General features: G+C 50.9%; 1 protein-coding gene across 4 annotated transcripts; it reads left to right on the top strand.

Moving 5' to 3' along the window:
- Window positions 1-120,215: 120,215 nt before the first annotated feature.
- On the top strand, window positions 120,216-272,211 carry SLC24A4 (solute carrier family 24 member 4). Of its 4 annotated transcripts, none has more exons than XM_066343786.1 (17): window positions 120,216-120,970; window positions 123,012-123,122; window positions 218,033-218,109; window positions 222,479-222,553; window positions 223,531-223,615; window positions 224,134-224,237; window positions 225,429-225,503; window positions 228,249-228,274; window positions 230,103-230,156; window positions 231,742-231,827; window positions 235,499-235,668; window positions 241,235-241,436; window positions 257,824-257,990; window positions 263,711-263,825; window positions 267,841-267,953; window positions 268,407-268,472; window positions 269,992-272,211. In XM_066343786.1, exons 1-17 carry the CDS (start codon window positions 120,841-120,843, stop codon window positions 270,142-270,144), a joined length of 1,809 nt encoding a protein of 602 aa, XP_066199883.1. In that variant the 5' UTR covers window positions 120,216-120,840; the 3' UTR covers window positions 270,145-272,211. The 4 variants fall into 4 exon arrangements, with proteins under 4 accessions (XP_066199883.1, XP_066199882.1, XP_066199884.1 ...); XM_066343785.1 differs by having other exon boundaries at window positions 231,742-231,884; XM_066343787.1 differs by lacking the exons at window positions 120,216-120,970; window positions 123,012-123,122 and adding an exon at window positions 191,103-191,303 and having other exon boundaries at window positions 231,742-231,884.
- The last annotated feature ends 3,014 nt before the right edge of the window (window positions 272,212-275,225 follow it).

Raw genomic sequence — 275,225 nt, 5'->3', positions numbered from 1 at the left:
AAATCCCTATGCACACTGCACATATCTTATTTTAAAGTAAAAAAACAAAACGGGAACAAATACAATATTTAAAATAAAGAACAAGTAAATTTAAATCAACAAACTGACCAGTATTTCAATGGGAACTATGCTCCTCTCACCACCAGTGAAAGAGGTGCCCCTTCCGGAAGTGCGGTGGGGGCCGGATAAATGGCCTCAGGGGGCCGCATGCGGCCCGCGGGCCGTAGTTTGGGGACCCCTGTTCTAGGGTGTGGATAGGCCACAGTTCGTTTATCCGGTCATCAGTTGATGGACGTTTGGGTTCTTTGCACTTTTTGGCTATTGCGAATAATGCTATGCTGCTGTGAACATCCATGTACAAGTTTTTTGTATGGGTATGTTTTAAGTTTTCTTGGGTGTATACTGTCAAAGAGGAGAACTGCTGGGTCATACGGTAACTGTTTAACCTTTTGAGAAACGTCCAGACTTCTTCAGAGTGCTGTCCCATTTTACAACCCCGCCAGCAGTGGAGGATGACCATTCCAGTTTTCCACGTCCTCAGCAACACTTGCCGCCACCGTCTTTTTTATTCTGTCAGTCCTCGTGTGTGTGCGACCGCGTCTCCTGGTTCTGACTCGCATTTCCCCCGTGACTGGTGATGGGGGGTGTCTTTTCTGTACGTGCTGGCCATTTGGATATCGTTTTTGGAGAAATGGCTGTTCAGATCCTGTGCCTATTTTTTAATTGGGTTTTTATCTTCTTGTTGAATTATGAGTTTCTTATATAGTCTGGACACTAAATCTCTATGAGATACGTGATTTGCAAATATTTTCTCCCATTCTGTGTGTTTGTCTACTTTCTTGATAGTGTCGTTTGAAGCATAAAAGTTTTTGATTTTGATTAAGCCTAATCTCTTTTTTCCCCCTTTGGTTCCATTTGCTATTGATGTCATTTCTTAGAAACCATTCCTTCATCCAGGGTCACAAAGATTCCTGTTTTTGTTTTTTCCTAAGAGTCTTATAGTTTTAGCTCTTATATTTAAGTCTGATCCATTTTGAGTTTATTTTTATATGTGGTGCGAGGTAGGGTCCAGTTTTATTCTTTTGCATGCAGATATCTAGTCCCAGTATCATTTGTTGGAAAAAACCTATTTCATCAAATTTTCTTTGCTGCCTTTGTTGAAAAATCTGTGGCCCATAAATGTATGTGTTTGTTCTTAAATAGACTCTAAATTCTATTTTATGAATCCTTATACCAGCACCATATTATCTTGATTCCTGCAGCTTTAAGTTCTGAAATTGGCAAGTGTGAGTCCTCCAACTTTGTTCCCTTTCAAGATTGTTTGGACTATTCTGGCTTCCCTGCATTTCCATACGAATTTTAGATCAGCTAATGAATTTCTGGGAAAAAAAAAAGACATAGGGGGGAAAGTGGTTGAAATTTATAGCTTGAAATCTCACAATGTTGTGGCTGAGAGGGACTAGACAATTTCTGTAGTTTAACACTATTTTAGTATTGAATGAAGGGGCCTGGGGAAGAGAAGGGATTTGTTGGAGAGCCAAATAGCTGGTTAGAGACAGAACTGAAACTGGAACCTAGCCTTACAGAGCCCATTCATTCAGCACTAAATGAATGACTCTAGGGTCCTTGCAGAGTTCAGGCACTCAGTACTAAAACAGGTGTGTGGAACTAGATGAGCTCTACAGTCCCGCTCACCCATAACATTTCCAGCTATAAAGTTCAACTACTTTTTCTGCCCTGCTCTTTTCCGTGCCTTAGTTTACGTTCACGTTGCTTAGGAATGACGTGCTCAGTTCACCTTGTCTAAGAGTGGCACCTGGCAAACCTTTGCCTAGGACAATAGCATGCTGAGAGAAAGAGATTGATGTTCCTTCTAGATCACGGGTCCCCAAACTTTTTACACAGGGGACCAGTTCACTGTCCCTCAGACCGTTGGAGGGCCAGACTATAAAAAAAACTATGAACAAATCCCTATGCACACTGCACATATCTTATTTTAAAGTAAAAACAAAACAAAACGGGAACAAATACAATATTTAAAATAAAGAACAAGTAAATTTAAATCAACAAACTGACCAGTATTTCAATGGGAACTATGGGCCTGCTTTTGGCTAATGAGATAGTCAATGTCCAGTTCCATATTTGTCACTGCTAGCAGTAACAAGTGATATGCACTTCCGGAGCCGTGAGGCGTGCGTTCAGCGTCACCGGAAGTAGTACTGTACGTGAGCAACACTACGCTTTGCGGCGTCGCCATATACAGTACTCCAGCATCCGCATCCTGTGCTCCTCTCACTGACCACCAATGAAAGAGGTGCCCTTTCCAGAAGTGCGGCAAGGTTTGGATAAATGGCCTCAGGGGGCCGCAGTTTGGGGACCCCTTTTCTAGATGGTGGCCAGTAAGGGGGGAGGGAAAGGGCAAATGTCACCCTTTTTTTGGTTGTACAGTTCTGGAGTTTTATCAGAAGATTGTCTTTAAATATTGATGAACTGATTACCACTTAAGTCAAAGGATGTAAATAGGGGTTGTAATTTGGTGATTGAGAGGTTGGTTATTGGTTGGCTGGTTTTGGTGGCAGAGGTCCCCTTTTATACCCACCATTGGATCACTGCAGAGTGAATGTATATATAATGGAAGATGCAGTGGAACTAGAGAAGGAGCATTCAGATCTGCCTACCTGGGTGAGCATCGAGGAAAGGTTTACTCCTTTCTTTCTTTGGGTTTTCTCTCACTTTAACCACCTCATTTGTGTTTATGGGAAAATGTCACAAAGTACTAAAATAAGCAAAAAAAACCCAGGACGTGGCTGAAATTGAGAGTACCATTGCTTCTCTCTCCTCTTCTCCCCACCATATCACACACGTGCACACACAGTTCTATTTTATGGTTTCTTCATTTTGTTACAAGGCCTGTTTCATTTTAGGTCTTGACATCAAAATGTGATTTCAAGGCACAAAACGAGTTTGGAGAGTTTTGCATCTCTCGGCACTGTGGTCGAAGAGAACCAAAAGTGTCATGTGCTGCTTCTGTGAAATGTTAGTGGGTTCCATGGATTCCACTGAGATCCTGAGTGATGATCACAAGTGGAGGACACGTAAGGCGCGTGAGGACGTCCTGCGTTGTTTCTGGGGTCTTTCTCGTGTTCAAATCCAATTTATCATGTGTTTCCTGTTTTCTCCTGGCGCAATTGTTATACTTTTAATAAAGGTACTACTAAATTGTATATTCGAAACTAGTGAAGTCCTTTAAACACATCTCTGTGGGAAGTGCTACTCCGGTCCATGTTTCATTTCTTATCACATTCATCTACCAAGCATATGAGAAATGTCAATTCTAAAAAGCATTGTGGCATCGTGGTCTTGGTCCAACATGACATGACCACTTGATTCTAAATGATAAAAAAAAGATTAAAACCCCCTTTTCTACAGACAGACTTTTTTTTTTTTTTTTAACAGAGACAGAGAGAGTTAGAGGGATAGATACGGACAGACAGCAGACAGAAATGGAGAGAGATGAGAAACATCAATCATCAGTTTTTCCTTGCGACACCTTAGTTGTTGATTGATTGCTTTCTCATATGTGCCTTGACCGTGGACCTTCAGCAGACCGAGTAACCCCTTGCTCAAGCCAGTGACCTTGGGTCCAAGCTGGTGAGCTTTGCTCAAACCAGGTGAGCCCGCGCTCAAACCAGGTGACCTCAGGGTCTCGAACCTGGGTCCTCCGCATCCCAGTTCGACGCTCTATCCACTGTGCCACTGCCTGGTCAGGCTACAGACAGACATTTGTTGACATTTTGGAAGAGTGCTGGCTGGTTACTTTGTAGAATTACCCCTACTCTGGGTTTGTCTGATATTTTCTCGTGATTAGATTCAGGTTATAAGTTTTTGACAAATCCCACAGAAGTGCTGCTGTGCTCTTCTCTCTGTCCACCTGGAGGCACAGGTCAGTGTTCCCCAGTCCTGGTGAGTTCATTGTTAACAGTGGGTTATGTCTGCAAGGTTTCTTCTCACTGGGGAGTTAATAAGTACTTTGTATTAATGAGCTACTGTGAGACTATCAATATCCTGTTCTTTTTTCTTTCTTTTTTTTCTTTTTTTCCCATTTTTCTGAAGCTGGAAACAGGGAGAGACAGTCAGACAGACTCCCGCATGCGCCCGACCGGGATCCACCCGGCATGCCCACCAGGGGGCGATGCTCTGCCCATCCTGGGCGTCGCCATGTTGTGACCAGAGCCACTCTAGCGCCTGAGGCAGAGGCCACAGAGCCATCCCCAGCGCCCGGGCCATCTTTGCTCCAATGGAACCTTGGCTGCGGGAGGGGAAGAGAGAGACAGAGAGGAAAGCGCGGCGGAGGGGTGGAGAAGCAAATGGGCGCTTCTGTGTTCCCTGGCTGGGAATCGAACCTGGGTCCTCCGCATGCTAGGCCGACACTCTACCGCTGAGCCAACCGGCCAGGGCAATATCCTGTTCTTTATAGATGTTTGTCCTCTAGATTTAGTGTCTCTTCATGACTACTTGTAGCAATTACTGTCAGATGGTGATTTCCTAATTACACTGTAGCCTCTACATTTCATTGGCATTGGAGTGGAATCACTTTCTCTTCTCCCCATCTATTCATTGTTCATTTTAGTGTGGCACGTGGATTCTGTTTTCTAACTCAAACTCACAACTGTTTTGACGCTCCAGCTGTCCTGGTCTTGGCTAGTGGGAGCGCTTTCAGCCTGGCTTCTGTGTTCTCTTGACATCTCAGGTTTTTGTTTTGTCTTTAGCTGTGGTAAAAAGCACATAATGGTAAATTTGCCATCGTAACTATATTTTTAATGGTACAGTTCATTAACGTTAAGTATATTCACATTGTTGTGCAGCAGGTCTCTCAAACGTTTTCACCTCGCAGAACTGAACTGGATACCTGCTAGACACTAATTTTCCTTCCCGTCTCCCCCCAGCCCTCGGTGATCACCCCTCTGCTTTCTGTTGCTATGGTTTGACAGCTTCAGATACTTCATGAGTGAAATTATACAGCCTCCGTTCTTTAGTGACCGCTCGTTTCACTTGCCATCATGTCCTTGAGGTTTGTCGGTGCTGTAGCATGTGACAGGATTCCCTTTATTCGAGGCTGCGTAATATCCTGCCATCTGGCCAGCCCACATGTCCTGATCCATTCATTTACTGATGTGCATTTGGGGCGCTCGCACCACTGGGCTGTGTGAAGTGTGCCGCGATGACCGTGAGTGTGCAGATGCCCCTTTGAGGTCCTGCACGCGGTTCTTTTGGATATCTGTACCCAGTGGGATTGTGGAGTCATGTGCTAATTCTAGTTGTAACTTTTCGAGGACCAGCCAGCTGTTTCCGTAGGGGCTGCACACCCCGTGGCTCTTTGAGCACTTCCTTACCCTCAGGCACCAGCACGTGGTCCAGGCGGAGATCGGCCATTTTGCCAGAGTCCTGGTTCACCTTAGTGGAGAACAGGGTGGAACCAAGGTCAGGGGGCTAGGTTGTGTCCATGGCCGCTGTGCTCTCATTGCTACTGGGTCCTCTTGGTGGACAGTTGGGAAGCACGTACATCTGTGCTTGTCTCCCTCTCCACCCATCTGTAAACACTGAAAGCCACAAGTGTACACGGATCTCCAATGCCACGTCTACTCCACGAGGCTCATCCTAGTCTTCCCCTTTTCAATTCCGTACTTCCTTTAGAGTACAAATGGGGCTCCCATAGTCTCAGTACACTCACTTATTTGTGCACGCCCTGTGATTAATGTCCTGACCACGGGGCTGGCAGCTTTGCTCCAAGCCCCCTGCCCGGGGTTGCTGCAAGGACCGAGCTTCCTCCCATCCCTCAGCCCGCGGCAGCCCTGCCAGCTGAGCCCCACGGCAGGGACTGGAAGGAAGGCATCCTTGGCTTATATGGCAGTACCACAGTACGTGTTCCCTTCCAATGTACCTGGTGGCCTAGCAGTAGAGAACTAACCACAGCTTCTGAAGGCTTCTACTTTGAATGGGACTGTATAGTCTGGGTATTTGTCTTGGTTATTTTGTTACCATATTGCTCTCAGTACTTTCTTTCCTTTTTATTTATTTTTTTGACACAGAGAGAAAGGGACAGATAGAGACAGACAGACAGGAAGGGAGAGAGATGAGAAGCATCAATTCTTCATTGCGGCTCCTTAGTTGTTCATTGATTACTTCTCATATGTGCCTTGACCGGGGAGAGGGGGGGGCTCCAGCTGAGCCATTGACCCCTTGCTCAAGCCAACAACCATGGGGTCATGTCTATGATCCCATGCTCAAGCTACTGAGCCCACGCTCAAGCCGGATGAGCCTGCACTCAAGCCAGCGACCTTGGGGTTTTGATCCTGGGTCCCCTGCGTCCCAGTCTGACGCTCTATCCACTGTGCCACTGCCTGGTCAGGCTGTACTTTCTATTTTATAGGTTAAGCCAGACAAAGCTATGACTGCAGTGGAGTAGGGTTAGTGGAGGAGAGTATAAAAAGGAAGGAGGGGGCCCTGGCCGGTTGGCTCAGTGGTAGAGCATCAGCCTAGCGTGTGATTCCCGGCCAGGGCACACAGGAGAAGTGCCCATCTGCTTCTCCACCCCTCCCCCTCTCCTTTCTTTCTGTTTCTCTCTTCCCTCCCGCAGCCAAGGCTCCATTGGAGTATAGTTTGCCTGGGCACTAGAATGGCTCCAGTTGTAGCAGAGCAATGTCCCAGATGGGCAGAGCATCACCTCTTGGTGGGCATGCTGGGTGGATCCGGTTGGACACATTCAGGAATCTGTCTGACTGCCTCCCAGCTTCTAACTACGGAAAAATATATTAAAAAAAAAAAGGAGGGGAACCCAGTCTTGGGGGGAGTAACAGGTATAGCAGGAGGCTACCCCACAGTAGTGATCGCCTCTGAGCTCAAACACATTCCCAGTTAAAAAGTCTTACGTTCTGTGTTAACATGATTTTATAACCATACTTGCAAAACCCTTTACCTGTCAGTACATCATTTGGATCATCCACCGCCTTCAGCCTTAGTTTTCGGAGTGTCAGGACCAGGTTCCCCATGAGCACTGGGGTGTTCTTTCATTAAACAGGTAGTTACTCTTCAGTCTTAACAATTTCTAGTGGGAGGGATTGTACCATTTATTTTTATTTTTATTTATTTATTTATTCATTTTTTAGAGAGGAGAGACAGAGAGAGACAGAGAGAGACGGGGGGAGGAGCTGGAAGCATCAACTCCCATATGTGCCTTGACCAGGCAAGCCCAGGGTTTCGAACCGGCGACCTCAGCATTTCCAGGTCGACGCTTTATCCACTGCGCCACCACAGATCAGGCGGGATTGTACCATTTGCCCCTGGACAAATGATTTTTTAGTAAGCTCAGGATGGACTCCAGTTATGTAACAAATATGGGAACCTGTGTAATTATTAGAACTTATTTCTACCTGTGGGAACGTGGAGTCTATGGCCATAATTATTATTTGCATTTTAGAGGTTTGGTTCATCTAATGGGAATAATGCTCAAGTGCTTTTATTACTAAAGAACAATCGAGCCCCTAACGATAGTAGCTGACACTGAGTAGTTTCTATGTATCAGATACTGTACCAAGTACTTCACATGCATTGTCTGCTTTAACCATAATGACTGGGCAGAGCGGGCCCTTTGTCACCCCATTCTACTGATGAGGTGACAGAAGCTTCTGGTCTGTTTAGTTCTTCACTTTCCACATATAACAGACACTGCAGTGGATCCTGGTTTTGGTATGTTAGCAGAGTTCTTTAGTTTTGAGCAAAAGAAACTGTCTCTGGCTAACTTAGGAAAAATGGAGTTTGTTGAGACACTAACCCCAGGTAGCTCTGGGGATCAAGGCTGCAGAGTCTTCCAAGGTACCAGAAAGGAAATGAATCAGTTACAGTTGGGGTTCCTCAACATACAAAGTCATGAGGGGAGCCCGTCATTGGCCTGGCTTTTGTTATGTGCTGACTGGCTAGAGAGGTGGGTGCCTTGAATCTTACCAAGATTAGACAAGATTAGACACAGTTCACCACAAGAGTTTGAGGGGCTCGCAACCAGATGGAGGACTGGATACTGGGAGACAGACACAACACCAAATACCCACTCGACAGAAGATGCAGGAAAGAGCACAGACCTGGAGTCAAGGGCTTCAAGTGCCGAAGCCGCCACTTTGTGTGGATGGGAACCACTTCTCTTATAGCCGCCCTTCAAATACGTGGTACACTAACGGTGCCGCTTCCTGGCCTCGCATGGGGGTTAAACGATAGGAACCGTGCAAAGTGCTTGGAGTGTGGCGCATTGTAATCTCCTCAAAACATGTTAACAGTTATTTAGGACCCCTTTCACATACATCGCTTTATTCATTCTTTATTTTTTTAAAAATTTCCATTGATTTGAGAGAGGGAGAGAGAAAGGGAGGGGGGAAGGGGAGAGAGAAGAAAGCATGTACTCATTTTCCACTTAGTTCCATTTAGTTGTGAACTCATTGGTTGCTTTTTTTTTTTTTTTGTATTTTTCTGAAGTCGGAAACGGGGAGGCAGTCAGACAGACTCCCGCATGCGCCCAACCGGGATCCACCTGGCACACCCACCAGGGGGCGATGCTCTGCCCATCTGGGCCATTGCTCTGTTGCAACCAGAGCCATTCTAGCGCCCGAGGCAGAGGCCATGGAGCCATCCCCAGTGCCCGGACCAACTTTACTCCAATTTGAGCCTTGGCTGTGGGAGGGGAAGAGAGAGACAGAGAGGAAGGAGAGGGGGAGGGGTGGAGAAGCAGATGGGCACTTCTCCTGTGTGCCCTGGCCGGGAATCGAACCCAGGACTCCTGCACGCCAGGCCAACACTCTACCACTGAGCTCTACCACTGGGCTTTCATTGGTTGCTTCTTGTATGTGTCCTGACCAGGGATTGAACCTGTGACCTTGGCACTCAGGTACAATGCTGTATCTTCTGAGCCAGTGGTCGGCAAACTCATTAGTCAACAGAGCCAAATATCAACAGTACAACGATTGACATTTCTTTTGAGAGCCAAATTTTTTAAACTTAAACTATATAGGTAGGTACATTCCTTATCGAAGTAGCGCCCACACGTGGTATTTTGTGGAAGAGCCACATTCAAGGGGCCAAAGAGCCGCCGCGTGTGGTTCGCGAGCCACAGTTTGCCGACCACTGTTCTGACCCATCTGGCCAGGGTTTCATTTATTTTTTTTAATTTATTTTTTCTTTTTTTATCCAGTGAGAGGCAGAGAGACCTCCACATGCACCCCGACGGAGATCACCTGGCAACCCCTGTCTGGGACTTATGCTCTGTCCATTTGGAGCCACTGCTCCATTGCTTGGCAACTGAGCTATTTTAGTGCCTGAGGCAAGGCCATGGAGCCAGCCTCAGTACCCAGGGCCCACTTGCTCACTCAAGCTATGGCTGCAGGAGAGGATGAGTGGGAAGGAGAGAGAGAGAGAGGGAGGAGGATAGGGGAGAAGCAGATGGTCACCTCTCCTGTGTGCCCTGACCGGAAGTCCTGAACCCCGGACTTCCACATGCTGGGCCAGTCCTCTACCACTGAGCCAACTGGCTAGGACCCTCATTTACTCTTTATTACAATTCTAAAGGCTAGGTTTCATCTCTGGCTTTATAAATAGAGAAACTGGCCCTACGGGTCTGAGTGGCTTATTCAAAGTCACACGGCTGGTCAGCAGTGAATCAGGGGCTCTCAGCATGCCACTTGATCCACAAAAGGGCGTTTTTTAGCTTCTAGATAAGAATTCGTAGTTTCTCATGTCTTTTCAAATGTACTACTCATAATTTTTTCTAACAGGGGGACTTAGACCATATGACCTAATATAGGCCTAAGACAGTTTTATCTTAAGACATTTTCTAGGACAGTTTAAATGCAGCAGACTTTCTGGTTTGGTCAAAGTGGTAACAATTTAGAGATATTGAATCTTTTCTTGTCCCTACTGCTGATTTGCTATTTTTGTAGAATTGTAGGAAACCAGTGTCCCTTGGTTGAAAATGAGAACATGCACAGGCTGCATGAAGGTCTGGGACCATCCTTACCCAGGAATGCTCGTAGATTGATTCCAAAAAGCCATCTAACGCTTCCCCATAGAATCTTTGTGGATTAGGGGTAGAGGTCAGGAGTGGGTCAGGCTTTAGTCCACTGGGTTTCTAACCCCTCCAAAGGCTCTTCCACAGGTGGCTCGCTGATGGACGTGTGTTACTCTGAATGAGCAGCCTCTACTTTACATTTTTATAAACTTTCTAGTCGAGGATATTGGTGGCAGGTTAAGAAAATATGCAAATGTGCCTGACCAGGCGGTGGCGCAGTGGATAGAGCATTGGACTGGGATGCCGAGGACCCAGGTTCGAGACCCTGAGGTTGCCAGCTTGAGCGCGGGCTCATCTGGCTTGAGCAAAATAAAAAATGCTCACCAGCTTAGACCCAAGGTCGCTGGCTCAAGCAAGGGGTTACTCGGTCTGCTGAAGGCCTGTGGTCAAGGCACATATGAGAAAGCAATCAATGAACAACTAAGGTGTCGCAACGAAAAACTGATGATTGATGCTTCTCATCTCTCTCCGTTCCTGTCTGTCCCTATCTATCCCTCTCTCTGATTCTCTCTCTCTGTCCCTGTAAAGAAAAAAAAAAATAGTTGGTATTTAAAAAAAAATGCAAATGACCTGCCACCAGGAAAAGTAGCTCCTATATGAGAAGACAGAATTGGAATCTGCAGGGTCCTGACAAGTCCTGGACAGTGGGCAAAAGGTAGGAAGTTGAAATTTCAGCTGTCTTTCTAAACCAATGACACAAGTATATCACGGAGAGAAAACCCCTAGAATTCTAGGTTTAAAAGAAAAGCATTTTACTGGATTTTAAACACGGCTACCAAAAGAGGGTAAGGACCGGGCCACGTCACTGATAGACTAATGGACTCTGATTCCGAGCAGACTGTTCACAGTAAAGATGGTGATGGTTCTGTTTCATTTTGGGGTAAACCCACTATGGTTATTCAGTAACCATATTTCTCCTTGCACACTTTTTTTAAAATTTTACCTCTAATAAGTAATACCCATTATAGAAAATTGAGAGGGTATGAAAAAACATAAAGAGAAGGAGAAAGACATATACTAAATGTAGTACTTTTATCATTTTGGTCTATTTCCTCCTTTTTTCAATGAAATATTTATGTAATTGATAGGTAAACAATTTCTCATTGTGTCTTTACAGGAAAATGTTCCATGTTTATAAACATCGCTTAATGGCTACAAACACCTCATCATATAGGTGTATTATTATTTATTTAGCTTTTTCTAATTGTTGGATGGTTTTTAATTTTCTTTCTTTTTTTTTTTTAATATTTATTGATTGATTTTAGCAAGAGAGGAAGGGAGAGAAAGAGAGAGAGAGAGAGAGACAGGAACATCGATCTGTTCCTGGATGTGCCCTGACCAGGGATTGAACCTGCAACCTCTGCGCTTTGGGATGATGCTCTAACCCAGGGGTCCCCAAACTACGGCCCGCGGGCCACATGTGGCCCCCTGAGGCCATTTATCTGGCACTTGCCACACTTCGGAAGGTGAACCTCTTTCATTGGTGGTCAGTGAGAGGAGCACAGGATGCGGGTGCTCTTGGAGTACCGTATGTGGCGGTGCCGCAAAGCACAGCATCAGCTCATGTACAGTACTACTTCTGGTGACGCGGGACGCACGCGTCACCGCTCTGGAAGGGCGTCATATCACTTGTTAGGGCTAGCAGTGACAAATATGGAACTGGACATTGACCATCTCATTAGCCAAAAGCAGGCCCATAGTTCCCATTGAAATACTGGTCAGTTTGTTGATTTAAATTTACTTGTTCTTTATTTTAAATATTGTATTTGTTCCCGTTTTGTTTTTTTACTTTAAAATAAGATATGTGCAGTGTGCATAGGGATTTGTTCATATTTTTTTTATAGTCCGGCCCTCCAACGGTCTGAGGGACAGTGAACTGGCCCCCTGTGTAAAAAGTTTGGGGACCCTTGCTCTAACCAACTGAGCTATCCAGCCAGGGCTAATTTTCTTTTTTAAGATATTTTATTTTGAGAGTATGTTTATTAAAGCCAGGGACAGTGCAACAAGGGCGGCCTCGGATAGAAGAAGGGGGGCGAGACAGGCGAGGCGGGGCTGCTTTGGCTCCCCGAGAAAGGGGACCTTGGGGAGTGCAGGGGTCAGCCCGGGAGCAGCTGCCGCTGCCATTGCGGGTCTGCTGGGGCCCTGAGGGTCTAGGAGCTGCAGGCCTGTGGGGGAGGGGGGGGGAGGAGGGCGAGGAAGGAGAAGGCACAGGCGTGCTCCCAGCAGGGAGAGCGCGCCCTGATTTCTTTCTGTAATGTGAAATGCAGACAGATTTATCCATAGTCACACATCATGGCTATATTAATGCCTGTGCATAACTGTGAACAGCCCAAATACTGCTTTGTAAGGACATTTGTGTCTGAGCTAGATCCAGAGGAAAGGAACCAGCTGTTGACTGGCCTGGAAACCACAGCAAGTAAGAACTAAGGCCCCTGGTTGGTGTGTGCAATAGGGCTTATTTTTGGAAAAGAGGCTACTTGACAAATCACTGTAAGCAGACAAGAGGCTGTCAGGGAAGGCGCTGTGGTCTACAGGTTCCCAGTAGCGACCGGGCTTTGTGTGCTCCACATGCAGTAAACCTTTCTGTGGAGAGGAGGGAAACCTTCAATAGTCAGCAACAACATGAGAGCATCAATAACCGACCAACCCAGCTCCCAGACATAACTGTTCCGAGGCTGCGTCCAGAGCCGGCGTGTCGTGTGTGGATTACCCACATCGTTCTGTCTTTTGTTGCCTCTTTTTCTAAGGTTTCTCTCTCAAAACTTGTGAGACCACATTTGACCCTGACCGTCCATCCCAGTGGAGCCAGAACAAATTTTTAAAAGGATTTGTTAGAACTGTTACTCTTGGCTAGACACTCGTTGCTAGTAATTAATAGAATATACTTCACAGCGGGAAAAAGCAAGGCTTTGTGGCAACTGTACAAAACTCACCTGGCAACATCGGCCTCCAGCAGCCGTCCCAAGGAGCACCGACTGCTTAAATCTTAGGTCTTCTTCGGTGACTTGCGTGTCCCAGAAAGTAAGGCCAAAGCATATTTTGCTCCCAAGTGCTCAGGAAAAGTGACTTTCCATGGCGATCCAGAAAGTCAAGGGAGGACAACAGCAATGAATTATAAGCCATAACAATAGAGCATGTCACACACTATTTAATACCGTGGGGAGGGAAGGGGTCAGTGTTTCCAGTTAGCTGCTCAATGAGGCGCGCTCCTATCGAACACTGACCTATGCATCACACGCTTGCAGGGCACGACTTTGAGTGGTCCTCACAGCAGCCTATGCTACACCTAGCAAGTTAGCCGCCCTTTGCAGATGAAGAAGTCAAGTCTCGGGCTAAGAACCGCGCTGTCAATCATGGGTACGTAGGAGCTGTAGCCAGGGTACGAATCCAGGTTTCTGTGTATTCCAAAGACTACGCTTGGATTAAAGAGTCCAAGACTGACTGTGATTGTGGACCTATCCTAATGTGACAACAGGAATTTCAGGGAAGAGGAAGGAGTCAGTGGTATGGATTGACAGGGTGTGAAGACATTTATGAAACAAGACAGACATTTTTTCTATCACAGGTGAAAACCTCCATGTTTCTCTGTCCATGACCTTGAAACTTCAGGGCTTCAACGTGCTTTCGTCACCAGTTAAAGCTGGCGTGTAACCCAGAATCGCGGTGGTTCTCTGTTCTGAATGCTTCTGCGCAAGACGCTGCTCCCTGTCCCACTTTAGGGAGCGTGTTTCTGCTGCTGGCATTGCTGCTCTAGACAGATTCAACGTTTGGAGACCTCCCCCTTTGAAACAAAGTAGGGAAAGGACTAGTGTCAAATGCAAATTCAGAAACCAAGGAAAACCGATGAACTCAGCCAGGAAAGATGGACAGAGTGATCAGAGGGTCTGTGGAATTGCTCACCTCCACTCCTGATTCCCTTTCTGGCTGTGACTAGCTGTGAAGGCAACCACAGGAAGGGGCTAGGGAACCTGGCACTTGGTTTGCTATGCCCGGACCCTGCGTGAGGCGCTTCATTCCTGCACCTTCTGCAACAGCAAATCTGATGAACAGAACACCATGAATGGGGAACAGTGAGTTGGATAGAGTCTATCCAGACAGTGGAGTATTTTGCATCTATTTCAAAAAATAATTTTGATTGACAGAGTGATGCTATATACCAACTGCAAAAGATTTTGTTATATTAAAACGACAAAAACTAAGTGGCAGAGTAATCTGTAAGATATGATTACATTAAAAATAGAAACCACATATGTAAATAGCTGAGGGAAGACTTTAACCCAGGTCTACATTAAAGATGAAAATTTTCCATTTTCAGTTTATGACTTTTACTAGTTCCTTTCGCCTCAATGAGTACTTAGTCTGAAAGGACACTGTTACGGATGTCACCTGAAAATGCCCAGGTCCCCTTTCCTCAGAAACCCTTGGTGCCTGTGTGTACTGGAGCTACAGAGAGTCAGTAGGGGCAGTGGTGGGGAGAGGGAAGGGGGATGAAGGAGCAGGGCAGTAGAGAAGGCATTTCCCAGAGCGTCGCTGCCCTTGGCTTTCCTTGGCCTCCCATTGCTAACCTCGCAAAGAATAGACCCCTGCTCTGAAGACATCACAATGTACTGTGTTCTATGCCCATCTCATTTCCAATATATAAAAATTGTAAAGTCTGGACGAGTTCTGATATTTAGTATGGTTTCCTGTGAGATGTGTAAGAACATGTCCACTTAGTTTGGCACTAGTATTTTGGATCTTATACCCAGCTTAGTCACCCAAAGTGGATGGAAACCATGGGGAATGGCCCTGGGCTTGGCATGTGGAAGACCCGGGTTCGATTCCCAGTCAGGGCACACAGGAGAAGCGCCCATGTGCTTCTCCACCCCTCCCCCTCTCCTTCCTCTCTGTCTCTCTCTTCCCCTCCCGCAGCCAAGGCTCCATTGGAGCAAAGTTGGCCCGGGCGCGGAGGATGGCTCCATGGCCTCCACCTCAGGCGCTAGAATGGCCTCAGATGGGAAGAGCATCGCTCCCTGGTGGGCATGCCGGGTGGACCCCAGTTGGGTGCATGTGGGTGTCTATCTGCCTCCGCTTCTCACTTCGGAAACATCCCCCCCCCCAAAAAAAAGAAGAAGAAAGAAAGAAAACCATGGAGAGTGACAACAAATGGTGTCTCAGTGTAGGAAGAACACTGGAGATTTACAAAGCTTGAGACTGCTCCATTCCTAACACCTTGGCCACCTCTCTGGTCCTCAGTTTATTTACCTATAACATGGACCTGAGGTTGGGGTTAGTCTGGATAATTTATAAGACCCTTTTCTACACAGTGATCCTATCACCCAGGTCAAATATATCGCAGTACTCAAGGTCTGGCATCTCTCTTTTAGATCCAAGACTCTGGAGAACAGGTGATAAAGGCAAGACCTGGTAAATGAGTGCCTTTCTGGGTCCCCACAGCTCTCATCACTACCACGATAGCCCAGCGGGCAGGAAACGAACACGTATTACACTAATTCAGCCCCTGCCTCAGCAAAGGGATGGGCTGCTCACATAGTTACAGCACTTCCAGCGAACCTCCTTTGTTGGTGGATTTACTATAGATCTGAATGGGTGGGGGGAGTCTCTTGTACAGATGGCTCTGCCCCGAAGGCGTCTTCATACTGAAGCCACGTTTTGTCCATAATAAATTGGTTTGATTAGTTTTCAGTGGTGCTCCACGTCAAGGCTTCAGCCTAACATCTAACCTTGAAAAGGGTAATTAGTTGGAGTTATGCAAAACTCTCTATCCTCCAGGTTTTTGAAAACTCAAGCAGGGCTTCAGAAAACATCCACTCCCCCTTCGTCTGCGAAACAACCCAAGCGAATGAGATACCGTACTCCTTAGAAAGGAGGGACGTCCTCTGAAGGGTGATGGAAGTGGTATGTGTTTAATGCTCTGGATAATCTAACTTCCTGGTCTCAGTCTGAAGCGGGTGATAGAATCCAGAAGAGACATAAAAACTTAAGGGAAATAGAAGCATATGTATCCATGCATTTACCTCTAGCTCTAGCTCGCCCAGATCTCTATGCGCAGAAAGAGTGAGTATTCCAAAGAATGAAGAGAGAAACAGGAGAGCTTCCTTTATTGTGTGGAACTAGAAAGAACACCATTCGGAGACATTGTTTTCTAAAAGAAACAAAAACAAAAAACATACACTGTAAAGCAACTTGAAAGATGTTTTGATTAGAAAAATAACCCGAAGACCAGTTCGTACCCTATGAAGTTGTTCTCATCCACTGTGGAACAGCCTGTGGCTTCTGGAATAACCTGTGATCAGAACATTTAGAAAGGGGAATAGAAATGGGTAATGTCGATCGCAATGCCTTCTTAGTCTCTTGACAGCTAACCCTCAAGTCACCCCCAAAATGTGCCTAGCGCAAGTCAGACTCCTTCACTGAAGACACTGCCTGCAGTGCTGGACTAGTCCCTCTGGCAGAGAAAGGAACTGATGCACAGCCCCTGGCGTTGAATAGTTGAACGAAGAACACAGGCACAGCAGTCTCTTAAAGAGATCAGAACTGTGTCGATTAGATAGATGCCCAAAAACCGGGTGGTGGAGAGAAGGAGGGGTGTGGGGGAGCAGTTTGAGTGCCTCTTCCTGGCTGGGTAGCTGAGTGGGCGGGGCTGACCGCAGATAGAAATGGCGGCTGGGGGCTAGATGGCTTTCCCTTTGCCTCCCAGCAAATCTAAAGGAAGAACAGGAGGAGGCTGACCGTTGACTTACTGTGTACCCGAGAAAACATTCTGAATGAAAGGTCTTGCTTTGCAGGGGTGGTGATAGGAGATGAGCTAACGGGTCGGATGGGTACAAGCGGGATTTCTGACCATGAGCGTGAGTTTAGAGCTGAACGGCAGACGGGCTGAGTTCAGGAATAAATTCAACCACTGTAAGGCGTGTCAGTGGGTTTCTGTCACCAGTGTGCAGGCAGACCACGGGATCTGGAGTCTGAAGTCTGGCTGATAGGACCCAGGACTGTGTCTCTCTACTTCGATTTTCTCAACTGTATAATGAGAATGGTGAATGGCATAGACATCCATGCGTAGTATTGCCTACCCAGCAACCATTCCGATAACAGCACCTGCCTTGCCTGTCAGAGGTCCATCCCTTCCTGGCTCTCCCATCATTGGACTGGAAGGGGAATGGCTACACCCCCAGCCACGGGGATTGGCTCAGGGCTGGGAATGTGATTCACACCAGGCTACAGAGGCCCAGGACTAGACTTATTGGACCCTGGGGGAAAGAGCCTTGTTTCCACTGGGGTGCTAAGGTGGCAGGATCTAACCCTGGGATCTAACGTCTTTGCCTCTGCCACTCCTTGGGGACAGCCTACGTGAGAATGAAGTCAAACATGGAAACTGTGTGTGTGTCTGTGCGTGCACTCGCACGCAAGAGAATGAGAAAGCTCACACCAGCAGGTGTGCGAGCTGATATTGTCTGAGGTTCTTGGAGTGCACCCCTTTGGCTTCGTGTGTGTGTGTGTGTGTGTGTGTGTGTGTGTGTGTGTGTGTGTGTGTAGAGAGAGAGAGAGAGAGAGAGGCAGAGGGGGACATATAGGGACAGACAGGAAGGGAGAGATGAGAAGCGTCAGTTCTTCATTATGGCACCTTAGTTGTTCATTGATTGCTTTCTCATATGTGCCTTGACTGGGGGGCTACAGCAGACCGAGTGACCTCACGCTCAAGCCGGCACCCTCAAGGTTTTGAACCTGGCTTCTCCGCGTCCCAGTCCAACGCTCGATCGACTGCGCCACCTCCTGGTCAGGCCCCTTTGACCTCTTATATGAACCAATGAATTTCCTTTTGGGTTTATATTTTTAAGCCAGTTCAAGCTGGTTTTTCTAAGCTGTGCAATAAAAGAGTTCTGACTGGAGAGCACCCACCCCATAGGAAGGACCAAATGAGTGGGAGAGCCATGTAAATTTCTGTTTTCCTCCTTCTCTAACCCGACCTTCTCAGTCTGCACACTCGAGAGGACACTTGCCCCTCTCACCTCGCAGGGTGGGAGGTCAAATAGGGTGGGCAAGTCACCTGCACACAACCGTATCGCTAAATGATTCCCAGTCCACTGATATCTCAGATCAAGATTCTTCGGGAAATCTGGAGTGGAAATGTTGCCAAATACGAGTTTTTTGTTTGTTTTAAAAATATGAGACCAATTCCTTTTTAAAGTTGTTTTTCCTTTTCTCTTCATCAAGAGAAGCCCTAACCGGACCCCTCTCTCTGTGGAGCACGCCTGCCTCCTCCCGCCCCCGTGGTTGCTGTTTCCTGTCTCTCTCTCCTAAGCTCCCAGGGCCCTTCTTTTCCTCTGTGACTGGTTTCCTGAGCCCGTTTCTTCCACAGCTCACTTCTTCCGCCGCTGTGACTTTATAAAGGAAGGAGCAGAAGGAGGAAGAGGAGAACTACTCACCAGGCCCTATCAAGAGGAGAGCAAATCGAGTTTGGCTTTCTGAACATTTCCTAGTGACGGGAAAATGATGAGAATATTGGAAGGAGGTTCAGTTAGAACTTGCTGATGCTTGATCTGGAAAAGTCTTTCAACACTGAATCCAGGAGACAGACTGTCATTGGATCCATATATGCAGGCAGGGGGCAGGGCCTGGGGGGCTTGGTTAGACCCCCACTGGCGTCTCCTTGGGGCCTCATTGGCTGCTGTCCTCTCCTCTGCTCCCTGCTCCGCCCCCCTCTGCTCTTGTCCCTCCATCTCTGAAGGACCCTGCGGGAAGCCAGGGATTTTATGTCACAGCCGGGACATTTTCTCTTTAGAGTTAACTCACTGAAGAAAAAGGACGGTGTTCCTGAACTCACCCTTCCCACCCCTCCAACTCAGTCTTCCGCAGGTCTTGCAGAGAGAAGGAGTTGCCAACCTTACGCTTCCAGTAACAGTGTTAACGCGCTCATCTGGTCCTTCTGTCTCCAACATTCCAGCTACTGCTCTTCAAATCACAGCCCAGAAAACAAATGTGTATCCTTCCAAATATGCGGCCACCATCCTGGAACTGCAAGGAAACGCAGGTTTTGTTTCTTTTCAGACTGAAACAAACTCAAGGCTCATCAATTCTGTTGCTACTATGCCCATACATGCCCAATTCATACATGCAAATTTAAGTGTAAAGCAATTTCCCATTTTCCCAACTAAAAGATTTAAAACATCCCCAAACAAAATCAGCCAGCCAAACAAACGACTGAGCAAGCAACCAACCAAGCAACCCAACCAACAGAAGCCAATGTTTTGGGCCAACTGGAACATATAAACTTCTAGGGAAATCAAATAAACAAGTGTTGATACTATTTAATTTTTTAAATGTGCACTAACATATCTATAGGTCACATGTTATATAAAGAACATATTAATTTAGAAATTTGCTTTTTCCCCACTTTTGTGTTTTATGGAGCAATTTTATCCAAGCTCTGCTGATGGTGTGCAGACATCTGTGTCCTCACCCCCCCGAGGTCTCTCACAGTTCACCACCTGGGTCTGCATTGCTACCAGACACGCACTGTCTCCTGAAACTGTGCACAATGCCGTCACTAGAAGCACAGAGGACAGTTTCTCCTGTGGGCCCACATTCGTGAGTGCTACATCATGGTTTAAGCTTAGGGCTTAAAATAACTTGATTATCTTAGAGTTCTGGAGCTCACAAGTCCAACAGGGTCTCCCTGGGCTAGCGTCAGGGTGTGGGCCCGGCTGAGTCCCTTCTGGGAGCTCAAGGGGAACATGCTTTTTCTTGCCTTTCCCAGGTTCTAGGGGCAGCTGCTGCATTCCCTGGCCACATGACATCACTCCGACCAACGCTTCTGCTGTCACAACTTCTCTGACCTCCTGCCTCCCTCTTACAAGGACCCTGTGATGACACTGGGCCCACCCAGACAAACCAGGCTAACTTCCCCATCCTTAGTTACACCTGCAACGGCCCTTTCGCCATCTAAGACACCACAGTCACAGGTCTGGGGGTTAGAGTGTGGACATCTCAGTGGGCGGTTGTTCTGCCCAACGCAGAGAGGGCTTGTAGGGGCTACAGGCCCTCAGGGGAGTCTCCCTGGGTTGGGTTGAATTGGATCTGAAAGCCCAGGATGGGTGAGGAGAGGTACCCAGGGTGCCTGAGCTTGGTCCGGTCCAGCTAGGTGCCTGGTCCCACTAAATGCATTGCTTTTAGTGGTCCTTAGAAAGTTACTGCATTTTTAAACAACTTCTCACACAATTGCAAGGTCCTTCCCCATACGGACTAATTCCGTTGGATCTGTGTGCAATGTCTTTGGCCCCTTTTTACTGTTTTTATCAGGGGATTATCAAGATCTTTATAAACGCCCTGGCCGGTTGGCTCAGCGGTAGAGCGTCGGCTAGCGTGCGGAGGACCCGGGTTCGATTCCCGGCCAGGGCACACAGGAGAAGTGCCCATTTGCTTCTCCACCCCTCCACCGTGCTTTCCTCTCTGTCTCTCTCTTCCCCTCCCGCAGCCAAGGCTCCATTGGAGCAAAGATGGCCCGGGCGCTGGGGATGGCTCTGTGGCCTCTGCCTCAGGCGCTAGAGTGGCTCTGGTCGCAACATGGCGACGCCCAGGATGGGCAGAGCATCGCCCCCTGGTGGGCAGAGCGTCGCCCCTAGTGGGCGTGCCGGGTGGATCCCGGTCGGGCGCATGCAGGAGTCTGTCTGACTGTCTCTCCCTGTTTCCAGCTTCAGAAAAATGAAAAAAAAAAAAAAAAAAAAAGATCTTTATAAACATTCCCAATTAACATTGTCTGATTTTTTTTTTCAGACTGATGTATCTTTTCAAAAACAGTATTTTAATGTTCAAACTAACAAGAAAGATTCCTTAATAGGCTAGAGTTTGTGAGGACCCGGACGTAAGGTGGCTCCTGGGGGATATTTCAGGGAGCGGGAATCTTGACATATACTCGTGTACGTATAGTAATGGCTCAGTCGCCGGGAGCACTTGTACTTTGCATTATATTTACCTGCCAATCACGAATTCAACAGTTGCTGTGTGCTAGGTCAAGGGATCATTGATGATTATTTATATGCCAGACACGGAAGGTATTGACCTGCTCCCACGCCCCACCCACACAGGAAAGGACTCTCTCCTGTGCGGGCAACTTCTGGGCCTGGGAGGTGGGTGTGCTAATTGTGATGACGGATAGAACTGCAGGATTTTTTAAGGGCAAAGAAAACATAGATTGAGTTATTTTTGAAAGGGCAGGAATCGGTGTGCACAAGAAAAAAGAGTAGATCCTGAAATGGGAGGAACTGAAAGCAAGTACAACTGGCCATTGTGGGCCAGCCTCGGTCCCTCGTACCCTCTCCTCCTTCCTCTTCCCCCTCCTCCTCCTCCTCCTCCCCTCCTCCTCCTCCTCCTCCCCTCCTCCTCCTCCTCCTCCTCTCCCCCTTCTCCTCCTCCTCTTCCCCCTCCTCCTCCTTCCTCTTCCTCCTCCTCCTCCTCCCCTCCTCCTCCTCCTTTCTTCTCCTCCTCCTCCTCCCCCTCCTCCTCCTCCTTCTTCCTCCTCCTCCTCCTCCCTCTCCTCCTCCTTCTCCTCCTTCACCTCCCTCTCCTCCCTCTCCCCTTCCTCCTCGTCCTTCCTCCTCCTCCTCCTCCTCTCCCCCTTCTCCTCCTCCTCCTTCCTCTTCCTCCTCCTCCTCCTCTTCCCCCTCCTCCTCTTCCTTCCTCCTCCCCCTCCTCCTCTTCCTTCCTCCTCCTCCTCCTCCTCTTTCTTCCTCCTCCTCCTCCTCCTCCTCCTCCACCATTTCCCCCCCCGTCAAGTTTTGGGGATTCACAGGAGAGGAAAAAAGGGAGGGAGAGATAAAACTTGTATCACAAAAAACAAGCAAGAGAGGAGTTTAATCCCTTTGTGGACTCTTTCAAGGGAATAGAGTAATTAAAGATTTCAATTGCTTTCCAGTTTGTTCCGCGGTTCCTTCTGAATGCGCTCACGTGCAGAGATGGGCTCACACAGCAGCCGGGGTTTGTGTGTTTATCTTTGTAATATTTGGAAATTTAAATACATAGAGTGCTTCGCAGTGTTCAGAGGGCACTATTATTCTGGCATCTCAGAAGTGGTTCCCTCTCCTGTTAAAGGGGCGCAGGGCAGAGACCACCCAGTTGAGAAGTAGGAGGGTTGCGATGCGGGGTCTCGACGCTGCTGCTTCTCTCCCTCACTGGGGCTCGGTGGGTCCTGGTGTTCACCCCCGACCCTCCAGTGTCCCTCCCTCACCACGCCCACCGCGCAGCGACAACCCTGCTCTCTGCTCTGACTTCATGGCAGTCAGAGCGTCCCGAGGGGCCACGAGGCAGCGTGCGATCCGCTATAACAGTGACCGGCCCATGTGTGTCTCAGGCCACAGGCCCGCCCTCCCTCTCCCTCTCCTTACTCAGCCCTCAGGGGGCTGGGCCACACAGCGCAAAATACGGAGGGTGTGTCTGGACAGGTCTCGAAAGCCACTGGTCCTCATTTCCATACGACCTTGCGTGCATCACCTAGCCAAACTCCTGGTTTCCTAATTGTATCATATTTCATGGATTCCAACAGGCACATTTCCTCACACGTTAACACCTCTGGAGTTGAGCTGAGGCTTAAAATTGTTTGCATGTCAAAGTTTGATAGCAGCATCCCCCTTCCTTAAGGGTATATCAAATGACAGTGCAACTTAGCGTTGTTGATGAAAAACAGTAACATTTATTTCTGTGGGCTTTGGGGTGGGCTGGAAGTCACATGTTTGTGACAGAAGAAGAACTCACCTGTTACTTTAGCCTCGTGCCTTCAACCAGGAGGGTCCTGGTCACCAGGCAAAGGCTGTGGCCTACTTGAACTTGTGGAAGCAGCCTGAGGCCCCGCACTCACCAAAGGATCCCGCAGCGAGACCAGGCCTGTGTGTGGCACGGGGCACGCAGGAAGCAGCCTGAGGCCCCGCCCTCATCGAAGGATCCCGCAGCGAGACCAGGCCTGTGTGTGGCACGGGGACACGCAGGCTTGAGGGGGCACCCCTGCCCCCAGCCCTGACTCTGCGGGTGCCGGGGGCGGGAGCATGTGGTGTGTCCCCAGCAGCAGGACGCAGGGAGCCCACGGGTTTCTAACCGGCCACAGCAGGGAGCCTGAAGGTCAGACCTGTTCCTGCCCCCTCTCGCTCGGTGTCAGGACCCTTCCCCTAGAACAGTGTCACAGGGCCCGCCTCGGTGGCATCGTGGCCAAGGCCTGCTCCGGCCTAACAGCCTCCTGGGCTACCCCAGGGAACCTTAGTCCATGGGCTCTGAAGCAAGACTGCAAGGTGAGCCTGGACATGTCTGTGCCTCAATTTCCCCATCTGTAATTCTGGATTTATAACATTTCTACTTTATATCATTGTGAGGATTAAGTGAGGTTATTGCTGTAGAACACAAAGAACAATGTCTGGTGACTAAGGCCTCAGTGAACGCTACTATTCATAGTATTTAAGCTACCTGAATAACGGATTGTGTGGGCGTTATGTAATTTACCCTCAGAAGTACAGTTAGTTTTCTCGTCCCCACATCCTGGGAGGAAACCCTCCGCCCTTCGACAGCCTACGCACCATCCACGCTGCCCGTTTCTTTCATTGTTCGTTCATTCTCTCATCACTCATTCGTTCATTCAGTTCCGTCCCCCTGCAGGGACCAGTTGGTCTCTTTCTCTGCTGTTGTTGCCTTCAGACCGGGTGGGAATCCCCCATCTGTCTTTCCTTCCCAGCCTCCTCCCTTCCGATGTGAAAGGTGTCTCAAGAACATTAGAACCAGGTGGGTCTGACAGGTCACCTGGCCCAGCACTCTCATCTTACCGGTGAGGAAATGGGAGGTGGCTGGCCCAGGCCACAGTGAGTGACGGGGCAGGGAGCCTCACAGACCCCCTCATTCCCAGCTGCCACCTGCCCATTCTCTGCAAAACAGGTGCAGCTGGTCAGAGGTCCCCAGGAGAGGTGGCGGGGGGTGGCGGGGGGCAGGCAACACCTGCCCCAGGTCAGGGGTCCCTCCTCAGGTGGCTCCCTAGCTTGTGAGGGACTCTCCCTCCTGTCAGTGCTCACCCTCGGCTAAAGGTGGCACCCGTCCTTTGCAGACGGCAGCTACAGATGAGCCACCGGTTGGAAGGTGGCCCTAATCCTGCTCTCCCCTGCGCTAATTCCCTGCAAATAATCTTCCCAGGCTGGCCTTAGCCTACTTACCCGGGGCTGCAAGGCACAGGAGGTAAGCCACCCGGCTTAACAAGAGAGTGGCCGGGCTCTGAGCCCACAGTGTGTCCCAGGCACGAACCCCCTGCCAGGGCGGCTGCTGGTACTGCCGTTCCACAGGCCAGGAGTCCCAGGCCTCACAACCCTGGGGTTGGAATTCTGACTTTGCAGCTTGACTATGGGAAGATGAGGCCTCTACCGTGAGGCCTAAATTATTTACGAGACCAAGTTTGTCACTTTTCTGGAGCTGTGCTAATGACTGAGCGCCTGCCCGCCTGGCTGCAGCCCCTCAGGGGAATGCCTGGTTCGTTTCCCTGAAGTGACAGTTGGAGCGGGCCTGCTCACCACCATCATAGAGGCTTATGTGCAAACAAGCACCACGGAGCCCACGTTGGCCTGGCTCCCATGCGCACCCATGCGTGTACACACACACACACTCACACAGGCAGGCCAGCTTGTGGGAGGTGTTTGGTGGCTCCAAGTTTCCATGGGATGGCTGGGCCACCGGCAGCAGAAAAACCGACTCAATGTGTCAGAGACTTGAGGAGATGTCCATTTGTTCCACACCAAACAAAGCACTTACTATGTGCTAGGCACTCTTGCAAGATGCTCGTTGATCTTAGTTCTCACAGCAACCCTCTGATGCCAAAGCTCTAGTGTCCTGTATGGTGGCTGTTAAATGTCACGCCACTTGCAGCCCTTAGAAGTGGACATGGCCTCTCCCTGGAAAGACACCAGCTGGAATATCAAGACACCAGGCGTGCAGGGCACAGAGGCACCAGAGCCTCAAGCAAAGTTCTGTTAAAACTCTTAAGACCTCCGAGAAATTCGATAAATTAAGTGAGAGCCCTCTTTCTGGATGTCACTGTCCTGAGCTAACCAAATTAAATGAGAGCCCACCTGGGATGTCACTGTCCTGAGCTAACCATCATCAACAATTTTGTATTCATCTTTCAAGCCCCTGTTTATGCGTGTTCACATATACACACATGACCTTACATAAAAGGGACCACACGTACATGCTGTTTTATCACGAGCATGCTGCTGCCACCCCTTGTAGCAGAACCACTCCCCACACGCCTCGCTCATGGCCCGCAGGACCGACTGGACTTGGCCGCAAAGTGTCTGGCGTAGGTGCGATCATATGTTGGCTGGAGTGACGTCATCTGAATGCTCCCCTGGGTTGACTGTCCAAATCGGCTCATTCCTGTGACCAGCAGTTGATGCTGCCTGTCACCAGGGAGCCCAGCAGGGCTGTTGACGGGAGCACCTACACCTGACCTCCTTCATGTGCCCGGACTGCTCAGAGCAAGAAGACCGGGTTCTGAGAAGGAGCAATCCAGGAGGCGGAGAGCCAGAACAACCAGGTGGAACCGTGACGTTTCTAGGAGCTAGCTTCAGAGCCCAGAGCCCCCCTCTGCTACATTGTATCAGTCTCGCAAGTCAGCAAGGCAAGCCTGGGCTCCACGTCAGGAGAATCAGCAAGGAATTCACGGCCATCTTTAATTCACCACATTTATTAAACAGTAAACATCCTGAGCACCTGCTACATGCCCGGGGCTGTTGTGGATGCTGCGGACACAAGTTCTCACTCTTGGGGACTTATTTTCTAGCTTGAGTACTCAGACAACAGACAAGCAAGCAAATAAATAAAGCTAAACAAAAATAAGATTGAATTAATTAATTCAATAAATTAAATGAGACCCCTCTTTCTGGATGTCACTGTCCTGAGCTAACCATCATTAAATGAGATGCAAAGACATCTACTCCCTTCTTTATATTATAATGGATTGTTCAGGCTCTTTACAATGAGTACATGTCATTTATATAATTACATATAACAAGCAAGGTTACTTGTGGATGGAGTGGGAGAAAAGTAATACATTAAGCAAAGGGTTTTATAAGCACAGCAGACAGTCTTGAACAGTGTGGTGGCTATTTTCTTTAGGTGGGAGCATTAAAAGGACTTAAATTTTCACCCCAGGCTTCTATCCAGGCTCAAGATACTCTGTTAAGGAACTTGTCCAGCGTCGTCAGGCTAGTACCTCAGTCCGGGCCCCTCGGCAACAGGAACCAGCTCTGGCTGATTTAAGCAGAGAAGAGATTTACTAAAAGGTCATTGGGTATCTATTCATAACAAAAACTCTCAGTGAACTAGGAATAAGTGTGAACTTCTTCACCTTAACAAAGAGCATCTACAAAAGCCTACAGCTAATGTTATTCTTAGTGGTGAGAGACTGTCCACTTTCCCCAAAGGACTGGGGGAAAGGCAAGGACGTCGGCGTGCTCACCGCTCCAGTCGACAGCCTGGCCAGCGTGGTGAGGCCAGAAGGAGAAATGCAGGGCACAAGGGAAGAAATGAAACTGTGCGCGATATGATTGCCTACACAGAAATGTCCAAAGTATTCACAGAGGCACTAGTAGACCCAGATGAGTTTAGCTAGAATGCAGGATAAAAGGTAAATATGCTACAATTTATTTAATTGAATCTTTATATGCTAATAATGCAGAAATGAAAAAAAATTTTAAAAGATACCATTTACAGTAGCACCAAGATCATGAAATATTAAAGGATAAATAATCTGTAATATTTGTAAGCTGAAAACTATAAGTATCTATCAGATAAATAAAAGAAGACAAATGAATGAGATATACCGTGTTCCTGGATCAAAAGACTCGATATTGCTAAGACACCAATAGTCCCTAAACTGATCGCCAGATTCAACACCATCCCAATCAAAACCCCAGCAGGCTTCAGTGGAGAAACTGACAAGCTGATTCTACTATTGATACGGGAAAATAAAGGTCTTAAATTGGCCAAAACAATTTTTAAAAAGAACAATATGATAGGACTCATATTACCTGATGTCAAAGCTTACTATAGTAATCAATACAGTGTGGTATTGATTAAAGGTAGACACGTAGATTAATAGGACAGAAAACAGAACCCAGATGTTGACCCATATGTAAATCAATTTTTGACATAGGTTTTATAGCAATTCAATAGAGAAAGGGTAGTCTTTTCAACAAATGGCCCTATTGAACATCTACATGCAAAATCAAAACAGAAAATCCTTAATCTATACCATATGTGAAAATTAATTTGATATGTTATAGATATTTGCACCCCCCCCCCATCATTACAGCGTTATTTTACAATAGCCAAGACATGGAAACAACCTAAGTGTCCGTCAATCAATGAATGGGTAAAAAAAAAACCTCTCTCTCTCTCTCTCTCTCTCTCTCACACACACACACACACACACACACACACACACACACACACACAAAGAAGAGAACCCTGACACTTGTGACAACATGGATGGATCTTGAGAGCATTATGCTAAGTGAAATAAGTCAGACAGAGAAAGACAAGTACCGTAAGATCTCACTTATATGTGTAATCTAAAAATATTGAGCTCATAAAAACAGAGTAGAATGATTGTTGCCGGGCTGAGGGGCGAGGGAAGTGGGGAGATTTTGGTCAAAGGGTACAAGCTGTCAGTTATATGCTGGATGAGGCCCAGGGATCTCAGGTACAGCATGGTGACTATAGTGAATGATACCAGACGGTATACTTGAAAGTTGCTGTCAGCCTAGAGCTTTCATGTTGTCCCCATAACAACGACGCCAACAAAATGGTAATTACATAAAGTGAAGAATGTGTTAACTAACCTGACTGTAGTAAACGTTTCCCAAACTGTACAAGTATCAAGTCATCACATCGTATCCCTTAAACTTACTCAATGCTATGTGTCAACTCTATCTCAATAAAGCAGGAAAAAATACTCTGATAAATCTGAAAAAAGAGGAGGACATTGGCAGGGCCAGAGAACCTGGTTTTGAGGTATGTGGCCGTGAAAAATGGTCGGAGTCATACTGGACACTGTACTTAGCCAGTGGCAGTGAGTGTGCATGAGTGTCCAGTCAGGAGAACAGGAAGCCCCTGGATGTCCAAGCAGAGAGGAACTTGACCCATGGGCTGAACTGCTGAATTGGGGGCAGGTGCCTTAATTAACAACAAGGGAGGCAGGGAGTGGGAGCACCTGGCATTTTCAGCTTCTATAGTTGGAGATAAGCTTCACCTTTTTGGGTAAAGGATTCACCACAAAATATAAAGTTTCAGAGCTAGAGGCCAAAAAAGAAAAAAAAAGAAGACATAGTCCATTCTAACTGGTAAGTATGAAATTGGGTTTCCAATTTTCATAAACCAGCACCAAACTCTCGGTCACTACAGGGCAGGTCTTGAGGTAGTGCCCGAACACTGCCCCCAAGACCCAGAACCGTCTGGTCTAGGATGGGTTAAAAGCATGGACCACAACCACAAGCTATGCATAGGTATCCTCTCCACCGATGGTAGTCAACCTGGTCCCTACCGCCCACTAGGGGGCGCTCCAGCTTTCATGGTGGGCGGTGGTGGAGCAACCAAAGTATAATTAAAAAGATAGATTTAACTATAGTAAGTTGTTTTATAAAAATTTGTTTTGCCAAACTTAGTGAAAATCCGACATAAAGTACTTGGTAAGTAATTATTATTATATGCTTTAACTTGCTGTCACTCTGCTTTATAAATTTTATAAAGTTACTTCCCTACTTTATAAGTCATCATTACTGTGGAACTGGTGGGCGGTTAGAAAACTTTAATACTAACAGAGATACAGAAGTGGGCGGTGGGTATAAAAAGGTTGACTACCCCTGCTCTCCACCGTACCCTCTCCACCGTGAGAGTGGGGAGCGCTGGGCTGCCCCTGCTCTCCACCGTACCCTCTCCACCGTACCCTCTCCACCGTGAGAGTGGGGAGCTCTGGGCTGCCCCTGCTCTCCACCGTACCCTCTCCACCGTACCCTCTCCACCGTGAGAGTGGGGAGCGCTGGGCTGCCCCTGCTCTCCACCGTACCCTCTCCACCCTGAGAGTGGGGAGCGCTGGGCTGCCCCTGCTCTCCACCGTACCCTCTCCACCGTACCCTCTCCACCGTGAGAGTGGGGAGCTCTGGGCTGCCCCTGCTCTCCACCGTACCCTCTCCACCGTACCCTCTCCACCGTACCCTCTCCACCGTACCCTCTCCACCGTGAGAGTGGGGAGCGCTGGGCTGCCCGAGGGCTTCAGCTGCTCCTCTCAGCCCTGCCTGCGCCGAGAGCCCATCTGGGCCCCTTGGTACCACGTGCGTGTGTCTTCCGCTGGGAATGTCCCTTTTTGGCTTGGGAGCAGCGAGTTCCCCAGAACAGGAGGAGGAGCAGGAGGGCGCCCCCTCTCCAGGCCTGGTGGGAGGCTGGAGCTTTGAGCAGCCTCAGTGTCTGGAGGGACAGGAAGGGGGAGGGGGAGGTGCCGGCGTGCTGAGGAGGAAGAGTGGAGGCCAAGTTGAGGGTTTTGAAATAAAAGCTCTCTCCTCCCCCTCTGTCCATTTCTGCTGTCCCCAGAGAAGGTCCGGCTCGGCTTGAGGCAGCCCGGGCACTCACCTGCCTTGGTCTCAGCCTCCGCTGACCCTCCCGAGTGGCTCAGCCCTGTCCTCTCGCTGCCTCCAGCGACATGGGCATCTCTCTCTAGTTCTCACTAACCCTCTGCAATCCAGCCTCAAAACACCCACACACCTACCAAACAGCACCCGCAGGCCTTCTATTCAAACAGAAAATAACACAGCTGAGAGAAAGGCATGGACTCCCTAACCCAAAACAACAAAGCCGTGAAGGTCACCTTGGGAAAAGGAAACACACAGGAAGGGCAGAGGGGGAGAGGAAAGAAAGAGGCAGGGAACCTCTGGGGTGCACTCCCGCCCACCATGCCCCACCCGCCTTCCTGCCTTCCACCGAGGCCAGACAGCCAGACGCACTTGCCATCCTGCTTTGCAGCAGCAGAAGGGGCAGGTGCGCCAGTCTTGGCGACGGGACCAACGAGAGGGGGTGTCTTCTGGATAATAACAGGAGACGCGCGGGTAGAAACGCTCTTCTCTTCCAGGCAGATGTTGCCGCCTCTACTGGTGATGTCGGACATGTGGCAGCCGTCCACAGGGACACGCCTCGGGCTAAGCTGTTATTCCGGGGAAGGCTGAGCAGAAAGACGGAACAGAGCCCGGGTCCCCGGAGACCTTGCTGAGCACCAGCCCTGGGCAGGTGTTCTCATTATGTGAGATGATGCAGCCCCTTCTCGTTTAATCCGCCTGTAGCTGGGTGTGTGGGTCTGCACAGTGGAACGCATTCAGACGGACACAAATAAGCAGCCTTGGCCAAATTCCCCAGCGTGTAGGGCAGTGCTAGGAGCTTTCTAAGGTAATTACTGTGTGATCCCCATTTCCCATTTGAGAAAACTGAGACTTGTGTGCACAGGGTCACATATGAAGTGCCAGAGGCAAGACTCAGCTAAAAACAAAAGACAGTGACTGAGCACGTGCTGCATGTCCCTAGGGCCGGCAGGCAGTGCAGCAGAGACGAATCCAGCTGTCACGGAGGTCCCATCCCAGGACAGGAGGCTGGCGGTCAACCCGCAGACAAATAAACAAGGTAGTTGCAGGGTAGCGATACTTGCTAACAAGGTAATAGGGCGATGTGGTGAGAAGTAAGGGAGGCTTCTGGTGTGTGTTGGAAGGGAGGGGACATTCTAGGTGGGGTGACTGGGGGAGGCTTCGTTCAGGAGCCACATCTGAACTAGGCCCTGATGGGCACTAAGGGGCTGCTGCCCACCATGTGTCACCATGTGAAGGGCTTTCCAGGCAGAGGGAACAGCTGGAGCAAGGTCCCTGAGGCAGCGAAGAGAGGAGGCCCTTGTGTCCAGAGCGCAGGAAACGGTGGGAATTGCAGAGGTAGCTAAGTTTGGGGACAGGCAGGAGCTAGGTTCTGGGCCTCGGGGGCCATGGGAAAAGGTCTGGACATCACGCTGTGATGAGTTCTCACTGAAAGCTCTCAGCAGAGGAGAGACATCTGATTTACGTTTTCCATAGGCCTGTCCGGACGCCGTGTGGGAATTGGGCTGTAAGGAGTCAGTGGAGGCCGCGTGACCGGCTGGGAGGCCGTGGGTGTGGCCCTAGGGGAAGAGGTAGTGGTGGCTCGGAACTGGGGGTGTCCTGGAGAGGGGCGGACTGATTCCCAGCAGGGTCCCGAGGCACCGGCCCGCAGGCCTTGCCAGCGGGTTGGGTGCGCAGGAAACGGGACAGGGAGGAGCGCAGGTGGATCCCTAGGGTCGGGGCTCGGGCACCCCGGTGGGTGGCGATGGCTCGTAGCGAGGAAGAGGTTTGGGGGAAATCAGGAATTTTGCTCTCTTCCCACTCCGCTCCGTTGCCTCCCTGAGGTTAACCACATACGAAGCTTCCACTTGGAGCTATTACTGCCCTTGGGCAGATCTGAGTCGGGAGTGATGAGGGGCCCAGAGAAGCATGAACGGACTCCAGGGAAGCAAAGCTCTAAGAGGAGCCGTAGAGGAACAAGCCGAGAATCCGTGCGCCTGCAGCTGTGCTTGGCCGCCTCTTAGCAAGTACGAGCGGAGCCCAGACGACTAACGTAAGGCTTTTCCGGGGTAGGAGGTCCTCACGGGGCTCCTGGGAGGAAGTGGACACGGGGTCGGAGTCTTAGGTGCCCCTTGGCAGGGCCGCACATGGCTGAGAACCATGGAGGGAGCGACGGGCACAGCAGAAGGGCATCAGTGCCGCTTGGTGCCCAGTGCGAGCCTAGGTGAGGGCAGCTCCCTGTGGGTGGAGCACAGGGGCTTTGCGGGGCGGGGACCCCCCAGGGGGCAGCACTGTGAGAGGCACCCTGGCACACCCATCTGCACCCTCCTTGCGTGTGCCAGCAAGAATGGCTTCGGGGCAGCAGGCCCCGGGGCACCCAGGAGTGGAAGAAGCCAAGAGGACCGCTCCTGAGTACGCAGGAGACGCCTCTGCCGGGAGGCGGAGGCGTACTGAGGTGGGGGGTGAGGGCGGAGGGGAGGGTAGCAGTGGAGAGGCCCCTCACATGGGACTGTGTTCCAACGGACTAAGGAAACTGTGGGCACCACTGGCCTCAAACCTGAGGTCTGCGACTTCCCTAAGGAAATGAGGACCCCTAACAGGCAAACTGCAGCTCTCAGGGTTCTTCTGCATTATTTTTGTGATCTTTGGGGTTGAGGGACATTGAGAGAGACCTTCTTCTAAATCAGGGGTCTCAAACTCAACTCAGCATGTGGGCCGCAGAGCAAGATCACAGCCGTTCGGCGGGCCGCACTAGGTCTACAAAAGGCAACTGTTACGCAACACTTTTCAGTGTCACAAAACAACCAGAAACTGTAGTTCGCATCACAACTGTTGTTAACTAAGCTAATATCTAGCTAGGATGCTAGAGAAATGAAAAATACAAGTAGGCCCCTAGGCTTACTTAATTTTATCCAAAATATTTTGAACTTCGTGGATTAGTCTGCGGGCCGCGAGTTCTAAAGGATCAGAACAGTGTGTGGAACCCAACACTGGCGGTGCTCCCAGGTCTCCGGCATGCCAGGAACCCCCGGGGCCCTGTTCGGTGCTCTCCGAGGTCCTACGGGCCCATCACCAGAACGGGTGCCCCATGCTCCTGTACCCCCTGGTGTGAGGGGGGGTGGGCGAGGGCCCCTCGGGCCCCCCCCCCATGGGCCGCCATTTCTCCTTCCCTTGCTTTCCTCTGGCAACATCTTCCCTTCCTTCTGTCCTCTTACACCGACCGCAGAGAACACAGACACGCCATGGCTAACTGAAGCCATGTCGCTTGCAAGGAGACCCGGAATACCCTGTGATATCCTTCCCTCTGTCTCTGGGGACCGGAGAAACATGACACAGTCATCTCTTGAAGGTGCTGTCCCACCTGTGGAAGGCACCAGAAACACCCACCACCCACCACAGTCGACACCTGTGCTGTACTGACCCCGAGTTCCCAACTCACGTCCGTGAAGCCTGAGACAAGTCCAAGAACCCAACCTTTCCATCCCCTTTGGGAGCATTTGCTGCCTTCGGGGCTCCAGCGAGTGCAAAGCCTGACCTCCGTCGGCTTTTACAAGATCTCAGACACAACATGCCTGCTAACACAAGGTTATTTTGCATGTATAGATTTTTTTTTTTTTACAGGGACAGAAAGAGAGTCAGAGAGAGGGATAGATAGGACAGACAGACAGGAACAGAGAAAGAGATGAGAAGCATCAATCATCAGTTTTTTGTTTTGACACCTTAGTTGTTCATTGATTGCTTTCTCATATGTGCCTTGACCGCGGGCCTTCAGCAGACCGAGTAACCCCTTGCTTGAGCCAGCGACCTTGGGTCCAAGCCGGTGAGCTTTTTGCTCAAACTAGATGAACCCGCGCTCAAGTTGGCGAACTCGGGGTCTCGAACCTGGGTCCTCCCAGTCCGACACTCTATCCACTGTGCCACTGCCTGGTCAGGCTAGATTTTCTTTTTGGCTTACATCTCTCTACATTCCAGAAGTCTGAGGGAAAGTTGCAAGACAACGTCTAGTGAATTCCACACTCATTAGTTCTGAGAGGGAACGCAGAGAGACTCCCTCGCACCTCTGCAGACGTGGTCCCGTCACGTTCTGATGAAGCGACTTCCAGGGTGAGTTCATGCCAAGCTCGCACCGAACCGGGAGAGGCTGGCTCAAAAACTGAGGTGTCAGAGCTGGAAGGAAGCTGACTCCAGCGGTTGCCAAGGGCCCCCGGGCAGAAATGCTGAATGTATAAACTGTATCATTGTTTAAGAATGAGCCAACCCAGAAACTGGCTTCAAACAGCCTCACACAGCAGCAGGAAGCAGTCAGGAGAGCCTCACCAGGGATCATGACCCACGGAAGGGGCTCGCTTGCTGTCGGGCCAGCCCCAGGAAATAGCGGATCGCAGGCACTCGGGGATGGCAACGCAGGGCATATAGAGGGTCTGGGCAGCAGCGGGCCAGAGGCCAGGTCAGGGAAAGAAAATACAGGCAAGGAATGAGGGCGAAGACTGTGCTTGTGTGCCCAGAGGGTGCCTGACAGATTGCAGTCCCGCAATAAATACTTGTTGAGTGAGTGAATGAATGAATGAATGAATGCCTAACCCATGTCAGCGATTGTTTTAGGTCCTGGAGATAGATCCACAAACAAATAAAACTGTTACACATTCCCCTTTAAAGTCTATTCTAGAGGCAGGGGAAACAGACAAGAAGCAAACCAAATACAGACATGGTTTGTAACATGCGTTTGTGTGTTACCCTTTGGTTAACAGAGACGTCCTCTCAAAATACACGCTGAAATTGTTCACAATAGCGAACATCTGGAAACAGCTCAAGTGTCCGTCAGAGGACGAGTGGATTAAAAAGCTTTGGTACATATATACTATGGAATACTACTCAGCCATAAGAAATGATGACATCGGATCATTTACAATAACATGGATGGACCTTGACAACATTATACGGAGTGAAATAAGTAAATCAGAAAAAATACTAAGATGAATCCATACATAGAAGGGACATAAAAATGAGACTCAGAGACATGAACAAGAATGTGATGGCAACAGGGGTGAGGGGTGGGGGGGAGGGGGGAGGGGGTGAAGAAGGAGAGAGGGGTTGGGGGAGGGGAGGGGCACAAAGAAAACCAGATAGAAGGTGACAGAAGACCATTTAACTTTGGGGGAGGGGCATACAGCAAAATCAAATCAAATGTCAAAATAATCTAGAGATGTTTTCTCTCAACATATGTACCCTGATTTATCAATGTCACTGCATTAAATTTAATAAATAAATATTTAAAAAAATACATGCTGAAGTCCTCACCCTTCGTACCTTATTCAGAAAGTAACCTTATTTGGAATAGGTTTGTGCAGATGCCGTCAGGTTAAGGTGGAGTAGGGCAGTCCTTCATCCGGTATGACCGTCCACCTCATAGAAAGAGGAAAGATGGTGTGGAGAGCAACACACAGGGAGCCTGGGTGGGCGACAGGGGCGGAGACTGGCACCGTGCTTCTGCGAACCGAGGACCACCTGGGATGGACAGCCGTCACCATAAACGAGGAAGAAGCGAGGAAGGGGTCTACCCAGACTCTCAGAGAGAGCGCGTGGCCCCGCGGACACCTTGAACTTCAGACTTCTGGCCTCCAGGACTGTGAGAGAGCACATGTCTAAGTCGTCGGATCGCGGTCCTTTGTTACTGCAGCCCTAGCAAATGGGGGCCGTTTCTCTTCCTGTTCCAATGCTCGAGCTGGCGTTTTCGGGCTGCTGTGCTACGCAGGCTGTGACGCCGGCTTCCCAAGGGGGTTCTTTCCCCGGGTGCCTGTGACAATTTCACAGCCAGACTGGCCAGAAAGAACCTGAGCCCTTGCTTGGCAAATCCTGGCCCTACCTGGCTTGCTGGGGACAACAGTTGTCAATGGCTGGCTCGCTGGCCAGGTGCTGGCTGAGACGAAGGCAGAAGAGTATTTAATTCCCTGATACCCCACGAGGCCTCAGGTGAGGGGTGTTGCGAGCCTGGCATGGAGCTGGCATCCAATAAATACTTCAGGAGCGAACTGTTCAACTAGCTGGTATAGCGGGTTGAACGGTGGCCTCCGGACAGATACGTCCACCTACACGTCCTGCGAGTCTGTGACTGTGGCCTTATTTGGGAAGAGGGTCTTTGTGGATGTGATGAAGCTCGGGATTGACATGACCCCATCCTGGACTCGGCGGGTGGGATCTCCATCCAATGACAAGCATCCTCATGAGAGACAGGAGGGGACAAGAAATAAACACAAGGGAGAGGAGGTGACGTGAAGGTGGAGGCCGAGGCTGGAGGGATGTGGCCGTGAGCCAGTGAAGCCTGGGGCTGCTGACAGCCACCCAAAACTGGGGGAGCTGCTGGAGGGAGTGTGGTCCTGCCAGCGCCCCGGCTTCAGACCTCTGGCCTCCAGAACCGCAAGAAAATGAATTCCTGTCGCTCTGAGCCGCCCCGTTTGTGGGACTTTGTTTTGACGGCCTCAAGAAACCAACAGAGTTGGTCATTTCAAGTCAAGGGAAAGCCAGTTCTGATGGTGACGGAAGCCACTAGGGACTAAAGAAAGCCTCCGGGTGGCACTGAGTCATTGGCTGTACCCGGGAGGGTCCAGCTCTAAGAGGGGCCCGGGCAAGTTAGAGCTGCTGAACCCAAACTAGAACTCAGACAGAAACGTCATTAGGCACGCCTGGGTGTTGGTGTTCCTTTGGTCTGTTTATTCGATGTTGTTATTTGTCCAGTACTAGTGAGCATCCCTGATGAAAACTTCCTCTCTATAATCAACAGGTCCCCACTGAGAGAAATGTCCTGCTTACAGGTCCTTCTCAGCGGGACACGCTCTTTATAGGCAGTTCCCGTGCCTCCCGGGGGGTCCCATTGTCAGGGGCAGGGCCCCTCTCAGCCACCAGCAGGTTCGTGTACTTCAGTCTCCCGGACAGCTGGTTGGGCGCCTGTGGCCCGGGAAGGTTCCTCACCTCCCTGCCCCGCGGCTCCTCCCGGAGACAGAGGGAGCAGCACCACCTGGCTTCTGAGACGTTTGGAACGAGATGGTTCAGACCAGGGCCTGGCCTTCCGCCCCGGTTCCTCGCCAGCTGGCCCGGCCAGCCCGCCCAAACGCTCACCGCCCAAGTCCACGCGTGAGGGCCCAGCCTCCGCCTCGGCCTTCCTCACTCACATCTGCTTTTTTGGACTGAGGGTTCTTCTGAGCAAATGGAAGCACAAGCCGGCTACAAAGAAGAGATGAAGAAACTGGGGGCGCTGCGTTAGCCTAGAAAGGAGAAGGCACAGGGCCTGTGAACGCAGCCTCGGGGGTGGGGAAGGGACCCCACAGATGACTGACTGGGCCTAGGCTGGGAGGCTCCTGACCCAGAGGGGCAGAGTCAAGAGACAGATTTGAGCCTCGTTTGTAAAGACGAACACGGTTGACTGGCAGAATGTGGTGCGTGTACCTGGACTGTCTTCCCGCCCTCTGCCCATTTCTGGGACAAGCACCCAGCCCAAAGCCTTCCCAGACGCTGACCAACCCGCCTTGGATGCCAGGAGTGAGGGTCACCACCTGACTTAGGGCCAACCAGCTCATTGGCTGGACAGTGCCCAATCAGGTGCTCTCCCTTGAGAATTTGTACTAAGAAACAGATTCCTCGGCTCGGGTGGGTGCTTGCAGGAGATGTTGCCAGTGCCTCACACATCACACATGTCTCCTCCACCTTCATCTCCCCACCCCCACGGAAGCAACGGGGCGTGCTCGCACTCTCCATCCGACGCCTTTCGTCTGGCAGTGGGAGTAGGCTTAGCCCATGCACAAGGCAAGCCAGTGGCCCCTTGGTGCACCAGCCTGTTGTGCCAATGGCCTGTACCAACACCCGAGCTGTGGCACGTGAAATGCTAGAAGCTACCGGGCTGCCAGTTGATAGCATCAGTGGGAAATTTGGGAAATTGTAGGTTAGGAGCATGGGAAACAGGAGTGGGAAGTAGATGCTGAGTTGTTCTATCCTGGAGCCGATAGGGAGGAGTCCGCGTGCCCTTTCTAGAGTAGTGTTGTCATTTACCAGAGGGCGTAACTCGACTTACCGTATTGCTCAGTAATGCCTTTGACGTTTTTCAAGAAACCCTGCCGGCCACAATGAGCTCAAAAACATTTGCATGCATATTTAATGAACACTTGAGCGCACGTTTCTGTTCCTCCAGAAAGTTGATGATGAACATGTACCCAGCACAAAATGCTGATGTTTACTAAGATGCCCCGGGGGCCATCGTCATGGACCGCAAGAGAGCCAGAAGACTCTGCTCTGCTGAGGAAGCATCAAATCCACGCAAAGGTAGTGGTTATTTTTAGGAAACGATGCCCAAAGAGGATGACAGCCTGCACAGCTATAGAAAAGTGCATTTACACACCACTCTGTGAACCAGGACTTTTTATTTCTATAAATGATTATTCTTTTTTTTTCTTTTTTCTTTTTTTATCCAGTGAGAGGAGGAGAGGCAAGAGAGACAGGACTTCTGCATGTGCCTCAACTGGGCCCCACCAGGCAAGCCCACTAGGGGGCGATGCTCTACCTATCTGGGGTGTTTCTCTATTGCTCAGCAACTGAGCTCTTCTCAGTGCCTGAGGCAGAGGCCATGGAGAGCCATCTTCAGCACCCAGGGCCAACTCACTCCAACCGAGCCATGGCTGCAGGAGGGGAACAGAAAGAGAGATAGAGAGAAGTGAGAGGGGAAGGGGTAGAGAAGCAGATGGGTGCTTTTCCTTTGTGCCCTGACCAGGAATCGATTCCAGGACATCTACACACCAGGCTGATGCTCTACCACTGAGCCAACCAGCCAGGTCCTCAAATGTTCTTTAAAATTTACCTTCCCATCTTTCGGGCAAAGGACTTAAATAGACATAATCTTCAAAGAAGATATACAAATGGCTATAAGGCATGTGAAAAGATGTTCAGTTGTCACTTTGATAAAAATCAAAACCACAATGAGATATCACCTCGTACCCATTGTTATCAAAACCCAGAAATCACATGTGTTGGCGAGGATGTGGAGAAACAAGAACCCTTTGCACTGCTGATGGGAATGGAAAATGGTGTACCGTTCCTCAAAAAGTTAAGCATAGAATTACCACATGATCCAGCAATTCCACTTTTAGGTATAAATCCCAGAGAGTTGAAATCCCGGACTCGAACACATGTTTATGTTCACGGTAGCATTATTCAAGATAGCCGAAAGGTGGGAACAAACTAAATGTTCATCAACAGATGAACAAAATGGAATATTATTTAGCTTAAAAGAGAATGAAATTCTGTCACACGCTACAATGTGGATAGACCTTGAGGATGTTATACCAAGTGAAATTAGCCAGACACACACAAAAAACTAAATATTGGCTGATTCTTCTCACATGAGTATCTGGAATAGTGCAGTTCAGAGAGAAAGAATAGAATAATGTAGAGCAGAAAAGAATACTGGTTACCAGCAGCTGGAGGGAGAGAGAGATGGGAATTTATGGTTAATGGGGACAGAGTGTCAGTTGGGGAAAATGAAAAGTTCTAGCGATGGATGGTGGTGATGGTTGTGTGATGATGTTAATGTACTTAACATGAAACTGTACACATAAAAATGGTTAAAATGGTAAATTCATGTTATGTATATTTTACCGCAATAAAAAATTAATCTTGCTCATCTTTGATTCCAAGTTTTCTTGTATATGTACAGAGAGAAGTGGTAACCTGATGCGTGGGCACCATTGGCAGAACAATTTTGCAAACAGTTCGATGATGCCAATTTGATCTGATGTTTTAAGTAGAGCAGTTAACTCCAAGGAGGATTTTTTCCCCTCAACCAATTCACGGAATCAAAATAAAGCTTTAGGAAGTTTATTCTGGCGAAGGTAAAACATCCAAAATTAACGTAAACATTACTGTAAATTTAGTTAAACTATCTGGCATTGATGATAAAATTCTTGTGGTCTCAATACAAATATATATTTTGGTGAAACACAATTTCATGATAAAAATGAAATGTTTATTAAATTAAACTTCTGTGAAACTATTTTTTCTTTCTTTTCTTAAACTGATGTTTAGAGAGAGGACGGGGGGAGGGGACATCAATTTATTGTCTCACTTATTTATGCATTCATTATTCGCTTCCCTTATGTGCCCTGATCGGGGATCAAACCCACAACCTTTGGCGTACCAACTAGCTCTAACCAACTGAGCGACCTGACCAGGGCTGGAACTATCTTCAGTGGACAAATCAGTGCAAGAGTCTGGGTCCCTGAGTGATGGTGCCAAAGGATTTGTGCCCGTATATACTGCATGTAACACATATTACTAGGTAGGGCTTTATGCACCAAACCATATCGACTGTACTCTGGGGGATTAAAAATATTTTCCAGGGAAAATTTTGTCTCCACTGGCATTTCACCTAATGTGCTGGCTTCAGAACATGCTCTGAGCAACAGTACAGCACCAGGCTAGTGGAGGCAAGCAGAGAGCAGCAGCCTGCGTGATCTCCGAGAGCTGAGGTTCACCAGAGTGAGAGCGCTAGGCTGGGGAGTTCTGCAAACTTCTGCTGCTGCAGACTTGGGCCACTTCACAGCCAGAACCGGCCATTGCTCTCTGTAATTCCCGAAGTCCAGCTCTTCAGCGTGTCCTGAGTTACCCCGATTCCTGAAACGAATTCTGTGCCTAGCAACTAAAGAGGCGGACAGCACGGAGTCCAAGAAGCAGGCTAAGTTGGAAAAAGGCCCTTGCCCCAGGAGAGAAGCGACTGGTGGCTGGCAGGCATCCTGATGTCTGCAGTGGCTGTTGGGTGCCCAAGGGAAGGTGAGCAGACTGCTTACAGCACTGGCAGGGCCCTACTAAGTTTTAAACGTATAAATGTACATTAATATCAGAATCTGTTACACCGGAGAAGGAGGGCAGTAATTAAGATGGGAACTACACTACGAACTCAAGCAAGCAGATAACTTGACTTCTCCATGCCTTAGTCTTCTCCTCTGCAAAATGGGAATCCTTCTAACGTAAGTGGTGGTCGTGAGAATAAGATGGTATAGATTCACAGAGAAATGCATCGAAGAGTACACAGTGTAGTTCAAAATTCAAGGGTTTTACCCAAGTTGATTTACACAGGAGCTTACTTAGACACACACCTAGTGGCAAGACAGGGCTTTCAGTATTTAAGGATGAGGTGGACCAGGCCTTCCTGTCTCGTGCAGGGTTGGCCAGTCTGTTTGGGATGCATACAGAACCCCTGTTCTGAATTTGTCATTTAATAGAAAACGGAGACTTGCTAGAAGGGGTTAACGCAAATGAGAAAAATTAATTATCAACCTCTCATTATAATTGCCTTTGTTTCTCAGAATTAATGAATCCTAGGTCATAAAAATAATACAATGATCTCAGAGTTTAAAATGTGGGTATTAGTTAGTGCAAAGACTACATCTCGAGTGTTCCTTCATTGTCGACCTGGCTGGGAAGACGAAGGGCCTGGGTTTCAGGTGGCGTATTTGGGATCGAGAGAGTTTGGTCTGTGTGCTCCAGGCTCTGCCTCCCAAGATAACATTCAATTCAACACAGTAGATATTAATGACGGAGTTGCTATCTTTTGCTCCAGAGCTGGAGGGACACAGGTGAATGAGCGGTTTCCTCACCCTCACGTTGCACATATGCTCCTGGAGGTCAGCCCCAGACTTCCCTGGGGTTGGAAGATGTGTGGCCCAAACCTGCAGATGTCCACACCCAGCATGCTTCAGAACGCATCCTGGCCAGGGGGTTCCATGGAGTGAGCACCAGCAGAGGTGGGCATGCCTCAAATAGCTACAGAACTCTCGGGTCCTCCACCCCCAACCCCCCTTTATTTTAAGTTTTTTAATATTTTAAGTAGAATACCCAAAGCTATTCTACCCTCTGTTCCCTTAAGGATCTCTCGAATCAAGAGTCTGCTATTTAAAATGACAGCCACTCAACACGTTCGAAGGGCAGACATCTGAAATTAGAACAGCCAAAGATCAGGAAAGCAGAAGCTGATATTTGGTGTGTTTTCACGTTGGGGTTGCGTTTTAAGAAGTTATGCTCATCTGCATGGTGGTTGAAGATTTTTTTTTTGACAACCATCCAAGCCCCAAACCAATTTTCAGCGTGAGTACTCTCCATGATTCTGCTCCAGATACTGAACAGATGGCTAGATCTGAGCACCAGAAACCTCGCCCGGCTCAGAAATACAATAAGCAGGACTCACCCCAAAGTATAAGCACGCGATTTTTAAAGAATTTTATCCCTCTAAGGATCACAAAATACTTGCCCTGAGCCGTCTGCGGGTGCGAGTGTCTTTAGGGACTTGGCAGTCTCCCCTCGGCCAGATGACAGGCCAGCCAATCCCACGGGTTCGCGCCCAGAGTCTGGTTCCCAGAGGGGTCTCGGAGCGCAGGCTGGACAGGCTGAGGGTTCGGTTTTGTCCTTTGCGGAGGGAAAGAGGGGTCTGCATTTCTGCTGTTAGCCCCGAGAGGCAGAGAACTTCAGAGAGAGGCGACAGCTTCTGCTTGGGCCACTGACCCCTCTTTATTTTCCATTTTCAGAACTTTTTCATCCTCCCCAGACTGAAATTCTGTTCCCATTAAACAGTAGCTCTCCATTCTTCCCCCACCCCCATCCCTGGCAACCAACATTCTAAAATTTGTTTCTATGATTTTAATTACGAGGTCCCTCATATCAGTGGACCCTACAGGATTTGTCCTTTTCGTGACTGGCTTGTTTTACTTAGCATGACATCCTCTCGGCTCACCCGTGTTGTAGCATGTGACAGGATTTCCTCCCTTTTCCAGGCTGCGTAGTATTCCAATGTGTGTCTATATCACAGTTTGTTTCTCCACTCATCCACCGAGGGACAAACATTTGGATTGTTCCCCCGTTTTTGGAAAAGTCTGCTATGAGCATGAGTGTACAAATACCTGTGTGAGTCCCTGCTTTCTGTTCTGTTGGTATACATGCCCAGAAGTGGGGTTTCTAGATCATACGGTAATTTTATGTTGATTTTTTTGAGGAATTGCCATAATGTTTTTCACACTGACCACACCATTTTGCATTCCCACCAGCAGAACACAAGGGTTCCAATTTCTTCACATTCTCAACAATATTTGTTTTATATCTATATATCTATATATCCCTATTTTTATAGGTATAAGGTAGTATCTCACTATCATTTGTAATTTTTTATTATTTTATTTCATTTTTAAATTTAAGTATAGTTGGTATACAATATTATACTGGCGATACATCTTCAGGCGTACCATATAGTGATTCGACACTTCTTGTTTCACCGTTGCTTTAATTTGCATTTCCCCAACGATCAGTGAGGCTGAGCATGCACATAGTAACAGGCCCTCTGTATGTCTTCTTTGGAGTACTTTCAAGTACTTCGCCTGTTTTTTAAATTGAGCTTTTTTTTTTTCCTTGTTGACTCAACACCTCTTTTTATATGTGTCACAAAATGGGTCATAGAAAGACTACACTTATCCAAAGCCACCGAGCTGGATGGTGGCTGAGTCCGAGTCAGACCTAGGGGTCCTGCTTTATTCCTTCCTGAGGAGGAAACTGAGGTGCGGAGGCAAGGAGACCCACCCTACTACTCAGGGCGGCAGCCGATAGGGCACAGCCCACAGTTCACCAGTGGCAGATCCACTGGCAACACCAGGACTGAATCCTGCCTCTGTCCCCGAAATCTGTGTGGTGAAGTACTAACCCCCCACTAGGTGACTGCATTTGGAGACAGGCACTTTAAGGAAGTAATTAAAGTAAAAAGGTCATATGGGTGGGCCTTCATGTAACAGAACTGGCGTCCTTGTAAGAAGGAGATGGAACAGCAGGCTCTCCTTGTGTCTCTCCGTGCACACACAGGAGCCTAGATGAGGACAGAGTGGGAAGACGGCTGTCTGGCCTCACTGTAAACCCTGCCAGGACCCTGATTTCAGACGTCTCACCTCCAGAACGGTGGGAAAATGAGCTTCTGTTGTTGAGAAGGCGCAGTCTGTGGTGTCCTGTTACGGTAGCCCTGCTGGCTAACACACCCGGACTCAGAGTCACCAGAGGGAGAAGACCCAGAGAGAAGAGCCAGGGTGGGTGCGGGTGGTTCAATTGGCCGGCTGGGTCTCACAACGGGTGCAGCCACATCAAACTTTTCTGGCATCTTATAGACTTCACCCTGCTGTCCGAGGAATCTCCTGGCAGAGCACGGTTTCCTGAGGTGGAGATAAAGAGCCTCCCTAAGCCTGCTAAAACAATCCCGAAGGCCTCCTGGGTACCAAATGGCTCTCACCAAAAAGGATTCTGATGACTTACAGGCCCAGACATGTGCATATTAGATTTCCCGCCAAGTGCATATGCTTTTACCGCCCATACTGAACTTGAATTTCCCTTCTACCCTACTCTCCCCTGTGGTCCCTGCTGTGGGTGTTTTTTTCCCCCTTCAGCCATTTCTGATGTCTATGTCAGCCTTCCCCCTCCCTGTCCACCAGATTACCTGCCAGATCCCTCTCAGGCCACCTTATTTCTATAAGATCTAGTTATACAGTGGTACCTTGACACACGAGCACTTTAAATCACAAGCAATTTGAGAGACGGGCAATCACTCGTGGGATTTTTTGCTTTAAGTCACAAGCGGATATTTGAATGATGAGCTTCCGCCGCCCCCCACAGGATGGGCTGCCGAACGTTCTGAAAGAGAGGAGGAAACAAACTTGCATGGAAAGGTTTTTGTTGAAACAACTTCTATGAGAAAGCGAGGAAAGTGTGATGAAAAAGCCAAAAGTCAGTGAAGAAAATGATGATGATTAAGCAAAGTAAAAAAAAATCACAATTAAGTTTAGCAATAAAGTTACATATTATACATAGTGTGTAAGTTCAATTTTGCAATTAAATGTAGCATTAAGTGTGTAGAGAGTAAGTTATGTTAAGCAATAGCGCATGAAATGAAAAGCTCCTCTGCCAGTCTCCTCCCCCTCTGCCAGCATCTTCGCCTGACCTTGAAGGTAAATACACTTCATAAACCAGTTTACTTCTTTACACTCTCTTATTATGTATGTGTGTGTGTGTGTGTGTGTGTGTGCATATATATATATATGTATTTGTTATTTACAAAGTATATTTTCTTATTTAAAAGCATATAAAACAAAAAATTTGTGTGGTTTTTGGGGGCTGGAACAGGTTAATTGCATTCCCATTAATTTAAATGGGGAAATTAAATTTGAGACATGAGCAAATTGAGTTACGAGCTCAGCCATGAAACGAATTAAACTCGTGTGTCAAGGTACCACTGTACTTCAGATGGTCTTGACCTTAAGACAGAAGGGATCTAGCCGACAAGGGCCAATGGGAAGAGGCAGAAGCTATGAGCAGCTGTGGATAAGGCATTGGCAGGGGGGGAGCAGGGTGGCCACTGGGCTGCTCTTAAGGATGGGCCTAGTGTGGAACCTAGAATGCCAAGTTGGGAAACTGAGGCAAACCTTACCCAGTACGAATGGATTATTTGCCCACCATGGTTGGACCAGACTGGTGTCTGCGGATGATTAATCTTCAGAGCTACTGACTTCCTCCTCTCTGCCTCTCATTCTTTGCTCTTTTTTCTCTATTTTGTTTCCTGAGCTCACCTCGCCCCACCCAGTCAGTCTCTCTGTTCCATGCTAAGTAATCTTTCATTGCTCTTGGCTTCATGTGCTCACTGGATACTCTCTCGGGGTAACATCCGAGTCCCGGGCTTCTCTCAGGTCAAGGGCAGGATCCCAGCAGGCGTTAGGGGTCATCTGAGGCTCACCCATCTCAGAGAGAACTCCGTCCCATGCCCCAGAGGCTCTGCAGGTGGTACCTGTCGTCAGGGGGTGGGAGGGTTGGGAGTTCTAGATGGAAGGTCTAAGGAAGTGGTAAAGTTGGAATTTCCACTCAGAAATCAAGACTCCAAACTTAGTGCTCGCTCTACTCCAGCACTTCTCAGAGTCTAAGGTGTCTCTGAATCTTCTCAAGTCATAGAATCGTAGTTTCTGCATTGATAACAAGTTCTCATGTGATATGGATGCTGTTGTTCATGTTCTTCAAATAGCAAAGCGCTCCTGCCTCACATTAAGGGAGGGATATGTGTACCGGAATTGCAGTTACCACAGAAGGCTGGAACATTCTGAGTGCCATGGGCCTGAGCCACAGACCCCTTCCTCCCCCGCATCTCATCAGGCTTGGCTCTGTAGCCCCGAGGTTCCCAACCCGAGTGTGCGGTGGCGTACTCCCAGATGTCCTGATTCGATAGGTCTGGGCTGGGGCCCACAACTCTGCAGTTCTCCTAAGTTTCCAAGTGCTGCTGCTGCTGCTGGTCTGGGGACCAGACTTGGAAACCACTGTTGCCGAGTCACTGCACGCCAGAGTATCACGTGGGCCCTCTAACGGAGCGTCAGACGTCCTTGGGTTCGAACCTGACTCTGCCCCTTTGGAACAGTGTGACAGTGGGTAAGTCACTCCTCTTCTCGGAGATCCAGGTTTCCCACCTACGGAACAGTGATGATGCAGGTACCTCACTGCGCCGGGCTGCTGAGCGGGCGAGAGGGAACGTCTGCACGCGCCTCGGGCTGCTGAGCGGGCGAGAGGGAACGTCTGCACGCGCCTCGGGCTGCTGAGCGGGCGAGAGGGAACGTCTGCACGCGCCTCGGGCTGCTGAGCGGGCGAGAGGGAACGTCTGCACGCGCCTTCACGTGCGTTTGTCCGTAACCAAGTTCCCAGTCTGCGTCCCGGGCTGTCTGCTGCTGCCACCGTAGATAAAGGGTTGTTTCAGTCAATTGGTCAGTTGCTTGACTTACCCTTTCCACGGAATTGAGTAAATTAACCAAAGGCATTAGTGTATTTTTTTTTTCCCCAGGACACTGTTTGGGAAGGTGAGGTCAAGAAGACCTATCTCTGAAACATCTGGGGTGGGGTTCCTTACACTTGAACTGTATACAGCTTCCTTGGGGATCTTGTTCAAATGCCCATTTTTATACAGCAGGTCTGGAATAATGTGTGAGAATTTGCAATTCTAACAAGTCCCCAGGTCATGCTGATACGTTCCTGGGCAGAACCCTAGCCAAGTAGTAGGAATAGGTTCACTACCATAGGAGCTGTGGTCCCGACTACACTTTGAGTAGCAAGAGTTCTAGAATGTTAACACGTAGATTCTTTGGCCCTGCCCAGACCTACTCGATACAATTTCCTCAGGTGACCCTTTGGTAAATTGAAGTTTGAAAGCTGTGAGGCCAACCTTAGTCTTTTGTCTTTTAGATTTCAGCTATAGGCCAAATGGTGGGAGAGGTCACCACCTCACCCCAACCTGGCCCCTTGTCGTGGGGACGCGGAGGGACACAGAGGGGCCTCCGAGGCCCACTGCTGCCACACACTGACTGGGCGATGCTGGGAAATTCACTTCACTTACAGCTCATTCTTCTGAAATAGCTGCTCACCTGTGGAATGGGAAGAAAAACAGTATCTGTCCATCATGAGTCTGGATTGACCCACTGGTTCTGGAAGCAATTTGGAAATTGTAAATTTGAAAATGCAAGGGATTATTACAAAAACAAAACAAAACAAAACAGAAAAGCTTAGGGAAAAAACTTTCTGTGTCAATTTATGAAAAACTAATTTGATGTCAGCCTTGGCCCTAGGCACAGTAGGATAAATGCAGGGAATAATAAAAACAGTAATATATATTGGTGTTGGTTCTAACTTAATCCATCCATAAATTTACAAAACTTTTGAGTTTTGACCACCTCCAAAGAAAGCCAACCGGGTAAACAAAAGTTGTTTAAATTGTTAAATATACATTAGCACGAGCAACAGCTGATGAGTAATATATAAAAGCACTAGGCTTGCCTGACCTGTGGTGGCGCAGTGGATAGAGCGTTGACCTGGAGCACTGAGGTTGCTGGTTCGAGACCCTGGGCTTGCCTGGTCAAGGTACATACAACAAGTAATCAATGAACAACTAAAGTGAAGCAACTATAAGTTGAAACTTCTTGTCCTCCCCTCTCCTCTCTCTGTAAAATCAATAAATAAAATCTTTAAAAATTTTTTTAAAAAGCGCTAGTTCTCTCCAATTTAAGAATCAGTAGGATTTTAAAAGCAAGGGAGTTGTTTCAAATTTAGCTCGTTTCACAGCACCACTGATGCAACCCATGAAGTGAACATTGCGTGAGTTCCTGAGCTAGCGCACAGGTCCATTTACCTCTCAACATAGCTGAAGTCCAGCAGTAATAAAAGGCGATAGCAATAATGTGTGAAGAGCGTTATGGCTTACAAAGCATTTCTATATTCACTAATTTTTACTTCCCATTTTAACGATGAAGAAACTGAGGCTTAGAGAGTTTAAGAGAGTGAAGATTAGAGAAGCAGTGAGTAACAGGGCAAGAGCTTGCCTCTGGTCTGCTGATTTTAAAACCGTGCATAACTCTGGCCTTCTAGAAGCAGTCCCGGTCAGCAGAGTTCTGAGGGCTCTATGTTGGGTCACCACACGCATACCTATTTCTGCAGCCACCAGATCTGGGACTCACCTGCACCTGCCTTATCTCCCACATCCCAGTGGGGGGGCGTTCATCAAGACAGGCCAAGGGTAGAAGTATTTGTTATTCAAGAGAGAGAAACTGCCTTAGTGGTTTTTGAGGGCTACATTTTGTCTCTTAGGCACCTAGTGATACTTGTATTTCAAGGGGTCTGTCTGTAATGGGAAGCAAAGTTACTGTTTCTAGTTTAAGCCAGAAAACAAATGTGTTGCTTAGGATTCATTCTGGCTGCTAATGACTGAGACTTGAAATAACATCCGCCACTGTAAGTTGCAGGATTGTTTCTTTTCTCGCCTAAACTCGGAAGGTAGGCAATACAGGGTTGGTATGGTAGTTTTGCCAGCTCCTATGCAAAGTGCTTGGCATGTAGACTAATTATACTGTAGCTATTCTAACAATACACGGTCTGGCATGGTTCTGAACACGTAGGGTTCAATAAAAATTAGTCAGCACTCTATTTCCTTATACTGTAGGTGGTCAACTCCTTCCCCCTGTTAGGTCCGGGCTGTGACACAGCAGGTGGAGCCAGGTGGGGCAAACTCTTCGTCATCAGCTATGAACGGATATGCCCCTAGAGGTCCCTTTCCACTTTTCAGTCTTGCTTCCCTTTTAGGACCGTGACCAGCAAGATGCCAGGCTCGGGGCAGCCGCCATCAATCAATGATTTGGGTTCAGACTGGGACTCAGGAACACCATGTCAGCTAGAACCATCTGCTCATTATGGCCTCTGACTCATCCGAAACGGTCCCTGGGTTTCCTGGGTTACCCACTCCCCTCCTCCACCCCCCGCTGGCCCGAATCCTGGCAACAGTTGACGCAGAGGTCTTCATTATTATTAGACTCATGGATGGTTAGGATGACTTTTGCTTTTATGTTTTTAAAGCAGGAAATCAGCTCTCAGCCAAGTCTAGGAATTCATCTTGTTAAATGAGTTGAACTAAGGAAAAGGAGAACAAAAAACATTCCCAAAGAAATGAAATGAACAGGCCAAGTCAAGAGACGGGCTTCCTTCCATGTCAGTAAAATGCGGGAGGTCATCATACCGTACCCCTGCTCTGCCACCTCCCCCCCGCCCCATGACCCAGGCCCCCAGGCAGGAAGAGGAGTCCGGGCTTTATTTCCCACCAAGGACACCTGACCATCTGGGGATCAGACTCAATGGGGCAACTCAGGCAAGTGTCAGGCTGGCCAGAGTCTGCGGCTCTTCTTCCCTGGTGCCTCCGGCCTCAGAGGGGCTTTGCTCCGAGAAGTTTCTGAGCAGCCGGAGGAAGGCGGTGGTCTGGGCAGGGAGGCCCAGAGGGGGCTCGGGAAAGCTCCCCAGCCAGCCTTCCTAAGGAAACTGCTCCCGGGGGGGGGGGGTTGTTGTTTCCCCGCCCCCGCCCCCGCCACAAGGTCCTTGCTTAACCGTGGGGTCCCCTTCTTCAGTTCTGCGGAGGTAACCTCGGTCCCCCCCGTCCTGTGAGCCCAGCTTCCTTCCTCTGAGTGACTGGGAGGGAGGTCGAGGCCCCGAGGGAGCAAGGTTTTCTGCCAGTAACCCAAACGCAAACACTTTTTGAAGTAAATCCACCCCTGTTGGAAAATTCTAGCAAACCGTCAGATTCTGTGCTACGCACACATCTTCTATAAAGGTGAAAATTAAATGACACTTTGGGAGACAGGGCCTTGGGGTGTCTTGCACCACAGCCCGGGTGAGCTTATGAGTTCCTTTTTGTTATATAAAATCCTCGTTCGTCAAGATTGATTTTTCCTGCCCTTGGTTCTCCATTCAAATGTTCAACGCAAATCCAGTTACAGATGACAATATCTTTTTGAAACTGTGATGGTGAGAGACCCTTGGGAACATTTCATCTGTAAGGGATGGTAAATGGACTATCATGGTAAGATCGTCTTTACTACCAGCTTATAATGTATAAACTGTCACTGACAATCTATTTAATTTGTGTATCAGTCATCGATGGCTGCATAACACAACACCCCCCCCCCCCAAAGTAGCGGCTTAAAACAACATTTATCATCTCAGAGTTTCTGTAGGTGGAAGTGAGGAGAGGCTTAGCTCAGGGCTTCCAGCTCACGGTCTCTCGGGGTTTCAGTTAAGCTGCCGGCCGGGGCTGTAGCCATCTGAAGGCTCGACTGAGGCGAGGGATCTGCTTCCACGCTCACGTCCACGGTTGTTGGCAGTCCTCCGTGCCTCACCAAGTGGGCCTCTCCACAGTGCTGCCTCGGGATGTGACATTGGCTTCCCCAGAGTGGGTCATGGGTCATCTGAGAGAGACTGAGGCCCACGGCAGACTCCACACTCTTTCCATAACCCAATCCTGAAAGTGGTAACCCTTAAGAGCTGCCATATTTTTTGTTAAGAGCAAGTCACTCCATCCAGCCCACACTCCAGGGAAGGGGCGGAAACCAGGAGGCAGTGACCACTGAGGGCCACGTCAAAGGCTGCCGTCTATAGTTTCTACCTTTTTCTATTTTCTTTTTATTTATTTATTTATTTAAAAAATTTTATTTTTCTTAAGTGAGAAGTAGGGAGGCAATGAGACAGACTCCCTCATGTGCCCGGACCAGGATCCACTAGGCAAGCTCCCAAAAGGGCAACGCTTTGCCTATCTGGGTACTGCTTTGTTGTTCGACAACTGAGTTATTTTAGTGCCTGAGGTGAGGCCATGGAGCCATCCTCAGCACCTAGGGCCAAATTGCTCCAAACATCCCTGCAGGAATGGGGGGGGAGAGAGATTGAGAGAGAGGAAGGGGAGAGAGAGGGGTGGAGAAGCAGATTGTTGCTTCTTCTGTGTGCCCTGACTGGGAATTGAACTCGAGACATCCATATACCAGGCCGACGCTCTACCACTGAGCCAACCGGCCAGGGCCTCTTTATCTATTTTTAAAGTGTCACAAATACCTCAGGGATGTCTTTGGCTTAATTGTTACCCCCGTGTTCCTACACTTTTTTTCTTTAAGGCTAGAAGTTCCTCAACCACAAACTCTCCTTCAGGGGAGTTCTCAGGAGCCTAAGTCTTGGTGTTGGAGAGGAAATTCCATCCACTGGTTACGGAGTCTTTATCTTCCATGATTTGGGGACAAACATTCCACAAAGAGGATTTTTCAGACTGCTGAGGGTTTTTTCCTGGAAGCACCCAATTTCTTTCCACACTGTACAGAAGACCCATGCTTTTCTGACATATACTGTACTTCCCAAGACCATTGAGAACACCTAGATCAGGAAAGAAAGATGTGTACGCACGGCTGGGTTACTCAGGAACCGGAAGCTCATGATGTCGCCTGTTTCTCGTCAAGTTCCCCATCTATTTGCTAAAATCTCTTACGTGCTTAACAATTTTTTGCTGGTTAGAGAAACTGCTGAAAGCGATTCAAGAATCAATTTCTCTCATTTCTAAAGGACTTGACTATGTCCTAGCGAAGCACCATCATTGAATTAAACCTTTTATTAAAAAAAAAAGTTTGATGTTCTATTCCAAGCTAAACTGTCATTCGAGTACATAGGCAACGAAGACTTCCTGTGTGTTCAAATGGTGGGATATTAAAAGATAAACCTAGGCCCACCAAGACATGACTGGAAAAGCTGCCATAACGGGCCGGTGGAGAGCCTTGGACTGATAGCCCCGTGGGCCGAGACAGAACACGGGCGGTACCTGCGAGGAAAGAGTAGATTCTCACTGGTCTAGAAATGATGCAACTGACAAAAATTCAGGTGCGAAGGGGGGACGAAGTTAGGGTAAGGTGGAAAGGTGCTGTGGCACAAACGAAACACTTCATCCTGTAGCTCACTCCAAACGTCTATTTCCTGCAAGAGAAGCACCCCTTCCTTCGCTGTCCTCTCTTTCCCTTCGCTTCTGTTACAGCTCTCGACAGGAGCTTCCCCTGGAGGCTGGCTCTCCGACGCAGTGGGCGCGGTCGACGTGCGGGGAGGAGCCGGGGCGGCGGTCTCGGCTTCACCGCTTACTGGATAGATGACTTTAAGCAAGTTGCTGGACCTCCCTGGCTTCAGTTTCCTGGTCTGTAAAATGGGGCTTACTGTGGTTCTACTCACAAGGCTGCTTTGACGATTAAACGGAACAGTCCTCATAAAGCTTTTAAGAAAAATGCCTGGAACATAGCAGGTGCTCAATAAACAGAGGTGAGGAGCACCGGGAATGGGGATCATGGCCAATAACAAGGCCATGTTGGAGGCGGACTCTGGCCATTGACAGGTGTTCTCACGGGGGGGGGGGGGCGGTATTGTGTCCAAATTTTGTCCCAACTAAAGAGAAAATCACTGCATATCCAACCTCGAGGGTTGCTCGTGAATACAGTTGATGCCAGGTATCTCCTCTGCGGGGTACTGCCTGCTGCAGCAAAGAGAGCCAGGAGCCTGAAGTGACCTTTAATTGGGATTGCCATTCCTCATCAGGAACCAGGACCGCCTCGCAGGAGAGTCCTCCCACATCTCAGAGGTGTGTGTTTGGGGCGGCTAGCCCTGGAACCGAAGGCCTGGACGCTGTGGTGCTCTGAGTGTGGACGGTTGCGTTTCAGTTTTCTGCCTTCTCTCCCTGTGCCAGCGGCTGCTTGCTGTGACTGCCAGCGAGCCCGCTCCCAGCAGCGCCCACCCCCTGCTTCCACGCTGGGAAACCCGAGGGCAAGCTTATGAGCGTTTCCGGTAAACGGCAAGGCTTTGAGTGAGACCCCGAGGGCTGGGCCATGAGCAGAGCCCCGGTGGAGGCTGTGTACTCTGGAAAAGACAGCAGTGGGCAAGGAGTCGACCCGGTCCAAACCACCAATTTTTTTTTTTTTAAAGTTTTAATTAAAAAAAATTATTGTACAATACATTTGGCTCTTTTTCCTTTTAGGGTACAGTTCTCTAAATTTGAACACATATATAGATCTGGTTAACCACCCCCATAGCCAGGATGCAGAACAGTTTTAAGGCCCCAGAAGACACCCTCTCCCTCACCCAGAACAACCACTGACCTGTTCTCCGTCACTGCCGTTCTGGTTTCTTTGAGAATGTCGTGTAGATGAAATCACACAGCGTGCGACCCCTCGAGACTGGCCTCCCTCCTTCAGCATCACGTCTGTGAGGTTCACCCACCTTGTTGCGTCTGTCAAGCGTTCACTCCTTTCTACCACTGAGTAGAATTCCATTAGGTTGTGTGACTGACTCTCCCCCTGGCGAGGGCCCTGGGGTTTCCCAGCGTTGGGCGATCACAAGCAAAGCAGCTGTTCCCGTTTGTGTCCAGGTTTTTGTGTGAACATTGGTTTTCATTTCTCTAAGGTACATATCCAGGAGTGAAGCTGCTGGGTCGCATGGAAAGCACATGTTTGGTTTTATGAGGAACTGCTAAAGCATTTCCCAGAGTGGCTGTGGTCTTTTGCATTCGCACCGGAAATGTTCCAGTTGTCCTGCATCCTTGTCAGCCCTTGGTATTGTCTGTCTCTTTAAAATTATAGCCATCCAACGAACTAAAAAAAATAATCCCCTTCACGATTGCAACAAAAAAAATAAAATACCTAGGAATAAACATAACAAAGAATGTAAAGGACCTATATAATGAAAATTACAAAGCATTGTTAAGGGAAATCGAAAAAGATACAATGAGATGGAAAAATATTCCTTGTTCTTGGATAGGAAGAATAAATATAATCAAAATGGCCATATTACCCAAAGCAATATACAAATTTAATGCAATTCCCATCAAAATCCCTATGAGATTTTTTAAAGAAATGGAACAAAAAATCATCAGATTTATATGGAACTATAAAAAACCCCGAATAGCCAAAACAATCCTAAGGAAAAAGAATGAAGCTGGGGGCATTACAATACCTGACTTTAAACTATATTATAGGGCCACAATAATCAAAACAGCATGGTATTGGCAGAAAAATAGACACTCAGACCAATGGAACAGAATAGAAAGCCCAGAAATAAAACCACATATATATGGTCAAATAATCTTTGATAAAGGGGCCAACAACACACAATGGAGAAAAGAAAGCCTCTTCAACAAATGGTGTTGGGAAAACTGGAAAGCCACATGCAAAAGAATGAAACTCGACTACAGCCTGTCCCCGTGTACTAAAATTAATTCAAAATGGATCAAAGACCTAAATATAAGACCTGAAACAATAAAGTACATAGAAGAAGACATAGGTACTAAACTCATGGACCTGGGTTTTAAAGAACATTTTATGAACTTGACTCCAATGGCAAGAGAAGTGAAGGCAAAGATAAATGAATGGGACTACATCAGAATAAAAAGTTTTTGCTCAGCAAGAGAAACTGATATAAAAATAAACAGACAGCCAACTAAATGGGAAATGATATTTTCAAACAACAGCTCAGATAAGGGCCTAATTTCCAAAATTTACAAAGAACTCATAAAACTCAACAACAAACAAACAAACAATCCAATAAAAAAATGGGAAGAAGACATGAATAGACACTTCTCCCAGGAAGAGATACAAATGGCCAACAGATATATGAAAAAATGCTCAGCTTCATTAGTTATTAGGGAAATGCAAATCAAAACTACAATGAGATACCACCTCACCCCTGTTAGATTAGCTATGATCAACAAGACGGGTAATAGCAAATGTTGGAGAGGCTGTGGAGAAAAAGGAACCCTCATTCACTGTTGGTGGGACTGTAAAGTAGTACAACCATTATGGAGGAAAGTATGGTGGTTCCTCAAAAAACTGCAAATAGAACTACCTTATGACCCAGCAATCCCTCTACTGGGTATATACCCCAAAACCTCAGAAACATTGATACGTGAAGACACATGTAGCCCCATGTTCATTGCAGCACTGTTCACAGTGGCCAAGACATGGAAACAACCAAAAAGCCCTTCAATAGAAGACTGGATAAAGAAGATGTGGCACATATACACTATGGAATACTACTCAGCCATAAGAAACGATGACATCAGATCATTTACAGCAAAATGGTGGGATCTTGATAACATTATAAGGAGTGAAATAAGTAAATCAGAAAAAAACAAGAACTACATGATTCCATACATTGGTGGAACATAAAAATGAGACTAAGAGACATGGACAAGAGTGTGGTGGTTACCAGGGGTGGGGGGAGGGAGGACAGGGGGAGAGTTAGGGGGAGGGGGAGGGGCACAGAGAACTAGATAGAGGGTGGCGAAGGACAATCTGACTTTGGGCGAGGGGTATGCAACATAATTTAATGACAAAATAACCTAGACATGTTTTCTTTGAATATATGTACCCTGATTTATTAATGTCATCTCATTACCATTAATAAAAATTTATTAAAAAAAAAAAAAAAATTATAGCCATCCTACCGACTGAATTGGAACGTCACTGTGGTTTTGATTTGCATTTTCCTAATGGCTAAGGATGTAGACCATTTCTTATGGGTTTATTTTTTGTTTGTTTGTTGTTGCCATTTTTATATCCTCCTTGTTGTAGTGCCTATTCGAGTCCTTTGTCATTTTTTAAAGGCTGATTTTCTTATTGTTGAGTTTTAAGACTTTTTTTTTTAATATCTTTTGATGTCAGTTCTTGGTTAGATCTGAAATCCGTGAATGCTTAAGCAAATTATGGAAGTAGCTGAGCCTTCCCGGTGGGAAACGTGGTTTTCTCCACCTGCTTCCCAGTGCTGCTCTGAGGGTCAGACAGAGGCAAACGAAACACTGGAAACTGGGAAGGGACCATCACTGCCGTTTGGATGACCCAGGTTCTTCTGCGAATGGTCTACGGCTAATGAGTATTTCTTTATTTGTATTCTATTATAATATAATATCTCTTTATTTGTATAATCTGTCAAGTTTGTACTTGACCAATTAAGAAATTTCAAGTTAAAGGGGAAATGTGTGAAGAAATGTGGGTTTTCTTTTTGGCTGACAAGCTGAGCTCTTGTTTCAGCCGTAACCTGGAGCACGATTTCTCCTCCGAGGGCCCTTGAAGTCTCAGCCAGGAAGGTGCTAGAGTCAGATGGTGGCTGAGCAGCCAGAGTTAGAAGCTCCTCTGCATACACTCTGCCCCTGGTGACCACGGGCAGAGCCCCCGTCCTCCTGTTGACATGTCACAACTGAGGAGTAAAGAGAGATGAGCTAGGAAGAATGTGCCTCCTTCCCAAGTGAAAGGACCTACCCCCCGCCCCAGCCGCCAGTTTCCATTGCTTTGCAGGGTCTCTTGTGAGTGAGCCCAAGCTTGAGGGTGGCTAGGAGGAGGCCGCGGAGGCGGTATGTGTATACCTGTATCCTAGGAGTGCTTGCCCATGTTCTAGTGTGATCACCCACATCCCATGGCATTCACTGTATCCAGGTAGTGCTTACCTGTGTTCCACCAGTGGGCATAGTGACGGCCTGCCACTGGCCATCTGACCCTCCCACAGCACGTACTAGAACTTCAGCTTGAAGAACTAACTTCAGCTCCCGGGTCATCCTTGAGAGTAATTCATCCTGTTACCAATGGGTTCTGAAATAGGCACGACCTGATTCTGCCAGAGAGACAGAAGGGGTGGTTTGCTGAAGGTCCTTGGAAGAATGTTCTATCTTTTGTGGAGGGGTGAGAGGCTGGGTCCATTCCTTTTGTCTCTGTCTGTTGGTCTGCCTCTCTGTCTTTGTTCTCCTGTTCTTTGCCCGGGTGCTAGTTGCCATGACCACGGGGGCCCAGACTTGGAATGAGATCAGTGCTGAGGGTGGATGAACAGAGCTCTGGAAAGAACCCAAGTCCTTCATTCTGTCCTTGAGCCACAAAACTGCCCAGCCCTGAAGCCACCCCGTCTGGGTGTCTTCTCATGAAGCGGACGATCTTCTCAGTTTAATTCCATTTGAGTTGGGTCCCCTCTTACATGCAGCCCCAAACATGCTAACTGCTATAAGCTGCCCCCTTCACCAGTCCTAGGAGTCCTGCTGGCTAGTTAGACTGTAGGGTGGTAGGGAGGTTCTGGGGGCAGAGGAGAAAGGAAGACTGTGGAAAAGACAGGGGCCTCTTTTCTCTTCCAGGTTCTGCTGTCAAGACAGTTTTATGAACCAAGTCTTCATTTTCTTCCTTTTTCGCAGGGTAGCATTAAAAATAACCTAAACCTTATTAACTTGGGTTAAACAGGGGAGAGCCTGAAATACGGCATCTATTCAAGGGAATGCAGTTTCATTGTTTCAAAGTGCACAGTAACTCAACACCGGGGAGAGGTCCTGCCGGCCTGCTTTGGGGAAGACACAATTAACATATTGTTGCTATGCCAACATTAATCATTTCTTTGGGGATTTTTCTCCACATATATTGCATTGTGGCTGAGTCAATAGTGTAAACGCGGTAACAGAGGCGGTGGCGGGGGGCGGGGGGTTAACCTGTTTCAGGGAACAGAGTGTTTTCAAGGACTCAGCAGTGCCTTTGGCAGAACAACCCGCCGCTAATTGTGCATCCAGGAAAGCAGGCTCAGCCGCGCCAGCCCTGTGCTGCCCGAATGTACACAAATGTTCGATCTGAGGAATCCTGAAGATCGATGGCCTACGGCACATGCCCTGGCGGCCGCGCGCGCACCAGGACTCGCATTCACCGGCGGCTCCAAAGCAACGCAGAGACACGTCAGGGGGACCTGCCAGCGGCCTGTGCATCGTCGGGGGACTTCTCATTGTAGGGGATGCGGTTGCGTTTGGGCTCTTTTAGTAACCACTGGTTACCAAGGCAGCGTGTGCGCGTAGACAGAGAGAAGGGGAGAGAGAGATACTGAGAGGGAGAGGGAGAGGGAGAGGGAGAGAGGATGGGGAGGGGAGAGAGAGAGAGAGAACGATATTGAGCGCCGGCTGGCAGGATGGCCACTCGGTTTGTGGTGACTTCTCACAAGCCCTCAGAGCCCCGACAGGACTGTGCCCCCAGTGCTGACCCCACACCCCTTTCCCCCTGACCTCTCGGATTGTTACCTGGAACCTTGAAGACAGGAGCACACCGGGCTAGTTTCCTTCGCAGATTAAGGCTTGCTCATTTTTAAAAGAGGAACAGCCATCTAATATTGGCGCATATTGAAGATGCAGGTTGGGGAGGGTCCGTTTAAGAAATGGGAAATGACCGTGGAGGAGAGGGGTGCTTCAGCCCGTGTCAGGTGTTAGAAGCTACCTGAGTCAGGATTTCCTCCTCCTTCCTTCCCCAGGTGTGACCCGAACACCCACTGTGTGTCTGTCAGGCACTGTGCAGAGTGGATATGAGGGTGAATGAAACGCAGATCCTGCCCTTGACGGGCTCACGGTACCACAGGAGACACACGCGCACACATAGCTCTCAGGTGTGCTGAGACGTAGCCGGGACCTGAAGGTCAAGGAGGCGTCTCGAGCCCTGGAAGGAGGGCAGACAGCACCGCAGAGGCACGGCAGTGGATCGCGGGTGGTTTGTTGGGGACCAGCGACAACCCCAGCCTGGCCGCAAGGGTTCTTCACTACAGAATCAGGACTCCTTGGAAGGTAGCTGATTCCACCGGGGCCGGAGAAAATCAGCATGGAAAGCTCTGGGTCATCTAATTGTGGCCAGAAAGGATGCCAAGAGTCTCCTGCAGATTCTCACAGGGACAAGCCTGACAGTTGGACCATCTAATGATGTGGTTAATTGGATCAAACTCATGAGAGGCCATGAGTTTATAATGATACGCAAATGAGAAAAGCTAGTCTAACGTTGAACAAAAGCACAGTTGAATGATTTGGGGTGGACGACTAGAGGGCATATTGACCTTCATTCTGATAGGCCAGGGAGAGCGAATATCCGTGAGGAGTTTGTGGCTGGATCAGGGCCGAGGGTGTGTGAGCCTCTCATTCACTCTTGGTCCTTCCCTGCCTCTGCTCTTCCTCACGCAGGGGCCACCCCTGCAGGTGGCGTTACTCAGGCTCCCGGCTGGGTGTGGCCTGGGACGTGGGAGAAGAGGAGAAGCCAGGTCACGCCCCCCACCACCACATTGCCAGCATCACCTCCCCAGACCCCTAGGTCCCAGAAGCACCTCTCCTGCTTTGTCCCACCAGCCAGAAGGTGCTAGCAGTGGCCTCTCCTTAGTCTCTGGTTACCTCACCATCCCCCATTTGGCCTCTCAGCTGCATAATCAATGCCCTTCGGTAAGTTCCCTCCGTGTAAATTACAGAAACGACCTCTGTTTTCCTGATCAGTATTCGATAGCCTGTGTCATTGCTGCTATCTGCATAAACAGAGAAAAACAAACACCAGGAAGTGCGAGTAAACCAAATAATCCCTGAACAAACAGACACAGTAGCAAGGGCAGGAAGGGTCGATGAGCATCGTTATCACACAGAGCGCAGGGGGCGGGGACCCAGAGCTGACTGGCACGGGCGGGCACGCTCAAGGAGCAAGGAGAGAGAAGCTTCCACAGGGTGCTCATTTGATCCTTCGCACGTTTGATCCTTCAAAGAGGACATGAAATTTCTAGATGTTCTTTCATGAATTGTAATCAAATTCCAATAAGAATTATGTCAGTTTCAAATAATGTCAGACCAGGTCAATGCATCCTAATAGGGCAAGGGGTTAGATGATACTAACTAAGAGATGTTTCAAGGCAGAATCTGTTCTGGAAGAGACACTGAGAGTGGCAGGTATGGTCAGCATCCTGTTCCTCTCCCCCTGGCCCACGCCATCCCCTCACCTGTCACTGGACAGCCGGGCCGTGAGCCCTGCCACTCTGCCTGAGGGCTGTCCCTGGCCACGGGTCCCTGCCTGGTCCCTGTGGGACAGCCTGCAAGTGTCCACCTCCAGAGTGGCCCTCAGCTAGTGTCTGATGAGAATGGGGGGTAAATATTCCAGCATCTCAGCCTCTCTTTTGGGGTAACTGAGGTGTGACTTACACCGTCTCCTGGATTTGCGGTCAGGACTGTGCCGGGTCATCCACAGCGGTAGCCTGCTTGCCTCTCTGATTCCTCCCCTCCCAGTCTCAAGTTCCCAGACGCCCCTGAGAATCGTGGAGAATCCCTTCCACTCACATCCTTGTCTCAGACCAAATACATTCATCTGGAATAACTTTAGATTTAGAGAAAAGTTACAAAGATAATACGGAGACTTCTCATACACCTCTCACCCAGTTTCTTCCAAAGAAAAAGACTTTTTCAAACAGCTTTATTGATTATACAATTGATATACAAAGAACTACACATGTTTAACGTGTACAGTTTGAGGTGACTGGACATATGCCAACAGCTGAGATACCATGACCACAATCAAGGCGATACACATATCCAACACCTTTCAAAGTGTCTTTGGGCCTCCCCCCCTTTTTTTTTTTTGAACACTTAATATGAGATCTACTCTCTAAACAAATTTTGCATGTGCATGATTCAGGTTGTTACCGGAAGGCACTATCTTACACAGCAGATCTCCAGAACTCGTTCATCATAACTGAAACTCTTTACCCATATACATCACCTGGTGTCATTTGACATTTGTCAACACAAAGAGACTAACATTGGCAGGTGACTAATCAACGAACTCCAGATTTTTTTCAAATTTCATCAGTTCTAGGATCCCATTCAGGACGTCACGTTGCATCCACTCAGCGTGCCTCCTTAGTCCCCTCTGGCCTGTGACAGTTCCTTAGTCTTTATTTTGCATGGCCGTGAGAGCTGTGAGAGGTACTGGCGAAGTCTCCTATGGGAGGTCCGTCGGTTCTGGTTGGCCTGCTGTTTTTCTCACGGTTAGACGAGAGTGATGGGCTAGAGGAAGGAAGACCCCAGAGAAGAAATAAAATTTTAAAACTTAAAAAAAAAATTCATATAAAAGATGCCTAAAATTTTCAAGTCATCACAAATAAAGGTTTTTTTGTTTGTTTGTTTTTGTTTTTTAACCAGAAGGAACCGAGCCTGGATACGCGGGACTCGTGTTTGACTTGTCTTCCATTGTACATCCAGGTACCACCACTCAGTCAAGAATCAACTAGCCAATAGCCCAATTCTATGTCCTCAGCTTGATTGGGACAGTGTCCTCTGTCTTTGCTCTGATAAGACTAACGACTCCCCGGAAAAGGAGCAAAATGTTACTAAAATCCTATAATGGTATAAAAAATGCAATGAAGAATAAATAAATGTAGCAATAATCCTGAGAAGGTAATATATCAAGCGCAAAATAGTGAACTAAGGCCATGGTGTGTCTGTTTCATGGTGGACGTAAGAGAGTGTGGTCATGAGTTGAATGACCATTGCGTTTCTGAATGTTTGGTCTACCTTTGAGGTATTTGAAGTATGCAAAAGAATCCAATGCTTTGTTTATAACTGCATTTCAAGTTGCTTAAGAACATTTAATTCATCATATTTATAATTGAGAAAAATTGGTTTTCTGAGTTCTGTTAATTAGATATAAGTGTAACAAATTACACATTAAGGGAAGTCCACACAGTTATGGGGGTTTCTTTCCCCCACAGAAAATCTCCTTGGGCGTTAAATCATCTATCAGTGGGTTACAATTGGATAAGAGTTCCCCCACCATCTTTAGAGCTGTTAGTTTTCAGGCCACCAGAACTAAGGCACTCTCATAGATGCTTTTAGGCAGTTCACATCTTCCATCTTGGTTTATCTTCACAAGGACCTGGACGTACTATCTTTATTTGACAATGAGGAAACTAACTGTGTGATTTAAAATGCCTTTGGCTGCAAGAAAGACTACTGGACCAAAAATGTCTTCAACAGCATTAGGTTTATTATTGCCTTGGGAAGTATTCCTGTAAGCTTCAGGGCTGGTTAATCCAGGGACTCCATAATACCAAGTCTCCTTTTCTCTGTGATTCTCTTGACTGCTTCTCATGGTCACAAGGTAGCTGCAGTAGTTCCGGGCATCAATAGTGTCCTCAGGGAAGGCAGTCTCTCCTGTGAGGCTTTTGGTACCAGGGAAGAAATTCCCCCTCAGCAGATCCTTGGTGACTACTTCTCATTGGTCAGGACTGAGTTCTGTATTCAGGTCTAAGCCAATTGCCAACAGAGGGATACAGTTACATGACTGACTTGGACCAGTCAACCTTCACCCCTGGGGCTGGGAAGGTCAACCCCCTGCCAAATGGGTAGGAAAGATGGGCACAGGCATCAGTGACTGGGAGAAGGTGTGGAGCGGGCATGGCTTGCCTTCCTGCCAAGCCAGGACTGGAATCTCATGTCCACCTTATTCTTTTGCCATTTCCCATTAGACCCCTCTGAGTCCTTGGAATGAGGTCACATCTTTAAATGGTCTTCAGCTTGCAAGGAGCCTCCAGGGACTTCCAGGCATGTCTCCTTCTGTTTGGCCAGTGAAGATGTATTTAAATTTCTCAGAATGATGCACTGTCTTGCTTCTTCACAAAGACTGTCACGGCTCCTGAGGCTCCAAGGTCCAATTAGCCCACACCTTTTATTGCCCAGATGGAGACCCTGGGGCAAGGGCAGGAAACGGGGTTCACGGTCACAAAGTGAGGCGGCTGGTTTTCTTTCTGCTCAGCTTTTCAAGACCCACTGGTACCTGGTACCTTCCCTTTCAGAGGGGTCAGAAAAAGCACTGGGTTTGAAATGAAAAGATTTGGGTCCAAGTCCCTTTGTGACCTTGGGCAGTGCCCCTCTGAGTCCAATAATGGGGTGATAATGGTTATATTACTTACTTTATGAAGCTGCTTTATACTCAGGGGCTATAATATGTGAATCTTGTTTATAAGCCACAGAGGACTGCCCAAGACTGAGGTCCTGTAGGGCGGTGTGTGACAGAGAGCACAGCGGTCTTCCGTAGGAAGGAGTGATTTGTTCCCATGCACGTCTCTCGACAGCCTGAGAGCTCCCGGAAGCAGGCTCTGTCTTATTCATCTATTAATCTCCGGGCCCCCTAGTGCTTGATTTGAAATCCAGCAAACACTTACCCGAATAATGATTATTCTACTAAAACCTCCAGCGTTTATTGTGTGCCGGGGTGCTGTTCTTATGTATTAATTCATTTAATTCTTACTGCATTCCCACGAGGTACGTATTGCTGTTATGAAATTACACATCACGGGTCCCCAGTAAGTACCTACTGACGCAGTTGATGGCAGCAAGTGTCCGACTTGAGCACACACAGGAATTGCCCGGGGGGTTTTGATCTTGTTAAAATATATCAATACATCCTGAATCAGCAGGGCTGGGGCGGGGCCTGGGACGCTGCGTCTCCCACAGGCTCCCGTGGGATGCTGCCGACAGCAGACCGTGCTGTACTAAGTATCAAAGATCTAGAATCATTTCACATATCGTCCAATAGAAACATCGAGTCCCTTGCAGGGTAGGGACAGGGGCAGGACACAGTGGAAAAAATAACTCAGTCTTATTTGGTAGCAAGAGGATTACAGATTCTCGGGATAGACATTCTTCAAGGGGATGATGAAGTGAGCCAACCAGAGGCAGCTTGTAGAGTCTCGCTGGAACAGTCTGTGCTCACAGTTTCCAGGAAAGGAATAGGGCAGACACTTTCCAATATTAGGAACAGAGCTGCAGGGGCTGGGGCCACACGTCTGACCTTAACGGAGAGCCCGGCTACCGGATGCGGAGTCACCCGGAAACTGCCCTCTATCCGGGGAGGGCTGTGAGACCCCGAGGCAGCCACGGGCACAGTTGGAACTGAGACCAGCGTCCTTAGTAGGTGGAGGGATGTTCAAGGGCAGTGGGAGGAAGTGCACCTATGAAACAAGGCCCCGGAGGCAGACGAGGCTGGGCTCAAATCCAGTGTCACTCTTGGCTGGCTGTTCCACCTGGGGCAAGTTACTTATCCTTGCCGCTCTGTTTTCTCAGGGAGCAGAGAGGTAATAGTAGGTTGGACGTGGAAACGGAACTTCCTGGAGGATTTAAAACAGAGAGACTTGACTGCAGGGAACCAGTCACACAGGAGATGGCAAGCTCGGAAGCCACTGGGGTAAGGTGAGGCCATCCAAAGATTAGCAGGAAGACCCTTGTGGGCTGGAAGGCCCCAAAGGTCGGGTCACCAGGTTGGGGCTGGAATCATAGAGAACACAGCCCTTGCCAGGATGCTACCTGAGCAAGGAGGGAGGGGGAGAAATAGCCCTTTTCCTGCACCATCCAATCTCCTATACTTGCCCCCTTGGCTGAACCTAGTGCTGGCCCTCACTTCCTAATGTGACACTACACTGTGTCACCACACCATGTCGAGTCATCCTCTGGAACTATGCAAACTTATCGCAGTATCATTGACTATATTCCCCTTCACCTTTTGATGCTGTTAATTAGGCACATTTATATATATTAAAGGTCATCATGTCTTCTTAGAAACTGATCCCCTTATCATTATGTAATATAATCAGTTTAGTAGCCATTGTTTGGTGGTGGTGGGGAGGGGGGGATGGCGCACTCAGTTCCTACCAGCTGAACTGAACCTTATAAAGAAATTCCTGGAATCATATTTCAACCAATGGGATAGAGCTGCCCAGCCAATTGGAGATATACAGCATATCCTCTTTTGCATCTTTTTTTTTTTTTTTTTGTATTTTTCTGAAGCTGGAAAGGGGGAGGAAGTCAGACAGACTCCCGCATGCGCCCGACCGGGATCCACCCGGCATGCCCACCAGGGGGTGATGCTCTGCCCATCTGGGGCGTCGCTCTGTGTCACAACCAGAGCCATTCTAGCGCCTGAGGCAGAGGCCACAGAGCCATTCTCAGCGCCTGGGCCAACTTTGCTCCAGTGGAGCCTTGGCTGCGGGAGGGGAAGAGAGAGACAGAGAGGAAGGAGGGGGAGGGGTGGAGAAGTAGATGGGCGCCTCTCCTGTGTGCCCTGGTCGGGAATCGAAATCGGAACTCCTGCACGCCAGGCCAAGGCTCTACCACTGAGCCAACTGGCCAGGGCCCCTCTTTTGCATCTTTACTGATCAGAGTAGCTTCATATAACCAATCAGGGTATGAGATTCTGACCAATCAGGATGGTGTTATGTGGACCAAGCAAACTGCACAAATTTGGATTCCTCATTTGCATAAAGAGGACCAATCAAAGACCAGGAAGGGCATTTTATATAAGCTGAGTGTACTTTCGGTTTCCACTGAAGGCTCCGTTTTCCCAATTTGCAATCTGTTCACTTGAATAAAGTCTCTCCTTTTACTGCACCCTAGACTGGGGACTTATGGTAGGATTAGATTGGTGGCAATGGCATTTTGTTGACATATTTATAGTGAGTTTCTGGTAGACAACGAATAGTTGGATTTTGTTTTGGACCCAATCTGACAATCTCTGTCTTTTAATTGGAGTATTTAGATCATCGATGTTCAAAGTGATTACTAATATAATTGGATTAATATCTACCATATTTGTTGCTGTTTTCTATTTATTGTCCTTTGTTTATATTTTTGTCTTCTACTCTTTCAGCTTTTTATTGAGCATTTTATATAATTCCATTTTCTCTCCTTTCCTAGAATATCAGTGTACTTTTTAAAAAAATATTTTTTAGTTGATTGCCATAGAGTTTGTATGTAATATACATTTATAACTAATTCAAGTCCATTTTCAAATAACACTATACTGCTTCACAGGTAGTGTGCGTACATTATAATAAAATAATCCTAAATTTCCACCACTTGTCCTTGTATCATTGTTGTTATTCATTTCACTTATACATAAGCATATTTAAATATGTATATATATAAGCATACATAATTGGATACATTGTTGCTGTTATTTTAAACAATTGTTATCTGTTAAACCAATTGAGAATAAGAAAAATAAAGGTTTTCATCTTCAGTTATTTCTTCTCCAGTGTTTTTCCTTCCTTTGTATAGATCCATGTTTCTGACCTATATAATTTTCCTTCTCTTTAAAGGATTTCGTTTAACATTTCTTGCAAGGCAATTCTAGTGGTGACAGATTGCCACAATTTTTATTTATCAAAGTCTTTATTTCTCTTTAATTTCTGAAGAACAGAACTCCAGGCTTTTTTCTCTCGACACTGAAGCGTTCACTTCATTCTCTTCTTGCTGTGTGATTTCCGAGTTGTATGTAATTCTTGTCTTTGTTCTTTTGAAGTAAATTATTTTCCCTTTGGCTTTTTTCAGGATTTTTTTTTTATCTTTGATTTTTCTGTAGTTTAAAAATAATATGCCTAGGTTTAAGTGGGGTGTTTTGTTTTGTTTTGGTTTGGTTTTTGCATTTATCCTGCCTGGTGTTCTCTGAGCTTTCTGATCTGCGGTTTGGTTTCTGACATTAGTTTGGCGAAACCCTCAGTCATGATTGTTTCAAATATTTCTTCTTTCCCTCTTTCTCCTCCTTCTGGTTTTCCTATTATAGTCTTTTGTCGTGGTCTCATAATGACAGATAATCTGTTCTTTTTTATTTTTTCCAGTCTTGGTCACTTTGCTTTTTAGCTTTGGAGGTATCTATTGCTATCTCCCCAGGCTTGGAGAATTTTCCCCTCAGCTCTATCCGGTCTGTTAATAAGAGCATCAAAGGCGTTCTTCATTTCTGTTACAATGATTTTACTTCTGGCGTTTCTTTTGGGTTTTTTCTTAGACTGCCTGCCTGTTTGCTCACATTGCCCGGCTGCTCTGACATGCTGTCTACTTATCAGTTAGAGCCCTTAGCATGTTGATAATTGCTGTTTTAAATTCCTGGTTTGATCATGCCAACATCGCTGCCATATCTGAATCTGGTTTTGGTGTTTGCTCTATTTCTTCAAACTGTGTTTTTAGCACATCTTGTTAGGTGGTGCTAGGTGTATGTGTGTTGGTCGTGGAAGTGTTCTGTAGGCTTATCATTAGATCCCAGCCTTTCAGTGAGCCCGCACCTTTACATTGTGAACTTCACACATGCTTCTCAGTTTTATCTCCCGCCCCCTTAGGTGGGATAGAACAGGGCTCTAGTTGAGTGTTTCCCTTCTCCCGGACGGACGGACGGAAGACTAGAGCTACACAAAGCGTGGCGGACTCCCTAGGACAGGGTAGCCCTGGGGTTTTTCTCTCCCGGACTTGTCCACACTGAACCTGCAGCGGCTTGTTAATTATAGCTGAGGTTTCACCCCCCAGCACTGGATCCCTCAGACCTTGCAGCGTGTGGGTTTCTGCCCTGATGACTTGTGAATCTCTGTGTTTATCTGCTGGTCTCTCCAACCTGGGGCTGGGCAGTGGTTTTCCCTGTGACCTCACTTCTGTAAGGAGAGCTGTTGATGTGTCAGTTAGTTCATCTGTTTACTTGTTGATAGGATGGAGAGGTGACTTCCAAGCTTCTTACGTGTCAGGCCAGAAACTCGAAGCCTTCCTCCTCTAGTTTTTTAATTGAGAACTTATTATTCTATCAATATTTTATCTCTCCTCTGAGCGTACCAGTTTCAACTCTCAGTTAGTTTTAGGGGTTGTCCTAGAGCAGGGGTCCCCAAACTACGGCCCGCGGGCCACATGCAGCCCCCTGAGGCCATTTATCCAGCCCCCGCTGCACTTCCGAAAGGGGCACCTCTTTCATTGGTGGTCAGTGAGAGGAGCACATTGACCATCATTAGCCAAAAGCAGGCCCATAGTTCCCATTGAAATACTGGTCAGTTAGTTGATTTAAATTTACTTGTTCTTTATTTTAAATATTGTATTTGTTCCCATTTTTTTTTTTACTTTAAAATAAGATATGTGCAGTGTGCATAGGGATTTGTTCATAGTTTTTGTTATAGTCCGGCCCTCCAACGGTCTGAGGCACAGTAAACTGGCCCCTGTGTAAAAGGTTTGGGGACCCCTGTCCTAGAGTTTACAAAACACATTTTTAATTAATGTAAGTCCACTTTTCAATGTAAGTTCAGCTTTACGCTTTCCATGTAGTGCAGGTCCCTTCCCCATGTTCTCCCTCCCATCCCTTGTGACATTGTCATCATTCATTTCACTTATTCAAATGCTGTAATCATTCACTGCATCTTTATTTTAAACAAAGGTATATTTTAGATCAATAAAGAATAAGAAAAGTAAGATATTTTATTTTACCTTTATTTATTCCTTCTCTGACATTATTCCTTTCTTTATGTAAATAAATATCTAACCCATATTATTTTCTTTCTACCCGTAGAGGTTTTTTATTTGCTATTTATTTGCAGAGCAGGTCTGCTGGTGATGAATTCCCTCTGTTTTTCTTTGAGAAACTCCTTGTCTCTTTCACTTTTGAAGATGAATAATTTTGCTAAATATAGACTTCTAAGTTGGTGGGTTTTTTCTTTCAACATTTCAAACATTCCTGCCCATTCCCTTCTTGCTTGCACTGTCTGTGTTGAGAACTCCGCTGTAACTCTTGCCTTTGTTCCTCCGTAGGCGAGGCGTGCTCCCCACTCTGTTCGCTTTCCAGACTTGCTCTTTGACTTGGCTGTTCTATAGTTTGAATGCGATGTGTCAAGGTATAGGATTGCTTTGTCTGTTTACTTGTTTGTTTGTTTCTTCTGCTTCATTTTCTTTTTCTCGTCCTTCTGCTGTTCTAACGATGCATGTGCTATATACCTTTCGATGTTGTCTCACTGTTCTTAGATGTTTGGTTCTATTTTCTGTCATGTTATTTTTTCTCTTGGCATTTTAGTTTGGGAAATTTCTGTTGACCTGTCTCCAGGCTCACTGATTCTTTCCTTGACCAGGCTTAGTCTCCTTTTGATTCGGTCCTAGAGTCTCCGTTTCTCTGCTTACCGTACCCATTTGCTCTTCTCTGTCTTTCCGTGACAGCCCTCAATGTATCAGTCATATTTGTCTTCACGCTCTGTCTTATATCCGGCATGTGTATTATATCTGAGGCTGCTTCTGACGATGGCTTCGTCTCTCCAGACTCTTCTCTCCTGCCTTCTGCCCTGCTTTGTCACTCCCTGTTGAAAGTCACAAATGTCTTGGGTAATAGGAGCTGAGGTAAACAGGCCTGTAGTATGAGAGTTTATGTTAATCTTCTTGGGGCTTGTGTTTAGTGTTCGCCGCATCTCTAGGTTCCAGAGTCTTCAAACTCCTCTAGTGGGTTTGTTTTGGCTTCTGCTTGAACTGGGTTTCCCTAAGCACTGCTTCTCAGAGTGAGTCCGCGTCCGGAAGCTCTTTCCACTGCAGTCCACTGTTATCGTATGGGCGCTCCCTCGGTATGGTGGCTTTGTTGCTTGTTAGCTTTGTGACTTTGGGCATGTCTCTTCACTGAGCCCAGATCTATACAATAATAAAAGCAACATCCCCTTGTAGGGCAGTGCTGAGGATGAAATGAATTGTACTGGTATAGACTAGAATTCTTGGCTGAATTGTGGGCCGATTTGGCTCTACATCATTCATTGCCATTGACTCAGTAGGATGGTAACCCGGAGTGTGGCTCTGGCTCCTTAGGCCACACAGTTAGAATCAGAACTCCTCTCTCCTCCCCCTCAGTGGCTCAGTTGTATCAGTGCCGCAATGGCCGAGTTTCTTAAAAATAAAGGCGGGGTGCTTTCTGGGTACCCCGATGCTTCACGCAGCCCCTAATGACATATTTAAGTACAGGACCTGCCGGAACCTTCTCCCTCTCGAGAAAATAATAACCTTCCTAATTGCACAATGACCCAAGATATATTATCCCAAGTAAATAATACTTTGTTCAGAAGCATCCTAATTAGGTATTTACCTCAGAGATTGCAACGGCTTCACCCTGATCCCTGGGGAAGAATTAAGCATCATATCTAGACCGACAGGACTGAAAAACAAGCCAGCCTCACAAAAATAAACCTGCCAATGATTTTCCATGAGAAGACTGATCCCGGGGCCCGGGGAGAGGAGCGTGGGCCGACGGCGGGGCCAGCTGGCCTCCCTGCCCGGGTGCAGACAGCCTCCACGGGGACAGCCATGGGCAGGCTGCCAGGTGCCAGGCAGCCCCCCGCTCTGCCTCCCCACAATCAGAGGTCGGGGCTCTGCAGGGCAGTGTCTCATGTCCAGCCACCAAGTGCTGACCTGTGAGCCGGGGCTCCGATCATCAGGGGCCATGTGTTTGGTGCGAGGGAAGGGATCCTCTCTGTGTCCTTTTCACAGTGCTCGTGTCCTGTGTCACTGGCAGTCCCTGGGGGAACCAGGGAGCCTGGGACAGCCTGGCCTGAGGGTGGAGGGTGACCGCTCCCTGCCTTCTCCCCTTTTCTTCCTTTTCTTCTCTCTCTACCTCTGTCGCTCTGTCCTTCATCTCCCTTCCTCTCCTCTTCTTCCCGTACCTCCTTCCTTTCTGCCCTGCAAGCCCCTTCTCTCCATCTTCCTTTTCTCCACTCTGTCTGACCCTTCCTCCACCTTTCCTTACACTCCCCTGCTCCTCGGAAACTCTAGGAAGTCCCACCTGTCCTCCCCCCTCCATGGCCGTGTCCCATGGCTGGGGGTGGTGCCTGGGCAGGCCCTCTGGTGCTGGCAACATCGCGAGCACTTGGGACGTCATCCTCAGCCTCTTGCCAGGAACCGACAGGAGATACTCCTCCAACCTTGTCCTTTCCCCCCCCCTCCTTTTCCAAGTGAGAGGAGGGGAGACAAAGAGACTCCTGCATGCTCCCCAACCTGGTCCACCTGGCAACCCCTGTCTGAGGCCGATACTCTTCCTATCTGCTGCCATGCTCTCAACCAAGCTATTTTTAGTGCCTGGGGTGAATACTCCACAGAGCCATTCTCAGTGTCCAGGCCGATGCACTCGAAACAATCGAGCCATGGCTGCAGGAGGAGAAGAAAGAGGGAGAGACAGAGGAGGGTGGAGGAGGAGTGGAAAAGCAGATGGTCACTTCTCCTGTGTGCCCTAACTGGCATCGAACTCAGGACATCCACATGTGGGGACAACACTCTTCCACTGAGCCAGCCGGCCAGGGCCTCATCTTTCTGTCTGCAGGCACCATCCTCTGAACCTCAGGATCAAAGTCATGAAGCCCTGCAGGCCGGAGATTTCTTCACGACTGCGGCGAAGTCACAGGGGCTGCCCTTGAGAGCTAGCACCCTGTACACGCAGAGGTGGGGGCGCCGGGACTCCTGAGCACACTGGACGCCCAGCGGTCACAGTCAGTGGCGGGGCCTGGAGCATGGTGAGGCTCTCCTTCCCATCTCGGCTTGTTCTGCAGGGCCCAGAGGGCACGCCTGGGCCCCCTCGTCCTCAGGGCCCCTGTCTCCCAGCGCTCTGTCAGCGTGGGCCGGGTGGAAGGAACCTGAGAGGTCGTCCCGTCTGGAACACTCAGCCTGGGTCTGTGGACTGGAGGTTTGTTTGTATTGGTCTGCTCAGGCCGCTGTGGCAGAGAACCAGTCTGGGAAGCTTAAACAACAGAAATGTATTTTCTCACCGTTCCGGAGGCTGAAGTCTAAGATCAAGGGGTGGCAGGGTTGGTTTTTCCCGAGGTTTCTCTCCGTGGTTTGCAGGTGGCTGTCTTTTGTCCCGTGCTGCCCTCTGTGTGCGTCTGTGTCCTGATCTCTTCTTAGGAAAGCAGCACTCATACTGGACTCGGGCCCGTCCCAATGACCTCATTTTAAAGTAACTAACTCTTTCAAGACCCTATTTCCCAATACATCACCTGAGGCACTGGGGGTTAGGGCTTGAGCATATGAATTTGAGGGGACACAATTCAGGTCAAAACAGTTTGTGGATAAAACTGGGGGGAACTGGAAAGGGAAAAACTACATTTTTATTTTCACTAACCTCTCACTGAAACGTAGCATTTCCTTTCTACGTGACAAGTGTGGGTAATAAAGCACAGTCGCATTAGCAGCACCTGCAACATTGTCTCCAATAAAAATCACAAGTACTTTTTTTTTTTTTTCGTTTTTCCAAAGCTGGAAAGGGGGAGGCAGTCAGACAGACTCCCGCATGCGCCCAACCGGGATCCACCCAGCACACCCACCAGGGGGCGACGCTCTGCCCATCTGGGGCGTCGCTCTGTTGCATCCAGAGCCATCCTAGCGCCTGAGGCAGAGGCCACAGAGCCATCCTCAGCACCTGGGCCAACCCTGCTCCAATGGAGCCTCGGCTGCGGGAAAGGGAAGAGAGAGACAGAGAGGAAGGAGAGGGGGAGGGGTGGAGAAGCAGATGGGTGCTTCTCCTGTGTGCCCTGGATGGGAATCGAACCCAGGACTTCCACACGCCAGGCCGACGCTCTACCACTGAGCCAACCGGCCAGAGCCAAAATCACAAGTACTTTGACATCAAATTATGGTTGTCACAGGTATCCTGACATGTTGTTTATGCTCATAAGCTCCCTAAATTATGGTTGTTAGATCCACTGCAGGGTCTTCTGCTTTATTGCATTTAGTAGGAAATACATATGTTACTATACAAGAAGGGTGTTTTTTCAATATGTTGATAATTTTATGACAATATAATTGATTACCCTTGTAAATTCCATTTTATTTATGCACTTCAAAACATTACTCTGAGAAAGAGTCCACAAGCCTCATGAAACTGCCACAGGGAGCCCAGGTACACAAAAGGACTCTGGTTCAAACCTTCACTCTTACAAGGGCGGAAAACGGGACCCAGAGAGAGGAATCCACTCATCTGTGGTCACACAGCTGGCGAGTGGAAGGGCCGCAGGTAGAGCTCAGGTTGTAGGATTCCTAGTCCATTGCTTGGTCCACTCTATTACATTTGCTAGTTGCTCCTCTGATGAAGACTGGTATAAAATCATTAGCCATGATAAATTTTCACAGTACCTTCAGATCACTAGTATACCCTGTATGTCTGCCAGATATGTTGTCTTTAGGGCCACCTCTTCCTTTAATAGCCAACTAGCTTAGTCCCCTTCCTGAGAGATGGGAGAGAGGCCAGCTTTTAACTGCTTTCCCTTCTGACTTATTAGGGAGATCTTGGAGGAATGCTTTTACAAATGGGCACTGGTTTTCTCTGATCATGCCGTCTAGTAGGGCAACCTTGGGGTTTCGAACCCAGGTCCTCAGCATCCCAGGCCGACACTCTACCCACTGCTCCACCATCTGGTCAGGCCCCTCAAGTCATCTCTTATTGTCACATTATTGGCCCATCTAGGCTGCTTTCTATTTGCCACCCTGCGTGGTTCTCTAAGGCCCAGCTAAAGCCAGGACGTCACTTGCTTGGCAGTTTCTCTGCAGACTAGGGAACTATACTGTGGGAAGTGAACAACTTCGTATCTGAGTGGCTCTCAAGGCTCCCGGTGGCCTGGGACCGTAGCCCAGTGGTCGTCAAACTGTGGCTTGTGAGCCACATGCGTCTCTTTGGCCCCTTGAGTGTGGCTCTTCCACAAAATACCACGTGCGGGCGCTACCTTGATAAGGAATATACCTACCTATATAGTTTAAGTTTAAAAAATGTGGTTTTCAAAAGAAAGTTCAATCATTGTACTGTTGATATTTGGCTCTGTGGACTAATGAGTTTGCCGACCACTGCCCTAGCCCACGGGCTGGCTTGCTCTCTTTGGCCCCCAGCCTGCTGGTGCCTGGTGTGGGTCAGTGTGTAGCCCGTGCTGAGGGTGCCCACCTACTCTTTCCCCCACCAGAGGATTCTGACCACAGCCCTCTGCCCTTGCGGTCCAGATAGATGGCTACCATCCTTCCCTCTTGCCACTGAATATCCTGATGTGTTTCAAAAGTGCTCCCTGCAGTGAAGATTGGCTCTAACATTATTACACAGCGCAGCTTAGCTTCTAATTCTCACACTCCCCAACCTGACTTCACCTCTGCACAGTGAGAAGATTCATTGACGTGGTTTTCTCAAAAGAGTCAGAGCTTCCGTCCCTCCACTGGTAACTTCTGCCTGCAGAAGCAAGGCAGCGTTAAAATGGCAGTTTCTCCTGCCCTGACCCCTAGAACAGTAGCACATGTGTTCGCATCATTGTTGCAGGCATTCATTTATTCACTCAAGACTCATTTATTGAGACCTGCCACATGCTGGGCACTGGGCTGGGATACATAGACACAAGTATAAACAAGATCAACACTGGCTCTCTAACAGTCCTTTGCCTGTAAGGAAGATAAACCTTCAATAGCAACCATCAGGGTGTAGTCTACCAGCTGCTGGGTGAACCCAGTGAGGACATGGTCATTTCTGCCCAGGTGATGGGGTGGAGGGTAAGGAGGAGAAGAGAGTCGCCACCTGCAACTCTCAAAGTGTGGTGTCTAGATCAGCATCAACTGGGAACCTGCTGGAAACGCAAATTGTCAGCCCTACCCAGACCTCTGGAGCTGGGACCTAGCAGTCTGCATGCTAAGAAGCTATACAGAGAATTTTAGCACCGCTCGTGTTTGAGAGCCATCTGCTGCCGTGGATGGTGCTGGTACGTCCCCAGCACCCCTTACTGGTTGGTGCGAGCATCCCCAGCGGCTGCCAGTGTTGGCTGGTAACAACCTCTTGCAGCTGCCCCTTCCCTGCAGACCTGCCCTCTGCTGGGAAGCAGCCTCACCTGGGAGGTTATCTCCATCCTCCAGCCCCGCAGATAAGAGCCAGCGATGGACACAGGCTACAAAGGCCCGCTGCCTTTGCCCCGGTTCTGTGTCAGCGGCCAGCTCCGGGGTGCAGCGCACAAGCCAGAGCTCCGCGTGGGCTGGAGCATGTCCCCTGCTGAGTCCGTGTTCTTGTTCCGCTTGTCCCCACCCACCCTGCTTCCCTCACACCCTTCCCTTGAGACCACCCCAGGAAATCACTTGAACGAGAAACCCTGCCTCGGTTCTGCTTCCAGGGACCAAAGTCAAAGAGAGGCTTCACTGAGGAAGGAAAACTTGAACAGAATTGAAGGCGTAAATAAAAGCCTTCAGTCAAAAAAGCAGAGAACCCCCCGGGCAGAAGGAACCGAGTGTGCAAAGGCACGGAGGTGGGAGCGTATGGTGGGCTGTCTACCTGGTCATTTGACATGGTTGGAATGCGGGGTGTCTGGGAACAGAATCCAAAAGCTTTTTACGTCTACGAAGGAGCGTCCCCTGGGCAGTGGGATGCCACTGACAGATGGAGTAGGACGGAGCACGGTTCGATTTGCATTTTGGACAAATGACTCTGACAACAGTTCAGAGATGGATTAGAGAGAGCAGAGGGGCTGTTTAGAAGGAAGTTTCAGCAGTCCAGTCGTAAACAGTGAGGCTTTCGACGGAGGAGAGTCGAGAGGAGCAGAGCTTTTGCTGAGAGAGGCAGAAGGTAGACCTGCCACGTGAGGGCTCGCCCTGCTCTGAGCTGATGCCCAGAGACCTCCATCAGACACTCCCGAGAGGAGGGTCGGGGAGAAGCACAGGTTCTGCGAGGAGCCGGGCGTTGCGCACTGGACACATTGAGGGCTGGCATCTGTGGGACGTGTGGGAGGCTGACGGTGTCCGCTTGGTGTAGAGGTGACGCTGGAGTGTCAAGTCGGACCCTAGAAGAACCGAGATGAGCACCAAGAGGAGGACAAGGAGCTGGAAATACAGGAGCCTAACTTTGGGAAGAACGTGCTGTCACGGGCGTCAAGTCTCGGAGTAGAGAGTCGAGGGAGAGTGGTCCTTTGAGTCACGTGCCCTGTGCTGCGGACACTGCCCACTGCATGTGGTCACCACCCACTTTAGTCGTTTTTCAGCAGCTTGGGCAGTGGGGTGCAGGGGACACCAGCGGCTGGGGAGCTAATGAGGTCGAGGAAGGGTAGAAGTACAGGAGCGATTCCATGAAGCCCGGCAGGGTGGGAAGGAGACAGCCAGGCACCCCGCCGACCCCTTACCGCTGCCAAGGGCCTCCCTTAGGATGGGCAGCACGCCATGGTCGGGCAGGTCTGCCGGCCACAGCTGGCTTCAGGTGCATCCAACCGAACATAGTGACCTAAACACAGGAGATTCTAACAGGGACCTCGACTTCATGCCCCCAGCCCTAACCACCTGAGCCACCTGCCAGTGCAAAGGGCGACGACATAGAAGCTGGTGCACAGCTATGCGTATATAACACGTCCCCAAATTCTCACCCTCACACCTCAGCCGGCCTCAGCAGATCGATCCGTACCTCCCCGGACAGGAGGGTGAGAACTGAGCCCGGCGGACGTGATCTGAGCATGCATTTCTCGCTGGTGGACACCAAGTGTACTCTTCCAGGCAGTTTTTGGCGAGGCTTTACAGAGACGGTCTAATCAATCACTTCTGATCTGCGGATGTGTATTGGAGCCATCGATCATGATGAACTCTCTTGACGTTAATGCGAATGTCAGCAATGCCTCCAAAGGCTTCTCTCTGCAACCTCGCTTTAAATAGCCAAATTATTATTTTTGACATGTTATTCAAGCTGGGATTTTTTTTTCTTTTTTACCCTCTATTGCTTCATGTCTGGGAACTCCTCACCTTGAAAGCACTCCTCCTTCCGGTCCGCCCGAAGAGACTCGATTCGCCACAGGTTTGGGGACTGGAGCTAAGCCGAGATGCCTTGCTGCAGACTAATTAGGGGTTGGGCTTAATTAGAGGTGCTCTAAAAATTTTGCAAAGGTTGCAGCATGCCTCTCCTGGTGCTGAATATTGATCTCCTTCCCGAGGCGGGGAATGCCGTGTGCGTGGGCCTCCCTGGGGATCAGACAGGTGGCTGGGGTCCCCCCTGAACTCTTGAGGGCGTAGTGCAGTAATCTTGGTGAGGCTGTGAAGTAGGACTTCTAAAATCACAAAAAGTACATAAAATTATCTCCGGTGATTATTCTCTTTGACCAAGAAGATCTGTGACTCAGAAGAGCCAATGCATGTGTCCCAGCGCAGTCCCCTGACACAAGGATTCCCTGAGGATGGGTGAGATTAAAGCACGAGGCAGAGAGATGAGGGGCGAGTGAGTGAGTGGAGGGGAGTTTCGGGGTGCAGGAGGGTGGGGAGGAGAGAGCAGGAGAGCAAATGGGGCCCCAGGTGAGGGTGCAGAGCAGAGACCGCCCCCGCGCCAGCCTGGTGGAGTCTAGTTTCAGTCTCCAGCACCATAGTTTTGTCCGGTCAGCCTTGACTCTGACCTTGAGTTCAAAGACTCCTCCCCGACAGGCCTCAGTTATGCAGCCGGTCTGACAGGTTCGGGGATTACTCGGTCCCTGCTACCTTTCTATTTTTGGCTCAATTCTTCCAGGAGTAACTGGGCAAAGCAGTTCTGTGCGGGGAGAATGGGACCCGGGGTCTCAACTGACCGATCACACCATCTTGTCTACAAGATCAGCAGACGGCAGAAGCCACAATGTGGACAGCAGGGTTGGGGGTGACAGTGCTTATTGAGTTTCCTCGTTGGCCCTGTCTCCCATCCTCCCTGCTGCTTCCACGGGAGCAGAACCCGGCTGAGGGGCGAACGGATGGCTGACGGAAGGGAGGAACGTAGTCTCACAGCACCTCTCCCTCTTGGACACACACAGCTCCAGTTTTCTCGGAAGGCCACGAGAGACCAGAGGTGCCCGGGCCGCAGTTCACACCGACGTGAAACGGAACTCCCGCAGGGCCCCCCGGTGGCGCTGGTTTTGTGGTGAGTGAGGCCTGATGGAGTGACCTCAGGAAGGGAACGTGTGTCCAGGGTCTTCTGCAGACGATCACCTGGCCCAGGGACCACCTCCCCCACCCTCCAGCCCCTGTCCTCCCTTTTCCTCCTTGCAGACCAGGGTCTGTGAACAGATGGCCATTGGTGACCCATGTGGAAAATCATTTCAGTTCTAGATACCAGGAGATCTGGGTTCTGGTCCTACCCTCGCCCGGGTGACCTGAGGAAAGCCTCTGTGGGCCCCAGTGTCTCCGTCCTTGGGACGACAGGGTGATTAGACGGCCTCCCCAGTGTCTCCGTCCTCGGGACGACAGGGTGATTAGACGGCCTCCCCAGTGTCTCCATCCCTGGGACGACAGGGTGATTAGACGGCCTCCCCAGTGTCTCCGTCCTCGGGACGACAGGGTGATTAGACGGCCTCCCCAGGGTGATCAGACGGCCTCCCCAGTGTCTCCGTCCTCGGGACGACAGGGTGATCAGACGGCCTCCCCAGTGTCTCCGTCCTCGGGACGACAGGGTGATCAGACGGCCTCCCCAGTGTCTCCGTCCTCGGGACGACAGGGTGATCAGACGGCCTCCCCAGTGTCTCCGTCCTCGGGACGACAGGGTGATCAGACGGCCTCCCCAGTGTCTCCGTCCTCGGGACGACAGGGTGATTAGACGGCCTCCCCAGTGTCTCCGTCCTCGGGACGACAGGGTGATCAGACGGCCTCCCCAGTGTCTCCGTCCTCGGGACGACAGGGTGATCAGACGGCCTCCCCAGTGTCTCCGTCCTCGGGACGACAGGGTGATCAGACGGCCTCCCCAGTGTCTCCATCCCTGGGACGACAGGGTGATCAGACGGCCTCCCCAGTGTCTCCGTCCTCGGGACGACAGGGTGATCAGACGGCCTCCCCAGTGTCTCCGTCCTCGGGACGACAGGGTGATTAGACGGCCTCCCCAGTGTCTCCATCCCTGGGACGACAGGGTGATCAGACGGCCTCCCCAGTGTCTCCGTCCTTGGGACGACAGGGTGATCAGACGGCCTCCCCAGTGTCTCCGTCCTCGGGACGACAGGGTGATCAGACGGCCTCCCCAGTGTCTCCGTCCTCGGGACGACAGGGTGATTAGACGGCCTCCCCAGTGTCTCCGTCCTCGGGACGACAGGGTGATTAGACGGCCTCCCCAGTGTCTCCGTCCTCGGGACGACAGGGTGATTAGACGGCCTCCCCAGTGTCTCCATCCCTGGGACGACAGGGTGATTAGACGGCCTCCCCAGTGTCTCCGTCCTCGGGACGACAGGGTGATTAGACGGCCTCCCCAGTGTCTCCGTCCTCGGGACGACAGGGTGATTAGACGGCCTCCCCAGTGTCTCCGTCCTCGGGACGACAGGGTGATTAGACGGCCTCCCCAGTGTCTCCGTCCTTGGGACGACAGGGTGATCAGACGGCCTCCCCAGTGTCTCCGTCCTCGGGACGACAGGGTGATCAGACGGCCTCCCCAGTGTCTCCGTCCTCGGGACGACAGGGTGATTAGACGGCCTCCCCAGTGTCTCCGTCCTCGGGACGACAGGGTGATTAGACGGCCTCCCCAGTGTCTCCGTCCTCGGGACGACAGGGTGATCAGACGGCCTCCCCAGTGTCTCCGTCCTCGGGACGACAGGGTGATCAGACGGCCTCCCCAGTGTCTCCGTCCTCGGGACGACAGGGTGATCAGACGGCCTCCCCCGTGTCTCCGTCCTCGGGACGACAGGGTGATCAGACGGCCTCCCCCGTGTCTCCGTCCTCGGGACGACAGGGTGATCAGACGGCCTCCCCAGTGTCTCCGTCCTCGGGACGACAGGGTGATCAGACGGCCTCCCCCGTGTCTCCGTCCTCGGGACGACAGGGTGATCAGACGGCCTCCCCAGTGTCTCCGTCCTCGGGACGACAGGGTGATCAGACGGCCTCCCCAGTGTCTCCGTCCTCGGGACGACAGGGTGATTAGACGGCCTCCCCCGTGTCTCCGTCCCTGGGACGACAGGGTGATTAGACGGCCTCCCCCGTGTCTCCGTCCTCGGGACGACAGGGTGATCAGATGGCCTCTGTGGCCCCTTCCGCTCTGCCTCGGGCCAGGCCTCCCACCTGCCCTGGTGTTTGGTGGGTCACTTGTTCCTCAGCAGCTCCCTCAGGGACAGATCTGCGCCCAACAGTAGTTGGTGGTTTGACAAACACTGGTGGGGGTGGAGGAGCGTTCTTTCAGTGAAGGCTCTCTGACGATGTGTTGCTTCTTGCAACACCTCCACCCTCAACCCTCTTTCTGCTGCTGATAATCAAGAGGAGAGCGGAATTCCAAATTAAGAAAAGCGTAGGCTGGCCTGACCAGGCAGTGTCGCAGTGGATAGAGCATCGGACTGGGAGGCGGAGGTCCCAGGTTTGAAAACAAGACTGATCTTTTGGGGATGAATCTGAAAGACTTTTCCCAACTTACTATTTTACCTACCAGGAAAAAAAAAAAATTCATTAGGAAATTATCTTGAAGAACCCCGTGTGAGGGATGAGAAGGACCTTCCTCTGTTGCCGGCAGTGATGCTGGTAGGTGGCCTGATTTACTATGACTCATAGCAAGAAGGAGTGTTACTGCAGTCCAACCTACCGCTGGCCTCTGGTTTTTATTACCAGGGAAAGCTGATTACATGTATAAAAATTCTAGTGTCTAATCACGACCCCAGGGGTGGGTGAGTTCAGAGAAGCAATCCTATGGACTTAGGAAGAAATTTTAGGAGAAAGTTTCCTAAAATTTGGGGTGCGTGCGGTGCAGGACCAACTCGTACGCCGCTCGGCAGAAGGCGGCCGTGCAGTCATAACTACCAATAGGAGAATTTACATAAAGCCCCCGACACACCCCGTCGGTACCAGTGTCCCTGGCTGGCTCCCAGGTTTGATGTTTAGAAGCCTTAGACTCCAGATCCACCTCAGCTCCTTGCTTGCTTGGAAACCTTAAAGAAATCAGTTCCCCTTCTCTGAAACTTGATATCCTCATCAACAAAGTGGAGGTAACTGTACCGACTTCTGCAGGCGGTTGTAAGACCCACTGCTCCTCGGGCGCAGTTCTGGTCACGTTCCCACTTAAAAATATCCGTTGGCCTCTCATCGCCTTGCTGTGTTGACCAATCTGGGAGCCACCGGCCACTGTGAGATGCACGGAGGTGGCCCTCCTTGCTGAGGCCAGATTTAGGGGAGACCTCCTTTCCCCAGCAGTGCTCCCCATGCCCCTCAGCCCAGTGGAAACTAACAGAGAGAGACAGGACGCTGCCTCTCCCGGGGCCTCCAGACCAAGGTGACAGTGCTGGAGGGCGGGTGAACGAAGTGGCCGGTCGAGGAGCCCAGTGGGAAGCCAGCTCCTGAGGGCTGTGTGCTTTGGGGAGAAGTGTCCGTGGGGTGTGGGGATGAAAGGGGCTGGGATAGGTGGGGGCTCGGGTCACTTTGCTGTGGGACCCCTTACTTAAGTATAAAAAAGAAGGTGTTTTGCTTAGAAAGGCAACTCAGAGCTGTCCCAGCCCAGTGGGGATCAAGGGGCCCAGAGTTCCTGCAGCTAGGAATGGGGTGCCAGAGGCAGGAGGGGTGACATCTGGGGAGTCTGGCCGTCACGGGCACCTGATTTTCTGCTCCACCCTTTGGACAGGCAGAAAGATAAGGACAAAACTTCTGCTTTCCAGACATGAGTCAGCACACCTGGTGATTCTAAGAACCCCCAGACGATGACTGAGTTTCCCTTCAGCCCGGCGGACGAAGCCTCAAGTCAGAAATTTGGGTAATGACTGTAATTTGGATTATTAATTGGCCTGACTTGGTCTCATCTGGACTATGCAGATCTCACTAGTGCCTGAGATACTGCGGGAGGCGGGTCTATGTTTCCCCGCTGACCCACTTGCGGGAGACTCCTGCGTTTACCCGGCAGGATGCGCATGACTTCATCTGGTTCGTAGAGTAAAATGCAGTGTCAATATTTTCAGCCCTGTGCCGTGTGGAGAACAGTACACAGTAGACAGGAAGCCACGAGACTGGCTTGTGGTAATCCCAAGGCAGTGTAAGCAGGGGGCGGGCCGTCAGACGACACGATCTCCAATATCCCATCTGTACTAGTCCGCTGGGGCTGCCGTAACAGAGAGCCGCAGGCTGGGGGGTCCACACGACAGAAAAGCTTTGTCTCATAGTCCCGGAGGCCAGAAGTCCAAGGTGAAGGTGCCAGCAGGCTTGCTTCCTTCTGAGGTTTCTCTCCTTAGCTTGTAGATAGCCACCTTCTTCCTCCTTGTGTCTTCACATGTTCTTCCCTGTCTGTGTGTCTGTGTCTTAGTCCCCTCTCTTGTAAGGACACTGGTCATTTTAGATTAGGGCCCATCCAAAGGAGGTCACTTTTACTTAATTACTTCTTTACAGTCACATTCTGAGATACAGGGGATTCAGACTTCAACATATGAATTCGTGGGGGGGCACAATTCAGCCCATAACTTCATCCGATCCCAAGATTCAGAGATTCTGAAATCCCTCTCTGCTCCTAACTCTCCATGAGCCGAGGTGTGCCATTCTCTCTCCGGACCTCGGTTTGCCCATCTGCTCTGCCGCACACATTGGGAGGCACAATCAGTTCATGGACAAGAAAGGGCTTTGTCAACCGCCTAGCGGTGGTCCTAGGAGGAACAGCACCATCCCTAAAGGGTGTTTTGGAAATCTGTGGGTTTGTGCTTTGGGTTGTCACAACAGTTGCGGGACACCACAGCCTTTATGGGATGGGAGCCGAGGAGAAGTCCCGCTTTGTGAGGGATGGTCCCAATCCATTAACTGTCCTCTGTCACTCACGACTTTCCCACATTCTCCATGCTTTTGTGTAAGTGAAAAAAACAACAACCTAGAATCATCAGAACTTAGCACCTAATTCTGCTCTACACATAAACTCAAAATAATTCTTTTTGTAAAGTTTAAATGTACATTTTATTTTATTAAGTGAGAGGGTGAGAGGTGGGGAGGCAGAGATACAGACTCCCACGTGTGCCCGACTGAGATCTACCTGGCAAGCCCACTAGGAGGTGATGCTCTGCCCATCTGGGGCCACTGCTCTGTTGTTCAGCAACTGAGCTATTTTAGCACCTGAGGTGAGGCCATGGAGCCATCCTCAGCACCTGGGGCCAAGTTACCAGAACCATTTGAGTCATGGCTGTGGGAGGAGGCAGGAGGGAGAGAGAGAAAAGAGGGAGGGGTAGAAAAGCAGATGGTGGCTTCTCCTGTGTGCTCTGACCAGGATTTGAACCCAGGACTTCCACTTACCAGGCCGACACTTCCACTGAGCCAACCGTCCAGGGCTAAAGGTGTACTTTTCACGAAGGCACTGCCGAGCAAATCAAGGGAAGGTTGTAACTTATCTTGTTCAGAACTTTATCAAAAATTATTCACCACTTTAGAAAACTCATGTTTTCTACAACACACACTTAGAAAACAGGTCTCTAATGCAACTGCTCATGGCACTTTGTCATCAGCACCACATATGCCAGTTTGCACGTGTAGCTGTCTCTCCACTCTAGTTAGAGACGCAGTTGTCTACTTCACAGGTTTCCAAGCATAGCTCTGAACTAGATTATCCTAGTTTCCTTATTTCCTTTCTGTCCCAGCCAGGGCATTATGTACTGTTTGAAATGATGAGTTGGGTAGCTATATTATCTGTGAGTTTCATTTGAAGACATTGAAGGGAGTGGAGAATGTATTAAGTGAGGCGATACCATAGGAGATAGGAAATTCTCTAAGGCACCATTTGCGCGCCAACCTTTGCTGGGCTGGCCACCGTGGCAGTTTGGGGACTTCACAGCTCTGTGGCCTCCTGGCACAGTGGCACCTGGTGCAGCCCAGGGTGATCTGGCTGCAGTGGTGCGTCCTCACGAGGAAGGGAACTTCTTTGGTTTTGTCACTTCCCCTGCCTCTGACATCAGCCTTGGCCACTATTCACTACTTTGGACAACAGGGTTGGTCACTGCTGAGGCCTCTGGGCTTCAGTCACCCTGTTGCCCGGCACAGGGAGCCTGTGGGTGTGGGGATCATGGATAAAAGAACAACTCTGCTGTGCCAAGCAGATGGCAATAGCTTGAGAAGCCAGGTCACCTGGAGGCCCAGGCTGGGACAGAGCTAGGGGGACTGGGTTGTCACCTGCGACAGACATCACTGGGCAGGGTGGGGCATCGGTACAGTCTGCACCTTGTGGCAGGCCCACTCGCTGCCCTCGCCACTTGTTTGGGTTCAGCGTCATGCCAGGCCTGGGCACCAGCCCCACCCCAGCGTTGGGGCCTCGGGCTTACTTAGTGGTACAACACAGAAATGAACTCTGGCTCCCCGGGGACGGCCACCCTCCCTGGCACTGCCAGGGAGCAAGCAGATCTTGCCCCAACCTGCCTTCCTGGCCCAGGTTATGTTTTCCTGGCTTTATGCCCCGGGTGACAGGGACAGTCCACAAGAGAGCGCTCCTCGGCATTATGCCGGAAGCGGTCCTGCGGGCATCCCTCCGGGACCCGTTCTGTGTTTCCTGTACCTCTGTGACGGTCCCCGCTCCCTCCTCCTCCTCCAGGTCATGGCTGCAGCCCTCCAGCTGAGAATCCCCAAACACAGAGCATGCCCTTCCTGGCACCCCACCCCCAGCCCGTGGCCGGTCCTCAGCTTCCACAGAAAGAGTGCTCAATGTGCAGCCCGCCGGCCCCAGCGCGTGTCAAGTGCAGGCTCAGACCCCGCCCTGGACCTCCAGAATCACAGTTTCTCCGGGCATGGCCCTGGAATCAGCATCTTAGCGTGAGCTCCTTCAGTGATTCTGTGTCCTTTCAATTTGGGGAACTCTGACCTACAGGATAAAGGCCAGATGTCTTTATGGTCCCTGTGACTGGCACAGCTGGGCTCTGGTGTACCCATCCAGCCTCATTTTCCACAACCAGACTCACATTGAACTTGTCATTGGTCACATGCATCGTGGGCCCTGCCCTTTCCCAGTTCTCTGCACTGTTCTGTCTTCTGCCTAGAACTCTTCCTTGCAATCTCCTACACGTCTGTTAAGACAAAATCTAACCGCAGCCCCTCTGAAAGCCTTCTCTGGCTCCCTCCTGATTAAGGACCTGTCTCCAGCACGCAATGTCGTACCGTGATTATAGCATCTTCTGGCTTAGCCCGGTCAGTCCTCTTCCCTTTAACCCCCCTGGAAACCCTATCCTCCACCCTACATTGTCAGCCCCTGCAGGCAGGATGAACGTCTTCCGTGTCTTTAAAACCCCAGCAACTAACCCCATTCCTGCTCCACAGTGGGTGCTCACTAAATATGTAAATAACTTTAAGTGGTCTCTTGGACTAATTTCCTATCTCTTCTTAATTGGGGTTCTGCCTTGGGCTTCTGGGCTTCATTTAAACGTTGGTCATTAAAATGCAGTCCCTTTGTTTCCTCGGCGTGGTTCATATTTAGCCAAAGAGATTTATTTCTCCAATAAATCCTACTCCCCAGACAGCCACAAGCATTGGCTGCTCCTGCTGAGAAATGGGAGGAAGTCTCAGGATGCACCTAGAACTGCGATGCTGGTGAATTCAGAAAAAAAGGACTAAGGAGCCTTCTTCAAGCTTCCCTGACGGTCGTTGATCAAGGTGGCTTCCCTGGCACCGGTCTCCTGAGTTTTCAGGGTGAAGTGAGATCTTTAGGGAGAAGAAAACCTCAGAATTCTTTTCTTTGATCTATTGACTGCTTTAATTTTTAATATGAAACAAGTCATCTCAGGTCCGTGTTCTGCAAGGGTGGCTAACGCATCAGGGAGCGAAGAGGGGACAGCGGTGCTGTTAGCAAACCCAAGAGGCTCCAAACTCCAGAAATGCAGGCTAGGGACATTCCGGTGACCTACAACTGCTGGAGAATTCCTGCCTGAGGTTGTGAATTTGGGTACAAATTCAGTCTTAAGAGGTGGGGTGGAACCCATCTGATGTCTCCGGCATAGATCTCTTCCTTTCTGTTTTATTTTTTCTGGTTGAGAATTTTGTATCTCTAAGAACACCTGTTGCTAAACTGTTTCCATAGATGCATCCCAACTGATCTGGTGGAGAGGCTGTTGTACTCTCTGCCAATGCATCTTCAGTAGAATTAAGAGATTTTGAAGGAGGGAAAGATGGCCAACCCCAAGCAGACTGGCTGGGTGCTGAACTGGACACCAGTAATAAGGTCTTGCTCCTTGAATTCAGAAACTTCAGGAGGAGAAGGAACTGTGAAGGTCACCTTGTCTAACCCTTCCTCTTTGGGCTTGACATTCCCAGCAAATGATGATGGTCTAGCCCTTGAACCATCACTTCCAGTGCCCGAGAACTCCTTACCTTCTCGGGCAGCCCTCTCCACTTTCAGACTGCTCTGCTGGCCAGCATCCTCCAGTGCGAAGTTGCCATCCCCATCTCTGTAACTTCTAGGGGGTGGCCTCGCTGTGCCTGCTTGTGTCATATGGAGAGAGTCTTCAAAGATTTGAGGTTTTCCCTGGTGCAGGCTAACCACTCCTGGTTCCTGTACACTGCCTCTGTGGGTCATGGGAACCCACATTCCTTGGACCCCCTTTTCCACATAATGGAGGCATTCTGAGAGTGGGCAATTTAGGGAGAGCTCCCTGGTAGTATAGTTTACTTACTTCTCCCCGGGATGGGCACACAACTGCCATCCACAGCCATCTACATCTAAGTGGTGTCTGTCACTACCTCACTACTTGGCATATAGGGGAACTCAAGAAGTATTTATTGGGTGGATATAAGGATAGGTAGATCAATGAATGAATTAACAGTTGGGTGGTTGAATAAATAAACAGATAAATGGATGAATGAAATTATGACTCAGTAAGCAAAGGAAGCCAAATTGGAAATATTTAGACCAGTCAATCAATGCGTGGAGCCTCTTCTATATCGATATTGTACTGGGTAGAGGAAAAAAGTACCGGGGGCAAAAATAAGGTGTTTACAACAAAGGAAAGATAAAATCTCTGCGCTAATGTGGAACGAAGCTGGACCCAACCCCATGAAAACAGTCTTCTCCCTCTCTCAATCTGACGTTTGTTGGCCTCGGTCACATAACAAGTCACCAGCAGCATAAATGTCGCTGCTAGAAATTTTATCCTGTGATTTAAGGGTAAAAAAAGTTAGAGCTAGAAGAGATATTAGTGATCAATTCCTCTTTTTTACAGTGAGGGCTGGAGACGGAATGTCTTATCCGAAGTCACACAGGGAGTGAGTGCGGTGGCCATTTTGGAATCCCTGCCTTCGTTCCTAGGACAGCACCTCTCCCCACTGTGCTTTCTTTGCTTAAAGAATGTTTTAATTCACATTTCTTGTGTATGTGCTGCAAAATGCCTGCTTTGCATTGACCTTGCAGAACTTGGATGGCTTTTGATTTCCTAGACATCATTCATTCATCATTCACTCATTCACCCACTCTCCATCCAGCCACACTGGGGGAATATTTGTTATGCATCAAGCCCTGTGCTAGGCTTTGGGGGTAGAAGATTGAGACATGGCCTCTACTATGGAAGAATCTAGCAGGGGAGAAAGACCCATAAACAAACAAACAAAAAAAAGGCAGTGGACTCCAGCTATAAAACAGATGTTAGTGTCTAGCTAGAGGAAGGAATAGCGTTTGCTTGGGGACTCAGGGAGGGCCTCTCTGGTTTGATAACTAAATGGGTCTTGAAGTAGCAGCAGCAGTTTGCTGATGGATAAGTTGGGGAAGGCAGTGGAAGCTTGGGAAGAGCCAGCAGGAGCTGCAGCTCCGGGTGGAGGAGGCGGTGCGGAGGGCAGTGCACTGGTGGGCCAAGGCCACGCTCCACAGGGAGCCCCGAGGCCCCAGGGCGATGTAGGAGGGCTTTAGCAATTCCATGACTGTTGGCTCCTGTGTCCTGATAAAACACTGGCCAGTGAGAGCCTAAAAATGAGTCCATCTGAGGGAGAGTTCTTGCAAAACCTCCTCATAACATAGTAGTTAGAGAACGAACCCCAAGTCTTCTAACTCATTGTGGGAAATGGAATGTTTTGCAGAACTTATTTAGATCGTTTGGCTTTCACTTTGATCATTCATATGGAGGATGAACGATGCTCCGTGTGTATACTACAATTAACCTCAGAGCTACTCTCCCTGGTTTTCATGTAAGGGTCGCGGTTCTGTTTGCTGGAAGGCTGTGCAGCGTTGAAGAGTATGTCTGATTTAAATTTAAAGGTGGGCCAGACATGACCTGTGATCCATTTTTGGTGGCCGTTGTGCGCTTGGGTTGCAGAGACATTAAGGAGAGCTTGTAAACTACCTACCAGAGCACTTAAGAGTCTAATACATAAGAAACACAATACTGCTGTCAGAGCCTTGATGGAGGTGAGAGGAAGCCAGCGAAGTCATTTGTGTAATAAATCCCATTACTTCTTTTTTTTTTTTTCAGACAGGCTAAAAATAGAATCCCCAGATAAATATTATCTCAGCGGTAGAAAGGAGAAAATGATGATTTGGAAAGGATTGCTTGTTGACCTGAATGGACAGCATAGAAATTAGAACCAGAAGTTACTGCCGTGTTTTCTAGGGAGCCGTCCTATTCGATATGACAGAACTTCCAAAGGGATAGTTGGGGAAACAAATGTTGCTGTGTCTCCAAGAAACAAATCAAAGTGGACGTGGCAAAGGCCCAGGGAAGTAGGAATTTAGTCCCTACTTGGATGATATCTCCTGGATGTTCATGGTCTGACCTCTTCATCATGATCATTGATGCCCATCACTCCCAGGGTCTCAGTTCTGATGTCTCAAACCATCTGGCTTCCTCTCCCGTCATGCATCTACTCTTCTGATGACCACCAGTGACCTTCTTGTTGGTTCTGTCAGTGGACACTTGTCTTATTTTATCTCCAGCTGTATGTGGCACTGTTATTGACCCTGCCTTCCTTGAAATGTGCCCTTCTTAGCTTTCAAGATACCTGCATCTCATGCTTTGTTCCACTTCTCACCCCCACGTTCTCCGAGTCTGTGCTGGCTCTTCTCCACTTGTGCTTGAATGTCGATGTCCCTCCAGGGACTGACCTTCACTCTCTTCTCTTCTCACCCCGCACGCTGTGAGCAACTTCGAGAGTCCCAAGTTTCTGTCTTCACCCTATCTATGTCTTAGCGTCGTGTTCCCAAGTTCTTTCTAGACCGGTGCTGTTCAATACAGTTGTTGCTAGTTACATGTGGCTATTTAAATTAAAAACATTACAATGAAACATTTGGTTCTTCATTTGCATAGGCCACATCTGAAGGGCTTGAGAGCTGGGTGTGGCTACGTGTTGGACAGGGCAGCTGAGAATACTGTCGTCCCCCAGGAAGTTCTGTTGGACAGCGCCATTCTAGATGCGCTGCCTGCATATTCCACAGCACCCCAGGCTGCTCGCGCCTCAGATCATCAGAAGAATATTGATGCGTGTGGAAAAGGTGACAAAGAGAAATAAGGGAGTTGGGAAAAAAAGGAACCTTATAGTTGTAAGTGATGTAAAACCCATTTCAATGGTATTAAATAAGAAAGGAGGTTTATTGAGCCGTATAACTAAATGGCTCAGAAGAAGGGTGAGTTTTGCACGAGGCTTTATCTAGCAACTCAGCAATGTGATCAAGGCCATCCCATGACTATATCTATGGTGTTGACTTTATCTAAAGGTAACACCAGCAGCTTCCAAAAGCAACAGGCTTCTTCTCTCCCATTCAAAGCGGGATAGAGAAACATTTTCTTTGCTTCGGATGACACTCTAACCAACTGAGCTATCCGGCCAGGGCAAGAAACAATTTTCATTGAAAGGCTTGAGATGCACTCTGGTTGGACCAGTCCAGGCTACATGCTGTGTCTGAACCAGTCGCAGGGAAAGCATTGAGTGGCTTAGTCCCATGTCCGTCCTTGGAGCTGGAAGCATTAGGGGGAAGCTTTTCCTGACTTGCAGTGTCCTAAGGCAGAAACTGGAAGTCACAGAGAGAGAGCGGGCCCGGGGTGCTGGGGAAGAGCCTACAGATGTCCGATGGAGAGGGGAGGGCATGACTGTAAAGGAGATGGAAAAGCAGAGTTTGCGTTGAATGTCCTTTCCCTTCAAGTTTTGGAATCAGGACTTGGAGGCGCTGGGCCACTGGAAGGAAGCCGAGCAGCAGCTGCACCAGGACCGTGGCTCTTCCGTGTCACCCACCATCGACGCGGGGCAGGACGGGGCTCCTTCCGCTCCATGCAGTGCCTGTGGGGACCTTCTGCTCCTCAGCCGAGGAACGATGAAGTTTTCTGGGGCAGTCCAGCGGATGAGCGAATGGGGTTGTCCTTTCAAAGCCCAAAATAGAGCGGGGAGTATGTGCATTGTCCATCTATGGTGAGCTTTATTTTTTCCCTCAAACTGGGGAAAGAAATACAAAGAATCAAGGAAGGGGATGACAGCAGCAAGAGAACACTGGGCCACTGTCCCCCAGGGCAGGCTGGTCCCCGGGGCAAAGCCAGACTGTTCCTACAGCAGCACAAGGAATTCTGAGAGTCACCCACACTGGAATAGACAGGCTTTCTATAATTTTTACATTTTTTACATTTGTTTTCCAATAGTCCATGTTACTTGTAAGGAAAGCACAATATTTTTTTTTTTTTTTTTAAGTTCTGGCAAAAATGCAGTTCATGTCACGGGACAGAAGTTAATAAAGCCATGTCATTTTAGCAAGAGTAAAGGAAGCCAACCCCAAATGGATCAGACCGAAGCTGCTTTCTTAATAACTACGTGTACCGAGCTCCTGAAGTGTGGAGCGACAGCAGCCCCACAAAGTCCATGAACAAATAGTTGCTTTACTCAGAGAGCCTCATAAACCCCACCTCATTCTGTGTGTGCGTCGCCCCTGGAGGGTCTCCAATGGAGGAGGGGTTCCCGCTTTCAGTAAGTGATGTGCTGCTGGGAAAAATTGTTTGGTGCCTGTTGAAATTTCCTCTTTGCCCAAATGCAGGAAAATATTTTTCTCAGAAGTTGCTTGAGATTTTTTTTTTTTTTTTTTTTTTTTTAATTTTTCTGAAGCTGGAAACAGGGAGTGACAGTCAGACAGACTCCCGCATGCGCCCGACCGGGATCCACCCGGCACACCCACCAGGGGCGGTGCTCTGCCCCCCAGGGGGCGATGCTCTGCCCATCCTGGGCGTCGCCATATTGCGACCAGAGCCACTCTAGCGCCTGAGGCAGAGGCCACAGAGCCATGCCCAGCGCCCGGGCCATCTTTGCTCCAATGGAGCCTTGGCTGCGGGAGGGGAAGAGAGAGACAGAGAGGAAAGCGCGGCGGAGGGGTGGAGAAGCAAATGGGCGCTTCTCCTATGTGCCCTGGCCGGGAATCGAACCCGGGTCCTCCGCACGCTAGGCCGACGCTAGGCCGACGCTCTACCGCTGAGCCAACCGGCCAGGGCGAGATTTTTTTTTTTTAAAGCTGAAACATTAGAGACGCGTCTATTGTGGGAAGCCTCCCCCCCCCCCCCGATGATTATTTAGGAAATGCTGAGAGGTGGTGGGATAGAGGGACGGCTACTGTTATGGGTTAAATTGTATCCCCATAAAGCTACATTGAAATCGAACCCCCAGAACTGGTGAATGAGATCGTGTCGGCAAATTAGGTGTGTGCAGATGGCATCCAGTCCAGATGAAGTCGTGCCAACTTGGGGTGAGCCCTGATCCCACCGGTGTCTTTAGAAGAGATCCTTTGGACACAGAGACAGACCCAGAGAGGCGAGCATGCGACAACAGAGGCAGAGATCGGAGTGATGCAGTGTCCAACCAAAGAACAGGATTGCCTGCAACTAGCTGGAAGCTAGGACGAGAGAGAAAGGACTCTTCCTTAGACCCCTCTGACGGCACGGGTTTCTGCGAAAATCTTGATCTTGGATACCTGGCTTCAGAAACCAGGAGGGAATCAGTTTCTGTTGCTTTAAGTCGCCAGTCTGAGGTACCCGGCGTGGCAGCTCAAGCAAACTCACTCAGCCTCGTGGGCCCTGACGTCTTCCTCAGACAGAGCAAGACCCAGTCCCTTCCCTCCCTGGCTCTGCAGAGAAACACAGGTCCTAAATTGCCAGACTGACTTCCAGTGACCTCGCAAATACCCAACTCTGCTGCTCAGACCACCTGCCAACCGCTGTGTTATTTTTCTGACCCCAACACTGAAGAACCTTCAACTTCTTCACCATCCAGACAACATAATTTGGAAAGGAGGATATTTGGATAGAAAAACAATGCAGGATCTGGTTTTCTGGGAATGAATTAACCCCTGAGCCCAAGAAAATCTACATGTTCTGGTAGAAGGGCATGGGCTCCACGACTCGATTCTGAAATGTAATGACTAGGGTCTGGGACAAGACACTTAAACTCAGTGAACCTCAGGCTCCCCATCTGTCAAGTGGGGTGACAATTCTTGCCCTGCCCATTTCTTAGTGTCTTTTGGGGATCAGATGAGAGCGAAGGTGAGAGAATCAGTCTGAAACAAAAACTGCACACCAGTCTAAGGCAGTGGTCCCCAACCTTTTTTGGGCCACGGACCGATTTAATGTCAGAAAATATTTTCACGGACCGGCCTTTAGGGTGGGACGGATAAACGTATCACGTGACCGAGACAAGCGTCAAGAGTGAGTCTTAGGCTGATGTCACAGAAGGAATCCGGTCATTTTTTAAAAATAAAACATCGTTCAGACTTAAATATAAATAAAATGGAAATAATGTAAGTTATTTATTCTTTCTCTGCGGACCGGTACCAAATGGCCCACAGACTGGTACCGGTCTGCAGCTCGGGGGTTGGGGACCACTAATCTAAGGTACTGATTTCACCTGGGTGGCCACGAGACCCCCAGAGGGAGAGATGACTGGGATTCAACAACGGGATGTTTCTCAGGCAGAGCTCGGAGGGAAGGGATCTGCTCAAGGTCAGCCAGGACAACCGAGAAAGCCACCCACTAGCCTCTGGGGCTCCCACACTGCCCTCTGCCCTATTCCTGTCTTCTCACGGACACACCTCCCACACCTCCCATTTCTCCTCTAAATGACTTCTTATCATTTAGGAGGTTGCTGCCTCTACTTCTCCCTCTCTCAATTCCTGCCCCTTTCTCTGTCCTTCCCTTCCCCCATCCTCTCTCTCTCTTCCTTTCAAACCCCATCTTTCCTTTGAAAAGTTTCAAGTAGAATGAATTCCGCATTCTCTGACAAGTATTCACATAAAGAGCTCACTATGCACTTCAACCGGAATTATCTCCTTTGAAGAATCTCTACTTTAATCTCCTCCCAGGCAGGGTTTTGTGTTGTTAGAACAAAATGACACACTATTCTTCAAACTAAAAGCCTTATTAAGTGGCATTGAGAAAATCTTTGCAAATTCCTCTTTTTACCTTCCTCATTAAGTGGAGGCTTAATTAATTGGGTGAGTTTGAATAATTTTTAAATAGCATTTGGTTATTAGGACTAATCAAATATTCCAGAGTAATATTCTCAACTTTTGTGTGTGTGTGTGTGGGGGGGAGCACAATTATCATCTCTAATATTGTTGTGATAAAAAAAAAACACTACATCTTGGCCGAGTGAAAATTTTTCCATGTAATTAATGCATGTCTCAGTGGGTTTGGAACCAAACGCACCTGAGCCACCAGCCTTTCATGGCAGATACGGTCACAGCAGGTGACCGCCACCCAGCAGAGCCTCTCTTTCATCTGAGGTCTCTTGTAATACAATGAAAAGCCTGATTGTTTTCAGGGGACCTGTTTAAAGACCCGATCACAGGTACGGGGTGAGCCGTGTCTTCTCACCGTGGAGAGATAATCACCACCCTCTCGGCCTGGAACCCTTCCATCTCTTACTAACTGCGGGACTTCAGAAAAGTGTGGGGGTCGCTGGGTTCTCAACAGGGGGCGTGAGAATAGGAACGCCTGCCCTTTCTGTGTCAACCATGTAAGAAAATGAGTATGAGCAGCCTTGAAACCAAATTGCAAAGCTCCATACAAACGGGTAGGGTTCTTCTCAGTGCGGTAATTATCTCAGAACTGACAGCAGTGAGGGTCATCCCCTGCAATCCTGCCTTTTTTGCCTTTTTTTTTTTTTAAGTTGAACTTCAATGGCCCCCAGCTCAACCCTCTGTCAGTAGCTGGCCTTGACGTTCTGATCCAATGGAACTCTTCCGTCCTCCTGGCCTCCCCCTACGCCCCCCCACTGACTGGCAGCACCGCCAAAGAAAGGAGGCCCCCCTCAGCAAACCTAGTCCTTCAGTCCCTCCGTGCTCCTGCTGCCCCTGTGGCAGCTCTGGTCCTGCTCACTGAAGGCAAAGCCCTAGAGACCGGGTGAGAGGTAGCCCGCCCTCAGCCCTGGCACCCGGCTGCCGCCCCAGCTGGGAACGGAAACCTACCTGCCATCCAAGTCACGGCCACCTCCTGCACTGGGACTTCTCAGGGACGGTGGTGACTACTCTTCTCCACTTCCGCCTTTTGCCAGGAAGGACAGAACAAAACAAAGTTCACCCTCAGGACACGTACCTCACTCTTAGCAAATGGATCCTCTTTTCTAAGAGCTGAGGACACAAGGGGGACTGGGCTTGGTTCTGGGATGGAGGATGGTCTGGGGCTTGGACATGACCTTCCCTGCGGGGATGGATGGAAAGACCAGTCCTCAGGGCGCTCTGCCCACCGATGAAAGCCCCTCACTCTTCTCCATTGGCACCTGGAGTCGTGGAGCTGGTGGGGGGAGAAGCGACAGGGACACAGTGACCCTGGAGGGTTGGGGTGATTGCTCTGCAGGACCCTTCACTCCCGTGTCCATCTGTCCCCCTGGTGGGGGGAGAAGTGACAGGGACACAGGGACCCTGGAGGGCTGGGGTGATTGCTCTGCAGGCAGTGCCGCAGGAGAGCCAGGACCCTTCACTCCCGTGTCCGTCTGTCCCCCCTGGTGGGAGGAGAAGCGACAGGGACACAGGGACCCTGGAGGGCTGGGGTGATTGCTCTGCAGGCAGTGCCGCAGGAGAGCCAGGACCCTTCACTCCCGTGTCCGTCTGTCCCCCCTGGTGGGAGGAGAAGCGACAGGGACACAGGGACCCTGGAGGGCTGGGGTGATTGCTCTGCAGGCAGTGCCACAGGAGAGCCAGGACCCTCCGCTCCCGTGTCCATCTGTCCCCCTGGTGCAACCTTGCAGAAAGGGGAGGAGCCCTTCCCCTCTATGGGCAGCTCTGGTCCAGCCCTTTCCCCCAGCGCAGTTCTAGACTGCGAGTTCTGTCACTAAATCCATCGAATCAAGACAACGTATGGGTCACACTGGGCCCTGCTCAAGGGAGCAGGGATCGAACCCGGGCTTAACAATCCAGGAAACATAAGGTTTTCTGTGGGCTCCTTAGAACAGTGGTCCCTGGTACCGGTCCATGGGCCATTTGGTACCAGTCCGCAGAGAAAGAATAAATAACTTACATTATTTCCGTTTTATTTATATTTAAGTCTGAACGATGTTTTATTTTTAAAAAATGACCAGATTCCCTGTATTACATTCGTCTAAGACTCACTCTTGACGCTTGTCTTGGTCACATGATACATTGATCTGTCCCACCCTAAAGGCCGGTCCGTGAAAATATTTTCTGACATTAAACCAGTCCATGGCCCAAAAAAGGTTGGGGACCACTGCTTTAGAGCACTTACCCTGTCCTTCCAGATTCCCAAGACAGAAACCTGGGGGTCATCCCGACCCCTCCCTCTTCTCCCACTATTCCCGGCCTCTTCAGTCAGCGACTCCAGTTCATTTGTGTCCGAGATTTCTTCCGAGTCCGTGCCCTGGTGCCTGGCCCCTCTCTCAGGCCTGAGTCTACGCCTGGCTTCCTTCCTCTCCTTCTCCTTCCCAATCTGCCCTCTTCGACCCATCTTCCCACACAAACTGCACAGCAGTCTCTTCAAAAGTGAAGTGGTTACGGGGGGCGGGGGGGGAGTAAAGAGGGACAAATATACGGTGGCGGAAAGTAATTTGACTGGGTGATGAGCACACAACAACACAATCAACAGTTCAAATGCTATAGAGATGTTCACCTGAAACCTACGTACTCTTATTGATCAATGTCACCCAATGAAATGTATTTTCTAGATAAAAAAAAATACTTAAATTTTTTTTAAAAAATAAAAGCAAATCTGACCGCGTCACTCACCTGCTCCAGACTCTCTGAGCAGCTTGCATTGTCTCCAGGAAATACCCAAACTCAGTTGCCAGACCCCCCGGGTGGCTGGCTTCCCCAGGGCCACGCAAGCCACCGCCCCTCACAGCCTCTGCTGCCATGTTACTGTCATTCCTCAGCTCAGGGCTCGCCTTATCTTTTCTCTGTGTAACATTTCTGAAATTCAGACATATCTAACATTGACACATATGCTTCAGTGTTTTGGTTTTCTCCCTGAGAAGGTGTTACTAAGTCCGCGGCACATGGTAGGATCAGCAGTGACCTGGAGCCAGCACGCCAAGTGGTGGAGGTGACGGTCCGTTTGGTGTGTCCGGCCAGAGAGGGAGAGAGACGTTATACCTGGGACTTTGGATTTCAGTGAAGCTCCCGAAAAGCAATAGGGAAAGGTCAAAAAGGTGTTTTGGCAAAATCTTCCTGGGAGTCCTGTACAAAATGGATTGAAAAACAATGAGAGTGGAAGGGGGGCAGGAGGGAGAACTAGACCTTAGAAACAGAAATCTCTAGAGGATGCTCCCCAGATGGATGTTCAAGTGATGACCGATCCATGAACAGTTAGTGAGGGAGAAATGGGGGCAAACGTTTTCCAGAAGGGGCCAGATAGTAACTATTCTAAGATCTTCAGGCCATCTGTCTCTGTCACAACGACACAACTTGGCCAGTGTAGCTGTGTGAAAGCAGCCACCGATGATTTGTAAATGAAAGGGTGTGGCTGTGTTCTCATAAAACTTTATTTATAAAAATAGATGGTGTTGCCTGACCAGATGGTGGTGCAGTGAATAGAGCGTTGGACTGGGATGCAGAGAACTCAGGTTCAAGACCCCAAGGTTGCCAGCTTGAGCGTGGGCTCATCTGGCTTGAGCAAGGCTCACCAGCTTGAGCCCAAGGTTGCTGGCTCAAGCAAGAGGTCACTCGGTCTGCTGTAGCCTCACGGTCAAGGCACATATGAGAAAACTATCAATGAACAACTAAGGTGCCACAACAAAGAATTGATACTTCTCATCTCTCTCCCTTCCTGTCTGTCTGTCCCTATCTGTCCCTCTCTCTGACGCTGTCTCTGTCACACACACACACACACAAAATAGATGGTGTTCTAATAAATTATGAATGTGTTCTAACAGAACTTGATTTATAATCAATATGGCCTATGAGCCATAGTTTACCAGCCTCTGGTCATGGCAGAGTGATACCCAGTATTTTCTTAACCAGGATTCTGCAGTAGCTAGAACCTAGAATTTGTTTCTTCTTCTTTTTTTTTTTTTTTTGTATTTTTCTGAAGTTGGAAATGGGGAGGCAGTCAGGCAGACTCCCGCATGCGCCCGACCGGGATCCACCCGGCATGCCCACCAGGGGACAATGCTCTGCCCATCTGGGACGTTGCTCTGTTGCAACCAGAGCCATTCTAGTGCCTGAGGCAGAGGCCACAGAGCCATCCTCAGCGCCCGGGCCAACTTTGCTCCAATGGAGCCTTGGCTGCGGGAGGGGAAGAGAGAGACAGAGAGGAAGGAGAGGGGGAGGGGTGGAGAAGCAGATGGGCGCTTCTCCTGTGTGCCCTGGCCAGGAATCAAACCCGGGACTCCTGCATACCAGGCCGACGCTCTACCACTGAGCCAACCGGCCAGGGCCTAGAACCTAGAATTTGTGCAGTAAATATTAGTCAGGGTCCTTGACTGAAATTTTGATGGTAAGGGGCCTATTAATAAACATGAGAATGGCATAAGGGAACTAATAAGGGGTGTTGAGCCTCCCTGGGGACCCACTACAGCAGGAAGCCATCATCACCCCAGTGCCTGAAGGGGCAAGGGGAGGAAGTAGTGTTTCTGGAGCCCAAGTAAGAGCTGTGGCTTGGGACAGGAGCCACCTGGCAGAAGCTGTGGTCGTAGTGGGACACAACCACCATGTACCCAAGTCAGGAAGAGAGGCAGGAGGGGAACAGATACTCTGACCTCCAGGGTTGATATGCGCCTCATCACTTATCCACACCTCCATTTTGCCTCATCCTCCTGCCTCCAGAGACTGATGGCTCTCAAACTAATGAATGTCTTTTTTAAAAATCATTTAAAAATTTTCAATTACAGTTGATGAACAATATTATATTAGTTTCAGGTCTTTTCCCCAGTGATTAGACATTATATAACTTACTAAGTGATCACCCTGATATATCTCATACCCAGCTGATACTATACATAGCTATTAGAATATTATTAACTATATTCCCTATGCTACACTTTACATCCCATGTCTATTTTGTAACAACCAATTTGTAGTTCTTAAGCCCTTCATCATTTTCACCCATCCCCCGCCCCTACCGTCTGGCAATGGTCAAAATGTTCTCTGCATCTATGAGTCTGTTTCTGTTCTGCTTGTTCATTTATTTTGTTTTTTAGATTTAATTATTGATAGGTATGTATTTATAGCCGTTTCACTGTTCATTTTTTTTTAAATCTTTTTTTCTTCTTTTTCTTGAAGAAGACCCTTTAACATTTCATATAATCCAGGTTGGGTGGTGATAAATTCCTTTAGCTTTTTCTTGTCTGAGACACTCTTTATATGTCCTTCTATTTTAAATGATAGCTTTGCTAAGTAGAGTAAGCTTGGTTGTAGGTCCTTGCTTTTTTCATTTTGAATATTTCTTGACAATCCCTTCTGGCCTGAAAACTTTCTGTTGAGAAATCAGCTAACAGTCTTATGAGAGCTCCCTTGTAGGCTAACTAACTGCTTTTCTCTTACTGCTTTTAAGATTCTCTCTGTCTTTAACCTAGGTAACATATGAAAGATACACTAACTGAAATAAAAAATAATTTGTAGGAAATCAACAATAGAGTAGATGAAGCCAAGAATCAAATCAGTGATTTGAAACATAAGGAAGCAAAAAACACCCAATCAAAACAGCAAAAAAGAAAAAAGAATCCAAAAAAACAAAGACATTGTAAGGAGCCTTCGGGACAACTTTAAGCATACCAACATTCACACCATGGGGGTGCTGGAAGGAGAAGAGAAAGAGTAGGAAATCAGAAACCTATTTGAAAAAAAATAATGACAGCCTGACCTGTGGTGGCACAGTGGATAGAGCATCAACCTGGAATGCTGAGGTCACCGGTTTGAAACCCCAGGCTTACCCGGTCAAGGCACATACAACAAGCAATCAATGAACAACTAAAGTGAAGCAACTAAGAGTCGATACTTCTCATTCATCCCCCCCATCTTTCTCCTCTCTCTGTTAAAATCAATACATAAAATCTTTAAAATAAAATAATGAGAGAAAACTTCCCTAACTTTGTGAAGGAAATAGACATACAAATTCAGGAAGTGCAGAGAGTCCCAAACAAGATGAACCCAAAGAGGCCCACACCAAGACACATCACAATTAAAATGCAAAAGGTCAGTAAATATCTTTAAGATATTCTCAAAAGCCTGTTCCATAGCCCTGCTGGAGTAATTGAGTGCAATGTCCAGTCCTTTCTATCCGACAAGCATTTCCCCAACCTAAACCTCACATTTAATTGGTATTCTATCGTCCAGCTGTGACATTCATGGATGCCAGGCACAGTTTTAGAGACCATGGATAATTTAGTAATTAAGGTAATAAAGACTCCAGGAACTCAAAATATAGTAGAAGAGATTGACCTGCTTAACTAGCCAGAATAGGGACTCAAACACACTACAGGAGAGGTATGAACTAAAGGCCAGAAGAACACAGAGGAAGGAGGATCCAATTCTGACTGGTCCAAAGGAAGGCTTTGCAGAGGGTGACATTTGGACAGGACCTTGAAGGATGAAGTAGCATTTTTCCAGGAAGAAGAAACAGTTCACCCTAAACAGAAGCACAGGGTGAAAGGGTTGTGTTCTGGAAAAGCAAGGGGCTGGGAGAGAGAAATCTGGCACCAACTGAGTGGGGGCCTGGTGGGCAGTAGCTGAGATAAGATTAGAAAGGCAAGTGGGGGCCAGACCGTGAAAGGCTTGGCATACCCTGCCAAGACAACCGGGTCTGATTCTGAAGGTGCAGAGGCCTGAACAGAGAAAACAATTGGTGCCTAGACCTTGAATACTAAACTTCCATTCTAATATTTGAAAACACACTAAGACTCGGTCCCCTTGACCTCTATGCTCTGACATTGACTTCCACTACAACTCCAGCTATGTCTCAGCACACTTTCAACTAAAACTGTTCTTCCAAACAGTCAAATATGACTTTCGGATCTCACTGATCTATTCCTACTTATTACCAACTGCAGTTGGACGATTTGCATGATGAAAAGTGGGAAGATGAAATTGTCTTCTCCTTGGAGAGATAATCTGTGCACCTGCCATTTGGAAATTATTCCAAGTTCATGCTTCATGAGAAAAGTTACAAATTGCTCCCTGGAACGGAGCTAATGTACCCATCCGCAAGCAACCTCCCTCGTGTCTCGGTGTGTTATTAGCTGGAACGTGTCCTTGGGGTGGCCTTGGGAAAGCGAACAAAGAGCCAGGGATCAAGGTCACCATTAGGGCATTTGCTCATTCACGTATTAACTCTTTATTAACAACAAATGAAGTGCCCAGCACCAGGCAACACGTATGAGTAAATCCACTTACGTGTATTGAAAAACACATCTTCCCCCCACTAGAATGCAAGCTCCGTGGGCAGGGACTTGGCTTATCTGATTCACTGCTCTGTTGCCAGCCTCTGTTGCTCTGATCCTATTCTAACAGGATCCAGCATCTAGTGTATGCGTGAGTGTCAACCAATATTTACCAAATGAACGAATAAAGGAATGGAAGCATTCACGTTGTAATGGGAAAAATACTGGGAACCTGGGTTTCAATCCTAGAATCTGATCGTGAGCAAGCCAGTGTCTTTATCTATAAAAATAAGACTTGCTTAACCTTCTAAAAGTTAAGGTTTGATCCTCATACTGTTGAGTGTGTGCAGGTCTGTGTCATGTCCTCATGTATCTTTACCTTTCTGAATGGGAGAAACGAATCTGAAAAATATTATAAAATGTCACGCATTCTAAAATGTCACCTCCAACTCCACAGGCCCCCAGATAATACTAATTGATAACAGAAACAGGGACTGTTGGGAACCCAATAGAAGAGACAGTAAAATGTAGAATGAGTAATTGCTTCTTTTTTTTTTTTTTTTTTCATTGTTGGCATGGTTTTCAAGAGCCAGAGGAAGAACAGAAGTCCTAGCAGCTCTCACGCTGCCACAGATGTCCTGTGCCAGTCGATGGAACTTTCTCCAGCCCCCTCATTACGCAGTCAGCAAAGTGAAGCGATCAGCAGACAGCTCGGCTGTCCACCCCCTCTCCCCTTTGCTTTTTGGTCAAGTGAGTCCTGACAATGGTCAGCAAGCCCGCTCTTCCTGGGCAGTTAAAGCGGTTCAGATAATAGGCCCACAGACGTCAGTCCTGTATTCACCCGCTGACAATGGCTCAGTTCTGCACTGCGGCATTATTCGAAAGCCCACTCTGTAACAAACGCGCCTTGAAACACGTACAAATACATCCTCCCACCTCCAACCCAGCTGGAGACTTGGAAAGATAAGCGAAACCAAGCTGGGCTATAATGAGAAGGGGATTTTCCCGAGCACGAGCCAGAGGCTGGCAGAATCTTCATCAGCCAACCCAAACGCCAGGTGAGTTTTAGATTCAGGACAGAACCTGGACGCCACGTCCTGCCTGCCTCGCAGAGTTCCAGTTGATATGGTTTCTCCCAGGCTTGGTCACAAACCTAGGCAGAGAGGGTGTGCGACCTGAGATGTTTCACAATATCTTGTTCAGATGAAAATATCGTCCTTCTTCCCCCTGGCAAATTTGTTTCACGCCTGAAGTGTCCAACTTAGGCCATTCTTGAAGATTATTAGAGGCCCTGGGTCCCTAATACTTCTCTGTAAATTATAGAAGCAGTAGACATGCTTGTCATTGTCGTCATCTTCATCATCAACATCATCATCATCATCATCATCATCATCATCAGGTGTGCTTGGACCACTGTTTACAGCTTTTGCTGTTTTGTCACTTGACCGTTGTAATACCTCTATGGAGGCACATGAGGCAGAGACTCCCACATTTACACATAAGGAACGGGAGACTCGCGTGGGTGAAGGGACAAGCTCAGGGTCATCGGCAAACACGTTTCGGAATCAAAGGCTTCTGGTTGAGACTGACTCAAAGCTCATCCAGTCTTAGTCGTCTCTTCTACAGCATCCTGGAGGGACAGTTGCTTTTCTGTCTCGCTAGATCAGCGGTTCTCAACCTGTGGGTCGCGACCCCGGCGGGGGTCGAACGACCAAAACACAGGGGTCGCCTAAAGCAATGAGAATACATTCCGAATCATAACTGTAGCAAAATTACAGTTATGAAGTAGCCACCAAAATTATTTTTTGGTTTGGGGTCACCGCAACATGAGGAACTGTATTGCGGGGTCACAGCATTAGAAAGGTTGAGAACCACTGCGCTAGATTCTTCTAGGAATGAGCCTACTTCCTCACAGGAGAACTGCTCCACCCCACTGTTGGTGACCCCTCGATGTTCTTTCTTTTTTTTTTTTTTTCATTTTTCTGAAGCTGGAAACGGGGAGAGACAGTCAGACAGACTCCCGCATGCGCCCGACCGGGATCCACCCGGCACGCCCACCAGGGGGCGATAATCCGCCCATCCTGGGCGTCGCCATGCTGCGACCAGAGCCACTCCAGCGCCTGAGGCAGAGGCCACAGAGCCATCCCCACCACCCGGGCCATCCTTGCTCCAATGGAGCCTTGGCTGCGAGAGGGGAAGAGAGAGACAGAGAGGAAAGCCTGGCGGAGGGGTGGAGAAGCAAATGGGCGCCCCTCCCATGTGCCCTGGCCGGGAATCGAACCCAGGTTCTCCGCACGCCAGGCCGACGCTCCACCGCTGAGCCAACCGGCCAGGGCCTCGATGTTCTTTCTATTACAGAACCCACGTCTTCCTCCCTGTGTCTTACAGCCAGTGCTCGGATCTACGTTGGCTACGTGAAACAGGTCGAGTCCTTCTGTAGGACCATCTTCCATATGTTTGCGGGTAATTTCTATGCCTTTTACTTCCAGGCTTTCTTCTTTGAGCCAAATAATTCCCCAGAGTTTTAAGATACCAACACTATTATTGTTACTCGTCGTGAGATGTGTTTTACTTTACATTGTTAGACTTCCATTTAAGACGGGACCATCAGAACTTAACATGATATCCTACCCGTGGTCTGAGAAACAGAGCAGCGGTGGTCCTGTCACCTCCCTGGATCAGGACCTTGTGCTTGTATTAATGCCACCAGAGCCTGCACAGATTCTTTTATCTACCTTTCACCTAGAATAATGGCACATAGGGAAGGTAGGATTTGATAAAAAAGGATCCTGAAATAATGAGACACGTGAGCTTTTTGGGGAGGAAATCGAGAGCCTGCCGTGCCGCAGTGGAGAGGTGACACTGGGGATGGGATGGTGCCGACCGTGGGCGCTGGCTGCTGGACAGGGCGGTCAGAGCCAGCGCAGGAAAAGAGGACCTCGCCCCAGCGTGCAGACACTTTCTCTGCCCTCCCTGGCAAGGCCCCGAGTTCAGAAACCGCGTTTGCTGACTGAGCTGCTTCAACCCTCCATCTTGTGGTTGCCAAGGTGACTGAAGACCTGTAGAGTAGAAGAAATTGCTAGTGGTCCACCCAAATCTGTCCTCCCCTGCCATTAGCTACCGGGTCATAGCCGGCCAGGTGGCCACATAAGTAGAGGTGACAGTTCCCAGTCCTCCTTGCTGACAGGCGTGGCCGCGTGGTGTGCTCACCAGTGGACTATGAGCAGGGCTCCTCCATGTTGCCCTCTGCCTCTCCCTCCCCCACCAGCTGAGACACAGGAAGTGGCAGGGACCTGACTTCAACCTTTCCAAGGAGGACAGAACCCAGGGCAGTTGTTCTCACACTTGAGCTCATCAGAATCACCCGGAGGGCTTGGTAAAACACAGATGGCTGGGCCCTCCCCCAGGGCTTTCTGGGGTCAGCCCAAGAATTACACGTCTAGCAAGTGGTTTCCAACAGGTGATGCTGCTGCTGGTGGTTGTCTGTGAGCCGCACCTTAGGCATTTCTGCCGGGAGGGTGTGCCCACGTTCTGGGCAGCAGATGGAGACAGCCAGGACCGGACCTCAGGCCCGGGGACGGAGAATGCCTCTGAGGAAAACCTAAACCCAGCAGGGTGGGGCTCCTGTCCAGGTGGCAGGGAGCGGTGGGCGCCATGTTGTGGTCGCAGCCATGGAGGGTGCTGTCTGCGTCCCTGAGCCCCGGAAGCAGGATCTGCCAGGGACTCAAGATTTTTTTCCTTTCAAGTCTCTGAATCTGGGCTCTCAGGCTCATTTGACGGGACCAATGGGACTCTCATCTGGGACTCAGGGTGCTGGCCACCCCCAATCTGGGTGGGGAGGCGCTGGCCCTCTGTCCACCCAGAAGAACCTCAGTGGTCAACCCCTATTCTGTCCACCCGGGGTGTCCCATGCCCGTCCAGCAGCAAGTCCCCGTGCTGGCGGAGGGGACCTGTGGGACCAGCCGGGAGCAGGGGTCTATTGAATGCTTCCTGTGTCCCCAGGCATCGAGCCAGCTGCTCTCTGCACTATCTCTCGTTTTGATTCGGTCATTTGTTTAATTTATATCTGGATTCATCTCAAAAGGATTTTAAGGTAAATTTGTTTTCCAAGCCTCAGAAAAACCCGGTGAGGTAAGGATTAGTGTTTCCATTTTGAAGACCTTGAGCTGCCGCTTAGAGAGGGAACACGGCACAGTGAGTGGGCGCCACCCACAGCAGAGCCGGGCTGGGACCCGGTCCCGCGGACTCAAACTCGTGGTCTCTTTCTCCCCCTAAGAGGCTTTTTAAAGAGAACGCTGAAGCATTTTTTTTTTTTTTTTGTATTTTTCTGAAGCTAGAAACCGGGAGAGACAGTCAGACAGACTCCTGCATGCACCCGACCGGGATCCACCGGGCACGCCCACCAGGGGGCGACGCTCTGCCCATCTGGGGCGCCGCTCTGCCACGACCAGAGCCACTCTAGCGCCTGAGGCAGAGGCCACAGAGCCATCCCCAGCACCCGGGTCATCTTTGCTCCAATGGAGCCTCGGCTGTGGGAGGGGAAGAGAGAGACAGAGAGGAAGGAGAGGGGGAGGGGTGGAGAAGCAGATGGGCACCTCTCCTGTGTGCCCTGGCCGGGAATCGAACCCAGGACTTCTACATGCCAGGCCGACGCTCTACCACTGAGCCAACCGGCCAGGGCCTGAAACATTTGATACACATGAACGAACTTATGTAATGTCTACGTGGGTTATAATGGCTGACAATGAACGTCCCTGTAGAACCCCCTCTCTCGGGCCTCTGTAGACCCCACTTGCCAGGGACCTGCCAGGAACCACGATGGCCTGAGAGCTTTATGGTTTTTGTCCTGTGACCCTCACATGCCCCGGGAAGCAGGCCTGTCCCCCTCAGCATGCAGATGGAGAAACCAAGCTGCTGGGCTCTCCCAGCCAGGTCAAGTGACAGTGTGGAGACTGCAGTTCACAGAGCCCAGGGCTTCCACATCTCCTGCTTGTCACACCCTCTGGGGACATTCTTGGCAGTGTGGATCCCTGAGCTCTATCCCTGCCCTTGTAGGTCAGAATTTTCGGAGTTGTGACTCAGGAAGAACTGTTGCCAAGTCCCCAGTAGACTCTGATACAGCTGACCCACAGCCCAGGTTTAGGGGACTGGAGTTTCCCAACGCCACACCACGTCACCACACCAAGTGGCTGAAGACAGGGGACAAAGCTACAGGACTGCAGGGAGCTACTTGAGTCGACCTACTCATGATTCCCAGTGACCTACTCAGGGACCCTCCCAACACAAACATACAGACCCTTCCTCCAGGCAGAGGGCACACTATCTCAAAGATTGTCATCGTCACATATGACCATCAGTTAATAAGTGAGTATTGAGGGTTTCTAGTATCTGGTGCTTATAAGATAAAATGAGTCTGCCGCTAGAGTGTACCGAGGACTCGAATTCAGCATTCTAGTAAGAAATCTGCCTGCCACCCGGCTCTTGGCAACAGAGATGGCTGGGAATCCTGTGACTTTGGAGAGGGACCCACACTGCCAGCGTCCCACCAGTGTTGCCTTGGTTGGCCGTGCTGTTCCACGTCACCGGTGTCCACGGCGTTGGCGGCAGGCCGTCTGGTTAACCCTGCAGTGTGCGGTGATGCCTAGTTGCATCGGTCATTTGGGGAACCTGTAAGTTTCCAATAACTAGACGCTGATGTTATAGATGTGAGGGTCCACTTGCAAACCGTCCACATCCCTGCCGCGAGGGCCGATGTGAACCCGCACAACCGCCTCCCTCAGATTAGCTTGGATGGAGGCATTGCTGTCATCACATGGTCCCTTTACCACTGCTGATGAAGAGGCGTCCGGCAGGTGGACCACGCGATCTTTTATTCGGTGGGTCGCCAGTCAGCAAAGTCTGAGGACCACTGGCCCAAAGGCATCAACTATTAGCGTTGGGAGGGACCTCGGCCCCAAAGTCGGGGATCCTCAGAATTTGCCCCGGTTCCTTTAACACAGGAGACCCAAGAGACCGTTTCTCCAGTTTCTAAACTGAAGGGTGGGCACATGGACAGTGGCCGCCTGCCCAGTAACGTGGCATTTCCTTTACGGCAGCCCAAGAGCGCAGCTTATGCGTGTTAATACTGGATTATTTCTCTTCGTAGTTAGCTGCCTCCTCACTTCGCTGTTTCCATGGCAACACTTCTCAAACACCACTTCATACTCTGAATACACAATGTAAACAATCTGCAGTTGAACATTTCCCAATTTAGGGGCTTGAAGCCGCAGCCAGCAGGCTCGCCGTTAGGAAGAAAAGAGAGCCTCCCATCCGGGGAAGCTACGGAGAAGTGGGGAGCTGAGGGAGTCACCGCGAGGGGTGCCTGAGCCAGGCCTGTGGTGGGGCTGGGGCTCAAAAGATCCCTCACTGAGTCCTCTGTCCCTTCTTTAGTGGGCAGTGGGTATATGAGGGGCTCAGGGTGACATTTATTGTTCCAAACCGCCTGACTTGAGCTTTCTTGTGGCAATACGGTTTGTGCCTCTCGTCTTGGAAATTGCCTCTTCTAGGCTTGCGGGCTGCAGGGCGTCCCCTGAGGCCACCCAAGCTGGTGCCCAGCCTCCTCCTCAGGAGAGGCATTGAGGCATCTGGGCATGGCTGCCCAGAGGAAGGAGACCGCCGGTAGGCACAGGCAGGGCCTTAGTGGCTCTGATGGGGCCGTTCTCTCTGTTAAGGAAAATAGGAGGGCCTGAGGAGACACTTCTCCAAAGAGGACATACAGATGGCCAGCCGACAAACGAAAAGCTGCTCACTATCACTAATCACCAGGGAAATGCAAAGCAAACCCACAGTGAGACGCCACCTCACACCTGTCAGAATGGCTATCATCAAGAAGTCAACAAATAGCAAGTGCTGGTGAGGATGTGGAGAAAGGGGAACCCTCCTGCACAGCTGGTGGGAATGCAGATTGGTGCAGCCACTGTGGAAAACAGCATGGAGATTCCTCAGAAAATTAAAAATGGAGCCTATGACCCAGAAACTCCACTTCTGAGTACTATCTAAAGAAAACAAAAAACTAATTCAAAAAGATATATGTGTTCATTGAAGCATTATTTATAATAGCCAAAATATGAAGGCAACTTAGGTGTCCATCAACAGATGAATGGATAAAGATGCCATGATACACACACACACACACACACACACACACACACACACACACAGAGGAATATTACTGAGCAATAGAAAAGAATGAAATTTCGCTATTTGTGACCACACGGATGGACCTAGAGGGTACTACGCTAAGTGAAACAGCAGACAGAGAAAGGCAAATACCATATGATTTTAATATACCACATTGCTTATAGGTGGAATATTAAAATAAATAAATAAAATAAACAAGGCAAAACAGAACAGACCCACAGATCAAGAGAGCAAGCCAATGGTTGCCAAAGGGAAGGGGTGGTGGGGGAATGGGTAAAATTTGAAAGAAGTGTCACCCTTGAATACTTGGAAAACAGAGCAAAACAGGAAGCAAAGTACCACAGGCCCGGTGGCTCGTCAGCCACAGGAATGTATTCCTCGTCACTCTGGAGGCGGAGGGCTGACATCAGGGGGCCGGGATGCTTGAGCTCCGCTGAGGGCCTCATCCAGTTGCAGGCTGGGACTCCTCACTGTGTCCCCACGTGGCAGACCGCAGAGAGAGGAAGCAAGCTCTCTGTGACTCTTCTAAGGGCACCGACCCCCCTCGTGAGGCTCTGCCCTCATGACCTCATTTCATCCTTCCCGGAGGACTTACCTCCTAATACGTTATGGGGCAGGGCTTCAACATACAAATCCGTGTGTGTGTGTGTGAGAACACACTAGGTGAGGCTTTGCTTCCGGATGGGATCCAGGGCTGTGGGGACGAGGGACAGAAATGATGGGAGAGTGGACAGGAGATGGGGAGAACGAGAGAGGTCAGCAGTGACTTCATTTCAGGCAGGCCACGGCGCTCCTCATCTCCTCCCTGGTTCTGCTGTGAGTGCTTCTAAAAAGCATCACGTGGTTCTTAGTTATAGGACTTGGCTACTGAATATTAATGCTTTGTGGCGGGGAGAAAATTACTGCTGCCTTGGAAAGGCTCCATCTCTTCCAGGTTACGGGGGCTTCATTTATTAAATTGTTGCTCAAGGGCATAGATGTCCCCTCGAGGCCAGATACTTCCTCTCTCTTTCACGAAGACATCAGGGCTACCCCTTGGGCTCCCAGCATGCAAACCGAAGAGCGATACTGAGAAGCTGAGAAATGGTTGCTGGATATCCCTCGCTAACCCCATCCATGAGGTGACCAAGAGAAGCTGCTGGTGGCACCGAAAGGCGAGAAGTTCTGATCCACAGAGAGAGCCCATGAGGTGTGAATTCAAACGTAGGGTTCTAAAGGCGACACTTCTGGCTGTCTGCTAACTGCCTTTTGATCACCGGCCTTTGAAACAGAATCTCAAACATAAATTTGTGCATTATTATTTATCAGCAGCCCAAGGGATTAGAATTCTCTGGGCTTGAACGGCCCCTACTGCTCACAGGCAGGGCGGCGCGGGGCAGGGCGGGTTCAGCAGTTGGTGGAGGAGAGAGCGTTGCTGTGTGTTGATCGCAAAGGCTCTTTTCTTTCTTTCCTTGGCTATCTGCTGAAATGTCTGTGTTTTTCTACCCGAAATATCTCCACCCTGCAGGTAAGAACTTGCTGAAGGGTTTGCTTTCAGAACCTGGTTAAAAAAAGGGAGACAGAAAGGAGAGGCCCCAAAGCTACCCAATGACACGCATCAGAAATCCTTTAACTTAATTTAAAACAGTGAATCATGCAGACCCATCAACATTGCATAACAGCCATTAAAGTATTAGTATTATTTTGGGGGGCACTTTATTATGCAACCCCATGGCAAATCTCCTCCGGGGCCTTTTTTTTTTTTTTTTTAATTCCCCAAAAGAGTTGCAGTTCGCTAATTGATTTTCACGTGGGCTGAGTCTGTGTGGATCCTGGCCGCCTATTCAGCTTTCTGCCTCAGCGCAGGATGGCGGGCCATGTGCACATTTGTATCTAGCGTGAGAGCTGTGTTCGGTATTTAAAAAACCCCAGTTGTACACAAAGGCAGAGCCCTCCGTCCTTCCATCCAGCACGTGTTGGCTTGTCTGCACAGGAGGCTGGGCTCTGCACCTGGAACCAGAGCTCCAGTCTGGCTTCGTCTCTCCCGGTCTCAGTTTCCCCATCTATAAAAGGAAGGCTCATTCTTGAGGCGGGGCGGATAGGAGCAGGGATCCTGGACCCAGACTGCCTGGCTTTGAATGTTAGTAAGCTTTGCTACTTACTAGCTGTGGGGCTTTGGGCAAGTTACTTAACCACTCAGAGCCTTAGGTCTTTCCTCTGTCAACTGATGGTTATAATGATACTTAACTCACAGAGTCATTGGGAGGATTAAATGGGCCAATAGATATAAAGTGCTTTTTAAGTATTTTTTTTTAATTTATTTATTACAGAGACAGAGAGTGAGTCAGAGAGAGGGATAGACAGGGACGAAGAGAGATGAGAAGCATCAATCATTAGTTTCTCATTGCGTGTTGCAACACCTTAGTTGTTCATTGAATGCTCTCTCATATGTGCCTTGACCATGGGCCTTCAGCAGACCGAGTAGCCCCTTGTTGGAGCCAGCGACCTTGGGTTCAAGCCAGTGGGCTTTTGCTCAAACCAGATGAGCCCACGCTCAAGCTGGCGACCTCGGGGTCTCGAACCTGGGTTCTTTGCATCCCAGTCCGATGTTCTATCCACTGCGCCACCGCCTGGTCAGGCTATAAAGTGCTTTGAACACTGCCTGGCCCAGATCGAAGAGAGATAATACGCTAGGTTGTTGTGATTGTTTTTGTTGGGGCCCCGGCAGGAAGTCTGCAAGTGCGTAGTGGGGACCATTCACCAGGCCATTTTCCGTCACCCTGGGCACGCAGCTGGACCTCATTGCAAGGCTGCTGTGCAGCCACGGTCATGGGGCTGAGTTCTAACCCATGGACTGTGGGTGGAAGTGAAGTGAGCACAACCAGATCTGACCCATATAAACCTTCCACTGGGGGTTCTCCAGGTCTTTCCCCCTCTGCTGTTTCAGCGCAGATGAGCTTGGCACCCTGGAAACCACGTGCTGAAGATGGCACAGCCACGAGACAGAAGGGACCAGGATCTCGAAAGAACCACTTGGAGAAGAGCTGCCTGCTAAGACACCCAATTTGAACTTTATTCGAATGGAAGATGATCTTCACTAATCCGGTGAGATCTGGGGGCAGCTGGAGTTACTATAGCAAAGCCCTGGGTGCGGAGTTTGATGGAGACTACGACATCTTTCCCCAGGGGCTGAATCTGGCCATGATGGTTCACTTGTTTGACTCCGAGTTTCTGATGTTATCTGGGTAACTGAACCGAAGGACGCCCAGCTCTCTGGCTGGGGGACGAGAGCTTGTATATCCAGCCAATGCTGGCTGGCTCTCTGGCGAACTTCCACAGACAACCGCCCACGCTGGCCGCCCTCGCTTTCTGGACAATGGGGCTGCATTTCTGCCCAGATGCCACAGGGAGCTACTCAGATTCCCCAGGCAGGAGCCCGTGTTCAAAGTGTAGCGTTTCGGAGCTCAGATCTTGGTCCTCTGCTGTCTTCCCAGACGTGACTGTCCCTTGAGTGGAAATTAGTAGGAATGCTTAAGGAGCCACCAAAGTGGGCAAAGTAAAACTTTCCCTCATTAAAACTCAGAACATAACACCCGCCCCAATGCAGCACGGGGCTAGAAGGAGGCTTCTGGAATTGGCTTCTGGCCTGGAGCGGTTTGCTGAGCGGGCGGCGTCTGTCCCGGCGGTCTCAGCGGCATCTCCGATTCCCCTTGTGGCCGGTTCTCTCTCCCTTTGATGAACCTCTCTCTCCTCCAGCGCTCCGTCTGCCCTCTCTCTCAGCGCTCGGCAGTTTCCTCCTGGCATGAGACTCACTTCTACCCATGGATCCAGACCCTTCTGCAGATGCAGGGAGGCCGGGGCTCGTGAGGCCTGAGCCATTAGAAAGAAACGAAGACATGTGAAAGCAGATTAGAGCACTTTCACGGAAAAACCAAAACGCAAGCCGCTGTATGTAGCCTTTGGCTGTGCAGTACACCGATCATAAAGGAAAACCTGGCTTTTGTGCAAAGACATGGCCTGCACTGAGCACGGAGGGGCCGACCTAACAGCAGAAAATTAGCGAGGGTGTAAATTGGAAGCCATTCTGAGCCTGGACCTTCGCCAAATAACCCTTCGTACTGTCCCTTGTGGTCAGCTTGACCTGCCTTTACTCTTGGAAGGTAAGGGCCTAGGAAGCAGAGGGGCGGGGGTGGAGGGCATCTGGAGTTCTGACCTTGGGACAGAGGCTTGGATTTGCGACTTATTGCCCGGGGGATCTTGGACAGGTCCCTTAGTCTCCTGGAGTCACAGTTCTACATCTGTGATGTAGGTTGACAGTTGCCCACCTGAATCCCTCTCTGCTTCCACAGGGACAGAGTTCTCCTGGGCACATGCTGCTCAGCGGGGCGTTTTCCAGCCTCCCTTAGGCAGGTGTGGTCACGTGACTAAGTTTCCCCCAACGGACTATGAGGAGTGCAAGGGATGGTGTTGGGGAAACAGCTGTAGTCAGCCTTGCCTGCTCGTTTCCCGGCTGCAAGCACTTCGCGTGATTAGTACACGAGCACGTGACAGAAAGCCATGTAAGTGTAGCTTAGACTGTATATGAGGCTACGGGTACTTCCCTTCCACGTGGATTGCTTGCCCGCCACTGAAGGAGTGGTTTTCCTGATTGCTCGCCTGCAGCCTCAAGAAGAGGTTTTCCCCTGCCTGTTCGCTCACCTGCAGCTGCAAGAATCCAATAAATGAAAATGCCCCACTGGTTTCTTCTTCAGCTCTGTGGTTCTTCTACAGTCTACCCAAACCCAATCTGAACCTGCCTGGCCCCGACCACCGGCATTCCACAGGGGTCTAGGACTTATAACACTGGGCACTCCTTCCAGTTGACTGCAACTCAAGTGTAAATCGGTTTTGACTGTGTAGATCAGTGGTCGGCAAACCGCGGCTCGCAAGCCACATGGCTCTTTGGCCAGCTTAGGAGTACCCTAATTAAGTTAATAACAATGTACCTACCTCTATAGTTTAAGTTTAAAAAATTTGGCTCTCAAAAAAGTTTTAATCGTTGTACTGTTGATATTTGGCTCTGTTCACTAATGAGTTTGCCAACCACTGTAGATCATGAGAGTGCCCTAGGGAATAGCAGAGCCACAAGGTGGCAGGAGCCTGGGTCTCTGAGTGACTGTAAGGAAGAGAGCTACCTTACTAACCTGCGTGGCACTATGAGGACTCTTGCATCAAAGAAACTATGTTCTTTAAGTCACTCTAGTGCTGGACTTCTTTGACACAGAAGATTAGTTTTCACTCTGATACATTCTGCACAGGCTTCTGGTGTTATCAAGTGCTATACAGTTAGGTGCCCACTAAATTTTTTCTGAATGAATGTTGAGCAAAAGGATTGGTCGTTTCCATGTTTCAGCCCTAGAAATCTGAGAATCACGCTTACAAAGTATGTAGCATCTACAAAATTTGATTTCAGGGAACCCCGGTCTCAGTCTGTTTAAACATCTTTCTTGTGCTATTTGGCCTTGGCTGGGCAGTCCCACCATTAGTCAGTGACCAGGAGATGACCTGAGGGGAGGGAGGAACAGCGCCATGACGTACAGTTTTCTGTCTCTATTAGGACCTAAATATGCAATGAGTTAAAAAAAAATATCCAATGAGTTAGTCAGCACACTTGTCAGGACTTATAACACTGGGCACTCCTTCCAGTTGACTGCAACTCAAGTGTAAATCGGTTTTGATGAGCGGCTATGGCATGGTGCAGTGGCTCAAGGGCATGGCTAAGGGGCAGGAGACTGGGTTCAAATCCTGGCTGTACCTCTAACTCCTTGTGCAAACTTGAGCTTGCCAGTTAATCGTGAGGAAGCTCATGAAATGCGGATGCTGATTCTGCCTCTGCCAACTCCGCAGGGCTATTGTGGGGATCGAAAGATACAGTCATGGTGAAAACACTGCTTCTGGAGATGCCAACCGATGGGAGAAACACAGTGGATCAGTCGCGTCTGCTAAAGGGCCGGGGATGCTTGTCTCTTTCTTCCACGAGTATTTATTGAGCACCAACCAAGCCCAGGTAGTCAGCATGGCAGACGTGGTTCTTATTCCCCCAGAGCTTAGGGTCTGGTGGAAACTACGCACAAGCAAATGACAGTTACACCACAGCATAGTGAATTCTGATGGAAGTACAAGGCACCATAAAAAACACAAAAGAGGGGGGCTCTTACTTCAGACTTCAGTGCTCCTGGGAGGTTTCTCAGAGGCGATAATATTTCCCCTAAGACTGGAAGCACAAGGAAGAGTGAGGTATCTTTTTATTTTTTTATTTTTATTTTTTGCATTTTTCTGAAGCTGGAAACAGGGAGAGACAGTCAGACAGACTCCCGCATGCGCCCGACCGGGATCCACCCGGCACGCCCACCAGGGGCGACGCTCTGCCCACCAGGGGGCGATGCTCTGCCCCTCCGGGGCGTCACTCTGTTGAGACCAGAGCCACTCTAGCGCCTGGGGCAGAGGCCAAGGAGCCATCCCCAGCGCCCGGGCCATCTTTGCTCCAATGGAGCCTCGGCTGCGGGAGGGGAAGAGAGAGACAGAGAGGAAGGAGGGGGTGGGGGTGGAGAAGCAAATGGGCGCTTCTCCTATGTGCCCTGGCCGGGAATCGAACCCGGGTCCCCCGCATGCCAGGCCGACGCTCTACCGCTGAGCCAACCGGCCAGGGCCAGAGTGAGGTATCTTAGTCCATTCCGGCTGCTCTCATAAAATACCATAAACTGGGTGGCTTATAAAAAACAAATTTATTTCTCACAGCTCTGGTGTCTGGGAACTCTAAGGTCATGGTGCTGGCAGATTTGGTGGCTGGTGATAGCTGTCTTCACCCTGTGTCCTCATGTGACATAGTTCTTGGGGGCCTCTTTTAGCAGGACACTAATCCCACTCGTGAAGCTCCATCTTCACGACCTAATCACCTTGCAGATGTCCCACCTCCTAACAGCATCACCCACACAATAGGCTTCACCGTGTGAATTGGTGGTGGGGGTGGGGGACCCAAATGTTCAGTCCACACCCCCGGGCACAAGGGCCTTTGGAAGTGGGGAGGCGAGTCCCAGGAAAGTGAGACAAGGGTTACTTACCGCTGAATAACAGAGAACGGGAGTGAAAGGAAAGTCATGATGAAAGATTGGGACAAGGGGCAGGTGCAGGTTCATCAGCGGGCTGCCGCTTGGAGAAAAGCCTAATGCCAGCTCCCACCCAGGTGGTTTCAAGGCTCCCAGGTGAGACAGATGTGCAGCCGCATGCAGGATCATGTACTCCAAGAGAGAGAGCTGCAGGTCTATCCTGAGAGCAACGGGAGTCTCAGGGCTTTGTGGGGAAAAAAGACATAACCAGATTTCTCTCTCTCTCTCTCTCTCTCTCTCTTTCTTTCTTTCTTTAGCACATGTGTGCATGTGACAGAGAGAGACAGACAGATAGACAAGGACAGACAGGAAAGGAGAGAGATAAAAAGCATCAACCCATTGTTGTACCACCTTAGTTGTTGATTGATTGCTTTCTCATATGTGCCTTGACCGGGGGGCTCCAGCTGAGCCAGTGACTTCTTGCTCAAGCCAGCGACCTTGGGCTCAAGTCAGCGACCATGGGGTCATGTCTATGATCCCACGCTCAAGCCAGCGACCCCGCGCTCAAGCTGATGAGTCCGTACTCAAGCCAGCAACCTTGAGGTTTACAAACCTGGGTCCTCAGCATCCCAGGGCAATGCTCTCTCCACTGTACCACTGCCTGGTCAGGTGGATTTTTTTTCTTCAGGAAGATCACACCAGCTTCCGGTGGACAAAGGAATGGGGTGGGAAGACTGGGGTTAGAGACAGCACTGAAGAAGGCTGCTGCGGGGTCCAGTTGAGAAATGCAGTCCCAGGTGTCAGTGGGGATGGCAGGAAGTGGACCGACCTGAGGTCCAGGACTGGAGGGGTGGGAAGACAAGGATAAGGCCCTTGTTTCTGACCGGGCCATCCCCTGGACCTGCGAGTTAGAATTCCCGGAAAGGCTCTTGCTCCAATTCCAGGCTTGAGTCAATACCAGAGGGCAGATAATTTCAACCAGAGAACAGATGTCCTCTCCCGGGACGAGGGGTAAACAGTAAGAAGGAAAGATGGCCGAGAACAGAGGCCCAGAGGGCCCAGGGAAGGGCTGGTCAGAGAAAGAGGAGCACCGTGGCGTACTCTGTCCCGAAAGTGAAGGACGTGGCTTCTGTAAGGAGGGTGCACTCAGGAGTGTCAGATCCCGCTGAGCTGCACCCACAGGTCCTGGTGACCTGGACAGTGCAGATGAACGGAGACTTGGAGCTGAAGTGATGGTGAGAGCGGGCACCACCCAATAGGGGCAACTATTCTTTATCTTTCTCACACTGTAGCCAAAATGTGTTTACTTACTCATTCCCTAAGTACTTTATTTATTACGTGCCTAATGGGCTGGGCACTGTGTTCAGGGCTGTGGATAAGACACGTCCTTGAGACAGGAGACAAGTGACGAGACAGACACCCTCGTATCAGAAAGCCGCGTGATGTGAGTGTTACGATGGGCATGCCTGCCAGGGGCTTTGAAAACGCGGTTTCAACAGTACCCGGGCAGGGGAAGGGGCAGGCAGGAAAGGTCGGGAACGCAGGGAGGAGGAACACGGTCTGCACTGGTATGGCTGTCAGCGGGTGTCCCCTGCAGAGGTCAGGTCTCCGCCAGCAGGCGCCGAACAGCCTTTGCAGACTTCCTAGTGGTTTGGTGGGACCAAGTGACTGGATTCAGCCAATGAGTGGTGAGCAGTGGGGAGCGCATCCCTCACTCCCAGGCCCGAGCGCCCAATTGCAGTGCAAGGTCCTCCGGAGGCCTCTCCTCCCGGGGGCGGGGTGAGCGGCAGTGTCTGAGACGATGGCTGCTCCCAGCTACCTGAATAACTGCCCTCAAGACACACTTCTCTTGATAGACAAGTGTAGGGGTGTAAATACTATTTCCCCTCCACCCATCTTAGGTTCACTGCATTGAAATTAGACCAAAAAAATAGAGGATAACAAGAGAAAAATAAACAGAAGTTTATTAACACGTGCATCATACGTACACATGGGAGAAACCAGAGATGAGTAACTCAAAGGTGGTTAGCCTGATAGGTGGTGGCACAGTGGATAGAGTGTTGACCTGGGATGCTGAGGTCCCAGGTTTGAAACCCCGAGTTTGCTGGCTTGAGCGCAGGCTCACCAGCTTGAGCAAGGGGTCGCCGGCTTGTGCGGGGGATCATCAAAACGATCCCATGGTTACTGGCTTGGGCCCAAAGTTCACTGGTTTGAGCAAGGGGTCACCGGCTCAGCTAGAGACCCACCCCCTGGTCAAAGCACATATGACAAGCAATCAAGGAACAACTAAAGTGCTGCAACTACGAGCTGATGCTTCTCATCTCTCTCTCACACACACACACAAAAAAAATGGTGGTTAAAACTTGGGCTTATATAGCATCTTAAAAGAACAATACATTTTTAGAAAATTGACAACAAGAGGAAAAGACTTTGAGCTTCTAGGGGTGGCAAGTTGTGAGCAGGCAAATATATGGGGACACTTGGTAGATAAGGGCTTGTATCAGGGTTTGCTAGCTAGACTCCTCCGGTGCCATCTCTGGGCTGATAAGGATCTAGAGTTGTCACCAGTGATTGACTTCTGTCTTTCCTGGTGGAAAGAGAAGCTGGGACATCTCTCCAGATTCATGTCTTGCTTTTGGGCAAAAAGGGAAGGGCAGAGAGCTTTTCTTGAAGCTGTTTCTTCTCATTTGCCTTCAGCTCAAAATAATCCTTATACCAAAGTGGCATATTTCGAGCTGGCATAGTCCGCTACCGGAAGCAAACATTTGTTGTTTTACCATCACCATATTACCACCCAGCCCAGTGTGGTCCTGGGACCAGCAGCATCAGCTTCACCTGGGAACTTGTTAGAAATACAGATTCTCAGGCCCAGTCCAGACCTACTGACGCTGAAAGCCTGGGGTGGGGCTCGGCCATCTGAGTTTTAACAAGCCCCCCAGGGGGTTCTGACACAAGCCTAGGATTGAGAACCGCTGCCCTGGCTCGAACTGATGGACCCAGTCAGCAGGAAGGCAGAGCAGGAGGAATTAGAAGTCAAAGAGAAGGTCCTTCTAGTAAATTTGAAAACACCAAGTGAGAAGATTAAAAGATTAATTAAACTATGAAGCTCTTTGTGTCAAAAGAAAAAAAAAAACTTTTTAAGAAAAAGTTATTGTATCCATCCCCGAGACAGCCTTCCTTTCAAGATGGTGAAAACTGTTTGGCTGTGGTCACATCAGAAGAAAACACTGTTGCAGAAGGGATACTCTGAAGCCAGTGTCACTGAAGCCATTCGCAAGGGCCTAACAGAAACCCAGAACTACATCTTCCATCTGTCCCCATGGCCGGGCTGACTTAGAAAATGCTCCTGGATGCTTTGAATCTGAAAAGTACATAAAGCCCAATTCTTTCCTCTGCAGGATGAGTCATTAGAGCTTCAGCAGGGGCTATTTGGTAATGGACACTGTTTCAATGAAGCAAAAAGTACAGTTTCAAACAAATTGCTTTTTAAACGGTCAAATAAAAAGAACCCATTTGTGCATGTGAAATCATTCCAGGGGTTCTAACTATTAGCTGAAAGCAGATGAAAGATGTCAAAGAGAAATGTTCTGTGAAAGAGCTAGCTAATGTTTAAAGACAGACGCCCGATGAGTCCGTTGTCTTGTTTTGGGTTCAGAAATTTCTATTTTCGCCAGCTCCAGGTGAGCTCCATGGAAAAAGCTTTAAGAACATTTTAAATCCTAGTAACAAGATACCACTCTGTTCACTGGAGTTTCTTTAACCAGTGTGATCCTAATGCTGTCTTATGTGCAGGCTAACAGCATATTATCACTTCAACTTTTTCCTTTGCCTTAAATTTGATGCCAAGAGTCCTTGGCTAGCTTTCTAAGTGACATTTAACACTGTTCCTATGGCCCTCTATTTGCTATTGATAAATGCATCTCTGCACAGTCTAGTCAGTGAGAGGAAAATTCTGCAAAAGTATGAAGGATGTCTTTTCTGTCACTGGTACACATGCTTGGTACAGGTCACCAACCGGGAGGGTGAGCCTCAGCGGGAAGGCATCTCTACAGACACAACGGAGCCCTGGGTCGTTCTATACAAAGCCAAGGCCAGCCTTTTCCATTTCATTTTCTCTAGGGGTTTCCACTGCAATTAGTCTTGTGTTCATGCCTTCAGTATCTGTGTGGGCACAGAAACAGGGCTGCTGCAAATAATTAGTGAGCCCTCTCCCTCTCCTGGTCCTGCAGGTCCTTCTTACCCATGCGCCATGGCAGGTGAACACAAGCAGAATTACCCCTGCTTGCTCAGTCCCAGAGGAACCTTGCAGAGGGTGAGCAGCCAGAGGCACTGGGACAGCCTCGAACAGGGCCATGCCTCTCGCACTTGACGGTGCACATAAAGCTCTGGGGGGACTTGTTAAAAATGCACATTCCGACTCAGTTGGCTGGAACCTTACAGCCTGAATGTCTTTGAGGCTCCCAGGCAGTGCTGGTGCCGCCATGGCCCACATTCGGAGCAGTGAGGCCATGATGCACGTAATGCACAGATGCACTTTTTTAGAACAGACGCTACTCAATAGGCATTCATCTCGGGGTCTGGCTCCATGTTGATTTAGGGTTCCTTGAAAGCAGGAACTGGATCTTACACTTTTTTTTTTAGTTGTTTTGTTTTGTTCTCTGGCTGGCACTTGGCACAGGTCCCGCACTCGGTGGGTGAGTGTTTATTTAATTAAACAGAGCTGGCCTTGTCCCAAACAGGATTGTAAGTGGACTTAACCCCTAGCAGGGCCTGCCTAACCAGGTGCCTGGTGAACTGGCCAGGGAAGGCAGCCAGTCTCAGGGGTCGGCTCAAACCTTCCGCGGAAGGTCCCCACCCCCTCCTAGTGCCGGGATTACACCTCAGCTCTGCTCTTCTTAAAATTTCCCTCCCGCCCCATTTATTCTTATTATTTATTTATTTATTTATTTATTTATTTATTTATTTATTTATTTATTTAAAGCAGTTTACACTGGAGAGCCCATCTGGGGGAAAACAAAACCAAACCCAGAAAGCCCTGGCCGCGTTAAGGCTCCGTGAACCTCAAAGGCTCCCTCTCAGCGGCGGGGCCGCAGGACTCTGAGGTTTCTCTCTCGGCCGCCGGGTCTCCAGCGCTCTGCGGGTCGGCCCTGCGCCCCCGCCGCCGGCGCCCCCGCCCGCCCCAGAGCCCTGCAGGAGCCGGGGCGGCGGGCGCGGAGCTCAGAGGCACCGGCAAGCCTGTTTGTTAGCGCCGCTCGAGCTAATCTCGTGCATCTCCCGCACACCCCCTCCCGCGGGAGTGGGTCGGGCCAGCCCCGGGGGGCGTGGGGAGCTGGACTGGAGCGACCGCTCCGCGAAAACCCTTGTTCCAAGAGTCCCTGCGGAGCCGTAACCTGTTCCTCCCGGCAGCAGCCTCGGAGGGCTCTAGACTGGAGGAAGGGTTCGGCTCCCCAGGGAAGGAGAGCGGGGAACTGAGAGCAGGAGGGCGATTATATTGGTCAGTAGTTGAGCCCCACGGGGGGCAGGGAGGAGCGCGCGGGCGAGTGCGCCTTAGAGGAGGAGTACACGTGCTGCCAGGAGGGCGAGAGGTGGGCGGGAGGGGAGGGAAGGGAGGCGTGAACAGCGGGCGGGAGGCGCCACAGCCTCGCAGACGCAGGCGCCGGCAGCTGCGGAGAAAGTTCCCGTGGAGAGCTCGCTCCCGGGAGGGCCGGCGTCGAGGCGGCTCGCGGCGAGGGTCGCAGGTCCGGCGCGTCCAGCCCGCCGTCCCCCTGCGCGCACTGGGACGCCCGGGCTCGTCGCTGGCGGGCCGCCGCCGCCAAACTTGGAAGAGGAGGATGCTGCGAGCGGGAGCGCCGGCGCGGGGCGCGGGGGCGCACTGAGTGCTCCCCGCGGGCGGCCCCGGGCCGGGCAACCAGGGCTGCGGCAGCGCGGGCCCGCGGAGCCTGAGCCGCCGGGTAGCGGCTTCGTAGCCGGGACTGCGCCAGCCTTGCAAGCCAGGGCCGCCAGCGCCACCGTGCCGGCGTCGCCTCCTCGCCTCCTCGCCGCGGAGCCATGGTGCGCGGTGCGCGCACGCCGCGAGCGGGACCCTGAGCTCTGGCCACGCCGCACGCCTCCACCTGCCCTCTCCGCGCTTCCCAGCCGACCTTCGCCGCGGGCCATGAAGCTTTGGTCTGGCGGCTCTCGCCTCTGAGCGGCGCGTCACCAGCTCCAGCCCCGCACCACTCGGCCACAGATAGTACTCCGGCCTCTGAAGCTCCCCGTCTTCTCCCGGGGACAGCACCCAGTCGATCCGGGATGGCGCCCCCGGGTCCCCTCCGGCCGCGCAAAGTTCGCGGAAGGCGAGAGATGCTGCCGCAGCAAGTTGGCTTCGTGTGCGCGGTGCTGGCTCTGGTCTGCTGTGCGTCCAGCCTCTTCGGCAGCTTGGGTAGGTGCCGGGGCGGGCCGCCCGGGGAGTTGGGGGGTTTGGGCTGGGAAGCCGCGGGGCAGCTCCGCGATTTCTTCCCGTCCTTCCCCGTCAGGTTGGTCCCAAGGGTTCACCCGGTTCCCTCCTCACCGAGCAGGTAGAGCACGCCCGGGAGGGCTGATGTCGACGCTTTGAGCTGTGGCACTCGTTCCCCTGAGCTGCGCGCGGCCCCCGGGGGCTCAGGACGCGGCTGCAGGGCTGTGTTACTAAGACGAAAGCCAGAACCGCGGGCCCCTCGGTGCCAGAGTTCTGTCTCTGGAGTGTATGGGGGATGGGCCGCAAAGCGCGGGGTCCAGATGTGGACCAGGGCGGACGTAGCTGGTCCGCTCTCCTACTGCGGAGCGAAGAGGGTTGTGCTCCGCGTCCCTAGAAAACCCCTATTCAGAGGCTGTGAATTCCATCTCAGCCCTCCCCTCGCCCCTGCCCGTGTCCAAAGGGGCGCCCTGGGTGTCCCGACCCGTCCTCTTCAAAACCTAAAAATGTTGGGGCAGTCTGTCCCCTCGGGGAGGTGGCTGCCATGTGTCAGCATCACCCTCTCAACTCCTCCTAACCCCCTGGTGGAAGAGCGCTGGTGGCTGGAACCACACTCTACACTCTGCGCCCAAGAAAAGACCCAGGGATTTAAGGGTCGCTTAGGATATGCAAATCTAAGGTAGAGAGGAGGAGAAACTTACAAAAAAATACCTGGTTAGGGTGGTGATGCGAGCCCGTGTGGAATTTTCAGAAGACATTCACTTGGCAAACATTGCCATTAAATTTTTTTCTTTAAATTTTTATTGATATTTAGAGAAGAAGGGGGACGGAGGGAGAAGAGTAGGGGAGGGAAACACCTACTTCTGCTCCACCCACTCTGCACACTCATTGGTTGATTCTAGTATGTGTCCTGGCCCGGGACCCATCCGCAACCTTGAACTGTGGGACCCGCGCTCTAACCAACTGAACGACCTGGCCAGGGCGCACTGCCCTTTTTATGGATGCTGTGTACCTTTTGCTTTTGTTCTTCACATTTAAAAAAATGAAAGACGTGCAGGTGATTTAGCAACTTGGACATGGTGATAAAAGCAGAGTACCTTTAGAAAGGGTCAGTTTAGAGAGGTTTGTAGTGAGAGACAGGTAGAAATTAGATTGTAAGGTTAAATACTAGCTGTTTTCAACAGACGATGAGAATGGTTATTTGAACATCTTTAGTACCTGGTTTTTTGCAGTTGGGCAACTTGGTGTGTTTTTTCCCTCAATTACACACCAGAAATAACAGAATACCTAGAGGTTCTTAGATGTCAGCATTACAGAAGAAGTATTATTACCCAGCTGAGGCAGTGTACACGTCAGGAGAGGAAAATGAAGGCTTTAAAGGTCTTACAGTGAGAACTGCCGTGTTTGCCGGATCAGGAATCCCCTGTAGGAGTTGAACTGCGTGTGGTCACTGCCGTCCTGGCTGGTGATCTCCCTTGCTCCTCAGTTTGGGCCTCGGACTGGCGGAATCACCGTCACCCGCGAGCTTGTTAGTGCCAAATCCCACATCCCAGCCCAATCCTGCTGAATCAGAATCTGCACTTTAACTCGATCCCCAGGTCATCTGTGTGCACATTCAAGGCCTGGGCCAGACCCCATCCGTCTTCTCCACCTGCTTGCTGGCTTACTCTCCATTTGTAGGTCCTCCAGAGCAGGGACACCTGACCATCTCTGCTGACAGAGAACTGAGTGGTCCCTTATCTAAACTCTTTGTTGCGTCTGTGAGAGGCCAGGAACTGAAATGTCTTGGCCAAGGTCAGATTGTGTGCTGACCTACTGGACTGGGACTGGAACCAATGAGATACATCTAGGAAACAGATTCCTGTGGGTGATATTGCTTGTGCTTGCGAGCTCTGTACCCCTCCCTACAGATAGCTCTAACCAGTCAAACTGGGCTGTTGCTGACATAGCTAGATACAGATATGTAAGGTCATTGTGAGAATGTGGCTGCCTTGACCTAATGGTGTCTGTGACTTCATTTCTAATCCAGGGCACGAAACAGCTTCTGCAAGCAAACATGTTCCACGTGGCACGTGGAGAAATAGAAAGCTGATGGCACCAGTGAACGGGACTCTGGCAGCTAAGAATTGCACAGCTCCGGGTAAGAAATAGATTCGCCACACTTCTCCTCTGCCCTGCCCCCGACAGTTGGCTGGGCCTGTGGACGGTTACAGCCAGAGCCGGCAAAGGTGGTTTTATGAACCTGGGCAGGGGCAAAGCTGTAAGGTATTTAAAGGTAATGTACTCACATTCATCAGTTCTGCTAAGAAAATCAAGTACTTTCTTCATCCAACAACTGAAAAGGTCACATTCAGGGGTTTTAAAATTTCATTTTTCTCACCACGCTCCTGAGGCTCAGTGTTTCCTGCTCTCTTCGTTTTGTTGGCCTGGGTGTCCTTTTCTGCCCCCTCTGCTCATCGCGTCTGTTTGCTGGCGCTCTAAGGGCAGCACCTCCAGCTGCTCTGGCAGATGGCACTTGGGGACGACCTGTCAGCGGGTCACACGACGCCAGGGCAGCCACAGGGCTAAGACTCTGGGGTCCTGGGGCCCCTTCTCTAGAACGGGAATTCCTGGGCTGTCATTCTAGCTCACGAGATGGATTCTGCGGCCCTGGAAGGCAGTTTTGGTGTTCCTTCTAAGACTTCTGTGAGGGGTCAGAGGCTGTGTAGGGACCCAGATAGGAAAACTTGTCTGTTGTCCTGCCACAGACAGACAGGCTTTGCTGAAATGAGTGAAGAAGATTCTCCGGAGAGGAGGGTACTCCTGGCAGGCAACGAGGTGAATGGAAACTTCCCAGCCCTGGGGCAGGGAGGTCCTGGGCTTTATCCCTGGTGTCCACACGTGCTGGTCTTTGTGAGAAGGACAGTAGGATGAGGTGTTCAGAGGTTCTATGAGAACTATGAGGTTTTATTATAGGTGGGTGCCACTTGGCGTTTTCCACATGAGCTGCTGGGTGAGTCACACGATTGTTTTAGGTCTCTGCTTTCTTGCCCGTGACATGGGCAGAACAGTGCTTGCCTGGCCGGGGTTGTTGGGGGAATTGGGCAAGGAAGGCTCTGAGTGGGGCTGTGTGTAAGAGGAAATGGAACCACAGGGTGAAGGAACCGGTTTGGATGGGGTCATCATGTGACTTATTTTTATAGACAGGTCTTACCTGCATTTTGCAAGTCAGGGAATACGATGGGACGACATGTAAGTTGCTCAAAGTCATAGAACGTGTGAGCGGTGGAGCCGGCATTGGAGCCTAGGCCTCGGTGATTACAACGCTGTGTTGGTTCACGTGCGTAGGGAGACCAGGGCCTTCCCGCAAAGCCTGCTTTCTACACTCTCTACTTCCCTTCCCTCGGGACCCTCCTGAGAAGTATGTTTGGGCACGAAGGGTAGGTGAGCGCGTGACCTCTCATCTCTCCTGGTGACTCAGCAGCAGCAGTACCCATCCTGTCATTTAACCGTCCCCGCCACACCTTCTTCACCAGCCAGAGACAGTCGGCACAAAGCTAGCGCAACTGTTCATCATTGCTAGAAAGATTGCCAGTTTCGCTCCTTCTTCCTTTCCCTGCGGGGACAAGAGCCGGTCCTCCTGCCAAGTGGCACTGCCCGCTCCCTCCTCAGCGGAGTCAGTCTTGATCAGAGTACGCTGAGGACACGGGAAACAGGGCCCAGGGGACTCTAGGACATGGGGCCTGTCTAAGCCAGCACGCCCAGACTCGATGTGGCGGAAGTCAAGAGAGGAGGGCACAGCCAGCCCAGGACCGGGGTGCCAGCGAGAAACCCCACGAATCCCGGTTCTTCACCCAGGGGAGCCAGTGTTCCCTGCGTGGACGGTGCTAACTGAGCGTCCAGGTCGCTGCAGGGAGAGGTTGACCTTGCCCGTGCCCACAGGCCAGTCTGGCTCATGCCTCCTAGGACGGGGCCGTGTCCTAGAGTCTCCTGTGCCCTGTTGTTTCCTCGGCTCATGCCTCCTAGGACGGGGCCGTGTCCTAGAGTCTCCTGTGCCCTGTTGTTTCCTGCGTCTTCAGCGTACCCTGATCAAACATGACTCCACTGCCTAGAGAGCGGGCAGTCCTACTTGGCAGGAGGACCGGAGTTTGTCCCCCGTAGGGAAAGGAGCAGGGAGGGAAAGCGGCCATCTTTTTAGCAATGGTGAACATTTGCGTTACGCTTTGTGTCGACAGTTTCTGGAATGGGGCCCTGCACATGGAAGGGACTCGGGAAATATCGATTGAAGGATGGACTGCAAGTATATTTTGAATATTAAGTATGTTAATCCTTACAATGTTTCTGCAAAGATGAGGAACACGAGGCTCAGAAGTTTAGTGATTTCCCAAGATCTCCTGGCTGGCAGCAGCATCCCCGGGGTTCGGGCTTCAGATGCCAGGCACCTTCCCCCCAGCCCCCCTGTCCTGCACCTGCCCCCCAGCCCCCCTGTCCTGCACCTGCCCCCCAGCCCCCCCGTCCTGCACCTGCCCCCCAGCCCCCCCCCCCGTCCTGCACCTGCCCCCAGCCCCCCTGTCCTGCACCTGCCCCCAGCCCCCCTGTCCTGCACCTTCCCCCCAGCCCCCCTGTCCTGCACCTGCCCCCAGCCCCCCTGTCCTGCACCTGCCCCCCAGCCCCCCCGTCCTGCACCTGCCCCCAGCCCCCCTGTCCTGCACCTGCCCCCAGCCCCCCTGTCCTGCACCTGCCCCCAGCCCCCCTGTCCTGCACCTGCCCCCCAGCCCCCCCATCCTGCACCTGCCCCCAGCCCCCCTGTCCTGCACCTGCCCCCCAGCCCCCCCGTCCTGCACCTGCCCCCCAGCCCCCCCGTCCTGCACCTGCCCCCCAGCCCCCCCGTCCTGCACCTGCCCCCCAGCCCCCCCGTCCTGCACCTGCCCCCCAGCCCCCCTGTCCTGCACCTGCCCCCCAGCCCCCCTGTCCTGCACCTGCCCCCCAGCCCCCCCGTCCTGCACCTGCCCCCCAGCCCCCTGTCCTGCACCTGCCCCCCAGCCCCCCCTGTCCTGCACCTGCCCCCCAGCCCCCCCATCCTGCACCTGCCCCCAGCCCCCCTGTCCTGCACCTGCCCCCAGCCCCCCTGTCCTGCACCTGCCCCCAGCCCCCCTGTCCTGCACCTTCCCCCCAGCCCCCCTGTCCTGCACCTGCCCCCAGCCCCCCTGTCCTGCACCTGCCCCCCAGCCCCCCCCCGTCCTGCACCTACCCCCCAGCCCCCCCCCCGTCCTGCACCTGCCCCCCAGCCCCCCTGTCCTGCACCTGCCCCCCAGCCCCCCTGTCCTGCACCTGCCCCGCACCCCCCCTGTCCTGCACCTGCCCCCCACCCTGACTGCACCTGCCCCGCACCCTCCCAGCCCAGCGGGCTGAGGCTGACTTCCCTTCCAGCCCTCTGGTCTCTGGTCCGGGAGAATATCCGGTTTCCTTTCCATTTCACGGGCGTTCAGCACGCACCGGCTGCTGTGTGTCCAGCCCTGTGGGGCACTTGGTGGGGAGCAGAGCAAGTATAGAAGCAGACCCTCCATCAAGGAGCTCTCATGGAAGGGAGAAGGCATGAGCCCTGGTGTCTCTTCCTCTTCTTAGGAGGGCACTAATCCCAGCATGGGGACCCCACCCACCCTCCTGACCTCATCTAAACCTAATTTCCTCCCACAGTTCCCACCTCCAACTACCATCCCAATAGGGAGTTAGGGCTGCAACGTAAGAATTTGGGGGAAGCACGGACCGGTGCATATCAGGAGAGTCCCCACACACCTCTCGGGGGTGGCACCTGGACTGTGTGAAGACAGCTGAGGTGGAACCTGGTGCTTCTTGAACCTGACCTGCAGGTGAAAAACACCTGAGGGGCTGAGCAAGCCGGGTGCCTGGCCCTGGCCCCAGCTCCTGAAATCGGAACCCGTGGTGGACACATTCTGTGGCCGATTTCCAGAGCTTCTGGGAACCTTGCTTATCCCTCCAGCTCCTCCACGGCGGGCCTTCCTTGCCACTGCAGCGTCCCTAGGCTTTCCCGGGTCACCCAACCCAGAGGAGCCTGAGTCATTAGGTCTCTCGTTTCAGTCCTTTGCGGGCAAAAATTCTATCCATTGCTTTATTGTTGATTTGCCTCCCCCAAGAAGAATATGAAAGAGGGAAGCCTTGTTTGCTTTTTAAAACCACAGTCTGTGCTTCAGTTTTACCTTCTGTAAAAGATGGGTGATAAGCGAATCCACCTCATAAGGCTGTTAGAATTAAATGAGTTATTAATACCTAGCAAGTAATACACACATCTGTGCTCAGTATGTTAGCTTACTTTTTTTTATCTGCTTACCCCGGAGCTGATACAATGCCTGCTTAGAGTAGGTACTAGGAAAACTATTTGCCAATCAAATTTCAGGAGGACAGGTAGGAAGTAAAGGACATGCCAGAAACATTGTTGCTTCTCTTCTGGAAACAAATGTCTTGTTTTGATTTCTTTTTTTTACTCTTGAGAATTCGGGATGCTGGCAGATGGCGTACCTTGTAGAACTTGCCTCTAAAAAGAGTTTGTCTCTTGACTGGTGTTATTTTACATTTTGGCTTTTAGTTGGGGGTGGGCCTAGCTTCTCTCCATTCTCACACTGCCTTTCCCCCCACAACTGAGGTTTGATCAGTGGTCCGTCCTCCACGGTGTCGCCTCTGCTCATCTGGGTTTCTGTCCTCTGCCCCCTGTTTAAAAAGAGGCAGCAGAGAGAGAGGATAGCTTGGTGCTCCCCCCTCCCAACCCCATTGTCATTAGCAGGGGTGGTGGTGGTGGTTTGCTTTATCTTGTTTGGTTTTCCACTTTTCAAATAGGTCTTTTGGAATGCCTGGCGGCTGTGTGTCTTAGCTCAGTCTACCGTGGCAGATACCACGGACTGGGTGCATAAACCTCAGAGAAGCTGTATTTTCTCCCAGTTCTGGAGGCGGGAAGTCCGAGATCAGGGCTCTAGCGTATTTGGGTTCTGGTGAGTCCTGTTTTCCTGGCTCGCAGACTGCCGCCCTCTCTCTGTGCCCTTGTGGAGGGCAGAGCGAGAGTAAGGTCTCTGGTGTCTCTTCTTTTTTTTTTTTTTTTTTTCCTGTATCTTTCTGAAGCTGGAAACGGGGAGAGACAGTCAGACTCCCGCATGCGCCCGACCGGGATCCACCCGGCATGCCCACCAGGGGGCGACGCTCTGCCCACCAGGGGGCGATGCTCTGCCCCTCCGGGGCGTCGCTCTGTCGGGACCAGAGCTACTTTAGCGCCTGGGGCAGAGGCCAAGGAGCCATCCCCAGCGCCCGGGCCATCTTTGCTCCAATGGAGCCTCGCTGCAGGAGTGGAAGAGAGAGACAGAGAGGAAGGAGAGGGGGAGGGGTGGAGAAGCAGATGGGTACTTCTCCTGTGTGCCCTGGCTGGGAATCAAACCCGGGACCTCTGCACGCCAGGCCGACGCTCTACCACTGAGCCAACCGGCCAGGGCCTGGTGTCTCTTCTTATAAGGCTGTTAATCCCATCGGACCGGAGCCCCACCCTCCTGAACCTGTATACCTGAATTACCTTCCAAAGCCCTGTCTTCAGATACCATTGCTTCAGGGTTACAGCTTCAACATGAGAATTGGGGTTGGGGGTGTCCATCGTGGTGTCAAAAGAAGGAAGGCTGGAAAAAGAGGGCCGAGGGGCGGGGTGCTTGAGAGAGACTGAGGATGAAGGTGCTTCCTGGAGCTTTGGGAGCCAGAGGAGCTGGGGGCAGGCGCCGGAGGGGGTGTCTTTGTGGGCAGCCTGGTTCTGACGCACCCTTACTTTCCGTTTGGTACCTGGGCTGCTGTGGAGGCCGTGGGGGGGGGGGTTGGGGGAGTTTAGGGGAGGTGGATCCTGGGCGTGGGGGTTGCCACTGAGACTGGGTTTGGGGGAGGAGGAGATGAGGTCACGGGCAGCTGGCTGCTGCACCAGCGGGTCTCTGTCGGTGCCCCGTGCGGGGAGCAGAGGTGCAGAAAGCGGGAGGAGGAGGAGGGGACTGGAGCAGCGTGAGTGCATGGGGACCTGTGGGCGGGGAGGTGCGGTGTTGGTGGTGTCGGCGCAAAGCTGGTCCTGAGTTGGAAAAGCAAGAACTGAACTTACTGCCATTCGGTTCGGAGGAGGGAAATCACAGCTGAGTTACTGTCCCAGTCGGTAGAAGCAGGACTCCCGGCCTGGGGAGGAGGTGTCCCGGGTAGGACAACCTTCAGAGAGCCAGGTGGCTTCTTGCGGAAAGTCACCAACCACTTGGGGATGGAGACAGACTGGCAGAGCCACCCGCCTGATCACCAGTGGGGGCCAGTGGACAGCAGCCGTCCTCAGTGTGCTCACTCTGCTTTTGGGGTGGCGTTGGGGGTGTTGAATGTGGCGTGGCCAAATATCTGGCATATAGTACCGGCTCTGCCAAGATTCTGCCTGGCATTTGGGGAATCCTTCACTCTCTCAACAAAACAAGAAGATTTCACCGGATAAGTACAGGATTTAGCAGCCAGAAAGTGCTCCTGTCCCAGCACACACAGGCTCTTCTTCTTCTTCTTCTTCTTCTTCTTCTTCTTTGTATTTTTCTGAAGTTGGAAACGGGGAGGCAGTCAGACAGACTCCTGCATGTGCCCAACCGGGATCCACCCGGCATGCCCACCAGGGGGCGATGCTCTGCCCATCTGGGGCGATGCTTTGTTGCGACCAGGGCCATTCTAGCACCTAAGGCAGAGGCCATAGAGCCGTCCTCAGCGCCCGGGCCATCTTTGCTTCAATGGAGCCTTGGCTGCGGGAGGGGAAGAGAGAGACAGAGAGGAAGGAGAGGGGGAGGGGTGGAGAAGCAGATGGGCGCTTCTCCTGTGTGCCCTGGCTGGGAATTGAACCCGGGACTCCCACACGCCAGGCCAACCCTCCACCACTGAGCCAACCGGCCAGGGCCCACAGGCTCTTCTTGGAGACGGGAGCTCAGTGGGCCGAAGGCAAGGGTATGGGTTTGAGTCCTGGCTCACCCTTACTAGATGTGTGGGTGACCTTGAGCAAGGTCATGATCCCTCTAAGCTTCAGGTTCTCTCTTTCATGAAGTGAGCATAACAGCAGTTCCTACCTGCCCCAGAGGTCTGCCGTGAGACCTGCCCCACCTGGTGAGCGGAAGTATTGCAGGTGTGCCGAGTGCACCCAGCGCCATGGTGGTGATCGTGGCTAACACTAATGTACTATGTGCATCGGGGCTGTTGTAAGTGCTTTCCACAAATTCACTTCTCACTAACAAGTCTTTAGGTAGATGCTATTAGGGTCCTCATTTTGCAGGCAAGGAAAAGAAAACCAAAGAAATTAAGTAACTAGTCCAAGGTCACCAGCAAGAATCAGAGGCAGGTGTGGGTATGTGTGAATTTTTTAAATTTTTAATTAACAGACTTTTTTTAGAGCAGTCTTAGGTTTACAGAAAAACTGAGCAGGAAATTCCTATATTACTCCCCCAACCCCAGATCCCTCTGTCCTTAACACCTTGTTAGTGTAGTACAGCTGTTACAGATGATGACCCAATAGTGATACATTATTATTAACTAAAGTCCGTTGTGCACATCAGGATTCACTGTTTGCATTGTACATCCTATGAGTTTTGATAGACGTGTGATAACATGTATCTGCTGTTCCAATATCATACAGAATAGTATCACTGTCCCCCCCAAACTCCCTGGGGATCCTTTTAATTTGAATGTGAGCCTATATCCTTACCCATAATTAATAAGAAATGGGATGGAAAAGACAAATTAGAAACGAGGATGTCCCCTGCATCTTCCAGCCTCCATCACTGTCCGGGTTTCCCTCTGAGAAGTGGGGACTTGTCTGTCTCGTGCAGCAGCAAACATCTGTGTGGGCCTGCATCCTGGTATGTTTCTAATACTGATTTGTTTGCAATCAAAAGTTATTTTTCCCCCTCATATCCAAACTCTCAGGGCCATCTGCTAGCGGTCCCTCCTCCTTACCGGCCATCTGCTACCCCTGACTCCCAGATCCCCCGCTCTTGACGCGCCGCGGGCCTTGCGCAACCAGAAGTCCCCCACTCGGCCTCCTCTTGAACTCGGAGGAGTGCTCCTCCCTGCGTTAAAAGTGGAAATGATTAAGCATTGCCATGTGTTGCCTTGGGTTGGAGAGATCCAGCCTTTCAACTCAACAGAAATGTCAAATGCTTGAAAGAGATTTTATTTTATTAAGCACTGTGGAAGAGGCCATTGGAGCATAGCATTTTGCTAAAAAAGAAAAAGGAAAAAAAAAAAAAAGGTGTCAGAAGAATGTACAGTTTTTCCTGAAAGGGCGCTGGCTGTGCCCCTTGGGAAGAGAACAGAACAGAACGGCCCCTGTGGCCGAGGATCGAGGGAGCTCTGGGCCCAGGGTGTTGTCCCTTGCAGACGGCACAGCACAAGCACCCAGCCTCCCGCCCGTGGCTCTGCATGCTGACTCAGCTCAGGGCAGGCTCCAGCCCTGGGTCTCTAGGTGCCTGCACGAGAAATGAAATGCAACATGCTGCCTTGAGTGTCTGCACACCCACACCGTGCTAGGCGCTGAAGCTGGAAGGGACCCAAGTCCCTGCCTTCATGGAGTGCATGGTGGAACCGGGCACCCAGGCGAGGGCTCAAGTAACAGCTGGCGCTGCCTGGGGCAGAGACCTCTGGGGCAGCGATTTTCACCCGTCGTGCCCCAAGAGTTTTTAAAACGTACAACACCTGACTCTTTAGTCAGGAGCACTGACCTCTTTTCCCTTAGATTATTAAATAATAAAATGACGATAACCAAAATGACAAGAGCCATCTGGTGTGAATGAATCAAACTTATACCTTTTTTTTTTTTGTCAGATTGGCAAAAACTAGATTTTTTGATGTGCCAAATAATTTTAGTAATTAGTTGATGTGTGCCGTGGGATGAAGAAGGTTGAAAATCGCTACAATGAAGACAAGAGCGTGGTGGTTCGGGGCAAGGGTGCCTCCCCGGCAGCTCCCTGGAGGAGGTGACATCTGAGCCGGGCCTCGAAGGGTGGGCAGGGGCAGAGGAGGGCTAAGCAGCAGCATGTGTTTGAACGTGCTCCCTAAGAAATCCTGGCCCTGTCTCCCTACCTGCAGCAGTGCTTACTAGCAACCACTGCCTCCTGCTCATTGGCCGCCCAAGGGGAGCAAGAACAAACACCTTCTGCGATCACCATGCACAGTAGTGCGTAATTAGGCTTTGGGGATTTAGCGTGGAGTCAGTGCTCAACCAGAGGTATGGCTGAATCAGGTTACTTTGTTGTTTTTGTTGCCTTTTTTCTTTAAAGCAGAAGGGGGCAGGGGCTGGAAAATGGGGGAGGGGTGCTGACCCAGGATGAAGTTGGCAAACTGGTTCACAGCGGCCCTGCTAAGCCACGGTCTGGGCAGTTACCCCCAATTTGCAGGGGGCGCTGTGCCTGGTGATTGGTCTGGGCGGCTGCCTTTCCCCAGTAGCCGGTCAGCTCCTGGAGGGCGGAGCTGTGTCCCGGCATCCTTCGCTCTGAGGCTGAGGCCGGAGTCCGGCATAAACTTAGCTAGCAGCAAATGGTGAGTGGGTGCAGTTTCCTGTGTTCTGCCCATCAGGGCGCTGTGCCCCGTGAGAGCAGTTGCTCTGTCCCCATCAGTCCATACTAGCCTGTTGATGCCTTGGGATACGATCAGGGCACCCAGCCAGGCGGAATTAAGGGTTAAGGCCTTCGAGGGTTAAGAACATGGACCCTGGAGCCAAACTGCCTGGGTTCTAGTCCTGCCTCTGCGCTTACTAGTTACTTGGCCTTGAACTAGTTACTTGACCTTTACCTTCTAACATCAGCGGAGGGCAGGGTCCGCTTTAGTTCACTGATGGAGCCCAAACAGCGCTGCATGCGTGTGCGTGCACAGGTGTGTGCAGGCGCCCATACGGTCCCTTCCTCGTGGGGTTGTGAGCACGAAATGTGTTAGTCTGTGTAAAGTGCTTACAAGAGGGCCAGGCACAGAGCAAGTGCCCGGCGGGTTGCTGCTGCTGAAATGATCTCCGAGAGATCATCTAGTGACTTGAACTAGAACTTACAGGATAAGTTTTTGCAACTGGCCTCTGGGTGAAGGATGGAGGATGAATGTTGTTCAGTGCAGGACTGCCTTTATTTTGAGGCCAACGTAAAAGGGACAGTCGGGGCTTATGTTTGCTTGTTATCAATTCTTTGAGAACAAGAAGCTGTTGACATTTTGCCGAACTGATGCTGAGACCTAGAGCATGCAGGCTGGAGAGAGAGAGAGAACGGGAGTGCGTGTGTTTTTTCCAACTCTGGTCTTTCTGCTGTTGGGCGAGATCTGGAATCTGGAGACCGGAGTTGGTGTTCTGGCCCTGACCAGTCTCTGGGATTTTTGCACACGACCCTTTGGTTGTCAGAGCCTTTTTTTTCCCCCTGCCTGTGAAATGAGCATGATGATGATGCTGTTTATCTTTCAGGCCTTTAAGGATTAAGTGCAAAGTCCTATGCAAATATCATCAATGTTGTTGGCATAGCCGTAGTAGATGCTTAACCCTTTGAAGAACACGCTTCCCTCGTGAAATGGAGAAAATCGTCTATTTGGGGCTTTTCAGAATTGATCATAAAACCACAGATGGGATTTGGCAAAAGCATTGTGCCTGGCCTGTGTACAGCAAAGGGCCTGTGTGGTGTTTTCTGGCGAGAATAGAAAGGTGAAGATCATTTAGACTATCTTTCCAAACTCCGGCTCCTAGGACCTCACCACCAGTTCATCTCATTTCACGTTATAAATGACTTTTGATTCCATCATACGTGCCAAGTTCAGGGGAACCAACCGTTTAGCTAAGCTGACCCCACACCAGCTGCTAGAGTCCTGTGCTTCAGTTAATGTGTTTATTAAAATAACCACATGTATAAACAAACGGCCCTAGTTAGGAAGCCTCTTGGGAGCTGTTTTTCTGCGCTCAGGTAGGAAGCTGTTTTGGGGTTTATTATTTGGTTTCTGAATGAAGGTTGACTGAGCCACCTTGTCTGCTGGGCCCGTAGGGAGATTCAGATGGACCTAGACGTGGACCCTGGCTCCGAGAAGCTCCTATTTTAGCCAGGAGGATCAAAATCTGTAAAACAAACCTGTAATACCAGGAGGAGTGTGACGTGCTGTAATCCTGGTGGCAATACAGAAGAGGACAGAGAAGTCCTAAATATCAGCATCGCATCAAAGGGGGCGCTGAGGAGGGACCTGTGTGACTTTTGAAGGATAATGATGGAGTAGACACTTAGGGGTAGCCCTTCTACTCCCTCGCTGAGCCTGTGACAGTCCTGTGAGGGGCGGTGGTAGTATTACTCTTGTTATACCCATCGACACAGAATGTGAGTAAGGCACAGAGAGCTTCAACAACTCGCCCCAGTTCTCCTAGCTGGGAATCGGCAGAGCAGGGATTTGAACTTGGTCAGCCCAGCCCCAGAGCCTGTGCTCTTTGGAGGAGGAAGATGAAGGGTCCGCCAGCTGCTGGGTAAGCTTGGGGCATGAGGGGGTGGGCGGGTCCAGCTGGTGGGTCATCCTGTATTGAGTGCGTTGGCAGGAGTCTTCAACACCAAGAGGGTTTTGGGCCCTACCCTATACATGGTGGGGGCCGCTGGTGGCTGCTGAGCTGCTCTGTGTTTTAGGAAGGTGACCGCTGGCGACGTGGGGAAAACTTCACTTGAGCTACGTAAAGGTTTTTAGCATAAACTTTATAAGGCAAGAAAAATAAAATGAAGACAGTACAGTTGGGGGCTATCGATGTAGGCAAAACGGTAGACCTGTGCGCGACGTGGAGGGGAAGGTTGAGAGCAGAGTCCGCGGAGCTTGGCAGCTGTGGCGTGCGCGCGGAGAGGGGGTGTTTCAGCTCTGGTCACAGGTGCAGGTAAATTGTCCATGGCGCCACACTTATCCAAGATGGGGGCACAGCAAGCACTCCTTCCTGTAGGGACCCCTCTGTGGGACCTTTGTCCAAGAAGAGCCCCGCTCCAAGCACAGAGGTTGGCTTCTATCCTACATTTCCTACTCCAAAGAACACGTCCGACAGATAGTCACTGGGCATGCGTGGGTGGGGCACTGGGGGCATGCTGGGACTAGGGGAGAGAGCCCTGTTGCCAGCGAGCCTGCAGCTTAGTGCACACGGTGGACTTAGCATCCCTGTGGGTGACCTGGAATGACACACCACAGCTCAGCGCAGCAGGGAGGCATCGTGAAGCACACAGCATTTGAGCTGTGCTTTGACGCAAGTGGGCATTTGCTGGCCAGATGGGGTGCGTGTGGCATTCCTGGCAGAGGATGTGGCGACTGCAGACACTGGGTGGAAAGGGAGAGCCTGGCCAGACCAGGGCCTTCGGTTGGGGTCCTCGGGTGGGCGTGGTGGGCTCTGTGGCTGCATCATGCCACACGCCGGGCGCACCACCCCAGGGGCTGGGTCTCCGCCTGGCTCATATAGGATTCTGCGACTAGGAAAGATTCCTCTCACCTCTCCAGGAACTGCTTACCTGTCCACCCACACAGGAGGCCTGTGGGCACCTGCTGGGCGGGGAGCTGAAGGGAATACAGAGATGCTGTTTATGGCCTCTGAGAGGGGGGAGCATGGATCACCACGACCCTCACGCTCCGTCCGCACTTTGCCTGGCATGTTGGTGTTTCTTCTGCACTTTGCCTGGCATGTTGGGGTACCTCCTTTATTATGCTTTTTATATCAGCAGGATTTTGCAGAGGCCCCAATGCAGGGCTTTTGTTATAAGCAACACACAGGCATTTAACCAAACCCATAGGGACGAGTTAGGAAATGTGGAGCCTTGTGCGCGCACACAAAAGGAAGGCTCGGTGGCCCTTTCCCTGGAAACAGCCAGCGCCCAGAGCCTCGTCCTGGGTTCCCTTCTGTGTCTCTGAACCCCCTGATGAGCGTGCAAGGGGATAGCTGGGTCCTCTTCCCGAGAGAGGATTTATGTCGTCACATGGGCACCGGGCAAGGTGGCAGCAGCCCAGCTGCCCTGTGTGGCCTGGTGGCCTTTGTGTCTTACCTTATTCGGGAATGAACGTCGGGGGACGGGTGGCCACTGTCGCGCTATATGCAACCCCTGCTGAACGAGCTGCCTTGAGACAGCTGCTGACCTTGCCTGGCCCCAGGGCGTGGCCGAAGCACCACTTGGGGAAGGCAACATACAATTCACAAGACATGGACGAGAGCCAGAGTGGGCGTCCCTGCATGGCAGGGCCACGCTGAGGCCCGGAGAAACCCAGTCTAGAAAGAGGCGGAAACTCCCCGGAGGACCACGGGAGTGTCGATAAAGGCGATTAATGGAGTAGATAGAGGGACTTCTAAGCAAAGATTAGAGGCGCTAAATCGCTCTGGCTTATTAGCTCAGCCTCTGTGGGAGGGGCTGTGTGTGGGAGAGGCCCAGGGGACGGGTTTGCACTGACGCACCTGGTTCTTGAGACTGCACCTGGGCTGCCCTCCGACCAGGGAGGCAGAGGGCTGTGGGGCGGGTCCCCGTCCCCTGCGTGCCTCTTAGAGAGACGCCGGCTTCTCAGACAGCCTCTGCAGGAAAGCGGAGGGACAGTCGTCACCTGGGATATCTCTGTGTGCTTGGGCAGCACACTGGAGGCTTTATAGGAGAGAGGACCCAGCTGGCAGTGTGGTGGACGAGCTGGCTGTTGTGCCTTTTCTCTGATTTCTGGGTAATTCTTCGTGGGCCTCGGAGGAGGCAAGCAAGCCCTTGAAAGAATTGCTTTCAGATCCCTTTGATGATTTAAACCGTGCTTGTTCTGCCTTAGCTGGCGAAAATCCCAGTGTAGTGTAGTGTGACGAGTAGCTAAGTGACTTGCGGGCTTTGGCATTAGGAGGAAGGATGAAAAAAGGGGAGGGGGCTGGTGTCTAATTTGCAGGCCATGTGCGCGCTGAGCTTCGCGCAGTGAACTCAGGAGAGACCGGGGAGGTCCTGGAAGAAGGCAGCATGGGTTAGAGCTCAGGGTCGTGCCTCTCCACCTTCACTGTGCCCGGGATCTCCTGGGACCTTGTTCAGTACAGATGCGGGGCCGGGGGGGCAGGCGGGGCTCCGGCTCGAGGCTCTGCGTTTCTGACCGGCTCCTGATGATGTCCACACTTTGAGAAGTGAGAGTGTAGAGTTGGCCTGACCAGGGTGTAGGTCCCAGCCCTGCCAATGAGCTGTGTGGCCTTCGGCAAATTCCTTGGCCTCTTTGAGCCTCAGTTTTCCTCATCAGAGAAATGGGAGTCATAGGGCTTAACCTGGCAGGAGTCTTGGCGGAATGCGGTGAGATGGTGCCTGTCAGCCGGCCGCCTTGTGTAGTGCGGGGACCGTTCGGAGCCAGAGCCCGCTGAGAGGAAGCTTGTGCTTAGAGCACATCCCAGCGCTCCCCGGCTTATTCCGGGGGCACTGCCCGCAGGGCGGTCTGCCCCTCTCCTGCCCGGGAAAGTTTCCGGGGTCAAGGGAGTTGGGGACATGTGAAAGTCTGCCTCTAGTGGACACAGAGGGAGCCACAAGAGCATGGTCAAGGTTTTGCGATAGTCTGCAGTAAAGGCGAAGGAACGCTTATGCTCCATACTCATTTTATTGTGGTACAATAAACATAACAACATTTGCTGTTTCAGCCATTTAAAGACTAAATGCCACGTAGTCCAGCAGCGTGAGTGACTTTCACACTGTTGGGCAACCGCCACCAACCTCCGTCTCCAGAGTTCTTTTCATCTTGTCCAAGTGAAACTCCATACTCCTTAAACAATGATTTCCCATTCCCTCCTCCCCCAGCCCCTGGCAATCACCGTTCTCCTGTCTGTCTGTCTGTCTGTCTGTGTTTATGTGACTGCTCTAGGTCCCTCGTGTAAGTGGAGTCATCCCATACTTGTCCGTTCGTGACGGGTTTAGTGCACTAAGCGTAGTGTCCTCAAGGTGCAGCCATGTTGTGGCCTGTGCCAAGATCCCCTTCCCTTTGAAGGCGGAGTAATACTTCACTGTGTGGATGGACCATGCTTTGTTTCTCCGTCCATCCTTCAATCGACACTTGTTTCCACCTTTTATCTATGGTGGATAATGTATGCTGTAAACATGAGCGTGCACATGTCTGAGCTCTAAACATTTTTATACCTAATATTTCCCAAATATTTGGGGCGGATGTAGGGACGGAGAAACGATCAACAGTCCAACCCACTCTCTGGAATGCCGTGTGGTACAGGACGGGTGGGACTCTCGGGCCTGCAGCTGAGGTGTTCAGCCCTGGCTGTGCTTTAGACCTACCCAGGGAGCTTTACAAAAAAATACCCATGCCCTGGCCCCTCCCTGGACTGATGAAGTCAGAATCTCTGAGGTCAGGACCTGGGCGGAGGTGTGAGAGCTCCCAGCCAGGGCCGGAGACCTGCAGAGATTGACCCAGCGGTGGTGCAGGGCCGGGGTGGGGCCTGAGGCCATCTGCAGCCCCTCTGTGAGCCTCCACCTCCCCGATCAGGCTTCTGCCCTGGCGTTCCTGCCGTGACCCACAGGGCGCAAGGGTACCTACCCAAGAGCGGGGGTCGACCTGTGGTTGGCAGCCCTTTGGCCTTGGCTTTCCATTAATCCAGCCCGTACTGACCAGTGTGGCTACGTCCACCTCTGCTGGGGAGGCCGGCGAAGATCCTGTCCTCAAGGAGGGAAGGTGGTCAGGAGGCAGGCTGCGCCCACCCCAGACCACCACGGATGCCGTTTGGTGCCCACATTCAGACCTGCTCCGCCGTGTGTGTGGGGGTGAGGCTTAGTGCAGGCTGAATGAAGCAGCCTGACTCTGAGGACAGTTTTTGTTTCCAGGGGTTGGTAAGAGCACCACATTCAAATATTTCTTATTCGGGAAGGTCACCACTGGTCCTCCTTGTCGCTTGATGGAGAGGTGGAGCTCCTGGCCTTCATGCTATCGGCCAGATGGCCTGGGCCAGCGAGTGCCGCCTCTCCCCGAGCCAGGGTTTTGCCTGGGCAGGACTTGACCCCGGGAGCCGCCGCTCAGTGGTCTGCTGTCCCTCTTCAATTTCCAGGGTCTGGAAGTCGTGACTGCCTGCTCTCACTTCGGTTTGATGCGTAATCATGTGGAAGAAAGACTTCAAGGCACTTTGATTATTATTTTTGAGAGCATAGCGTGGGCCCAGGAAAACAAGCCAAAAGTCTGTTTTTATTCCAAGCAAAGCCTCTGACTTCCCAGAGTGCTTGATCCTGGGGTCATGGTGGGCTTGGTGAGGTTTGCTAGGGCTCATCTCTTCAGTTTGCCTCTTTTCTGTGATCACATGTTGGGAGTTCTCGTTCGGCCACAGCTCGTGTCTTTAATTGTAGCACCCTGTCGTCTCTTTCTGGTAGTTGGCAGACAGAGTGAGAAGCAGTCTGCAGACTTACCAAGTTCACCGTCACTCTCCATTTGGTTGAATAATCGTGACTTCGAGTAGAGCTAATCCTCGAAGCCAGGTTTGTCGTGGCCAGCTCCCCCCCCCCCCCGTCGTGGCCAGCCCCCCCCCCGTCGTGGCCAGCTCCCCCCCCCCGTCGTGGCCAGCTCCCCCCCCCCGTCGTGGCCAGCTCCCCCCCCCCCCCCCGTCGTGGCCAGCTCCCCCCCTCCCGCCTCACAGACTGGCTGGATTCTCCACCCATAGACCCATAGCTCCCCTACCGCTTCCGGGGTGGGAGGCCGCCCAGCCTCTCCACTCTCATTTATTTACTTGTTTGTTCATTTATCCAAGCAATTCGAGAGCCTCTGATGTGGGCAATGCTTTGCCAAGTGTGGATGAATGAAACCAATGCTCACCCTCGTGTACAGTGCATGAGAGAAAGAGACATCTGAATCCAGATGTTAGCAGGGCGTGATGAGAAAAGCAACTCTGTTTCTGCCAAAAAAAAAAAAAAAAAAATCTCGAAAGCCACATGCAAATCCAGCTCTCTACTCTATAAACTCATTCACTCACTAAGTAAAGGTCGCCTGACTTCCCGCCATGTGCAGAATCCCACAGGCAGGAGGACCAACTCGACTTTGAAGGATCCTACTTTATAATCTGACAGGGAAGTGAGCCGTGAAATGCCAGTAACTGAAATACTCTCGTGAGCAGAGGGACATTTCGATCTGCATACCTTCAGAGGCAGATGGAACATGTCAGGGCTCATAGAAATGAGGGGTTTTTCCTTGGGGGCCTTCCTGGAGGAATTGGTGAGGGTATAGGCTACCTTTGACACTACTGGACAGAATCACAAGGACTTGGGCCCTGAGGCAGGACTTTCTGTGATAGCTTGTGTTATTGTTTTGCATTTACTTACCTCCAGACCTTCCTAGTGAGGTGGAGAATTTGACTTGCATTTTAGTGTATTCTGTCCCTTGACATTGGACTGGACATGAGACTTGCTTTGGCCAGTAACATGGGAGCAGACATGACTTATGCTGTGAGCAGAAGCATTAAACACTAGAAATGCAGATCAAAACTACAATGAGATACCACCTCACACCTGTTCAATTGGCTATGATCAACAAGACAGGTAATAACAAATGTCGAAGAGGTTCTAGAGGAAAAAAAAACCCTCATTCATTCCTGGTGGCAATGTAAACTGGTACACTGACACTCATAGACACAGATAAAAGTGAAGTGGTTACCAGAGGGAGGGGAGTAAAGAGGGACAAATATACCGTGATGGAAAATGATTTGACCTTGGGTGATAGGCATACAACATAATGCTTCAAATGCTGTAGAAATGTTTACCTGCAATCTGTGTACTCTTATTAATCAAGGTCACCCCATTAAATTTAATTTTCCTTTTTTTTTAATTAAAAGAATAATTTTCTTAAGTGAGAAGTGGGGAGGCAAGAGACAGACTTCCACATGTGCCCTGACCGGGATCCACCCAGTAAACCCCGTATGGGGTGAATACTCTATCCATCTTGGGCTGTTGCTCCATTACTCAGCAACAGAGCTATTTTAGCACCTGAGGCAAGGCCATGGAGCCATCCTCAGAGCCAGGTGCCACTTGCTCCAACCGAGCCATGGCTGTGGGAGGAGAAGAGAGAGAGAGAGAAGAGGAAGGGGTGGAGAAGCAGATGGGTGCTTCCTCTGTGTGCCCTGACCAGTAATCGAACCCAGGGCTTCCACATACCAGGCTGACACTCTGCCGCTGAGCCAACCAGCCAGGGCCAAATTTAAATTTTCTAAATAAAAATTTTTTAAGAGTGAAAAGAAAAAAAAAGCTAGCATGTGTTTATGCCTGCTCTGGTTCTTGTCCCTGTCTTTCTGCTCGGCTTCTGGAGCAGGGAGACAGGAGAAGCCACCCGTAACTGACAGTACATGATGAGAGTAAGGAACAAGTGTGTTGTACGCCACTGTTTTGGGGTGGCTTGTTCCTGCACCTGACGAACAGGTGGCTGGAGGAAGCTAACGGCCACAGCGCCAGCTGCAGAGCGTGTGGCTTGTTCACGTGCAGGATTAAGTGAGGGGAGCCTGAGGAAGGGCTCGTCCTGAGTCAGATGACAGCAGGCTTGAGTGTGGCTTTCCTACTGGCAGCTGGGGGAGGCTTTTGGGACAAGGATGGCCGTGATGAGGGATGTGCTTTGGGAAGGTGGCTCTGGCCTCAGGGTGGAGGATGGAACTGGTTCTGAGACGTGGAGGGGTCCGCGCACAGGGACAGAAGGGCAGCAGCGGTGAAGTGGAGAGAGTCCGCTTTCAGGGACGGAGCTGTGGTCAGATCATAGGACGTGGCAGCCGCCTGCAGGTGAGGGAGAGAAAGGGGCGCCCGGGTCAGGCTCTTGCCAGGGCGGAACCTTTGTCCTGCGGGACCCTCCACAAGCAGGGAGGACCAGGCTGACCTCACGTGCACCACCTGTGCCAGCTCGCCAAGTGTCTGAGCACTGCCCGTTTCCAAAGCGCTTCCTTTTGCTGTGTGAAGACAAGGTGTCTGGGGGACGTGCCAGGCGTTGGGTGCACTTCAAATTTCTTCCTGACTTTGGAGCTTCCTAAAATTCCGTTGCTGCACAAACTGTTGTGCAAACAGGGTGAACCAAAGGTGTGATGGGGCCTCTGACCGAGGAGACAGGGAACGCCTGGGGGATGGATCCAGCCAGGGTACATTGTGCTCAGAGCAGAAATCGGGGAGGCCCCACGAGAGATGTGGGGGTTTGGGCTGCCCCACCCCACTCATTGATCGGTGTAAGAGCATCACTCATTCATTCATCATTCATCTTTCATTCCACAGAGTGGCTGAGAGTGCAGACGCGGGAGCTGGTCTGCTTGGGTTTGAATCCTAGCTCTGCCGCTCACTAGCAGTGGCTTTAGGGGTGTTACCTCATTAACCCTTCTGCGCCTCAGGATGCTGGTGACAAGCCTGAGGCCGCTTGTCTTAGTGAGCATCCAGCGTGTTAGCAACATAAGTACGGCACCTAGAACAGGATTGGACACATCCTAAGGGCCACTGGGGTGGGGCGTGCTTACTGAGCATCTGCTAGGTGCCAGGGCCGGGCGCCGGGCTGCCGCAGGGAGCGGAAAGGCCCCGCCCTGTGGGCTTCGCTTTGTGCAGGAGGCAGAAAGTGAATTTGGAAATAAGTAGGTGTATAATGTCAGGGGATGAATATCATGAAAAATGAATTGGACAGTGACCAGGATGGGTCTGGGGACCTAAAATAGGGTGTTCGGGAAGGCCTGTGAGTGGACAGGACGTGAATACGGCGAGGGTGGCCGTGCCGGAGGAAGGGGACTGCGGGGACCGCGTTCCGCCCCGAGGACACCGGAGGCTGTGTCTGGAGCAGCAGGGAGGCTGGTTCAGAGCGAGCTCTTCGAAATAGCTTCACTTCTTTTTAAGGAAACGGATGCTTTCTGCTCCTATTACGAGTTCAGGTTTTAGAGCAAATGGGGTAGAGAATAGAGCGGGAACGCGAAGGTCTGATGTTCTTAAACCCTGCGTTGTCTTTGGAGCCTCCGTTTTTCCATCTGTAAAATCAGGGTAGTCTTCCCACCTCGCAGGATGGTTTGTGGGGAATACGTGAGGTCGTGTGTCCTCCGCCTCTGCACGCGGGTGGCGTCTGGCGAACAGGAATTGTTCGGAGCTTTGGGAGGGAGTGATCTGAGGGCCAGGATGGAAGTGTCTCTCCAGTAAAAGATGCGAGGCCGAAAGCTGAGGTCGTAGGGAGTAAGGGATCGTTACTGTAACCATTCATCTACTTTAAAAAATTAAATGGGCCTTATAGTCGAGGTGTTGTTTATGTTGTAGCCCTGGCCGCTTGCAGGGGTGGATAGGAAAGGGAAGGGTGGTCACGACAGCCGCGCACTGGCGTTTGAGCGAAGGCTGCGGTTCTCCACTCTGCCCACCCACGAGAGTCACCTGGGGAGAAGGACCGACCCCGCGGGCTGTGCCCTGGACTCACTGGGCGGCACCCCTGGGCGTGGGCCAGGCTGCAGTGGTCATTCCAGCTCTCCCGGGGAGTCAGATGTGCAGCCACAGTGAAAAACCACTGAGCTGGGTTGGATGGGGGTGTGGCCTCTCTTGTTCTGGAAGGTTCTGCAGGGAGACTTGGGAGCCTGTATGCAAGACCCATGATCATTGCCCCTGTGACATGGGCCTGGGGCAGGGTGGGGGTACAGGGTGTGGTGATTCTAGGGTGAGGATGATCTCAGGAGGCAGGGTCCTACTAAGCTACTTCTTTGCTGTGCCCACTACCAGTGTGGTTCATTTATGCAGCTGGGCATATTTTTTTTAACCTTTGTAAAGGTCTTAAAAAATAAGAATATTTTATAATTGATTATATTCTTACTAAAAAAACACGTTCAGGTTCTTCAGTCGGCTCTGATCTTAATCTCTGATTTCTTCCTCCTGGGGAATTAAGACATGACCCTCAGCCAGTGGGGATGGGCCTTGATGTGATTCATTCTTTCCTTTTTTTAATTAAGTGAGAGCAGAGGTTGAGAGACAGACTCCCATATGCGCCCTGACTGGATCCACCCAGCAAGCCCCTTATAGGGCGGTGCTTTGCCCATCTAGGGCCATTGCTCCATTGCTTGGCAACCAAGCTATTTTGGCACCTGAGGCTAGGCCATGGTGCCATCCTTAGTGTCTGGGGCCAACTTGCTTGAATGAGCCATGGCTGCAGGATGGTAGGAGGGGGAGAGACAGAGAAAAAGGGGGAGGGGAGTGGTGGAGAAGTAGATGGTCACTTCTCCTGTGCCCTGGCTGGGAATTGAACCTGGGACTTCCACACACTGGGCCCAAGCTCTACCACTGAGCCAACTAGCCAGGATCCATGTGATTCATTCTTAATGCCATTTAGTGTCCCACCCTGGGCTCATTCTACCTGCTTTGTGCTGGGATGTGTCAGAGCTTTCAAGGAGCCAGCCAGAGGTACTGGGATCCCATGATGCCTCTTTGTGGCATAAGACCACACTAATGGCAGAAGGCAGAGTCAGGAACATTGAAGCTATAGGGTAAAATAGCAGAGATGATGATTCATCGCATTAGGTAGCGAGAGTCTCATTGTTCACATTTTCTCCTATTGCTTTGGCTGCCAGGAAGCTCAAAAGTATTTTATGCTCATTAAAAAATAATAATTATTATTATTCATTCCCTCTTTACTGTTACTTTTCCACACTGGCTTTCAGCTTTTCACTCTGACATCAAACCTTTTCTGGAAGTATTTGGGGAAGAAAATAATTTCAGGGCATTTGGGCATCGCCCCATATCCTGAATTTGATGGGGAAAGAGTTTTTCTCCTCATTGCCAAAGGAGTAGTTGGGATGTCAGAGCTTCTCTTGCAATCCTGACACCCTCACAGGGGAGGCCGCAGGCCCAGGGCGGGGAAGGACTTGCTCAGGAAGTAAGACAGGTGTTGGAAGGAGCCAGGCACTCGGCATCAGATGCCCTGGAGTTTGGATCCTGGCTTCTCCATTCACGAGGTTTGTGACTTTGGGCAGGTTTGAACCTCCTTGGGCCTCAGTTTCCTCATTTATGAGACAGAGCACCCTAGCTTTGCAGGTTTGTTGTGCGGGTTGGATGAGCTACGGGGTTAAAAGCACTTGGCACGGGGCCTGGCATTTGAACACCGTCAGTAGCATCTTTGCCGTGATTATTGCTCTAAGACAGGGGTCAGCAAACTCTTTCTGTAAAGCGCCAGATAGCAAATATTTTTATTTTAGGTTTTGATGGCCAGCGTCTGTGGCAGCTGCTGAACGCCACCTCCCCGCCCCCGCCCCCACGCCCACCCTTACCCCCACCCCACCCCCACCCTTACCCCCACCCCATCCCCACCCCGCCCCCACCCCCACCCCCTGCCCCCACCCCACCCCCACCGCCTGCCCTGCCCCCGCCCCCACCCCCACCCCCACCCCCACCCCCACCCCCGCCACTGTGGGCTGAATCTTTCAAAGGAACACGTGGGGCTGCGTTCCGGTCACCTCTAGGAACTGGCTGCAGCTTGCCCACTCCCGCTCTAGGTCGTTTCCCGATTCCCAGTCCGTGGGGGCGCCTTCCTCTGAACCCGTGTTGCGCACCAGCCGAGATGGAGACCGCGCAGTAATTAGTTTCACGCGGTCCATCTCCGTTTTCGGTTTAGGTTTTTTCCTCTAGATTCACACCAAGGCAACGTTTCATCTTGAGATCTGAAACAGGATCAGCATGTCCACGTGTTTTCCTTGCCTCGTCTTCTGACGTGTGTGTGGGGAAAATCCTTTTGAAACAGAGTGTTCTAAGGGCCTCCTGTGGGGAAGGCTTGTTGGAGCCCGGGGCTACCAAGGGGTGGAGCCGGGCTCCTGTGACTGTGGGGGCGTCATTACTGAGACCGTCACAGGAGGGAAGCCAGACTTTGCTGGACATCTAGCTGCCGCCCTGGCTTGTGATCTGGAGTCAGCAGCACGCGGAGTCAGCAGATCCTGCCGCGGGGCCGCTGGGGGCGCGTGAAACACAGCATCACACACTAAAGAGAACGACTAGGGCTGCCCCCCAGCTCCCGGGGAGGAGGCTGACGGAAGGATGGCTGTGAATTCCAGCTTGCTCCCCCCAGATGTTCAGTGCCCTAAATACGTAATCAAAGCAATTACAAGATGTTTCTAGAATGTACAAGGCATATTCATTTTTAGTTGTATTTTTTTTTAATTGAACTTTTTATGTTGTGAACATTGTAGAATTATACTCAGTTGTGAGAAGCAGTACGGGGAGATTTTGTGTACCCGTTCTCTTGTTTTTACCCTAATGAAAATATTTTGAGAAACTCGAGTCCAGCATCGGAACCAGGATATGGATATTGATAGAGTCCGGCCACAGGACCAGCGCAGGGCCCCTCATGTTGCTGCAGGGCATTTAAAAACCCAAGCTTTTATCGAATTGTGTCGCTTTCAAATCGGGTGGCATACCAGCACACTGGTTCAGTCATTTTAATGATCACTTTTTCTTTTTTCAGATACTCTCTGTGGCTGAGAGTTTTGTTGCCCATAGCAGAAGGTCTCCTTTCTGAATTATGGATAAAGGAGCTGTGTAATTGATTGTCCCCCTGAGAGGCAGTTCTTGTGGGTTTGAGGATGTGCTGCTGCCCTGGTCCCATGGGGCAGACTGTCACCATGCAGCCTGGAGGGCATTTGACCAAAGCTCAGAATGAGGCATTTGTAAACAACAGTTGCAGGCTTTTGAGTATACTGGACCCTATGAAAGCCTCTATCTAGAAAGTGTGGATACAATGCAACCAAATGATGTCCACTTGTTTGATCACATGCAGTTAGGTTTTGGGGGGAGCTACTAACAGTGGTGGGTGGGAACCAGCTGCCCCTCGGCACCCTTGCCAGCCACCAGGTTATAAAGAGAGCAAGCCACCGGTCAAATTCTACCACCTTCAGTAAGATAGATGTAGTCCCAACATGCTGTCCTTTCCAGTAGCCTGAGCACAACTTGCAGGAAGGATTGACTCAAGGTAGAAACAATAATACTCAAGCGTCAGGATGCAGTTAACCTTACAGTCGGGATCAGGCACCGAAACCCACCCAAACCACTGGCCAGACTCGGGACCCTGTGGGGAGGGGGAGGGCCTCTGTGCCATCTCAGCCTGTCCACAATGTCTCAAAGGCCACTGCTTTCATCAGTGACTGTCCATGTCTGACACGCAACATACCGATTACCAGGTCACTAGGTTACAGGTAAACCCAGCTTGTTATGCAGATTAGTGGGGTCCCGGATGTTGATGGGAAATGGAGGCAGCTGAAAACTTTGGAGTTTGGCCAGTCATCATGTTAACTTATCACGTCTGGAGAGGGAATTCTGGATCACGGCAACTGACCTCCCCTGGAGTTTAGTTGAAAAAACACACAGCCCCCCTCCCCACAGTCACCCCCACACCCCTTTCACACACACACACACAACCACACCCACCCACCCATGCACACTCCCACACCCCTCCCCCACACATCCCACACCCCGCACACCCTGCACCCCATACCCCACCCCGTACTGTTTGTACCGAAAGCTCGGAGTAAATTATCGGCATCCTAAAAGTGCTGTGGGACCCTGGGCTTTTTCTGCTTTTAACCGCTGTTTCCCTGTCCGTGAAATGGGGGTTATGGAACCCACCGAGGGCAGCTGTGAAGGCTCAGTAAACGTTAGCTGCTTTTGTTACGGGAGGAAGAAAGTGCCGCTCCATGTTTTCTCCTGGCAGGAGAAGCCTGTGCCCATCAGAATCATCCTTCAGTGCTGCTTCTCTTACAGGGAAGTAAGCGGCTTAGTTTTGGTTGGAGTGATGGGAGTCAGGATGACAAGTGTTGGGATTAACAGAAGAGGCAGGAAGCTCAGGTTTGAGCTGCTGTTCAGTCAGCACCATTGCAGGTGACAGTGGACAAGAGTCCTGACCGTCAGGGAGAACTGGAAAGTCTGCCAGGGACTGGTGACCTTGAACGAGGATCAAACAGTGAAATATAAACAAGTTCAAGAGGCAGCAGAGTCTATAATGGAGTTTTGATCTAGCAAGAGAAAGCCCTGGCTGGCTGACTGGCTCAGTGGTAGAATGTCGGCCCAGCGTGTGGAAGTCCTGGGTTCTAGTCCTGGCCAGGGCACCCAGGAGAAATGCCCATCTGCTTCTCTACCCTTCCCCCTTCCTATCTATCTCTCCCTACCCCTCCCACAGCCAAGGCTCCATTGGAGCAAAGTTGGCCTGGGCGCTGAGGATGGCTCCATGGCCTCCACCTCAGGCGCTAGAATGGCTCTGGTTGCAAGGGAACAATGCCCCAGATGGGCAGAGCATCACCCCCTGGTGGGCGTGCCGTGTGGATCCTGGTCGTGAGCATGCGGGAGTCTGTCTTTCTGCCTCCCCCTTCTCACTTCAGAAAAATAAAATTAAAAAAAATTAAAAAAGAGCCCTGGCCGGTTGGCTCAGTGGTAGAGTGTCGGCCTGGCGTGCAGAAGTCCCGGGTTTGATTCCCGGCCAGGGCACACAGGAGAAGCGCCCATCTGCTTCTCCACCCCTCCCCCTCTCCTTCCTCTCTGTCTCTCTCTTCCCCTCCCGCAGCCAAGGCTCCATTGGAGCAGAGATGGCCCAGGTGCTGGGGATGGCTCCTTGGCCTCTGCCCCAGGCGCTAGAGTGGCTCTGGTCGCAACAGAGCGACGCCCCGGAGGGGCAGAGCATCGCCCCCTGGTGGGCGTGCCGGGTGGATCCCGGTCAGGCGCATGTGGGAGTCTGTCTGACTGCCTCCCCGTTTCCAGCTTCAGAAAAATACAAAAAAAAAAAAAATTAAAAAAGAGCAAGCCACCCCAAATCTGGGATGTTTAGCTTGAGACACACCAGGCAGGTAGAAGCTACTTAGGTGGGAAGAGATGCAGAGATGAATGACAGGCAGAGAGGCCCTGAGGCAGGGAGGAGTGTGGCATGTCACAGCAACACAGATGCGTCTGGAGTGATTGGAGCGGAGTCACAGGACAAGGAGGTGGGAGATGAGGCCGTGAAGTTGCAGGGACGTCACTGAGCAGGACCTTTCAGGCCAGGGGATCCCATTTGGACTGAGATGGAGGCCTCCCTCCTTCTAAGGCTTCGCGTTGCCATTGGCACAGATTCTGGTTTAGAAGGTGGGTGTCAGAGGTGCGGCATTCTCATTTTGCTGAGGAGGAGCTGAGGCTGTCGGCATAAGAAATGTCCGAGCCTGTAGAGAATGATGAGTTTTACTTGAGTCAAACTGACGACAGTTGCCAGGAAGCAAAATCTTAACGGATTGAGAAAATGCCCCGGAGCGTGGCAGTTTATTTTACACACTGGAATGACAGGAGGAGGAGCCCTGAAGAGGGTTCCATGAAATCTCCGTGGGTGGCCGGTGAAGGGGGCGGGAGAAAGAACAGCAGGGAAGTCTCTGAGATTTGATAACAAGTAAAGCGGGTGGACACGTGCTGCTTTTGCATCGGTGGGTACAGGACAGTTAACAGGGAGCACCCGGGTCACACAGAGGTGGCGTGCGGGCAGCAAGGTAGCCGTGGGGTTCTGCGGTCCCCTGCCCTGGTGCTGGCACTTGTGCCCGGAGGGCTCTGGAAAAGAAGACCGCCCTGACATGTCACAGGTGTGCTGTCCCAGACGCACACAAAGACAGTAGACAGGCTCCCGTGAGGTAAAGACTGACCTTTGTCAGGGAGGCTACAGGCCTGGGACTGAACTACCTGCTGGAACCCATTTTTTAGTTAGAGACTTATATGTTCAGACTGTCTTATCTGGTGACTTGGTCTCTGAGGTTGTAAGGCCCGCCATGTCCCTGAACTGGGCCGGTTTAGTAGGTGTCCCCCACCCTTTAAAAAAACATTTGTGGTCGCTAGGAGCTTAAGGATGCTGGAAGCCCGGGATTAGTCCCGATATTCATCCCCTGGGCCCTGTTTCTCCAGCGGCCCACAGAGGAGGGTACGGCTGAGGTCTGAGGCCCGTTCCCGCTGCATCAGAATGAGTTAGAGTTGCAAGGGGTTTACTGGGGGCTGAGAACAAGGCGCCTTCTTAAGAACACTTGAGGAAGGACTTGAGGTTGCCTGCTAAGTTAGAAATGAAATCTACACTTCGGAAGGACCATCAGCCATCTGTGGAAGTCAGTCCGTTTGGACGACTGTACCAGAGTGCCACAGACAGCAGCAGTTTAGTTAGAAACTCGCGGTCCTGGAGGCTGGAGGTTTGAGGTCACGTGCCAGCGTGGGTGGGTTCTGGTGAGGGTCCTCTTCCAGGGTGCAGACTGCCGACTTCTCGTTGTGTCCGCATGTGGCAGGAGGAGGACAGGACAGCTCTCGGGCGTCCCTTTTATAAAGACACCAGTCCCATCTGTGAGGACTCCACTTTCATGACCTCATTCCCTCCCCCAGGTCCCGCCTCCTGATGCCACCCTATTAGATTGTACCCTCTGAATGGGGGGGGCACACATGTTGAGCCAGAAACAGTCCCATTGTCCGAGTAAGACCGGAGAGATACTCGTGCCTATCACCACGCGGATGGATAAGTAGCGACAAGGGTTGAATCTTTATGGGTGCTTCATTCAGGTGGCCGGCGCTCTGAGAAGATGGGGTTCTGTACCCAAACACCATCTTAACACCGTGCCCCGCCAACCTTGTCTTATAAGGGGAAGGAAGGGGTAGATAAGGGACTAAGAATCTAAGGAGAAGCTAAAGAGGTAAAAGTTGCAGTCCAGGGATTCTTCTAGCGTTTCTTCATCTGCCGACCAGGACGTCTTCATCAGCATCCTTGTCAGAAGCATTCCGTCCTTGGAGCACAGGGCTTAGATAACCATCTTGCCTGCGGAGCGCCCGGGCCTGGGGCACAGAGGTGGATGGCTCGCAGCCTCATGAAGTCACGTAGGCCCATTCCTGTGTCCAGCTCCTGGAACAAAGCCTTTACTTACATAAATCATTAATCCTATTGATTATGACTAAAAGCTACTATTGCTAAAGCTAACTTTCTAACTCTCGAGTTCTCCCTATCATGAGAATGATTCTGGAGAGTTTGGGAATGCCCACCTTCTGGTGAGAATGTCCTAGGGCTGCTTTTCAGATGACTCCCAATATTAAATCCATTTCAGGAGGTTTAAAAATAAAATGTACTCTTTGAGTAATAGATTCATATGATTCAAAATTCAGAAAGGACAACAGATGACACAACAAACCTCTCCCCTACCCCCTCTGTCCCACACCTGCCCAGATCCCCTCCCCCTCTGTCCCACGCCTGCCCAGATCCCCTCCCCCTCTGTCCCACACCTGCCCAATCCCCTCCCCCTCTGTCCCACACCTGCCCAATCCCCTCCCCGCTCTGTCCCACACCTGCCCAATCCCCTCCCCCCTCTGTCCCACACCTGCCCAATCCCCTCCCTGCTCTGTCCCACACCTGCCCAATCCCCTCCCCCCTCTGTCCCACACCTGCCCAATCCCCTCCCCCCTCTGTCCCACACCTGCCCAGTCCCCTCCCCCCTCTGTCCCACACCTGCCCAATCCCCTCCCCCCTCTGTCCCACACCTGCCCAATCCCCTCCCCCCTCTGTCCCACACCTGCCCAGATCCCCTCCCCCCTCTGTCCCACACCTGCCCAGATCCCCTCCCCCCTCTGTCCCACACCTGCCCAATCCCCTTCCCCTCTGTCCCACACCTGCCCAATCCCCTCCCCGCTCTGTCCCACACCTGCCCAATCCCCTCCCCGCTCTGTCCCACACCTGCCCAATCCCCTCCCCCCCTCTGTCCCACACCTGCCCAATCCCCTCCCCCCTCTGTCCCACACCTGCCCAATCCCCTTCCCCCTCTGTCCCACACTTGCCCAGATCCCCTCCCCCCTCTGTCCCACACCTGCCCAGATCCCCTCCCCCCTCTGTCCCACACCTGCCCAATCCCCTCCCCCCTCTGTCCCACACCTGCCCAATCCCCTTCCCCCTCTGTCCCACACCTGCCCAGATCCCCTCCCTGCTCTGTCCCACACCTTCCCAATCCGCTTCCCGCTCTGTCCCACACCTGCCCAGATCCCCTCCCCAGAGGCAGCCCTTTCCCAGGTCTTTGCACCAGGCTTTGCACCAGGCGTTGCACCAGGCTTTGCACCAGGTTTTGCACCAGGTTTTGCATGTCTGTCTGTGCATAGTGCCTGGGCCTGTGTGACGACACATGTAGTTTGGAGTAAGAAGCGTAGCATACACGTTGTCTGGTACCTTTCCTGCTATAGAAGGCCAGCCCGGTTCATTAGTAAATGAATATTTTTCTTTCGCTCTCTAGTCTGCATAGTATTCTGTCCTACCGCAGGGCTACGTCTAACTGGCCCCCACTGAGCCGACATGGAGATTGCTGAAACCAGAGGGCAGAAAACAGGGTTGTGATAAAGTCCGGAAGCTAGAATTGCTGAGCATGTGAATTTGTGATTTTGACAGACGGTTCTAAATGCCCCTCCAGGAAGTTTGTAGCCGCTGACAATCTCTGTCCCAAGAGCCAGGAACGAGACACCCCCACGGTGGCCCCGGCCTGACCAGACTTGTTGAGTTTGCCAGTCTGGAGGGGGAGTCCTAGTACCTCAGTGGAATTCTAATTTCTGTTTCATTCGTGAGCGAGGTTGAGCATGTTTTCCTGTCTGATCCATTTGTGTCCCCTTTCTGCTTGCTATTGCTCGTGTTCTCTTCTATCTGGTCACTTAATCAGTAGCTTCCACTCGGGCAGTGTGGTCAGAGAGAGAACTGTCATCTTCAGGAAGCCCAGGGAACTCCCAAGATAGAGGGCCTGACCCAGTGCAGCTGGGGTGTGGTCTGGGTGCTGGGTTCCCCGAGGCAGCTGTCCCCTGCTAGGGGACCATGGCTTCAGCTCCACGTGTCCTGTCCGCATCTACCACAGTCCTCTCACAAGCTTCCCTCATGGCTGGCCCGGGGCAGGGGAGGGGCACGAGGACCGCAGTCACCCACAGTCACAAGGAGACGCTGAACTGCATCATCCCCTCTTGGCTTTCTGTGCCTCTGCCAGTGAACTTGGCCTTAAGGATCTGCCTGTGAGAAACCCAGGGCCGCGTCTGGCACCTTGGTGGGCTCACCTGCCCCCGGGTGAGTTGTGGTTAGCCCCCAGGCAAGCCCATCGGAGGTTCTACTCTGCATTGTCCTGACCTTGACTGCTTTCAGTTTGTGCGTTTGTCCATAGCTTTGTAGTCTGGGGCCATGGCAGGGGAGCTTACAGCAGGGTGGGGAGGAAACACAAGTAATAAATAAGCAGTATATAATGGCTAGAACGGAACTCCTCTCAGTTGATTGTGCATAAATCCCCTGGGGCACTTTGTGAATGAAAATGTGGATTGTGACTCAGTGGGACCTGAAATGCTGCATCTCTAACAAGCTCCAGGGGATGCTGCTGACATTGACATTGAACCTCAGACCACACTTCAGGAGCCCCACCTAGAAGGTGTTAGAGCGGCCACAGGGAAGAAATAGAGCCCCCTCACCCACCCACACACACCCGCCCTGCCAGTGCTGTTGGGGTGGGGCAGCTGAGGGCTTCCCTGAGAAAGCGATGTGTGAGCCTCCATGTGAAGGAGGTGGGGGGTGCGTGGGGCGTGCAGACGCCGTGGGGATGGCCAGCACTCAGGCCTCAAGGCCACAGGAGGCTTGGTTGACCTGGGAAATAGCCAGGAGGCTGTTTGGGCTGGAGTCCATTTGGGGACTAGGAGCATAAGTTGGAGAGGACTCGGGCTGAGGGCAGATGGGGGCACAGGGTCTCATGAGCCACAGAAACACGAGTGGTCACTTCATTTGAATACAGAGGACAGCCCGTGAGGGTCTCACTCCCGGGGAAGAAGCTGAGACTGCAGAGAGTGGGTGATGTGTTGAGAGCTAGCCCTGAGCCCGGGGCCTCAGCCTCCAGCTTGGTACCTGCAGACACTAACCTGCTGGGTCTGCGAACTCTCGTCAGTCTGTGCGGACATCAGCCTGGTCTTCTGAAACGCCGTTTTGCCCAAATACTAGGAAAAAGGACCGCCCTGGGTCGGGGCTAAGGACAGTCGGGCCAGCGCAACTTTGCTGTGCCTGGGGGTGCCACCCACCCAGCTCAGGGGTGTCTGGCGGGGCCCTGTCCCCCGATTGGCTGGTGCCACGTGTTTATTGTGGGGGTGCATGGGCTACTGGGAGGTGTGAGGGCTGAATCACACCTCGCACATCCCCCGTGCAAGCAGGAAACATGGTGCTCTGATGAAATCAGTGTGACGTCTTTGCGTCTGCCTCTTCAGAACCGGAGTGAGCAGGCCTGCGCAGGAATGCAGGCTCTGAAGCCGGAACGCCCGAGTGTGAACCCCAGATCCGTTACTTACTAGCTGTGTGCCCTTGGGCAAGTCGCCTGACCTTTCCATTGCCTTCGTTTGTCCAAGTGTGGAGTGGGGACGGCAGTGACACTGCCCAGGTGGTTGTGAGGATTACAGGAATGCATAGATGTGCATCACACAGCACAGGGCCAGGAACGGAGGACACGCTCGGTCAGTTGTTGTGGCGTGGACCATGTTCTGTGACCAAAGCTCTCGTGAGCCCCGTCGATACTTGATGAAGTCTGTACTCTGCGATCTGGCTCCTGTTCTCCCTGGCTCCTCTCCTACCCTTCACCTGCACCTGTGATCGCGAACCTATAACACACGTGTCAGCACTGACACGCGTAGCCATTTCGATGGCATGCGGCCGCATGCAGCTGCATACCAGAGAAGTATGGGGCCGCATGCCGAAAAGGACGTTTCATCCTCGGATCCTGCACGGCCAGGTGCAGTAGCCGAGGATAAAACATTTGCTGTAGTGTAGACATTCTGTGCCGGAGGTCTGTAGGCCAAAACAACGGAACTCCGGCACAGAGAGTCTAGTTCTGGGACTTCTGGTTAGGCTGTTTTTCTCGAAGTGACACACCACCCAAGTTATGCTCGTTTTTTTTTGGCGAATTTTGACGCACCAAACACAAAAGATTGCCCATTGCTGACCTACATGATACCCAGCTGTGCTGGTCACTGTCACACACAGTGTATATTATATTGGCAACACGTCCCTGAGGATCTAACACGAAGCCGAAACCCTCCCGCCTCCCGCAGTATAGAAAAGGCACTTTAAGTGCTGAATGAATTGGAGATGATCTGATGGGGAGCATCATTTTGTGGAGATGATTTGATGCCATTTCAGGTTTCCAAGGTAACTAACCGGAGGTGGGATATATGCTTGTGTTGGGGATGAGTGGAGTTGTTTCCTTTGTCTTTTACTTGTATTCTTAGCTTTGATGAGGATTAATTGGATAATTATGTTCTCCCTTCCGCATTAGAACTGCATTTTTTCTCAATTTCTTGAGAAGTACTCAGGCTATTTCAACAAGGAAGGACGATGGTACAGCTTTTCTTCAGGGATAAGATTGGGACCGTCTCCGGCAGGTCTTGGCACAAGTAAGCTCTAGGAAGACGTTCTAACGTCAATAAAGATCCAAACAGAAAACTTGGTCGCAAGAAGGAATCGGATATCCCGGCGTAAAATCAGAAATCGGTCAGCTTGGTTACATTTCATTTAGGAAACTTAAGTTTGAAGAATACACGTTGCATTTCAGGACTCGAAGAGATGTTTGTACACCCCACTTCAGAGCAGCATCATTCACAATAGCCAGAAGGGGGCAGCAGCCGAAGTGTCCGTTGATGGATGAGTAGATCAATTGCGGTTTATCCATACGATGGAATATTACTCAGCTTTAAAAAGGAAAGAAGTTCACACACATGCTACAACATGGATGTACTTTGAGGGCGTCATGCTAAGAGAAATAAGCCGGTCACTAAAGGACAAATATATGATTCTACTTAAATGAGGTATAAATACAGAAAATATCAATAGAATGGTGGTTACCCAAGCTGCAGGAAGGAGGAGATGGGAAGCTTCATTTTAACAAGATGAGAAGAGTTTTCCGGAGGTGGATGGTGGTGATGGTGGCACAAACTGCAAATATACCTAATTGTATATTCACTGAACTGTACTCTCAAAAATGGTTAGGATAGATTTTGTGTTGTGTCCTTGACCCAGCTTTTAAAAATTTTAAAAAGAATCTGGGTTGCAATTTCAAAATGATGACAAGTGAGGACGTTTGTCTCCCCTGTCTCAGGCCGCGGTTGGTGGGATGACATAAACGGGGGTGAGGTCTCGCAGATGGAACTCCTTAAAACGCAAAACCAGTGTGAGCGAGTGTTTGTAACCAGTAAGCGAACGTCTCAGAACGTGCTCCCGAAAGGCCTGCTGTTAGAGGCTGCTTTGGCAAAGAGTGTGGAGTGGAGAGAGAAATTAAAGTTCTTTCTACTCGAAAATTCTCCTTTTCCTAAAATCACTTGTGTCAGCTCTGCCTAGAGGAGGCCCCAGGTGGGAATCGTACAGGACACCAGAAGAGAAAGCGGTTGGCTCTGTGGGCAAATAGGCCAGTTAATGGTATGCAGCCGGGATGGGTCTTTTCTCTTCCATCTCAAGAGCAAACGACGGCAACCCATTTTGAAACATGTTTGTTTCCAATTAGGTTGACCCTTGGCGATGCTAGAGCGCTATGGGTGTCACTGTTTGAGAGTACAGGCTGAACCCCCATTGCGTAGAACGGTGTATTGTTTGCCCGTCCGCCTTGTTCTGTAGGTGCCGGGAGACTGGCGTGCGGGAGGGCCGAGGGACTTGGGCGGGCTTCCCAGTGGCCACTGCTCAGCCTTCTCTATTCATCCGAGTGTGGTACGCGCCAGGCACCTCCTCTGGGGCGTCTAGGCACCTCCTCTTAATGCGATCAGTGCGGATTCTCGATGTCCCCATGTACCCCTTCCCCACGCCTCCCCAGCTCTTCTCCATCCCAGTGACATCACCCCCTGTCCAGGTGCGCAAGCCGGAAGCTATCAGTGTCCTTCTTTTCTGACCCGTCTTCCTACAAATCATATCCTGAATCTGTCTAGTTTTCTCCAACTCATTATCACCTTCCTAGTCCCCGCCCTATCCTTTCTAATGTAGTCTAAGGGGATAATATAGTCTAGGATGAGCCCTAGGGGGCTCATCTGGTCTGGCCTGAGCCCCGTCTATGGAGTTATCTGGTCTTGTCCAGCCTGATGGGCATCTTACTGAGCTCCCTGCTTTCCCTCCTACAGTCCTCTTTCAGTACCGCCAGGATGATTTATTTCAACGGTTCTCACCCCGTGGGTCGCGACCCCAGCGGGGTCGCCTAAAGCCATCGGAAAATACATAATGCATATCAGGTATTTACATTCCGAATCATAACTGTAGCAAAATTACAGTTATGAAATAGCCACCAAAATTATTTTTTGGTTTGGGGTCACCGCAACATGAGGAACTGTATTGCGGGGTCACGGCATTAGAAAGGTTGAGAACCACTGATTTACTTGTTAAAACCTTTTTAAAACGATCAAGCATTGCCACACACACAGAAATGTGCAAGGAAACATAAAACTACCTATAACAAATCATTATGAAGTGAGCATTCATGTAAAGATCACTCAGGTCAAGAAACAGAGCACTGCCAACCGCCCCGCCCCCAGAAGCTTCCAGCGTGCTCTCTGCCAGCCACACCCTTTCTACCAGCCACACCCTTTCTCTGCAGGGTCTTTTTGCTACAGATTTCTCCCAGCCTGTGGTTTGCCATCTCTCCTCTTAGGAGTGTCTTCTTAGAAGAAGAATTTTAATACAGTCAAACACATCAGCCTATATAATAGTATCCCCTGCCTTCTGTTAAAGGTTGATTTCGCTTCTCTCCAGGTCACAAAGATGTCCTACTTTATCTTCTGAAAACTCGGGTTTTTCATTTTCCATTGAATTCGGTGATTTGCTCGGTATTGATTTCTCAGAATGTTGTAAGAGAGGAGTCCCATGTCACTTTTTCTGGTAGATTAAAACCCAACACCCCATTAATGTTGGGTGACCTTTTAAAGGTGTAAATGATGTCCTGTCGCCTTCTCCATTAATTAATCATAATAACTCCTCAGATGGCTTCCAAGCCCCTCACCTCTCTCTCAGCCTGCTGTGTAGCCATCTTGGCTTAGTTCTCATTCTCAGACGTGCCAAGCTCATTTCTGCCTCAGCATCTATGCACCTGCTGGTCTCTGTCCCTGGACCCCCCCCCCCCCCCAGAGTCTTGCCTGGGTCTCCTTTGTATCTTCACTATCAATATCAGGCTCTCAGAGAGCCTTCTCTGAGTACCCGACCGGTCTCTAGCCCGTTGCTCTTTCTCCTCTGTATTAAAAGCATTGGTCACTATCTTAATTTTTTTCTCTCTAATTTATCTCCCCCCATTAGACTGTCAGTTCTTTGAGAGCAGGAATTCTTTGGCTTGTCCTCTGCTGTGTTCCTGGTCCCAGAACAGAGCCTTGCTGACAGCAGATGCTCATTCATTGTTGAATGATTGAATACATCAATTGGGATTGTGTGAAATGAGGAACTCTATGAAAAACCCCCACCCAGTGCCAGAAAAGGCATCGGGGGAGTCTGAAGAAGTGGTTGACGTGTGCTGTGAGGATTTCCCTCATTTAACCAGCACTTATGTAGTGCTTACACGCACTTGACAAATTGTTTTACATTGCCTACAAAATAGGAACTCATTTAACTTTTCTAAAAGTCCTGTGAAGCGGGAATTACTGTTGTCCCATTTTAAAGATGTGGAAAATGAAGACGAGACACAGGAATGAACTAGCCGAGGTTACCCAGCTGGGGATGTGGAGGAGCTGGGGTGCAAACCCAGGCAGGGTCCGTGAAAAATGCAGAATACAGAGATAACATCGTCGGGAGAGTGGGAGGGAGTATCTCTCTCTGGAGATTGGCAGGTGCACCATGTGAGCCGCAGAGGTTATTGTCACATCCTCCAGGGCAGAGGTCGGGAACCTATGGCTCACGAGCCAGATGTGGCTCTTTTGATGGCTGCGTCTGGCTTGCAGACAAATCTTTAATAAAAAAAATAAGAACGTTAAAAATATAAAACATTCTCATGTATTACAATCCATTCATTTCCTACCACTCATGTTCATGGTTGCAGGTGGCTGGAGCCAATCACAGCTGTCCTCTGGGACAATACCAAATTTTTATTGGATAATGCATAACGTACACGGGGTCGTTGTATGGCTCTCACAGAATTACATTTTAAAGTATGTGGCGTTCATGGCTCTCTCAGCCAAAAGGCTCCCGACCCCTGCTCCAGGGTGTTCCACAGAATACGAGAGCCTGGAGGTGGTCCTCTGGTGAAGGATGCTGGGAAATGCTGTGTATCTTGTGTCCTAGGGGGAGTCCCAGTCCACATTCCCGGGGTAAGGAGAAACTGACCACAGGAACGCTGTCCTGTCGAACTCGGGGTTCCCAGTGTTCTGTGAACACAGCCCCACCTTCCGCGTGACTGCCAACTGCCCACTGACTAGTGTCCTAGGGAACGCATTTTAGGAAATAACACTACACTCAAGTAAGTAAAACAGTTTATGTGTATTTAAAAAGTAAGGGGGAGAAAAGACATAAACACAACTATTAAAGTTTTGGTATATATTTCCTTCCAGTAATTCTGTTGTACATAAATTTTTTGTCGTTTGTTTTTTTAAACATAGCTGATGATGTCGGAAGAGTTTTGTATCCTGTTTCTTCTTCTACTTAGCATTTGATTCATAAATAAACTTTGTTTTATCATCTTTGGAAAGTTTATTTTATGATTGCACTGTATCCTGAAAAGTAACTTAAGTAAGCTAAACTGTTTACTTTGGTTGTTAGATTTCTGAGTGGATTCTGTTACCATAAATAGTGTTGAGGTAAATGCCTTTTGTGAAAAAGTAAAAAAAATAATTGACAACTATTTCCTTAAGCTACTTTCTGAAGATGAAATTACTCGAGCAGGGTATGCACATTTTTAAGGCCTTGGTCTAGCAAACGGCTTTCCAGAAGATTCGTGACGGTTTGCCGTCTGCAGTTACAAAATTCTTCCTTGTCTTTAAGCCAACCTTGGCGACCCATTTTTAATTAGGAGGTTCTCTTACCGGGTGGGGAATTGGTGCCACGGGCGCTTTTGTGTGCTGACCACGAGTCTCGGTTCCCACGTGCCGAGGCAGGACTCTTGTTCCAGGGCCATTCTCCCTCCTTTCTCGTTCTGTGACTTCTCTTTTCTGTAAAGTAAATAGCAGCTATGTTTGTTCCTGGGCTGTCTGGGAATTGTGTGGTTATACAACAGACGTGAGTCGTGTTCTTCCCACAGACCAAGCTTCCCACAGACCATGGCTTCTTGGGGCGGGTACACGGGCTGGGCCCTCGGTGTGGGGACCCCTTCCTGCCGAACCCGGGCCCCCCTAGGGTCTGTCCACGATTCCTTCTCCTGCTCACAGTTGAGCTGAAGGAGAATGTGAGTCTATATTTGTTATAAGTCATCTACATTTTAATAACATCTTGAAGACACCTCCACCCCAAACTGCCAAAGTCCAAACGGGAACATCTTTAGAGATTCCTGGCCTTTGAACTGGTTCGTAGAGAAGATATTTTGGAGAGAAAGGCCTACTCCATTGCTTACAGTACCAAAGCTTTATATTTCTGTACTGCGTGCAGTTTCCAACACCCTGACCCATTTACTCCCCTCACTTGGTCCTCGCAGACGGATCACTGCCTCAGTTTACCGATGAAGTGGTGCCCCATTGGGCAGGTGAAGAAGTGGCTTCTGGGAACAGTTGAGTGCTCACTCTCTGGCCTGTCCATCACAACTAGACGTGCGGGCCTTTAGAGGACAGCTGTCCCTTGATCCTTGTTCGTGGTGCCAGCACATTGCCCATCCTCTGTCTGGTTCGAGTCATTTGCCAACTTGGTTACACAGTGTCCTCCACGCATTTCAGGGGATGAGCCATTCTGGGTGTGAAAGTAATTAGAATAAAGCAGTCAGGCTTTTTAAGTACACACTTGAAGTGAAAGGAACATTTTAATCTGATAAAATGTGATGGCGTTGCCATGTGGCTGGCCTCAGCGTTCAGGTCGGAGGCGTCAGGACAGAAAAAGCCACAAGTGCTAGCTGTCGCGATGTGCCTGAGGCTGCAGAGCGCTTTGGCGGGTCCCCCTCCGGTGGGCACCGCCCCCCACATGTTCCTCCTCTCAGGATGCTGACTGATTATGTAACAGAGCATTTCTTTGGCTGCAGATAGCATTTGAAACTGCAAGAATGTTCCCTGCACTAGCTTTAAAAATTAAAAAAATAAAAGCCAAAAAAGCTTTGGCTTCAGGCATCTTTCTTAGAAAATGTCACGTGGTTAGAGAGCAGAGTTGGGGAGAGGGAGAAAAAGGGGGACTTGGGAAGGTAAAAAGGGGGCAGCTTTATTCATTTTCCTCCAACTCTAAGCTCTCAGTCACCTGAGCTTCTTTCTGGTTGCCACGCTGCTTTGCAGAAATAAAGTGCGTGAAGGTTGAAATGGACAGGAAGAATGGAGGGAGAGGTCTTTCAAAGGCAAGGGCAGCCCGACTGGATTTGTTCGGTCACCAAATTCAACTTGGATCTTTGCCAGGTGGTAGGACAGCGATAGAAGTTCTTGCCTTCATGATGCTATAGGGTGGGGTGTTGGGGAAGAGAAATACTCAACAAATACTGATGGAAAAACAGAGTAATAGTGTATTTTTTTGCTCCATAAGACACACCTGACCATAAGACACACCTAGGGTTTTAAGGAGGAAAATAAGAAAAAAAATATTCTGAACCAAATGGTGTGTTAAAATATTTAATAAAATACTGTATTTTTCGCTCCATAAGACGCACGGGCATTTCCCCCCTCCACTTTTGGAGGAAAATAGTGTGTCTTATGGAGTGAGAAATATGGTAATTATGGCAGTGGGGGGAGCGGCAGAGTCAGAATGCCCCACGGGGAGGTGGGCGTCGGGAGGGTGAGGAGAGCTGGGGTGTGACGGTGCTGGAGGTCTCGGGGGGTCCTCCTGGCAGGAGCCCGGAGAGATGGGGGTGGGAGACGTGCTGGTGCTCTCAGGGGTGTGTGATAGGGCGGGGGGCGTGGGGAGTTAGAGCCCCTTTGGTTCCCTGGCCAAGTCACTTGGGCGTGAGGCCTGGGATTTTCCCGTCCTTGCTGCCCGTTTGGACTACAGTAGAAACCTCAGGCCGCCCCTTCCCTGCCCAACCCCAGCGTGATGCAGGTTGGCCCCTGGTGTCTGACCTCAAGGGGCCTCTGCTCACTAGATTCTCTGCAGCTCTGGCTTCTCCGGCCTCCTCTGTTTTGCTCCTCCGGGTCCCTGGAGGGAAAGCTTTCAAGTTCCCTTTCCAAACCGCCTGGCTGGTGGCGCGTGGGCACCTTGTCCCTCTAGGCTGGGTCCCCGCCCGCCTGACGTCCGGCCCCTGCCTGGGCTCTTAATGCCTATGCTGCTCCCTGTCTCACTTCTGTCCTTCCCCTCCTCCAGTCCCCCTGCTCTCAGCGGCCCCAGTGCCCACCTCTGGCTGCTCAGAGCAGACTGGGGGGGGGGGGCAGGCAGACGAGCCAGTGGACAGCGGTAGGTTGAGCTGATCCCACTGAAATTTTATGTCAACGCATCATGCCAATCAGTACAGTCACACAGCCACTGACCAAGTGGGCACCCAGAAAAGGGATTTGGGGTCACTGCAGTGGTGGCTTCTAACTTAAGAGCTTCCATAGAAATAGAGATTTTGGCTTAATAATAAGGGGACGTCTCTGAAGTCCTTGAGCCCAGTCCCTGGTAACCCCCACCCCATGCGGTCTGTGCTGGGTCAGCACATTTTGCTCAAAAAGTTTGGCAAAACGAATGTGTAAAGAGAGGAAGCAGCTCCAGCTAGGACCTCCAATGTTAGTGCGATTGGGTTAGCAACTATTGGACGCCTACTGTATGCCAGATGCTGTGGGGGGGCGGTGGTCCACCCGGAACGCGCAGGAGGCTGGCGGCCTGGCCGGAGCTTCTTCGCCGGTGACCCCTGGCCTCTGCCCAGCCCTAGTGAATGACACAGGGGTGTGCGGGCGGGTTGTAAAAACTAACAGAGGAAGAGAGGACAAACACTGAGGAAGGGAAGAATCCTCACGGTTTTCAGTTAGAGAACTGTCTCCCTCTTTCGTGGGTGCCCCACCGCGATGTGAGGACCGTGAATCAGACAGGTGACTCAGCTCGGTCTGTGCCTGGAGGACATGCCTGTTCCCATGCGAGTCTCAGAGGTGACAGTTACGGGAAATGAGGACAGAGCCGGCCAGCTCGGGGCTGAGCCCGCACGGTGTCGGGGTGCAGGCGGTCACCGCTGTGCAGACGTCTGCAGTATGGAAGCAAATGTTCCTGCACGCCGTCCGGAGCCTGGTCTGTGTGCCGTGGTCAGCTGGCCTCCAGCTCGTGACCGGTGGCGGCTGCGTGACCAGCACGCCTCAGAAGTTTAAGGCGCGCAATGACTTGACAGTGTGTTAAACGGGATGGACTCAGTGCCTGAGGGCTTGCTGTCTGTGCGGCCACGGGACGGCCCTTCTGAAAGCTCTCCCTGTGCACTCCCCTCCTTTGAGTGAGGTCTTCGGAATGCCTCGTTGCCCTCGGCCTGAAGGAGAAACTTCCCAGCCTCGTGTCTGGAACCCCTGACTCTCTGGCTCCATGGCTGTACCTCTGTGGGTGTGCAGCCACCTGAACCACATGGCCTCCCCTGATGGTGTCACCCTGGACAATTCCTACTGTCTCTGCACTGGCTGTCCCCTCCCCTCCATCCCTCCCCCTCTTCTCCCCTCCCTTCCCCGTCCCTCCCCTCTGGACCTTGTCTTTCTGGAATCCTCTATCTGGTGACTTCAGCCTCCTCCTCCAACACCCAATGTATGCAGCTTCTCCCGACCACATTCGTGACTCCCTCAGGCAGAGTTATTCTTTCTGTTCCTTCGTTACTACTTTTGTGACATTATTAGATTATAATTACCAGTGTCCTATAATTGGCTTATCATCATTAGCTGTCTTTCCAGACCCGCTCTGAGTTCCTCAGCTCACCACCCAGCACCTCGCCGGGGGCTGCCAGGGGACGGTCCCAAACCTTCACAGAAGGAACCGAGTCCATGGTGGCCGTCCTTACCTCCTTGGGGGACATCTGTCTTTTCTGGCCAGGGCTCTCTGCTAGGTTCTTAGGGGCAGAGGGGTGTGGGAAGGACAAGAGGAAGTGGCGGGGAGAGCCACAGGTCAAAGGGGTGGGACCTGCCCTTGAGGAGAGTAAAAGGAAGAGGCAGAGAAAGCACCAATAGTTGTCCCTAAACGCACAGGATGAACAAGTGCGCAGGCAGTTGTGCGGGCATAAGGAGGAGACGGGACGATGACTGCAGCCGCTATGGGCACCCAGAGGTGACATTGGAGTCACAGCCCAATGGCAGACAGCCTTTGCTCGCTCCCAGAGGCCCCGCCCCCGTTGCAGGAGGCCGGAAGCAGGAGAGAAGGAAGAACTCGAATGCCGGGGCCAGGTGCGCTCTGCCCAGGTCTCCTCGGCTGGTTCCTCCTCCAGGTCTCTCATCCCTGGTCGCCCAGAGGAACTCCGAGCTCCTCCCCCTCCCCCTCCGGGCGGCCAGCTGTGCCAGTGACCAAAATGGCTGTGGCTCCTGCTTAAGTGGACCCAACAGTATCTCCAACTTACCCAGCACGACCGACCGGAGGCTTCGTCAATGTTTGTTGAATGAAGCTGTCTCCTGCTCTCCTCCCCGCACCCCTGCTCTTTGAGGCCCGACAGCCTGCGTAGGAAACACACTGTGTGGCTCCCTCTCCCCCTGCCTTGCTCCTGCCCTTGGCTCCACCTGACCCTCCTGCCTCCCAGTCCTTCCAGCTTGGTCTGTGGCACCTCCGTCACGGAGCCTCCCTGGACAGCCCACAGTCTGAACCGGGCCCCTCTCCCTCAGCACAGCCAGCCCGCTGGGTACAGACCGACTGGCTGTCTGCCCACCACCCATCTTGGGGGTTCCCCAAGGGCAACAACCACCAGCTTGTCGTCTGGCTGCGGGCGCACAGCACGTTGTCTGGCACATGCAGGTGCTCGCCGGGGAGATGTTTGAGTTCATCCGCATTCATCTCCCGGGCCCTTGGAGCCCCAGTGGGATTGGGTCATGGTGACCTCAGGGCAGCAGATCAGCTGGCTCTTAAACTATTTGGAGGCTTGCAGTTGTCTTAATGACCTTCATTTTGGAGCGAGCTTCTGAATCGGCTCATAGCTGATGATGCTCAGGGCCTTGGTGTCTGGGGGGGGGGGGGGCTGCCCGGGTCAACACCCTTCCTCCCCTGGCCCCAGCAAGCTGGAGCTTCTCCCATCTGGCACATCTCAGTGAGGACAGGTAGGTGGCATCCCTCCCATGGCGAGGGTGGGACTGGAGTTATTGCCCTTCTCAATCCCCAGGGCCTGAAGCTCAGAGGGGGCTCAACAAAGGCTTAATCTAGCCTCACCTTCCCAGGGTCTTAAAAAATGCCCCAGGGTGGTGCATGCTGTGACACAGAGGTCCCCAAGCAGGTCAGAGATGGCTGTTACACCAGCTCCTCTTCATTGATGACTCCCTGTGTTGGCCACTGACCTTGGAATTTCATGTATACTAACTACTGATTCTTTTTTACTCTTTAGCTTTATGATAGTATAATGGACATTCATTAAAGTCTGTCCATTTAAGTGTACAGTTTGAGAATTGGGGTAGTTGTGTACCCACGCTACAGTCAGGGTGTAAAGTTGCCTTCCCCCCAATGTCTTCCCACCTAGCCTCAGTCTCTCCCTTCCTGACCCGTGGTCAGGTATTTTCTCTTCCTTATGATTTTCTCAATAACATTTCATTTTTCTAGCTTACCTTATTGTAAGAATACAGCCCATAATACATATAACATACAAAGTATGTGTTAATCAACTTTATGTTATCAGCAAGACTTCTGGTCAGCTCTAGGCCATGAATGGTTGTTTTGGGGGGAGTCGAAAGATATACAGAGATTTTTGACTGCGTGGATGGGGGGAGTTGGTGCCCATTATTCCCGCGTTGTTCAAGGGTCAACTGTACATAGATTGGTGTCTGGTTTTACTTGAGCATTAGGCTCAGGGCTGCCCGATGACTTCGCTCACAATGGACTCTTCGTGCCCTGAACGGACACCCTCCCCTTTGAATGTCTTGGCTCCCGTATGGGACAACAGGAATGTCTTCAGGACTTGCTTGGGTGACAAAATCCCTGCTTCTGGGCCCTTTCTACGAGCCTGTTCCTACAGTCCTCGCCCCCAGTACCACCCCCCCAGTCTAGGTTAAAATGCTGGGGTGTCCCCTTCACGTACACACACACGTGTACCCTTCCCTACACACCTCGTCGCTCTGTGGGAAACAGAACTGAACCAGAAACAAACCACAGGCACTGACTCCTTTTAAACATGCTGCCTGCTTTCAGACTTGGCCCTAGGTGACTGCTGACTTTTAGGGTAGGTTCCCAGAACCAGACCTGCTCTTTGTGTTTCCTCTCTCTCTCTCTCTCTCTCTCTCTCTCTCTCTCTCTCTCTCTCTCTCCTCTCTCTCGTAATCTAGTAATCTGTCTACTGAAAACCCTTTTAAAAACACAGTGAAACATAACCAGTGAGCCCATCTGTTGGCTGGTCAATGAGACTAGTGGTGATAATAATTCTCCTTTAATATTTTTCCGTAGCGTTTCACAAGCATCATCTCCTTAGATTTTTAAAATGACCCTGGAGTAGGCAGAGAAGGGGTTATTACTTCCTTTTTTTTCCTTCCCAACCTAAGGCTCAGAGAGACTGAGTCCCTTGCCCGGGGTCACTCAGCTGGTGGGCAGTGTGCCCGAGCTTGACCCAGGTCTCTTGTTTTGGGTCCAGTGCCTTCGGCCACTCTGTAGAGACCCCTTCTGGCCTTTGGTTGAGGGATGAGCTTTTCACCTGTCCAGCTTTGATACATTCCTAGGCGTGGAGTGAGGGAGCAGGTGGCTGCCCCGTGTACCATCCAGGAACTGTGGAGCCCTCATTGTCACTTGAACACCTTCCGGAGCAGCAGGAAGAAAGGAAGAGGCCCACCTGAAGCCTTGGGAGAGGCTGGGAGCTCTGCCCTTTGTGATCATAAGAAAGCAGGAGTGTAGCCACTGCTTCTGCCCCAGCCCTGCTGTTCACAGCCAGACACAGGGACTTAGACGCCCTACTGAGCGCTTGCTGTGCACCTGGTGCTGCTCTAACTGTGTGTTGTATTAGCTCACTGAATCCTCCCAACGCCAGAAAACCAAGGAACCGGCTGCCCAGTTAGTAAGTGCAGAGCTGGGATTCCAGCCCTTCCCACATCCAGACGGGCTCTCAAGCCACACCTTTCATGAAGCAACGGAACTGAGCTTTGCCTGTCCCACGGTTGGCCCAGCTTGGTTTGGAAGATGATGAGATCTGAGGGTAGCGAGCTGAAATGTTCTGTGTGAGAAATGAACAAGAATGAGGGGGCTCCTGCAGAGGCTGGGGAGCTCCCCATAGGAGCAGCAGTGGGAGAGAGAGGGTAGCCAGGAGAGAGGGCCCATCCCGCGGGAAATGGTCAGGGCAGCGGACAGCAGCTGTGCAGGGCCTCCTTTTCAGGCGGGAACGGCCCTCTGCTCCACCGAACCTTTAGTCTTTCCCCACGAGGGTGACATCACAGCACAGGGCGAAGCCACGAAAGGCCAGCGGTGGCCGCCTGTGCTCTGCGGGATGGAAAGCAAGCCTTTGAGAGGAGCAGGAACTCAGAGGAGGAGAAGCACTTGGAGAGTTGTCAAAGCACATTTTTGAAAAGCGAAACACAATTCTCATACAAGCAGACAGCCAGCATATGTCAAAGACTTCTTTAACTCATTAACGAGGGAACCAGCAGGATGGCAAAGCTGGTTCCAGGAGAGATGCAAGAGCCAGACATCTCTCCTTAGTGAAGGGTGCTGGCCCGCGATCCCTGAGGGAGACCCAAACCGGCAGGCGTCCTGCAGGGCAACGAACCGCCCGCCTTCCGGGTCGTCTTATATCCCTCCGGACAGAAACGAGGGGCAGTTTACCCATTTCCAACCAGTTCGTCTCTAGCTTTACAAAGTCTGAGCCACAATAAGGAGGAAATCACCAAAGTGACATTCCCAGGAGTCCGATGGCCCTTTGCACAGCTCGTTACACATTGCTCTGATGTGATGATATTAAAAAATGGCAGATATCCACCTGCCTTATTTTGGAGTTTGGGATCATTTTTTCCTTAAGTCTTTGAAGATATCTAGGAATTAGGTTCTTCTGAATTTCCCATATAAGATGGGTTTGGGACTCAAGCTGTCATTAAACGTTAAAGGGTGCAGGCTCCCCATCAAAGGTAGTGGATTGAAGGCCCTGGCCAGGTAGCTCAGTTGACCCGATTACACCAAGGTGGTGGATTCGATCCCTGGTCAGGGCACATACAAGAAATATCCAATGAATGCATAAATAAGTGGAACAACAAATCAATGTTCTCTCTCTCTCTCTCTCTCTCCTTTCTCTATGATAAAAACAATTTTTTAAAAGAGATTTTGGATTGAAGATGCATATCACCTTTACTCCTTTCAAAATCCCATTACGAGACCAGTAAAAGGGATTTTTGAAAAGTTAAAATCCAGAAAGACGAGGAAGAGACAATACATCAAGAATTTCGGAAGCTGGAAAGCAGAAGTGTGAATAGTAACTAATTCGTCTTGGAAGTGGGGGACGGGGGCTGAAAAGAGAAGGGTTGGTGGGAGGTCAGGGAAGCCCCTCTCCCCGTTGGCACAACCAGACTACTCTCCCCCTCCCCACGTGCATCAGAAAATGAACGTTTACTTTTCAGAGACAGTGAAACCCAGGTTCCTGGGTGAAAGGAGATTAAGAGGAAATTTATATGCAGAACGGAGATCATAGCTATCCCCCCCCCCCCCAGTTTCCAACAAGCTGGCAGCCAGTTCTGTGCCCACTTGGAGGGTACTGAGGAGTTTCATCTCCTCCGAAGACTGTGGTCAGCTTGAGAGAAGGGATTTGAAAGACTAGGACCTGCGGAGGTCCCCACGAAAACAGCTTGCTCGCCCTTCAGTGAGACCTTCCGCCAGCAGCCTCCCCCACGTCCCCACAGCCCCCCTGCCAGGCATCTCCCTGGGTCTCAGGAGGGCCTTGACTTCCAAAGACAGGCGGCAGAATCAGTGCAGGGTAGGGGCAGCCAGCTAAGGAGGGAGGGAGCTGGAAGTTGGGGGCCAGCATGTATTTCCAGGATGGAAGGAGAGGCTTAATATGGATGTAATCCTGGGGAAACAGATGAATTTGTATGTGGGAATAGTCTACAAGAAGTTGACATGGAGCCTTCCAGAATGTGGATGAGAGGCAGAAAAAAGACGGCCCGACTCTAGAACGAGACGTGCCCACCAAATGCAACGGTTGGACTCAGAACTGGAAGAATATTCTGTACATCATGGGATATCATAAATAATCCAATATGTATCTCTGAAAGGTTCTTTTTAATTAGAAAATTAGAAAATGACAGCCACCGTTACTGTACACTGCAGCTGCCCCTGAGAAATGATCTGTTTTTATTTTTTTATTCAGACTGGCCCTGGGTCTCTCAGCTCCCACCTTGGGAAAAAGGAGGCCCCAGGCAAAATGCAGAAAGAACCCCAGGAAGTTCTTCGCTAGGCCCAGGCCCTGGACACGAAAGAGAGGTTTCGTGGACCCACTGGAAGGATCTGGGCCCAGCATGATTTTCACCCTGCCTTTACTGAGCCGGCAGGGCCACCATGTCACCTTCAGTCCCGCTGATGCCCAGAAGGTGAGGAGGAAGCACTAGTGTGGACAGGGCCCCTTCTGTGGGAGGAGAACCATGTCTCTGTGTCCTAGCAGAAGAGGTGGTGTGGTTCCCACTGAACAGAGAGGAGGGGGGCTCAGAAGCAGGGGTTGGGAACCTATGGCTCGTGAGCCAGATGGGGCTCTTTTGATGGCTGCATCTGGCTCGCAGACAAATCTTTAATAAAAAAAATCAGAACGTTAAAAATATAAAACATTCTTATGTATTACAATCCATTCATTTCCTACCACTCATGTTCATGGTTGTGGGTGGCTGGAGCCAATCACAGCCGTCCTCCGGGACAACACCAAATTTTTATTGGATAATGCGTAACGTACATGGTTCGTTGTATAGCTCTCACAGAATTACATTTTAAAATATATGGCGTTCATGGCTCTCTCAGCCAGAAAGTTTCCTGACCCCTGCTCAGAAGGCTGAGCTCAAACCCAAGGCAATCCTAAAGGACCCAACTCTGTCCAGTCGTGGGGGTATCAGCTTGTCTCTCTCTTGGAAGGTGGCATCAAATCACAAAGCTAATCTCCATACAAGGGAGCTTTCCCCTGCAGGTCTCCCACGCCTGAGGCTGCTCCCATAGGCAGGTGTCCGTCGGGCGGGCACCGAGCACCTTGTACCCGGTTTGCAGAGAACTCGGGCATTCTAAAAAGTGTCCCTCACAACCGCGCCAGCTCCACCTTCTCTCCCTCAACTTGCAGCAACGCCAGCTCTCGTCATCTCTCCCATCACGATGAGCGTTTGGGAGCCAAGTCTGAATCTTAATTCACTCTTTCAATATACTGAGCCTTAAAATCTAGGACGCTCCCACATCCTATCACACACAGTCAGGGAACCTTTCCACGTTGAGTGCGACGTATTGCGATTGGCTTGCCTGCCCTGTTTTTTTGCTAATAGATCTTTAATTCTCTTTAAACATTAGTGGCTGTCTTTTGGTTTTATTAAATCTTGAAATGCATATGAGCGTTTGAGTCCTCTGGGTAACCAAATGTCAACAGATTATAGAATTCATTTCTTTCATTGCCTGCTGGCCTGCTGAGTTACAACAAATAACCTAAATCTGATTAGAAATGAGATTATGACCCCCGCCCCTTACCCTGGGGCTTCTAATCATAAGAGTGGGGAAACATGAGAAATTAAACCAATAATTAGGATCCTGTCAAACAGTAATAACATTGTCCCACATTCTTTTCCGGGGTTTGGGCTAAGTAGTGTCATTGAGCCCATTACTGGAATCGGAGCTGAGCACCTCGGAGTAAGGTTCGTGGAGGGTTTGATCCGGAGAGTTTGGGGGGTGCTGCTTTACACCCATAGGAATGGAGTAAGGTTCGTGGAGGGTTTGATCCAGGGAGTTTGGGGAATGCTGCTTTACACCCATAGGGATGGGCACAACTGAAAAAAAAAAAAAAAAGAACAAATTTTGGGAAGAACATGGAGAAATTGGAAATTGGAACCTTTGTATTTTGCTGGCGGGACCATAAAATGGTGCAGCTGCTGTGGGAAACAGTTTGGAGGTTTTTAATTAATTAAACATAGAATTTCCTCGTGACTCAGCAGTTCTACTCCTCGGTATCTACCCAATACAATTGGACACAGGTGCTCAAACAAAAACTTGTACATGCATCTTCAGAGCAGTATCATTCAGAATGATCAAAAGGTGGGAACAACCTAAATGTCCATGAACTGATGTCAACCAAACCAATTGTGGGGCCCAGGCGTTCCCAAACTACGGCTCGCAGGCCGCATGTGGCCCCCTGAGGCCATTTATCCGGCCCTCCGCCACACTCCCGGAAGGGGCACCTCTTTCATTGGTGGTCAGTGAGAGGAGCACTGTATGTGGCGGCCCTCCAACGGTCTGAGGGACAGTGAACTGGCCCCCTGTGTAAAAAGTTTGGGGACCTCTGAAACACTGCAGTATTACCTAGCCATAAAAAGGGGTGATGGGCTGGTACCAGCTACAGTCCGGAGGAACCTGGAAAACATTATGTCGAGAGAGAGAGAAGGCAGACACAAAAGGCCCTCACTGTGTGGTTCCGTGTATATGAAGTGTTCAGAATAGGCAAGTCCAGAGAGACAGAAGGACATTAGTGATTGTTAAAGGCAGAGCAGAGAGGGCGGATGGGGGGAGAACTGGTTAATGACAGGGAGATTTATTTTGGGGGTAAAGAAAATGTTTTGCAGTTATATTGGGGGAGGGTGTTGCACAACATTGGGGATATACTAAATGTCACTCAGTTGTATATTTTCAAATGGTTATGTTATGTGACTTCCACCTCCATTGCAGAAAAAAAGAGAGACATTTTGGGTTTTTGTAACACGCTGTTGTTTTACTTACCATGAATCCAAGTAAGTGAGCTGGGTGATCTAACAGGGTAGGTGTGCGGCACAGTAAATCAACACATGGGCTCTGGAGGGAAATGGACGTGGGGTCAACTGCTACCTTGTTCAAGCTGTGTGATGTTGGGTGAGTTAGTTCACCTCTCTGAGGCTCGTTTCCCTCGTCTGTAAACTAGAGTTGCAGCACTGACCCCCAGGGTTGCAGGGAGACCAGGCTCTTGAGGTCAGCTGTGAATGGGCTCAGGCTGGCAGCCCGGGCCATGCCGCTTCCCCAAACTCTGGTTTCCTCTTCTGCAAAACCAGAGTGAGAACCCTGCCTGGCACAGCCTTGTCACACAGGTGATGCTTGGGCAACTCCCAAGTCTCTGCATTTCTCAGGGTGCAGAGGCTGTGGGGGACACTTCGACGGTGTCTATTTTATCTGTCCCTCTGGGATCCCTCTGTCACACTCTGTATACAGGAGGCTGGGCTGGAGGTGACCAAGGCCCTGGAAGCCCTTTGCCAGGTGGTGGGCGGGCCCATACCTGTCCAGCTGTACTGCGAGGTAGCAGGTGCACCTGTCCCCAGCTGGGGTGTGCATGGGTTTCTAGGCATGGACTATCTTTTGGGCACCAGGATCAGCTCGGGAAAGCATCATTGCTCAGGGTTCCTGAAGTCTGAATCAAAGCCCGTGGTTCTCGGCCGCCTCCCAGAGGACACGTCACAATGTCTGGAGACAGTTTTGGTTGTCTCATCCCCGGGGGGAGGATTTTTATTGGCATTTGGTGAGTAGAGCCCAAGGATGCTGCTAAACACCTTGCAGTGCACAGGGCAGCCCTGTGGATGGACAACACAGGCCAGATTGTCAGTAGTGCTGAGGCTGGGACCCCGCAGCCAAGTGAGGCCGTGGGAAGGACGTGTCTTTACTCCCTGGGAGACTCCGCGCAGGGTACCACCATTCCCGCCTGTCACGTGCATCTCATTCGTTGTTTCACCCGCCAACAGGGCATCTCCCCACTTCACGGGTGAGAAGAGTAAGACCCAGGAGGGATGAGTGGCTTGTCCTGGGACCCACAACTGCCAAGTGGCCAAGCTGGGAATTGAACTGGGGTCTTTCTCATTCCAGAACCTTTTTCTCAACTGCCCATTAGTAAAAACAGGGAGAATCACATGTCTAGGCTACCGTGTGAAGACCAAACGGGGGAAGGTATGTTTTTAGATAGACCTAAATTACCAAGTGCTGCTTCTTGCCCGGGAGCCACGGGGCACATGTGCACGCATGTGTGTGCCTTTGTGTGCGTGTGGGGGCGGACCTTACAGGTAAAATAAATCCAGTGTACTGAGGACTGAGTGCCCAAGGGCAAACTGTGTACCCAACTGAGGAGGTGCTGTGTGCGTCTGCGCCGCGGATGGAGATGAGAGAGAGGCAGTCAGCGTGCAGAAGAAAGACAGGAAGAGTGTTCTAAGTAGATGGAACAGCACGAACAAAGGGTCATCAGACAGCGTGGGGCTGTGGCAGACGAGAAGCGTGGACCCTCTGCCATGCAGGAGGCTTGGACCTTACCCTGAGGCCGAGACAGGGAGCCACAGGTCAGGCAGGGGGTGTTCTAGATCAGGCACCCGGCTGCCATGCAGGAGGCTTGGACCTTACCCTGAGGGCGAGACAGGGAGCCACGGGTCAGGCAGGGGGTGTTCTAGATCAGGCTCCCAGCTGCCATGCAGGAGGCTTGGACCTTACCCTGAGGGTGAGACAGGGAGCCACGGGTCAGGCAGGGGGCGTTCTAGATCAGGCTCCCAGCTGCCATGCAGGAGGCTTGGACCTTACCCTGAGAGCGAGACAGGGAGCCACGGGTCAGGCAGGGGGCGTTCTAGATCAGGCACCCGGCTGCCATGCAGGAGGCTTGGACCTTACCCTGAGGGCGAGACAGGGAGCCACGGGTCAGGCAGGGGGCGTTCTAGATCAGGCACCCGGCTGCCATGCAGGAGGCTTGGACCTTACCCTGAGGGCGAGACAGGGAGCCACGGGTCAGGCAGGGGGCGTTCTAGATCAGGCAGCTGGCTGCCATGCAGGAGGCTTGGACCTTACCCTGAGGGCGAGACAGGGAGCCACGGGTCAGGCAGGGGGCGTTCTAGATCAGGCAGCCGGCTGCCATGCAGGAGGCTTGGACCTTACCCTGAGGGTGAGACAGGGAGCCACGGGTCAGGCAGGGGGCGTTCTAGATCAGGCTCCTGGCTGCCATGCAGGAGGCTTGGACCTTACCCTGAGGGCGAGACAGGGAGCCACGGGTCAGGCAGGGGGCGTTCTAGATCAGGCAGCCGGCTGCCATGCAGGAGGCTTGGACCTTACCCTGAGGGTGAGACAGGGAGCCACGGGTCAGGCAGGGGGCGTTCTAGATCAGGCAGCTGGCTGCCATGCAGGAGGCTTGGACCTTACCCTGAGGGTGAGACAGGGAGCCACAGGTCAGGCAGGGAGTGTTCTAGATCAGGCTCCTGGCTGCTGTGTGGTGGGAGGCGGTCCGGAGGGCAGTGGGCTAGGTGTCAGATAGGGGGCTTCCGGCCGTGCACCTGGGCTGAAGCAGAGGGACAGGAGAGGGAAGACGATTAGAGGCAGGAGGTGAAGCTGGCCTTCTGGAAGAGAGGGGGCGGGCCTAGCGTCATCCGGGTGTCTAGGTTGAGTGGAGAAGTGTTGGTACCCTAACTGAAAGGGAGGAAGCAGGAGAGGGGCAGGAGGTTTGCATTTGAGCCACTGTGGGATGAGCAGCCATCCCCCGAAGCAGGGGGATTTGCTCAGCACAGAATGGCATCTGACCTCAGAGGAGTCGTGCCTACCGCTGGGCTGTTCTCACTCACAATATCTGTGACATTCAAACGTGTTGCAAGTGGCAGAAGGAAGCCCCCCTTTTCCGTCGCTGTGTTGGACTCCATGGTATGCATACATTAGCGACTGGTCTGTCCACTCAGCCGTTGAGGGACATTTAGATTGTTTGGAGCTATTGGGAATAATGCTGCTGTGAACGTTCTTCCATCTCCCTAAGCCCTTGGGGGGAACTTGCTCTCGTTTTTGGTGGCTGTGGGGGCGGATTGCTGAGTCATGGGAATGTGCTTGGGCGGCCGTCACAGACACGCCACGTAGTTTTCCAAAGCACGAGTGCGCCCCTGGACGCTCCACCAGGGCGTGGGGCGCTCTCGTTACTTCCCCTCCTGACCAACCTCTCGCTCCTGGTGTCCTGTGATTTTCACGTGCGTCTCCCTGAAGATGAACGGTTCTGAGCCCCTCTTCGTGTGTTTATTCGGATAGCCTTTCCTTATTCATGTGCCGATTCAGATGTCTTTCTCTTCTTCCCCGTGATGTGTCCGAGTCTCGGTCCAGTCTTCTGTGAGGTCCCCTTTCAGAGGGGCCTCCAGGCCCTTTCGTGGCTCTGTGCCCCGCAGGAATCCTCAGACTCCTGTGCGTTTCATATTCACTCTCTCTCTCTGGTGTCTTTTCAACGGAAGTTTTTCATTTTAATAAATTGAAGTGAATAAAGACAGCAACAAAACAAACGTCTTTATTAAAAATGGAGCCAAGAGGAAGCCCAGTGCTATGACAAAGTGTGATTTTTAAGGAAATTAAAATCCCTCTGGGTATCTCTGTTGTTGTGGTGGTTTTAGGTATAGAAATTGCTCAGACACAGTCCTTGCCCATTGCAGCCTCCGGGGGAGACGGCAGCGGGCCGCGGTGGAAGGAGCAGAGGAGCTCCGGGCACCGCGGTGGGTGGGCTCGGGGGAAGCTTCACGGGGGAGATGGCACTGGAGCTCGCCTTGAAGGAGGGACATGGTTTCAGTTGAGAGGGAGAAGAGATTCCAAGCTAAGCTAGCGTTTTGAGAAAAAGCACAGTGTAAGGGTGCATGACGTGTGAGGGCCTAGGCGACCCTGTGTTTTGGTCGCGACCCACAGGTTGAGAACCGCTCTGTTAGGGGCTTTAAAAGGGAAGGGGGTGTTGGTAGTGGTCTCAGAGGTTCCACTCTGCTTGGAACCCAAAGGCAGAGGCTCCCAGACGCACCTCCCCCTTGGGGATAAGGAGGCAGCCTCACCTGTCTCTTGTGTAGAAGGGGAAGGGCTCCTTCCCGTGGAGCCTGTTGGGAGGGCTGTGCGCCAAGTAAGGGGCGGGTGGTCTCGGAAGTGGGGTGGCGGGTGCCCACTGGGCCACACAGTGCAGCCTGATGGCCCCTCAGAGAATTTTCAGTTGCACTTGTACAGTGTTTTTAAGTTCTTCTGTTATTTAATATTATTTTACTTTTTGAAAAATCCTTGGAGGCTAGTGATTCTCAGCCCTGCCTGCACGTTGAAATAATCTTGAAGCTTTTTAAAAAAATTTAATAACTGCCCAGGCCCTCTTTCCTTCCCCCAAATTATGATGTAATCACCTGGGGTGTGGCCTGGGCACCAGGATTTTTAAGCTCTCCACTTGATTCTGAGGCTGAGAGCCCCTGTTTTAGGCATCATGTACATTCTTTACCATCTTTCAGAAATCTGTAGAAAACCCAACATAGGTAATTTAAAAATGAATGGAAGTTATTAAAAGAAATTTTGGCTTATTGTGTCAGTTCCTATCTTGTTTATTTGAAGCTTATTGGTCAACTTCCTACCTGAAAATATGTACTGGTTTTCTTATGATACTTTAGTCCTCTAACCCCCCGCCTTCCTGCCTCAGGGCCTTTGCACTTGCTATTCCTGCTCTCTGGAACACTTTTCCTGGGTTTTGGTAGGGCGGGATCCTCGGAATTATTTAGGGCCCAGCTTAAATGTCACCTCTTCAAAGAAGCCTTCATCAGCTTGTATAATAAAGCATCTAAACTAAAAAGACATCTATTTTAGGATCTGTTCTGGGTTATTAAGGAAGGAGGGGGAAATGAAGTAGGTTACAAAATAGCAACGTACAATTCTACTTTGGGGTCATATAAATGTTACAGTTTGTAAAAGTATAGGCCAAAAGTTGAGTGGTCATCTCTGGGTTGAAAGATTGCTGGGACTTTCATTCTCTTCTTTAGGATGGTTTTATATTTTGAAAAATTTCTGTACTGAACATGTTTTCTACAACTAGAAATACTAAATTTAAAAAGAAGGGTGGTTATATTTTTCAGTGCTTCTAGTACAGTAGTTTAAATACTCTAGCTTGCACTGAGATGTCACCTCACACCTGTCGGATGGCTATCATCAATAAATCAACAAACATCAAGTGTTGGCGAGGGTGTGGAGAAATGGGAACCCTTGTACACTGTTGGTGGGAATGTAAATTGGTGCAGCCACTGTAGAAAGCAGTATGAAGTTACCCAAAAAAATTAAACATGGGACTGCCTTATGACCCAGTGATTCCACTTCTGGGAATATAGCCAAAGAAGCCCAAACACTAATTCGAAAGAATACATGAACCCCTGCTTTCACTGTAGCATTATTTACAATAGCCCAGATCTGGAAGTAGCCCACGTGTTCATTAGTAGATGAGTAGATAAAAAAGCTGTGGTACAGTTACACAGTGGGATACTATTCAGCCATAAAAAAGGAGAACATTTTTTTAAAAGAATTTATTTATTGATTTTAAAGGGGGGACGACAAGCATCAACTCATAGTTGCTACACTTTCGTTGCACATTGATGTGTGTCTCGTGTGCTTTGACTGGGGAAGCCCAAGGTTTCAAACCAGCGACTAGAAATCGAGGTTGATGCTCTACCCACTGTGCTACCACAGGCCAGGCAAAGAAGAAGGAAACCTCACCTTTGTGACAGCATGGGTGGACCTGGAGATCATTATGTTAAGTGAAATAAGCCAGTCACAGAAAGACAAGTACCATATGATTTTACTCATATGTGGAATCTAATGAACAAAATAAACTAACAAAATAGAAGCAGTCATAGAGAACAGACAGCTGTCAGAGGGTTGGGGGTTGTGTGGCTCAGTGAAAAAGGTGAAGAAATTATGCAAAAAGAAAAAACCTCACAGACCCAGACAACAGTGTGGAGATTACCAGAGGGAAAGGGGTGGGGAGGTCGAAGAGGTCAGAGCGGGGATAGATGGTGATGGAAGGAGACTGACTTGGGGGGGGGGGGTGAACTCACAATACAGTGTACAGATGATGTGTTATAGATTTGTACACCTGAAACCTATATAATTGTATTATCCAATGTCACCTCAATAAATCCAATAAAAATAAAAACAAACACCCTCTATTGCAAAAAAAAATCATATAAAAAGACAAGACCTTTTGGCTCTGAAGTCAGCATGGCACTATGACTTACTTACTAGCTATTCCTTACAGGCATAGTAGTTAACCTCCCTGAGCCTCAGTTTTCCCATCTGTTAAATGGGGATAATCCTGTCCCTGCTTCATCGTTCTGGTGAGGATTAAAGGTGATAATATATATACAGTGCTTAGAACTTGGCTTAGTGCATAGGGGCTCAACATGTGTTAGCTGGTGTGCTTGCCACTACTAAGGCACCAGGTTAGACTCTTTTAGGTACAGTACCTCACTTACTCCTTTAATCTGCCCAACAAACCTGCATAGTGCAAGCAGAAACAGAAGAGAAGTAAACATACCTGGCCATGGATGTCAGAGCAGGGACAGGGACACAGGTTCAAGCCACCACCTCTGGAGGTCATGCGTTGACCACCTGACCCTGCTGGAAATAACTTGGTCAGTCCTGTGCATTCGTTCTGGAGAACTTCTTGGAGAATCCTGGGTTCCAGAAGTGGTCAGGGGACTGTTTCTTGAGGCTGACTCGGAGGGGCCTGCCTTGGGCAGCTTGCCCTCCAGTGGCAGATACAGGAAGTGCATCTCTCCTGGGTCACAAGAGCCTCTTGGTGTGGGCCGTAGGGCAATGGATTCAGAGTCAGAAAACCTGTATCAGGGCCCCATCATTTCACTTGGGAGCACGGAGGCCACCCCACCTTAGACCTGTCTCCTCCCAGCCTCGCCTGGGCTACTGCAGTAAGCCATCATTTATAACCCCTCCCAGTCACCTTGCCAACCAGCAGACATGTTGTCATTTTCACAGGTAAAGACCCCAGTGTGTGTGTGTGTGGGGGGGGTGCCCTCCGGCCAGGGGCAGAGACCTCACGTTTATTCAAGGCCTGGCCCGAGCTGAAAGCTTGCTGTAAGACGCCGTTCTGCAGCCTCACTTCGTGCCCCCCACCCCACCCTCCGCACACCCCTGGCGCCGACCCTGGAGGGCGCCAGGAGAGATGGGTCTGGGCTGTGGAACTGACGACTGGCTGGGCCAGGCAGCCACACAGGTGCCCAGATAGAAGACGGAGCAGCCTGCGTGTGGGCGACTACACAGGCCAGCTCCCTTCTGGAATGCCCGACCTTCTCCGTCTCCAGACGCACAGGTGTGGCTTGATCGGCTCCCGTCTGGAACGTCGCCTGTCAGCACCCTGGGCAGCACGGCTGCTCTCTCTCCTCTGCTCCCGTGTGCTAACCCCCCGCCCCCGCCCACGCCTGCCCTGCTGCACCGTGTGCGAGTCTCTGTGTGTGTTTTCCACTTGGCCTCCTGCTGGATGGGGAGCTTCCTGGGGCAGAGGTGGTATCAGCCATGGGAGTCGCGCCCCTCCCCCAGTAAGGTGTCCCCCCCCACACACACCCCCGCGCACACATACATTCCAGTGCTCATGGTGGACTGGACGGTCGTGCCAAGGTGAAGGCGTGTCCCAGACCCTCAGACGTCCAGTCCCAGTCCCTGCCCGTGCACCTTCTCCATCCGCCCCCTCATGGAGATAGATGTTCAGTGTGGCCCCGTGTGCGCAGGCCTGGACCCCACACAGGACTGCAGAGGTCAGGCTCCCGTGGCAGGGGCGGGGGGCAGAGCGGCCCTGAGGTACAAGCCAAAACGAGTCTGGAGCAAACCATCTGATGACTGTGGCTTGACTCAAGTGGGATGTGAGGCGAGTAAACACTGAGCAGGATGGGTTTTTGATTACCACGTGGGCATTGTGAATGTTTCTGTCTCTCCAGTGTTCTCTTCCCCCCGCTCACGGGGGAAATACACCCTACCACGCCTCAGAAGAGCCCTCTGTGGGCAGGGCCATTGGGGCAATGCTGGAAATGATCAGCCTAAGAAAGGAGAATGACAGGCCTCTTTGGACAGGGGGTTTAGCCTCCTTTTTGGTAATTAAAATTTATTTTAAACTTCAAGGCTGTGTTTATCAAGACTGAAGAGGGTGGTGTACAGCATACATAGCCTAATCCCCTTTAGAGCTGATGCTTTCTCAGGGAAGTTGAACGGAGAGGGAGTATGGAGGTCAGTTTCGATTTCTAAAAACATGATGAGCATGTGCTGGGGGCCAGCCTCTGTCCCTGTGCTGGGGAGGGGGTGACATAAAGTTAAACTGCACAAGGAGCCTGCCTTCAATCAGACAGCTGTGAATTAGGTATAAAGACAAGTAGAAAAGGTCTTGGGGCTCTAGGAAAGGTCTGTAGTTCAGATCCCCAGAGGTTGATCCTGGGTGGCTTTCTGGAGGAGGTGGCATTCTAAGCAGGCTTTGGAAGATACCAAGACTTTTATTTTTTGTTTGTTTTTCGATTACAGTTGACCTACAATATTATGTTAGCTTCAAGTGTACAACGTAGTGATTAGACTTTTATATCACTTAATGAAATGATTCCCCGGTAAGTCTAGCACCAATCTGACACCCTATATAGTTATTACAATGTTATTGTCTACATTCACCGTGCTGTACTTCACATCCCTGTGACTATTTTTATAATGGGTAATTTGCACTTCTAAATCCCTTCACCTTTTCCGTCCTTCCCCTAACCCTCTGTCTGGCTACCATCCGTTTGTCACTGAGGCTTTTAATGTTAGTTAACTGGGGCTGGGGAAGGACAGCCCAGGGGCAAGGACATAATGAACAAAGGCACAAAAAGTGCAGCTTTCTCGGAAACTTGGGGGCCCTTAGCTGGGCCAGAGTAGGACACAGGAGGAGGGAGGGCACCAGCTTGGGAAGTTGGGGGGTCACGTGGTGGGGCGTGTTTGCACCCTCATGGGTCAGCAGTGAACATGACCCTTGCCGGCTGGGGTGTGATGGGTGAACGTTTCTACCTCTCCGTCTCTGAAGACGGTTTATAGAGGGATGGTTACTAAGTGACCCATTGGCAGGATGCAGAGAAAGAAAGGATCTGGCTCCTCTCTGCCTCCACCTCCACTCCCATCTGCTAAGAAGAGAGTCATATTTCGGAGACTGAGCTTGGTGAGACAGGCTGCGAGGCTGTCAATCCTGGCTCTTGCTCGTGCTAGCTGTGCGATTTCAGGTGGGCGACTTAACCTCTCTGTGCCTACATTTCCCCATCGGCAGTGTAATGGAATAATGTAATTAGGATAGCACCAAAGAAATAAGGTTCTTCTGAGCAAAAAAAGGAAGCAACACAGGAGACTTAGAACCATGCCTAAGAAACGGCAAGTGCCTGGTGAGTGTGGGCTGCTGCTCCTTTGCTGGAGCTGCTGTCTGGTCAGTCCTGCCCAGCTTGGATCATGCCTCAACCCTGGGCATCGCTGTTGAGACACTGTCTCCGGCTCCCAGGAGCTGGGTCTTACAAAGTACGGGGCGGGGTCTGCCAGGTAGTTCCCATCCCCAAAGGGGAAAGCAGCTTGGCTGGAGGGCAAGGTCACAGGGCGCCGTTTAGATGCACACCCAGGGCTTCTGCAAGCCAGCTCCCGCAGCTGCTTGGGAACAGCTCGGGCCGTCCCAGGTCCCAGGCGAGCTGGCACCACGTGCTCTGGGTGTAGCTCTGCCTCCCAGCTAAACTGAGCTGCAGCGTCTCAGGGACAGGGTCTGCTCGTCTCGTCTCCCATGTCCCTTTCTCCCAGCCTGCTCTGCTCTTCTTGAAATTGATGTCCTACCTCCCAGGCTGGGTGAGGAGAGGGGAGGGGGTTGGGTACCTGCCTACAGCGCAGCACAGGTGAGCAGGTATGAAGGAGGAGGGGCTTCCGGGTGACCAGGCTCTGGGTGCTCAGATCCCAAGGCAGCACCCATCTGGTGAGGGTGCTAGACCCTGCACCAACTGTGGGGGGTTGGGGGACCATCTGAAATACCCGTGAGATCCTTCAGAAGGGGAATTTTCAGACTCCAATCCCCGTTCTTAGAGGCCTGGAAGTAGTTGTTTCATCTTGTCCCCTCTGGTAGGTGTTTCTGGTTCAGTGGGCGAGGATATTGTGGGAGGTGGGCAGCCTAGTGGGTCATGTGTGGCCGGGAATGGTGTAACCAGCACCAAGTGGTGTTGGGAAGAGAGGGGTCTGGCCTGACTCCCGGGCCCCTGGGCAAGTCAGCTGTGAACCCTTCATGCCTCAAGCTCCCCAGCTGTAGAATAGGCTCTAACCTGCCTCCCGAGGTCACCGGGCGGACTATCGGAACACACAAAAACCACTTAACTTTCTTGAACAATTTCTCCAGTGCTGACAGCCAGCAGGGCGCCCGAGACCCAGCTGTGAGCAAGACAGACCCTGCCTCCTGGAGGCTCCTGTCGTGGGGGATGGGGTAGCTTTTTCACACAAGGCCTGGCACACGGTAAGCTCTCAAGTGATCCGTGGTACCTGTTGTTGATCAGAATTAGTATTATTTAAGCCAACCTCGGAAGGGGTTTATTTGATGTGTCCAGTAATCTGTGTTTGGAGTGTAAGCAGCTTATCCTGACAGAACTAGGACTTCTGGGCAGGGTGACTTGCCCAGGCGTGGCCGGGCTGCCGGCCTGTGACCCTGCCCTTGAGGCTCGGTTCATTCTGTGTGCTGAAATTCCAGGTGGTCCAGGGTGGGGGGACCTGGGTGGGGGCGGTTCCGTAGCTGGGAAGATGTGTCCTGGAAGGCATCTGGGAGGGCAAATGCATTTCACGGAGGACGTTTGAGAGGCTCCCACATCCTCCCTACTCTCCCTGGCCCCTGGGGGGTCTGTCTGCAGTCCCCATAAACCGGCTTCCTGTGCCCTCCTGCAGGGTCCGAGGGAGGATGCACACAGCGGGGTTCTGGGGCTGCCAGTGGGGGTGTGGTGGCAGGGACCTGTCTCCAGAGAGTATTTTTACCACTGATGTGGTCTAAAATTGCTGGTGACTCTAAGGAAACCAGTTTCTATTACTTTTTATTGTAGAAAAATATGCATACTATCAAATCTACCACGTTAGACATGGTTAAGTGCATTCACATTGTTGCGGAACCATCACCAGCATCCGTCTCCAGAAATTTCCCATCTTCCCAAACCTAAACTCCGTACCTGATACACACTCACTCTCACAGCCCCCCCGGGAAGCCCCGTCCTACTCACTGTGTCTAGGAATGTGACTACCCTGGGGACCTCACAGAGTGCAGTCGTACAGTGTTTGTTTCTTTGTGACAGGTTTATTTCACTTAGCACAGTGTCCTCAGGGCTCATCCGTGGTCTAGCACGTGTCAGTACTCGTTCCTTGTGAAGGACCAAATGATATTCCTTTGCCTACCTGTACCACCTTGTTGGGGTTTTTTTTGTATTTTTCTGAAGTTGGAAACGGGGAGGCAGTCAGACAGACTCCCGCATGCGCCCGAACAGGATCCACCCGGCATGCCCACCAGGGGGCGATGCTCTGCCCATCTGGGGCGTTGCTCTGCTGCAACCAGAGTCATTCTAGCATCTGAGGCAGAGGCCATGGAGCCATCCTCAGCACCTGGGCCAACTTTGCTCCAGTGGAGCCCTGGCTGCGGGAAGGGAAGAGAGAGACAGAGAGGAAGGAGAGGGGGAGGAGTGGAGAAGCAGATGGGTGCTTCTCCTGTGTGCCCTGGCTAGGAATCAAACCGGGGACTCCTGCATGCCAGGCCGACGCTCTACCACTGAGCCAACCAGCCAGGGCCCGTGCCACCTCGTTTCTATTCGTTCTGTTCGAGCCCCTGCTTTCAGTTCTTTTGGGTACATTCCCACGAGTGGAATTGCCGGATCAAGCGGTAATTCTAGGTTGAATTTTCTGAGGACTCGCCACAGTATTTTTAAACTCTCTCATACACAGTGCACCCTCTATGGCCTGCACCTGGGGTCAACACTCCCAGCCCCTGCTGGTACCCCGTTCCTGTACTGTTTTCCTCTGCGGTTGCCGTGATAAACCTTGAGAGACCCCAGCAGGACCCGTGGGGGGGGGCTTAGGCTGGGGTGTGCAGAGGTGCTCAGGCGAGTCCCCGTCACACTGGCCGGTCTCCCCAGGACTCAGAGTGAGGCTGTGGTTCCGTGGCTGCCGGAGCGCAGGCTGGGGACCACGTCCTCTTTGGTGTTTTGAAGTTCCCGATGATTGACTTCCAAACTTTTCATTCAAAGAAGGCCCTCAGGCATTGACAGGGGGCACCTGTCCTCAGGGCTGCACTTGAGCCAATGGCACAGCCTCTTGGCTCACAAGCCCCTTAATGTCTACAGTTGTGGAGTTGTGGGGCAGGGATGCCACACTTCTCGTTCTCCTGTTGGTGCCAAGGAGGCGTCCTTGCCCATCTGTTCGTCTGGGGAGCTGATCCTAGCTCCAGGCGATGGTTCTGGGACTCACATGTTGACCCTGGCCCACAGGGCCCGGCTCCTGGGTGGCAAAGCCACGCCCCTGTGCCCAACCGGTGCTCCTTCCCCAGGGCCTCACTGCCTCATTAGCAAGTTTCCGTTTCCTGTGTGATCCCTGTGGCCCTGAGCACACTGCTCAGATCTTCCTTCCCCCTTGGGCTCCTGCATCCCCTGCACCCTCTTCATCTGGGTTTCTCCCGGGCTTGTCTGGCTTCTGAACCCGCCTCCTCTGCCCAGTCTGTGCCAGCTGATATCGATACAGAGGAAGTTTGGTGCTTTCTCTTCTCCAGCCCCTTGCAAGGTCTTTGCATCCCTCCTCCTACCTCTTTTTCCTCCTTCCTCCTCTCCTTTCTCCTTTCTCCTTCCTCCTTCCTTCTCTCCTTTCTCCTTCCTTCTCTCCTTTCTCCTTCCTTCTCTCCTTCCTCCTTCCTCCTTCCTTTCTCCTTTCTCCTTCCTCCTTCCTTCTCTCCTTTCTCCTTCCTTCTCTCCTTTCTCCTTCCTTCTCTCCTTCCTCCTTCCTCCTTCCTCCATCCCTCCATTCCTCCATCCCTCCATCTTTCCTCTCTCCATCCCTCCATTCCTCCATCCCTCCATCCCTTCTCCCTCCATCCCTCCTTTCTCCATTCCTCCTCTCTCCATCCCTCCATCCCCCCTTTCTCCATCCCTCCTCTCTCCATCCCTCCATCCCTCCTTTCTCCATCCCTCCCCTCTCCATCCCTCCATCCCTCCATCCCTCCATCCCTTCTCCCTCCACCCTTTCTCCCTTTCTCCCTCCTCCCTCCTCCCTCTTTTCAGACCTCCCTTGCTTCTCTTGAGCCCGTGACTCTCCAGCCTGGGGTGTCTTCACTGCTGTCCCCACTGGTCTTGCAGCCCAGGTTGACAGTTTCCTGCTTCCCTCCCAGGGGAGCACATCTCTCCACTCAGCCAAGGTGTGCCCACGCCATCTCACCTTCCCCTGAGCAGAGAGGGCACGGTGACTGCCGCCCAGGACCTGTTTGTTCCTGGCCTCCCACTCGGTCTCACTAGCCCATCAGCCTTTATTACATTTATGACATCTTTAAACATTCAACACTTCTGCCTTAATTTTACTCCCTTTCTCCCTGGTTAGAACAAGACTCTTCCTCCAGTTCATTTTCATCCTTAAGATCCAACAGAACCTTTTCTCAAAATGTTTTCTAAAACTTTATTCTCTACCACCAGGAGTCTGAAATAAGAACAGTCACAAAGATGATAAAGCATCCTCTGTGGCCGTACTCTGTCTTCTGGCCCAGATGGGGCGGGGGCTGCCCCGTAGACTCCCTGCGCCTTCCTGGACCACCTGCATCACTACACTGTCACCAGACAAGCCTGCAGTGTCTTTGTTTGTTTGTTTTATAGAAGTGGCATAGACACCAAGTCTGCCAGGGAAAACGACACTATTTTAGGAACCTCAAGTTGGCCACGACCAGAAGGAGGTGCAGTATTAGATAGGGTGCCAGCTAGCATAGCAGACCCTCATAGTTCAGCGTCTCAGCGCAAGAAACGTTTGCTTCTCCCTGTGTACCACTCCAGGGAGTGTTCCCGGCTGGTGGAGCTTCTGGCACATGGACATTCAGGGGCCCAGTCTGCTTCCATCTATGGCCTTGTCTCTCTAGGGCTTTGCATTTTGCACGTTCATCCAGCAGATGGGAAAAGAAGAGGGGTGGAATGAACACTCCTGATGTTTGACAGACTTGGCCTGAAAGGACACATATAGTCCTTCCCCCACGGAAAGCTGGTCGCATGCCCCACCTAAATGCAAGGGGCCCTGGGAAGTGTCCCTGGCTGGATGGTTACTTCTCAGCAATGACTCTTCACTGGCAGAGCAAGCCACAGCCTTCTGAGGGCAGCTGACCATGTCCTCCGCACACGGGAATGGAGTGGAGAGAGAGGAGGGGAGAGAAGAGACACTGCCATTCCCATCAAGCTCTGAATTTCACTGCAAAAGCTCCAGATCTTCCATCAGGCTTGGTCTGCAGGTTTTATATGTGTCCCGGTCCAACTCTTGTGCCCCAGGATGAGGGCCCGGTGTGGTCATTACCACTTGAACTATGATTTTCCCAAAGTCTGTCTTGGGACCCATTATCACAGGCTTCTGGAAGTGAGCTCCACATAGAGAGTCTGTCTGTCTGTCTGTCTGTCTGATTCACCACTGTCCGCACCCCTTCACCCCAAGTTCCTAAAACGGTATGTGGACCTGGCAGGTGTGGGTGGTTGCTGTGTATCTCCTGTTTCACCTGCTCTTCTGCAGTGTGACCATGACACTCCTCCATCAAGTCCCCTCCACCATCAGGTCCCTTCTCCTTGGACCTAGGCTGGCCTCGTGACTTTCTCGACCACTTGAATGTGGCAGAAGAGAAATTCTGGACTTCGAGACTAGGTCACAAGAAGCCTTGCGGCTCCATCGGCAGCTCGTGGGACTCTCCCTCTCAGAACCCAGCTGCTGTGCTCTGAGCAGCCCAAGTGACACTGGAGACATTCCATGTGGCAACCCCAGTTGGGCTCTTGGCCAATGGCCAGTGTCAACCGCCAGCCATGTGAACGCACTGTAGTGGGCGTCCGTCCCAGCCGAGCCTTCAGATGACAGACAGCAACTTCAGCTGACATCTGACAGCAGCTGCATACGAGACCCCACGTGAGAGCAACCGTGGTGACCCCGGCTTCACATTCCCTCTGCTGCCCGCTCTAACCATGGAACCCGGGCCCAGGCGGAACCATCGGCAGCAGCTCTGGCTGCGAGTGGGACACTCTGGACAGCAGCGTTCTCTAACAGCTCTTTCGTCCTCCCCAGGGCCCTCTCAACTTGAATGAACTTCTCTTTCAACATTGTCAGCATAATTTTCTAGAAGTGAGGCAGGCTTTCTGGATTTACTGATTAGGGTACAGAAAAACTAGCATGTCTTGGTCTGAAAAACACATTGGGTGGTGATCTCATTTATAATATTAGGATTATTGAAAGAAGATACAAAGGTAGATTGTCTTCCTTTCTCTTGAGTCCCTGGATTTTGTCCGCTTTGCTTGATTTCATGCTGATGACCCTTCTGCCTGCCACTTTCCTTCTAAGATGTCCAGGTCCTGATGGCTCTGTTTGTATCCATCACAAACAACACCTTAATTTACATATCGGGGTGACAGCCCCCCTCTGGGTGGTGGCTGGAAGTGGACTCGTGATTCCAGGTTTGTTGGTTGCTTCGTGTGCCCTACTGTTCAGCTAGAGTCCACGTTCGGGGCCACCCACTGACGAGGGCCTCGGAGTGGGAGGTGGGCGCCCAGGCGCCTCCGGGACAGGATCACAGAGGCCTCTGAGTTGGTTCCGAGTTGTGCGAAGAGCCGGAGGGAGAAGCGAGCAGTGAAGACCGACTTTCTCTGTCCCTCGTAGAATCTGACTCGGTGGGCAGTACCCCCCTCTCGAGGTCTCTAAGGAGGTTCCGGGAGTTTCTGGCGTTGTCCTTCTGATGACCAGGGAATCCTGCAGCGCCCGGGGTGTAGGGAGCTTGTCCCGTGTGGACGCGCGGCCTCTGAAACGGGGCTGGCCAGGCGTCGGGGACCCGGTGGCGGTTCCTGTCTCGTTCCAAGACGAGCTCTTCATAGGAACGGTGCCGTCATCCCCAGTTTTCCCGTATCTTTAACCCTCACAGTTTGCTGCTTTGTCGTTCTCTTTATAAATTAGAGTGTTTTTCTGCGTTTGGGGAAATCACATCCATTTGTAATATTTTTAAATGCAGCCTTCTGCAAGCAGTCAAAAAAAAAAAAAAAGGGAATCCAGATGGGAAATTGTTGCAATTGTAATATTATTTCTACTGTAATCCTACATGAAATTTTGTCCAAAATGATCGTTAAAGACACTGTGATCAGATGATGTCACTCCAGTAGAAATTTTGGTTATTCTTCGTGTAACATGTAAAACTACTCTGGACCATGAATACACTGAACACACACATCATGTAAGTTATCAGCAGTACCATCTCCATATTCTGTATGGATGTTGTTAAATTTCACACGATGGGTAGAGTGGGAAAGGAAGTGAATTCTCCTCAATCAGTTCAGGCTCTTCTGCTTTCACGACAAATTTCCCGGCCTCTTCTGCCCAAAGGATGCAAGGTACCAATTCAGCGACTCCTTGGGGTAGCTCCCCACTTGACTGCCAGACAGCTTGAGGGACAGGGGAGTCGGGACAGAAGAATCAAAGGGTTGCAGGTAGGTGGGGAAGAGTCTGCATGGCCTCCAGCATAGGTTAGGTGGTCAGGTTCTGAACGTTGACCCTGGATAGGTCTCTCTGGGTCGGCGATTCTCAGAGCAGGGTCTGTGGCTTAACTGGAAGATTTAGTGGGCCTCCTGACAGACCGGAGCCCCCCACACCCCTCCCCCAAAACAAACAAATTAAAACACCTCCCTGGTTTTTGTACTGACGACTAGCTCCAAAAACTTTATTTGCAGAAATTGCCAAGGGTCACTTTTACCTGAGCTAGCTATTCAGGGCTGCTCTGCTAAGACATTTTATTTGCAAACTAAAATGAGTGAGTTTCTGGAACTTGATCCGGGATTCTGCATGAGGCGGCGCCAGCTGCACACCTGTAGGTGTGGAGGGTGGCTTCGTGGCCTGTTCGCCTGGTCGGGTCCTTGCATCCCAGGGTAAGCGTTAGCCACATCCGCGGCTTGGGGTTCCCGTTGGCCTGTAGTTAGACTGAGACTTGTGCATATTTTCATTTGAGTAAAGCACACGCCTGCCATCGTCACCCACCCCACCCTCTACTTGGTGTGGTGATGCTTTGTTTTCATCATGGAATCCTTTGTCCACTGGGACATGTGGACTGAAGAGGTTGGGTGAGCCCCAGATGCTGTTGTGTTCGCCCTTTATGGACCACGCGTGAAAAGGTAAATAGAAAAATAAAGGGTATGGGGACTGTGCTCCTGATCAAAGACTAGGGTGCAGAAAGCATACAGAAGGGGATGGAGACCAAATCTAGGGATGCAGCTTTCTGTGACCTCCTATGGCTCGACGTGGTAAACCACGCCGACGGCGGCTGTGCTGTAACAGTTTAATCCCGGGGCTCTTGACCTGTGGTCGGGCAGGTGTTGTATAGAGCGTGTCTGACTTGGTAGTTTACCCTTTCATTTCTCTTTCTTCGGTGATCAGAATTTTTCTTGTTTGTGCAGCGGTCTGTTGAGTGGTGATGCCATGTTGACAGATCTAATGGGGCATTCGAATGGCTTCCCGAATCTGTGGTCACCCCCCTGTAGTCATGGCGCCCCCCGCCCTCCCGCAGGCCCCTTTTCTGCCAGTGAATAGATGAGAATCAGAGACTATGACACACGGGGTTATAGGGCTCCATCTCCGCAGAGTCTGATGAGCACGAGCCTCCAGCTCCTGCCTTTAAGTTACTGACAGCATTTTCTCTTAGTCTGGTAAGAAGCTGTAGGAAGAGAGTATACATGTTCTTGATCTCTGAGTTTTAACTGCTTATAAAGTCTTCTGTAGAGAAGCATTATGGGAAAGGGGAAAGGCTCCGCCCCCTTTGCTGTGGCCGTTTACAGGGCTGTTCAGTCGCTCTGAGGTTGGAGGATGGTGTGAAATACAGCCCAGTGGGAAATCCTAAATTGGCATTTGGAATGCAGAGGTGTCTGTTCTCAGAAGCCCACGGAGAATGAGCCTCCCTCTGTGCCCGCTCCTCCGGCTCCTGCCTGGCTTCTCCCGGCTGGGTGGTGTTGGGAGGAGTCCCTGAGTCACCATGTGGAGCCGCCATCTGTGGCTGATTGAGCAATCTCGGCCTGGAACTATTTGGGTGTCTGTCTGTGGCTGGAAAACAAGCCTGTGAGGAGCCAAAGGCGGCTTCCATGACGCCCACCCAGCCTTAGTGCTCTCTCTCCGGTTCGGGGAGGGGGAAGAGGGCTTGCGTGACAGCGGTTGTTCGAGTGTCCTGGAGGAGGGCACAGTCTGAACACAAGGGGGATTTAAGTTAGCAAGGGGGGGGTGGGATGGGGACATGAGCAAAGCGTGGAGGAGGTCAGAGTGGCCAGAGATTGTGAGCAGGACAGGGGTCCTGAGATACCGCATGCCAGGCTGGACCTGTCCAGGCAGGGCCATGTTCTAGAAGGAAAGGACGTCTCTGCATGTTTTGCTTGTGATGATCTAACGCTGCGAGTGGGATTTAATAAAAGTAAGAGCCCATCTGGTAGCGAGGCTTTATTTACCTTTATATTATGTTTCTCACCCTAAAAATAGAAGCAAATGACGTAGATATTTAGAATTCATAGAGTAAGTCAGATTTGACTCCAATGCAGTCCTGAATCAGAAAACTTGACACGTGGCAGCAGGAGCCCAGCTGACTCCTCATAACCATGCAGCCGAAGCAGGGGACATGCGGCCAGACCCCGAGCAGGAGGTGCACTCGCACCTCCTCCGTCACAAACCCTGCACCCTGGGCCCTGGCTCGGGGCTGGGCCAGGAGGGGGACAGGCCATTGCTGTTCTTCCTTTTAGATCCACACATCCAATCTAGGCCTCGTTTCTGTTGTTTTTTAACATCCCTGGTGTTTGCATACTTCAGTTAGTATAAATATCTACATGGGCCATTGTGGTTGGTGAACCGGTAGCTGGAATCCAGTTGGCAACAAAGGGGTGGCCCAGTGCCACGCTGAGGATGGCCTCATCCCCGGGGCAGCAGGGACACTGAGGGCCTCTGAGGAATGGCCTGGCATGCCTCCTCAGAGGGAGACAGCGGGGCTAAGCAGCGAGGTTGGCAGCGGCATCGCACCAAGTGCTGGAGAAGTGGGCACGCAGGAACCGCTTTGGAAGAAAAGCTGGTAGGACTGTGGGGGGTGGAGGAAGGGAAGGGAGAGGCACAGACTGGGCCGGCCTCCAAGGCCCAGTCTTGCTGGCATCGCCTCCTCCTTCCTGAAGCTTTCCGTGTCCTCAGAAAAAACCTTGTTAGCCTCAGTCCCTGGCTTGCCGTGGACCCGAGAGGTTCCCCCCCATCAGTCCCACCTGGTGGGCTCCAACATGCCCCTGTGATGCTCTCCAAGGTGGGAAGGGGGCAGGGCTGAACCAGGGGCAGAGACTCATCTGGAGGGAGACAGCTACGCAAGATGGAGTCACCACAGAAGGGACACTTGTCTTTCCCATGGGGTGGCCCTTTCTTACTCAGTGACTGCTTCTTTGCCAGGACGAGAGCCTCCTGGACCAGGGCATGCGACACGCTTGGTAATTATACAGTGTTTGAGGATGAACCGGTGGCCTCCCAGGGGGATTCCAGCGATATTCAGGATCTATCTATGTAGAGGAAGAGAGAGAGAGAGAGACAGGAACACTGAGCTGCTCCTGTGTGTGCCCTGACCGGGGAATTGAACTGACAACCTCTGCACTTCAGGATGATGCTCCAACCATCCGAGCTATCCGGCCAGGGCTTAATTTCTTTTTTATTTTCAGAGAGACAGAGAGTGAAAGGGAGAGAGGGAGGAGAGGGAAGGGAAGCATTCATTTCCTGTCCCACTCAGTCATGCGTTCATTGCTTGCTTCCCGTGCGTGCCCTGACCTGACCAGGGATGGAACCCGCAACTTTGTTGTTTCGGGACGGTCCCCTTAACCGACTGAGCTAACCAGCCAGGGCTGAGGTTCAGGATCTTAATTAACAGTCTTAGCAACCTGATCCTGCTGAGCCTTGCTGGGTGACATTTAAATGCCAGCGCATTCATGAACTACCTGGGGAGAAGACGGTTCGTTTATTCAGGCTCAATTGATCTTAAAATGCATTTTCAGTAGGATACAGAGTTCTCTAGACCGGGATTCTCGAAAATAACATGTTGTTAATTTCATGCACACTGAGTTACAAATGTCCTTCTGTGGGGGGTCTGAATTGCCATCAACTTGCTTACGTAGGTGGCTCTGACCTTGCTTTTGACACCTACTAGAAGGGATAAAGCGTTCCCATTGGACAGGAGGATCACAGACAGTTCGGATCGGCAGCAACCAGATCTGATGCTTCTCTTCTCCAGGAAGAAGGGGCACGATGAATATACTGCAGGGAAACTGGGAAAAGGCAGTTGGAGCTTCGCAAAATTTGGAGAGAAAATAACATGATATTACTGCTACTTTTCATAGGCAAGGTGTAAACTGGAGAGGAATCGGTATTTTGTGGTGTTGATGTTTTAAGCTAGATGTTGCCCGGTGTTTCGATAGAAAGCCATTTTCTTGTCTTCTGGGAGCAGCTGTGAATCTTTGGAGCATCTTCAGTTGCTTCCATCCGCCTTTACGTTGCGGCTATGGATTGGGGCTCAGCTGACTCCCAGGGCGTTGCAGGAGCTGGTCATCTCCTCCTCTAATACCCCCCCCCAGCATATTCTCCAGGGAGAATTGTTTTCTTTTTTGTATTTTTCCGAAGTTAGAAGCTGGGAGGCAGACACACAGATTCCTGCATGCACCTGACTGGGATCCACCTGGCATGCCCACCAGGGGGCGATGCTCTGCCCATCTGGGGCGTTGCTCTGTTGCAACCAGAGCCATTCTAGTGCCTGAGGCAGAGGCCATGGAGCCATCCTCAGCGCCTGGGCCAACTTTGCTCCAATGGAGCCTTGGCTGCGGGAGGGGAAGAGAGAGACAGAGAGGAAGGAGAGGGGGAAGGGTGGAGAAGCAGACTGGTGCTTCTCCTATGTGCCCTACCCAGGAATCGAACCTGGGACTTCTGTATGCCAGGCCGATGCTCTACTGCTGAGCCAATTGGCCAGGGCCTACAGGGAGAATTTTTATCTTATTGGTTGGTCAGTTAAGACAATTGCAGTGAAATTTATTAATTGCAAAAGTAGTTAAGAGAAGAGAGTTGTATGTGGCCATAAAGAAAGCTTCGCAGAGCCTGAACCAGGTGGTGGTGCAGTGGATAGAGAGTTGTCCTGGGATGCTGAGGACCCAGGTTTGAAACCTTAAGGTTGCTGGCTTGAGCACGGGCTCATTCGGCTTCAACACAGGCTCACCTGCTTGAGCGTGGAATCATAGACATAACCCCATGGTTACTGGCTTGAGCAAGGGGTCACTGGCCTGGCTGGAGCCCCCCAGTCAAGGCACGTATGAGAAGCAATCAATGAACAATTAAAAGTTCCGCAACTACCAGTTGATGCTTCTCATCTCTTTCCCTTCCTGTCTGTCTTGCAAAAAAGTAAAGATAAAAAAGAAGAAAGAGAAAAGAAAGACAAAGAAAAGCTTTGCAGAGAAGGAGAGCTTGCCTCGTTTAATCTGAGGGTCGGGGAGGAGTGAAGAGTGGATGGGACACAATTACAATTTTAAATAAAGTACCAATATGTTGGAACAGGTGGTGTTCTGTTAATGATCTGTAATTTTGGTAACTCGATAAGATGGAAAAAATCAGATGTTGGCTCAGAGTTGGGGGACACACACCCACCACCCGCCCAGAGAACAGGTAAACCAGGGGAGAGGAGACTCGATGGGACTTGACTGGAAAGCTCTGGCCACAGTCACCTCCTTTGGACCACACAGGGTGTGGCACCTTTTACTCACTAGGACCATCCACCCTCCCTGGGGAAGTACTGAACTGAATATAACTGAGCACATACTCACCTGTAACGGGAGTCCATGTCATAATTAGCTGCAACAACCAGTCAGTTCAGTGGGGTTTTTTTTTTCTGGCAGGCCTAAAAGCAACCTGGGAGCGTGGGTCCCCTGTTATCCTTGCCTGTTCTGGTTTATTTTTGTGTGATCTGGGGTTTAGTAGGAGACACAATCTTTGCAAATGTAAGTTAGAGCTTTTGTCAACACCCTTGATGCCTGGTGTAAACACACGTTTGAAGAGTTATTGGAGAAAGGCAGGAAACAAATCTCAACTCTCATTGGTACTTTTGCCAGCCCCCACTAGAGAGCAGAAGTTGGGAAGTGGGGGTGTGAAAGCCAAAGTGGAAAGGATTGTTTTGAAACTAACTCCACTTTGTAGAGTGGGAGGAACTCACACCCTACGGTGCCCAGGAACCGGAAGTCCTTGCATCGCCTGGGCAGGAGGAGACTCAGGAACCGGAAGTCCTTGCATCACCAGGGCAGGAGGAAACCCAGGAACCGGAAGTCCTTGCATCGCCAGGGCAGGAGGAAACCCAGGAACCGGAAGTCCTTGCATCACCAGGGCAGGAAGAGACCCAGGAACCGGAAGTCCTTGCATCACCAGGGGCAGGAGGAAACAATGAAGAGAAAGGGCTCTAGTCTCATCACACGGGCTCATAAGGAAAAGTCAGAAATCACCTGCCTCTCAGAGTTATTACCCAGCAGGACTTGCAGTTGACATCAACAAAAGTTGATTGCACCCTATTTGTGTGCCTGGCACTGTGCTAGGAGCTGTTGATGTCAAATAGAAAAGTAAAATACTGGGTCCTGACCAGTGAGCTCAGTTGGTTAGGAGCGTTGTCTGGAAACGACAAGGTTATGGTTTTGATCCCTGGTCAGGGCACACACAGGTAGCAACCAGTGAGTGCATGACTGAGTGGAACAACAAATGAATGCTTCCCTTCCCCCTCCACTCTCTCTCTGTCTTCCTCTCTCTGTCCCTAAAAAAAGAAAAGACAAGACATTAAACCCTGGCCAGATAGCTCAGTCAGCTGGAGCGTCACCCCAGAGCACGGAGGTCGCCTGTTTGGTTCCCCAGTCACGGCACCTGGAGGAGCAGCTCGATGTGCCTGTCTCTCTCTCCCTGCCTCTCTCAAAACAAATAAGAAAATAAAATACTGTCCTCAAGGGCTTGTGCTGAAGGTCTGTCTGGGAATAGGTCACTGTATGCAGCTGTGCAGGTTGTGCACTGTACACGCGTAGAGGGCGCCATACAAAACAAAGACATTGTTGATTTGACTCTTGATTATGACAGTATTCCAGTAGATGGGAGCAAAACGTCTTGAGGAAGGGTCAGCTTTTTCTAATTCTAGGCACCCTGTGGGCTAGAATGGCCTGAAAGTGGAGGTGGAAAGAGAAACATTCGCAGTACAATTTGACAGCAGCTGGTGTTGATCTGTGTGCAGAAGACAGAAGGACTTAGAGCAGGGGTCCCCAAACTACGGCCTGCGGGCCGCATGCGGCCCCCTGAAGTCATTTATCTGGCCCCCGCCGCACTTCCGGAAGGGGCACCTCTTTCATTGGTGGTCAGTGAGAGGAACATAGTTCCTATTGAAATACTGGTCAGTTTGTTGATTTAAATTGACTTGTTCTTGCCTGACCAGGTGGTGGCGCAGTGGGTAAAGTGTCGGACTGGGATGCGGAAGGACCCAGGTTCGAGATCCCGAGGTCGCCAGCTTGAGCGTGGACTCATCTGGCTTGAGCAAAAAAAAAAAAAAAAAAAAAAAAAAAAAGCTCACCAGCTTTGCTGGCTCAAGCAAGGGGTTACTTGGTCTGCTGAAGGCTCGTGGTCAAGGCACATATGAGAAAGCAATCAATGAACAACTAAGGTGTCGCAACGAAAAACTGATGATTGATGCTTCTCATCTCTCTCTGTTCCTGTCTGTCTGTCCCTATCTATCCCTCTCTCAAACTCTCTCTGTCTTTGTGAAAAAATAAATAAATTTACTTGTTCTTTATTTTAAATATTGTATTTGTTCCCGTTTTGTTTTTTTACTTTAAAATAAGATATGTGCAGTGTGCATAGGAATTTGTTCATAGTTTTTTTTATAGTCTAGCCCTCCAATGGTCTGAGGGACAGTGAACTGGCCCCTTGTGTAAAAAGTTTGGGGACCCCTGACTTAGAGGGACACCTCCATATACCTGGGAGAGTCACAGAAAGCCTCACAGAGGGGCTTTTGGAAGGCCATGCCCCCCTTACCAGTGTCATATAGTGATAGTCATATAGTGGCAAAGATATTGTGTTCAACACCCAGACTGCACAGATGCAAATCCCAAATGTGTAGTATACTGTGTGGCCTTGGGCTAGTTACCTAACCTCTCTGTGCCCTGTGTGAGTTGCTGCTAACTCTGCAATTCCCCAGGATTTGTGTCTGCCCAGCCAGGCAGGTGGTTCTGTAGGTGTGAAGCATGGGGAGCTGACAGGCTTCTCTGCCCTGTCCATGTGCAGTTCTCTCCCCAAACACTCCCGCCTTTCCTGAGTGCAGACCAAAGTTCAAACGCAACCACTGATAACAAAACTCATTCTGTTTTCCTGTAAGCACAATGCCCCGTGAAAACAATATGCAAATGCATCTAGGCCCGTTGCCTGATTTCCTTGATGATGCCTGAAAGAAGCAATGGGTGTATTTGTTCCATACATTTAAGCACTTTATCGTTTTCTTGATTGTGGTCCTCAAGTAGCGTTTATCAGCTTTACTCTTGTTTCAACGTACAAGGGCAAAGCTGCTGCACAAGATTAATGCCCGCTGGAATAGGTAAACTGTATGTCATGAACAAGACATGAAATTGGTTACCCTGGCTTCTAAAGGACCTGTGTGAGACAGGCAGGATTATTGAGTACTAAGTGTGGTCACAACTCAGTGTGGCCGTCCACTTTCTAATCATGATCGTCCTGAAATATACTGAGTCACATATCGGGGGTTTAAACTTTTTCCCTTTGCTGAGTGTATATCCTTGGGTACAGCCATGAGAACATCCAACCCTTCACATTACCTACAGCTAATAGAGGTGGGTGCTTCTGGACTGTGTGAGAGGTGTGTTCTTGAAAGATCAGAAAATGTTATTTCTTTGAAGGTTAGTTAGGATGATAATCACAGAGGAGCCCCCAACTCTCAGTATCTCCCCCCAATAGAAGGTTATCTTTCACGCCCGTAATAATCCAGTGTGAGTGTTCAGCAGGGAGCCTGCGTGACACAGGGACCCAGGCTCCTTCCATCTCTGCTCTGCCGTCTTTATCAGGTGGCCTCCGGGCCCTGGTGGAGGTTGAGAGTGTTGAGAAGACATACCTGCTTCTGAAGGTGGTTGGGGTGGAAGCGATACACACAGCCCTTGTGGTCTGGCTGACACAGTCCTCTGGGGGCCAGACAGCCCTTGTGGTCGGGCTGACACAGTCCTCTGGGGGCAGCTTTCAGTCAGCACCTCCACACTGGAGGGGAGCATCAGTCTTTGGGAAGTGCCCCCCACCTGTCCTCAGGTCATCACGAGCAGTTAGCCCCCTCCCCACCCCACACCCCAAATTAGTTCAACACAGCATTCTCTGTAGCTCGAAGAGGTCTGGTTGGAGTTTGAGGTCCTGGAAACGGGACCTCATGTATCAGGTCCCCCAACTTTTCTGGATAAAGTTCGGGCCGGTCTTGAGCCAAATCTTGAAGTAGGTGTCTTCTCTCATCTGTGTCTTTTACCCTCTTCTCTGCAGACGCTGCTAAAAATCTCCGTTTGGGCACTGCACCCCCACCCCCTCCACATATGCTCTGTTCCTGCGTTCCCGTTCTCCCTCCCTTTAGCCAGACCACCTATTCTTCCACGCCGCTGCCCGGCGCTGGGTCGCGAAGCTGAGGGGACTAATTTATACTAATGTGGAGTCGACTGGTGGCTCTTTTTCTCTGGGAAATAACTGCAGTTTTAAAAGATGTTTGAACAAGCTTTACCCTGGGCTTGCCAGAGCCGCTGTTCAGTGACTTTGTTAGAAAAGAGCAAGTCACGTGAATTTAAACACAAATAAAAAATAGAAAGAAACCAACACCGCCCTTGGCTCCGTGGGTCCTGTGCGAGTGTATGTCCTGAGCAGGCAGGAACGCCATGTAGCGAGGAAGTGCTGGCCACCTGTGTACAAGCCCCAGCTTTGCCACTTGCTGTGCAACTGTGGGCAAGTTACCTTACCTCTCTGTGCTTTAAATGCAGCTATTGCAGAAATGTCTGCAGTTCCTCAGGAGTGGTGTGTGCCCAGCCAGGCAGACCAGGGAGAACAGTTAGCCTTTCAGCTGAGAGTTGTATTCCCTCCAGAGAAATGACAAGGTTTAAGAACTTGTGTTTGCAATAAAGAGGTAAACATGAACTCAAGTAGAAGCTTTTCCATCAGCCCCTGAGGGGTCAAAATGGCAGGCCAGGAGCTTGTTAGCCCAGGCCTTCCCCTCAGTGGTGTCCAATATTAAGGACCATTTACAGCGTGAGCACCAGTTTGCAGGATGACTGGATACAGCAACGGCAGCAGGATTTATATATATATGTATGTATTTGGAGTGAGGTTGGACTTGTTCCCAGTGTGGATTCAGACAAATGATTTCCAATGAACCAGTGCCCGAGATGATCATATGACGTATGTGCAGCCTGTTGTTGCTGCAGGGGTGAGGGGGAGAGGGGAGAAGGGAGGGAGGGAGGGAGGGAGGGAGGGAAGGAGGGAGGGAGGGAGGGAGGGAGGGAGGGTTTTGTTTCAACATTCACAAGTAGGGATGAGTGGGCATGGAAGAAAAAAAATGAGGTGACTACACTAACCTGAGATTCAAATCTATTATTGTATTTGTTGTGGTTAAATTGGGTCTTCTGGGTTTATTTGTTGAAGGAAGTGGCTTACTTCATTATTTACTTGATTATCCCAGAATAGCAAGCAATTAGTGCCTGTGTGTTGGAAACTACAGCTAAAGCTTTCCCATCTCTGCATGTGAATGAGTTTCTGTCACCTTGGAAGCCTCCAAGGTGGGCTAATTGTTTTCAGATGATGGCTGTGGGAAAAGAGCCAAGATGAAAAAAAAAATAAAAAAAAATAAAAACACGAAAAACTCCAGGGGTTGGAGCCAGGCCCAGCTGACTCAAGAAGAGTTCTGGCTGCCTGCCTACAGGCTGGAAGGCCTCAGGCAAGTCCCTTAGCTTCTCTGAGCCTCAGTTTTCTCATCTGCCAAATGGGGATAATGAGACCTCCCTTCAGGTAGTAATTAGGGTCACGAAAGAGAATGACTTACAAATGTTGGTTCCTTTATTTCTCTACCACTGTTTCTCTTGCCCCTTCCCCTGTTCTGAAGCAGGATAAATCTTTTACCTGTTCTCCCAACAGGAAGTGTCCCCATGGGGAAATTTAGAGCAGATGTATTTATATATAAGCATGTTCCTTTCCGTGAGAACGTGGAGAATTTTGATTCCAGTGTGTTTGAATTACAAGTCGGTATTCTCAGGACTGAATAGAATATCCTAGGGGCGGGAGTGTTCTGAGATAAGAAGCTACAAGAAAAAAAACTGGCCTGAGGACCATCTGGCTGAGTCTTGGGGTGGCCTGGTGAGCCCAGTGTGAGTGGGGCTTTGGCTCCGGTTTCTGCATAAGGGAGTGGGGCTGGGTCAGAGCGGCTCATGGAAAATAGCCCCTCAGCTAGTGCTGAGTGCCATTCATTCAGTCTTCCAAAGGCTCTCCCAGGTCAGTCATTCCAGTTGCTCTGGGTCACTGAGACGAGAGCTGTCCAGCGAGCTGACCACAGCAACTCCAGGTCCTAAGAGGAGGCCATATTTAGCAACTGGGTGGAGGACTGGACCGGGATGGGGGGGCTGGGATGGGACTGGGTCTGGTGGAAAGCGCTCTGACGCTCTGAGCCTCCTGGGGAACCTGTTCTCTGCAGAGCCGAACCACGCTGGAGGCTCTTCTGTTTGGCACAGCGATGGTAGCATTGCTCAGGAGCCAGGGAATGGAAAACGCAAATACATTCACGGGCTATGCAGCTGCCGCAGACATTCTGTCGTGTTGTTTAAGATTATCTTTGGTTCTAGAACTTTTTATTGAAGGGTAACATACATGCAGGAAAGTGCACTTAATACATTTTCACACACTGAACGTACCCAGATCAGCAGCATCCAGATCAAGAAACAAATACAGTTGACCTGAGCAACGTGGGGCATAGAGCCACGGACACCCCCTCCCCACGCAGTCGAAAATTCATGTATAACTCTTGACTTCCCCCGAACTTAACTACTAATAACCTAGTGTTGACTGGAAGTCTCACCGACAAACATAAATAGTCGATTAACATATTTTGCAGACTGCATATGTATTAGATACTGTACTCCTACAATAAAGTAAGCTAGAGAAAAGAAAACGTTACTAAGAAAATTATAAGGAAGAAGAACACATTTACTGTAGTTACTGAAACAAATCCGCGTTGAAGTGGACTTGCAAAGTTCAAACCTGTGTTGTTCGAGGGTCAAGTGCATTATCAGCCCCAGACAGCCCCCCGGATCCCCTTCCTGCCATCCCTGCCTCACGCCCTGCCACCCTCCCCGGGATATGGGAACTGCTCTCCTGATTCATAACAGTGGAGATTAATTTTCTAAGGGCAGCTTTTCAGTGTAAGATTCCGTAGACACACACCGGTGTGTTAGCTTTTGTATCATTGGTTGTACGGAATAGCAGATGTGTGCTGATCCCTCCCTCTGCTGGGACATCTCCCACGCCTTCACGTGGAAGGCCATTCGGCTCCAGCCTCTGCAGGATTCTGAAAGGCAGGGACTCGCATTAGGCCTGTTTTGTGAGTAGGAAACGGTGGCAGAGCAAGTTAAGAACCTTCCCCAAGGCTGTACTGCTAAGTGGTGGCTCAGGGACCTAAGGCAGCAAAGGTCCACCTTGTCCAGGTGGTTTCTGTGTGGAGATGGAGGCCACCTGTCATCTGGTGGCGCACTGTACCGTCTACTGAGAAGGAGGCAGAAACAAAAGCGGTTGTGAATTTAGGAATTTGATCAAATATAAATGCATCCAAGAACAAGGGTCGGCACACTCCTGATGCTTTGCACACGTGGGAGGCGTGTTCATTTCAGGTTCACTCAGTGCACGTGGGTTTGGGCATGTCATAGGGGAACTCTGATTTCGACCCTGAGATCAAGAATCACCTCTCTGGTCTGGTCCTTTCATATACAGACAAGGAGATTGGGTCCCGGACAGTGGAAGTGACTGGTCGAAGGTCACCCATTCAGAAAGTGGCAGGGCTGGGACTCAGACCCCAGTGCTTGGACTCCCTGTGCAGGGCTCTTCCCACTCTGCCCTATACCCCCACTAATCAGCGTCTCCACGCACACATTTCATGGAAACTCACGGTTCAGTTGAATGTTCTACAGCCCCCGGCTGGGTCTCAGGCCCAGGACCCCAGGCAGTCAGCCCACGTCCCACCCCAGCCATGGGATCAGGGTCGAGAGGCTTAGCAGGGCTCCCTGGGTTCGCTCCCTCTGCCCGGGAAGCTGCTGCTACTAGCCAGCATTTTCCATGCCCAGCATGAGGCCTGCCCCGTTCCCAGTCATCTCTGGGACCAGGTAATTCCCTTCCTTCATTTAGGCCTTTGCCCGAACACATTTAGAGCCAGCCTCCCGTGAGCCCTCGGGAGCTGTCTCCGCTGTTTTTATGAGGCAGAACCAGATCCCTGAAGCTCCCGGGATTTCTGAGCACTTGGTGGAGGAGGAGGAGGAGGAGGAGGAGGAGAAATCCATACTGCCTGCTGTTTCTTTACAGAGCATTTCCTCCAGCTCAGACGCTCGGGTGTCCTGGGATTCTGTGCCTCCATTCCGGCGCCAGCAATTATTAAGTTCCTACTGTGTATAAAAGGCACTGTCTAGAACTAAATGAGGCAGATGCAAGACCATTCGTCAGACAGTCATCTAAGATGGGCACTTTGCTGCACGGGATTCTAAGAGCAAGGCCTCTGCCCTTTGGGGCTTCATTCTAACGGCAGCCGGATGTCTTAGGACTTTGGTTGCAAGTAACAAGTGCCCAGCCTGGACGCACGTGAGCAAGTGATGGGAAGTGATTAGCTCCTGAACTGGGAGCTCCAGTGCTAGCTTCAGGTATGGCTGCATCCAGGGGTCGCTGGTGGCGTCAGGATTTCTCAGTTCTCTTCCTGCTGGCTTCCTTCCCAGCCAGTCTCTCTCTACACAGAGGCCCTGGGAAATCACGGCCTGCATTTTACCACTTGTGGGTTTAGCAGAAGTTTCTCCTTCCCCCAAATTCTTAGGATTGACTCTTTGGACCATTTGCTATCTCTGAACCAAGGCTGTAGCCCTGGGGAGGAACCTGTTCCACTCAAACCATATAGACCAGAACAGGGGAAGGGGTGTTGCCCCAAGAAGGACCAGGGTTCCAGGATGCTGGGCTGGATCCAGCAGATGTCAGCTCCATCAACTGCCCAGCACTCTGCGTAGCCAGCTCCGGTATAAGCCGGCTCTCTCTGAGACAGGCTGGTCTGCATTGGAGCCAGGCACTTCTGTCCTCTTGGGAACAGGGTGTGTGGTCACAGCTCACCAGTCCTCCTGACCTGTGCTCTCTCTGTGCCATCACCTAAGTTGGTGGCATCTCAGGCTTCTCCCGCCTCCCTTCCCTCAGCCTCCCATCCTGTGCTCAGGTTGCTCCCTCTCCATCTCCCACGAGTCCCGCAGCGTCTGCCCGAGGCCCCTGTTCCCTGCACTTCCCCACCATCCCGACTGGCACGGCGGAAGCCGGCGTCAGGAAACTGCAGCCCGCGGGCCAGCTCCGGCTTACCGTATGCACAGTGGTGGGATTCAGATAATTTAACAACCGGTTCTCTGCCCTAATGACCATTTTAAGTATAAAAACCGATATACTGAAAGGTAGTTTATTATTTCATGTATTTAATATTTAAACTAAGAATAAAAAAGGTACACAAAACTAGATTATGTTATAAGAAGAGTTTTAAAATATTAATGAAAAAATGTTAAATAATACCTGACAAAAACAATAAAACTGTTAAGATCTTTCCATATTGCTTCTTAATTGGCGTCCTCACTTGCAATTTTTTTCACCTGTGAACAAAATGAACATGACTACAGGCGCTTAGAATATACTGGTGTGCAGAGGAACGTTAAAAAAGAGTAAGAAATGTAAGCTTGTGATTTCCACATTGGGCGGCTGCCCAGGCGCCCGCCTTAGAGAGAACCCTGATGACAAGTGCCATTTTAACAACTGGTTCGCCGAACTCAACAAAAAAAATTAGATATTGGTTCTGCCGAACCAGTGCCAACCGGCTGAATCCCACCACTGTATACTCCAGTGTGTAGATGGCCCATGAGCTAAACATAATTTCTAGATTTTTAAACGGTTGGGAAAAGCTTAAAAAGAAGAAGAGTTTGTGACGCATGGAAATTATGTGGGATTCATATTTCAGGGACATAAATAAGTTCGACTGGAGCACCGCCGTGCCCATTTGTTTATGTTATATATGGCCGCCTTCACGCTACGGCAGCAGAGCCGAGTGCTTGCGACCAGACCATATGGCCTGCAAAACCTAAAATATGTACTCTCTGGCCCTTTACAGAAATAAGTTTGCCAAGTGTTGGTTTAAAATACTCTAATCCTGTCATTCCTGTGCTCATAAGTCTTCCAGTGCTCCCTGGTGACACTGGGACATAACTAGAGCCTATGTTGGTCCTCTGATCTGGTCCAGTCAGTATCTCTCCTATTGTCACCTCCCCTGGCTCCTCCCCTTGGCCTTGGCCCCTCCCCATGGCCTTGGCTCCTCCCCATGGCCTTGGCTCCTGACTGCACCGCATTCCCAATCCCTTGGGCTCCCTCCCCCACCTTCCTGCCTCTGTACCCAGTTCTTTCCTCTGCCTAGAAAGCCTTTCACCTTCCTAGGGAGGATCCGGGAAACCAGCTGTCTCATTTCCTGCCATTTCCTGTGTCATCTTTTCTGACTTAGACTTCATTGCCCCCTCTCCTGTATTCCACTAAAGCTCTGCTGGAACCTCTCCCTGTGGCATTTGCCTCGTTACGGTCACCATCAGTGTCACATCTGTTTGTTGATTCTCCCTCCCCGGTAGATTGCAAACACTGCCAACCTGATCTATCCTGGTTCTTTGCAGCGTAAATCCTCCCGGTGGACAGTGCCTGTTGGCAGGAAGGAAGGTCAGACCTGGTCTGGGAGCGGCTTCTGTTCCAGGGATAAACCTGCTGGTGTTTTAGGAACACACACACTGGAGAACGGCAGCTGGCAGAGAAATATGTTAAACCGAGCCAGCCACGAACAGGGAGGTGTTGTCTTTCTGCACTGCTCGTGGCTAAGGCAGGCAGGCAGGAGATGTGTCCTTCCTGAAGGCTGTGGACTTGAGTTGATTTAATGAGACTTGAAGGAGACAGTGGGGGAAGGAGAATGGCTGGGAATCAGAGTTTTCTGGCATGTTCCTAGCCCCCCACTTTGGGTCGAGCGATCTGTGAGTGAGGAGGACCTGTGTTGAACAGCGAGTGGGCTGGTACGGGCACCGGGTGGGAGAGGCAGAGGGTGGGCACGTCTTCATTACCAGGAGGCTGAGTGAGGCAGGCGTCAGTGTTCAGTGGGAGACAACAGCAGCCATCATATTAGCCCGTTTTCTAACCTAGACCAGCATTTCTCAGCTTGGACACTGCTGGCATCTGGGGCTATGGAATTCCTTGCGATGGGGGCTGTCCTGTGTGTTGTAGGATATTTAGCTGCATCCCTGGCCTCTGCCCACTAGATGCCAGTAGCACTCTTGGCCCTAGTTGTGACAACCAAAAATGTCTCCCGAGGTCGCCTGGGCAGGAGGGACACAGTTGCCCCCAGTGGAGAACCACTTCCCCGCATGACTGCTTCTCACACTTTATGTGATGAAAGACTAGTTCCTTTAATTGACCAATACTCTTATAATATACTTTAAAAAAATGAATCACTAGAACAGGGGTCAGGAACCTATGGTTCACAAGCCAGATGTGGCTCTTTTGATGGCTGCATCTGTCTTGCAGACAGATCTTTAATAAAAATAATAATAACGTTAGAAATATAAAACATTCTCGTGTATTACAATCCATTCATTTCTACCACTCAAGTTCATGGTTGCGGGTGGCTGGAGCCAATCACAGCTGTCCTCCGGGACAACACCACATTTTTATTGGATAATGTGTAATGTACATGGGTCCTTGTTAGATCAGGAAGTAAACTTCCCTCCTTTTAATCAAGTAGTCAGCTAGCTAATTGCAGAAACCCTTTTTACGAAGAAGATGACTAAAAGAAAAAAAGATGAGGAGTATTGTACTTTTCAGCAGGAATGGACAGAGGAATTCGCCTTTGTGGAGAGAGCAGGTTCTGCAGTGTGTCTAATATGCAATGATAAAATTGCATCGATGAAACAGTCAAATGTAAAGTGGCACTTCAACACACGCCATACTACATTTGCATCGAAATACCCAGCAGGGGACAGCAGGAAGAAAGCATGTCAAGAGCTACTGTGCAGAGTGCAAGCTAGTCAGCAGCAACTCTGTGTTTGGACCCAACAAGGTGACTGGAATTTGGCTAGTTTTGCTGGTGCTTTAGCAATTGTGAGAAACAGAAAGCCATTCACAGAATAGGAGTATGCCAAAACATTCATGCTTGATGTTGCCAATGAACTTTTTGACGACTTTTCGGATAAAGACAAGATAATCAAACGAATAAAAGACATGCCTCTGTCGGCAAGAACGGTTCGTGATCGTACCATCATGATGGCAAATCAAATTGAAGCAACACAAGTGAAGGACATAAATGCAGCACCATTCTTTCCTCTCACTTTGGATGAGTCAACAGACGTAAGCCATTTATCCCAGTTCAGCTGATTGCAAGGTATGCTGTCGGTGACACACTACTTGAGGAAAGTCTTGCTGTTTTGCCTATGAAAGAGACAACAAGAGAGGAGGATTTATTCAAGTCTTTCACTGAGTTCGCTAAAGAAAAAAATCTACCGATGGATAAACTTATTTCGGTGTGTACTGATGGTGCTCCGTGCATGGTGGGGAAAAAAGAGGATTCGTAGCGCTTCTTTGTGAACATGAAAAGAGACCCATCCTAAGTTTTCACTGCATCCTACATCAGGAGGCGCTTTGTGCTCAGATGTGTGGCAAGCAGCTTGGTGAGGTGATGTCGCTGGTCATTCCGGTGGTCAACTTTATTGTTGCCAAGCTTTAAATGATCGCCAGTTTAAAACACTGCTGGATGAAGTTGGGAATAATTATCCTGGTCTGCTTCTGCACAGCAATGTGCGTTGATTGTCAAGAGGGAAGGTGCTCAGCGGTTTCGCGGCTTGTCTGAGCAAAATCTAGACTTTTCTTGAAATGAAAAACGTCAAGCATCCCAAGTTAGCTAACACTGAATGGCTCCTGAAGTTCTACTATCTCATGGACATGACTGAACATCTGAACCAGCTCAATGTGAAAATGCAAGGCATTGGGAATACAGTCTTATCCCTTCAACAAGCAGTGTTTGCATTTGAAAACAAGCTGGAACTCTTTATCGCCAACATTGAAACAGGTCGTTTACTACACTTTGAAAAACTGGGAGAGTTTAAAGATGCATGCACAGCAAGTGACCCTGATCAACATCTTGATCTCCAGCACCTAGCAGGCTTCACATCTAATCTCCTGCAGTCATTCAAAGCGCGCTTTGGAGAAATTCGTGAGCGCACTCGTCTTTTTAAATTCATCACCCATCTACAAGAGTGTGCAGTGGACAGCGCCGACCTGAATTACATCCCCGGTGTCTCCGTCAGAAAGTTTGAGCTACAAGCTGCTGACCTGAAGGCCTCAAACATGTGGATGAATAAGTTCAAGTCACTGAATGAAGATTTGGAAAGACTTGCACGACAGTAAGCAGAGTTGGCGAGCAAACACAAGTTGGGAGAAATGAAAAAACTTTAACCTGCGGACCAGCTGATTGTCAAAACTCTGAACGCACTTCCCGTCACATATCACACACTGCAGCATATGAGTATTGTTGTACTGACAATGTTTGGCTCTACGTATGCATGTGAGCAGTCTTTCTCACATCTAAAGAACGTTAAGACCAACCTATGATCACGTTTAACAGATGGAAGTTTCAATGCCTGCATGAAGCTTAACCTCACCACGTATCAACCAGACTAGAAAGCCATCAGCAAAACCATGCAGCACCAGAAGTCGCATTAATGGTAAGAACTTTATTCATCATTGGTTAGCAACAGCATAACAATGTTATTAAAAGGAATTCAGAGACTTATTGTACTTTAAAAGTGTTGGTCTTACATAAAATGCACACATTTACTTGTATTTAGTGTTAAACATATTGTGTGATTCTCACGGAATTACATTTTAAAATATGTGGCGTTCATGGCTCTCTCAGCCAAAAAGGTTCCTGACCCCTGCACTAGAAAAATGATCACGTTTGATTGTCACAATGTCAAAAAAGTGTCTGAATGCCTAGTCTGACTCTCTTCTATCACAGATGGGTCACAAATTGTTCGTGGACCACACCTGAGCGCAGCTCTAGACCCAGAAAAATTAGAGAACATTCTCAGCATGCGGAGAAGTCTCCGTGCACTCCAGGATTTTTATCTTTTAGCCCTTGATAACGATGTTTATTCATGATCTTGTGCAGTGACTCTTCCTCTGAGTGTACATCGCACTTGGAAGGGCGGTGTTAGACCCACTATGTGGAGGTGACGATTTCTTGCTCGCTCATTGGAGTTAGTTTATGGCTGTGTTTGGGATAACACCTCAGTAGAGGCTTAGCGCCTCTACTTAGTGCTGCTCAGAATCCCCTTGAGGAAGGGCTGGAGTCGAATCTTTCCATTGATCTTCTTGTCAGTTGTTTCACTCCCTGATCATTCTTCCAAGCTGATGGCTTTGGTTCCAGAGGTCAGACCTCATGCTGACACTGCCCTCCGCCAGGCTGTCCCTGGAAACAGGCCAGAGTCCAAGGAAGGCTTCTTTGCATGGTGGGTGGCCAACTGGGGAAGTTTGAGGCCCTTGCCCTCTGTCCTGTGGTCCAGAATTGGCTCATAAATGATGGAAGATACAGGCATATAAATCCTAGTCCTTAAACTCTGTGGAGACGTAGAGAACTATCCCCACCACCATTCCTGGGAAACAGCAGTGCTTGGTGTGTGTGTGAGTGTGTGTGTGTGTGTGTGTGTGTGTGTGTGTGTGTGTGTGTGTATGTGAGTGATGGCAGGGTGAGAATTGAGAGTGTTCAGTGAGGCCTGACCCGTGGTGGCGCAGTGGATAAAGTGTTGACCTGGAACGGTGAGGTCGCCGGTTCAAAACCCTGCACTTGTCTGGCAAGGCACATACGGGAGTTGATGCTTCCTGCTCCTCCCTCCTTCTCTCTCTCTCTCTCTCTCACTCTCCTCTCTAAAATGAATAAATAATTTTTTTTTTAAAAGAGAAGGATCAGTGATTTCTGTAGTGCTGCCATTTTAAATTAAATACAAGATCCAGTGTTGCTGGTAAAGAATTCGGGGTATTGGGCAGGTCAGTCCAGGGAGAGTGAGGCTGGCAGGGAGGATTGAGTGAGCTGGGAAACCATTGTGGCCGGACGTCTCCGTGGATTACCCCGTGCTCTCCTTACCGAGGAGGGAACTGAGGCTGCTGTCAGAATTACCGTTGGTGGCAGGACCCGAGGCCAGAACTGGACTCCCTGGACTCTCAGTCCCGTGGGCATCGTCCTGCTCCTTACTGCCTCCCAAATCTTCATTTTGTTGCTGTTCCTGAAGGGGGAGGGTGGTCCTGGGAAGACGTCTGGGGGGGAGAACAGGCCACAGGTGAAGGGTCCATGACCTAATGTGGCTCATCTTCCATATTGTCCTGTGATTGGATGGCCTTCCTGTTTATAGCAAGCTAATAACCTCCCCAAGCCTCACAGTGCTTTGTGGAAACTAAGGAGCTAAGTAATTTTCCACAAACTCACAAAGGAACGCCGAGAATAAAATCCAGCCCCTAGTGACTCTTTGTCGGAAATGTTCTTCGCAGAAGCCAGGCGTGAGAATAAGCACAGAACCCAAACAGAAGTAGGCAGACTCTTTTGTTCTGAGGTCTCAGGGGATAGGAACTGTGTGTCCAGATTACAACTGTCAGTCACTCTGTGGCAGTTTAGTTAAGTACCTACTATGTGCGAGGCATCTGGAAACACGTCAAGCCTTCCAGTTTGTCCCTTTTTACCTGTGATCTTGCCTCACCCCCTTAGTTGACCTCGAGTGGCAAGGCAGGTCCATTAGAAGTGTGTTTACAAGGACCACGTGCTTACTCAGCCTGCGCTAATCAGGGGACTGTGTGTGATGTGTGAGCAGGGAGCAGCGATGGGGAGGCAGAAGCCATTCCTAGGAAGCGCTCCTGAGCCTGCCCAGATGCACCTAATGAGTGCAGCCCCTATTTGTGCTAAATCCTGGCCTGAGATCTCCTGCCTTGAGGCTACTCAGGGGACCAGTAGGGGATCGGGTCTGTGAAGAGAGGCGGGACTGTGCCAAGGGGGAGACCACCAAGCAAACAGGGAATCCGGGGTGAGGGACCTACAAGCACCACAAGGTTATCCAGCAGTGACAGCAGCCTGTCTGACAAGGCAGTGGCTGACATGTGCCATTTTCATGGGTGTGAAACTGGGTGTGAATCTGGGTGCTTGTTACTTGTCCCTCCATGCCATGAGCACTGTGAGGACCAGGAAACCAGGGGGCAGCTCTCAAGTGTGTCCACGGTGGTACATATGCTCCCCTTTTCCTATACTGGGGAACTCAGTGGGTCTGTCTTTATTGATGTATAACGTAAACATGACAATAGATCTTTAAGTGTTCAGTCTGAGTTCTGACAAATGTATACAACCATGTAGCTACCACCCAGTCAAGGTCTAGAACAGGGGTTCCCAAACTATGGCCCGTGGGCCGCATGCGGCCCCCTGAGGCCATTTATCCAGCCCCCGCCGCACTTCTGGAAGGAGCACCTCTTTCATTAATGGCCAGTGAGAGGAGCATAGTTCCCACTGAAATACTGGTCAGTTTGTTGATTTAAATTTACTTGTTCTTTATTTTAAATATTGTATTTGTTTCCGTTTTGTTTTTTTTTTACTTTAAAATAAGATATGTGCAGTGTGCATAGGGATTTGTTCATAGTTTTTTTTTAGTCTGGCCCTCCAACGGTCTGAGGGACAGTGAACTGGCCCCCTGTGTAAAAAGTTTGGGGACCCCTGGTCTAGAACATTTCCGACACCCCAGAAAGTCCTCTGTGCCCTTTCTCATCAGTCCCTGACCTAGGGGTTCTGATTTCTGTCACCGAGCTCAGTGATGACAGTGCTTGAGCATCATAAAGGGCATTGCACTATTCTTGTGCTAGATTCTTTTGTGGGCCAGGTTTGTAAGCTTCAATCTTTAGTGATCAATCATAGTGAATAGGCTTTAACTGTTTTTACTATGAAAACAATGTAAACAAAACAATGTAACCACCTTATAAAGCACGTGGAAGGGGAGTCGTTTCCGATCTTACAACCACTATAACGGTTTTGGTGTGTTTCTTAAATTAAAATAAAAATTTTCCCCCTGAATTTAGAGAGAGATGAGGGACAGACAGGCAGACATCAGTTTGTTGTTCCGCTTATTTATGCATTCACTAGTTGATTCTTGTGTGTGCCCTGACCATATTTAGCTCTCGCTGGCTGGTCTGGAGTGGGAAGCAGGGAGGGATAAACGGTAGGAAAGCTGACTCTCATTCACCACATCCTGACCATCTGGGCCAGGCGTAATTGGACGCTCTGGACTGGCTGATGCAGGGGTCGTGGGTCAGCGTTCTGCGGTCCTCCGTGGTCTGGCCATTGCTTGTTTGTTTGTTCAGGCTCTTGTCATCCCGTTGCTAGCTAGCCGTGATGTTGGCTAAAGCACTTGACCTCTCTGGACTTCAGGGTTCTTTCTCCTCTTTCAAATGGGAGGTTGAGTGGTTCCCAGTGGGTGAAACGAGGGTGCTCGGCGTCAGGGCAGGGAGACGGTGGGGATGGCAAGGAGGCCTGGGGAATGTTGCCCCGCTGATGCTGATAAGCCCATGTTCGCTTCTCGGTGGAGAACCGACGGACCACGTGGCAGCTGGGGCCTGCTCACCGCAGAGCCAATCCCACAGCCGCCTGGAGAGAACAGTCCTGCCGCCAGATCCTCCAGTCGCCCAGTTCATGCTGCTTGATCTCTTTAGAATGTGCTAAAGGAGACATAGAGTTTTAGACTCCTTTTCCTGCTGATTAAGCCAATGACTTCATCTAATTATTTTTACTCTTGTTTGGTACACCGGGTGATGGTATAGAACCCAGACATTCCAACTGTTACCCATGAAAGGTACAGAAGTCTTAGTTATTTTAAACCGTAGAATTGGGGTGGGGGGAGGAAATCACTTTTTTTTTTTTTCTTTTGGTTTCTAGCCCTTGGGGTGGCTCCTAAAAGCACAGAGTGAAAATGATAGAAATCTGAAGTGATTTAAATCACTTCCCCGCCTTCCAGTCTAGCTTTCATAGCTTCAGAATAAACGTCAGGGCTTGTAGTGTGGGGTTATTTTTAAGCAGGGTAGAAAGCAAAGAGAGAATGGCATGTTTTGAGGCAATTTTCTTCCTTTTGGAAGAATTCAAATCACAGTGTATATTCCCTGAAGAGCATCAGCGAATTGAGAGGTTGGAGAAGGATCGGCATCTAATGGAAGCGCGTCTCCACCGAGCACTTCCGTCTGGGAGGCGTCATGGCTCAGCAGTGTGGGCAGCAGAGCTGGGAGAACAGGACCCGCCAGGGGTCGTCAAACTTTTTATAAAAACCGCCCACTTTTGCAGTGCTGGTCAACCTGGTCCCTACCGCCCACTAGTGGGCAGTCCAGCTTTCATGGTGGGCCAATCGCAGCGCTGTTTGGTTGCGCGGTAGGGACCAGGTTGACCAGCACTGCAAAAGTGGGCGGTTTTTATAAAAAGTTTGACGACCCTTGCTGGGACTTCCTCCCACTCAGAACTCTTTCTCGCAGCTCTTGGCTTTGTCGGGGTGGGGGGGGGGGGGCAGGTAGAAGACCAAACACCCATTCACTCAATGGGCGTTTCCTGCACACCTCCCTTGTATCAGGACCTGGCAGCTCGCAGCCTTGACCACGCAGCCGGAGCAGAGCGAGCAGGGGCGGGAAGGCAGCGTGACGAGACAACAGGTCGTCAGGGCCGGACCACCCGGGGGCTGTGAGGGCCTTGAGCTCTCTGGACTTCAGTGTTCCTTCTCCCCTTTAACATGGGAGGTGGAGTGGTTCTGCGTGGGTGGGACGAGGATGCTCGGTGTCAGGGCAGGGAGAAAGAAGGTGGGGGTGATGGCAAGGAGGCTTGGGGAATGCTGCCCCAGTGGTGTTGATAAGCCCACACTCCCTCCTCAGGGGCGATCCGATGGCCCATATGGCAGCTGGGGCCTGTTCCAGCCGTAAAACTCCATGGTGGGGAATTTTTCCTGGAGAGGGTAGTCCTGCTTGTTTGGGGACATTATTCCCAAGAGTAATCAAAAGCCACTGGAGAGTTTTTAAGCCATAAGTGCAGGTGGGAAAGCTGCCATGTGAAAATAAAAAAAGGAGTAGGTTGAGAACGGACAGGGGAGACCGGTGAGGAGGCTGGTGCCGCGGTCCAGGGAGGGGTGATGGGGAGGGACAGGTCAAGAGGGACAGGTTGAGAGAGACAGGTCGAGAGAGACAGGTCGAGAGGGACAGGTAGAGAGGGACAGGTGGAGAGAGGTCGAGAGGGACAGGTGGGGATGGAGAGGTGAGTGGTCTCCGGGGCTGTAGATGGCCAGGACCCATGGAGGATTGGCTAAAAGAGGACAGAGACTGTCAGTGCTTAGAGCAGGAGACTAAGGCCATTCTCAGCATTTTAAACAGAAAGGAATTAAATTCAGGGAATTTGGTGCTTATAAAAGTCACAGGAAGGGCTAAAGCAGGAGTTGGGAATGGGACGATCAAATTTAAAAACACCCTATGTGGGAATGAGGAAGAGGATGTTACTGCCGGGAGAACCTCTCAACACGTACGTCTCTGTAACCTCGGTTGTCCCCAGAACACCAGCATTTGGGGGTCCCTCGGAGGAAGGGGATCTCTGAAAGAGACCAGGCAAGTGAGTGGGGGAGTCAAAGAATCTAAGTGAGACCCCTGTAAGGAGGTGGGATCACAGTACAAGGTGGGTGAATCCTAATGCATTTCATACGTGCAAGGAGCTTTAGACAAAAGGCTATGTATTCTGTGATTCCACTGTGTGACCTTCCGGAAAGGCACTCCGCAGGGGAAGGAAACATCAGTGGTGGCCACGGGTCTGGGTGCAGGGGAGGCTTTGACTACAGAGAGGCAGATCAGGGGGCTTGGGAGGTGATGGGACTAGACTGTCTCGGGTGGTGGTAAATACACAACTCTGTTTCTCAGAAGCCGCAGATGGGCACACCACAAAGAATGAGTTTTACTGTGTGTGAGATAGCTGGATGAATGGAGGATGGATGACCTCATTAATTCACTCATCATCCGTCTGTTCATCCATGTGAACACGGGAAGTGGTCAGAGTTATTAAATGGGTCAGGAGAACGAGTGACAGGTCTCCCTGGCTCCACGGAATATAGTAGCCTAGACTTCTATACAGGTGGGTCCTGGGCTGTTAGTGAAATTGACCTGCAGGATACAACGTGCATTCCTCCTGTCAAGAGTATGACTTCCTGTCACGGCCCTTTGAGCTTTCAGAATTGCAGAGCTTGCTGCTTGGATCAAGAAGTCCCGAGCCCCGAGACATGCACCTGCTGTGGGGAAATGCTCAGCTAAAAGACCTGGTTATCGGGTGGGCTCCCACCCCGGGTTCTTCTCTCGGTTGTGCCCAACTGCGGTTGAGTGACTTGATGTGAATCCTTCAGCCTCTCGGAGCCTCTGTTTCCCCATCGATAGAAACGGGATTAGTGGTCTTCTCAGGATTGGCAAGGCAGGTGGAAGGACTTGAGAAGTTAGTAACGCAGCCTTCAAACCTCGACGTGGGCGCCACTCTCTGCATGGGCTGCCTGCCCACTCCGCCCCACTTCCCCGAGTCAGTCACCGCTGGTGACATGGTCCCTCCTCACCAGCACAGCAGACTTCTCACTGTCACTTGATCATTTGTTTAATTGTCCATCTCCCCCACGAAGCCCTCAAGGGCACATACCCAGGGCCCAGTGCCTCGCCCCTGCCGGGCACCTAGTAAATGCTCAAGAAACATACAGACTTGTACTGTTTCAAAATCAGGGTATTTGCCCTCCTGATAACCTCCCGCTCTCTGAATACTCTGTCCGTCTCTGAATGTTAAATGACCCTCCAAGACGAGGTGCTGCTGCCAGGCCTGAGGATGTTCCTGATGCACCAGCATGTCACCTGCCTGTTCCCAGACGGAGCCCAGCACCTACGGTGTGGGTGCTCGGTAAGCATTAGTTGAACAAATTAATATATCTGGAGAACTAGCAGCAACATTGGCAAAAGTAGAGACCTTCAAAAGGGCAACGCTAATTCAGAGTTTCTGAAATACAGTGGTGTCCCCTCTTGTAACTTAACTGTGTGTCAACCGAAAGGTCAGGTGCGCCCTAGAGGTCTTGTTTATGTATCCTGTTAGAGAGCTTGGTGGCTGGTGGTGGGCGGGGCGGGGGGGGGGATTGCAGATGCTTTTGTGCCCAGGGATCTGCGGTTTCTCCTTGGCTATTCAGGAGGGCAGGTGGCAGGAAATACCTCCGCCGCTACTCCCTGGCCCTGCACCCCATGTGGAGGAGATGATGAGTGGGGGTGGGGGTGAATCTCCGAGTGTGGAGAGGGGTGTGTGCAGAACAAGAGTGACGGAGAGCCAGTTCTGGGCACTGAGGTCCAGAGGAGAGGACCCTAACGCAGTGTGGGAAGTGCCTGCTGCCTGGTTTATAGCTTCTCCTCCCCTCTTCCTTCCCCCGGCTCCCCACTTTTGCCCCATGATATGGACGGATGGGGCTGGGTTTGTCCTTGGTTGCCCAAGCTGGGCCCCACCTGCAGACACACTCTTCTCCACTCCCCACCCACAAGCCCCCTCCCCAGGGTTCCTGCAGCTTATAGGCTTGGATGTGACCTCGAAAGCCTCGTGTGCATGCCCTCCTGATTTCTCCTTGCCCCTGGTGGGGATTTGAGCAGACGGGGCGGCTCGGCCCCTCTCAGACATGTAAATGTCGTGCCCTTGAATGTGGATCGGGGCTCTGGATCCCAGCAAGCCCCTGGAGAAGAGAAAAGAAGTTTCTCAGGAAGCTGGGATTCAACTCCATCAGCACTGAGATCATAATGCGGCCCGTCTCGTTCTCGCCCACTCTTTTTCCCACTGAACTGACTCTGTCTTCACAGCCGGAGGCTGGGCCTCTGGAACACCGGGGACAGAACTTGTACCGCAGGGGAGGAGTCTGTAAGTGAAGATAGTTAAGATCCTTGCGGGTGACAGCAGCCTGACAAGCTAGGTGCCATGCATGCATTATCTCTCATTCCATCCTTGCAGCAACCTGGTGGGCACCTTCTGCAGGACCCTCAGGACGCCCCCCACCCCCCACCCCCGTGTGTAGGTGAGGTAACTAACGTGCCGAGGCCATGCAGGCAATGAGGGGCAGAGACACTTCCTGAAACCTGTGTCATCTGTTTCTAAAGACAGTGCCTGGAGCAGCTGCATGGGCCGCGTGTGTCTGCCACTCAAAGTTGCTGCTTTTGGTGACCAGGTTGGGAGAGGCGGAATTCCTGCTGGGCATGCCCCCTGGTCTGTACACCCTATACCCGTTTATGGAGGATCTGACCTCAAAGCTGGGGAGTAGACTGGTCTCCGCTGCCAGCTGCCAACTGGGAAGGGCAGGGAGGCCTTCTGTCTGCCCGCAGCCTCGAACAGCCACACGCAGTAATGGTGACTGTGTTGTTACCTCGTGTGGCTGCAGACTGCAGCTGAAGCAGTACAGGGACAGAGAGCTTAAATGAGTCAACCAGGGACCCACCAGCGCCTGGGTCACTGAGCCCGGACTCCATCCGGGTCCTCTACCTCCCAGTACAGGGTGGTGTCCACTCGTGTCAGGGGCAGCCCCTGACCCGTGGAGAGGAGCACAGGGCCCCCTGGGAGTCCCAGCTTATGCGGCTGGGTGCCTTGAACCCCCCTCACGACCCCCTCTGAGCCTCGTCTGGAAAGCAGGGCCGTTCCAGGCTGCAGCGCCTGCCCCACGGGTGCAGGATGTGTCCGGAAGACTTGGGTGGGTACAGAGGGCGCTGGGTCGTTGGCAGCTCTGCTATTTACTCGCTGTCTTTGCTGGCAGAATGAGGGCCCTGGAGGACATCTGCTCCTCTGTGGCCTCCATCGCACGCACGGGGGTGCAGGGCAAGGCACTGTGGCTGAAGCAGACTCCTGTTCCTCTCAAGGACAAAGCCATCTCTAATTCACATTCCCTCCCTGCTGGGGGCCAGATGAGAATGTCCTCGAAGATAAAAAGGCAGCCTTATTTTAACCTGTTTTTCAGAGAATTCCCAGGACTGGATAAATCACCAGCTCTCAAAATACTGGCTTGGAGAGTCGGGGCTATTGAATTTTCGTGGCAGAAACGTCTATCTGTCTGCACTGAAATGCCCCAGACGGTGACATTCCTCCTGGAGACAAGATCCCAGCTGCAGGAATGCCGCCCATCTATCTCTCCCTTTAGAATTCTCTGTCTCTGAGCCGGCAAGTCTGGAAGCAGGTCCGCGCCCTTGAACGGACAGAACAATTCTGTTACAGAAGTTTGATTACAGAAGGGGGAGAAAACCCAGGAGTGAAAGAATCTATATTTCATTACATTGCAGCTTGTTTTAAAGTGGGAGCGTTTTCTGGTGTCTGGGGTGCTGATGTTTTCTGTCTTGTTGCAAGAATCTAATCTTAAAAAACAGAAAAGTTTCCATATAAGGAAGAAACCATCACTTTCAGACCTTGGGGCCAAATTGCATTTACACAGAAGGGTTTTTGTCCTGGGAGCTTATTTAACAAGCATTTATCAAGCGCTTACTACCAACTGGGTCATTCTAGTTATTTAAGAGGCTTCCTTAAGGTAATGTAAACATTCTAATAGAACAAGGTGAAACACATTATTTTTTGTTAGTATTTTACCATTAATTTTTCAGTTGACCTCCCCCCATCCCCAGAATAAGCAGACTTCATTTTATCTATCTTTATAAGACTGGTGCCTAGTATAATACCTGGCATCTAATAAATGCTACTTAAATTAAAAAAAAAGTTTTCCCATCGGTTGACTTTTAAGGTCTGTTGAGGACCCTCTGTGCGCCAGCCTGGCCGAGTCACTGAGAATGCAGTACAGGGCGGGGCCTCTGGGCTCGCTGATGTGATGAGGGCCCGTGAGAAGGACGTGGGGGTGTGGGAGTGTCTGGTGGGGCACCCTGCAGCCTTGACATTCACAAAGTGCTTACAACCATTGGTCATCTCGAAGGGGGTGTGGGGGTGAACAGGCAGTATTCCTTTACGACCAGGGACATTCTGGGCCCGAAAGGCAGACACGTGGCTCAGAGGGGTGGCAAGGGGGTGTCAGGGATGGTATCTGATCCCCAGTTTGATTTGCAGTGCAGAGAGGTCTGCGCCTTGCAGGCTGCCTGCCGCCCAGGATGCTGAGAGCCCATGACAGGAGTGGCTGTGTCCACCCCGGCAGGGACGTTCTTGGTGCCAAAGGAGGGCCTGTGACATGGTGCGTGACGACCCAAGTTGCTGTGGAGGCGCACCTGGCACCGGAGTGGACCAGAGGGGGTGCGGGCGGGGGGCGGGGGCGCGGACCGGTGCTCTCAGTCCGCATCCTCTCCCTTACCCCACCTCGGCCTCGGGTCCTGCGCCAAGACCTCCCTGAGCATCGCCACCCGTGATAACTGAACCCTGCCTGTCCTCTTGCCTTCCAGCGATCCACGAGTTCCCCGCGGACCTGTTCTCCAACAGGGATCGGCAGCACGGAGCCGTTCTGCTGCACATCCTCGGTGTAAGTGGCCCCAGCGGGGTGGGGCGTCCCCGTCAGGCAGGTTGTTTTGCTGCACATCCTGGGTGTAAGTGGCCCCCGCGGGGTGGGCGTCCCCGTCAGGCAGGCCGTTCTGCTGCACATCCTGGGTGTAAGTGGCCCTCGCGCCCCAGGGGGTGGGCGTCCCCGTCAGACAGGTGATTCTGCTGCACATCCTGGGTGTAAGTGGCCCCCGTGGGGTGGGGCGTCCCCGTCAGGCAGGTGGTTCTGCTGCACATCCTGGGTGTAAGTGGCCCCCGCGGGGTGGGCGTCCCCGTCAGGCAGGTCGTTCTGCTGCACATCCTCGGTGTAAGTGGCCCCCGCGGGGTGGGCGTCCCCGTCAGGCAGGTGGTTCTGCTGCACATCCTCGGTGTAAGTGGCCCCCGCGGGGTGGGCGTCCCCGTCAGGCAGGTGGTTCTGCTGCACATCCTCGGTGTAAGTGGCCCCCGCGGGGTGGGCGTCCCCGTCAGGCAGGTGGTTCTGCTGCACATCCTCGGTGTAAGTGGCCCCCGCGGGGTGGGCGTCCCCGTCAGGCAGGTGCAGCACATCCTCGGTGTAAGTGGCCCCCGCGGGGTGGGCGTCCCCGTCAGGCAGGTGGTTCTGCTGCACATCCTCGGTGTAAGTGGCCCTCGCGCCCCGGGGGGTGGGCGTCCCCGTCAGGCAGGTGCAGCACGGCCACAGAGCACGGCGGAGCCAGAGCAGGTCACAGATCTCGTCCGGTCCTCGTCAGAACCTGTGCGGAAGACAGATACTGGGCCATTTCACCCACAAGGAAACAGTCTTTTTTTTTTTTTTTTTTTTTTTACAGAGACAGAGAGTCAGAGAGAGGGATAGAGAGGGACAGACAGACAGGAATGGAGAGAGATGAGAAGCATCAATCATCAGTTTTTCGTTTCGACACCTTAGTTGTTCATTGATTGCCTTCTCATATGTGCCTTGACCGCGGGCCTTCAGCAGACCGAGTAACCCCTTGCTGGAGCCAGTGACCTTGGGTCCAAGCCGATGAGCTTTTGCTCAAACCCGACGAGCCTGCGCTCAAGCTGGCGACCTCGGGATCTTGAACCTGGGTCCTCTGCATTTCATTCCGACGCTCTATCCACTGCGCCACCGCCTGGTCAGGCGGAAACAGTCTTTTTTTTTTTCTTTTTTTTTTTTCTGAAGTTGGAAATGGGGAGGCAGTCAGACAGACTCCCGCATGCGCCCGACCGGGATCCACCCGGCATGCCCACCAGGGGGCGATGCTCTGCCCATCTGGGGTGTTGCTCCTTTGCAACCAGAGCCACTCTAGCGCCTGGGGCAGAGGCCATAGAGCCATCCCCAGCGCCCACGCCATCTTTGCTCCAATGGAGCCTTGGCTGCGGGAGGGAAAGAGAGAGACAGAGAGGAAGGAGAGGGGGAGGGGTGGAGAAGCAGATGGGCGCTTCTCCTGTGTGCCCTGGCCGGGAATCGAACCCGGGACTCCTGCACGCCAGGCCAACACTCTACCACTGAGCCAACCGGCCTGGGCCTGGCGGAAACAGTCTTAAGGATGTTAGGTGACTTGCTCAGTGTCACGTAGTGAGTGGCCCCAGAACCAAGACAAGAATTCAAGTCTTCTGGTGCCTCCTTTTCTGCTTTTATAAAACAGGAGTGGCAGCGTTTCCCAGATGCAGGAGTGTGAGTGACCACAGCAGATCTCACACGGCGCACAGTCACTGCTCTGCGTGTGCTTGCTGTCACGATTCCCCCAGACTGACCCGACCCCCCCCCACACCAGATGACCCTAGTTTAAAGCTTTGATGCACTTCTCAAACTTCCCTCTCTATCCAGATGGGCCTTGATGACCAATGGTGGCATTTAGTTAGCAATTCACAAAGGAATCGAGGGTTCGAACCTAAGTGATAGGTAAAGGTCGCTCTCCTCGGAAGAGTAGGAGAGCCACAGCCCACCGCGCTGCCTGTGTTTGTAAATAAAGTTCTGTGGGAACACGGCCATTTCCACTCCTTTCTGCATTGCTGGCGGCTGCTGCGGCAGGGACTCCAAGGTCCACGGAGCCAGAAACAGTGAACTCTCTGTCCCGCTGCGGGAAAGCTTTGCCGGCCCTCTATTGTGTGGAGGTGGCCACCGGGGATTAAACACAGCAGTGTTCCTTCTTGATTAAGTTCCTGACCACCCAGCCCCACCTGCTTATATATTTAAACCTAACCAAATATCAATCTTGACAAGAGATAATTAAGAATGTAAAAGCTGGGATTCTCCCATTGTTAGTAGCCACCAGTGAATAATGAATGAGCGAGGTTTTCATGAACAGGATGCCCCATTAATGAAAAGGAAAGTTAGGATAAAGACTGTAGGCAAATTTTGAATAACAGGCCTGTTTAATATTTCTGTCATTGAGTGATTATCTTCCTAGTTTCTCTGGCTTTTTCATCTACCCTCACCCGCACCCCCCTTTCACTAAGAAAAGGTAGATTTGGTGAATTAGGCCCCTAGTTCTGTCTCTCTGCTTCACAAAAGTCTTGGCACTGCCGAGACAAAAACCTGGGCCCTCAGAGCACCTCAGGAATTTTGCAAGAACCCTTTAGAGCAGGGATTACCAGACCACGGCTGGAGGGCCCAATCCTGCCCGCCGCCTGTTTTTATAAATAAAGTTTTATTGGAACACAGCCATGCCCATTCCACGTCTGCTCTTCTGCAGAAAGAGTCATCATGGCGGAGACTCGGAAGCCTGAAACACTTACTCTTTGCTGACCCCTTTCTTGGGGGCAAGAGAAGGCTGTAGCTTTGGAGCCAGTTTTGGACTAGGAAGCTTCTCAGAGCTTCCTAGTTCAGGTGATGGGAATAGTAATGCTCTCTTGGTCCCCTTTTCTCTGCGGTGGGTCAGGGGAACCAGGCCCTGGCCTCATGGAGGATCCTTTCCCTGGGAGGTCATGTTGGGAGGAATTTCTGGGGGTGTGAGTTGGAATTCTAGTTGGAACCCTGAGATTTGTAGCGGGCCTCTCCCACCTCACTCTCTTCCCGTTTCCTGCGCCCCAGTATTAGTTTGGTTTTTTTTGCTTCCCCCCATCAAATCCAGGAACAGCCACCCCCGGACTCCAGCAGACACCTGCCTCAGATGCCTTGGCCACAGCTGCTGTATCTTTCTTTTTATTTATTCGTAGACAAGTACCAGTGAACTTGGCGGAGTATCGCGCTGCTCAGGGGGAAGCAGACCAGGCTTCCTCTCTTTTGTGCACAGGACATTCACATCACCTTTTCTCGGGGGAAAGAAGTGGTTTCCCCCAGCACTTAGTATAAAATCTCCTCGCTTTTATTGTGGGTTCTCATCCTTGCCTCTCCCTCCAACCTCACATTCTCCGCTTTCCACCTCATTCTCACTGTGTTCTACCTGCACCAGTGACCTTGCTGTTCCTCAAATGCGTCAAGCACACTCCTGCCTCAGGACCTTTGCACTTCTTGTTTTCTGGCAGTTATAGATACTTTATTTGCCTATTTGTCCCCCACTAAGGAAAGTTACAAGAGGCTTTTCCTGGTGTCCTCACCACATATCCTGATGCCTAGAATAGTGCCTCTTACACAGATGAACTCAGTAAAGCTGTTGGGCGGACAAGGCAAGTGAGTTCTGTATATAAAACCATTTTGAAACTACTGATATGCTCTTACTCTGTCATTAAACAGATGGAGAAACTGAGACCTAGAGATGTAATTTACCCAAAGACCCCTTCACATGTGCTATCAAAAGTATGCATGTATTTTACTTACAAGGTTTGCTACACTGACAGCTCCACAGAGATTCCTGAATTCCCAATTGCACCAGAAATTGCACTAGAACTGCTGATGGCCACGAACTTCCTAGATTGTTAAATAAGATAAATTATAATAAACTGTTAAAGTCATATAGCAAATAAGTCCCAGAGTCAGAATTAGAATATAAAAATCTTTGTTTCAATGGCTTGTGTATTTGAACCTGCACCAACATGGAATTAGCACCCCAGGAAATGCCGGGTCGCGGGTTGCCGTTTGTTTCAGCAGGGGATGGCCAGTGGAAACATGGAAACGGTGCCTTCCCTAAAAATGAGGGGAAATCAGGATGGTTATTATGGTAAACTCGTAAAAGGGCGATTTGAAGTGCTTTTCTTCAAAGGTTAGGTCTTCCCTTTGGAGGGCGTGCTCTGGCGGGGAGAGCTGCTGCTTTGAGACAGGAGGAGGGAGCGCGGGACCATGGGCCTGAGGGTGAGTCCCTTCTGCTCTCCGGGCCTTGGTTTCCCATTCTGTCAGCGAGGGGATCGAGGGAGCAAGTCTCTGTGGTGCTGGAATCTCCCCTCGTTGGTGGCAGGTGCCCTCGCTGACATGCTCTGTCCCGTGTCCTCCACAGGCCCTCTACATGTTCTACGCCCTGGCCATAGTGTGCGACGACTTCTTTGTTCCGTCTCTGGAGAAGATCTGCGAGGTATGCGACGAAGCCTGGGAGGGGGCTGGGGGTGACCAGGGACACGTGGCACGTCGGGGCCGGGCTGAGAAGGACTGGGAGCACTCTGGCAGTGGAGGTTGTCGGGCCTGTCACTCAGAGTCACCATGGCGAAGCCTCACTCTGAAATCCCCGGGTTAGAGTTGGCGGGTGGCGTCCCCTCCTAGACTTGGCAGAACAAAGTGCTCTCAGCACATAGTCATTACCCAGAACCTCTGGCTGCACGGCAGGATGGCCGCTGTCTGCAGTTAAGCCAGACCTGGTCGGTTAGGGAGCATTTGCTGTAACCAGGTGTAGAGGCCGGTGCCAGGTGGGGACCCGTGTCCCGGGGAGAAGGCCGAGCTACAAAAGCAGGGAAGGCCCTCTGTCCTAGTCTTCGCAGGCTGACATTTTCTCCTTTTAATTATTTTGTTAAGTTTTTACTTTCTTCTTTCACCCCCTATACAAGACCGTAGTCTGTCTCTACTCTGTCTTACTCTGGGCTTCTAGCCAGGGCAGGTAAAGCACCTACTGTGTGAAGACGGCTGAGGGCTTTGCCACACTACCTGCACGAGGTCTCCCAGCTGTTCGGGGCCATACTGTTGTGACGTTTAAGGCTGGGGACGTGGTTTGTTAGGGGCAAGTTCTTCATCACTTTACGCTGCTGCTGAGCAAAGAGCAGGGACTGGCTGCTGAGCATAGGGTGCCCTGAACAGGGAGGGACCTGGTGAAAGTAGGCAAGGGCTTTGTCTAGCCGTCACTGCCCCACTCAGACAGAGCCGTGTGCACACCTCCAGAGGAGGGAGGGGCGGGATCTGGGTGGAGGGCCTGGCAGGTGGCTGCTGGCTCAGAGCACAGGGAGGCGGAGCTGCCCCAGCCGGGGAGCTGGCTCCCCACACTCTCTCGGCTGCTACAGTGTCTGGTTAGTGTGTCCACTGCCCCCGCGTCACAGCCTGAGGGTCGGTGGTCCTTTGTTTCAGAAACTCTATCTGAGTGAAGATGTGGCTGGAGCCACCTTCATGGCTGCGGGAAGCTCGACACCCGAGCTGTTTGCTTCTGTTATCGGTAAGAAACCCCACCAGCTGAAGACAGAATTTGCAGAAGGCCTAGGTTTGGCACCCTGACAAAGAAGGCATTTGTCAGCTCTGAGCCTCAGTTTTCTCGTCTGTAAAACGGGAGACTAGAGAGACAGGAAGTGTCCCTGGGTGGAACCTCTAATGCGTGGGGTGAGGGTGCTGATGGGGTACAGGATTTCTTTTCAGGGTGATGAAAGCGTTCCCAGGTTAGCTCGTGGTGATGGCTGCGCAGTTCTGTGACGGCACTGTCAAACACTGTATTGAGACTTGAAGCAGGCGAATTTTATGGCGTGTGTATATCTTAATAAGGCTGCTCAAAAAAATGGAAGAATCGAAGTAGCCGGTCTCAGGGGGCGCTCTTGTTCTCACAGCACGATGGGTGTTCTGTTAGACAGTGAGGACAGCTTCCCTAGGTTGGGGGGGGGGGGCGGACAGGGGACACAGTCCTCGCAGACCTCACAGCCAGCCTGGGTCTGCAGACGAGGGTTGGTGCCTCCCCCTTTGCAGGCGTGTTCATCACCCACGGCGACGTCGGCGTTGGGACCATCGTGGGCTCTGCTGTGTTCAACATCCTGTGCATAATCGGGGTCTGTGGATTATTCGCGGGGCAGGTCAGTAGTTGCTCTCCCTTTGTGAAGTGACGTGAGGGACAGCAGTGGGGGGACCCCAGGCCCAGCCTTAGCCATGCCCCTGGCTCCCTGAGGCTCTGGGTGAGCCTGTGTCCCTGTGAGTCCCAGGTGTGTCCGACGCTCCTCCTGCGGTCTGTGGGCTGAGCGTGGGGGGAGCACCAGCTCTCTTGCCCAGTCTGAGAAGGCGTGCATCCCACAGCAGTGAGAGTTAAAGAAGTGCCCCCTGTGCCCCGACCTGAACTAGGTTCTGGAAATGTTTGGGGCCTGCCTTTGGCCTCCCAGCAGGGAGCATGTAACTGTCCTATGGTTAGTACCCCATCAGCATCTTCCTGATGCTCAGGGCCATGGGGGCTACTCGGTTTGACCTCAGAGCTCATAGGTAGGCCCTGCATGGCCAAGGGAGGCAGAGGAGGGGAGCCAGTTACCAGCAGAAGGTTCTAGCACCAGCGGAGAGAGCAGTGCCTCTGGCCTCCACCTGGACATCGGCCGGAGCCGTGAAACGTGCAGTGTTGTTGCCTCAGAGGAGCAGGGACTGCCCTGGCCGGTTGGCTCAGCGGTAGAGCGTCGGCCTAGCGTGCGGAGGACCCGGGTTCGATTCCCGGCCAGGGCACATAGGAGAAGCGCCCATTTGCTTCTCCACCCCTCCGCCTCGCTTTCTTCTCTGTCTCTCTCTTCCCCTCCCGCAGCCGAGGCTCCATTGGAGCAAAGATGGCCCGGGCGCTGGGGATGGCTCTGTGGCCTCTGCCTCAGGCGCTAGAGTGGCTCTGGTCGCAATATGGCGACGCCCAGGATGGGCAGAGCATCGCCCCCTGGTGGGCAGAGCACCGCCCCTGGTGGGCGTGCCGGGTGGATCCCGGTCGGGCGCATGCGGGAGTCTGTCTGACTGTCTCTCCCTGTTTCCAGCTTCAGAAAAAAAAAAAAAAAATGAAAAAAAAAAAAAAGAGGAGCAGGGACAGCTTTGCCGTCACTCACACGCTCCAGGCCTTCATTCCGTTCCCAGGACTAATGCTGAGTAGAGGGTGCCCTCGAGCAGCCAGGCAGACTTGTTTCTGGCGGCACAGTGACGAGGCGCTCCATGGGCGTGTCCCTGGACCCGCGGGGGCCGGGGGTGGCGGGGAAGCCCCCACAGCCCGTCTCCCCAGCCAGCAGCCGCTGACAGCCCTTTGCCCACAGGTGGTCCGGCTGACGTGGTGGGCCGTGTGCCGGGACTCCACGTACTACACCCTCTCGGTCGTCGTGCTCATTGCTGTGAGTGCCCCTCCCGGCCCCGGAGTCACAGGACCCCACCCCTCTCTGCGCCTGGCCCTAGCACGCGGGGTGTGCTGACCGTTTACTGCAGTCGCTGTGACCAGCCCCCTCGCCACTGTGCCTCCCTTTCCCCCAAATCTCATACCTGACCCCTTGGTTATGGAGCAGACCCAGCGACCGCCATTGAAGGCACAGAGGCCTCGAAAGAGCACGTGCCGCGTGGTCCACCCGTCACCCTCCAGCATGCTGCTGGGCGGGGCCCTCCGGGTCCTCACGCAGAGCCCGCTCCAAGGGAGCAGAGCTCCCGGGGTCACGGCCCACTGCACAGCAGGGGGCGCTGTCAGAGGTGGCAGCTGGGGTGGAGGGAGCAGAGAGAGAGGGCAGAGGAGATGAGGTGAAACAGGGTTTCCGGGGCTTGCTAGTGTGTGTGTGAGGGTGTCCCTGTGGCCCTCCAAGGGCTGCGGTGACCTCATGGCACATGACACAGAAGGAGCTTTAGGGGCAGGAGCACAGAAGGAGCTTTAGGGGCAGTTGGTACTCAGAGAGGGCGGGGCACGTGGTGCGCCCAGAGGTGAGGGTGCGGAGTGCCCTGGAGTGACAGTTCTCTGCCTTACACAATCTAGCACCAACCGCAGGTGACAGTCACGTCTCTTAGATTAGTTATCTATTTCTGTGTATGAACTGCCCCAAAACTCAGTGGCTTAAAACAACAAGCATTTATCACCCCTGTTTTCTGTGAATTAAATCTGGAGTGGCTTTAGTAAGGTCCTCTGGCTCAGGTCCCCTCACAAGCGTCACCCGGGGTCCAGCCACCTCCAGGTTCCCCTGGGCAGCAGTCTGCTGTCAGGACCACGTCGCTCTGGGCAGCCTCAGGTCTTTCCTCGCTGGGCAGCTCCCTACAGGGCCACTGGCTTCCCTCTGAGCGAAGGAGAAGAGGGGCCGAGGTGGACGCCACAGTGACCTAATCTCAGAAGTGACAGCCTGTCACTTTTGCCATATTCTTTGTTAGGAGCAAGTCCCTAGGCCCAGGCTATGTACAGGCAGTGGGATCATTGGGGTCATCTGCGGAGCTGCCTATCAGACCCCAAAAGTGAAAGTTACAGGTAAAATAATTTACCTAGACATAATCTCAAAAACAAACAAACAAAAAACCATACCCCTACGTTATACTGTAATGGACAATTAAAAGTACTTTATAACAATAGAATACGTCGTGTAGTACGTAAAGATTTTGGCCTGAAGATGCTAGAGCACCCGACGATGTGATCTGTTGCCCCCACTTGGAAAGTGCCCCAGCCTGCCAGCTGCCAGCTCAGACTTTGGCCATGTGCTAGGCTGGCACCTTACGCCCAAGTGGGGCTGACGCTGACATGATTTTCCAAAATGATGAATGCTTCCTGATAAAACCCTGAGTCCGCTACAATTATTCCCCCATTTGCACGGCAAGCTGCCTCACTAGAAAATTAAGTATTTACTAAAACCATGTAAAAGTATTTTGCTCCATGAAGCAGAGTTAAGTTCCAGGTTCAGGTTATTTATCTACTTTTGTCACTGACCTGAACGTTTAATCTAGCAGGACGCTTGAGACCGGTGCCAGACGTGGGGGAGCTTCTCTGGGAGGACTGTCCACATGTTCTGGGCTGGCTGGTGGCCCTGGCTCAGCTACAGTGTCACTGTAGCTGAGTTCCAGTAACACTCCATTGGGGTTATAAAAGCTAAAAATATCTCCCTAATTGTCCCCTAAGTCCCCCAGGTTGAGTGCCACTTCCTCAGAGCCTTGAGTTTGGGGTGCCTCACAGCGATGCCCGGCCAGGACGACTCTCTCAGAAGCGGCATCCCAAATCAATGCCTGTGTGTGCTGTCCGCCCTGACAGCCCGGAGAGGGGTACAGTGGGCCCAAGTTCAGACAGAAGCCCCCTGGCCTCTGCTGGCATCCCCTGTGGGAACCTTTGTGTGTCCGAGATCAGATTGGTGGGCACAGCCCCGCCACCTCCCTGTCCACATTGGGCTCAGCTGGGGTCCTTACCGGAGGCCTCCCCTGGACCACATTCATCTATGTCTCGTGTCAGAGATGCAGGGTGGGGTTGTTGGGCAATTTCAGTGCCCGATTTGGAACCATGGAGTTCCCACCATTGTGCCTGGCCTCCCTTCAAATGGTACAAATGGGTTTTTTTCCCTTAGACCTTCCAAAGGGGTTGCTATTTTTATGAAAACAAACAAACCTTCTCTCCTATATATATAGGCACCATGGGTAGGGAGGAAGGTAGGTTGGTAGATAGGTAGGTCAGTGGGTAGTTGGGTAGTGGATGGATGGATGGATGGATGGATAGATGCATGCATACATATCTTTTCAGTTTTTGAGATTCTTGATTATAGCAACTCTATTCCATTAATGGGGGCAGGCCCTGGCCAGTTTGGCCCCAGCAGCTACTTGGACCATAATGAAGCCTAGGCCACTCCTCTGAGAGGCCCACGCTCTGCTGGGCTGCAGGGTGCTGCATCCGCTGACCTAGGTTTCAGCTAAGGCAGGGTCAGCTTCTGCAGCCGAGGAACCCAGAAGTGGAGAGAGGACCCCGCTGTCTGTAAGAACAGAACAAGTGGAGAGAGGACCCCGCTGTCTGTAAGCACAGAACAAGCCATGCTGTGTCAGCCCTGGGCGCAGAGAGGTCTGAGTCTGTTTCTGTTTCTGTTTTGTTTTTGGAATAAATATGTCTCTCCCACCCTTTTGTCTGTTTTGCCTTCCAGTTCATATATGATGAAGAAATTGTGTGGTAAGTTTTGAAAGTTTGTTTCTCATTCATTTTTATTAGTGTCCTTGCTGATTGGGTTCATTGAATCTTTATTTTTACAAACGTAAGCTTATGAACTTATAAAAGTAAAAAAAAGGTGTCATTCTAAGCAGTCCTGCCTTTGTTTGTCCTTTCAAAGTGACACAAGTTGTTTCCCTTAGCACTCCCACCCTACCAGATACCAAGATAAATTATAAAGCTAAAATAGTGAAAAGCGTGGTATTTTGCACAGGCATAAGCATAGGGAATATGGAACCGAGAACCGAGTAATGGGCCCGTTTCTGGGCTGGGGGCTACAGTAGGTGTTGTGACAAGGTAGTGCATTAGGGAGGGGGTCTCATACTGCAGGAACAACTAGGAATCCACGTGGAACAAGATAGCTTCAGGTCTCTCCTCACACCTTATCCAAGAATAAATTCCAGGTGAGTCTAAGATCTCACTGTAAAAAGCAAAATTAACATAACATTGAATAAATCAGAGGGGCTCGTCTTCGTGACATTGAGGTTAGAAATGATTTCTTAATTATGATACAGGAGAGGCAGACTTTAAAGAAGAGGTTGATATTTTCGTGCTGTCGGGCATGACGGTCTCACATTCACACAAACCGTGAACATGTCCTCTGCGTGACCGTGGATCCCAGTCTGGGTCCTGGGTGTGATTATCCGCGGGAGTATGCTCAGGAGGTCTGATGTGAGCAGCTGTGTGCTCTGGGCACAGAGAATCCTGGTTCTGGTTCGGGCCCCGGCCTAGCCCCCAACCCGCCATGTGAGCCAGGAAGTCTCTCCGCTTCCTGGTCTCCTTCTCCTGCCCCGGAGTTGGAGTTGGGGGTGGGGTCAGATCATCTACAAGCCCCTTTGTGGCTCCGCCTGTCCTTGGGCTCCTGTCAGCCAAGGAAGAGCTCCCAAACAGCTGTAGCCCGGGCTGGGCACGTAGTAGGTCTTTAGTACACATGTCGGATGAATGAGCAGACTAAGCTGGTGGCGCCTCAGAAGCTTGTGGTCAGAGCTACAAAAATCCCACCATGTGTGGAGTTGGGCACGTATATGCTAGACAGCAGTATCCGTATGTCTCAGAAAGACCCCCGCCCTACCCTGCCCCTGCCTGCAGCCCAGGAGGTCCTGTACCCCCTTCTCAGGCAGTTCTTAGGGTCCCCCCCCCCACACTGCACCCACAGCTTCTCTGCTAGTTGGCCAGAATCTCTGGTGATCATGGAGCCTTTTAGTGTCACGTCTGTGTGACTCCAGGTCACTCCTCTCCGTGAGTCCTGGGGTGTGGCCCCTCCTTTTTACAGATAGCTGAGGGACTCTGCCTGAGTCCCACCGACCCCCTGGAGTTGAGAAGACCCCACTCTCAGCCTTCTCTCTGTCACCCAAACAGCTTTAGTTTGCAGGACTGCTCCGGGCTGGGGCGGCTTACCTGTATGCTTCAATTCTCGTTCCTGGGCCAGACGCCAGGGACAGGGAAAGTCAAAGGACATTCCTGGGCCCTGGTCGGGTAGCTCAGTTGGTTAGAACATCATCCCGATATGCCAAGGTTGTGGGTTTGATTCCCGGTCATAGCACATGCGAGAATCAACCAATGAATGTATTAATAAGTGGAACAGTAAACCGATGTTTCTCTCTCTGTCTCTCAAATCAATAAAATAAATTTAAAAATTAAAAATAAATAAATAAAATAGCTGAACTTATCCCCCCCCCCAAAAAAAAGGACACTCCGCCCCGCGTCACCCTCTCTCTGTGCAGTCACTCCCGGCCCTCGGCTCGGGGCCTTCCTCGCTCTGACACATTCTATTCTCTTCTCTCTCTTCGAGGTGGGAAAGCCTGGTGCTTATCATCTTGTACGTGTTTTACATTCTGATCATGAAGTAAGTGCCCTTTTTCCCCTCCTCCTGGGCTGTCTGACGCCTTGATTCAGAGCCCGCCTCTGTCTGACCTTGCAGTCACTCGGCCAGCCCCAGGTCTCCGGGGACACGCTCCTGGGGTGGTGGAGTCGGGGAGATATGTTCAGACACCATTTTGGGGTGCTGTCCATGCTGGGCCAGGGGAGTCAGGACTGATGGGTGGAGGATGAGGCCACTCCCAAAAGAAGTAGCAAGCGGGGCCCTCGCCCACCCCACTTCAGGCTGCTCCATGCCCTGGGGTGTCCACTCCTTTTTTTGCTCTCTGTATCAATCTCCTGATGGTTTAAGACTGCTCTTTTCAAAAGGGCAGCCTCCCTTCTGCTCTAGGCTTTGTAAAAAGCCACAGCTCAGGGCCACTGCCTTGGCCAGTTGCAGGGGGCGCCATTTGCAGTATTGAAGATGCAGTCACGGGGTCTGGGGTCATGAACCCTTGTGGCCCTCTAAAAGCTTCCCAGGTCAGAAGCATCTCAAAGCTACCCGTGAGGAGTATTATTTGGCCATTATAAAGGAAGGGAGTCCCGTCACATGCTACGATATGCATGACCCTTGCAAACATTATGCTGAGTGAAAGGAGCCAGTCACAAAAGGGCAGATACTGCCTGATTGCATTTACGTGAGGGACCTAGGAGAGGCGAGTTTCCAGAGACAGAGAGCAAATTAGAGATTACCAGCCGCTTGGAGAAGGGAGTGATTAATAATTGATCAATGGGAGCAGAGTTCTGTTTGGGGCGCTGAGAAAGCTTTGGACATGGTAGCGATGGTTGCCCATTATCAATGTAAATAATGCCGCCGAATCGTGCACCTCAAAATGGAAAATAATTTAATTAGCAAATTTTATGTTGCATAAGTTTTCCCACATTAAAAAAAAAAAAGGAAAAGGAAAAAACGACCCAAGAGGTGAGCCGTATTCCAGCTTTCTCTCCTTGCTCCTACCTCTCCAGGTAATTAAGAAAAAAAGCAACACTAGGGGAGTCTTATGAGGCTATAAATCACATAGTTTTGTAAAAATGGACGGTAAGCTGTAAAACTGCCGGAGAATTGTCCTTCAAAGATGTCCTCTCAGTGCCTTTCAGTGAGGCGGGCAGCTGGGGTCTGAGATGCAGGGAATGGGGCGGGGTTGCTGGCTGGCTGGTACGAAGGGACAGGGACACAGGGAGACCCCGAGACTCAGCCGAGGGAGAGAGGACAGGCCCACAACGCCTCCTTCCAGCCTGTCCCCGAGTCTGAGCCGAACTCCTCTATCAGCACAGGCTTGTGACCTGCAGGGAGTAGGTGTCGCTTGCTCTCATGGCCTGAAGGTGTTTGGTGCCCACTGACCTCTCAGTAAGAGCGGGTCCCTCAGACTGCACATCGCTCTACAGCTCCCGTTAGGAAGTTCTGTCAACTTGGTGGAAAAGCTTTGGCTCCCTGGCCCCCTCCCTGGGGGCTCCTCCCAGGGCCCATCCCGGAGGCTCCTGGCTGTATGTGCAGCAGGGCGAGGGGCGTGGGAGGCCCAGCCCGCTCCCCTGCCGGATCTCCTGCAGCGCTGACCACCTGCCTTCACTTGCAGGTACAATATGAAGATGCAGGCCTTTTTCACAATCAAACAAAAGACCGTTGCAAATGGCAACACGGTCAACAGTGAGCTGGAGGACGGTAATGATTACTGTGATAGTGGCTCTGATGACCCCTCCATGCCGTTGCTGGGGCAAGGTAAGGCTGAGCAGACAGGAGCGGCCGAACCATGTCACTGAAACCGCTGTCCCCTTCTCCTTCCTGCAGACACCCACTTCCTCTACATTGTCACTCTGATACCTTTGGTCACAGGACCCTAAATGAGGAGGGAGTCAGTGTCGGAGATGTGGCTTAGATTGGCATTTGCATAGAGGAAGAAAATATCAACAGTCACGTCCCTGGGGGTCTCCCTGAGCTACTTGAGGGAGATTCAAGGCCTGCCTGGCTTTTCTGAGACGCAGCGAATTGCGTCTCTGTCCCATGTAGAAGGCCAAAGACAGGAAGCTGAGGACTTGGGGTGACAGCACATCCGGTCCTCCCGTGGTTTCTCAGATGCCAGGCCCGGTTCTGGAGAACTGTGTTCCGGAGAGACCTCAGGCTCATTGCCCAGAGCAGCAGCAAGGCCAGGAAAGTGGGGTCAGTGCTGAGCAGGCATCCCGCCCTGTCCCAGGGAGCCCGGCGGGAGCCCTCCCCAGGATCCCTGCCCTGGAGACGGAGACGGCAGCCTGCTTCCCTCAGCTTCTCTTGGGCCCCCTCGTCTGGCGGTTCTGGGCCTCTGGAGCCAGCCCTGGTCATTTCTGTCAAGTTCTCCTCATCATCTATGCCTGACCACTTTCTGCTTTAAAAGCCGTGTCTTAATCCAGCCAGGTACCAGTGATTCCCTCTGTGGGGCAGCTCCCAGGAACGAGAGAGCATTCCCTCCCCTCCCCGCCCCAGACCAGGCTTAAGGCCTGAATAGGTTCTTGTAATCGGGATATGGGAAAACAGGACTTAAGCCACATCCTTGAGTTTCGCCCATGGTGTTGGTAAAGCTAAGAGGCAGGGACTGGCCACCTGAGGGGTCTTTTCTCCTTGTTCTCCATGGCCCCGGGCGAGTCAGTCCTCTTCCAGGTGATCCAATCCCCTTGTGAGATCTCAGAGGATCCTGTTTGCCTGCGTCTGGGACAGGGGCCAGAATTTAGACTCCTTGGCCCCTCTCCAGCCTTGCCCCTGGGGTGGATCGGGCGAGGGGCTGCCTCCTGTGTATACCGTAGGCAAGTGTCTTCTGTCCCGTCTCAGGTAGTGGGGATGCATCTCTCCAGAGGAAGGAAGAAGGCTGTGGGCAGAGGCACAGGTTTGGCCAGTGCCATGGCCTGGCTGCCAGAGACCCACCTGTGGAAACGGAGAGAGGCGGCCCGCAGAGCCAGGGCTGCGCCCCAGTCCTGGTTCGTACCTGTCCACCTCAGTGGAGCGCTGCCTCCAGGATGGCCGCCCCAGAAGGGGAGGGACAGTGGCTGCGAGGTCCCCACAGTGGCTGCGAGGTCCCCACAGTGCCTCGGGGCAGGCTGGTTCCTGTCCATAGTGTTCCCGGGGCCCTCGGCACCTTCAGGGCAAAGGGAAGAGATTCCAAGTGATGAGTGAGTCCAGGCTGGCAGGAAATGCCCGCTTCCTCGGTCACCAGCCCCGAGAGCTAGCTGCCGCCCGTGTGGCTGGCGGAAGAGACCCATCCCCAGGGCTCTGAGTTTTCTAAAACTTGTACAGACTTTTCACATCACACCTCAGTTCTGCTCAAGAAAGCAGAGCACCATACAGCAGGGAGAGGTCCCCCTGACCGAGGCAGGGAGGCACCCCGTTTCCGCCCCCCACCCCGAGGAGTCCACCCTCTCCTCGCTGGTTTCAGGTGGCCTTGCACACGGCCTGACAGCCAGGGCCACCTTGACAGCTGGCTGGGTTCACTCTGGTCCCTTCCCAGGCCCCGGACCCAGCTCTGGCTTGGAGCAGGGAAGGAGGGGGTGATGCCTGGCTTTGGCTGAGCTGCTGGGAGCCACTCTAATTGCAATACCTCCTGGGCAGCCACCCTTGGCTTGGAAGCGCCACCCTGTGCTGCTGCCACATGGGGGACGCAGCACCAGGACAAGGGACCCAGGCTGCCAGGTGTCGTGTATCTTGCCTTGAAGGCTGACACACGCAGGCTCCCCAATTCTGAGCCCAGCTGTTCCCCCCGGTGGTTCCTGCAACAGGGCTGGTTCTGGGGTCTGGACGAGCCTGCAGCTGTCCTGCCGGTTTCCACCCCCTCTGAGAGGGATGGAGAGTCCAGAGTAGGGAGGGATTTGGACTTTCCCACCGCATGGAGGGGTGGGCACAGGGCCTCTTGTCCTCAGAGCAGGACCAAGCCATGGGATTCAGCCAGGAGAGGGGCCATCCCAAAGGCCAGAGGCTCCAAGCGCTGAAGTCCCCATAGCAGTAGCCTCTCTACTAACACCCCCCTTTAAGTAACCCCCTCCCATCAAGAAGGCTGCCCCGGACTCTCGGGATCCACCGCACGCTAATCACCTCTGGCAATCTCTGTTGGCCTCTGTCTCCTTAACTCTCCTCTTCTCAATTGTAAGTAATCCGCTTCCACCCAAGCCATAACACATGCATTGAAAAAAACAACTAAATCCACGAGCACAATGCACGCCTCGTCAGAGGTTAATGTCCGTCTCCAACAAATGCATGGTTCTCCTGGCTCTTTCTAACTCACACGCCTCCTGTCTGCTGAGCCTTGCTGCCCCCTGGGTGAGGGTGCATGCCTGGTGTGCATCTGTTCTTGTTTGTGCTGGTAACTGTCGCGCGGGTTCGCCCTGGCTGCTCCTGGTTACCCTCTTACTGGGGAAGGGAGCACCCCAGGAGCTGGGGGGCGGGACATCTGCTTCGACAGCCCCTGGAAGGGGAAACCGCCTGCTTCTGTGTGCTGTGTTCACGAATGGGCAGGGCTCTGGGGTCAGAGGTCAGACCCCCAGGACTCCAGCCCTGTGCGTGCTTGGAAAGGTGGCAGGGAAGAGCCTGGGACCTGGGGAGATCTGTTCTTTGCCTCATTATGGAAACATAGGGTCAAAGGTGGCGGCCTCCCTGCAGGAGGGGCCAGGTTTATCAGAGACGCTGGGCTCAGCCAGCAGCTCCCTGTGCACCCTCAGCAGGCAGCCCCCTCCTGGCTCGCAGGTGCCTCGTCCGGGCGGGGCCCGGTGAGCCCAGCTGTTGCCCTCACCGCCTGCCACACGGAGGAGGGTAGAAGCATCCCTCCGTGTTGGGAGCAGCTGGTCCCTCGTGACAGAGCAGGTGGCCTCGTGACAGAGCAGGTGGCCTCGTGACAGAGACAGGTGGCCTCGTGACAGAGCAGGTGGCCTCGTGAGACGTTTAGAGCCAGTGCTCCCTGGTGCTTTCCAGCATTTTCCATTCCAAGGGGGCCCTGGGAGCCTCTGTAATCAGGAGGAAACAAAGTCCCTTCACAGTGGCAGGCGGGCTGCCCAGTGAGGCTTAGAGGGGGAGTGAAAGACCCTTGCAGTTGGCCGAGACCGGGCCCCAGGAGAGAAGGGGCATGCATTGGCAGGGGGCTAGGTATGGAGGGGTGCCCGTGAGTAGGCCTATAATGGGGGGACCACGGGGTGGTTTAGAGCCACGGCCCCTTGACCAGTGGGAGGAGCTGAAGCCAGGCTCCCACGTGGCCGCCAGCTAACAAAACCTGGCCCGGAGAAGTCGGCAGCGCAGGCCCACAGTCCCTTGCCCCCGACCTTAGGTGTGGCCCCCCGGGGGGAGGGACCTCGGCATTCATCACGACATTGTGCTCACTACAGTGAAGGAGGAGCCACAGTACAGCAAAAACCCGGTGGTGATGGTGGACGAGGTCATGAGCTCCAGCCCTCCCAAGTTCAGTTTCCCGGAGGCCGGCTTGCGTATCATGATCACCAATAAGTTTGGGCCCAGGACCCGACTGCGGATGGCTAGCAGGATCATCATCAACGAGGTACGTTGGCTTCACGGACCGTGGGAGCAGGTGGCCTTCGGTGGGTTCTGCTACGTGGAGCAGGCCCTGGCTTGTCAGGAAGTTTCCTGGTGCTGGCCCGGCAGAGTCCTGGTGCTGGCCCGGCATAGAGAGCGTCCTCGGGCAGGCTGGCGTTCGGCACCGCTCCTGTGTTAGGGAGGCAACCCAGACACCACCCCACGTAGTCGGTGATCCCGTCGGGAGCGATTTCAGGGCAGGCAGCCATCAGACACCACGCCGAGATGTTTCACTGAGTATTTTGTCGGGCACGAGAGCAGAACTAATTGGAGAGAGACCTGTCTGGAGTATGTATGGGCTGTTTCTTTAAAATATTATCTAGGGGCAGAAAAGACGAGTGCACACCTGTTCTCAATGGCTAGAACAACTGAGACGCTCTGGTAAATGGCAGTCACCTCTCCGGGGATGTCTTTTCACTTTATACCCTCGTGGTCTGGTTTGGATTCTGTGTCTTGTCTCTTTCGTTTGAAAACCGTGTGTCAAGTTTGACATTCTTTAACGCGCAGACAGTACAGCAAAACTCAAAGCCCACAGACCCCTTGCTTACCAGCTTCTCCAGTCTTCGCCGTATATTGCAGTTTTAAGTTCTTAGTTAGAACATCGATTATATGTAAGAATGGAATTGTACAGTGCATAGAGTTTCTGTGTTTTGAAAGTTTTTACTTCAGTTTCATACCTGATGTGCCCTCTCTGTGGAAGAGGTGTTAAGAAAAGGAAACATTGCAAGCTTTGAATTATTCTGAATCATTTTGTTTGGTCCAGATCGGTAAAATTTAAAACAATGAAATTGTACTGAATCCTGGCCACTTTTTATGAACGTTATTGACAGTTGTACTCACTGACTTTGGGGGCAGGAGGGAGGTGTGAACAACTCTTAAGGACTTGGGGATTTGGGTTTATAGTATATTTTCATGGCACATACAACCAGGGAAATAAAATGACGGGGCCTTTGATTAGCTGGTGACAGGCTAGTTTTCATGCCTCTGGAAGCTTTAAGCTGCTGGGCAGACCTGGTTTTCCACTGTGTTGGGATTGGGGGGGGGGGGAAATTCTGAGTTTTCATCTCACATTAGTCATTAACTCAGTCTTCCGGGCCTCAGTTTCTCTGTCTGAGCGTGTTGGGCGGGATGCTTCCAGTTCTAAGAATTTCCTGACCTGCGCTGGAAGGTGATGCCTGGAGGCTGAGCCGTCTTCGGGAAAAGTCACCATGGAATGGGAACGGGAAGAATAAACCCCCAGGTGCCCAGTTTCAAGGTTGTTTCTTAAGACCATCTGGTCTCGTTTTCTCTTCGGGCCTTTTAATTCCTCGGTGTTACAGAGAAGTTGGCGATGCTAAAATTACTCCACAGTACAAGTGCCAGTGGGATGGATGTCCTTACTTGTTTGTCATCAGAGAGGATCTGGGGGGGTGCTTGGTGAGGGGGGTGTGAGGGGTATGGGAGGAGGGCTCTGTTTTTCCTTCACTCCGAGATTACACCCTACCTGATGTGACTGTCCTCACTCACAACCACAAGGATGAGTTGTCATAGGAACCAGAATTTCACTTCCCTCATTTACTCTCCATCCTGTGAGCCCGTCTCACCTGGCCACCCAGCTGCGTTCTCTCACAGGGCTCTCCTCCTCGCTCACACCTGGATGCCAGTCACTTTGAGCTGGTATAACTAGCTGTAATTTTCTGAGCACCTACTGTGTGCAGTACAGATGCTAGATGTTTTACCTGTGTTATAGGTAAACATATCTATATCTATAGATATATTTAAAGTATATGTATATATACATATATATCTATATCTAAAGAAATAGGTGTATTTAAAATATATATATTATATATAAAGTATACATATGTATATAGTATATATAGTATATATGTATGTGTGTATATAGACATATACATATATATAATCCTCTTGACGACTTTCTGGGAAGATGATGCTATCTCCAGTTGATCTATCAGAGAGTTGAAGAAAGAGGGCAGAACAGGAATTCTAACCCCAATCTGAGACTAGACAGATAGATTCTTAGGGAGCAGTCTCCTTCACTTCCCCTACCCTTCCTTCTACATCTTTTCCCGTGTAATATCCAGCCCCCGCGTGAGTTGGTTGTTATTGCCTCAACATGTGGCAGCCCTTTGAACATGAGGCAGAAGTTGCCACTCCTGATTGTCTCCTTGAACCTAAACATCCTTGGAACCTCCCACTCATCCAATGTGTCAGGGTTCCAGTCGCCACCATCTAGTAACTCTCCTATGGAAACTTTCTGATTTGTCTCTCTCAGCATGTGGACCCTGCACCTCCATTGTGGTATAATCTATACCTCTCTCTTTTTTTTTTCGTTTTTTTTTTTTTTGTATTTTTCTGAAGCTGGAAATGGGGAGAGACAGTCAGACAGACTCCCGCATGCGCCTGACCAGGATCCACTCGGCACGCCCACCAGGGGCGATGCTCTGCCCACCAGGGGGCATCGCTCTGCCAAGACCAGAGCCACTCTAGTGCCTGGGGCAGAGGCCAAGGAGCCATCCCCAGCGCCCGGGCCATCTTTGCTCCAATGGAGCCTTAGCTGCGGGAGAGGAAGAGAGAGACAGAGAGGAAGGAGGGGGGGGTGAAGAATCAGATGGGCGCTTCTCCTATGTGCCCTGGCCGGGAATCAAACCCGGGTCCCCCGCACGCCAGGCCGACGCTCTACCACTAAGCCAACCGGCCAGGGCCTCTATACCTCTCTTAATACAACCCCAGATAGCTTTAGATATTTTTTCCCAGATACAATCTTCTCTTTATTGCTATTAAGCTAGAACTATGACCCCCTCGCACTGTTACCATTCCTTTTGCCATTAAGTAATGCCCCCCACCTTGCAATTCTGTCTTTGCACAGCTGGTTTATTATTTCCTTGCAAGTAGGACTTGTTATTTAACACTTCTTGGGTAGCAAAATATTATGCCTACATGCCTGAGTCTCAAGCATAGATCACTTTGCTCTCTTGGTGGGGTAAATGTAAGAAAATGTTTTTTTTAGATTTCCTCTCTACCCTAGGCTCCCCCACCTAAAACTGACATGAAGACAGTTAACTGGTCAGTTCCTCTTTCTTTTAGAGGAATAACATGCTTCTACTTTGAGTAATAATAACTTTTTCTTTTTTTTTACTTCTAATAAGCACAAGGTTAAGTGCTGGGCACACTATTACAGAAAATTGCCTTGGACAGGTTTACTGACTCTTGGTCTTCTGCTGAAGTACTTGAGAGGGATATGTATCTATCATGTGACCATCATTACCCATAAGGCCTAAAGCTGATCTGTAAATATTTGTTACGAGAAGTAGACAAAGGTGAGCTGTGCAAAGACAAGCAGATTCTTGGAAAAATGGAAACCTGCTGACTTCTTGAAATATGTCCTCTTCCTTTTCCTAGCTTAGTAGAAACCCACAGACTTGGAGAGGAAGGTCAACTTCTGCTTGGGTGGAAAGGGCCAGCCTTCAAGCCTTCGTCAGTAGCTAGAACGAGCTGGGGGAGGGAAGGGGTTGAGGTTCAGAGCACACTCACTGAACGCAGCTAAAGACTTGGACAGCAGAAGCTATCCACATGGCCAGTAACCTGGTAAGATGTTCAACGTTGTTAGTGATCAGGGAAATACAAATTAAACCATGATCAGACAACACCACATACCCACCAGGATGGCTAAAACTAGAAGGACTGACAATATCAAGTGTTGACAAGGATGGAAAGCAACTAAAATTCTAATCCCTTGCTGATACAAATGTAAAATAGTTCAACGTGCACCTACCTTATGACCTAGCAATTCCACTCCTGATTAACCAAGAGAAAAGAGTGCCTCTGTCCAGAAAAGTACGCATACACAATGCTCATAGCAGCATTCTTTATTTTATTTTATTTTTATTCAGTGAAAGGAGGGGAGGCAGAGAAACTGACTTCTGCATGAACCCTGACTGGGATCCACCCAGCAAGCCCACTAGGGGGTGATGCTCTGCCCATCTGGGGCACTGCTCTGTTGCTCATCAACTGAGCTCTTCTTAGCGCCTGAGGTGGAGACCATGGAGCCATCCTCAGTGCCCAAGGTCAGCTTGCTCCAATTGAGCCATGGCTGCAGGAGGAGAAGAGAGAGAGAGAAGTGAAAGGGGGAGAGGTAGAGAAGCAGATGGGCACTTCTCCTGTGTGCCCTGACCAGGAATCGAACCCAGGACTCCTGCATGCCAGGCCAACACTCTACCACTGAGCCAACCAGCCAGGGCCCAGCATTCTCTATAATAACCAAAAAGGGAAAACAACCCAAATGCCCATCAGCAGGCAAAGGACACATTGCAGGTTATTCATGCAAAGGAATACTATACAGCAGTGGTCCCCAACCTTTTTTGGGCCACGGACCGATTTAATGTCAGAAAATATTTTCACGGACCGGCCTTTAGGGTGGGACGGATAAATGTATCACGTGACCGAGACAAGCGTCAAGAGTGAATCTTAGACGGATGTAACAGAGGGAATCTGGTCATTTTTAAAAAATAAAACATCGTTTAGACTTAAATATAAATAAAACAAATAAAGTAAGTTATTTATTCTTTCTCTGCGGACCGGTACCAAATGGCCCACAGACCGGTATCGATCCGCGGCCCGGGGGTTGGGGACCACTGCTATACAGCCACAAAAAGCCGACTACTGAGTTATGTAACAAGATGGATGACTCCTATGGATGCAGCAACATGGATGTTAGGTCCATTGAAAGGAGCCAGACTTAAAATACTACATATGATTTGAACTCATTTATATGAAGTGTAAGTTCAGGAAATACTACCTGCTGTTTGTAAAAGTCAGAATAGTGGTTACCTGGGTTACCTCTGGAGAGAGGGGCCCATAGACTAAGGAAGTGTCCGAAGGAGTCTTATGAGAGGCTAGAAATGTTTGACATCTTGATGTAAAACATCACGGAGCCATACACTTAATATAAGGTCACTTTTTGCATGGCATACTTAAATTAATTTTTAATTTAAAAAACCATGCCCTGGCTGGTTAGCTCAGTTGGTTAAGGTGTCAGCCAGATACACCAAGGTTGTGGATTAGATCTCTGGTCAGGGCACCTATAAGAATAAACCAGAAAATGCATAAATAAGTGGAACAACAAATCGATGTTTCTTTCTTTCTTTCGTTGTCTCTCATTTTCTCTTTCAAATCAACAAATTAAAAACATTTTTAAAAAATGCAAGGTCTCCCCTGTGACTGTCTTCAGGTGGCTTATGAATGTCCATTGGAGGAGCCAGAGCAGGCACTGTCCTCCAGTGTCGTGGGCTGGGTTGAAAGTTGGCACTGAGGAGAGGCCAGCAGGCCTCTGACCGGTCCCCAAAGGCTTGCTAGTACCGGTCCAAAAGGAAATGAGCAAACCGTAGATGGGTTCTGAGGTCCCTGGGTCATTCACAGGTAAACCCATCTCCAGGGCTGTGTTCTAGAAACCTTTGAGGGCCGTGTGCATGTCAAGGAACAGGGTGACCCTGTCACCCATCTTGTTGTCTGTCTTGTCCCCGCCCACACAGAGGCAGAGACTGATCAACTCAGCGAATGGTGTGAACAGAAAGCCACTTCAAAACGGGAGGCACGAAAATATCAAAAACGGGAATGTTGCCATGGAAAACCCAGAGCACTGCCCGCGGGAGCAGGCGCCGCAGCCCGGGCCCCCGCCGCCCCCAGAGCCAGAGCCGGTTGAGGCTGCCTTCCTGTCGCCCTTCTCCGTGCCTGGTGAGTTCCGGCCCGTGGGGCCCTTGGGCGAGGCCGTGGGCTCCGGCAGGATGCTCCTGCCCACAGCCCCGCCACGTGCTTCATCTTGCAAACAGAGGCTCTGTTTGGGATCGCAGAGCTGCCTCGGAGTTTCTGGGTTCGAGTCTCCAGGGCATACCGATCAGAGCCACCCAGGAGCTCCTCCCGAAATTTGGGACCCAGTTCCAAAATCAAAATCGATAGCCAGGAATGGGGCCTGGGAGCCAGCATTTTCAAAGCCCTGGGTGTTCCCGGAGCCTGGCCAGGCGAGGAGTGCCCCTCCAGCCTTTCACATGAAGGGCGGACCCAGAAAGGGACATTCGTCTCCTCACTAAGGTTGCAGAGGGGCCCGGCACAGCGGTCGGGGCCTCCCGAGACACCCCTCTGCGGACCCGAAGGCTGAGTGAGGGGACCTGAGTCTCGGCCCAGCTGACACAGCCCGGCACATCAGCGTGCCCGCTGGGACACTCTGGGGAGCAAAGGTCGTGCTCTGCCACCTTGTCTGGTGGGCTAACGGTCACACTGTCCTGGGCAGGAGCTGGGTCTCTGGGTCCGGGACACTGAGAGAAAGGGGATGATCCTCTCCCAGTGCCAGGAACCTACATGAGATGACCTGTTCGGACACACCAAGAGAGGAATCTCTGCCGAGCAGGATCCCAGGGTGGGTCTGCCCCCCACTCACGTGCCTTAACTTCTGTGTTCATAAGAGGGCCACAGCCCCGGGCACCCTGAACAGCCCCGGGCACCCTGGACAGCCCGGGCACCCAGCATAGCCCCGGGCACACCCCACAGCCCCGGGCACCCTGCACAGCCTGGGCACCCCTCATAGCCTGAGCACCCCGCACAGCCCCGGGCACCCCGCACAGCCTGGGCACCCAGCACAGCCTGGGCACCCTGCACAGCCTGGGCACCCTGCACAGCCCCGGGCACCCCACACTCCCCGGGCACCCTGCACAGCCCCGGGCACCCAGCACAGCCCCGGGCACCCCACACAGTCTTGGGCAACCCCACTGCCCCAGGCACCCCACACCAACCCCGGTACCTCCCCAGCCCCGGGCACCCCACAAAGCCCCCCACAGCCCCGGGCACCCTGCACAGCCTGGGCATGCCCCACAACCCCGGGCACCCCACACTCCCCGGGCACCCTGCACAGCCCCGGGCACCCCGCACAGCCCCGGGCACCCCGCACAGCCCCGGGCACCCCGCACAGCCTGGGCATGCCCCACAACCCCGGGCACCCCACACTCCCCGGGCATGCCTCACAACCCCGGGCACCCTGCACAGCCCCGGGCACCCCACACTGCCTGGGCACGCCCCACAGCCCCAGCACCCACACAACCCCGGGCACCCCCACAGCCCCGGGCACCCCCACAGCCCCGGGCACCCCGCACAGCCCTAGTCATCACATCACAGCACAGCTCCTCTCTCAAGTCCACGTGTGGCCAGGTGCACTGTGACCACAAAAGGGATTTCAGTTCCTCAGCACCTGGAGACCGAACACCAGGGAGGGCCACCTGTGGCTGCAGCCGTGGTCCAGGAGTCAGCCGAGCTTGCCCTGGGGTGGGACGGAGGAGGAGCTACCATTCTGTGCCTCCCGATCTCCAGCCCTGCGAGGTGGGTGGCAGAGTCCTCGTGTTACAGGTGTGCAGCCTGACAGGGCCTTGGCTGTCACCGTCCACTCTCCACTTCCCCTGAATCCTGGGCAAGAGGCTGCCCACTGCCCAGGGCCCTACAGGAAACCAGCAAAGGGACATGCAGCTAGCGTTCTGTAAGGTGAGGTGGCCACGTGCAATGACCACTCACCTGCACTTCCCTGAATGAAACCGTGAGCCTTGTGGGGTTGGGTGGGGTGGACCCGGGGCCAGCGCCTCCTCCCCGTGCCCCAGGATCCGGTGCTTCTCAGAGAAGTGGCTGTGGGAAATCAGATCTAGCTTCCTGAAGGGACCCCGGGCGGATCACTTCCTGGAGTAGGGTTCTTAGAATGCTGCTATCCTGCAAGGGCTGGAAGCAGATGGCTCCCAGATTCCCTGTGCCCGTGAGCCCTTCTGCAGGGAGCTCTGCCCTGACTGGCAGCACTTCCTGTTGCAGTTGGCCCACCTTCCTCCTCAAGCTGAGCCTCCAGGACATTCCCCCGGGCTCAGAGGGAGCCAAGGGCGGCAAACTTCTGCCCAGTGTTTGTCCCTGCTGAAAGTTCCCTTTGTGTCCCTGCGGATGTGTTTCCAGGTGTTGCCCTTGGAAACCGCAAGTCCCTTCCTCTCCTCTTCCCCTCCTGGACAGGAGAAGCAGGGGTGGGAACAGACAGGGTTGTGTGGCTGTGGCTCGTAGGTGCACTGTTGTTTAACCCTCGCAGCTGTCCGTGAGGGAGGCATTATCCTCATCCCTGCTCTACGGGGGGAAACTGAGGCTCGCAGAGGCTATGAGATTTCCTGAGTCACACGGCCGTCATGTGGGGAGCCTTTCTTCTACTCTGAGCTGGGCCAGTCGGGAGCCGAGTCCCAGACCACAAGCCTCACAGTGGTCACTTACGGGGTGAATGGCCTTAGATATATAAGTACGCTGGCCCTCCAATATATAGTAGTTCAGCCCACTTTGGTGGAGAGTCTGGGGTGAGTGTGTGTCTTAGAGAAGTTCAGGCCCCTGGAGGTTCTTGAACACGAACCGGAGAGAAAACTGAGAACTTACTCCGGGCCAGGCGGGTGTTTTACAGGCAGTAACTCACTGAGTTCTCACGACAGCCTGGAAGGTGGGTACTGTTACACTGCTCACAAAAATGAGGGGATCAGGGACACGCAGATGCTCCAGGACTTTCAGCCTTTTGTACAGTGCATTCTCACCAATGAAGTAAAAGTTGGTTTTGCATCTCATTTGCATAATCGAATAGCTTTCTTTGACTTGTCATTTGCTTTTCTGATGTTCTTGTTTAATAAAAAAAAAAATCAAATGCTTTTTTTTATCGCTTCGTATTCATTTTGACATATCCCCCAATTTTTTTTTTTTTATTGTTTTTTTTTTTAAGATTTTTTTTATTTATTCATTATAGAGAAGGGAGAGAGAGTGAGAGAGAGAGAGAGAGAGAAGGGGGGAGGAGCAGGAAGCATCAACTCCCATATGTGCCTTGACCAGGCAAGCCCAGGGTTTTGAACCGGCAACCTCAGCATTTCCAGGTTGACGCTTTATCCACTGCGCCACCACAGGTCAGGCCAATATCCCCCAATTTTTTGTGAGCAGTATATTATTACCCCCGTTTCCCAGGAGAAAAAAACTCAGGCACACAGAGGGTCACACTCACACAGGAAGAGGGAGCAGAGTTGAGATTTGCTCACTGACATTCTGACCCCAGATGTGCTAGGGGGACAACACTGTCACCAACCAGTGGATGCTGGTTGAATTAGGAGCCCTTGGGACCTAACCTGCTCTCATCAGGCCTTGGATGGCATCCCTAAATCTTCACTTCTTTATTACAAAATAACTCAGTAAGCTTTCTGGAACTCACAGGGCTTCTCCTCCTCCTCACCCCGCCCCTGCCTTCCTCAGTTCCCCAAAGCGCGTGGCTGGGAGGAGAGGTCTGTGTCGTGTCTGTAAACCCAGTAAGGGGTACTGCCCAGACAGAACGCTGGGAATCTCCAGGTGCCTGGTCCTTGCCTTTAGCCCCTCAGCACATCCCGGGAGGCGGTAGACACTGCAGGTGCCGCCGGCTCATTTACATGGGAAACTCCATACCCGGCTCCTGCCTGTCCCCGCCCCCAGAGACACTCAGCACTGTGTGCTGGAAATGAGCCTTCAGAGAAATTGCGCGGTTGGTAAATTGTCTCATAAGTCAAGGTCAGGGTTTCAGAGCCACCTCGTGTGAATCAATCACTGGGGTGCCAGGTCATAGCCCAATTAGAACAAATGCTGGCGGAATGATTTTATTGTTTAATATAACAGCTTTTTTGAGATACAATCCACTTACCATAATAGTCACACCTTTACACACTTGAGGGGTTATCACAAAGTTGTACATTCACAGAGTTGTGTCACCCTCACCACAACCAACTTGATAGCATTTTTCGCCCCTGAAAAGTCCTCTACTCATCAGCAATTACTCTCAGCCCTCCCACCCCATCTGCTGGCTACCACCGAACTACTTCTGGTCTCTTTGGATTTACCTATTGTGGATATTTCCTATAACTGGAATCACTCAGCGTACGGCCTTTTGTGACGGGCTGCCGCTGCTCAGCAGGGGCTTTCTCCGTGTGGTAGCGTGTACCGGTGCTTCATTCTTTTGCAGGGCTGAATAATATAGTATTTATCTATTTGTATAGTATTCCATCCATTGATGGAAATTTGGATTGTTTCCGCTTGCTGCCTATGATTGATTTATAAAAACAGCTTATAGAGCATAGTGCAGAAGGAGGCTCAATATATGTACTGTATTTTTAAATCTAAATGAAAGTGATTTTCTTCTGAGTTTTTTGGGGTTAGCAACAGTCTCTGAAGACTGGGATTAAAAGAAATCGCAGAAATTTTTAGACCAGACATCTCTTTGGGAAACTGAGGCCCAAAGAAGGGGCAGACTCAACCAGACAGAACCAGGTATGTGGGCCACCTGCCCTAGAATCTACCCTGGGGTGCCTCGCAGCCGGGCCAGCACGGTGCGGGCAGGAGGCAGGACATGAAGAGGCCCAGGACCCACCACGCAGTGGACACGGGCTGGGTCCTGAAGCCTCTTCACCCGCCAGCTGCAGGGTCCCACGCAGCTCCCTTGAGCTAGAGGGGGGCTTTTCTTTATCAGCGAGGGTACCAGGGTATATTGGGGATCCCTGGGACTTCCCTGGCACTGGCTCAGGGCGCAGTGGCTGGCGAGACTCTTCCTGGCTCTTCGTTTCTCTGTACGTACCTGTCTCGTTCTGTTCCTTGGCTGCAGACTGGCTTTCTCAAATTCACGGTTGGTCCATATGGCAGACTGTGGCCTCCACTAGCCCCAGACTGATGCATGACAGCTCCAGCCCCCCTAACTTAGCTCACTGGTGTTGCATCGGAATACCAGAGTCCCAGAGAGAGAAGATGCCATCAACCCAGAGGCCGGTGTCTATCCCGGGCCCTCAGCTGTGCTGGCCAGCATGACTTGGGTGACCCCTAGGTGTGGTTCCGAGGGAAGAAGGGCCGAGCACTGACCCAGTGCACCCCTTGTAGGTGTCTCTGACACACGCCTCCGGCGTTATTAGAAGATGAGGAGGTGGCCTACTTTAGGCGCAGGATAAATGGAAATACAGAGGCGTAGGTACCTTACACAGTCGTGGGAAGGGCACTTATCTAGGCCCCGGCAGTGACTCCAGAGCCCAGCCATTGATCTGGCTGGCACTGCCACCACACCAAGCCCAGGGAGGGGGTAGCTGGGATGCATCAGTACTGCTGAGTTCCGGAACTCCGCAGTGCAGTGTAGAGCTGGGAGGCCGGGACCAGGAGGCCACGGCCACGGCTTTGTCTGGACTCCCGTGGCAACATGAGCTGGACACTGGGATGCTTGCTGGACAGGCCTCTAGGATGGTCTGATGCCCACTCATCCACTGCCTGGGCACGGATGTCCTGCCTTGACAGGGATGCATTAAAGCAGCAGAAGGGTGGCATGGCCCTACCTCAATTCTTCTCTTCAGATTGGGGAACCCATTATGAATCGTGAACATCAGCTGCAAAGGATTCTGGGAGATGCCTCTGCAGACACTGGAGGAGGTTGGACTAGAGCTGCTGAAGGTCAATTCAGCTTGTCCATGTTAATGTTGTAGTGCAGCTTGGGAAAAGGCAATAAAACCAATCTTAATGGGTGACTTAACTTAGACCAGACCCAGTAAGGGACCCATGTGACATTCAGTCTCATAGTCAGAGGCTATAGCTTGCCAGACTGAAGCACCTGCCGCAGCCCCAGCATTGCACTTAGAACCTTACATCCAGTAGCATCTGCACGCAGCCCTGCTGGATGGCTGGTGTGGTCCCCATCTCCTGGATGAGGAAACGGGGGCTCAGGAAGCCACACACCCTGGTGAGTAGATGCCTCGGGCAGGGCTGGTACCCAGTGTTGCCCTCTGCTAGTGGCAGTGTTGACTTTGGCAAGAGGGCTCTTTGCAGAGTGGAATGTCCGCTCTGGGATTTGGGGGGCAGCAGGAAGGAAGAGGGGGAGTGAGGAGGCCTGCTGCTGGGTCTGGGTGGTTTGCAAATACCCGGAACCCGCAGCCCCACCCTGCCATTGCGAGCCTGCTGCGTGTTTACGGCAGAGAGCCTGCCGGGGGATGGAGGGCCTGCCAGTGTCCTCAGCTCTGCTGGTGTTTCGGGCCAGCGGCCTCTGCCTCACGCTCGCCAGAGCCTCCGGATTCCAGGTGAGGCCTTCAGAGGCAGGCGGTGAGCTCCGCACGTCTGCGCGTCTTCAGCCTGGTTCCTCGAGGTGGGAGAGGCGGGCGGTTACTGCCGCCTCACAGATGGGGACTAGGGGCTTGGAGAGATGGAGCGGCGACCTGCTGACACACCGTCGAGAGTGACAGGGGACTGAACATCTCTTGTCTGGAAGCTTTCAGATCCCTCGGTGGGGTGCGCAGCTGGCCATGAGTTTGGGTCATCTTTAGGATGCGGGAGTTGGCACGCCAACTCCAGACGTCCTTCCAGCACTGGGACCCATTTCCATCCAGCCCCAGAGTTGGACGTGGAGCCTCAGGTGGGGACTGTGGACACACTCACAGAACTGGCGTTAAGGACCCTAAGATTGGCACCAGCTGCGGGCACCCTGGACCTCGCCTCTCTGCCGACTAGGAGATCCTGGCCTGCAGGTCTGACGTGCCCCCTCCAGACTTACCGTGCAGAAGTATGAACAGGGTCCCAGAGGCCGAACCATGTTACCTGACTGTGCCATTGTGAACCAAGCCCGGGCCGCCTCCACGGGGAAGGCCTCCCACAGCCCCCAAGAGCTCTGCAGGTCTCTGCGCTGGGCTCCCAGCCTTCTTCCTGGGGTCTGGGTCCTGTATGCCCGGCCCTGACTGCCCACCTCCTCATGTCCGCCCGCAGCAGGGCCTGCCTCCGACTTCGCTGAGGTCTCGTGTTTTCTCTCACGTCTTCCCTTTTATTCCTCCCTCCCAGCCTCAGCGTCGCAGTTCAGTCTGTTATGATCCTGACCGCATCTGCCCCCGTGGGGGCCCTCCTTGCCCCTCTCGCGCTTTCAAGATTGAAACTCATTCTCCGGAAGTCAGGATGGTATCACTAAGAGGCTTAGTGTTGGACTCCTGGGTCTGCCACTTCCCAGCTGTGTGACCTTGAACAGTTTGGCTTACCTCTCAGAGCCTCTTCAAGTCTTTGTAAAACCACCTACCCCGGTGCTTGACAATAGTAGGTACTCAGTCAGTAGAAGTTAAAGTGGTGGTTAATATCAACGATAGTTAAAATTTAGTGCTTTTTCTGCACCAGGCGTCACATGTGCTGCTCATTTTCAGTCTCACAAGAGCCCTGTGAGGTAGGGACTGTTATCCCCATTTTACAGATAGGAAAACTGAGGTGCAGAGATACTTTCCACGTTCACACAGGTAGCACGTGACAGAGCTGGGATTTCAACCTGGCAGTCTAGCGAGTAGATAACCATGGAGCTCCGTGCCCCTCAGAAGGCAGCCAACCTAATGGGAAGTCTAAATTTAAGGATAAAACAAAAACGTATTAAAAATAACTAAAAACTACTGATTCTAAAGTCATTCACTCCAAGGAATAAGAAAACTTGAATGGTTCTCCTTCTCAAGAGGATTTTTCTGTTGAGATCCCAGCCATGAGCTAAAAGTATGAGTCAACAGCTGTGCCCGAGGCCCTGGCCGGTTGGCTCAGCGGTAGAGCATCGGCCTGGCGTGCGGGGGACCCGGGTTCGAATCCCGGCCAGGGCACATAGGAGAAGTGCCCATTTGCTTCTCTACCCCCACCCCCTCCTTCCTCTCTGTCTCTCTCTTCCCCTCCCGCAGCCAAGGCTCCATTGGAGCAAAGATGGCCCAGGCGCTGGGGATGGCTCCTTGGCCTCTGCCCCAGGCGCTAGAGTGGCTCTGGTAGCGGCAGAGCGGCCCCCCGGAGGGGCAGAGCGTCGCCCCTGGTGGGCGTGCCGGGTGGATCCCGGTCGGGCGCATGCAGAGTCTGTCTGACTGTCTCTCCCCGTTTCCAGCTTCAGAAAAATACAAAAAAAAAAAACAAAAACCCACCTGTGCCCTTGGTGGGGAGCCGGAGGACCCCCATGGACCTTGAGATCATGGGACTCAGAGGGCAGGTGCGATACAGTGCAAGGGGTCCAGGATTTAGGTGCTAAAGACCTGCATCAAGTTACGGCACCGCCTCTCACTTTCTGAGGCGTTTTAAGTCGCTGAATGACCAAACTTCAGTTTACTTACCTGTGGAACAGGGAGAGTTTGCCCCCAGATTGATATAAAGAACAGAGTGTTTGTGAAAACTCCCTCCAAGATAGGAGGCACAGCACAAATGATGGATAATGGTGAGGTGGTCATTCATTAATTCAGCCGTGACAATGCTCCACCTTGTCCCTCCCCACAGGGGCCGACAGAGGCCACTGGGGAGGCAGGACATATCCCCAGAATGCAAGGTTGGCTCAACATATAAGAAAATAACCAATGTGTAACATACCACATTATTGTTAGAATAATGCACAAAACCACATGATCAAATAAACAGGCACAGAAAAACATTTTATAAAATCCATCACTCTCTAGTGATGTAAAAACACTTAAAAAACTAGGAATAGGAGCAAATTCCCTTACCTTCTAAAGGGCAGCTACAAAAATCCCACAGCTGTAACATCATACTTAGTGCTGAAAGACTGAGAGCTCTTCCCCTAAGACCAGGAAAAGGAGTCTCACCACTTTTATTCGACATTACGCTGAAGATTATAGCCAAGGCAAATAGGCAAGAAAAAAGATTAGATTAGAAAGAAAGAAGTTATACTACCTGTATTCATAGATGACATGATCTTATATATAGAAAATCCTAAGCAATATACACACACAAAACCCCTATTAATAAACTTGTAGGATACAAGATCAAGATACGAAATTCGACCCTGGCCAGTTGGCTCAGCAGTAGCACCTCGGCCTGGCGTGTGAAAGTCCCGGGTTCGATTCCTGGCCAGGGCACACAGGAGAAGCGCCCATCTGCTTCTGCACCCCTCCCCCTCTCCTTTCTATCTCTCTCTTACCCTCCCGCAGCCAAGGCTCCATTGGAGCAAAGTTGGCCTGGGTGCTGAGGATGGTTCCATGGCCTCCGCCTCAGGTGCTAGAATGGCTCCCATTGCAGCGGAGCAACGCCCCAGATGGGCAGAGCATCGCCCCCTGGTGGGCGTGCCGGGTGGATCCTGGTCAGGCGCATGCAGGAGTCTGTCTGCTGCCCCCTGCTTCTCACTTCGGAAAAAAAAAAAAAGATACAAAATTCAATTGTATGTTTATACACTAGCAATTAATAATCTTGAAGTTATGAAGATTCCATTTACAATAGCATTAAAATAAAATAGGAATAAATTTTACAAAGGCAGTACAAGAGTTGTACACTAAAAACTACAAAATATTCTTGAAAGAAGATCTAAATGAAAGATATCCCGTGTTCACAGCTTGGAAGACTTAACATTTCTAAAATGGCAGTAATCCCCAAATTGATCTACAGATTCCAGGCAATCTATAAAAATCCCAGCTAGATGGGATTTTTTTTGCAAAAATTGACGAGCTAATTTTAAAATTCATATGGAAATTCAGGTGGCCCAACAAAGCCAAAATAATCTTGAAGAAGAACAAAGTTGAAGGACTCACACTCTGTGGTTTCAAAGTGTACTGAGAAGATACCGTAAGCAAGACTATATAGGACAGGCATGTGGACAGACGCATTGATCAATGGAATAAAGTCAAATAATGTATTGCAAAACTGCCAAGACAGTTCAGGGGAAAATAGTCATTCCAGCAAGTAGTGCTAGGGCAACTGGGTAGCCACAGTCTTTTAAGGAGTAATTTTGGATCCTTAATTTATATCATATGCAAAAAAATTAATATAAAACAGATCTAAATATGAAACACTTAGAATATAACATAGTTGTAAATACTTATGACTGGATTAGACCATGGTTTCTTAACTATAACAATCAAAAGCCTAAGTATCCAAAGTAAAACATAAATTGCATTTTATTAAAATTTAAAAACTTTTATGATTTATAGGACACTGGAGAAAGTGAAGAGACAGCTCAGAATGGGAGGAAACGTTTGCAAACTTTATTTCTAGTAAGGGTCTAGTGTCTAGAACAGGTACAGAATGCTAAAACCGCAAAAATAAAAAAGACAATCCAATTTTTAAAATGAGCAAAAGATTGGAATAAATAGTTCTCCAAAGGAAATACACTAACGGACAGGAAGTTCACGGAAAGGTGTTCAACATGCTCAGTCATGAGGGAAATGCAAATCCAATCCACAGGGAGATACCACTTCACACCCAGTAGAATGACCATAAGCAAAAGAGACGACAAGAATGTGTTGGCAAGGACGCGGATCTACCGGACCCCTCACACACTGCTGGTGGGAAGTGAAAGGGTGCAGCCCGTGGGAAGCAGTCCAGCAGTTCCTCAAAGAGTTATTATGTGACACAGCAGTTCCACCTTTAGTTGTGTAGCCAAGAGATATGAAAACACACCCACACAAAAACTTACACGTGAATGTTCATAGCAGCCAGGAAAGTAGAAATAATCCAATTATCTGTCAAGTGATTAAATAGATAAACAAAACAGGGTATACCGGTAAAATGGAGTATTATTCATCCATAAAAGTACTGATATATACTACAACATGGGTGTACTTTGAAGCCGTATGTTACTTGAAAGAAGCCAAACAGTGGAATGTCCAGAATAGGCACGTCTGTAGACACAGGTAGATTAGTGGTTGCCGGAGTCTGAGAGGAGAGGGAAAGGGGGGATGATAGTTTAATGGGTATGGGGCTTTTCTGGAGAGTGATGAAAATCATCTGCAGTTGCCTAGTGGTGATACTTACGCAGCTTCCTGATATGCTGGAAACCACCTAATTGTACGTTTAGACAGGTGAATTTAATGATACGCTAATCGTATCTACTGTTTTTAAATAGAGTTGATCTAGAGTGGTGGTTCTGAAAATGTGGTCCTGGGACAAGATGTATCAGCAGCTCCTGGGAACTTGTTAGAACTGCAAAATTTTGGACCCCCAGTCCACCTGCCAAATCTTTAGCTCCAGAGCTCTAACAAGCTCTTCAGGGGGTTCCAATTTATATTTAGATGTGAGAATCATTGGTCTGGAGCTGTGCCCATGGAGGCGCTCCTGCGCCCACAGTCCGTGAGTAACTGCTGAACACCATCCAGCGACACACACGCACCCGCGTGCCTCAAGTTTAGCCACTCCCTGCATTGGACTGTCTCGTGATGTTAAACTGTCCAAGTTAATTCGTTTGAAGTTTTTAATCAGCAACTGCATCTGTTCTTAATTTTTTCCTTCGCTATGCTTAGCCATCTGTTTTGTTCAGTTCATTTTAGAGATTGCTTTTACATAATTAAATTGTCATTTTCTGCTTCGAAAGAGAAATCTGAGAGCTGAGTGAAAGAAACAGCAGCCTTTTATTCTCTTGCTTATGTTTCCGCGTTTATCAGGGTCCATGGTGTGAGCATCTCTCAGACATCTCTGACATTGCTCCTGGTGGCGTTAGGGGAGATGTCCCTTGGTACAGACATTGTCCCATTGCCCCGGGAGCTCATTATTATTGTTGACACCATGATTTAATCCAGACACTCTTAATGTTAGAGAGAACCTGTTTCAGGCAGGTTTAAGCCAGACAGCTCCCAATCTCATTCTTTGTTTTCAAGACTGGTTTGGCTGTTCTGAGTCCCTTGCATTTTCATAAGAATAATAGAATCAACTTGTCAATTCCTGCAAAAAAAAAAAAAAAAAGTCTGCTGGAATTTTAATAAGGATTATATTGAATTTGGGGAATATTCCCATCTTAACATTGTCTTTTGATCCAGGTACAAGACGTCGTTCCATTTATTTAGGTCGTCTTGAATTTCCTTCAGGACATTTGGTAGTTTTCAGCATATAAATTGTGTACTTTTCCAGTCATATTTCTTCATAAACATTTTTTTTGATGCTATGGTAAATGGAATTATTTCTTTAATTTCATTTTCGGATCATTCATGGTTATTGTATAGAAATACACCTGAATTTTGTATATTGATTTTTTTTTTTTTTTGCTAAAAGTGAAGAAGATCCATTTACATTTTTTTTCATGTTTTAATGTTTATTTTATTGATCTTAGAGAGAGGAAGGGAGAGCACAGGAAATGATAGGAGTGTCTGTTCCTATATGTGCCCTACCCAGGTGTATATTGATCTTGTATCTTGTTAGGGACACTTTTTACTTCATTCTTTCCAGTCTCAATGACTTATTTCTTTTTCTTGCCTCTTTTCCCTGTCTGTACGTTCCATACAATGTTGACTAGAAGGGGTAAGAGCAGACAGCCTCACCTTATTGGAAGCTTTCAGTTTTTACTACTAAATATGATGTTAACTGGGGTTTTATGGATGCCCTTTACTGGGTTGAGGAAATTCTTTCTTATTCTTAGGTCATTATTTTATCATGAAAGGGTGTTGGGTTTTGGCAACTGCCTTTTCTGCCTCAGTGGACGTGATTGCAGTTTTGTCCTTTATTCTGTTACCATGGAATATTGGATTGATTGAATTTCACATGTTGAACCACGCTTGCAGTCCTGTGATAAATCCCACTTGGTCAAGGTGTGCAATAATTTTTTATATGTTGTTTGATTCAGTTTGCTAGGATTTTGTTAAGGATTTTTGCATCTATATTCATTAGGGATATTGGTCTGTAGTTTTCTGTTCTCTTGGTGTCTGGCTTTGAAATCAGCGTAACAGAGGCTTCATAGATAGAACTTGGAAATGTTTCCTCTTCTATCTTTTGGAAGAGTTTTTGAAGGATTCATGCTGACTTTTCTTTGAACATTTGGTAGAAATCACCATGAAGCCATCTGGTCCTGGCTTTACTTTAAAGGAAGGTTTGGGGTTTTTTAAAATTATTATATCAATCTCTTATTAATCTACTCAGCTTATCTATTTTTAAGTCAGTTTTGGTAGTTTATGTCTCGGTAGAATTTTGTGTTTCGCCTAGGTTATCTGATTCATTGGGGCACAATTGTTCACCATGTTCTTTAACAATTCTTTTTATTTCTGTGAGATTCATGGTAATGAGCCATTTTCATTCCTGGTTTTAGTACTTCAAGTTCTTTCTCTCTTTTGCTTGGTAATTCTACCTAAAGGTTTGTCAACTTTTTGTTGTTAAACAACCAGCTTTTAGTTTCATTGATTCTATTATTTTTTATTTTATAGCTTATTTATTTTACTTTAATCTTATTTCCTTCTTTCTGCTTTCTTTGCATTTAATTTGCTCTACTATTTTTGTTTCTTAAGGAAGAATGTTAGATCACTGATTTAATATAATATATTATATATTAAATATAGTCATTTGTAGCTATAAGTTTTTAATATTCTCACTTATAGCTATACAGTTCTAGGCACTGCTTTTACTGCATCCCATAAATTTTGGTATGTTGTATTTTCATTTTCATTCATCTCAAAGTACCTTCTAATTTCCCTTGTGAATTCTTCTTTGACCCATTGACCATTTAGGAGTGTTTTATTTAACTTCCACATACTGGTGAATCTTCCAGTTTTCCTTCTGTTGTTGATCTCTAATTTCTTTTTATGGTGGAATTATTGTAGAACATACTTGGCATCTTCTAAATCCTTTTAAATGATTTGGTGCTTGCTTTCTGACTTATAATATGGTCTGTCCTGGAGAGTGTTCTATGTGAAGTTGAGATGGGGTGTGGATTCTTCTTGAATGTGTATATTAATGTTTTTTAATCAGATTTGGAAAGTCTGAGTGTGAGTTCTTCCAGTGGCCTTCCTTCCCCTTGTTCTCTCTCCTCTCTTCCTGGCACTCTCATGATGCCCATGTTGGCATGTTTGATGCTGTGCCACAGGTCTCTGAGACATCGTTCATTTTTCTTTATTCTTTTTTTCCTTTCTGTTTCTGAGAACTAGATAATCTCAGTTGACCTACTTCAAGCCTATTGATGTTTTTCTTATTCCTGCTCAAATCTACTGTTGAGCCCCTCTAGTGAATTTCCCATTTTAGTTACTGTATGTCTCAATTACAGAATCTCTTTTGGCTTTTTTTTATACTTTTTACTTATTTTATGGTGATAAATTATTCTCATGCTTCTCTTTTGTTTTGTTTTGTTTTAGAAATTTAAGAAACTTTTTTGTGCATATTTAAAATAGTTTAAAGTCTTTGTCTAGTAAATCCAGTGTCTGGAATTCTACAGAGAAAGTTTCTACTGACTGCTTTTTTTCCAATGTATGGGCTATACTTTCTTGTTCCTCTGCATATCCCCTAATTTGTTGTTACCGTTGTTGAATAGTGGGTATTTAAAATAATATAATTTGACAACTCTAGAAAACATATTCTTCCCCTTTCCCAGGTTTGCTTATTGTTAGTATTTATTGTTTTTGTTTGTTTAGTGACTTTTCTCAAATTAATTCCATAAAGTCTGTATTTTTTGTTGTGTGTGGCCACTGAAATATCTGCTAGGTTAGCCTAAGGTCATCTAAAGATTGCACAGAGATTCCCTTACATGTCTGATCCAGTAAGTCTCCCAGTCATCTCTGATGGGTTCTGTGCATTTGGGGAAACACCATCAACACGCAGGCAGTTTACAACTCCACCTCAGCCTTCACTCCTTGCTTACTCAGAACCTCAACATTAGGTAGAGGTGAAAGCTTAGAGCAGTCCCAAGTCTTTCCTGAGCATGTGAATAACCCTCAGCACAGCCCTAAGCATGCTTGTGATTTTAGATTCCCAGAAATTTGCAGGAGCTTTGCAAAGCCCTCTATAGATACCACATTCCCCAGAGTTTCCTTTTAAGCTTTTTGGTTCACTTGTTAGACCTGTCCCCCACCACCTTGAGCCCTGTGATGACAATTGTTTCTGATTGTTTTCAACAAATGCCCCAAGGGAAAGGCTATTCACACTGGCTGAGCTCTGATTCAGAAAAAATAAGGACAAGACAGCCTTGGAAGGGGGATCTTCCAAGAATGCACCAGACGGGTCAAATAATGCCCATTCTCTGGGAATGGACTTAGAAGGAGCTCTATCCCTGTTCTGTCCCCTCTTGGAGGTGGGGGTGGGGGGAGGCTGCTGGTTTTCAAAGCTACTGCAAAGCTGGTGAGAGAGAATGGAAATAGAACAAGTTAAAACTCCATGAAACTCACTGTTCTTACTGAGATCCAATCCATTTTTGTAAGTAAACACTCCCTGGATTGCTACAAGTCTTTGGTTAATTTCTAGAGTTCTGAGAAAGCTTTATTCTGACCATTTTTGCCTGTGTTCTGATTGCCTCTCTAGAGGAGAGAGTTTTCATAGATCCTTCCTCCACCATTTCAGTGGCATCACCCATAAGCTGGCTTGTGAGCCTGCATATGTACACGGAACTGAGTGGCTTATTAAGGACACTACTCTTATATTTGGTGGTTTATGGAGCCCACTCTTCCTTGGTTGAATTGTTTGTGGATTCTTTCAGCAGGAGCCAGTGAAGTCATACCTGCCAGCCAGGACATCCACGTTTTAATCTTGCATCTGCCATGGGCTGAGTGTGTGGCCCAGGAGCACAGGAGCTGAGATTTTCCGAGTACGCACTGTGTGCAGAGCTGGGCTCTCCCTCTCTGTGAAGAAGGTTTTATGTACATTGTATCAAGTCATTCTTGCAACAACCAAGAGAGGGATTCTTTTCTCACTTAACAGATAGAAAAACTGCTCAGTGAAAAGAATTGATCACTGTCCCTGCTACAGGTGGCAAATGTTTCATACATTGATTATTATGTTGTTGTCATCACAACTGTTATTATCAGAGGAAGAAGTGGAGTTGATGGGTTTCTCCAGGGCATTTGAATGCCAACCCAGGTCTGTCTGATTCCAGCGCCCATGCATATGCCACGTCCCCATCTGAGCTCCCCTGGGCAAGTCTGTTTCCACTCGGGGTCTCCCTTTCCTTACTTTGAAGGATTTGGACTGACTGAGGTTATTCATTCAACAAACACTTAATGAATTATGTTGCTAAGATTCCCTTCAGGGTGACATTATGGAGATATGTGGATCTCTGAGATCAAGTGCTGAGAGTCACACTGGTAGCATTCTCGTTTGGCTTGAGAAATATAAACGGACAGGTAGACTGACAGGTGTGTAACCCGGTGTTTATTTCTCTTCCCCTAACCTCCGGCTCCATCCCACAACCCTGCAGAGGCAAGAGGGGACAAAGCCAAGTGGGTGTTCACCTGGCCACTCATCTTCCTCCTGTGCATCACCATCCCCAACTGCAGCAAGCCCGGCTGGGAGAAGTTCTTCATGGTCACCTTCATCACCGCCACGCTGTGGATCGCCATCTTCTCCTACATCATGGTGTGGCTGGTGAGTGGTGGGAGCAGGGTGGACTGGACTGACCAGCCCTGCCCAGCACCTGGCAGAGATGGGAGAGCTACCTTAAGCACTGCTGTGCCCCCTTTGGCTAGTTACCTCCCTCCCTGAACTTGGGTTATTTTTCAGTAAGCAGGGGTATTGGCAGATGGATGCTCTGAGCTGTGATTGGCAGATGGATGCTCTGAGCTGTGATTGGCAGATGGATGCTCTGAGCTGTGATTGGCAGATGGGTGCTCTGAGCTGTGATTGGCAGATGGATGCTCTGAGCTGTGATTGGCAGATGGATGCTCTGAGCTGTGCTCCAGGGACATCCAGGCAGACACGGTGTAGTACTTGCATGCCAGGCAGGCATGGGGGGTGGTGATGAAGCGTCACACCTGGTAGGATGGGCAGAATAATATGGTGGGGATGTTGTGGACTAGGAGTCAAGTACTGGGCCTGAAACCTTCGAGATGCCTCTGTGAAGAGCTCCAGAGGACTGGTCACTAAGCCCTCAGCCTCTCTAGAGTCCCAGGGGAATGTGAGGGAGACTGACTGGGGACAGTGGGAGATGAACACAGCCCTTTTATGCCTCTTGCCAAGGCATGTGTCTGTCCCCTTTCTAAGGTTCAGCCACATGTGTAAGCTATATATAAACTCTCTTAGTCCTCATAACAACCATTTTGATTATGCCCGTTTTACAAATGGGCATAGAGATTGAGTGATTCGCCCAGTTGGTTACACGATTAGCATCTATTACACCGTTACATCATTAGTGAGTTCTGGGTTGGGATTAGAACCCTGAGTCCATGATCTCAACCACTCTCTTGAACTGCCTCTCAATTTGTTGCTGGAATATTTAGTGCCGTTTGGATGGAAGTTTTGCAGGTGGAGAGGCATCGGCACAGCTTCTCGTCAGCTCCTCTGGCCACGTGTCACAACTCTGTACAGACCTTCACTGGCTGGGCCAGGCCAGCTGGAGCACCCACCCCTTGCTCTGTGCACCGCCTGTAGGGTCCTTCCTCCCCTCCTCCTCCACTTCCCCCTTCTCCCCTTCTCTTCCCCCTTCTCCCCCTTCTCTTTCCCCTTCTGCCCTTCTCTTCCCCCTTCTCTTCCCCCTTCTCTTCCCATTCTCTTTCCCCTTCTCCCCCTTCTCTTCCCCCTTCTCTTCCTCCTTCTGCCCCTTCTCTTCCACCTTCTGCCCCTTCTCTTTCCCCTTCTCCCCCTTCTCTTTCCCCTTCTCCCCCTTCTCTTTCCCCTTCTCTTCCTCCTTCTCTTCCCCTTCTCTTCCCCCTTCTCCCCCTTCTCCCCCTTCTCTTCCCCTCCTCCCTTTCTCTTTCCCCTTCTTCCCTTCTCTTTCCCCTTCTCCCCTTCTCTTCCCCCTTCTCCCCCTTCTCTTCCCCCTTCTCCCCCTTCTCTTTCCCCTTCTCTTCCCCCTTCTCTTCCCCTTCTCTTCCCCCTTCTCCCCTTCTCCCCCTTCTCTTCCCCCTCCTCCCTTTCTCTTTCCCCTTCTCTCCTTCTCTTTCCCCTTCCCCCCTTCTCTTTCCCCTTCTCCCCCTTCTCTTCCCCCTTCTGCCCCTTCTCTTCCCCCTTCTCCCCCTTCTCTTTCCCCTTCCCCCCTTCTCTTTCCCCTTTTCCCCTCCTCTTCCCCTTTCTCTTCCCCCTTCTCCCCCTTCTCTTTCCCCTTCTCCCCTTCTCTTCCCCCTTCTCCTCCTTCTCCCCCTTCTCTTCCCCCTTCTCTTCCCCCTTCTCTTCCCCCTTCTCCTCCTTCTCTTCCCCCTTCTCCCCCTTCTCTTCCCCCTTCTCCCCTTCTCTTCCCCCTTCTCCCCCTCCTTTCCTTTCTTCTCCCTGTCCTTCTCTCACCTTTCCCTTCCGGTTTCCCCTCCCATTTCCCCTCCCCTCGCCTCCCCGCCTCCCCTTCATTCTGCTTGGGAAGCACAGGACCAGAGAGAAGCCATGTGGTTGTAGGACGGCTGCATCTCTATTGTGAAGCTCACCTGTCAACCATTCATACCTTAGTGGGGTCCGTGTAGTCTTTTCACTCTAACACCTGATGCCAGCTGCAGAAAAGGCGAGTGAGGCACAGGGCCACCAGCGCCCTTGACCGCAGAGGAGCAGTTTGGTGGGGACAGATGGGTGTGGGGTCACATGGCAGTGGATTGCAATCCTAGGTTTCCCACTTAGGATCCAAAACCCGTAGGCAGGTGAGTCAAGCCTCTGAACACTGTCACCCCACACACACAGTCATCCCTGTCTAACGAGGCTGTTGGGAGAATGAGAAGTCCCGGGGCAGGCTTCGTGAGCTGAGCTGGCCGTGTAGAAGATGGCTCATAACTGTAAATATCAGCTGCTTCCACCGTGAAGTGCAGCCAACACTGACTGCTCGATGCTTTAGCAGATGAAGGTGAAAATCCCCACAGATCCTGGTTGTGTGTGTGTGTGTGCGCGCGCGTGTGTGTGCATGTGTGTGTATTTCTGTGTGTGGGTTGGAGTGGGGGAGGAGCTGGAAATGGCTACTATCCAAATTTAACAGAAAGGATGAGAAAGGTAAGGAAAACTATGCCTTAAACAAATTGAATTCACAAACTTAAAATTTTCCAAGTGGGGTTAAAGGCCAACCAATCTTTACATTTGATTTTTTTAAATCCAGTGATTTGTCTTGTTAAAATGCATTACCAAAACAACATTGCAGTAAAAAAAAATAAAAATTCATGACATTTGAGTGTGTATGAAAATTAGGGAAGATCAAATCATTGCATGTGTGAAATTTTTCCTTCTCTAATTACTGAAAATACCAGTATTATTAAATTAGTTCTGCTAACTAGCTGTGAGGTTGGACATTTATTAATTAGCCATGAGGTTAGACATTTACTAATTAGCAGTGAGGTTGGACATTTAATAACACACCCACCATCACTTTCTTTTTCTTTTTGTGACAGAGACAGACAGACAGGGAGAGAGATGAGAAGCATCAATTCTTCATTGTGGCACCTTAGTTGTTCATTGATTGCTTTTTCTATGTGCCTTGACTGTGGGGCTACAGCAGACCGAGTGACCCCTTGCTCAAGCCAGAGACCTCGGGCTTCAAGCCAACAACCTTTGGGCTCAAGCCAGCCACCATCGGGTCATGTCTATGATCCCACACTCAAGCTGGTGAGCCTGTGCCGACCCGGATAAGCCCGCGCCCAAGCTGGCGACCTCGGGGATTTAAACCTGGGTCCTCCGTGTCCCAGTCCAATGCTCTATCCAGTGTACTACTGCCTGGCTCCCACCATCACTTCTTAAAGCAGTCTCAGCACATGGTTTGGCCGGGGGACGGGAAAGCCACCTTCCTGAGGCCCTGTCACCTGTGGTTTGGAACATCACCTTCCCTCAGTTTGGGGGAACACAAGGGAGGTCTGACGGTAGAAAGTAGTCGAGTGCCACAAGGGAGACTCGTTTCTGCCCGAGCGCGATGTGCCAGCCCAGCCCCTCGTGATGCATTGCTCTCATTCTGCCCTGACGGGAGGGCCAGGGCGTCGTGACAGCCCACCCTTACCCCCAGCATTTATCACCTCTCTCACCCCTGGGGTTTTGGGGGAAAATTTTTTGAATGTCTTTGTCAAAAGGGAGGGACATTTGAAATGGGTCATCCTGTCCGGCACCCTTGCACAGTTGGGGAGACTGAGCAAAGAAGACTGAGAGCATCTGGAAGAGTAAGCACACACATGCACATGTGCCCATGCGTTCACCCAGGGACACACACACACACACACACACACACACACAACACCTTCCTTCCTTTCGTCCTCCCATCCTTCAGTTCTTATTTCAATGATTTAAGAAAGAAAATGGAGGCATCCCCAGTAATGGGAAATAACCCCGGCTCCTGATTTCATGCTGTCTGGTGTCACCCATTAGACACGCGTCAGCCACAGCCGGCTTCTGCGCAGAGCTCTTCGTGGCCAGCGTGGAGTGAGCGCTGACGGCCAGCCCTCCTCAGTGTGTCCTCGTGCACAGCCTGGAGCAGGCCTGGCAGCGTGTGCTCTGCCCTGCGCCCTGAGAAAACGATGCCCCCTTTCAGGGGTGGGCGTCTTTAAACCCCTCTGCAAAGCTCTTCTGGGACAGAGGCTGTTTTTCTTCCACACGCTCTGGCTGCACTCAAGGACTGAGGTTTACACTTAGAAAGCTCTTCCTCTGGGGCTCCTAGAATCTTGTGACTCTGGTCACCCTCGTTTTCTCTGTACCCACAGAGTGTAAGACCAGTGATTGAGAGAGAAGGGAACCTAGCCTGGGAACATCCTACACAGGCCAGCCACTGTCACCTCACACTTACTCACTTTAGTCTCATTAGCAAGCCCATTTTACAGATGGGAAAGCTGAGACTCAGGCACAAGCCAGTTTGTCTTAAGTCACACAACCGTTTGCTGGGATTGGAGCTACCAGCCAGGCTGTGAGGAACCCTGAGAGGGGCCACTGTTCCCATTTTCTAGACGGGAGGCAAGCGGGAGCTAATGGGTCTTTTGAATGGGGTTGTCCAAATGCTTCTAGGGTTTTCCATCTGGCTGTCACTCAGGGCCATAACTCTCTCTCAAGTGCCAGATGTTTATTAGAAAAGCACATGACTATGCATCAAGATCCTCAGAAGCTTGGAATTCATGACCCACTGCTCACCAGCTTTGTGTCCACAGACATTCTTACTTAACCTCTCTGACTCTCAGTTTTCCTAGGCAGAAGATGGACATAATAATAGTGCCGTTCTCACCAGTGAGTGGTAAATAATAAGAGAACATGAGATTGGCCCTGGCTGGTATGCTCAGTGGTAGAACATCAGTCCAGTGTGTGAATGTCCCAGGTTCAGTTCCCACTCAGAGCACACAGGAGAAGCGACCATCTGCTTCTCCACCCCTCCAGATGGGCAGAGCATCGCCCAGTACGGGGTTTTCCAGGTGGATCCTGTTCAGCCACATGTCTCTCTGCCTCTCAAAAATAGTAATAAATAAATTTTTTTTAAAAGAGAGAGAACATAAAATTGTGATAGTAAAACACCTGTTAGCCCACCAGGTATACAGTAAGTGCTTGATTAATGTTACTTATATGCAGTGATATTTTAAGAGCCATAAAAGAAACCACCTTGGTATACACCAGCGAGGGATTGGCTAAAACTTTATAGCCCTACAGTGACATCTGTACATCAGTTTAAAATAATGTATATTGAATATTGGAGATGGAAAGGTAATCACAATGTACTATTACATGAAACAAATGTCGCAAAATATATGTTGATAGTATAATCTGATTTCATTTTTTTCTAGTACACCGAGAAGGTCAAGGATATATTCTAAGGCAGTGGTTTTCAAATGTGGTTCCCAGATCAGCAGCCTCAGCGTCCCAGCCACCTGGGAACGTGTCAGGAACGCGACTTCTGGGGCTGCACCCCAGACTTCCTAGCCGGGACCTCTGGAGGTGGGGCCCAGCAGTCTGCACCTTAACACACCCACCAGAGGGTCTTCTGTATGTTCCAGAGTGAGAACCACTAGCTGATGGGAAGTGTTAATGATTAAAATTTTCATTTGACTTGATTTTCAAAACTTTTTAGAACAATGAACGCATGTTACGCATGTAATCAGGAAAAAAGAACACTTAAAAGATGGTTTTAAAACGAAATTCTAGCCCAGATTTTGTCCTCGGCTGCAGCAGAACTATGTTCAGACTGAAGGCAGGATAAGCCACGTTTCCCCCTTTCCCTGCAGGTGACTATTATCGGATACACATTTGGGATCCCCGATGTCATCATGGGCATCACTTTCCTGGCCGCGGGCACGAGTGTTCCAGACTGCATGGCCAGCTTGATCGTGGCAAGACAAGGTACCCGCCGTGCCTCGATGGCACCGCCGTCAGCACCACCACGCAGACCCCCACCCCGGCCCGAGTTACAGCTCGTGGCTCTGTGACCAGTAGTGGTCGCGTTCTGCTGTGGCGGAAACTGTGAGGTCTGCGATGCACACGTAGCGGGCGCCTCCCGTGGGGAGAACGCTACCGAGATGAACTCCCCTGGGCCTCAAGAAGCATTTGCTTGTGGGCCGTTGTAGAAAAATGAACTTGTTCTGAAATCACCACTGTGAGATTGAGCAGGGCTGAAGCCCAGACTTCTTGTCACAAAGGACGTAGTGACGAGAACTGTTCTGGTCCCGGGAAGGCAAAGTGGGGATGTCCTATGCCTCCAACTATTTTCCTGTGCGTCTTCAAAGTTCTGGAACTTGTATTATGTTTTGATTTGTTCGGTGGTTTTTCTTCGGGGCTTATACAGTGACATGGGTTAAGCAAGGTGAGGAGTTACCTGTATGCTCCCTGATGGCAGAACAACAAAAAAAAGCTATTAAGAAGCTATAAACAGCCACCTTTAATTACTGCTGCTTTTCTTCTGGGTGGGAGAGCATTCCAACATGGACTCCCACAATCTTCCTCCATAAATGAAAGCTTGGAGGTATGAGGGGCGGGGTGGGTGACTAATGGAGTGACATCTGGGGGTGTGGGGACAGCAGAGGAGAGAAACGCCCAGGGGAAAAAATTGGCTTTGGAGATAGAAGAAGGACATTTTATTCCTTTGAGATAGGGGGAAGGGTTGATTGACTGGTAGGTCGGCCCTGAGAAAATGTGAGTTAAGCAGAAGGCACAGGTGGGTGTCATGTTGGGTGGTAAGCTGGATGGAGCCTTGTGGAAATAGGGACACTCGGGAATGGCAGCTGAGGGGACTGGATTGAACAGTGACCTTTGACGTGAGTGCATTCATTTTGTGGAGGAGGGGGAAATTTCCCCTTTTCTAAGTTCTTCTCGCTGGTCTAATAATCAAACTGACACGAGATAGATTAGCAAGAGAGAATGACCAGATTTAAGTAAGTGTGTACAAAGGGGGTGCTGTAAGACTGGGGCCCCAGGACACATTGGGTAGTTGAGGCTTCTGTGCTATTTTGAGCTGAAGAGAGGGGGTGGGGTGGCGATAGTGACTTCAAAGGGCAGGGAGACAATGCACAAGGAGATTTAAAAAAAAAAGAAAAGAAAAGGTTTGGTCAACAAATGTTTGCTGGGCCTTCTTTAACAATGGGACACAGAGGGGACTTGGACCAAGCAGGCTTTGCTGCGTTCCTCCCTGTCTGTCACACTAGTTCCTACTGAACGACAGAGGTCGATGAGGCTGACCCCCTTCCTGGAGTAGGCGCTCTGCCTGAATTCTTTGAAGCAGTTGTGGGGAAGGCCAAAGGTTTTCCCCGAGTCTTCTGTTTCTTGAACATATATTTGGAGGTGGCAAATTCTGTTCCCCATCAGTTTACAAAAAAAAAATGCACCACAACCAGGTGGCTTCAAACTACAGAACTGGATTCTCCCCCAGTCTGGAGGCTGAAGTTCACAGGCAAGGTGTGAGCTCGTGGCCGCATTACTCCAGCCTCTGCCAGCATCGTCATGTGGCCTTCTCCCTGTGGGTGTGACTGCGTCCAAATGTCCCTCTTCTTATCAGGCCCCCAGTCATTGGATTCGGGCCTACCCCAATTCCGTGTGACCTCATTTTAATTTGATCACATCTTCAAAGACCCTATTTGCCAATAAGGCCACAGTCACAGGTTCTGAGTGGACATGAGGGGGCACACTCTTCCACCCAGAATAGTGAGAAGAAGGAGAGCCAGTGAGCACTGAGGGCCTGGCTGACGTCCTGGTGGCATGAACTTGGGTGGGATTCGATCATACCAGCTCCAGCCACACACGGACGAGAGAGGGCGTGTCCATCCGGAGCTGTGGTTTGCTGGGGGGACACCACGGAAGGTCAGGGGGCAAAAGAATGGGCAATTTCAGCAACTGGCCCTGGAGTCCAGGCTAGTGAAGGGTGGGAGGGTGACACTAGAAGGTTTAGGGCTAGGGCAGGAACGGGGGGCATCCCAGGGAGGTGAAGTCAGGGGCTCTCTAGGACCGGGAGCAGGTGGGGTTCTGAGGGAGAACATCATCTCCGAGTAGCTACTGGGGAATGCAGAAGCACAGACCCCCAGGAGGCATGCGGCAGGGGAGGGCATGGATGGTTGTCATAAGGGTGGCACTGATGTGATTGACAGAGGGCCCAGCAGACGTGGTTAAAGCAGAGGATCCAGAAGGTGCCGTCTGGGTCCACCGCCCAGAGCTGGAGCAGCATGGCATGTCCTGCCACAGGGGCCGCAGGCTGGCCCCCCTCGGCCATGCTGGCGGCTCCAGCTCGGCCGGGAGTGTGTGAGAAATGCAGGCTAGCCCCACTGAATTGGAATCTGCTTTTTAGGCAGACCCCCCAGTGAGTCAGGTGATCCTCAGATTCGGAAGTGCTGCCTCAAAGGGCGGCCCCTGGGCAGAGCGGGAAGTCCTGAGAAGCGCTTGCCCTGGTACCTCCTGCCCCTCCTCTGGTGCCTGTCTCCTCCCCCGGGGCAAGGGGCGGGGCCCCAGCAGCTGCGTGCTTCTGTCCGGAGACCGGGAGACCAGAAGGCCGGTTTCCCAGAGATGCGCCCCAACAGGACTAAGCTGCCCTGCCCGGTATGGACAGTGCAAGCAGAGGGGGCAGGTGAGGCCCCCAAGGATGGCACTGTGTCTTGGAGGTCAGTCGATAATGACGGATGATGGTGGCAGCAGCCGGGGGGAGGAGGAGGTGACCTGGCTTATGCCAGCACGCCTGGTCGTTAATGCAGATGCGTCAGTCATTGAGATGCTCCTGGGAGTTGCTGCAGCTTTACAGGGTCACAGGCGTGGGTGCCTGAGGCGCTTCCTCCACGTGCTTTTGTCTGTGTGCCAGATGATGACAGTGAGGTCAAGCTAGGGCTCGGTGGTCAGGGTAGGACAGATTTCAGCCAGCGTGAGTCTTCCTGGTAAGAGCTTGTTTTCTAACACCCCTCAAGTTATTGAGTGGCTCAGATGGAGTGGCCAGCACCGTGCGGGACAGTGGGCTGGACAGTGGGCAGGAAGGAGAAGGGGCTGGCATGGCCCCGCCCTCTCCGATGCTTGTGGCTGGTTAGGAGAAAAACGAGTTCACCCTCCGGAAGCCACCAGGGCATAAGACCAGACACCCTTTCATCCAAGCCAAGGTTATGGGGCCATCGCCTGGACCACAAGTATGGATCGTAGTTCAGTGTGAAGGAGGCTGACCATTCGCAAACTTGGGCACGTCTCAAGCCTTAGTGTCATCATCTGCCACCTGAGGACAGCGTCCCCTCCTCCCAGAGCAACCAGGGGGTTAAGTGAGGTGAGGCACATGGTCTTTAGGACGTGGGCTGACACACCTGTGGGAGAAACACGCAGGGCCCATTAGCTTCCCAAGGCTGCTGTCACCGCGTTTCCCCGCTGGGAGGAGTAAGCAATGGAAAGAAACATTGTGGTTCGGAGGCGGGGAATCCGAGATCGAGGTGTCAACAGGGTTGATTTTTCCTGGGGGCTCTGAGGGAGTCTGTCCCAGGCCTCCGCCTTTGGCTTGTAGGTGACCATCCTCACGTCCACGTGACCTGCTCCCTGTGCTGTCTGTGCCTCAGTTTCCCCTTTTTCTAAGGAAACCAGTCGCATTTGATTAGGGCCCGCCCTAAAGACCTCATTTTGTTTCTCTCTCTAAAGACCCTGTCTCTAAACAAGGTCACATGCTGAGGTGCTAGGGGTTAGAATCCAACGTACGGACCTTGGGGGTCCCCGTTCGGCCCTTACCCAGCCCCTGTAGACTTCATGAAGGGAGTGGGTGTCAGACCAGGAAAAGGGGTTTGGAAATGGGGGGCCTGTGAGGAAAGCATTCCCGTCCAAGGAATAGCGCCAACAGAACCATTAAGGGAAAGAGCAGGGGTTTCCAGTGACCTGCCCCGAAGGAGCAACACGTGTCCATTTCCTCCTCCAGGCCTTGGGGACATGGCGGTGTCTAACACCATCGGAAGCAACGTGTTTGACATCCTCGTGGGACTCGGCATACCGTGGGGTCTGCAGACCATGGTTATCAACCACGGGTCCACGGTAAGTGGCTCTCGTCACCTGAGTAAGCGAGAGCGACGCCAGGCGTGTGCACTTCACGGGAATGATAGCGGTGTTGGCCCTGTCCCAGCTGAGGGCTCTGGGGGACACGCACCCCCTTCTCCTTGGCACCCTGGCACCCACTGCCCACAGAGGCTTCCAGAGTAGCCTGAGGGGTACCGGCAGGGGGCAGCCCGTGTTTGCCCAGCGCTCATCGGGTCTCCTGCCCCGGATCTCAGCCCACGAGCGGGATTGTCCCCTCCTGGTCCTTTCCCCCAGACAAGCAGAGTCGAGATTTGAATCCACGGTTAGCTGATTGTCCACAGCCACGTGCTCGCCTTGAACACCCACCTGTGCTTTCCAGACGCGGGAGGGAGTCACCCGGAGTGGCTGGGCTCTCAGAACGGGTGGGCCCTGAACAGCCCAGAGGTTCAGGGCACGTGTTTGCTTCCGCAGGTCAAGATCAACAGCCGGGGCCTGGTCTACTCCGTGGTGTTGCTGCTGGGCTCCGTGGCGCTCACCGTGAGTTTTCACGTTTTCAAAATAGAAGCCTCACACATACTCATGTCATCGGATTCTGCCCGGTCACTTTCATGTCTCTGAAACCCCTCTCACTTCCCCCTGGCACTGAGGGACAAAGCTGAGGAAACATATAAATTCAGATACCCCCGCCCCAGACAATTTGCACCGAGAATGTTGTCACCCACCACAACACTGTCCCCTGAATGACTAAGAAGTCACCAGAGGAAGACTGACTTTCGTCTTGCAGCCCGGTTTGTCTCCTGTCACTAGGAGAGAACTGCTTCCCCAGACCATTGAGCTGGCGGGTGGGGGCATGATGGTCAGGCCTTGGACCTGGCACAGCAGTAAAACCCGGGTGTCCATACTGCACGTGCCCAGGCCCGTGCGAAACTCTTTACGCCTGCTGATTAGCGCAGTCCTTACAAACACCTCTTGATAGCATTCCCATTTTACAGAAGAAATCAAGGCTCAGGGCTTGAGTAACATGCCCAAGGTCACAGGGTTAGGAAAGGACAGAGCTGGGATTGGAACCCAGCTTGGTCTGTCCCTATAAGACTTGTGACATTGCACTGATGTGGTCACAATGATCCAAGCCTCAGGAAGCCTCGATTCAGGGATAAGAGCGAAGGTAGTCAAGGGAGGTGAGGGGGACTCTGGGAAGAATTTAGAATGAGGGTGTGTTCCAACCCATCTCTCCAAACACACGTACAAGTAGAAAAAGTGGCCCGGGCTGAAGCTGGCCAGCCTGTGGGCCAACAGGAGCCTCGGAAGCTTTGCTGAAGAGAGCTGGGGATACCAAGTTCTGAAGCAAAGGGGGGGACCCAGTGAAAGACCTGACTTGTCGCTAAAGAAGGTCTGGGCTGCCCTGGCCGGTTGGCTCAGTGGTAGAGCGTCGGCCTGGCGTGCGGGGGAGCCGGGTTCGATTCCCGGCCAGGGCACATAGGAGAAGCGCCCATTTGCTTCTCCACCCCCACCCCCTCCTTCCTCTCTGTCTCTCTCTTCCCCTCCCACAGCCAAGGCTCCATTGGAGCAAAAATGGCCCGGGCGCTGGGGATGGCTCCTTGGCCTCTGCCCCAGGCGCTAGAGTGGCTCTGGTCGCGGCAGAGCGACGCCCCAAGGGGCAGAGCATCACCTCCTGATGGGCAGAGCGTCGCCCCTGGTGGGCATGCCAGGTGGATCCCGGTCGGGCGCATGCGGGAGTCTGTCTGACTGTCTCTCCCCGTTTCCAGCTTCAGAAAAATACAAAAAAAAAAAAAAAGAAGGTCTGGGCTGAGGAGGGCTCATTCCCTGAGGGCAGCGGGTGTGTGTCCCTGGGCGCAGCAGGGCTGTAGCCAGGGCCCCATCCTGCCCAGGGCTCGAGCTGATCAAACCGAGAATGTGCCTGGCAGCACCCCTGTGCTGTCGCCCACATTTTGGAGGAAGTTCTAGGGTTCCTGCTTGGTACGCAGTTTCCTAGTGAAAAGGTCTTGTGTATTTATTTCCCTGCCCCGGCCCCAATCCTCACACTGTCTCCTGCCAGGTTCTCGGCATCCATCTAAACAAGTGGAGACTGGACCGGAAGCTGGGCATCTATGTGCTGGTTCTCTACGCCATCTTCCTGTGCTTCTCCATCATGATAGAATTTAACGTCTTCACCTTCGTCAACCTGCCCATGTGCCGAGAAGACGACTAAAGCCGAGCCGCCGCCCCGCTGGGAGCCGTTCGTCTCTTCGTTCCTTCCGGACACGCTGGCGCCAGCGGCCTCCCTCCTCTCCCCTCCCCCGCCACAAGTCTTCTGCACGGGCAGCGCCGTCCGTTCTTTCGGATGCTGGAAGGAAGAGCCATCATGGTCGCTGGTCCCGGGCCAGGCTGCCGGGCGTCCTCCTCATCCTCCTCGGACTGCTGCCACCCCCGAAGGGCAAGATCCAGCTGTTTGAGCAGCTGCGCAGACCTCTGAGCTGCCGGTCCCGGGGTTGTGGCGTGTGTCTCGGCTCTCTGGGACACGTTCGTCAGAAGCACTTCCCTGTGCAGTGTGTCTTTGTTCTGCGGCATCCTCAGAAATGAGGTGGTCGGCGACGGTGAGGTCCTCTGGAGCGAGTGCAGAATAGGAATGTTGTCCTCAAGTGTCCTCTCTGGGCAGATGGGGCCAGCTCCGTGGGCATCCTGGGCTGCGAAGGGCCCCCCCGACCTCTGCTGGAGCACTCACGGTTTGCAGGGAGCCTGGCCTCAACCTGCTGGGGGGGTTATGAGGCCACAACAGCAAGACATCCCACCCCCCTTCTTCTGGAAAAATTGGAAGAATGGAAACAGTCTTTTGGTTTCTTTTTCTTTTTTTTTTTCTTTTTACAGCAGAAGAGAGAAAACAAGTACACAATATTCTTCTCATTTTTATCAATGCATTCAGAGAATGAGCAATGAGATCTTAAAAAATAAAATGTCCTATAGATCATCATACTTGAAAACTGTCATTCCATAACGAAAGGACTGTGACGGGGACCAAAAGAGGTAACACTTAGGGAAAATGCACCCTGTGTGTATCGTGTCGCACGGACACTTGAGACACATGGTTTGGAACTTAGGAAAGTGAAAGACGAACATCTAAACGGGTGCTAATTCAGAGACACAGCGGAGATTGTAGTTTCCAGCCATACATTCCAGACCTTCCTGTGTGAGGCAAGGGTTTGTCCTTTCTTTGTTAAACGCTCTACTCTCAAAACCATCCTGTTGAAAGACCCAATTGTTTATACGCCCAACAAATTTCATAGCCTGCCGAGCTGGAATGAGTGTGCCAGAAGTAATGGTTCATGACAAGAAGAGGGATTTCCTGAAAAACAGCAAATTGCTCCCTGGCAATTGATAGAACCCTAACTGGGAGTTTTTAGAGCTAAGTTTCTTGAACCTTATAGTTTGCTACATACACATGAAAAGCCAAGGATGGGAGTCCAATTCAAAAAAGATAGGAAAATATTAAACAGCTTTTGACTGCTTCCTAGCTCTCGACTATATATTAAAAAGATTTACGAATGCAAACCATTTTGTGGGTTCTAAAAAGAAAGCACAATTAATTTTATATAGAGGTATTTTTATTTTTTTAATGTTTCTATTGCAAAAGTCTATCGGATTCGATGCACTTTTAACATGGAGCTTTTTTGCACGGAAGACTGTGTGGGAATGACCCATGGTGGTGTGAGGGAAAAAAGTTTTTAGCAATTCACCAATAATCAGCCATTGGTGATGAGTTGAAGTCCAGTAGCTAATTCCTTCCTGAGACACAGAGGTTGTGACCCGATGTGGGATTTGTGGCTGTGCTTTCAGGCTTCCTGAGTTTCAGAGGGAGGAAGTGTTCAAGCTTGTGGCCTTTAGGTTTGCATGAGCCTAAGATGGGCCAGAGCTCTGTCACCAGGCTTCTGTGCCGGACTTCCCATCAGTGTTAATAGGCTTCTCTTTTTTTGTTGCTCTACCTAGGTATGAGGCTCAGTGGTCTTCAAGTTGAGGACAAGGGTGATTTTCCTAGGAAATGAGCTAAATGGGAGGCCCAAGAGTTCGTACAGGTTGTTATTATTCACTAAAAGATTCCTAGCCCTGGGACACTTGGTCCTCTTGCATAGCTAGTCTGTTCTCCTCAGTCTCACGCATTCATTGTGTTTCAAAGTGCGTCTGCCTCTATCTTTAGTCTCAAAACCCCTTTGATATAAATGGGGATTATTCTTTGAAAAGAAAATTTAATCTTGGAGAAGTCAAGTGACTCTAGGTCAGTGGCCAGTAAGTAGCAGGCCAGGGGCTGAGCCTGTCACCGGCTTGTCACCTGTCTTGGCTCAGCTAGTTGAGTGGGTTGCCCATCTTGGGTGGGGGTGAGGGGTGCTTATGCCCTTGTGGTCGGTTTTTATTATTTAAGTTAAAACTTTATCAGATATTTAATTGACTCCTGGGTACACCAGCTCATATCCTAATATCCATCCCTGTCCAATGGCCCTACATTTTTCCTGATAAAGACCAAAACATATTTTTTTTTAGCAGCAAAGTGCAGGCCACATCAGATGGTGTTTCTGCTGGTGTCACTTGTCTGAACGCTTGTATAGTTTCCACAGAACACTTCCTAATTACCGGTTTCTTCCTCAGCAAAAGCCGTCAGAGACTATAAAGTACACAGCAATTGCAGTTTGAGACTAAAAACATCATGGTTTTACTATGTAGAGCACTCCTAATTTTTTTTTTTTTTACTGTAATGTGCCAATGTAACTCCTTTAAAGGATTTATGCATTTGTTGTACTTAGGAAACTATATATACACTGTAGCTGAAAAAATTCTTTTTTAAATATTTTTCCATCACAAGCTTAAAGAATTGCTTGATTAATTAGACTTTCATTTTCAAATAATGCTTTTATCACTGTGCAGGAAGACTTCCTTTATTTTATTCCCAAAGCTAATTAGCTTGGGGTAATTACACTGCTACAAAAATAGGCAATTAAATAAAATAAATTGAGGTCTTATAATTGGGGGCAGAAGAGAAAAACGAACCATTGCACTCAGAAAACGTCTACAGAAGCAGGTGCGGGTGGTTCCTTTGATTTCTGGTTTGGGATTTGCCCTTCCCAGCTGAGGCAAGGTCCGGGTGGAAGGTGTTTGGTGTCGTGAGAACCTGGCCCTGATGGAAGGTTCTGGGTCCGCTGCAGTGAGAGCCTAATGGCTGAGGACACCGGGAGCAGGTCAGACTCATCCCGCCCCTCCTGTAACCCACCATCCGCTGGCCTCTGTGCTTCCGGCCCACCCACCTGCGCAGACTTTGCTGCCCTTGGGAGTTTTCGTCTGCTCCTTACCCCCCACCTGTTAGGGCTGTTTCTTGCTTCTTCCCGCCAGTCCCTTGCCTTTACAGACCTGCGCAGCTGATAAGGATGAACCCTCCCCGAGTTAAACCAGGTGGGGTATGCCCATCGCTCCAGAGCAGTCCGCAGACCCTGACCAGAAACCCCCTCCTGGGCTGCCCAGGACCCAGGTCCTGACGGAAGGAACTGTCCCTCTTCCCTTTTGATGAGGATGTGTCAGCCGTGTGGCATCAGCGGAGCCTAGCGCTCAGGAACACCGGAGTCACACACAGGCTGGGCCCTGGGGACAGTGTGGGCCCTTCTTTCCTCCTGGGGTTTCTCCTCCCTGAGTCCTAGGGCCCCTCTCTGTCCTTCAGGTGGGGTGGACACAGGTGAGACGGACTGGGAGAAGGTGAGCTCCGACCCTCCATCCCCGTGTGGGATGGACTAGCGGGGTGCAGGTGCGGGGGCAGCGCGGAGTCGGCTGCCGTGTTTGGGGCAGAGTCCTTTAGCTCATGCTGGCGCTTCGCAGGGACCCATGGCGCCCCCCAGCCCTGCCCCTCAGCGGGCACCTAAGGCTGGGGTCAGTCTCTCCCCTGCCACCCCCACCTCCCCTTCCCTCGCCACCGGCATCCTCCCTGGCTGGGAAGGATGGCTGGGTTGTGTATGGGACAGGCTCCAGCTGATGCTGATGCTTGAACACCCAAAGCACTTGCCTGTTAGGGTGAAAATTTTCAAGAGATTGTTCCCATGTGCTGTGATTTCAATATTCCTAGGTCCCTCAAATGCCCTCTGAACGTGATTTCCATGTGAGTCTTTCTCCCCCTCCCCCGAGGCAGTTAGCAGGTGCATCTGGGGCCCTGAGATGGTCCACATCTTCACAGCTTCACTACCACGTCATGCCCATAGAAACATCCAGAAATTTCTGAAAATGCTCTCTGGGCGGTTCATGAGTGGCAGGTAGTCGTCATCGCTCACCCCAACCTCAACCCCACAGCCTTGCATCCCTGGCCCCTCCTTCCCTCTCTCTCTCTATGTGGATTGACCCAGAGCATCTGGTCACCCCCCCGCCAGGTGTGAGCACTTACACTCTGGCTTTTTACCCCGCCGCTGAGCACCTGAGCCCCTCAAGGCTCCTTCCTGGTGGCTTCTCAAAGCGTGGGGAAGGCAAGGCGCCTGGGCACTGGGTAAATCTTCCTCATGTCCACCATGTGGGTGATAGAACGGGGCAGGGGGTCATTCTGTGGACCCAGCCCATAAGGTAAAGGCCATAGGTGGGATGCGGATTCTGTTGTTCACTGTGAGCCTGGCCTTTTGCCAACCTGGCTTTGTGTGGGGCCCCTTGGCCGTGCTAAAGGGCACAGGTTTTTAAATGGCACCTAAGTGCTTGTATTTTGTTTCTTAATAAGAAAACTAAATTGGGACACTTGTTTGTGCTTAAGTACACACCTGGTAGCCAAGGAAGGTCCAGCCTGTCACAGAGCTGCCCAGCTTTGGGGGAAGCCCACATGAAATTGGGAGAAGAGGCACTTCCCTCTTATTCAGCCACCCAGATGCAGCTATTTTTTTCTGTCACAACAGGGAAGACAGATGAGTGGTCTTTTATTTATTTATTTATTATTATTATTTTCTTAAGTGAGAAGTAGGGAGGCAAAGATAGAATCCCACATGTGCCCCAACCAGAATTCACCTGGCAAGCCCCCTATGGGGCTACACTCTACCCATCAGGACTGTTGCTCCGTTGCTCAGCAACTGAGCTATTTTAGTGCCTGAGGCGAGGCCATGGAGCCATTCTCAGTGCCTGGGGCCAACTTGCTCCAACCAAGCCATGGCTGAGGGAGGAGAAGAGAGAGATAGAGAGAGAGGAGGGAGAGGAGGAGAAAAGCAGATGGTTGCTTTTCCTATGTGCCCTGACTGAAAATTGAACCCGGGACATCCACATGCTGGGTCAATGCTCTACTGCTGAGCCAAC

The sequence above is a fragment of the Saccopteryx leptura genome, chromosome 6 (genome assembly GCF_036850995.1).
Source record: "Saccopteryx leptura isolate mSacLep1 chromosome 6, mSacLep1_pri_phased_curated, whole genome shotgun sequence".
NCBI classification, from domain to species: domain Eukaryota; kingdom Metazoa; phylum Chordata; class Mammalia; order Chiroptera; family Emballonuridae; genus Saccopteryx; species Saccopteryx leptura.
Note: the sequence above shows the minus strand (reverse complement) of the source record. Positions and strands in the feature narration are given on the sequence as shown.

Coding starts and splice junctions, on each gene's coding strand:
- SLC24A4 (XM_066343785.1), top strand. CDS start 120,841: ATGGCGCCCCCGGGTCCCCTCCGGCCGCGCAAAGTTCGCGGAAGGCGA. Junction 218,110..222,478: donor TTCTGCTGCACATCCTCGGT/GTAAGTGGCCCC, acceptor TGTCCTCCACAG/GCCCTCTACATGTTCTACGC. Junction 257,991..263,710: donor CCTACATCATGGTGTGGCTG/GTGAGTGGTGGG, acceptor CTTTCCCTGCAG/GTGACTATTATCGGATACAC.